Source organism: Tachyglossus aculeatus, chromosome 11, assembly GCF_015852505.1.
Source record: "Tachyglossus aculeatus isolate mTacAcu1 chromosome 11, mTacAcu1.pri, whole genome shotgun sequence".
Classification (NCBI taxonomy): domain Eukaryota; kingdom Metazoa; phylum Chordata; class Mammalia; order Monotremata; family Tachyglossidae; genus Tachyglossus; species Tachyglossus aculeatus.
The window spans coordinates 26016148-26301147 of NC_052076.1; the positions used below are offsets into that span (position 1 = coordinate 26016148).

At 51.9% G+C, this 285000-nt stretch overlaps 8 protein-coding genes across 9 annotated transcripts; 4 read left to right on the forward strand and 4 right to left on the reverse strand.

Annotated features, from left to right (window-relative positions):
* Window positions 1-1616: 1616 nt before the first annotated feature.
* ATXN7L3 (ataxin 7 like 3) lies at window positions 1617-20849 on the forward strand. Its single transcript, XM_038753631.1, has 13 exons — window positions 1617-1701; window positions 3740-3853; window positions 4028-4160; window positions 5987-6158; window positions 13715-13812; window positions 14976-14998; window positions 15130-15175; window positions 15308-15339; window positions 17844-17912; window positions 18756-18799; window positions 18940-19011; window positions 19138-19268; window positions 19388-20849. Exons 2-13 carry the CDS (start codon window positions 3803-3805, stop codon window positions 19543-19545), a joined length of 1029 nt encoding a protein of 342 aa, XP_038609559.1. The 5' UTR covers window positions 1617-1701; window positions 3740-3802; the 3' UTR covers window positions 19546-20849.
* Window positions 20843-29519, reverse strand: TMUB2 (transmembrane and ubiquitin like domain containing 2). The gene is made up of 3 exons (XM_038753632.1): window positions 29446-29519; window positions 23932-24480; window positions 20843-21633 (listed from the first exon to the last, which is right to left on the reverse strand). The coding sequence occupies exons 2-3, from the start codon at window positions 24444-24446 to the stop codon at window positions 21267-21269; spliced, it is 882 nt and encodes a 293-aa protein (XP_038609560.1). The 5' UTR covers window positions 24447-24480; window positions 29446-29519; the 3' UTR covers window positions 20843-21266.
* A 3190-nt stretch (window positions 29520-32709) lies between these two features.
* Window positions 32710-63761, reverse strand: HROB (homologous recombination factor with OB-fold). The gene is given in 15 exon segments (XM_038753633.1): window positions 32710-33248; window positions 36762-36870; window positions 38972-39061; window positions 39230-39319; window positions 39495-39584; window positions 39732-39821; window positions 41550-41654; window positions 44335-44420; window positions 44509-44617; window positions 44784-44924; window positions 45781-45864; window positions 52999-53235; window positions 53237-53821; window positions 57257-57307; window positions 63682-63761. Coding segments are annotated over 15 exon segments (1950 nt in total). The 5' UTR covers window positions 63685-63761; the 3' UTR covers window positions 32710-33168.
* Window positions 63762-94475: 30714 nt separating this feature from the next.
* HDAC5 (histone deacetylase 5) lies at window positions 94476-162205 on the forward strand. The gene is made up of 27 exons (XM_038754275.1): window positions 94476-94720; window positions 104841-104924; window positions 108259-108351; window positions 135850-136097; window positions 139930-140077; window positions 142127-142241; window positions 142416-142546; window positions 142722-142853; window positions 143066-143178; window positions 143724-143852; window positions 144033-144255; window positions 145864-146060; window positions 146211-146570; window positions 148729-148882; window positions 149799-149932; window positions 152460-152580; window positions 152749-152798; window positions 153105-153212; window positions 155051-155106; window positions 156076-156163; window positions 156702-156821; window positions 158308-158405; window positions 158515-158633; window positions 158722-158855; window positions 160346-160430; window positions 160546-160699; window positions 162166-162205. The coding sequence occupies exons 1-27, from the start codon at window positions 94699-94701 to the stop codon at window positions 162203-162205; spliced, it is 3456 nt and encodes a 1151-aa protein (XP_038610203.1). The 5' UTR covers window positions 94476-94698.
* A 2479-nt stretch (window positions 162206-164684) lies between these two features.
* G6PC3 (glucose-6-phosphatase catalytic subunit 3) lies at window positions 164685-177012 on the reverse strand. Its single transcript, XM_038754443.1, has 6 exons — window positions 176795-177012; window positions 171031-171137; window positions 169157-169247; window positions 168958-169076; window positions 168706-168847; window positions 164685-165150 (listed from the first exon to the last, which is right to left on the reverse strand). The coding sequence occupies exons 1-6, from the start codon at window positions 177010-177012 to the stop codon at window positions 164787-164789; spliced, it is 1041 nt and encodes a 346-aa protein (XP_038610371.1). The 3' UTR covers window positions 164685-164786.
* An 8391-nt stretch (window positions 177013-185403) lies between these two features.
* Window positions 185404-229443, forward strand: LSM12 (LSM12 homolog). The gene is made up of 5 exons (XM_038754544.1): window positions 185404-185527; window positions 200633-200766; window positions 226549-226658; window positions 226942-227068; window positions 229262-229443. Exons 1-5 carry the CDS (start codon window positions 185404-185406, stop codon window positions 229352-229354), a joined length of 588 nt encoding a protein of 195 aa, XP_038610472.1. The 3' UTR covers window positions 229355-229443.
* Window positions 229444-237149: 7706 nt separating this feature from the next.
* TMEM101 (transmembrane protein 101) lies at window positions 237150-248999 on the forward strand. 2 transcript variants are annotated; one of them, XM_038754144.1, is made up of 4 exons: window positions 237150-237301; window positions 243329-243509; window positions 246004-246150; window positions 248646-248999. In XM_038754144.1, exons 1-4 carry the CDS (start codon window positions 237150-237152, stop codon window positions 248952-248954), a joined length of 789 nt encoding a protein of 262 aa, XP_038610072.1. In that variant the 3' UTR covers window positions 248955-248999. The 2 variants fall into 2 exon arrangements, with proteins under 2 accessions (XP_038610072.1, XP_038610073.1); XM_038754145.1 differs by having other exon boundaries at window positions 237195-237274.
* A 1171-nt stretch (window positions 249000-250170) lies between these two features.
* Window positions 250171-270489, reverse strand: NAGS (N-acetylglutamate synthase). The gene is made up of 7 exons (XM_038754276.1): window positions 270193-270489; window positions 264480-264754; window positions 262223-262436; window positions 260326-260506; window positions 258669-258840; window positions 255485-255667; window positions 250171-251079 (listed from the first exon to the last, which is right to left on the reverse strand). Exons 1-7 carry the CDS (start codon window positions 270487-270489, stop codon window positions 250926-250928), a joined length of 1476 nt encoding a protein of 491 aa, XP_038610204.1. The 3' UTR covers window positions 250171-250925.
* Window positions 270490-285000: the final 14511 nt, after the last annotated feature.

Consider the following 285000-nt stretch of genomic DNA (forward strand, 5'->3'; position numbering starts at 1 on the left):
TCATTCATTCATTCCTTCGTATTTATTGAGCCCTTACTGTGTGCTCCTTCTAGACTGTCCCCCCCTTCTAGACTGTGAGCCCACTGTTGGGTAGGGACCGTCTCTCTATGTTGCCAACTTGAACTTCCCAAGCGCTTAGTCCAGTGCTCTGCACACAGTAAGCGCTCAATAAATACGATTGAATGAATGAATGAATGAATTTTCTAGACTGTGAACCCGCTGTTGGGTAGGGACCGTCTATGTTTCCAACTTGGACTTCCCAAGCGCTTAGTCCAGTGCTCTGCACACAGTAAGCGCTCAATAAATACGATTGATTGATAGAATGAGTTTTCTAGACTGTGAACCCGCTGTTGGGTAGGGACCGTCTCTATATGTTGCCAACTTGGGCTTCCCAAGCGCTTAGTCCAGTGCTCTGCACACAGTAAGCACTCAATAAATACGATTGAATTCATTCATTCAATTCAATCAACTGACAATTCAATTGAATGAATTGACTGAGTGCTTACTGCGTGCAGAGCACTGTACTAAGCGCTTGGGAGCCTGCAATAGAACAATAGGGACCGTCTCTATATGTTGCCAACCTGGACGTCCCAAGCGCTTAGTCCAGTGCTCCACACACAGTAAGCGCTCAATAAATACGATTGAATGAATGAATGAATTTCTTAGACTGTGAGCCCGCTGTTGGGTAGGGACTGTCTCTAGATGTTGCCGACTTGGACTTCCTAAGCGCTTAGTACAGTGCTCTGCACACAGTAAGCGCTCAATAGATACGATTGAATGAATTTTCTAGACTATGAGCTCGCTGTTGGGTAGGGACCGTCTCTCTATGTTGCCAACTTGGGCTTCCCAAGCGCTTAGTCCAGTGCTCCGCACACAGTAAGCGCTCAATAAATACGATTGAATGAATGAATGAATTTTCTAGACTCTGAGCCCGCTGTTGGGTAGGGACCGTCTCCCTATTACTTCCCAAGCGCTTAGTACAGTGCCCTGCACACAGTAAGCGCTCAATAAATACGATTGATTGATGGAAAGGGAAAGGGGGCCGGCGGGGAGACGGTTTCCCCCCGCGCTGGGCGGGGCTGCGGACCGCGAGGGGAACCGCCGCCTCCCCCGGCCCGCCCGCCCGGATTGCAACAATGTAGCCGCCCCTTTGAAGCGGGGCCTTCCCATTGGTCGGCCCGCGCGGGCGCCGCCCTCCTATTGGCTGCGGCGCGCCCGCCGGCCACGCCCTCCTCGGGGCGCCGCCCTCCTATTGGCTGGGGCGAGGGCGCCGCCCTCCTATTGGCTGGGGCGCGCCCGCTGGCCCCGCCCCCACGTCCTGCGGCGGCGTCGGCGGCCCGGCCCGCCCCTGGTGGCCGGTGCTGCGGGGCCCAGCGGTGGGCACGGTGGGCACCGGGGAGGGGGGGGGCACCGCTCGCCCCGACTAGCAGCGTCTCCGCCGGCCGCGCGCCCCGCGCGCTCCCGGTGCCAGGGGGAGGGGAGGGGGCGCCGCCGCTTCCGGTCCCGCTCCCGCCCGGTGGGGGGGGGGGGGAGAGAGGGAGGGGGAGGAGCCCGGTCCCTCCCCTCCCCTCCCCTCCCCTCCCCCAGCCCCCGCCCCCCGGGGCCGCCAGGTGGGACATGGACAGCGGGAGCCCGACCAGACGCCCCCGGCCCGGGCTCTGAGAGAGACGCCCCCGGGCCCGGAGGTCCCTCCCGGGCGGGGTAAGTGAGGCCGTGAGTCAGTGAGGGAGGGAGCGAGCGCGGGGCACCGGGAGGGGAGGGGAGGGGAGGGAGAGGGGAGGGGGCGGGGCCTCCCCCGGGACCCGCGCTGGGCGGGGCCGTTGTCCGCCCCCTCCATCCCCCCCCCTCCCCTCCCCGCCCCCGAGACCCCCGGCCCTGCGCAAGGCCTTTGTTCCCGAAGGAGGTTCCCCATTGCGGTTGGAACCATGGAGACGGAGGGGCGACCCCGCGGCCCCAGACCCCCTGTTCTGGCCTCAGAACGCCAGCCCCACACCCCCTGCGCCAGCCCCACACCCCCTGATCCAGCCCCACACACTCTGACCCAGCCCCAGACCCTCTGATCCAGCCCCCGCCCCCCTGATCGTCCAGCCCCAGACCCCCTGATCCAGCCCCAGATCCCTCAATCCAGCCTCAGACCCCTGCTCCAGCTTCAGACCCCCTGCTCCAGCCCCAAACTCCCTGCTTCAGCCCCAGACCCCTTAATCCAGCCTCAGACCCCTGCTCCAGCCTCAGAACTCCAGCCCCAGACCCCCTGCTCCAGCCTCAGACCTCCAGCCCCAGACCCCCAGCTCCAGCCCCAGACCCCTTAATCCAGCCCCAAACCCCCTGCCCCAGCCCCAGACCTCTTAATCCAGCCTCAGACCCCTGCTGCAGCCTCAGAACTCCAGCCCCAGACCCCTTGATCCAGCCTCAGACCCCCAGCTCCAGCCCCAGACCCCTTAATCCAGCCCCAAACCCCCTGCTCCAGCCCCAGACCTCTTCATCCAGCCTCAGACCCCTGCTGCAGCCTCAGAACTCCAGCCCCAGACCCCCTGCTCCAGCCCCAGCCCCCCAGCCCCCTTGATCCAGCCTCAGACCCCTGCTGCAGCCTCAGAACTCCAGCCCCAGCCCCCTTGATCCAGCCTCAGACCCCTGCTCCAGCTCCAGCCCCAGAACTCCAGCCTCAGCCCCCCAGCCCAGCCCTCCAGTTCCAGCCCCCCAACAGGAGCCCCAGCCCCCCAGCTTCAGCCCCAGGTCCCCAGCACCAGAGCCCCACCTCTACTCCAGATTCCCCAACTCCACTTCCAGCTCTACTCCCCTCCCCGAACCCCCAGCTCCACCTCCAGGCCCCCAGCTCCAGACCTCCAGCTTCCCCACCACCCCCAGATCCCAGCTCCACCCCCAGATTCCCAGCACCACCCCCAGACCCTCAATTCCAACCCCCCAGCCTTCCTCCCTTCCATTCTGTCCTTCTCGGGGGCCCGGCTTTGGCCTAGTTGATGCTCCACACGAGGAAGGCCGAGGGGAAGGGATCCTCCCCATCCTCCCTTCACTCCCTGTCCGCCCCGGGGGCCTGGGCAACGTCCACCCATCCGTCCACCCGGGAAGGGAAGCTCCCCTCCTCTGTGCCTTCTCTTCCACGCCCCCCTCGTTTCCCGCAGCAGGAACAGGACAGGGATTTGGGGTGTGGGGTTTTCTCAGCTGCCCTAAAGGGGAGTCGCTTGGGATCGGAGGATGTGGGAAAAGCCGTGTTTGGCTATTATGCTGTCCTTTGCCCACCCAGTACCCCCTAAACCCTTCTCATTGATGCATTTATTCATTCCATCGTATTTATTGAGTGCTTCCTGTGTGCAGGGCACCGTACTGAGCGCTTGGGAGAGTACAACAGAACGAAAAACAGATTCCCTGCCCACAGTGAACGTGCAATCTAGAGGGGACCAGAGGAACCATCACCTGGTTCCATGTGGGCCTGTCATCAATCAGTCGTATTTTCTGAGCATTCACTGTGAGCAGGGCACTGTACTAAGCGCTCGGGAGGCACCCTGCCCGGTGAGGAGGGGGTTGGGGATGGAGGCGCCGCGAAGCTGACGTTTCTCCCCGGGCCCAGGGGTCTCACGCGGTTGACCTGGTCTCCGACCTTTCAGTCCTTGAGAGCGAAAGGGGCAGCGGTGGTGTCTCCTACACGCTTTCCCGAGCGAGCGCTCAGTATGGTGCGGTGTGCCGCGGTGCCGCTGCCTGACTGACTGACCTGTGTGCGCAGTGGCCTCGCCCCCGACCGTGCTATGAACAGTCCCAGCGTCCGCTTCTCCTCGAGGGTTTGCAAATGAAAATGGAGGAAATGTCTTTGTCTGGCCTGGATAACAGCAAGCTGGAGGTGACCGTGTGGGAGCCCCTGTTTCTGGGCCCTGCCCCGCTGGGGGGCTGGGATGGCGGGGGGGGGGGCACTCTGAGGGGCTCACTGGCAGCGGGGGGCGAGGGGATGGGGGAGCTGCTTGGCATGGCGGGGTGCCCTCGCCCCATAACCCACCCCCACCCTCGGCCCCCCAAGGCCTTCGCTCACGAGATCTTCACGGACCTGGTGGAAGATGCCTGCCTGGGGCTCTGCTTCGAGGTTCACCGGGCGGTCAAGTGCGGCTACTTCTTCCTGGACGACACGGACCCCGACAGCACGAAGGACTTTGGTGAGACTGGGCCGAGGGGCCGCAGAGGGCCGCCGCCTCCTGCACCGGGGCCTGGGTTTCGCCTCTCCTCCTGGAGGCCCTGGACCCGTCCCTTCCCTCGCCCTTTCCCCATAATAATAATAAAAATGATGATGGCGTTTATTAAGCGCTTACTATGTGCAAAGCACTGTTCTAAGCGCTGGGGAGGTTCCAAGGGGATCAGGTTGTCCCACGGGGGGCTCCCAGTCTTAATCCCCATTTTACAGATGAGGTAACTGAGGCCCAGAGAAGTTAAGTGACTTGCCCAAGGACACACAGCAGACATGTGGCGGAGCTGGGATTTGAACCCCTGACCTCTGACTCCAAAGCCCGGGCTCTTTCCACTGAGCCACGCTGCTTCTCCATCAATCAATCAATCAATCGTATTTATTGAGCGCTTACTGTGTGCAGAGCACTGGACTAAGCGCTTGAGAAGTCCAAGTTGGCAACATATAGAGACGGTCCCTACCCAACAGTGGGCTCACAGTCTAAAAGGGGGAGACAGAGAACAAAACCAAACATACTAACAAAATGAAATAAATAGAATAGATATGTACAGGTAAAATAAATAGAGTAATAAATATGTACAAACATATATACATATATACAGGTGCTGTGGGGAAGGGAAGGAGGTAAGATGGGGGGATGGAGAGGGGGACGAGGGGGAGGGGGATCAATCAATCAATCAATCGTATTTATTGAGCACTTACTGTGTGCAGAGCACTGTACTAAGCGCTTGGGAAGTACAAGTTGGCAACATATAGTGACGGTCCCTACCCAACAGTGGGCTCACAGTCTAGAAGACCTTCTCCCGACGCCCTCCCCCACGGTCTCTACTGGGAGCCCTTGGACGAGGCCAGGCTTGGGTCAGCCTCCCGGCCCCCCCATCCCCAGTGTCTTCTAGGAGTCGGGCATCTTGCTGCCTGACAAGCCTCGACCTCTTAATAATAATAATCAATCAATCAGTCGTATTTATTGAGTGCCTACTATATGCAGAGCACTGGACTAAGCGCTTGGGAAGTCCAAGTTGGCAACATAGAGACAGTCCCTACCCAACAGTGGGCTCACAGTCTAAAAGGACTAAATAGTAATAATGGCACTACTACTACTACTACTACTAATAATAATAATAATAGTAATAGTAATAATGGCGTTTATTAAGCTTAGTACAGTCTGTGTACTGTAATGGCTGTGCTTAGTACAGTGCTCTGCACACAGTAAGCGCTCAGTAAATATGATTGAATGAATGAATTAAGCGCTTACTATGTGGCAAGCACTGTTCTAAGCGCTGGGGAGGTTACAAGGTGATCAGGTTGTCCCACGGGGGGCTCACAGTCTTCATCCCCATATTCATTCATTCATTCAGTTGTATTTATTGAGCGCTTCCTGTGTGCAGAGCACTGTACTAAGCGCTTGGGAAGTCCAAGTCGGCAACATCTAGAGACGGTCCCTACCCAACGGCGGGCTCACAGGCTAGAAGGGGGAGAGTACAACAGAACGAGAAACAGCAACGACCGTGCAGTCTAGAGGGGACCAGAGGAACCGTCACCTTCCAGTCTCATTTTCCAGAGAGGCCCAGAGAAGTGAAGCGACTCGCCCAGAGTCACCCAGCCGACACCTGGCGGAGCCGGGCTTTGAACCCACGACCTCCGACTCCAAAGCCCGGGCTCTTTCCGCTGAGCCACGCCGCTTCTCCGAGACCTCTTCGGCCGGGGCGGCGGGAGAGGAGCCGGCCCTTCCCGGCCGACCCCTGGGTCCGGGAGGACGGGGCCCGGGACTGAACTGAGCTCCTCCCTTTTCCCCTGCAGAAATTGTGGACCAGCCCGGGGTGGACATCTTTGGGCAGGTGTACAACCAGTGGAAGAACAAGGAGTGCGTCTGCCCCAACTGCAGCCGCAGCATCGCGGCTTCCCGCTTCGCCCCGCACCTGGAGAAATGCCTGGGAATGGGCCGCAACAGCAGTCGCATTGCCAACCGTCGGTACGCCCGGGCCCCCACCCCGTCAGCCGCCCCCCTTTGCCCGCTTTTCCATCAATCAATCAATCAATCGTATTTATTGAGCGCTTACAGTGTGCAGAGCACCGTGCTAAGCGCTTGGGAAGTCCAAGTTGGCAACATATAGTGGTCCCACCCGGGGGCTCACAGTTTTAATCCCCATTTTACCCGGTGAGGCCCAGAGAAGTGAAGTGCAGCGTGGCTCAGTGGAAAGAGCCTGGGCTTTGGGATCGGAGGTCATGGGTTCGAATCCCGGCTCCACGACAGGTCTGCCGTGTGACCGTGGGCAAGTCACCTAACTTCTCTGAGCCTCAGTTCCCTCATCTGTAACATGGGGATGGACTGTGAGCCCCACGTGGGACAACCTGATCACGTTATATCCCTCCCAGCGCTTAGAACAGTGCTTTGCACATAGTAAGCGCTTAACAAATGCCATCATTATTAGTATTATTATATAGAGACGGTCCCTACCCAACAGTGGGCTCAGTCAGTCGGTCAGTTGTATTTATAGAGCGCGCTTACTGTGTGCAGAGCACCATAACAGTCTTTTAGACTGTGAGCCCACTGTTGGGAAGGGACCGTCTCTATAGGTTGCCAACTTGGACTTCCCAAGCGCTTAGTACAGTGCTCTGCACACAGTAAGCGCTCGATAAATACGATTGATTGATTAATATTGGTACGTGTTAAGCGCTTACCATGTGCCAAGCACTGTTCTAAGCGCTGGGGGAGATACAAGGTAATCAGATTGTCCCACGGGGGACTCCCAGTCTTCACCCCCATTTTACAGATGAGGGAACTGAGGCCCAGGGAAGTGAAGTGACTCGCCTAAAGTCACACAGCCGATAAGTGGCGGAGTCGGGATTCGAACCCATGACCTCTGACTCCTAAGCCCGTGCTCTTGCCACTAAGCCATGTGGCTTCCCTACTAAGCGCTTGGGGGAATACAGCATAATGACGTATTTTGTGTATTTATTACTCTATTTTACTTGCACATATTCTATTTGTTTTATTTTGTTAATAATATGTTTTGTTTTGTTCTCTGTCTCCCCTTTCTAGACTGTGAGCCCACTGTTGGGAAGGGACTGTCTCTTTAGGTTGCCAACGTGGACTTCCCAAGCGCTTAGTACAGTGCTCTGCACACAGTAAGCGCTCAATAAATTCGATCGAATGAATGAATAACGACAGACGGGCACTTTCCCGGCCCACAACGAGCTTACAGTGTACAGTGGTATCTATTGAGCGCTCCCTGTGTGCTTCATTCATTCAATCGTATTTATTGAGCGCTTACTGCATGCAGAGCACTGGACTAAGTGCTTGGAAGAGTACAGCGCAATAGACAGTAATAATAATAATAATAATGATGGCATTTAATAATAATAATGATAACATTTATTAAGCACTTACTATGTGCAGAGCACTGGACTAAGTGCTTGGAAGAGTACAAAGCAATAGACAGTAATAATAATAATGATGGCATTTAATAATAATAATGATAGCATTTATTAAGCACTTACTATGTGCAAAGCACTGTTCTAAGCGCTGGGCAGGTTACAAGGTGATCAGGTTGTCCCACGGGGGGCTCACAGCCTTCATCCCCATTTTACAGATGAGGGAACTGAGGCCCAGAGAAGTGACGTGACTTGCCCAAAGTCGCACAGCTGACAGTTGGCGGAGCCGGGATTTGAACCCATGACCTCTGACTCCAAAGCCCGGGCTCTTTCCACCGAGCCATGCTGCTTCTCCTAGTAAGCATTTATTAAGCGTTTACTATGTGCAAAGCACAGTAGAGTCAGGCCCTGCCCACAGGGAGCTGCCAGTCTAGATGGCAAGACTGACATTAATAGAATTTACAGATGGGTCTGTAGCGAGCGCTTAGTACAGTGCTTTGTACACAGTAAGCGCTTAGTAGATACGACTAATAGTAATAAATGCCTGGGGTCCTGGGCTCGGCACTCCGGTGTTCCATGACCCCCGACTCCTGGGCTCGGCATTCCCGGGCTCCTGGGTTGTGAGAAGCAGCGTGGCTCAGTGGAAAGAGCCCGGGCTTTGGAGTCAGAGGTCACGGGTTCAAATCCCAGCTCCGCCAATTGCCAGCTGTATGACTTTGGGCAAGTCACTTCACTTCTCTGGGCCTCAGTTACCTCGTCTGTAAAATGGGGATGAAGGCTGTGAGCCCCATGTGGGACAACCTGATCACCTTGTAACCTCCCCAGTGCTTAGAACAGTGCCTTGCACATAGTAAGCGCTTAATAAATGCCATCATTATTATTATTATTATTCTCTCTTGGCTGGAGAAGCGGCGTGGCTTAGCGAATAGAGCCCGGGCCTTGGAGTCAGAAGGACCTGGGTTCTAATCCCGGCTCTATAATAATCATAATCATAATGATGGCATTTGTTAAGCGCTTACTATGTGCAAAGCACTGTTCTAAGCCCTGGGGGGATACAAGGTGATCACGTCGTCCCACGTGGGGCTCACAGTCTTAATCCCCATTTTGCAGATGAGGGAACCGAGGCCCAGAGAAGTGAAGTGACTTGCCCAAAGTCACACGGCGGACAGTTGGCGGAGCTGGGATTCGAACCCATGACCTCTGACTCCAAAGCCCGGGATCTTTCCACTGAGCCACGCTGCTTCTCTGAGCATGTGGCTCTGCCACATGTCTCCTGTGTGACCTTGGGCAAGTCACTTCACTTCTCTGGGCCTCGGTTCCCTCATCTGTAGAATGGGGATTGAGACTGCGAGCCCGTTGTGAGCGGGGATTGTCTCTGTTTGTTGCCGAATTCGGCTTCCCAAGCGCTTAGTACAGTGCCCTGCACACAATTAGTGCTCAATAAATACGATTGAATGGATGACAGGGACTGGGTCCAACCCGATTTGCTTGTATCCACCCCAGCGCTCAGTACACTGTGAGCTCCCCCGTAGGACAACTTGAGCACCTTGTAACCTCAGTGCTTAGAACAGTGCTTTGCACATAGTAAGCGCTTAATAAATGACATCATTATCCAGCGCTTAGAACAGTGCTTTGTACATAGTAAACCTTTAAGTAAATGACATCATTATCCAGCGCTTAGAACAGTGCTTTGCACATAGTAAGCGCTTAAATAAATGACATCATTGTCCAGCGCTTAGAACAGTGCTTTGCACATAGTAAGCGCTTAATAAATGACATTATCCAGCACTTCGAGCAGTGCTTTGCACATAGTAAGCGCTTAAATGACATCATTATCCAGCGCTTAGAACAGTGCTTTGCACATAGTAAGCGCTTAAATAAATGACATCATTATCCAGCGCTTAGAACAGTGCTTTGCACATAGTAAGCGCTTAAATAAATGACATCATTATCCAGCGCTTAGACCAGTGCTGTGCACATAGTAAGCGCTTAAATAAATGACATCATTATCCAGCGCTTAGAACAGTGCTTTGCACATAGTAAGCGCTTAAATAAATGACATCATTATCCAGCGCTTAGAACAGTGCTTTGCACATAGTAAGCGCTTAAATAAATGACATCATTATCCAGCGCTTAGAACAGTGCTTTGCACATAGTAAGCGCTTAAATAAATGACATCATTATCCAGCGCTTAGAACAGTGCTTTGCACATAGTAAGCGCTTAATAAATGACATTATCCAGTGCTTAGAACAGTGCTTTGCACATAGTAAGCGCTTAATAAATGCCATCATTATCCAGCGCTTAGAACAGTGCTTTGCACATAGTAAGCGCTTAATAAATGACATTATCCAGCACTTCGAACAGTGCTTTGCACATAGTAAGCGCTTAAATAAATGACATCATTATCCAGAGCTTAGAACAGTGCTTTGCACATAGTAAGCGCTTAATAAATGACATCATTATCCAGCGCTTAGAACAGTGCTTTGCACATAGTAAGCGCTTAATAAATGACATCATTATCCAGCGCTTAGAACAGTGCTTTGCACATAGTAAGCGCTTAAATAAATGACAGCGTTATCCAGCGCTTAGAACAGTGCTTTGCACATAGTAAGCGCTTAATAAATGACATCATTATCCAGCACTTAGAACAGTGCTTTGTACATAGTAAGCGCTTAAATAAATGACATCATTATCCAGCGCTTAGAACAGTGCTTTGCACATAGTAAGCGCTTAATAAATGACATCATTATCCAGCGCTTAGAACAGTGCTTTGCACATAGTAAGCGCTTAAATAAATGACATCATTATCCAGCGCTTAGACCAGTGCTGTGCACATAGTAAGCGCTTAAATAAATGACATCATTATCCAGCGCTTAGAACAGTGCTTTGCACATAGTAAGCGCTTAAATAAATGACATCATTATCCAGCGCTTAGAACAGTGCTTTGCACATAGTAAGCGCTTAAATAAATGACATCATTATCCAGCGCTTAGAACAGTGCTTTGCACATAGTAAGCGCTTAATAAATGCCATCATTATCCAGCGCTTAGAACAGTGCTTTGCACATAGTAAGCGCTTAATAAATGACATTATCCAGCACTTCGAACAGTGCTTTGCACATAGTAAGCGCTTAACTAAATGACATCATTATCCAGCACTTAGAACAGTGCTTTGCACATAGTAAGCGCTTAATAAATGCCATCATTATCCAGCGCTTAGAACAGTGCTTTGCACATAGTAAGCGCTTAATAAATGACATCGTTATCCAGCGCTTAGAACAGTGCTTTGCACATAGTAAGCGCTTAAATAAATGACATCATTATCCAGTGCTTAGAACAGTGCTTTGCACATAGTAAGTGCTTAATAAATGACATTATCCAGCACTTCGAACAGTGCTTTGCACATAGTAAGCGATTAAATAAATGACATCATTATCCAGCGCTTAGAACAGTGCTTTGCACATAGCGCTTAAATGACATCATTATCCAGCACTTAGAACAGTGCTTTGCACATAGTAAGCGCTTAATAAATGACATTATCCAGCACTTCGAACAGTGCTTTGCACATAGTAAGCGCTTAGTAAATGACATCATTATCCAGCGCTTAGAACAGTGCTTTGCACATAGTAAGCGCTTAATAAATGACATCATTATCCAGCGCTTAGAACAGTGCTTTGCACATAGTAAGCGCTTAATAAATGACATCATTATCCAGTGCTTAGAACAGTGCTTTGCACATAGTAAACGCTTAATAAATGACATCATTATCCAGCGCTTAGAACAGTGCTTTGCACATAGTAAGCGCTTAATAAATGACATCATTATCCAGCACTTAGAACAGTGCTTTGCACATAGTAAGCGCTTAATAAATGGCATTATCCAGCGCTTAGAACAGTGCTTTGCACATAGTAAGCGCTTAATAAATGACATCATTATCCAGCGCTTAGAACAGTGCTTTGCACATAGTAAGCGCTTAATAAATGACATTATCTAGCGCTTAGACCAGTGCTTTGCACATAGTAAGCGCTTAAATAAATGACATCATTATCCAGCGCTTAGAACAGTGCTCTGCACATAGTAAATGCTTAATAAATGACATTATCCAGCGCTTAGAACAGAGCTTTGCACATAGTAAGCGCTTAATATATGACATCATTATCCAGCGCTTAGAACAGTGCTTTGCACATAGTAAGCGCTTAAATAAATGACATCATTGTCCAGCGCTTAGACCAGTGCTTTGCACATAGTAAGCGCTTAAATAAATGACATCATAATCCAGCGCTTAGAACAGTGCTTTGCACATAGTAAGCGTTTAAATAAATGACAACATTATCCAGCGCTTAGAACAGTGCTTTGCACATAGTAAGCGCTTAATAAATGCCATTATTATTATTACAGTGCCTAGCACGTGGTAAAAGTGTGCAGCAAACACCAAAATGATTATTAAATTGTTATTCACTGGGCCTCAGGAAAATGGGGCTGAAGACCGTGAGCCCTATGTGGGACAGGGCCGATTACCTCGTATCATCAATCGTTTTTATTGAGCGCTTACTATGTGCAGAGCACTGTACTAAGCGCTTGATAATAATAATAATAATGGCATTTATTAGTGCTTACTATGTGCAAAGCAGTGTTCTAAGCGCTGGGGAGGTTGTAAGGTGATCAGGTTGTCCCACGTGGGGCTCACAATCTTAATCCCCATTTTACTGATGAGGTTACTGAGGCCCAGAGAACTGAAGTGAGTTGCCCAAAGTCACACAGCTGACAATTGGCGGAGCCGGAATTTGAACCCATGACCTCTGACTCCAAAGCCTCTTTCCACTGAGCCTGGCTGCTTCTCTAGATGCCCCGTATCTGCCCCAACGCTTAGTATAGTGTCTGGCGCGTTGTAAGGGCATCCCAAATCCCGCGACTATTGTTATCACAGCCGCGCTGCACCGCCCAGCTCCAGAGTATTCATTCATTCAGTCGTATTTATTGAGGCAGCGGGGCTCAGCGGAAAGAGCCCGGGCTTTGGAGTCAGAGGTCGTGGGTTCGAATCCCGACTCCACCACGTGACTGCTGGTGTGACCTTGGGCAAGTCCCTTAACTTCTCTGAGCCTCAGTGACCTCATCTGTACAATGGGGATTAAGATTGGGAGCCCCCCGTGGGGCAGCTTGAGCAGCGCGACTCGGTGGGAAGAGCCGGGGCTTTGGAGTCGGAGGTCACGGGTTCAAATCCCGGCTCCGCCAACGGTCAGCTGTGGGACTTTGGGCGAGTCACTTCACTTCTCCGTGCCTGAGTTCCCTGATCTGTAAAATGGGGATTAAAACTGGGAGGCCGCCCTTGGGACAACCTGATCGCCTTGTAACCTCCCCAGCGCTTAGAACAGTGCTTTGCACATAGTAAGCGCTTAACAAATACCATCATCATCATCACCTTGTATCCACCCCAGCGCTTAGAAAGGTGCTCTGCGCATAGTAAGCGCTTAACAAATCATCATCATCATCAATCGTATTTATTGAGCGCTTACTATGTGCAGAGCACTGTACTAAGCGCTTGGAAAGTACAAATTGGGAAGCGCTTGGGAAGTACAAACAAATGCCATCGTCATTATTATTATTGTTATTATTACTGTGTGCAGAGGACTTTTTAGACTGTGAGCCCGCTGTTGGGTAGGGGCTGTCTCTATATGTTGCCAATTTGTACTTCCCAAGCGCTTAGTACAGTGCTCTGCACATAGTAAGCGCTCAATAAATACGATTGATGATGATGACTGTACTAAGCGCTTGGGAAGTACAAGTTGGGGAAGTACAAGTTGGAGTAGTAAGTTGGAGCTGCTTAGGAGAAGCAGCGTGGCTCATTGGAAAGAGCACGGGCTTTGGAGTCAGAGGTCATGGGTTCGAATCCCAACTCGGCCACATGTCTGCTGTGTGACCTTGGGCAAGTCACTTCACTTCTCTGAGCCTCAGTTCCCTCATCTGTAAAATGGGGATTAAGACTGTGAGCCCCACGTGGGACAACTTGCTCACCTTGTATCCCCCCCCAGCGCTTAGAACAGTGCTCTGCACATAGTAAGCGCTTAACAAATGCCATCATTATTATTATTATTATTATTATTATTATTATTATTATTAATGGTATCTGTGCCCGGTTTCCCCCCGCCCCGGCAGGATCGCCAGCAGTAACAACATGAACAAGTCCGAGAGCGACCAAGAGGACAACGACGACATCAACGATAACGACTGGTCGTACGGTTCGGAGAAGAAAGGTGGCCGCTCGGGGGGAGAGGGGCTGGAAATGGGGCAAACCAGGGGGTGGGGGTAGTATTTATTGGGCGCTTACTGGGCGCAAAGCACCGGACTGAGCTCTTGGAAGAGGACACATTTGAGCATCCTTCCTCACAAGGGAGCATCACCTCCTATAATCTTAGATTTGGCGTTGGAGTGCCAGCCTGAGCCTAAACTCTCCTTCAATCAATCAATCAATCAATCGTATTTATTGAGCACTTACTGTGTGCAGAGCACTGTACTAAGCGCTTGGGAAGTCCAAGTTGGCAACATCAAGAGACGGTCCCTACCCAACAGTGAGCTCACTGTCTCGAAGGGGGAGACAGAACAAAACCAAACATACTAACAAAATAAAATAAATAGAATAGATATAATAATAATAATAATAATGGCATTTATTAAGCGCTTACTATGTGCAAAGCACTGTTCTATGTAGAAGTAAAATAGAGTAATAAATACGTACATCCATATATACAGGTGCTGTGGGGAAGGGAAGGAGGTAAGATGAGGGGTTGGAGAGGGGGACGAGGGGGAGAGGAAGGAAGGGGCTCAGTGTGGGAATCAATCAATCAATCGTATTTATTGAGCGCTTACTGTGTGCAGAGCACTGGACTAAGCGCTTGGGAAGTACAAGTTGGCAACATCTAGAGACAGTCCCTACCCAACAGTGGGCTCACAGTCTAAAAGGGGGAGACAGAGAACAAAACCAAACATACTAACAAGATAAATAGAATAGATATGTACAAGGAAAATAAATAGAGTAATAAATGCGTACATACATATATACAGGTGCTGTGGGGAAGGGAAGGAGGTAAGATGAGGGGGATGGAGAGGGGGACGAGGGGGAGAGGAAGGAAGGGGCTCTGTGGGAATCAATCAGTCAATCGTATTTATTGAGCGCTTACTGTGTGCAGAGCACTGTACTAAGCGCTTGGGAAGTACAAGTTGGCAACATATAGAGACAGTCCCTACCCAATAGTGGGCTCACAGGAAGGCCTCCTGGAGGAGGTGAGCTCTTAGTAGGGCCTTGAAGGGAGGAAGAGAGCTAGCTTGGCGGATGGGCAGAGGGAGGGCATTCCGGGCCCCGGGGATGACGGGCCTTTCCTTCTCTTTCTGCTCCGTTCCCCCCTTCTCCCCACCACAGCCAAGAAGAGAAAATCGGACAAGGTGAGCGGGCTCCTGGGGGCGCGGGAAAGGCCGGGAGAGGGGCTGGGGGGGGGTCCGGTCAGTGCCCTCGGCGGAATTTATGGAATTTGTGGAGTCCCTCCCCACAAAAGCCCCCGTCTCTCTCATTCCAGAACCCGAACTCGCCTCGCCGTTCCAAGTCTCTCAAACACAAAAACGGTGAGTGGTTTTGGGGGGGAAAGTTTGGTCCCGCGGGGGTGAGGCCAGAGCCCTTCCCGCGGGCCCTGGACCGAGCTCCCGGCCCGATGCCCCCCGTGCTGACCACCCCCCTCAATTCTCGTCTTCTCTTAGGGGAGCTCAGCAGCAACTCTGACCCCTTCAAGGTGAGCAGGGGACTCGTCCCCCGGGCTGGGGTCCCGTGGAGAGGGCAGGGGCCCTGGGACGGACGCTGTCTGCTTCTCATTCATTCATTCAGTCATTCATTCATTCATTCAATCAATCAATCGTATTTATTGAGCGCTTACCGTGTGCAGAGCACTGGACTAAGCGCTTGGGAAGTACAAATTGGCAACATAGAGAGACAGTCCCTACCCAGCAGTGGGCTCACAGTCTAAAAGGGGGAGACAAAACCAAACGTACTAACAAAATAAAAGAAATAGAATAGATAGGTACAAGTAAAATAAATAAATAAATAGAGTAATAAATATGTACAAACATATATACAGGTGCTGTGGGGAAAGGAAGGAGGTAAGATGGGGGGATGGAGAAGGGGACGAGGTGGGGAGGAAGGAAGGGGCTCAGTCTGGGAAGGCCTCAGTCATTCATTCATTCAATCGTATTTATTGAGCGCTTACTGTGTGCAGAGCACTGTACTAAGCGCTTGGGAAATACAAGTTGGCAACATATAGAGACAGTCTGTACCCAACAGTGGGCTCACAGCCTAGTCTCGCCTGCTGGGCGGGACCTCCAAATGGGCGGGAGCCAGCCAAGAGAAAGCAGCATGGCGTCGTGGTGGATACAGCACGGGCCTGGGAATCGGGTCCTGGGTTCTAATTCCGCCTCAACCGCTTGACTGCTGTGGGAGCTTGGGGGAGTCACTTCACTTCTCTGGGCCTCAGTTACCTCCTCTGGAAAATGGGGATTCAGTCGTATTTATTGAACGCTTACTGTGCGCAGAGCACTGGACTAAGCGCTTGGAAAGTACAAGTTGGCAACAGATAGAGACGGTCCCTACCCAACAGCGGGCTCACAGTCTAGAAAATTCATTCATTCATTCAATCGTATTTATTGAGCGCTTACTGTGTGCAGAGCACTGGACTAAGCGCTTGGGAAGTACAAGTTGGCAACATATAGAAACGGTCCCTACCCAACAGCGGGCTCACAGTCTAGAAAATTCATTCATTCATTCATTCAATCGTATGTATTGAGCGCTAACTGTGTGCAGAGCACTGGACTAAGCGCTTTGGAAGTACAAGTTAGCAACACGTAGAGATGGTCCCTACCCAACAGCGGGCTCACAGTTTAGAAAATTCATTCATTCATTCAATCGTATTTATTGAGTGCTTAATGTGTGTGGAGCACTGTACTAAGCGCTTGGGAAGTACAAGTTGGCAACATATAGAGACGGTCCCTACCCAACAGCGAGCTCACAGTTTAGAAAATTCATTCATTCATTCATTCATTCATTCAATCGTATTTATTGAGTGCTTACTGTGTGCAGAGCACTGTACTAAGCGCTTGGTAAGTACAAGTTGGTAACAGAGACGGTCCCTACCCAACAGCAGACTCACAGTTTAGAACATTCATTCATTCATTCAATCGTATTTATTGAGCGCTTACTGTGTGCAGAGCACTGGACTAAGCACTTGGGAAGTACAAGTTGGCAACATCTAGGGACGGTCCCTACCCAACAGCGGGCTCACAGTCTAGAAGGGGAGACAGACAACAAAACCAAACATATTAACAAAATAAAATAAATAGAATAAATATGTACAAATAAAATAGAGTAATAAATATGTACAAACATATATACACACACACATACACACACACACACACACACACATATATATGTATGTATATATATATATATATATATATATATATGAAGACTGAAGACTGTGAGCTCCATGTGGGACAGGGACTGTGCCCAACCAGATTTGCTCGTATGCACCGCAGTGCTTAGTAGACTGTGAGCCCACTGTTGGGTAGGGACCGTCTCTATATGTTGCCAACTTGTACTTCCCAAGCGCTTAGTACAGTGCTCTGCACACAGTAAGCGCTCAATAAATACGATTGATTGATTGATAGAGTGCCTGGCACACAGTAAGTGCTTGCTTAACAAATATCATAATTATTATTAAAGAGCCACTTAGGGCCACCTCTTATGTCCTCTGGGGGGGTGTTCCCTCGGTTGCCGCCCCCTCCCTTCCCAAATCTCTTCTCTCCTACCGCACCCAAGACCCTCTTTTCCTCCTCTCTGCCACCGCGACTTTCTCTCCCCCCGCTCCCCCTCACCGTGACCCCCTCTCCTCCCTCCTGCTCCCCACCGCTGAGAAGCAGCGTGGCTCAGTGGAAAGAGCCCGGGCTTTGGAGTCCGAGGTCCTGGGTTCCAATCCCGGCCCCGCCACTTGTCAGCTGTGTGACCTTGGGCGAGGCACTTCACTTCTCTGTGCCTCAGTTGCCTCATCTGTAGAAAAAAATGGGGATTAGGACTGGGAGCCCCGTGTGGGACAACCTGATCACCCTGTATGCCCCCCCAGCGCTTAGAACAGTGCTTTGCACATAGTAAGCGCTTAATAAATGCTATCATCATCATCATCATCACCACCGAAACCCCGTCCTGTGCCCCTCCCCGCCCACCGAGACCCCGTGTTCTGCCCTGCAGTACAGCAGCTCGGCCGGGATCAACTACGAGTCTCTGGGCCCCGAGGAGCTACGCTCTCTGCTTACCACTGTGAGCCTCCGGGACCGGGGGTGGGTGGGTGGGAGGGAGGGGAGGCGATACAGAGATGTGCTTGCACGTGTGTGCGCAGACAAGCAGCGTGGCTCAGTGGAAAGAGCCCGGGCTCTGGAGTCAGGGGTCATGGGTTCAAATCCCGGCTCCGCCACCTGTCAGCTGTGTGACTTCATCTTCATCAATCGTATTTGTTGAGCGCTTACTATGTGCAGAGCACTGTACTAAGCGCTTGGGAAGTACAAGTTGGCAACATATAGAGACAGTCCCTACCCAACAGTGGGCTCACAGTCTAAAAGACTGTGGCAAGTCACTTCACTTCTCCATCTGGAAAATGGGGATGAAGGCTGTGAGCCCCACCGTGGGACAACCCGATCGCCTTGTAACCGCCCCAGCGCTTAGAACGGTGCTTTGCACATAGTAAGCGCTTGTTAAGTGCTGTCATCATCATTATTATTATTATTATAGAGAAGCAGCGTGGCTCAGTGGAAAGAGCCCGGGCTTTGGAGCCAGACGTCATGGGTTCGAATCCTGGCCCCCGCCACAAGTCTGCTGTGTGACCTTGGGCAAGTCGCTTAACTTCTCCGAGCCTCAGTTCCCTCATCTGTAAAAATGGGGATTAAGACTGTGAGCCCCACGTGGGATGACTTGATCACACTGTATCCCCCCCGGCGCTTAGAACGGTGCTTTGCACATAGTAAGCGCTTAACAAATGCCATCATTATTATTATTATTATTATTATTATTATTATTATTATTATCAGTAGGCGTGTAGGCGCATGCTGGGGGGAGGGAAGGGTCGCCCCCCTCCAGCCCCTCCTCACCTGCGCGTCCCTCCGGCAGCAATGCGGGGTGATCTCCGAACACACTAAGAAGATGTGCACAAGGTAAGGTGGGCCGGGGCGGGGGGCACTGCACGTTGTGGGGGGAGGGAGGGCGAGGCCGGGACCGTCAGGCACCCCCCCGTCCCCGTCCCCCAGCTCTGAAGGTCCCCCGCTTTCTCCCTCCCCCCACCCCGCCGGGGCAGGTCCCTGCGTTGCCCCCAGCATACGGACGAGCAGCGGCGGGCAGTCAGAGTCTACCAACTGGGCTCCTCCGCGTAAGTGGCCCCGGGGCCGGGCGAGGGTATCTGGGGCCGGGCGGAGGAGGGGGGGGGCCGCCCGGTTCCCCGCTGACCCGGGGCCCGTGCCCTCCTCCCCCCCCGACCCCCGGGCATCGTCCGCAGCTCGCTGCCCGAGGTGGAAGGCTCGGCGGAGAACAGCTTCGACGGGGCCGAGGGCCAGGCCCTGATGAGCCGGCTGCAGTGGGACGGGCCCGCGGACCTCTCCCCGCCGGACTCTGCCTCCTCCAAGACCAGTGAGAAGTGGGGTGAGGGTGGGAGGGGGCCCCGCGCCCCTTGGCTCGGGGAGGGAGGGGGCCGGGGAGCGGCGGCCGGGAGGTGGCCCACCGGCCCTGCCCCTCGGCCCCCTCCCCAGGCACCAACAATTCCGAGTCGCGCAAGAGCAAGAAGAAGAAGCCGCCGCTGAGCCTGGCGGGCCCGGCCCCGGGCCTCGGCTCCAGCAAAAAGAAGAAGCCCAAGCCGCCCGCGCCCCCGGCGCCCCCCACGCCCGGCATCTACGACGACGTCAACTGAGCTGCGGCATCTCCCGGGGCACCCCCGCGGTGCCCCCCGAGCCGGGGGGAGGCCCCGCCACCGGGCAGCGGCGCCCGAGGAGACGGAGGCCGGTCGCGGCGCCCGCAAGGACCCGCGGGGCCGGCCGGGAAGCCCCGTTTGGGGGGCGGCCCCGGCCGGAGGCTCCGTGGGTGGACGTGGGGGCCGGCGAGCCGGCGGTAGAGCGGCTCCGGTCACCCCCCACCCGCTCCGGTCCCCTCTCCCCCGGCCCCGAGGGAAGCCGGGGGTCTTCGGGCCCTGCCCGCGGCAGGCTGCCGGACGGAAGGGCCGGGCCAGTGCTCCTTGCCCCTCAGGCCGGGCTGGTGCCAAGGTGGAGAGGGGCTGGGGGGCACCCTAGCTGGCATGGTGCTTCTTCGGTTTTTTTTTTTTTTACCTCATCCCCCTCCTGGGGCGAGGGCTCCCTCTCGCTCCCAGGGTGGCTCCGGCTCCCCGGACCCCCGCCCCGCCGGCTGGCCATTGCTCTGGCTGTTCTTACATTATTTATTATTCTGGTGTGGCGGCCGGGGGCCCCGGGCTGGGCGGCCTGGGCCAGCGGGGGACTGAACCAGGTGGCCTCGGCTTCCTCTGCCCTGCTGGGTGGGGGTGGGGGGCCGGGGTGGGCTCCCTCCTGTCTGCACGGGGCCCGAGCCGGGCAAAGGGGCGGCCGGACTGTGCCCCACCTTTCCCAGAGTCCCCAACGGGGGTTGTACTCGAAAGGACTGGCTCCTGGGGAGGGAGAGGAGGCCTTGTGGATGCCCGCTCAGGCCACAAAACTTGCTTTTAACCTCCGACCGTGGCTGGGGAAAGGGTGGGGGTCAATCCCTTATTTCCCATGTCCCGGTCCCGCTGCTTCCGGTCCAAAAGGCCACTTGGGAGCCCAGCGTCCCTCCCCCCCTCAAGGCTTCGGGATCAGAAAGTGGAAGGGCTTAGAGCTGGTTTGCTCACCTTGACCCTTGGGCTTCCCGAGGCTGGGGGCCGGCAGAGCCCCCCCTCCACAAGCTGCTCCCAGCCCCCCACCCCCAGCTAGGTGTGCTGTTTCACCTTGTCCTATCGTGACATGTCTGAGCCAAGGGGGGCTGTGTGTCATGTTTTCAAGGGTCACCTAGCCCCGGGTGTGGGGGGTGGCAGGATGCATGCCGGGACTGGGGGCGGGCGATAGGCACGACGGGGCCGTGGGGTCTGGAAACTTTTTATTTTTGCGTATGTAATCCATCCCGTACAGGTAGCTAACTTTGTAAACGCTGTGTTATGTCCCTCCCTCCCACCCCAATAAACGCATCTCCCGATTGGTAGCCTGCGGGTCTGAGTTTGGCGGGCGCTTCTCAAAGGCTGATGGCCAGGGGCTCGGCCCGACTCCTCCCCAACCCCCCAAGATATTGTGGAGGGGCCCCAAGTCCTGCCAGCCCCAGCCTCACCTTGGAAGAAAACGTCGCTCTCTCGTCTTCACGAACGCGGTATAAAAACGGGGAGGGGATCGTCGCAAGTGCTCTAGAAAAGTTGAGGAGCTTTGGTGCCGCTCCGGGACTTGGGGAGGGGGGCTTCCCGCCCCCCATTTAGGGTCCTGGGACTTGATGTCGCCATTGCCAAAAGGAGAGAGTCGGTGCGGGCGCTCCGGAACCTGAAGCGTGCGAAGCCGAGGGGAAGGGGCAGCGGCGGCGGCGGGGACCCCCTCCCCGAGTCCGTCCGCCGGCCCGGGGCCTCCCTCACCGCCCGTACATGCCGAACACCAGGAAGCTGAAGAAGACGGTGATGCCCACCAGGGAGACGGTGGCGGGCGCGGTGAAGAGCTGGCGGTAGTTGATGCGGAAGTACCAGATGACGCCCAGCATGACCACGAACGCGGGCACCATGAGGTTGCCCAGGCCGAGGGCGGAGAGGCCGGAGGCGGCGGGCTGGGGCGCCGGGCCCGGGGGCGCCCCGGGGTCCGGGGGGGCCGGAGCGGGGCCGCGCTGGCAGTGGATGACGCAGTTGTCGGTGACGTGGAGGGACCGCAGGGTGCGGGCCGGGTCCTGCAGCAGCCGGCCGCGGTAGATGAGCTTCACCCGCTGCTCTTGGCCGGGGAAGTACTTGCTTGGGCCGCACGGAGGGAGGGAGAGAGTGGGCGTCAAGGCCGGGCCCGGGGCGGACCCGCTCATCTGCTATCTACTTCCCCCGTGCCCGGCCCGGAGGAGACGCTTCACAGTACCACCCTTTTAATTATAATCCTCCCCAGCCGGTGGGGAGACGCTCCCGACGTGCGATGGGGGGGACCGACGGCCCCAAATGGGGCCCCTTTCTGCCCCCCGGGATTTTGCCGCCTTACCCATCCTGCGGAAGGCCGGCATCCCCTCTGGACTGTACGTATTTACTATTCTATTTATTTTATTTTATTAATATGTGTTGTCTTGTTGTCTGTCTCCCCCTTCTAGACTGTGAGCCCGCTGTTGGGTACGGTCCCGTCTCTATATGTTACCAACTTGGACTTCCCAAGCGCTTAGTCCAGTGCTCTGCACAAAGTAAGCGCTTGTTAAATACGATATGTATAAATGTTTGTACATATTTATTACTCTATTTTACTTGTACCTATCTATTCTATTTATTTTATTTTGTTAGTATGTTTGGTTTTGTTCTCTGTCTCCCCCTTCTAGACTGTGAGCCCACTGTTGGGTAGGGACTGTCTCTATATGTTGCCAGCTTGTACTTCCCAAGCGCTTAGTCCAGTGCTCTGCACAGAGTAAGCGCTTGATAAATACGATATGTATAAATGTTTGTACATATTTATTACTCTATTTTACTTGTACCTATCTATTCTATTTATTTTATTTTGTTAGTATGTTTGGTTTTGTTGTCTGTCTCCCCCTTCTAGACTGTGAGCCCGCTGTTGGGTAGGGTCCCATCTCTAGATGTTACCAACTTGTACTTCCCAAGCGCTTAGTCCAGTGCTCTGCACAGAGTAAGCGCTCGATAAATACGATATGTATAAATGTTTGTACGTATTTATTACTCTATTTTACTTGTACCTATCTATTCTATTTATTTTGTTAGTATGTTTGGTTTTGTTCTCTGTCTCCCCCTTCTAGACTGTGAGCCCGCTGTTGGGTACGGTCCCGTCTCTATATGTTGCCAGCTTGTACTTCCCAAGCGCTTAGTCCAGTGCTCTGCACAGAGTAAGCGCTCGATAAATACGATATGTATAAATGTTTGTACGTATTTATTACTCTATTTTACTTGTACCTATCTATTCTATTTATTTTATTTTGTTAGTATGTTTGGTTTTGTTCTCTGTCTCCCCCTCCTAGACTGTGAGCCCGCTGTTGGGTACGGTCCCGTCTCTATATGTTACCAACTTGTACTTCCCAAGCGCTTAGTCCAGTGCTCTGCACAGAGTAAGCGCTCGATAAATACGATATGTATAAATGTTTGTACATATTTATTACTCTATTCATTTTACTTGTACCTATCTATTCTATTTATTTTATTTTGTTAGTATGTTTGGTTTTGTTCTCTGTCTCCCCCTTCTAGACTGTGAGCCCACTGTTGGGTAGGGACTGTCTCTATATGTTGCCAGCTTGTACTTCCCAAGCGCTTAGTCCAGTGCTCTGCACACAGTAAGCGCTCAATAAATACGACTGATTGATTGATTGAATGAATGAATGAATAAACACGACAATGAATGAATGAATAAGCTCGTCGTGGGCGGGGAACGTGTCTGTTGATTGTCGCACTGTGTTCTCCCACGTGCTTAATACAGTGCTCTGCATACAGTGAGTGCTCAAAAAATATGACCGAGCGATTGAGTCCCCATGCTCTCCATTCATTCAATCGTTTTTATTGAGCGCTTACTGTGTGCAGAGCACTGGACTAAGCGCTTGAGAAGTCCAAGTTTGCAGCATATAGAGACAGTCCTTACCCAACAGCGGGCTCACTCTCTAGAAGGGGGAGACAGACAACAAAACAAAACATAAACCAAAGAAAATAAATATGTACAGGTAAAATAGAGTAATAAATATAATAATAGTAATAATGATGATGGCATTTGTTAAGTGCTTACTGTGTGCAAAGCACTGTTCTAAGCGCTGGGGGGGATACAATGGGATCAAGTAGTCCCACGTGGGGCTCCCAGTCTTAATCATTTTACAGATGAGGTCACTGAGGCTCAGAGAAGTTAAGCGCCTTGCCCAAGGTCACACAGCAGCCGTGTGGCGGAGCTGGGATTCGAACCCATGACCTCTGACTCCAAAGCCCGGGCTCTTTCCACCGAGCCACGCTGCTTCTCTAAATACGTACAAACGTATATACAGGCGCTGTGGGGAGGGGCTCTACGGCGACGGTCGGAGCCCAAGGCGCCGAGGGTTGGGCCCGGGGTGCCGCCCCCTCCGCCCCGGTTACCTCTTGAGGGTCCCCACGGTGTCCTCGGGGTGGGCCAGGGCCAGCTCCTCCGTGTCGTTCAGGAACTTGAGGCGCACACTGATGAGGCTCGGGCTGGTCCCGCCGGGGCCGGGGGCCGGGGGCCCGGGGCCGCCCTCCTCCTCCTCCGGGACCCGTGGGGGCAGCCCCCGGATATCCAGAAGGGGGTCCGGGCCGGACTCGGCCCCGCCGCCGGCCCCGGGCTCCCCGGGGGGCTCGGGCTCCCCGCCCTCTCCCTCGGCCTTCTCCTCGCCGCGGGCGGGCGACCCCGGGGGCTCGGCCGGCTGGGGGGCCACGGAGCCGCCCACGAGGTGGTCCACCCGGAGGCCCGCGGCGTCCCCGGCCGCCACGATGGTGCCCAGCAGCTGGCCGCTGCCGTCGGCCACGTAGGTGGACAGCCAGGCCAACACCAGCGCCAGGGCCAGCACCGCCACGCCCACGACCACCGTCACCTCGTTGCCCACCCCCTCGATGAAGGTGGCGTCGGGGGGCTCCATGGCTTGGCCGGGCTGCGGGCCGGTGGTCAGCGGCCTGCAGGGACGAAGGGCAGCCGGTCAGTTAGTCGCGTTTAGTGAACGCTTACCGCGCGCCGAGCACCGCACCGAGCGCGTGGGAGAGTACGGTACACATTCCCTGCCCGCGGCGAGCTTACGGTCGGCACCCACTGATCCTTCCTGGGACCCTTTTGGTTTCCCGGCTAGTGGGATGGGAGACTGGGGATGTCCTGAAGCCCCGGGAAGCCCCCCGACCAGCGCGGAGGGGTGGAAAGGCTCAACAGTCCACTTCAAGTCCAGTCCCGTCCCACCGGAGCAGGGGGGGGGTCCTGGGGGTCAGTGAAGTTCACTCATCATCGTCATCATCATCATCAATCGTATTTACTGAGCGCTTACTATGTGCAAAGCACTGTACTAAGCGCTTGGGAAGTACAAATTGGCAACATAGAGAGACAGTCCCTACCCAACGGCGGGCTCACAGTCTAAAAGGGGGAGGCTACTGAGACCCCTCACCGAGGGGGGATTGAGGCTGGGGCCTCAGCCCCACCATCCGGGGTCATTCATTCATTCATATTTATTCATTCATTCAATCGTATTTATTGAGCGCTTGCTGTGTGCAGAGCACTGTACTAAGCGCTTGGGAAGTACAAGTTGGCAACGTATAGAGACGGTCCCTACCCAACAGTGGAGTCGCCGCTCGGGCCCGAGAGGCGTTGGGAAGCCCCCCACGGGGGAGCGAGTAGCCCTTGGTCCTGAGGCCTGGTGACGCTTCAGACCCCCCGCCCCAAACCGGGGGAGGTTTGGCTGGTCAAAGACACCCCCGCCACGGTCCTTGGCACCTCCACCCCTCTGTGTGTGCCGCTGCGTGACCCTGGACAAGTCACTTCACTTCTCCGTGCATCTGTAAAATGGGGACTAGCACTGTGAACCCACATGGGACAACGTGATTACCCTGTATCTCCCCCAGCGCTTAGAAAAGTGCTTGGCACACAGTAAGCGCTTAACAAATACTGCAATTATAATTACAATTTGGGACAGCGACTACGTCCAACCCAATTTGCTGGTATTCCCTCCACTATAATAATAATAATAATAATAATTACGGCATTTATTAAGCGCTTACTATGTGCAAAGCACTGTTCTGAGCACTGGGGAGGTTACAAGGTGATCAGGTTGTCCCACGTGGGGCTCACAGTCTCAATCCCCATTTTACAGATGAGGTAACTGAGGCACAGAGAAGTGAAGTGACTTGCCCAAAGTCACACAGCTGACAACTGGCGGAGCCGGGGTTTGAACCCATGACCTCTGACTCCAAAGCCCGGGCTCTTCTCCACTGAGCCACGCTGCTTCTCCACTCCCACACTAGCACTTAGTACAGTGCCTGGCACGTGGTAAGTGCTCAACAAATACCTCAGTTATTATTATTATTACTATGAGAAGCAGCATGGCTCAGTGGAAAGAGCCCGGGCTTGGGAGTCAACGGTCATGGGTTCTAATCTCGGCTCTGCCAATCGTCAGCTGTGTGACTTTAGGCAAGTCACTTTACTTCTCTGGGCCTCAGTGACCTCACCTGTAAAATGGGGATGAAGACTGTGAGCCCCACGTGGGACAACCTGATCACCTTGTATCCTCCCCAGCGCTTAGAACAGTGCATTGCACATAGAAAGTGCTTAACAAATGCCATTATTATTATTATTATTATTCTCCCTCCTGCGCTTGCGTGTGACTTTGGGTAACTTCTCTGTGCCTCAGTTCCCCCCTTTGTAAAATGGGGATGAAGACTGAGAGCCCCATGTGGGACAACCTGATCTCCCCCAGTGCTTAGAACAGTGCTTGGCACAGAGTAAGCGCTTAACAAATACCATTATTATTATTATTATGGTAGGGACCATCTCTATATGTTGGCGACTTGTACTTCCCAAGCGCTTAGTCATTCATTCATTCATCATTCATTCATTCAATCGTATTTATTGAGCGCTTACTGTGCGCAGAGCACTGGACTGGACTGTACTAGTCCAGTGCTCTGCACACAGTGAGTGCTCAATAAATCACTTTGTATCCCCCCCAGCGCTTACAACAGTGCTTTGCACATAATGCTTAACAAATGTCATTATTATTATTATTATCATTAAATACCATTGAATGAATTAGTAAAGTGGGCTCTCACCTGCTCCCGGCCCCACCACGGCCCCCAGGACGACCCCGGGGTGAGAGAGAAATAATAATAATAATAATAATGGCATTTATTAAGCTCTTACAATGTGCAAAGCACTGTTCTAAGCACTGGGGAGGTGGAAGGTGATCAGGTTGTCCCACGGGGGGCTCACAGTCTTAATCCTCATTTTACAGATAAGGGAACTGAGGCCCAGAGAAGTTAGGTGACTTGCCCAATGTCACACAGTAGACAAGTGGTGGGGCCGGGACCTCTGACTCCTAAACCCACCCTCTTTCCCCTAAACCACACTGCTTCCAGGTTGCCCCACATGGGGCTCACACTGTTAATCCCCATTTTCCAGATGAGGTCACTGAGGCCTGGAGAAGTGAGGTGACTTGCCCCAAGTCACACAGCAGACAAGTGGCGGGGCCGGATTAGAAGCAGCGTGGCTCAGTGGAAAGAGCGCGGGCTTTGGAGTCAGAGGTCATGGGTTCAAATCCCGACTCCACCAATTGTCAGCTGTGTGACTTTGGGCAAGTCACTTAACTTCTCTATGTCTCAGTTCTCTCATCTGTAAAATGGGGATTAAGACTGTGAGCCCCACATGGGACAACCTGATTACCTTGTATCCCCCCAGCGCTTAGAACAGTGCTTTGCACATAATAAGCGCTTAACAAATACCATAAAAAAAAAAAAACCATGACCTCAGACTTCTAAACCCGTCCTCTTTCCCCTAAGCCACACTGCTTCCAGGTTGTCCCACATGGGGCTCATGCTGTTAATCCCCATTTTCCAGATGAGGTCACTAAGGCCCGGAGAAGTGAGGTGACTTGCCCCAAGTCACACAGCAGACAAGTGGCAGGGCTGGGATTAGAACCCACGACCTCTGACTCCTAAACCCGTCCTCTTTCCCCTAAGCCACACTGCTTCCAGGTTGTCCCACATGGGGCTCGCACTGTTAATCCCCGTTTTCCAGATGAGGTCACTGAGGCCTGGAGAAGTGAGGTGACTTGCCCCAAATCACACAGCTAAGTAGGGGGGCTGGAATTAGAACCCATGACCTCTGACACCTAAACCCGTCCTTTTTCCCCTAAACCACACTGCTTCCAGGTTGTCCCACATGGGCTCACACTGTTGATCTCCATTTTCCAGATGAGGTCACTGAGGCCCGGAGAAGTGAAATGACTTGCCCCAAGTCACACAGCTAAGTGGTGGGGCCGGGATTAGAACCCACGACCTCTGACTCCTATACCCGTCCTCTTTCCCCTAAACCACACTGCTTCCAGGTTGTCCCACATGGGGCTCACACTGTTAATCCCCATTTTCCAGATGAGGTCACTGAGGCCCGGAGAAGTGAAGTGACTTGCCCCAAGCAGACAAGTGGCAGGGCTGGGATTAGAACCCACGACCTCTGACTCCTAAACCCATCCTTTTCCCCCTAAACCACACTGCTTCCAGGTTGCCCCACATGGGGCTCACGCTGTTAATCCCCATTTTCCAGATGAGGTCACTGAGACCTGGAAAAGTGAAATGACTTGCCCCAAGTCACACAGCTAAGTGGTGGGGCCGTGATTAGAACCCATGACCTCTGACTCTTAAACCCGTCGTCTTCCCCCTAAGCCACACTGCTTCCAGGTTGTCCCACGTGGGGCTCACGCTGTTAATCCCCATTTTCCAGATGAGGTCACTGAGGCCCGGAGAAGTGAAGTGACTTGCCCCAAGCAGACAAGTGGCAGGGCTGGGATTAGAACCCACGACCTCTGACTCCTAAACCCGTCCTTTTCCCCCTAAACCACACTGCTTCCAGGTTGCCCCACATGGGGCTCACGCTGTTAATCCCCATTTTCCAGATGAGGTCACTGAGGCCTGGAAAAGTGAAATGACTTGCCCCAAGTCACACAGCTAAGTGGTGGGGCCGGGATTAGAACCCATGACCTCTGACTCTTAAACCCGTCGTCTTCCCCCTAAGCCACACTGCTTCCAGGTTGTCCCACGTGGGGCTCACGCTGTTAATCCCCATTTTCCAGATGAGGTCACTGAGGCCCGGAGAAGTGAAGTGACTTGCCCCAAGCAGACAAGTGGCAGGGCTGGGATTAGAACCCACGACCTCTGACTCCTAAACCCGTCCTTTTCCCCCTAAACCACACTGCTTCCAGGTTGCCCCACATGGGGCTCACGCTGTTAATCCCCATTTTCCAGATGAGGTCACTGAGGCCTGGAAAAGTGAAATGACTTGCCCCAAGTCACACAGCTAAGTGGTGGGGCCGGGATTAGAACCCATGACCTCTGACTCTTAAACCCGTCGTCTTCCCCCTAAGCCACACTGCTTCCAGGTTGTCCCACGTGGGGCTCACGCTGTTAATCCCCATTTTCCAGATGAGGTCACTGAGGCCTGGAAAAGTGAGGTGACTTGCCCCAAGTGACAGGGCTGACCCATGACCTCCGACTCCTAAACCCGTGGTCTTTCCCCTAGGCCACTGCTTCCAGGTTGTCCCACATGGGGCTCCCACTGTTAATCCCCATTTTCCAGATGGGGTCACTGAGGCCCGGAGAAGTGAGGTGACTGGCCCTTGGTGACAGGGATGACCTATGACCTCTGCCTCCCAAGTTGGGGGGGGGGGCCTCTCCCGCCTCAGGCCGGGGGGAGGTTGGCCAACCAACGCGCGGAGGGTCACGGGAAATATGGGGGGGGGGGGGAGGATGCGGTCGCGGGGGATCATGGGAAAATACGGGGACCAGGAAGCGGTGGCCGGCGATGAGGGGAGGGGAAGGGAGGGCAGGGCGGGGCGAGGGGAGGGGAGGGGAGGGTCGTCGGCCGCCCCCGCCTCGGTGGCTCGCGCCCCTCACCTGCCGCCGCCGCCGCCGCCTCTACGCCTCCATCGCCACAGGCCCCCGCGCAGGACCCGCTGACGTCATCACGTCCGGGCCCCCGCTGACGCCATCACGCCGGGCCCCGCGTGTTGCCCCGACAGGAGGGCCGGCGCGCCGTGATGACGTCACCCCACACAGCCCCCACTCTGGGGTGACGTCACCGCTCCGGAAGGGGCGGGGCCTGGCCTGGGGCCGCGTTCCTCACAGCCGGCCGCATTTCACTCAGTCACTCACTTACCATTCATTCATTCATTCATTCATTCATTCATTCATTCATTCATTCATTCATTCATTCATTCATTCATTCATTCATTCATTCATTCATTCATTCATTCATTCATTCTCTCCCTCGTCCTGTTGTGATCCGGTTTGTCTGATATCCATTTTGTTTTCCCATCCCTTCCTCCCATCCCTTTGTACACCCTTCTTCATGGAAGAAGAATGCCTGCCAAAACTTCCCGCCACAAAAACCTGCCTAACAAAGGCCTCCCCCACCCTGACCTGCCTGACAAAAGCCATCCCTGTTGTCCACTAGTGGACTTGACATGACTGACTCCATTTTGTGCAGGCTGAGAGAACAACTCCTTTACCTCCTTCCCTTCCCCACAGCTCCAGGATATATGGATATAATAATAATAATAATAATGATGGCATTTAGCCCACTGTTGGGTAGGGACCGTCTCTATATGTTGCCAATTTGTACTTCCCAAGCGCTTAGTACAGTGCTCTGCACATGGTAAGCGCTCAATAAATACGATTGATGATGATTTATTAAGCGCTTACCATGTGCACAGCACTGTTCTAAGCGCTGGGGGGATGCAAGGTGATCAAGTTGTCCCACGTGGGCCTCACAGTCTCAATCCCCATTTTACAGATGAGGGAACTGAGGCTCGGAGAAGTTAAGTCACTTGCCCAAGGTCAGACAGCAGACGTGGTGGAGTTGGGATTCGAACCCATGACCTCTGACTCCAAAGCCTGTGCTCTTTTCCACCGAGCCACGCTGCTTCTCTATATATGTTTGTACATATTTATTACTCTATTTATCTTACTTGTACATATCTATTCTATTTTATTTTGTTAGTATGTTTGGTTTTGTTCTCTGTCTCCCCCTTCTAGACTGTGAGCCCGCTGTTGGGTAGGGACCGTCTCTCTGTGTTGCCGACTTGTACTTCCCAAGCGCTTAGTACAGTGCTCTGCACACAGTAAGTGCTCAATAAATACAATTGATTGATTGATTGATTGAGCCCACTGTTGGGTAGGGACTGTCTCTGTATGTTGCCAACTTGGACTTCCCAAGCGCTTAGTACAGTGCTCTGCACACAGTAAGCGTTCAATAAATACGATTGATTGATTGATTCATTCATTCATTCAATCGTATTTATTGAGCACTGACTGTGTGCAGAGCACTGTACTATACACTTGGGAAGTACAAGTTGGCAACATATATAGAGACGGTGCCTACCCAACAGTGGGCTCACAGTCTAGAAGGGGGAGGCAGAGAACAAAACAAAACATATTAACAAAATAAAATAAATAGAATATGTACAAGTAAAATAAATAGAGTAATAAATCCGTACAAGCATATATACATATATGCAGGTGCTGTGGGGAAGGGAAGGAGGTAAGGCGGGGGGGAGGGGGAAGAGGGGGAGAGGAAGGAGGGGGCTCAGTCACTCATTCAATCAATCAATCGTATTTATTGAGCGCTTACTATATGCAGAGCACTGGACTAAGCGCTTGGGAAGTCCAAGTTGGCAACATATAGAGATGGTCCCTACTGCCCGCCACCCCACAGAGGGGAGGAAAGCCCGGGTCCCAGAGGGCGCCCAGGGAGAACCAGCGACTTCTGAGAAGCAGCGTGGCTCAGTGGAAAGAGCCCGGGCTTTGGAGTCAGAGGTCATGGGTTCAAATCCTGCCTTCGCCAATTGTCAGCTGTGTGACTTTGGGCAACTCATTTAACTTCTCTGTGCCTCAGTTACCTCATCTGTAAAATGGGGATTAAGACTGTGAGCCCCACATGGGACAACCTGATTACCTTGTATCCCCCCAGTGCTTAGAACAGTGCTTGGCACATAGTAAGCACTTAATAAATACTATTATTATTATTATTCAGCATGCTGCACCGTGCTGGCACGGTCGCCACACTAAGTGGGTGTTCAATCAACGCACCTAGTAGCAGATGGAAGTGGGGAAAAGCACCAGGACCTGAGGGGGATGGGGGACCAGTGCGGGGAGATCTGCCCCAAGCCATCCCCCACCGTCTTTTTCTTTTTTTAGTGGAAAGAGCCCGGGCTTTGGAGTCAGAGATCAGGGGTTCAAATCCCGGCTCCGCCAACTGTCAGCTGTGTGACTGTGGGTGAGTCACTTCACTTCTCTGGGCCTCAATTCCCTCGTCTGTAAAATGGGGATTAAGACTGTGAGCCCACCGTGGGACAACCTGATCACCTTCTCCCCAGCGCTTAGAACAGTGCTTTGCACATAGTAAGCGCTTAATAAATACCATTATTATTATTATTATTTTTCCCCATCCTCCCCTTCCTCCACAAGGAGTACAGTGCCATCCTGGTTGCCCTCTCCCGGTGGGGCTGAGCGCGAGTGGGGAGAAGATGATGATGATGATGGCATTTATTAAGCGCTTACAATGTGCAAAGCACTGTTCTAAGCGCTGGGGAGGTTACAAGGTGATCAGGCTGTCCCACGGGGGGCTCACAGTCTTCCCCCTCGTCCCCCTCTCCATCCCCCCTGTCTTACCTCCTTCCCTTCCCCACAGCACCTGTAAATATGTATATATGTTTGTACATATTTATTACACTATTTATTTTACTTGTACATATCTATTCTATTTTATTTTGTTAATATGTTTTGTTCTCTGTCTCCCCCTTCTAGACTGTGAGCCCACTGTTGGGTAGGGACCGTCTCTAATATGTCACCAACTTGTCCTTCCCAGGCGCTTAGTGCAGTGCTCTGCACACAGTAAGCGCTCAATAAATACGATTGAATGAATGAACGAGTTTTCTAGACTGTGAGCCCGCTTAATAAATGCCATCATTATTGAGCCCACTGTTGGGTAGGGACCGTCTCTAATATGTCGCCAACTTGTCCTTCCCAAGCGCTTAGTGCGGTGCTCTGCACACAGTAAGCGCTCAATTAATACGATCGATTGATTGAAACCCAGGGAGAGTGGGGTGGGGGGCACCGGAGAGGGGGCGGAGGATGACAAACACTAGTGGAGCAGAGGGATTTGGGGAATAGGGGGCTTCTTTATTCAGATTCAGGAGCCTGGATCCCGCCTTTTGAGGGATTTGGGGAATAGGGGGCTGCTTTATTCAGATTCAGCAGCCTGGATCCCGCCCTTTGAGGGGTTTGGGGAGTAGGGGGCTGCTTTATTCAGATTCAGCAGCCTGATCCCGTCCTTTGGGGGGTCACCAGTTAACCCCAACGGGGCAGGGGACTCTGTGCATTCGCTCCCCCGCCCCTCGGGCCTGTGCCTTGCCAGCGTTCGCCAGTCCATTGGCAGCGGGTGGAGGGAGCGGGGTGGGCAGGAGGGCCCAGTCGAGACCCCACACAGGGCCACCCATGGGGTCCGCCGCCGGCCAGTGCGGCCCAGGCCACGACCCCCCATCGAACCCTGGGCAGCTCATTCTCCCTCCCATGCCCGTCCCGGGAGGCAGAGTCGGCTTTCCGGGGCCGCACGCGGAGTCACGTGCCCTCTTCGCTAGGGGCTTCGGCCGCAGAGAAGAAGTCATCGGGCAAAGCCTCCAGCAGCCCGTCCAGCTCATCTAATAATAATAATAACAATAATGGCATTTGTTCAGCGCTTACTATGCGCACAACACTGTTCTAAGCGCTGGGGAGGGCACAAGGTGATCAGGTTGTCCCACGGGGGGCTCACCGTCTTCCTCCCCGTTTTACAGATGAGGGAACTGGGGCTCAGAGAAGTGAAGTGACTTGCCCAAGGTCACACAGCAGACATGTGGCGGAGCCGGGGTTCGAACCCATGACCTCGGACTCCAAAGCCCGGGCTCTTTCCACTGAGCCACGCTGCTTCTCATCCGTGCCGGGGAGGAAGGCAGAGGGAGGGGGGAGTCGGCGTCTCGGCCCCCCAGGGCAGTGCCCAACTGCAGCGGGTTCTGCCACTGACCCCACTGGCCTCACCCCCACCCAAGCCTTCTCCTCCCTGCAGCGAGCCGGAGGGAGGAGAGAGCTCCTCTCTGGGACTCAGGGCCACCCTATAATAATAATAATAATAATAATAATAATAATAATGATAATGGCATTTATTAAGCGCTTACCATGTGCAAAGCACTGTTCTAAGCGCTGGGGAGGTTACAAGGTAGTCAGGTTGTCCCACGGGGGGCTCACAATCTTAATCCCCACTTGACAGACGAGGTAACTGAGGCCCAGAGAAGTGAAGCGACTCGCCCAAAGTCACCCAGCTGACAAGTGGCGGAGTCGGCATTTGAACCCATGACCTCTGACTCCAAAGCCCGGGCTCTTCTCACTGAGCCACGCTGCTTCTCAATAGTATTTAGCAAATAACGGTATTTGTTAAGCGCTTACCACTGCTCTCAGTGCTGGGGTAATAATAATAATAATAACAATGGCACTTATTAAGCGCTTACCATGTGCAAAGCACTGTTCTAAGCGCTGGAGAGATTACAGAGTGATCAGATTGTCCCACATGGGGCTCACAGTCTTCTTCCCCATTTTACAGATGAGGGAACTGAGGCCTAGAGAAGTGAAGCGACTTGCCCAAAGTCACCCAGCTGACAAGTGGCGGAGTCGGCATTTGAACCCATGACCTCTGACTCCAAAGCCCGGGCTCTCCCCACTGAGCCACGCTGCTTCTCAATCGTAGTGAGCAAATAACAGCATTTGTTAAGCGCTTACCACTGCTCTCAGTGCTGGGGTAGATACAAGGGAATCGGGTCTGAGCCCCCATTTTCCAGGTGAGGTAACTGAGGCCCAGAGAAGTGAAGTGGCTTGCCCAAGGTCGCACAGCGGACCAGTGGCGGAGCTGGGATCAGAACTCAGGTCCTCTGACTCTCAAGCCAATGCTCTTTCCACTACGCCACACTGCTTTTCTTGTGGTAATAAGTGCTTTGCACGTAGTAAGCGTTTAACAAATACCATCATTATTATTATTATTATTATTATTATTATTAATAATGATGGTACTTGTTCTAAGAACTAGAACTAGAGACAGTCTGTCTCCCCCTTCTAGACTGTGAGCCCACTGTTGGGTAGGGACCGTCTCTGTATGTTGCCAACTTGGACTTCCCAAGCGCTTAGTCCAGTGCTCTGCACACAGTAAGCGCTCAATAAATACGACTGATTGAATGAATGAACTACGGTAGATATGAGTTAATCAGGCTGGGCACAGTCCCTGTCCCCTACAGGGCTTAATCCCCAGTAAGCAGCGTGGCTTAATGGAAAGAGCCCGGGCTTGAGAGTCAGGGGTCATGGGTTCTAATCCCGGCTCCTCCACTTGTCGGCTGGGTGACTTTGGGCAAGTCACTTTTCTCTGTGCCTCAGTTACCTCATCTGTCAAATGGGGAATAAGACTGTGAGACCCCCGTGGGACAACCTGATCACCTTGTAACCTCCCCAGGGCTTAGAACAGTGCTTTGCACATGGTAAGCCCCTAATAAATGCCATCATTATTATTATTATTATTATAGGGTGGCCCTGAGTCCCAGAGGGGAGCTCTTGCTTGACCTTGGGCAAGCCACTTAACTCCTCTATGCCTCAGTTCCCTCAGCTGTAAAATGGGGATGAAGCCTGTGAGCCTCACGTGGGACAAGCTGATTACCCTGCATCTGCCCCAGTGCTTAGAACATGAGAAGCAGCGTGGCTCAGTGGAAAGAGTGTGGGCTTGGGAGTCAGAGGTCACGGATTCGAATCCCCCATGCCTGCTGTGTGACCTTGGGCAAGTCACTTCACTTCTCTGTACCTCAGTTCCCTCATCTGTAAAATGGGGATTAAGACTGTGAGCCCCATGTGGGACAACCTCATCTCCTTGTGTTCCCCCCAGCGCTTAGAACAGTGCTTTGCACATAGTCAGCGCTTAACAAATACCAACATTATTAATATTATTATTATTATAAGCAGCATGGCTCAGTGGAAAGAGTACGGGCTTTGGAGTCAGAGGTCGTGGGTTCAAATCCCGGCTCCACCAATTGTCAGCTGTGTGACTTTGGGCAAGTCACTTCACTTCTCTGGGCCTCAGTTCCCCCATCTGTAAAATGGGGATTAAAACTGTGAGCCCCCCGTGGGACAACCTGATCACCTTGTAACCTCTCCAGCGCTTAGAACAGTGCTTTGCACATAGTAAGTGCTTAATAAATGCCATCATTATTATTATTATTATTATAAGTCACTTAACTTCTCTGTGCCTCAGTTACCTCATCTGTAAAATGGGGATTAAGACTGTGAGCGCCCCGTGGGACAACCTGATCACCTTGTAACCTCCCCCGCGCTTAGAACAGGGCTTAGCACGTAGTAAGCGCTTAATAAATGTCATCATTATTATTACTATTATTACTATTACTATTATTACATTATTATTATTATTCTCCCCCTTTTAGACTGTGAGCCCACTGTTGGGTAGGGACTGTCTCTATATGTTGCCAATTTGTACTTCCCAAGCGCTTAGTACAGTGCCCTGCACATAGTAAGCGCTCAATAAATACGATTGATGATGATGATGATGATTACTATAACAGCGCTTGGCACACAGTAAGCGCTTAACAAGCATCGTAATTATTCTTATTATTTTCCATCATCATCATCATCAATCGTATTTATTGAGCGCTTACTGTGTGCAGAGCACTGTACTAAGCGCTCGGGAAGTACAAGTTGGCAAGATGAGGGAACCGAGGCCCAGAGACGTGAAGTCACTTGCTCAGAGTCACAGAGCAGACTCGTGGCCGAGCCAGCATTAGAACTCGGGTCCTTCTAAGTCCCAGGCCCCGGCTCTATCCACTAAACCTCGCTGCCTTTAATCTAATCAATCAATCAATCGTATTTATTGAGCGCTTACTGTGTGCAGAGCGCTGTACTAAGCGCTTGCCTTTGACGGGTCAAGGAAAGCTGGAGTCCCACCGATTTACAACACGAACTGGTCCCCAGCCCGTCCTCCGGCTGCCCGGGCAGGGCCACGGAGGGATCGGCTCCAGCTCCGATCCCTACGGGAAGCGGGAAGTGGGAGGAAATTCCCTGCTCGGTCCCAAGGTGGCAAGGCCTGGAGGGGCACGGAGGGGGAGGAAGGCGAGAGCCATCGCCCATCCTACCTGCTTCAGGGAGGTTCTGTGGGGGCCACGGCCCGGTCCTTGGGGGGTCCGGCCCCGATTGTTCAATCCGCTCCCTGGGCCAGGGGCTCCGCTGGGGACCCGGCTGTTCCTGGCGGGAGGGGAAGGTCAGAAGCAGTCAATCAATCAATCAATCAATCGTATTTATTGAGCGCTTACTGTGTGCAGAGCACCGTACTAATCAATCAATCAATCGTATTTATTGAGCGCTTACTGTGTGCAGAGCACTGGACTAAGCGCTTGGGAAGTCCAAGTTGGCAACATCTAGAGACAGTCCCTACCCAACAGTGGGCTCACAGTCTAGAAGGGGGAGACAGAGAACAAAACCAAACATACTAACAAAATAAAATAAATAGAATAGATATGTACAAGTAAAATAAATAGAGTAATAAATATGTACAAACATATATACAGGTATATACTAAGCGCTTGGGAAGTCCAAGTTGGCAACATACAGAGACAGTCCCTACCCAACAGTGGGCTCACAGTCTAGAAAGGGGAGACAGAGAACAAAACCAAACAAAATAAAAGATGTGGTGAGGAGAAACTGGGCCGATATGGCTCCCCCCGTCTTACCTCCTTCCCTTCCCCACAGCGCCTGTATGTGTATATGTTTGTACATATTTATTACTCTATTTTACTTGTACATATCTATTCTATTTATTTTATTTTGTTAATATGCTTGGTTCTGTTCTCTGTCTCCCCCTTCTAGACTGTGAGCCCACTGTTGGGTAGAGACTGTCTCTATATGTTGCCAACTTGTCCTTCCCAAGCGCTTAGTACAGTGCTCTGCACACAGTAAGTGCTCGATAAATATGATTGATTGATTGAGCCCGCTGTTGGGTAGGGTCCCGTCTCTATATGTTACCAACTTGTACTTCCCAAGCGCTTAGTACAGTGCTCTGCACACAGTAAGCACTTAAATACGATTGATTGATTGATTGATAAATAGAGTAATAAATATGTACAAACATATATACATATATACACGTGCTGTGGGGAAGGCAAGGAGTTAAGCTAGTTCTCTTCCTCCCTTCAAGGCCCTGCTGAGAGCTCACCTCCTCCAGGAGGCCTTCCCAGACTGAGCCCCTTCCTTCCTCTCCCCCTCGTCCCCCTCTCCATCCCCCCGTCTTACCTCCTTCCCTTCCCCACAGCACCTGTATATATGTATATATGTTTGTACAGATTTATTACTCTTTTTATTTATTTATTTTACTTGTCCATATCTATTCTATTTATTTTATTTTGTTAGTATGTTTGGTTTTGTTCTCTGTCTCCCCCTTTTAGACTGTGAGCCCACTGTTGGGTAGGGACTGTCTCTATATGTTGCCAACTTGTACTTCCCAAGTGCTTAGTACAGTGCTCTGCACACAGTAAGCACTCAATAAATACGATTGATGATGATGATGATGACTGGGGTAGCCGTATCGGCCCAGTTTCTCCTCACCACATCTTTCCAGTCCAACCCTTCCTCTCCAACCTAATGGCCACCTCGCTGGGCCCAGCTCTTATCCTACCCCACATCTTCATCATCATCAATCGTATTTACTGAGCGCTTACTGTGTGCAGAGCACTGTACTAAGCGCTTGGGAAGTACAAGTTGGCAACATACAGAGACCGTCCCTACCCAATAGTGGGCTCACAGTATAAAAGGGGTAGACAGAGAATGAAACCAAACATACTAACCAAATAAAATAGAATAGATATGTACAGGTAAAATAAATAAATAAATTGAGTAATAAATCTGTACAAACATATATACATATATACAGGTGCTGTGGGGAAGGGAAGGAGGTAAGATGACTCTTCGCTGACCTCCCTGCCTCTCTCCAGTCATCATCATCATCATCAATCGTATTTATTGAGCGCTTACTATGTGCAGAGCACTGTACTAAGCGCTTGGGAAGTACAAATTGGCAACATATAGAGACAGTCCCTACCCAACAGTGGGCTCACAGTCTAAAAGGGGGACATGGGGCACCCGGCTCTGAAAAGGCCACGGGGAGCTTGGGAGGCCTGGGGGCCTGGAAAGGGAGAGAATAATAATAATAATAATAATAATAATACTAGTGGCATGTACAAGTAAAATAAATAAATAAATAAATAAATAGAGTAATAAATATGTACAAGCATATATACATATATACAGGTGCTGTGGGGAAGGGAGGGAGGTAAGATGACTCTTTGCTGACCTCCCTGCCTCTCTCCAGTCCATACTGCAAGAGTGGGCACGGGGCACCCGGCTCTGAAAAGGCCACGGGGAGCTTGGGAGGCCTGGGGGCCTGGAAAGGGAGAGAATAATAATAATAATAATAATAATAATAATAATAATAATAATGGTGGCATGTACAAGTAAAATAAATAAATAGAGTAATAACTATGTACAAGCATATATACATATATACAGGTGCTATGGGGAAGGGAAGGAGGTAAGATGACTCTTTGCTGACCTCCCTGCCTCTCTCCAGTCCATACTGCAAGAGTGGGCACGGGGCACCCGGCTCTGAAAAAGCCACGGGGAGCTTGGGAGGCCTGGGGGCCTGGAAAGGGAGAGAATAATAATAATAATAATAATAATAATAATAATAATAATAATAATGGTGGCATGTACAAGTAAAATAAATAAATAAATAGAGTAATAAATATGTACAAGCATATATACATATATACAGGTGCTGTGGGGAAGGGAAGGAGGTAAGATGACTCTTTGCTGACCTCCCTGCCTCTCTCCAGTCCATACTGCAAGAGTGGGCACGGGGTACCCGGCTCTGAAGAGGCCACGGGGAGCTTGGGAGGCCTGGGGGCCTGGAAAGGGAGAGAATAATAATAATAATAATAATGGTGGCATGTACAACTAAAATAAATAAATAGAGTAATAAATATGTACAAGCATATATACATATATACAGGTGCTGTGGGGAAGGGAAGGAGGTAAGATGACTCTTTGCTGACCTCCCTGCCTCTCTCCAGTCCATACTGCAAGAGTGGGCACGGGGCACCCGGCTCTGAAAAAGCCACGGGGAGCTTGGGAGGCCTGGGGGCCTGGAAAGGGAGAGAATAATAATAATAATAATAATAATAATAACAATGGTGGCATGTATTAAGCACTTACTATGTGATATTGGGGCTGAACAGGTGCGGTAGCCCTCAGCCTGGGCTTTAGGACCACCGCCCCCAAACCCAGGCCCAGAAGTCGGGCAGTTCCATCTGGAGTTCACATTTTCCAAGCCAGCCGGAGAAGCTTTGTGTCAGCTGCACTTGGGGACAGCACTATTCCCAGCTATTGGGGCAGGGACACCCTTCCGGTTCCATGTGGAAAATTCTGGGCCGTGGGAGCCCCGAGCATTGGGTCTGGAAGAACTGCTAGCATACTCCTGTTAACTGTGAATATGTTGTATTGCAAAAGGAAAAACAGAGCCACTGATTCCTGGAAAGCTTCTTTTTCTATACATTGACCTAAACTAAGGAATAATTGATTACTATTCTATTTTGTTAATATGTTTTGTTGCCTGTCTCCCCCTTCTAGACTGTGGGCCTGCTGTTGGGTAGGGACCGTCTCTATGTTGCCAACTTTTACTTTCCAAGCGCTTAGTACAGTGCTCTGCACACAGTAAGCGCTCAATAAGTACGATTGAAGGAAAACCGTAGCCAGAGGTGGCAACGGGCCAGGAGGTCCCCTCGGCCTGCTCCTCTCTGCAGTCAGTCTACCGCCCCGTGACTGGTTTCTCCCTCCGGTAGCTAGAGTTAGCTATGATAGTAATTAATAATTGGGATATGTGTCAAGAGCTTATTATGTGCAGAGCACTGTACTAAGCCCTTGGGAGTTAAAGTTGCGTAAGTAGACACAATCCCTGCCTGCCTTGTTTTGTTGTCCGCCTCCCCCTTCTAGACTGTGAGCCCGTTGTTGGGTATGGACTGTCTCTATATGTTGCCAACTTGGACTTCCCAAGCGCTTAGTCCAGCGCTCTGCACACAGTAAGCGCTCAATAAATACGACTGAATGAATGAATGTGCAAAGCCCTGTTCTAAGTGCTGGGGAGGTTACATCATCATCATCATCAATCGTATTTACTGAGCGCTTACTGTGTGCAGAGCACTGGACTAAGCGCTTGGGAAGTACAAGTTGGCAACATATAGAGAAGCAGCGTGGCTCGGTGGAAAGAGCCCGGGCTTTGGAGTCAGAGGTCATGGGTTCGAATCCCCGGCTCCTCCACATGTCTGCTGTGTGACCTTGGGCAAGTCACTTAACTTCTCCTCAGTTACCTCATCTGTAAAATGGGGATTAAGACTGTGAGCCCCACGTGGGACAACCTGATCACTCTGTACCCCCCCAGCGCTTAGAACAGTGCTTTGCACATAGTAAGCGCTTAACAAATGCCAACATTATTATCATTATATAGAGACAGTCCCTACCCAACAGTGGGCTCACAGTCTAGAAGGGGGAGACAGAGAACAAAACCAAACATATTAACAAAATAAAATAAATAGAATAGATAGGTACAGGTAAAATAAATCAATAAATCAGGTTGCCCCACGGGGGGCTCACAGCCTTCATCCCCGTTTTACAGATGAGGTCACTGAGGCCCAGAGAAGTGAAACCAAGCAATCGTATTTATCGAGCGCTTACTGTGTGCGGAGCGCTTGGGAAGTACAAGTTGGCGACATATAGAGAATGAAATGACTTGCCCAAGGTCATACAGCTGACAATCGGCGGAGCCCTGAGGCTGGGTAGGGGGAGGTCTGACCCAGGATGGCGGGCAGGGGGCTTACCTGAGGGAGGGGCCCCGCCCCAGGCTCCAGGCTGAAGATCCGGACCAGGTTGCTGGGGGTCACGTTGAGGTAGTGATTGCGGTGGGAGGGGGAGAACACGCCAATCTAGGGGGGGCAGGAGGCAACTCGCTCAAGGCCGGCCCGGATCCCCCCCCAATCAATCAATCAATCGTATTTATTGAGCGCTTACTGTGTGCAGTACCTCGCTCTCGCCTGCCCCGCCATCGACCCCCGGCCCACGTCCTCCCCCGGGCCTGGAATGCCCTCCCTCTGCCCATCCGCCAAGCTAGCTCTCTTCCTCCCTTCAAGGCCCTGCTGAGAGCTCACCTCCTCCAGGAGGCCTTCCCAGACTGAGCCCCTTCTTTCCTCTCCCCTCGTCCCCCTCTCCATCCCCCCGTCTTACCTCCTTCCCTTCCCCACAGCACCTGTATATATGTATATATGGTTGTACATATTTATTACTCTATTTATTTATTTATTTATTTATTTTACTTGTACATTTCTATCCTACTTATTTTATTTTGTTGGTGTGTTTGGTTCTGTTCTCTGTCTCCCCCTTTTAGACTGTGAGCCCACTGTTGGGTAGGGACTGTCTCTATGTGATGCCAATTTGTACTTCCCAAGCGCTTAGTACAGTGCTCTGCACATAGTAAGCGCTCAATAAATACGATTGATTGATTGATTGATTGCAGAGCACTGGACTAAGCGCTTGGGAAGTCCAAGTTGGCAACATATCATCATCATCAATCGTATTGATTGAGCGCTTACTGTGTGCAGAGCACTGGACTAAGCGCTTGGGAAGTACAAGTTGGCATCATATAGAGACGGTCCCTACCCACCAGTGGGCTCACAGTCTAAAAGGGGGAGACGGAGAACAAAACCAAACATAGTAACTCCTGGGCGGCGATGGGGCCCAGCCGGGTCAAACCCCGGACACTGCCCTCCCCCCCACCGAGGACTGGGACTGTGGGAGGCAGCTGGTCGCCCACCCTCCCTCTTCCGTCCACTACAGTCCACTGTCCCGCCTCCTCGCCCCACTATCTGCCCGCCATCCTCCCTCCCTTCACCACCGTCCGCCCTCCCTCCGCATCCTCCCACCCCACTACCCTGGCACCAGAGAAGCAGCGTGGCTCAGTGGAAAGAGCCCGGGCTTTGGAGTCAGTGGTCAGGGGTTCAAATCCCGGCTCCGCCACTTGTCAGCTGGGTGACTTTGGGCAAGTCACTGAATTTCTCTGGGCCTCAGTTACCTCATCTGGAAAATGGGGGTTGACTGTGAGGCCCCGCATGGGACAACTTAATCACCTTGTAGCCTCCCCAGCACTTAGAACAGTGCTTATGTTGCCAACTTGTACTTCCCATACAGTGCTCTGCACACAGTAAGCACTCAATACGATTGATTGATTGATTGATTGCTTTGCACATAGTAAGCACTTAACAAATGCCATTATTATTATTATTACCCGCCCCTTGTTAATTAATAAATAATAATAATTATGGTATTTGTTAAGCGCTATGTGCCACGCTCTCTTCTAAGCACTGGGGTAGATACAGGTTAATCAGGTTAGACAACCCCTGCCCCACGTGGGGCTCACACTCTCTTAATCTTCATCTCTCTTAGGGAAGCAGCGTGGCTCAGTGGAAAGAGCCCGGGCTTTGGAGCCAGAGGCCAGGGGTTCAAATCCCGGCTCCGCCAACTGTCAGCTGTGTGACTTTGGGCAAGTCACTTCACTTCTCTGGGCCTCAGTTACCTCACCTGTAAAATGGGGATTAAGACTGTGAGCCCCCCTTGGGACAACCTGATTACCTCGTATCCCCCCAGCGCTTAGAACGGTGCTTTGCACATAGTAAGCGCTTAATACCATCATTATTATCATTATTATTATTATTATCATTATTATTAATCCCCATTTTAGCAGAGAGAACTGAGTCCCAGAGAAGTGAAGCCCAGGGACACGTGGTAGAGCGACTTTTAGACTTTTAGACCCCCGCTTTTAGACTGTGAGCCCACTGTTGGGTAGGGACTGTCTCTATATGTTGCCAACTTGGACTTCCCAAGCGCTTAGTACAGTGCTCTGCACACAGTGACTTTTAGACTTTTAGACCCCCCCCCTTTTAGACTGTGAGCCCACCGTTGGGTAGGGACCGTCTCTATATGTTGCCACCTTGGACTTCCCAAGCGCTTAGTACAGTGCTCTGCACACAGTGACTTTTAGACCTCCCCTTTTAGACTGTGAGCCCACTGTTGGGTAGGGACTGTCTCTATATGTTGCCAACTTGGACTTCCCAAGCGCTTAGTACAGTGCTCTGCACACAGTGACTTTTAGACTTTTAGACCCCCCCTTTTAAACTGTGAGCCCACTGTTGGGTAGGGACTGTCTCTCTATGTTGCCAACTTGTACTTCCCAAGCGCTTAGTACAGTGCTCTGCACACAGTGACTTTTAGACCCCCCCTTTTAGACTGTGAGCCCACCGCTGGGTAGGGACCGTCTCTATACGTTGCCAACTTGTACTTCCCAAGCGCTTAGTACAGTGCTCTGCACACAGTGACTTTTAGACGTTTAGACCCCCCCCCTCGTTTTAGACTGTGAGCCCGCCGTTGGGTAGGGACCGTCTCTATATGCTGCCAACTTGGACTTCCCAAGCGCTTAGTCCAGTGCTCTGCACACAGTAAGCGCTCAATACATACGATCGATTGATTGATTGATTGACCCAGGTCGTTCCAACTCCCAGGCCCGGGCTGTACCCGTCCGTCCGCCCGCCCGCCCGCCGTCCCGCGGCTCCTGACCTGCCTGAGCAGCAGCACGGCTCCGGCCTTGAGCTGGGTGTCCCGCTCCTCCAGCAGCAGGCGATGCACGGTCCCCTGCATTTCCCCTGCGCACAGCGGCCCCGTGGGTCCCTCCCGCCCCGCCGCGACCCCCCCCCTCCACCTCTCCCCCGCCCCCCACGCGCGTCGCCTCACCCGTGGGGTCCCTAAACACGGCCCCGGCATCTCCACTGCAGCGGGTGAGGGATTTGACCATCACGGCCATCCTGGGCACCTTGTTCCTGGGGAGCTGCTTCAGGGCCGCCTAGAGAGGGACGGGGAGGAGGTTGGCGGGCGCCCACCCCGACCCCCGGCCCGCCTCCGCCATCCCCCTGCAACCCGGGAGCGGGGTCTGACCTCATCCCGTCTCCCGGGAGGCGGGGGTGACCTGACGGGGGGTCCCCGCCCACGGCCCGGCCCGGCGGCTGTACCTTGCGCAGGACCATGACGATGCTGAAGGCCCGAAGGAAGCAGGCCGGATCTCCGTCGTCCAACCCCAGCTCAGCTTTCATGGCCTGCCAGGGACCATGGCCAAAGTCCTCTCCCGGGGCATTCTGGGAACTGGGGATGTCCTAGACGCCCCCGGAGAGGGGAGGCCGCCTTGCGTCAGGGAGGGGTCACTCCTGCTTGGAATCCCCCCCACGGGTGGTGGTGGTGTGGGAGGGGTGTGTAATAACGATGGCATTTGTTAAGCGCTTACTATTCATTCATTCAATCGCATTTATTGAGCGCTTACTACGTGCAGAGCACTGTTCTACGTGCTGGGGGCGGATACGAGGTGATCGGGTGGTCCCCCGTGGGACTCACAGTCTTCAGCCCCATTTTACAGATGAGGTACCTGAGGCTCGGAGAAGTTAAGTGACTTGCCCAGGGTCACACAGTAGACATGCGGCGGAGCTGGGATTAGAGCCCATGACCTCTGGCTCCCAAGCCCGTGCTCTTCCCACTGAGCCACGCTGCTTCTGTGTGTCGATACATATGTATTTGTGTATATATGTGTGTGTGTGTGTGTGTGTGTGTGTGTATACACACACACACACACACATATAAACAATATATACGTGTCTATATGGATATATACATTCCCCCTATATAAGGAGGGATATATTCCCCCTTTTAGAATGTGAGCCCACTGTTGGGTAGGGACTGTCTCTATATGTTGCCAACTGGGACTTCCCAAGCGCTTAGTACAGTGCTCTGCACACAGTAAGAGCTCAATAAATACAACTGATTGGGGTTGTTGGCTGAGCTCCCACGGGGGCCGATCTCGGGGTTGCAAGGGCGGGCGGAGTTTCTTTAGACTGTGAGCCCACTGTTGGGTCGGGACTGTCTCTAGATGTTGCCAACTTGGACTTCCCAAGCGCTTAGTACAGTGCTCTGTGCACAGTAAGCGCTCAATAAATATGATTGATTGATTGATTGATTTACCTCAGTTCTCAGCTTGGCCAGGGCCCCGTGGGCCGGGACGTGGGGGCTCTGCACCGCAATCTCTTCCAGGTTTCTCCCAGCGCGCTGCGGGAGACAAAGGAAGAGAGAGCCAAGCAGATGCAGCGGCTGCTGCTGTATAATAATCACAATATTGGTCGGATTTGTTAAGCGCTTACCATGGGCCCGGCACTGTACTAAGCGCTGGGGTGGATAAGCGCTGTCCCTCGTGACTTTTCCTCATCTCCTCATCTCCTCTTCATCATCACGCAAATACTGCGTGGCTCAGTGGAAAGAGCCCGGGCTTTGGAGTCAGAGGTCATGGGTTCAAATCCCGGCTCTGCCAACTGTCAGCTGTGTGACTTTGGGCAAGTCACTTCACTTCTCTGGGCCTCAGTTACCTCATTTGTAAAATGAGGATTAAGACCGTGAGCCCCCCATGGGACAACCTGATCACCTTGTAACCTCCCCAGCGCTTAGAACAGTGCTTTGCACATAGTAAGCACTTAATAAATGCCATTATTATAGAGAAGCAGCGTGGCTCGGTGGAAAGAGCACAGGCTTGGGAGTCAGAGGTCATGGGTTCTAATCCCACCTCCCCCACATGTCTGCTGTGTGACCTTGGGCAAGTCACGGGCTTTGGAGTCAGAGGTCAGGGGTTCAAATCCCGGCTCTGCCACTTGTCAGCTGTGTGACTTTGGGCATGTCACTTCACTTCTCTGGGCCTCAGTTCCCTCATCTGGAAAATGGGGATGAAGACTGTGAGCCCCATGTGGGACAACCTGATTACCTTGTATCTACCCCAGCGCTTAGAACAGTGCTTGGCACATAGTAAGCGCTTAACAAATACCAACATTATAATAATAATAATAATAATAATAATAATGGTGACATTTATTAAGCACTTACTATGTGCAAACCACTGTTCTAAGCGCTGGGGAGGTTACAAGGTAATCAGGTTGTCCCCTGTGGGGCTCACGGTCTTCATCCCTATTTTACAGATGAGGTAACCGAGGCCCAGAGAAGTTAAGTGACTTGCCCAAAGTCACACAGCTGACAATTGGCAGAGCCGGGATTTGAACCCATGACCTCTGCCTCCAAAGCCCGGGCTCTTTCCCATTGAGCCACGCTGCTTCTCTGCTTATATTATTATTATATTATTATAATACTGTTATATTGTAATAAGAATAATAATAATGGTATTTGTTAAGTGCTTACCATGTGCCAAGCACTGTTCTAAGCACTGGGGGAGATACAAGGTAATCGGGTTGTCCCAGGTGGGGCATCCCCATTTGACAGATGAGGTCACTGAGGCCCAGAGAAGTGAAGTGACCTGCCCAAAGTCACCCAGCTGACAAGTGGCGGAGCCCGGATCGTACGTATCTATTTGTAGATATCTGTAATTGATTGTTTTATCTATTTGTATTAATGTCCGTCTCTCCCTCTAGACCGTGAGCTCGTTGTTGGGTAGGGACCGTCTCTATATGTTGCCAACTTGGACTTCCCAAGCGCTTAGTACAGTGCTCCGCACACAGTAAGCGCTCAATAAATACGATTGAATGAATGGATGAATGAACCCACGACCTCTGACTCCCAAGCCCGGGCTCTTTCCACTGAGCCACTGTACTCTCCCAAGCACTTAGTACAGTGCTTTGCACACAGTAAGCGCTCAGTAAATACGATCGAATGAATGTAATTTTATTTATTTGTATTGACGTCTGTCTCCCTCCCTTTAAGATTGTGAGTTCGCTGGGGCAGGGAACATCACTGCTTATTGTTGAACTGTACTTTCCCAAGTGTTTAGTACAGAAGCGGCGTGGCTCGGTGGAAAGAGCCCGGGCTTTGGAGTCGGAGGTCATGGGTTCGAATCCCAGCTCCGCCACATGCCTGCTGTGTGACATTGGGCAAGTCGCTTAACTTCTCTGTGCCTCAGTTCCCTCATCTGTAAAATGGAGATTAATAAGACTGTGAGCCCCACGTGGGACAACCTGATCACCTTGTATCCCCCCCAGCGCTTAAAATAGTGCTTTGCACACAGTAAGCGCTTAACAAATGCCATCATTATATTATTATATTATATTACAGTGCTCTTAATAAATACGCACTTAATAAATACTTGTAAATAAATAAATAATAGAAACTTGTACTTCCCAAGTGCTTAGTATAGTGCTCTGCACAAAGCGCTCAATAAATGTGATTGATTGATTGATTGAAATATGAATGAATGAATGAATGGGGCTCACATTCTCAATCCCCATTTTACAGACGAGGTAATGGAGGCCCAGAGAAGTGAAGTGACTTGCCCAAGGTCACACAGCAGACAAGCAGCAGGGCCGGGATTAGAATCCCGGTCCTGCTGACTCTAGTCATAATAATAATAACGTTGGTATTTGTTAAGCGCTTACTACGTGCCAAGCACTTTTCTAAGTGCGGGGGAGGTTACAAGGTGATCAGGTTGTCCCACGGGGGGGCTCACACAATTTTAAGCCCCATTTTCCAGATGAGGGAACTGAGGCCCAGAGAAGTGAAGCGATTTGCCCGAAGCCACACAGCTGACAGTCGGCGGGGCCGGGATTTGAACCTGTGACCCCCGACCCCTTTTAGACTGTGAGCCCACTGTTGGGTAGGGACTGTCTCTATATGTTGCCAACTTGTACTTCCCAAGCGCTTAGTACAGTGCTCTGCACACAGTAAGCGCTCAATAAATACGACTGATGATGATGACTCCAAAGCCCCTGCTCTTTCCACTGAGCCACGCTGCTTCTCTGCCCGCTAGTCACGCACGCCGCTTTACAAGTTCAGCGCCTCGCCTGGGGACATACTGTGTTCAGGATGAGGGGCGGCAAGCACTACTCTATTACTCTATTTATTTATTTATCACTCTATTTATTTATTTATTTTACTTATTACTCTATTTATTTATTTTACTTGTACATATTCTATTTATTTTGTTAATATGTTTTGTCTTGTTGTCTGTCTCCCCCTTCTAGACTGTGAGCCCTCTGTTGGGTAGGGACCGTCTCTAGATGTTGCCAACCTGTACTTCCCAAGTGCTTAGTACAGTGCTCTGCACACAGTAAGCGCTCAATAAATACGACTGGATGAATGAATGAATGAACTACCATCCTGGGCGACTCCTCTGACACTCATGGCTACCAGTCCAGCTTCCTGAGAAACCCAAAAGTAGCCTGGGGTTCGGGGGGGGCATGCCAGCTGGGACCCCGGAAAGCCTGTGTTCCCTGGCGTCGTCAAACTTGGGGGGTCGGGGGGAAAGAGCCCGGGCTTTGGAGTCAGAGGTCATGGGTTCAAATTCCGACTCCGCCACTCGTCAGCTGGGTGACTTTGGGCAAGTCACTTCACTTCTCTGGGCCTCAGTGACCTCATCTGTAAAATGGGGATGAAGACTGTGAGTCCCCCGTGGGACAACCTGATCACCTTGTTAACCTCCCCAGTGCTTAGAACAGTGCTTTGCACATAGTAAGCGCTTAATAAATGCTATGATGATGATGATGATGATGGGTTCAAATCCCGGCTCCGCCACTTGTCAGCTGGGTGACTTTGGGCAAGTCACTTCTAGCCTTCTCTCTGATCTCCCATCCTCGTGTCTCTCTCCACTTCAATCCATACTTCATGCTGCTGCCCGGATTATCTTTGTCCAGAAACGCTCTGGACATATTACTCCCCTCCTCAAAAACCTCCAATGGCTACCGATCAATCTGCGCATCAAGCAGAAACTCCTCCCCCTGGGCTTCCAGGCTGTCCATCCATTCCCTCGCCCCCTCCTACCTCACCTCCCTTCTCTCCTTCTACTGCCCAGCCCGCACCCTCCGCTCCTCCACCACTAATCTCCTCACTGTACCTCGCTCTCGCCTGTCCCGCCATCGACCCCTGGCCCACGTCATCCCCCGGGCCTGGAATGCCCTCCCTCTGCCCATCCGCCAAGCTAGCTCTCTTCCTCCCTTCAAGGCCCTGCTGAGAGCTCACCTCCTCCAGGAGGCCTTCCCAGACTGAGCCCCTTCTTTCCTCTCCCCCTCGTCCCCCTCTCCATCCTCCCGTCTTACCTCCTTCCCTTCCCCACAGCACCTGTATATATGTATATATGGTTGTACATATTTATTACTCTATTTATCTATTTATTTATTTATTTTACTTGTACATTTCTATCCTACTTATTTTATTTTGTTGGTATGTTTGGTTCTGTTCTCTGTCTCCCCCTTTTAGACTGTGAGCCCACTGTTGGGTAGGGACTGTCTCTATGTGATGCCAATTTGTACTTCCCAAGCGCTTAGTACAGTGCTCTGCACATAGTAAGCGCTCAATAAATACGATTGATTGATTGATTGATTGATTCTCTGGGCCTCAGCTACCTCATCTGGAAAATGGGGGTGAATTATAATAATAATAATGGCATTTATTAAGTGCTCACTATGTGCAAAGCACTGTTCTAAGCTCTGGGGGGGATACGAGGTGATCAAGTTGTCCCACGTGGGGCTCAAAGTCTTAATATTTATTTATTTATTATTTAAGTATTTATTACTCTATTTATTAATTTTACTTGTACATATTCTATTTATTTTATTTTGTTAATATGTTTTGTTTTGTTCTCTGTCTCCCCCTTCTAGACTGTGAGCCCACTGTTGGGTAGGGACCGTCTCTATATGTTGCCAGCTTAGACTTCCCAAGCGCTTAGTACAGTGCTCTGCACACAGTAAGCACTCAATAAATACGATTGATTGATTGATTAATCCCCATTTTACAGATGAGGTAACTGAGGCTCAGAGAAGTTTAGTGACTTACCCAAGGTCACACAGCAGGCATGTGGCGGAGCTGGGTTCAAACCCATGACCTCTGACTCCAAAGCCCGGGCTCTTTCCACTGCGCCACGCTGCTTCTCTACATAATAATTTTGGTATTTGTTAAGCGCTTACTACGCGCCAAGCACTGTTCTAAGCGCTGGGGAGGATACAAGGTGATCAGGTTGTCCCATGTGGGGCTCACAATCTTTAATCCCCATTTTACAGATGAGGTAACTGAGGCTCAGAGAAGTGACTTGCCCAAAGTCACACAGCAGGCATGTGGCGGAGTGGGGATTCGAACCCATGCCCTCTGACTCCAAAGCCCGGGTTCTTTCCACTGAGCCACGCTGGTGAAGACTGTGAGCCCCACGTGGGACAACCTGATCACCCTGTATCCCCCCCAGTGCTTAAAACAGTGCTTTGCACATAGTAAGCGCTTAACAAATACCATTATAGAGAAGCAGCGTGGCTCAGTGGAGAAGAGCCCGGGCTTTGAAGTCAGAGGTCATGGGTTCAAACCCCGGCTCCGCCAACTGTCAGCTGTGTGACTTTGGGCAAGTCACTTCACTTCTCTGGGCCTCAGTTTCCTCATCTGTAAAATGGGGACTGAGACTGTGAGCCCCACATGGGACAACCTGATCACCCTGTAACATCCCCAGCGCTTAGAACAGTGCTTTGCACATAGTAACCACTTAATAAATGCAATTATTATTATTATTATTATTATTATTATTATTATTCATTTTTTTTATTTTACCCCAACCCCCAGCACCAGCAGCCGTCAGGAGCCGCCGGGAGAAGGAGGGAAGAGGAGGCCGATCCGCCCAAGCCCCTCCCCGGGTCCTCTCGGGGGTCTTCCCATCACCAGGCCCCTGCTGACCCCTACAACGGGGGCTGGTGAAGCAGCGGGGCGCTGCGGACAGAGCACGGGCCTGGGGTTCATAAGGTCATCATCATCAATCGTATTTATTGAGCGCTTACTGTGTGCAGAGCACTGGACTAAGCGCTTGGGAAGTCCAAGTTGGCAACATATAGAGACGGTCCCTACCCAACAGTGGGCTCACAGTCTAAAAGGGGGAGACAGAGAACAAAACCAAACATACTAACAAAATAAAATAAATAGAATAGATATGGACAAGTAAAATAAATAAATAATTAGGGTAATAAATATGTACAAACATATCATCATCATCAATCGTATTTATTGAGCGCTTACTATGTGCAGAGCACTGTACTAAGCGCTTGGGAAGTACAAATTGGCAACATATAGAGACAGTCCCTACCCAACAGTGGGCTCACAGTCTAAAAGGGGGAGACAGAGAACAAAACCAAACATACTAACAAAATAAAATAAATAGAATAGATATGCACAAATAATATAAATAAAGAAATAGAGTAATAAATATGTACAAACATATATACATATATACAGGTGCTGTGGGGAAGGGAAGGAGGTAAGATGGGGGGGATGGAGAGTGGTATATACATATATACAGGTCATGGGTTCTAATCCCGGCTCCGCCGCTTGCCTACTGGGTGACCTTGGGCGAGTCACTTCACTTCTCTGTGCTTCAGTGACCTCATCTGGAAAATGGGGATCGAGACTTTGAGCCCCACGTGGGACAGGGTCTGTGTCTATCCTGATAATCTTGTATCTACCCCAGCACTGTACTTTCCAAGAGCTTAGTACAGTGCTCTGCACACAGTAAGCGCTCAATAAATACGATTGATTGATTGATCGATAAATATGACTGATTGATTGACTGCTCTGCACACAGTAAGCGCTCAATACGATTGAATGAATGAATGAATGAACAGTGCTTGGCACATAGTAAGCACTTAAATAATAATAATACTGGTATTTGTTAAGTGCTTACTATGTGCAAAGCACTGCTCTAAGCGCTGGGGAGATACAAGGTGATCAGGTTGTCCCACGGGGGGGCTCACAGTCTTAATCCCCATTTTACAGATGAGGGAACTGAAGCAGAGAGAAGTGATTTGCCCAAAGTCACCCAGCTGACAATTGGCGGGGCCGGCATTTGAACCCATGACCTCCGACTCCAAAGCCCGGGCTCTTTCCACTGAGCCATGCTGCTTCTCTGTACTGTTCTGTACTTTCCAAGAGCTTACTACAGTGCTCTGCACACAGTAAGTGCTCAATAAATACGATTGAATGAATGAATGAATGAACAGTGCTTGGCACTGTTAAGTAAGCACTCAAGTATCATTTTCTTGCATTTATGGTTTGCTTGTCTCCACCCCAGCGCTTCGTACAGTGCCCGGCACATTGTAAGGGCTTAATATCGTAATTATTATTAATTATGATGATTATTATTAGAGGGAGCATCTCAGACCGTCCCTGCTTCAAGGCCTCCGCACTGTCCCGGACCCTGGGGGGGTCCACACATCCCCTGGCCCCACTCACCTGCTGAGGGAGGAGCCCGGCAGGGCCGGGGAAGCGGCGGGGCGGCGGCGGGGCCCGGGCCGGGGAGCGGGCCGGCCCCCGGTTGGCAGCGGTGACCAGCTGGACCAGGTGGGTGGTGACCACCGGGGATGGCAGGGCTCCGGGGGCGGCCGGTGGGCAGCGGGAGCCACGCGGGGGGCCGGCGGGCGATGCCGAGGGGCCGGGGTGAGAGGCCGCCACGGCAGGGTGTCCCGAGAGGGCCCGGCGCGGAGTGGAGATGATGGAGCGGGGGCCCCTCGGTCTGGCCCGGGACCCCCCCCGGGGGGCTCGGAGACGGGGCCGCCTGCCCGGGGCCGGGAGCCGCCCGGAAGGGCCGGGCCCCGTGTCCGCTCAGCTGGGGGGCGGGAAGGCCCCCTGGTCCCCCCAAGGCCCGGCCACCGCGGGGAGGGGTCCGGTCCAGGCCGCAAACTCCCGGCGGCTCCACCGTCCGAGCCTTTTTGAGGCTCGACGAGGGCTCCCCGTGGCAGGGCAGGGCCCTCCCGTGCCCTGCGGTCAGCCTGATGCCAGGGTCCCCGTGACGGGCGAAGGATGGGGCCGCCGGGCTTCGAGCCCCGGGACCGCCCGGCCCGGTGGTGGGGAGAGGCCTGAGGGCGGCTGGCCTCCTGGCCGGCCGATCCAGGCCGGGCCCAGACGCGCTGGGGGTCAAAGTTGGGGGGCTCTGAGCCCGGGGGGCGGCCTGCCCGGGGCCGCTCGGTCCACTGGAAATGGCCCGCGGGATGCCCGCCTTCTCGGACAGGGAGCCGGACAGCTGGCTTTCTGCATCCTCCACCGCCAACAGGAAATCCTGCAATCAATCAATCAATTGTATTTATTGAGTGCTTACTGTGTGCAGAGCACTGGACTAAAAGACATTCATTCATTCAATCGTATTTACTGAGCGCTTACTGTGTGCAGAACACCGTACTAAGCACTTGGGAAGTCCAAGTTGGCAACACATAGAGGCGGTCCCTACCCAACGGTGGGCTCACTGTCTAGAATAATAATAATAATAATGATGATATTTATTAAGCGCTTACTCTGTGCAAGGCACTGTTCTAAGCGCTGGGGGGATACAAGGTGACCAGGTTGTCCCACAGGGGGCTCACAGTCTTCATTCCCATTTTACAGATGAGGTAACTGAGGCCCAGAGAAGTGAAGCGGCTTGCCCAAAGTCACACAGCTGACAAGTGGCAGAGCCAGGATTCGAACCCATGGCCTCTGACTCCAAAGTCCGTGCTCTTTCCACTGAGCCACGATGCTAGAACAGCACCCCAAAAGACAGCACCCCAAAAGCCTGGCTCCGGGACGGCGGCCCTCGTGCTCCAGCTCCAGACCACCTCCTCCGGGAAGGATGAATAACTACTGTTTAAACCCTCACTTTGGGCCAAGTGGTGAGAATTCTCATAGTCATCATCATCATCATCATCATCATCAATCGTATTTATTGAGCGCTTACTATGTGCAGAGCACTGTACTAAGCGCTTGGGAAGTACAAATTGGCAACATAGAGAGACAGTCCCTACCCAACAGTGGGCTCACAGTCTAAAAGGGGGAGACAGAGAACAAAACCAAGCATACTAACAAAATAAAATAAATAGAATAGATATGTACAAATAAAATAAATAGAGTAAAAAATATGTACAAACATATATACATATATACAGGTGCTGTGGGGAAGGGAAGGAGGTAAGATGGGGGGGATGGAGAGGGGGATGAGGGGGAGAGGAAGGAAGGGGCTCAGTCTGGGAAGGCCTCCTGGAGGAGGTGAGCTCTCAGCAGGGCCTTGAGCTCTCAGCCAGGCCTTCTCTCATTCAGAATGAGACTTCTAGACTGTGAGCCCGCTGTTGGGTACGGACCGTCTCTATATGTTGCCAACTTGTACTTCCCAAGCGCCTAGTACAGTGCTCTGCCCACAGTAAGTGCTCCATAAATACGATGGATTGGTTGATTGATTTTCCCCGCTCCCAGCCCCACAGCACTTACGTACATACCTGTAATTTCCTTTATTTATTTCAGTGTCTGCCTCCCCGCCTCTAGACGGGAAGCTCTTTGTGGGCAGGGAATGCGCCAGTTATATTATTGTACTGCACTCTCCCAAGCGCTCAGTACAGAGCTCTGCGCACGGTAAGCACTTAATAAAGATGACTGAATCAATGGATTAATGTATGTTTCTCCAAAGGGACTCCAAATGCCCAGGGACCCATAGGCTCAGGGAGAAGAATGACGTGTTGAATGACGCTGTCGAGACCCAAGTGTGAATCCTGCCTCTGCCACTTGCCTGCTGTGTGACCTTGTCACAGAGCACGGGCCTGGGAATCGGAAAGACCTGGGTTCTAATCCTGGCTCCGCCACTCGTCCGCTGGGTGACCCTGAGCAAGTTACTTCACTTCTCTGGGCCTGTTACCTCATATGTATATATGTATACATAAATACACATGTATATATATGTATATATGTTTGTACATATTTATTACTCTATTTATTTATTTTACTTGTACATACATATCTATTCTATTTATTTTATTTTGTTAGTATGTTTGGTTTTGTTCTCTGTCTCCCCCTTTTAGACTGTGAGCCCACTGTTGGGTAGGGACTGTCTCTATATGTTGCCAGCTTGTACTTCCCAAGCACTCAGTACAGTGCTCTGCACACAGTAAGCGCTCAATAAATACTATTGATTGATTAATTGATTGATCTGTAAAATGAGGATTAAGACTGTGAGCCTCACCTGGAACGGGGATTGTGTCCAACCAATTTGCTGGTATCCACTCCAGCGCTTAGTACAGTATGTCCAGTATTATTATCACTACGATTATCACTCCTCCCCTTCTCCATCCCTCCCGGCCTTACCTCCTTCCCTTCCCCACAGCACCTGTATATATGTTTGTACGGATTTATTACTCTATTTATTTATTTTACTTAAACATATCTATTCTATTTATTTTATTTTGTTAATATGTTTGGTTTTGTTCTCTGTCTCCCCCTTCTAGACTGTGAGCCCACTGTTGGGTAGGGACCATCTCTATATGTTGCCAACTTGGACTTCCCAAGCACTTAGTACAGTGCTTTGCACACAGTGAGCGCTCAATAAATACAATTGGTTGACTGATTGATTATTCTCTGTGCCCCAGTTACCTCATCTGTAAAACGGGGCTAAGACTGTGAGCCTTATGTAGGGCAGAGACTGTGTCCAACCTGATTAGCTTGTATTCTACCCCAGCACTTAGTACAGTAAGTTAGCGCTTAACAAATACCATTTAAAAAAAAAAAGTTATTTGACCGCTCTGGACTTCAGATGCCATTCTTTCCCCCTCCCTCAAGAATGCCGGGAAAATCAATCAATCGTATTTATTGAGCGCTTACAGTGTGCAGAGCACTGGACTAAGTGCTTGGGAAGTACAGGTTGGCAACATCTAGAGACGGTCCCTACCCAACAGTGGGCTCACAGTCTAGAAGGGGGAGACAGAGAACAAAACCAAACATATTAACAAAATAAAATAAATAGAATAGATATGTACAAGTAAAATAACTAAATAGAGTAATAAATACGTACAGACACATATACATATATACAGGCGCTGTGGGGAAGGGAAGGAGGTAAGATGGGGGGGATGGAGAGGGGAACGAGGGGGAGAGGAAGGAAGGGGCTCAGCCTGGGAAGGCCTCCTGGAGGAGGTGAGCTCTCAGTAGGGCCTTGAAGGGAGGAAGAGAGCTAGCTTGGCCGATGGGCAGAAGGATTGGGGGCATTCCAGGCCCGGGGGGTGACGTGGGCCGGGGGTCGATGGTGGGACAGGCGAGAACGAGGCACAGTGAGGAGATTAGCGGCAGAGGAGCGGAGGGCTCCGACTGGCTCCGACTCTGGTCAGCCGTGTGACCTTGGGCAAGTCACTCCACTTCTCTGTGCCTCAGTTACCTCATCTGTAAGATTGGGACCTCCACGTGGGACATGGACCGGAGCCAACCTGATTAGCTGGTATGTACTCCAGTGCTTAGTACAGAGCCTGGCACATAGCAAGCATTTAAAAAAAAGCCAAACAAAACAAGCACCCATAAATCGCTTCCCGATTTTCCTGATCCGGATTTCCAAGGCATCAGAAGCACAGCTTCCTTTTCACCCTTCCCAGATCCATGGACTCACCTAGGGCTGCTGGCCTGGGTAGACCCTAGGCCTCACTGTTTACCCGCAAAGGTCCCGGCCTCCCCTCCCTCCTCCACCCACGGATGCCTAATACTTCCTCACCTCATCTTCAAACTCCTCTTCCACGGCAAACAGCTTCCGCAAACTGCAAGTCTGAAAATGCAGCACAGAGGCAAAGGGGTTACAATTTACAAGTACAATCTGTCCTTATCGGCTCTCTTCCCACTTCTAATGACGTCCTCACTGCCAGGTGTATCTCTCGCTAAAGACAAACCCCCTCCTGCTCCCCCCCCAATGCTTTTTTCTGGGAGCAGACGGCAGTGGGAGACTCGAAAAGACCCTTTGACAGCCCCAGAGGCCTGTCTCTCGACCCCTGGTCCAACGCCAGAAACAGTCTTATAATAATAATAATAATAATAATGGCATTTATTAAGCGCTTACTATGTGCAGAGCACTGTTTATAATGGCATTTATTAAGCACTTACTACGTGCAGAGCACTGTTCTAAGCACTGGGGAATTTACAAGGTGATCAGGTTGTCCCACGTGGGGCTCACAGTCTTCATCCCCATTTTACAGATGAGGGAACCAAGGCCCAGAGAAGTTAAGTGGCTTGCCCAAAGTCACACAGCTGATGAGTGGTGGAGCTGGGATTTGAACCCATGACCTCTGACTCCAAAGCCCCTGCTCTTTCCACTGAGCCACGCTGCTTCTCTAGTCTCTGATCCATCTTAGCCGAGATGGGTCGTCTCACAGTTCAATTGATCGTATTTATTGAGCGCTTACTGTGGACAGAGCACTGCACTAAGCGCTTGGGAGAATATAACAGAGTTGGTAGACATGAACATCAAAAAGAGCTTACAGTCAGTCGGTCCATTCTTCATTCAATTGTATTTATTGAGCGCTTACTGTGTGCGGAGTACTGTACTAAGCGCTTGGGAGAGTACATTATAACAATAAACAGACATGTTTCCTGCCCACAACAAGCTTACAGTCTAGACGGGGGAGACGGACATTAATAGAAATGAAGAAATGACGGATATCATCATCAATCGTATTTATTGAGTGCTTACTGTGTGCGGAGTACTGTACTAAGCGCTTGGGAGAGTACATTATAACAATAAACAGACACGTTTCCTGCCCACAACAAGCTTACAGTCTAGACGGGGGAGACGGACATGAATAGAAATGAAGAAATGACGGATATCATCATCAATCGTATTTTTTGAGTGCTTACTGTGTGCGGAGTACTGTACTAAGCGCTTGGGAGAGTACATTATAACAATAAACAGACATGTTTCCTGCCCACAACAAGCTTACAGTCTAGACGGGGGAGACGGACATGAATAGAAATGAAGACATGACGGATATGGACGTAAGCCCGTGGTTGGGGAGGGACCGTCTCCATATGTTGCCGACTTGTACTTCCCAAGCGCTTAGTACAGTGCTCTGCACACAGTAAGCGCTCAATACGTACGATTGAATGAATGAATAAGTGTTGTGGAGCGGCAAGTCAGGGCGCCGCAGAAGGGAGTGGGAGAAGAGGAAAGGAGGGCTTAGTCAGGGAAGGCCTCTTGGAGGAGATGGGCCTTCAATAAGGCTCCAAAGGGGAGAGTCATCATCAGGTATAAGGAGGGAAGGAGCGTTTACTGTGTGCAGAGCACTGTACTAAGCGCTTGGGAGAGTACGATATACCTCTAGAACAGGGAGACAGACACTAATATATACAAATTATAGCAATGTACATAAGTGCTGATCATGGGAAGCAGCGTGGCTCAGTGGAAAGAGCCCGGGCTTGGGAGTCAGAGGTCATGGGTTCTAATCCCGGCTCCGCCACATCATCATCAATCGTATTTATTGAGCGCTTACTATGTGCAGAGCACTGTACTAAGCGCTTGGGAAGTACAAATTGGCAACATATAGAGACAGTCCCTACCCAACAGTGGGCTCACAGTCTAAAAGGGGGAGACAGAGAACAAAACCAAACATACTAACAAAATAAAATAAATAGGATAGATATGTACAAGTAAAATAAATAAATAAATAGAGTAATAAATATGTACAACCATATATACATATATACAGGTGCTGTGGGGAAGGGAAGGAGGTAAGACGGGGGGGATGGAGAGGGGGATGAGGGGGAGAGGAAGGAAGGGACTCAGTCTGGGAAGGCCTCCTGGAGGAGGTGAGCTCTCAGCAGGGCCTTGAAGGGAGGAAGAGAGCTAGCTTGGCGGAGGGGCAGAGGGAGGGCATTCCAGGCCCGGGGGATGATGTGGGCCGGGGGTGGATGGCGGGACAGGCGAGAACGAGGTACGGTGAGGAGATTAGCAGCCACATGTCTGCTTGTGACCTTGGGCGAGTCACTAAACTTCACTGAGCCTCAGTGACCTCATCTGTAAAATGGGGATGACGACTGTGAACCCCACGTGGGACAAACTGAGCACCTTGTATCCCCCCCCAGCGCTTAGAACAGTGCTTTGCACATAGTAAGCGCTTAACAAATGCCATCATTATTATTGCTATTATTATGGGGTGAATATAGGGTGCAAATGCATGCCCCAGGAGCCTCCGCAGCCTCTTGAAGGAGGAGAGTGTGGCTCCAAGCTCCCAGGAGGGAGCTTTATTTTACCTGTACATATCTATTCTATTTATTTTATTTTGTTAGTATGCTTGGTTTTGTTCTCTGTCTCCCCCTTTTATCATCATCAGTCATCAATCGTATTTATTGAGCGCTTACTGTGTGCAGAGCACTGGACTAAGCGCTTGGGAAGTACAAATTGGCAACATTTAGAGACAGTCCCTACCCAACAGTGGGCTCATGCGTAGGGGCTGCCTCTATATGTTGCCAACTTGTACTTCCCAAGCGCTTAGTACAGTGCTCTGCACACAGTAAGTGCTCAATAAATATGATTGATTGATTGATTGCCATCAGCAGGTGGGTGGGGAGGTTGGGGGTTGCACCCCGGCCTTTACCCCCTGGGGCAATTGTCCCGTGGGTCTGTGAGCCTGCCCGATGGGGCCTGGATGGGCAGGGAATTTTGGTCCTCACCAGGGAATAAGAATGGTAATAATGATGGGATTTATTAAGCACTTACTATGTGTCAAGCACTGTTCTACGCACTGGGGTAGATACAAGGTAATCAGGTTGGACACAGTCCCTGTCCCCCATCATCATCATCAATCGTATTTATTGAGCGCTTACTATGTGCAGAGCACTGTACTAAGCGCTTGGGACGTACAAATTGGCAACACATAGAGACAGTCCCTATCCAACAGTGGGCTCACAGTCTAAAAGGGGGAGACAGAGAACAAAACCAAACATACTAACAAAATAAAATAAATAGAATAGATATGTACAAATAAAATAAATAGAGTAATAAATATGTACAAACATATAGACATATATACAGGTGCTGTGGGGAAGGGAAGGAGGTAAGATGGGGCTCAGTCTTCATCCCCATTTTACAGATGAGGGAATTGAGGCCCAGAGGAGTGAAGTGATTTGAACCGGCAGAGACGGGAGGAGGAAGCAGTGTGGCTTAGTGGAAAGAGGCTGGGCTTGGGAGTCAAAGGACATGGGTTCTAATCCCGCTTCCGCCACCTGTCTGCTGTGTGACCTTAGGCAAGTCACTTCACTTCTCTAGGCCTCAGTTCCCTCAGCTGTAAAATGGGGATGAAGACGGTGAGCCCCAGGTGGGACAGGGACTGTGTCCAACCTGATTACCTTGCCTCATCTGTAAAGTGGGGATTAAAGTGTGAGCCCCACACGGGACAACCTGATTGTGGCTCAGTGGAAAGAGCATAGGCTTTGGAGTCAGAGGTCATGGGTTCAAATCCCCACTCCGCCAATTGTCAGCTGTGTGACTTTGGGCGAGTCACTTAGCTTCTCTGTGCCTCAGTTACCTCATCTGTAAAATGGGGATTAAGACTGTGAGCCCCCCATGGGACAACCTGATCACCTTGTAACCTCCCCAGTGCTTAGAACAGTGCCTTGCACATAGTAAGCGCTTAATAAATGCCATTAAAAAAAAAAGTCACTTCATTTCTCTGTGCCTCAGTGACCAAATCTGTAAAATGGGGATTAAGACTGTGAGCCCCTAATGGGACAACCTGATCACCTTGTAGCCTCCCCAGCGCTTAGAACAGTGCTTTGCACATAGTAAGCGCTTAGTAAATGCCATCATTATTATGATTACCCTGTGTCTATCCCAGCACTTAGAGCAGTGCTTGGCACCTAGTAAGCGCTTAACAGATACCATAATAATAATAACCCACGACCTCCATGAGAAGCAGTGTGGCTCAGTGGAAAGAGCCTGGGCTTTGGAGTCCGAGGTCATGGGTTCAAATCCTGGCTCCCCCACTGGTCAGCTGTGTGACTTTGGGCAAGTCACTTCATTTCTCTGGGCCTCAGTTCCCTCATCTGTAAAATGGGGATGAAGACTGTGAGTCCCCCGTGGGACAACCTGATCACCTTGTAACCTCCCCAGCGCTTAGAACAGTGCTTGGCACGTAGTATGCACTTAATAAATGCCATTATTATTATGATTACCCTGTGTCTACCCCAGCACTTAGAACGGTGCTTGGCACCTACTAAGCATTTAGCAGATACCATAATAATAATAACCCACGACCTCCAGGAGAAGCAGTGTGGCTCAGTGGAAAGAGCATGGGCTTTGGAGTCTGAGGTCATGGGTTCAAATCCCGGCTCCACCAATTGTCAGCTGTGTGACTTTGGGCAAGTCACATCATTCATTCATTTCATTCATTCAGCGTGGCTCAGTGGAAAGAGCGCGGGCCTGGGAGTTGGAGGTCATGGGTTCAAATCCCACCTCCCCCACATGTCTGCTGTGTGACCTTGGGCAAGTCACTTCACTTCTCTGTGCCTCAGTTCCCTCATCTGTAAAATGGGGATTAAGACTGTGAGCCCCACATGGGACAACCTCATCTCCTTGTGTTCCCCCCAGCGCTTAGAACAGTGCTTTGCACATAGTAAGCGCTTAACAAATACCAACATTATTATTATTCATGCAGTCGTATTTATTGAGCGCTTACTGTGTGCAGAGCACTGTACTAAGCACTTGGGAAGTACAAGCTGGCACTTCTCTGGGCCTCAGTTTCCTCATCTGAAAAATGGGGATGAAGACTGTGAGCCCCCCGTGGGACAACCTGATCACCTTGTAACCTCCCCCATGCTTAGAATAATCAATCGTATTTATTGAGCGCTTACTGTGTGCAGAGCACTGTACTAAGCGCTATAGAACAGTGCTTGGCACACAGTAAGCGCTTAATAAATGCTATTATTATTATTATTATTTTCCAACTCCTAGGCCCGGGCTCTTTCCACTAGGCCTCCCTGCCGAGCTGTGGGGAGGGGGCCGGTTCTCCGGGGCTTCTGTGGGAGTGGGGGGCTTCAGGGCCTCTTCTAGACTGTGAGCCCACTGTTGGGTAGGGACTGTCTCTATATGTTGCCAACTTGGACTTCCCAAGCGCTTAGTACAGTGCTCTGCACACAGCAAGCGCTCAATAAATATGATTGATTGACTGATTGATAGGGACTTTATATGTTGCCACCTTGGACTTCCCAAGCGCTTAGTACAGTGCTCTGCACACAGTAAGCACTCAATAAATACGATTGATTGGTTGATTGATAGGGACTGTCTCTACATGTTGTCAACTTGGACTTCCCAAGCGCTTAGTACAGTTCTCTGCTCACAGTAAGCGCTCAATACGATTGATTGATTGTACTTCCCAAACGCTTAGTACAGTGCTCTGCACACAGTAAGCACTCAATAATTATGATTGATTGATTGATTGGGACTGTCTCCATATGTTGCCAACTTCTACTTCCCAAGCGCTTAGTACAGTGCTGTGCACACAGTAAGCGCTCAATAAATACGATTGATTGATTGACTGTACTTCCCAAGCGCTTAGTACAGTGCTCTGCACACAGTAAGCGCTCAATAAAAGCGATTGATTGATAGGGACTGTCTCTATATGTTGCCAACTTGGACTTTCCAAGCGCTTAGTACAGTGCTCTGCACACAGTAAGCGCTCAATAAATACGTTTGATTGATTGTACTTCCCAAGCGCTTAGTACAGTGCTCTGCACACAGTAAGCGCTCAATAAAAGCGATTGATTGATAGGGACTGTCTCTATATGTTGCCAACTTGTACTTCCCAAGTGCTTAGTACAGTGCTCTGCACACAGTAAGCGCTCAATAAATACGATTGATTGATTGATAGGGACTGTCTCTATATGTTGCCAACTTGTACTTCCCAAGCGCTTAGTACAGTGCTCTGCACACAGTAAGCGCTCAATAAATACGATTGATTGATTGATTGATTTACCACAGGCCCTGGGGACACCCACCCCCCCAGGGAGGAGGCGTTACCATGGCGACGGGGAAGGGGGGGGCCTTATGAGGCGAGGAGCGTCGTCGCACCGGAAGGGCGGTGCCCCGCACGAGGAGTTGCCATGGCGACCGAGGCACGAGGTGGGGGGAGGGGATGGGGTAAGGGGGCGTGTTACCATGGCGACGGCAGCAGCTGGGCTCCTTCGTCCGCCATAAGCAGGGTCCGCCGCGGGGGCTGCCGGGAGAGGCCGGCCAGAGGCCTGAGGGACCTTGAGTGACCTTAAGGGACCCTGAAGGACCTTAAGTGACCCTGAGGGACCCTAGGGGACCCTGGAGTCCGGTGGCGGAGCCGGATGGGAAGGAGGCCAGGCCGTGTCCGAAGCCCGATTCGAAGTAGCCGCCATTCAGGCTCGGAACCTCCCCCTTAAAGGGTTAGGCCTTTTTAGCCGGAGGACAAGTACCAGCCACCCTCCTTAAAGGGGAGGCTCCGGCAGAGCCGTTGGGCTCCCTACTGCCCCCCGGCGGCCGCCCCACGCAGGTCCGGCGAACCGGAAGGGGAGTCAGTCTGTCAGTCAATCGTATTTATTGGGCGCTTATTATGTGCTGAGCACTGTACTAAGCGCAGCGCGGGCTTTGGAGTCAGAGGTCATGGGTTCAAATCCCGACTCCGCCAGCTGTCAGCTGTGTGACTTTGGGCAAGTCGCTTCACTTCTCTGGGTCTCAGTTCCCTCATCTGGAAAATGGGGATGAAGACTGTGAGCCCCCTGTGGGACAACCTGATCACCTTGTAAGCACCCCAGTGCTTAATAAATGCCATTATTATAATTATTCATTCATTCATTCAATCGTATTTATTTCATTCCTTCATTCAATCAATCGTATTTATTGAGCATTTACTGTGTGCAGAGCACTGTACTAAGCGCCTGGTAAGTACAAGTTGGCAACAAATAGAGACGGTCCCTACCCAACAATCGGCTCACAGTCTAGACGGGGGAGACAGAACAAAACATATTAACAAAATAAAATAAATGGAATAACTACGTACAAATAAAATAGAGTAGTATATATGTATATATGTATTTATGTTTGTACATATTTTTTACTCTATTTATTTATTTTATTTGTCCATATCTATTCTATTTATTTTATTTTGTTAGTATGTTTGGTTTTGTTCTCTGTCTCCCCCTTTTAGACTGTGAGCCCACTGTTGGGTAGGGACTGTCTCTATGTGTTGCCAATTTGTACTTCCCAAGCGCTTAGTACAGTGCTCTGCACATAGTAAGCGCTCAATAAATACGATTGATGATGATGATGATGAGTAATAAGTACGTACAAACATATACATATATACAGGTGCTGTGGGGAGGGGAAGGAGGTAAGGGGGGGGGATGGGTAGGGGGAATTTGTTAAGTGGTTATTAAGTGCCAGGCACTGTACTAAGCGCTTAGGTGGATACGAGCTATTTGGGTTGAACACAGTCCCTGTCCCACCCGGGGTTTACAGTCTCAATCCCCACTGTACAGATGAGGCGACTGAGGCCCAGAGAAATCGAAGTGACTTGCCCAGGGTCACACAGCATCTTCTAGACTGTGAGCCCACTGTTGGGTGGGGACTGTCTCTAGATGTTGCCAACTTGTACTTCCCAAGCGCTCAGTCCAGTGCTCTGCACACAGTAAGCGCTCAATAAATACGATTGATTGATTGATTGATTGATTGAGCGCTGACTGAGCCGTTAGGCTCCCTACTGTGCCCCGGCTGCCGCCCCAGGCAGGTCCAGCGAGCTGGAAGGGGAGTCAGTCAGGCAAGCGTATTTATTGGGCGCTTATTATGTGCTGAGCACTGTACTAAGCGCAGCGCGGCTCCGTGGAAAGAGCCCGGGCTTTGGAGTCAGAGGTCATGGGTTCAAATCCCGGCTCCGCCAATTGTCAGCTGTGTGAATTTGGGCAAGTCACTTCACTTCTCTGGGCCTCAGTTCCCTCATCTGGAAAACGGGGATGAAGACTGTGAGCCCCCTGTGGGACAACCTGATCACCTTGTAAGCTCCCCAGTGCTTAGAACAGTGCTTTGCACACAGTAAGCGCTCAATAAATACGATTGATTGATTTGCACATAGTAAGTGCTTAATAAGTGCCATTATTATAATTATTCATTCATTCATTCCTTCAACCGTATTTCTTTATCTTCTAGACTGTGAGCCCACTGTTGAGTAGGGACTGTCTCTATATGTTGCCAACTTGTACTTCCCAAGCGCTCAGTACAGTGCTCTGCACACAGTAAGCGCTCAATAAATACGATTGATTGATTGATTGATTGATTGATTGAGCGCTGACTGGGCCGTTAGGCTCCCTACTGCCCCCCGGCGGCCGCCCCACGCAGGTCCGGCGAACCGGAAGGAGAGTCAGTCTGTCAGTCAATCGTATTTATTGGGCGCTTATTATGTGCTGACCACTGTACTAAGCGCAGCGCTGCTCAGTGGAAAGAGCCCGGGCTTTGGAGTCAGAGGTCATGGGTTCAAATCCCGACTCCTCCAGTTGTCAGCTGTGTGACTTTAGGCAAGTCACTTCGCTTCTCTGGGCCTCAGTTCCCTCATCTGGAAAATGGGGATTAAGACTGTGAGCCCCCTGTGGGACAACCTGATCACATTGTAAGCTCCCCAGTGCTTAGAACAGTGCTTTGCACATAGTAAGTGCTTAATAAATGCCGTCATCATCATCATTATTATTATTCATTCATTCAATCGTATTTATTGAGCGCTTACTGTGTGCAGAGCACTGTACTAAGCGCTTGGGAAGTCCAAGTTGGCAACATATAGAGTTGGTCCCTACCCAACAGTGGGCTCACAGTCTAGAAGGGGGAGACAGAGAACAAAGCAAAACATATTAACAAAATAAAATAGAGTAAATATGTACAAGTGAAATAGAGTAATAAATCCGTACAAACATATATACAGGTGCTGTGGGGAAGGGAGGGAGGTAAGGCAGGGGGGATGGAGGGAGGAGGAGGGGGAGAGGAAGGAGGGGGCACTTGTCAACTGTGTGACTTTGGGCAAGTCACTTCACTTCTCTGGGCCTCAGTTCCCTCATCTGGAAAATGGGGATTAAGACTGTGAGCCCCCTGTGGGACAACCTGATCACCTTGTAAGCTCCCCAGTGCTTAGAACAGTGCTTTGCACATAGTAAGTGCTTACTAAATGCCATCATCATTATTATTATTCATTCATTCAATCGTATTTATTGAGCGTTTACTGTGTGCAGAGCACTGTACTGAGCGCTTGGGAAGGACAAGTTGGCAACATCTAGAGACCGTCCCTACCCAACAACGGGCTCACAGTCTAGAAGGGGGAGACAGACAACAAAACAAAACATATTAACAAAATAAAATAAATAGAATAGTAACTTCACTTCTCTGAGCCTCCGTGACCTCATCTGGAAAATGGGGATGAAGACTGGGAGCCCCACGTGGGACAACCTGTAACCCCCTCCAATACTTAGAACAGTGCTCTGCACATAGTAAGTGCTTAACAAATGCCATTATTATTATTATTATTATTATTATTATTATTATTAATCCCAGCTCTGCCACTTGTCAGCTGGGTGACTTTGGGCAAATCCACTGAGCCTCAGTAACCTCATCTGTTAAATGGGGATTAAAACTATGAGCCCCACGTGGGACAGCCTGATCACCTTGTATCCTCCCCAGCACTTAGAACAGTGCTCTGCACATAGTAAGCGCTTAACAAATGCCATTATTATTATTATTATTATTTTATCCCAGCTCTGCCACTTGTCAGCTGGGTGACTTTGGGCAAGTCACTTCACTAAACCTCAGTTACCTCATCTAGAAAATGGGGATGAAGACTGTGAGCCCCACGTGGAACAACCTGATCACCTTGTAACCCCCTGCAGTGCTTAGAACAGTGCTCTGCACATAGTAAGCGCTTAACAAATGCCATTATTATTATTATTAATCCCAGCTCTGCCACTTGTCAGCTGGGTGACTCTGGGCAAGTCACTTCACTGAAACTCAGTGACCTCATCTGTTAGATGGGGATTAAGACTGTGATCCCTATGTGGGACAACCTGATCATCTCGTATTCCCCCCCCCCCACAGCATTTAGAACAGTGCTTGGCACATAGTAAGCACTTAGCAAATACCATCATTATTATCATTACAATACAACTTGTACTTCCCAAGTGCTTAGTACAGTACTCTGCACACAGTTAGCGCTCAATAAATACAATTGAATGAATGAATGAATACAATATAACAGACTCATTCCCTGCCCACAATGAACTTACAGTCTGGGTGGGGCAGATGTTAATACAAATAAATACAGCTATAATAATACTAATAATAATGACATTTATTAAGCACTTACTTTTTGCAAAGCACTGTTCTAAGCGCTGGGGAGGTTACAAGGTGATCAGGTTGTCCCACGGGGGGCTCACAGTCTTCATCCCTATTTTTACAGATGAGGTCACTGAGGCCCAGAGAAGTGAAGTGACTTGTCCAAAGTCACACAGCCGACAAGTGGCGGAGCCGGGATTAGAACCCATGACCTCTGACTCCCAAGCCCGTGCTCTTTCCACTGAGCCACGCTGCTTCTCCGAGCAGCGTGTACTTGAGCACAGTGGGGCTGGGAGAGGGGATGTATAAAGGGAATAAGGCAGAAGGGAGTGGGATTAGAGGAAAGGAGGGCTTAGTTAGGGAAGGCCTCTTGGGGGAGAAGGGCCTTCAGTGAGGCTTTGAAGTGGGGGGAGAGTAGTTGTCTGTGGGATAAGCGCTTAGTACAGTGCTCTGCACACAGTAAGCGCTCAATAAATCCGATTGAATGAATATGAGGAGGGAGGGCATTCCAGGACGTGGGCCGGGGGTTGGCAGCGAGATAGGAGAGATGGAGGCACCGTAAGGAGGCTGCCATTAGAGAAGCAAAGTGTGCATCATCATCATCATCATCATCAATCGCATTTATTGAGCGCTTACTATGTGCAGAGCACTGTACTAAGCGCTTGGGAAGTACAAATTGGCAACATATAGAGACAGTCCCTACCCAACAGTGGGCTCACAGTCTAAAAGGGGGAGACAGAGAACAAAACAAAACACACTAACAAAATAAAATAAATAGAATAGATATGTACAAGTAAAATAAACAGAGTAATAAATATGTACAAACATATATACATATTTACAGGTGCTGTGGGGAAGGGAAGGAGGTAAGATGGGGGATGGAGAGGGGGACGAGGGGGAGAGGAAGGAAGGGGCTCAGTCTGGGAGTTGTAGTAGTGCAGGCTGAGTTGTAGTGAGATGAGGTCGAAGGGGGCGAGGGAATTGAGCGATTTAAAGTCAAAGGTGAGAAGTTTCTGTTGGATGCGGAGGTGGATAATAATAATGATAGCATTTATTAAGCGCTTACTATGTGCAAAGCACTGTTCTAAGCACTGGGGAGGTGACAAGGTGATCAGGTTGTCCCACGGGGGGCTCACAGTCTTAGTCCCCATTTTACAGATCCTTCCTCTCCCCCTCGTCCCCCTCTCCATCCCCCCATCTTACCTCCTTCCCTTCCCCACAGCACCTGTATATATGTATATATGTTTGTACATATTTATTACTCTATTTATTTATTTTACTTGTACATATCTATTCTATTTATTTTATTTTGTTAGTATGTTTGGTTTTGTTCTCTGTCTCCCCCTTTTAGACTGTGAGCCCACTGTTGGGTAGGGACTGTCTCTATATGTTGCCAATTTGTACTTCCCAAGCGCTTAGTACAGTGCTGTGCACACAGTAAGCGCTCAATAAATACGATTGATGATGATGATGAAGTGACTTGCCCAAAGTCACCCAGCTGGCAATTGGTGGAGTCGGGGTGGTCAAACACGGGAAGTTCTTGAGGAGTGGGGAAACGGGGCCTGAAAATTTTTGTAGAAAAATGGCCCGGGCAGCAGAGTGAAGTAGACTGTGAGCCCGTTGTTGGGTAGGGACCGTCTCTATATGTTGCCAACTTGTACTTCCCAAGCGCTCAGTACAGTGCTCTGCACACAGTAAGCGCTTAATAAATACGATTGAATGAATGAAAGTATGGACTGGAATGGGGAGAGACAGAGGGCAGGGAAGTTGGCAAGGAGACTGATACAAAAATCAAGGCCGGAGAGGAAAAGTGCTTCAACTAACGTGGCAGTGGTTTGGGTAGAACTTTTAGACTGTGAGCCCACTGTTGGGTAGGGACTGTCTCTATATGTTGCCAATTTGTACTTCCCAAGCGCTTAGTACAGTGCTCTGCACATAATAAGCGCTCAATAAATATGATTGATGATGATGATGATGATGATAGAAAGGAGAGGGCGATTTTAGCAATGTCGTGAAGGTCGACCCAACAGGATTTAGTAATGAATTGAACATGGTTTGTTTGGTTGTCTGTCTCCCCCTTCTAGATTGTGAGACCGTTGTTGGGTAGGGACCGTCTCTAGATGTTGCCGACTTGTACTTCCCAAGCGCTTAGTCCAGTGCTCTGCACACAGTAAGTGCTCAATAAATACCAGGAGGCCTTCCCAGACTGAGCCCCTTCCTTCCTTTCCCCCTCATCCCCCTCTCCATCCCCCCATCTTACCTCCTTCCCTTCCCCACAGCACCTGTATATATGTTTGTACATTTTATTACTTTATTTATTTTTTTATTTATTTTACTTGTACATATCTACTCTATTTCATTTTGTTAGTATGTTTGGTTTTGTTCTCTGTCTCCCCTTTTAGACTGTGAGCCCACTGTTGGGTAGGGACTGTCTCTCTATGTTGCCAACTTGTACTTCCCAAGCGCTTAGTACAGTGCTCTGCACACAGTAAGCGCTCAATAAATACAATTGATTGATTGATTGATTGAATGAATGAATATATTTAATTCTACAGTATAATTAGTAGACGTGATCCCTGCCTTGAGAAGCAGCATGGCCTAGTGGATAGAGCCCAGGCCCAGGAGTCAGAGGACCTGGGTTCTAATCACGCCTCTGCCACTCATCCGCTGTGTCACCTTGGGTGAGTCATTTCACTTCTCTGGGCCTCAGTTACCTCATCTGTAAAATGAGGATTAAGATTGTGAGCCTTAGGTGGGACATGGACTGTGTCCAACCTGATTAGCTTGTATCTGCCCCCCGCGCTTGCCACATAGCAAAGCGGTTAACAATTACAGTAGCACAGTGTCTGGCACATAGTAAGCGGTTAACAAACACCAATAAAAAAAATGAAAGGAGCTTACAATTTAGCGGGAGAGGTAGGTATTAAAGTCTGTGCTTTGCACATAGTAAGCGCTTAATAAATGCCATCATTATTATTATTAAAGTCTATCTGGATAGAAGGGAGTCATAAAGTAGATAAGATGTGTATACGACTGCTTCGGTGAATGGAACTTGGATGATGTAAAAGTGGCATTTGAGGGAATTTGGGGTAGTTATTGGCACATACCTACCAACTCTGTCATAGAGTAATAATAATAATAATAAGCAAATTCATTCATTCATTCATTGAATCGTATTTATTGAGCTCTTACTGTGTGCAGAGCACTGTACTAAGCGCTTGGGAACATATAGAGACGGTCCCTACCCAACAACGGGCTTACATCATCATCAATCATATTTATTGAGCGCTTACTATGTGCAGAGCACTGTACCAAGCGCTTGGGAAATACAAATTGGCAACACGTAGAGACAGTCCCTACCCAACAGTGGGCTCACAGTCTAAAAGGGGGAGACAGAGAACAAAACCAAACGTACCAACAAAACAAAATTAATAGAATAGATATGTACAAGTAAAATAAATAAATAGAGTAATAAATATGTACAAACACATATACATATATAGCTCACAGGCTAGAAGGAGGAGACAGACAACAAAACAAGACATGGAGACAGGTGTCCAAATCGTCAGAACAAATAGAATTAAAGCTAGATGCACATCACGAACAAAATAAATAGTAAATATGCACAAGTAAAATAGAGTAATAAATCTGTACAAATATATATACAGGTGCTGAGGGAAGGGGAAGGAAGTTAGACACAGTCCTGGTTCTGCACAGGGCTCACAATCTTAATCCCTATTTTACAGATGCGGGCACTGAGGCACAGAGAAGTGAAGTGACTTGCCCAAGGTCACACAGCGGACAAGTGGCGGAGGCAGGATTAGAACCCATGACCTTCCGACTCCCAAGTCCGTGCTTTATCCGCTACGCTATGCTGCTTCAATAGGACACTAAACAGACACATTCCCTGCCCATAAGGAGCTCACAGTCTAGAAGGGGAGACAGACATGTGAGTCTATTTGAGGGCGTAGAACTGTACTAAAATTTGGGGAAATACAGTGAAGTGAAAGACTTGGCTTCTGACCTCAGGAGTTTTGGTCGCTGCGATCAGTGAATGACCACAGACCAGAACACAATATGGGCCACCTGCACAAAGGAGGTCTGGACCAGGTTAAAAAGGAAATGGCTAGGGTAAGCATCTTTTGGCAACTATATGGAGAGCACAGAGTGGAGGCAGTAAATATTCAATCATTCGTTGAATAATAATTATTGTGAGCCTATTTGAGGGCATAGAATTGTACTAAAATTTGGGAAAATGCAGTGAAGTGAAAGACTTGGCTTCTGACCTCAGAAGTTTTGGTCGCTGTAGTCAGTGAGTGACCACAGACCAGAACACAATATGGGCCGCCTGCACAAAGGAGGTCTGGACCAGGCTAAAAAGGAAATGGCTAGGGCAAGCATCTTTTGGCAGCTATATGGAGAGCTCAGAGTGGAGGCACTAAATATTCAATCATTCGTTGAATAATAACTATTGTGAGCCTATTTGAGGGCGTAGAACTGTACTAAAATTTGGGGAAATACAGTGAAGTGAAAGACTTGGCTTCTGACCTCAGGAATTTTGGTCACTGTGGTCAGTGAATGACCACAGACCAGAACAAAATATGGGCCACCTGCACAAAGGAGGCCTGGACCAGGCTAAAAGGAAATGGCTCTTTTGGCAGCTATATGGACAGCTCAGAGATTCCACACTGCTCACCTTAGACAAGAAATATGTCTGTTTACTGCTATATTGTACTCTCTCAAGAACCTAGTAGCCCATCTTCTAGACCGTGAGCCCATTGTTGGGTAGGGATTGTCTCTATTTGTTGCTGAATTGTACTTTCCAAGCGCTTAGTACAGTGCTCTCCACATAGTAAGCGCTCAATAAATACAATTGAATGAATGAATGAATGAGAGGGGCAGGCAGGCTGCAGAGTTAAAGGAGCAGAAAGAGATCCACTTTTTTTTGATGGCATTTGTTAAGCGCTTACTATGTGCAGAGCACTGTTCTAAGCGCTGGGGGGGATACATGGGGGTCAAATTGTCCCACGTGGGGCCCACAGTCTTAATCCCCATTTTACAGATGAGGTAACTGAGGCTCGGAGACGTTAAGTGACTTGCCCAAGGTCACCCAGCAGACATGTGGCAGAGCGGGATTCGAACCCATGACCTCTAACTCCAAAGCCCGTGCTCTTTCTACTGAGCCACGCTGCTTCTCTCAAGCACTCGGGTCCTTTGAGCCCACTGTTGGGTAGGGACTATCTCTCTATGTTGCCAACTTGTACCTCCCAAGCGCTTAGTACAGTGCTCTGCACACAGTAAGCGCTCAATAAATACGATTGATTGATTGATTGATTGATTTGAGCCCCTTTTCATTCATTCATTCATTCAATCGTATTTATTGAGCCCTTACTGGGTGCAAAGCGCTGTACTACGCACTTGTGAGAGTACGATAGAACAACGAACAGGCACATTCCCTGCCCACAGCGAGCTCACAATCTAAAGGAAATGCTCGGGTCTGTGGGGCCCGGTTTGAGCAAGGTTCGAGGTACAACCCAAACAGCTGCAGGGATAAAAAATGACTTTATCCCCAAAAGAGCTACAAGTCCCGGGGGCAATGGCCCCCACGGCCCCACAGAGCTGGAACCTAAGAACGCGGACAGTTTCCCCGCTCTTCCCACTCATCTTCAAACAATTATAATGCCATGAGGGCCTAGGGAATGTGTCTGTTTTATTGCTCTATTGCCCTCTCCCAAGTGCTTAGTATAGTGCTTTGCACACAGAAAGAGCTTAATAAATAATAATGAGGGTATTTGTTAAGTGCTTACTATGTGCAAAGCACTGTTCTAAGCGCTGGGGAGGTTACAAGGTGATCAGGTGATCAGCGGTTAGAACAGTGCTTTGCACATAGTAAGCGCTTAATAAATGCTATTATCATTATTATTATTATTATTGTTATTATTATTATTATTATCAGGTTGTCCTATGGGGGGCTCACAGTTTTCATCCCCATTTTGCAGATGAGGGAACTGAGGCCCAGAGAAGTGAAGTGACTTGCCCAAAGTCACACAGCTGGCAGTTTGGCGGAGTCAGGATTCGAACCCATGGCCTCGGACTCCAAAGCCCGGGCTCTTTCCACTGATCCAGGCTGTTTCTCCAGTGCGATGGACTGACTGACCAACTGACTGACTAGCTGTAAGCTCGTTGTGGGCAGGAAATGCCTCTGTTCTACGGTTCTATTGTCCTCTCCCAAGCGCTTAATACAGTGTTCTGCACACAGTAAGCGCTCAATAAATATGATTGAATGAATGAATACAGTGCTCTACACCTAGTAAGCGCTCAATAAATGCGATCGACTGACTGACCAACTGACTAGACTCTAAACTCGTTGTGGGCAGGGAATGGGTCTGTTCTATGGTTCTATTGTCCTCTCCTAAGCGCTTAGGACAATGCTCTGTACCCAGTAAGTGTTCAATAAATAAGATTGAATGAATGAATGAATGAATGAATGAATGAATGAATTTGACAATTCTCTGCCCACAGTAAGTGCTCAATAAATAGAACTGATGGACTTCTAGCCTGTGGGCCCGTTGTTGGGTAGGGACCGCCTCTCTCTCTGGCTGACTTGTCCTTCCCAAGCGCTTAGTCCAGTGCTCTGCACCCAGTAAGCGCTCAATAAATATGATTGAATGAATGAATGAATGAATGCTCTGCCCCCAGCGAGCGCTCAATAAATAGAACTGATGGACTTCTAGCCTGTGAGCCTGTTGTTGGGTAGGGACCGTCTCTCTCTGTGGCAGACTTGTCCTTCCCAAGCGCTTAGCACAGTGCTCTGCACACAGTAAGCGCTAAATAAGTGAATGAATGAATGCTCTGCCCCCAGTGAACGCTCAGTAAATAGGACTGATGGACTTCTAGCCTGTGAGCCCGTTGTTGGGTAGGGACTGCCTCTCTTTGTGGCTGATTTGTCCTTCCCAAGCACTTAGTCCGGTACTCTGCACCCAGGAAGTGCTCAATAAATACGATTGAATGAATGAATGAATGAATTTGAACCCATGACTGATGGACTTCTAGCCATGAGCCCTTTGTTGGGTAGGAACCGCCTCTCTTCGTGGCCGACTTGTCAATCAATCAATCAATCAATCGTATTTATTGAGCGCTTACTGTGTGCAGAGCACTGTACCCAGCCTCTCTCTGTGGCTGACTTGTCCTTCCCAAGCGCTTAGTGCAGTGCTCTGCACGCAGTAAGCGCTCAATAAATACGATGGAATGAATGAATTCTCTGCCCCCAGCGAGCGCTCAATAAATAGAACTAATGGACTTCTAGCCTGTGAGCCCGTTGTTGGGTAGGAACGGCTTCTCTGTTGCCGACTTGTCCTTCCCAAGCGCTTAGTACAGTGCTCTGCAGCCAGTAAGCGCTCAATAAACAGGATTGAATGAATGAATGCTCTGCCCCCAGTGAGTGCTCAATAAGTAGGACTGACGGACTGGCTCAGTGGAAAGAGTCAGAGGTCATGGGTTCGAATCCCAGCTCCGCCACATGTCTGCTGTGTGACCTTGGGCAAGTCACTTCACTTCTCTGGGCCTCAGTTACCTCATCTGTAAAATGGGGATTAAGACTGTGAGCCCCACGTGGGACAACCTGATCGCCTTGTATCCCCCCCAGCGCTTAGAACAGTGCTTTGCACGTAGTAAGCGCTTAACAAATGCCATTATTATTGAAGCAGCGTGGCTCAGTGGAAAGAGCCCGGGCTTTGGAGTCAGTGGTCGTGGGTTCAAATCCCAGCTCTGCCAACTGTCAGCTGTGTGACCTTGGGCAAGTCACTTAACTTCTCTGGGCCTCAGTTACCTCATCTGTAAAATGGGGGTTGACTGTGAGCCCCCCGTGGGACAACCTGATCACCTTGTATCCCCCCAGCGCTTAGAACAGTGCTTTGCACATAGTAAGCGCTTAATAAATGCCATTATTATTATTATTCTAGCCTGCGAGCCCGTTGTTGGGTAGGGACCGCCTCTCTCCGTGGCCGACTTGTCCTTCCCAAGCGCTTAGCGCAGTGCTCTGCACGCAGTAGGCGCTCCATAACTACTCTGGAATGAATGAACGAATGAATGACGACGCCTCAGGGCCCGGCGGAGAGGGGGGCCTGTCCCTTTAAGAAGGCGTCGCCTCAGTCGCTCGAGGCCCCGCCCCCGCGAGGGTGGGGGCGGAGGAGGAGGAGGAAGGAGGGGCGCGCGCGTCTGCGCATGTGCGAGGAGGTGTGCTCTGCGCGCAGTAAGCGCTCAATAAATACGACGGAGTGGATGAATGAGTGAATGCTCTGCCCCCAGCGAGCGCTCAATAAATAGAAGTAATGCACTTCTAGCCTGTGAGCCCGTTGTTGGTTAGGAACCGCCTCTATTTGTTGCCGACTTGTCCTTTCCAAGCGCTTAGTACAGTGCTCTGCACACAGGAAGCGTTCAATAAATACGATTGAATGAATGCTCTGAGGACTGATGGACTTCTAGCCTGTGAGCCCGTTGTTGGTTAGGAAACACCTCTCTGTGTTGCCGACTTGTCCTTCCCAAGCGCTTAGTACAGTGCTCTGCACACAGTAAGCGCTCAATGAATACGATTGATTGATTAGTCCAGTGCTCTGCACCGGTAAGCACTCAATAACTATGATTGAATGAATGAATTTGAACCCATGACTGATGGACTTCTAGCCTGTAAGCCCGTTGTAGGGTAGGGACCGCCTCTATCCGTGGCCGAATTGTCCTTCCCAAGCGCTTAGTCCAGTGCTCTGCACCCAGTAAGCGCTCAATAAATACGATTGAATGAATGAATGCTCTGCCCCCAGTGAGCGCTTAATAAATAGGACTGACGGACTTCTAGCCTGTAAGCCCGTTGTTGGGTAGGGGCCGCCTCTCTCCGTGGCCGACTTGTCCTTCCCAAGCACTTAGTCCAGTGCTCTGCGTGCAGTAAGTGCTCAATAAAGACGATTGAATGAATGAATGAATGCTCTGCCCCCAGTGAGCGCTTAATAAATAGGACCGACAGACTTCTATCCTGTGAGCCCGTTGTTGGGTAGGGACCGCCCCTCTCCGTGGCCGACCTCTCCTTTCCAAGCGCTTAGCGCGGTGCTCTGCACCCAATAGGCGCTCCCGAAATACGCTGGAATGAATGAACGAATGAATGACGACGCCTCACGGCCCGGCGGAGGGGGGGGCTGTCCCTTTAAGAAGCCGTCGCCTTCGCCGCCCCCGGCCCCGCCCCCTCGAGGGTGGGGGCGGAGGAGGAGGAAGGAGGGGTGCGAGCGTGTCTGCGCATGTGCGGGGGAGTGTGCTCTGCGCGCAGTAAGCGCTCAGTAAATACGATGGAATGAATGAATGAATGAATCAGGAACCGGCCCGGCGAAGGGGGGGGGGCCTGTCCCCCTCTCCATCCCCCTCATCTTAGCTCCTTCCCTTCCCCACAGCACCTGCCTATATGTATATATGTTTGTACATATTTATTACTCTATTTATTTTACTTGTACATATCTATTCTATTTATTAAATTTTGTTAGTATGGTTTTGTTCTCCGTCTCCCCCTTTTAGACTGTGAGCCCACTGTTGGGTAGGGACTGTCTCTAGATGTTGCCAACTTGGGACTTCCCAAGCGCTTAGTCCAGTGCTCAGCACGCAGTAAGTGCTCAATAAATACGATTGATTGATTTTATTTTGTTAGTATGGTTTTGTTCTCCGTCTCCCCCTTTTAGACTGTGAGCCCACTGTTGGGTTGGGACCGTCTCTAGATGTTGCCAACTTGGGACTTCCCAAGCGCTTAGTCCAGTGCTCTGCACACAGTAAGCGCTCAATAAATACGATGGATTGATTGATTTTATTTTGTTAGTATGTTTGGTTTTGTTGTCTGTCTTCCCCTTTTAGACTGTGAGCCCACTGTTGGGTAGGGACCGTCTCTATATGTTGCCAACTTGGACTTCCCAAGTGCTTAGTCCAGTGCTCTGCACACAGGAAGCGCTCAATAAATACGATGGATTGATTGTTTTTCTGATGGATTGAATGAATGAATGCTCTGCCCCCAGTGAGCGCTCAATAAATAGGACTGAAGGACTTCTAGTCTGCGAGCCCGTTGTTGGGTAGGGACCGCCTCTCTCCTTGGCCGACTTGTCCTTCCCAAGCGCTTAGTCCAGTGCTCTGCACACAGTAAGCGCTCAGTAAATACGATTGATTGATTGAAGCGCTTAGCGCGGTGCTCTGCGCGCAGTAAGTGCTCCATAAATACTCTGGAATGAATGACCGAATGAATGACGACGCCTCAGGGCCCGGCGGAGGGGGGGGGGGCCTGTCCCCTTAAGAAGGCGTCGCCTCAGTCGCTCGAGGCCCCGCCCCCGCGAGGGTGGGGGCGGAGGAGGAGGAGGAGGAAGGCGGGGCGAGCGCATCTGCGCATGTGCGGGGGGTGTGCTCTCCGCGCAGTAAGCGCTCAATAAATACGATGGAATGAATGAATGAATGCTCTGCCCCCAGCGAGCGCTCAATAAAAAGAAGTAATGGACTTCTAGCCTGTGAGCCCGTTGTTGGTCAGGAACCGCCTCTATTTGTTGCCGACTTGTCCTTCCCAAGCGCTTAGTCCAGTGCTCTGCACACAGGAAGCGCTCAGTAAAAAGAAGCAATGGACTTCTAGCCTGTGAGCCCGTTGTTGGTTAACTACGATCGATTGAATGAATGAATGCTCTGCCCCCAGTGAGCGCTCAATAAATAGGACTGACGGACTTCTAGCCTGTGAGCCCGTTATTGGGTAGGGACCGTCTCTCTCCGTGGTCGCCTTGTCCTTCCCAAGCGCTTAGCGCGGTGCTCTGCAGCCAGTAGGCGCTCCCTAAATACACTGGAATGAGTGAACGAATGAATGAGGACGCCTCACGGAACGGCGGAGGGGGGGGGGGCCTGTCCCTTTAAGAAGCCGTCGCCTCCGCCGCGCCCGGCCCCGCCCCCGCGAGGGTGGGGGCGGAGGAGGAGGAAGGAGGGGCGAGCGCGTCTGCGCATGTGCGGGGGGTGTGCTCTGCGCGCAGTAGGCGCTCAATAAATACGATGGAATGAATGAATGAATGCTCTGCCCCCAGCGAGCGCTCAATAAAAAGAAGTGATGGACTTCTAGCCTGTGAGCCCGTTGTTGGTCAGGAACCGCCTCTATTTGTTGCCGACTTGTCCTTCCCAAGCGCTTAGTCCAGTGCTCTGCACACAGGAAGCGCTCAGTAAAAAGAAGCAATGGACTTCTAGCCTGTGAGCCCGTTGTTGGTTAACTACGATCGATTGAATGAATGAATGCTCTGCCCCCAGTGAGCGCTCAATAAATAGGACTGACGGACTTCTAGCCTGTGAGCCCGTTGTTGGGTAGGGACTGCCTCTCTCCGTGGCCGATTTGTCCTTCCCAAGCGCTTAGTGCAGTGCTCTGCGTGCAGTAAGTGCTCAATAAAGAGGATTGAATGAATGAATGCTCTGCCACCAATGAGCGCTCAATAAATAGGACTGACAGACTTCTAGCCTGTGAGCCCGTTGTTGGGTAGGGACCGCCTCTCTCCGTGGCCGACTTCTCCCTCCCAAGCGCTTAGCGCGGTGCTCTGCCCCCAGTAGGCGCTCCCTAAATACGCTGGAATGAATGAACGAATGAATGACGACGCCTCACGGCCCGGCGGAGGGGAGGGCCTGTCCCTTTAAGAAGGCGTCGCCTCAGTCGCTCGGGGCCCCGCCCCCTCGAGGGTGGGGGCTGAGGAGGAGGAGGAAGGGGGGCGAGCGCGTCTGCGCATGTGCGGGGGGTGTGCTCTGCGCGCAGTAAGCGCTCAATAAATACGATGGAATGAATGAATGAATGCTCTGCCCCCAGCGAGCGCTCAATAAAAAGAAGTGATGGACTTCTAGCCTGTGAGCACGTTGTTGGTCAGGAACCGCCTCTGTTGCCGACTTGTCCTTCCCAAGCGCTTAGTCCAGTGCTCTGCACACAGGAAGCGCTCAGTAAAAAGAAGCAATGGACTTCTAGCCTGTGAGCCCGTTGTTGGTTAACTACGATTGATTGATTGAATGAATGAATGAATGCTCTGCCCCCAGTGAGCGCTCAATAAATAGGACTGACGGACTTCTAGCCTGTGAGCCCGTTGTTGGGTAGGGACCGCCTCTCTCCGTGGCCGATTTGTCCTTCCCAAGCGCTTAGTGCAGTGCTCTGCGTGCAGTAAGTGCTCAATAAAGAGGATTGAATGAATGAATGCTCTGCCACCAATGAGCGCTCAATAAATAGGACTGACAGACTCCTAGCCTGTGAGCCCGTTGTTGGGTAGGGACCGCCTCTCTCCGTGGCCGACTTCTCCCTCCCAAGCGCTTAGCGCGGTGCTCTGCCCCCAGTAGGCGCTCCCTAAATACGCTGGACTGAGTGAACGAATGAATGAGGACGCCTCACGGCCCGGTGGAGGAGGGGAGGCTGTCCCTTTAAGAAGGCGTCGCCTCAGTCGCTCGAGGCCCCGCCCCCTCGAGGGTGGGGGCTGAGGAGGAGGAGGAAGGAGGGGCGAGCGCGTCTGCGCATGTGCGGGGGGTACGACGGAATGAATGAATGAATGCTCTGCCCCCAGCGAGCGCTCAATAAAAAGAAGTGATGGACTTCTAGCCTGTGAGCACGTTGTTGGTCAGGAACCGCCTCTGTTGCCGACTTGTCCTTCCCAAGCGCTTAGTCCAGTGCTCTGCACACAGGAAGCGCTCAATAAAAAGAAGCAATGGACTTCTAGCCTGTGAGCCCGTTGTTGGTTAACTACGATTGATTGAATGAATGAATGCTCTGCCCCCAGTGAGCGCTCAATAAATAGGACTGACGGACTTCTAGCCTGTGAGCCCGTTATTGGGTAGGGACCGTCTCTCTCCGTGGTCGCCTTGTCCTTCCCAAGCGCTTAGCGCGGTGCTCTGCAGCCAGTAGGCGCTCCCTAAATACACTGGAATGAGTGAACGAATGAATGAGGACGCCTCACGGCCCGGCGGAGGGGGGGGGGCCTGTCCCTTTAAGAAGCCGTCGCCCCCGCCGCGCCCGGCCCCGCCCCCGCGAGGGTGGGGGCGGAGGAGGAGGAGGAGGAAGGCGGGGCGAGCGCATCTGCGCATGTGCGGGGGGTGTGCTCTGCGCGCAGTAAGCGCTCAATAAATACGATGGAATGAATGAATGAATGCTCTGCCCCCAGCGAGCGCTCAATAAAAAGTAATGGACTTCTAGCCTGTGAGCCCGTTGTTGGTCAGGAACCGCCTCTATTTGTTGCCGATTTGTCCTTCCCAAGCGCTTAGTCCAGTGCTCTGCACACAGGAAGCGCTCAGTAAAAAGAAGCAATGGACTTCTAGCCTGTGAGCCCGTTGTTGGTTAACTACGATTGATTGAATGAATGAATGCTCTGCCCCCAGTGAGCGCTCAATAAATAGGACTGACAGACTTCTATCCTGTGAGCCCGTTGTTGGGTAGGGACCGCCTCTCTCCGTGGCCGACTTCTCCCTCCCAAGCGCTTAGCGCGGTGCTCTGCCCCCAGTAGGCGCTCCCTAAATACGCTGGAATGAATGAACGAATGAATGACGACGCCTCACGGCCCGGCGGAGGGGAGGGCCTGTCCCTTTAAGAAGGCGTCGCCTCAGTCGCTCGGGGCCCCGCCCCCTCGAGGGTGGGGGCTGAGGAGGAGGAGGAAGGGGGGCGAGCGCGTCTGCGCATGTGCGGGGGGTGTGCTCTGCGCGCAGTAAGCGCTCAATAAATACGACGGAATGAATGAATGAATGCTCTGCCCCCAGCGAGCGCTCAATAAAAAGAAGTAATGGACTTCTAGCCTGTGAGCCCGTTGTTGGTCAGGAACCGCCTCTATTTGTTGCCGACTTGTCCTTCCCAAGCGCTTAGTCCAGTGCTCTGCACACAGGAAGCGCTCAGTAAAAAGAAGCAATGGACTTCTAGCCTGTGAGCCCGTTGTTGGTTAACTACGATTGATTGAATGAATGAATGCTCTGCCCCCAGTGAGCGCTCAATAAATAGGACTGACAGACTTCTAGCCTGTGAGCCCGTTGTTGGGTAGGGACTGCCTCTCTCCGTGGCCGATTTGTCCTTCCCAAGCGCTTAGTGTAGTGCTCTGCGTGCAGTAAGTGCTCAATAAAGAGGATTGAATGAATGAATGCTCTGCCACCAATGAGCGCTCAATAACTAGGACTGACAGACTTCTAGCCTGTGAGCCTGTTGTTGGGTAGGGACCGCCTCTCTCCGTGGCCGACTTCTCCTTCCCAAGCGCTTAGCGCGGTGCTCTGCCCCCAGTAGGCGCTCCTTAAATACGCTGGAATGAGTAAACGAATGAATGAGGACGCCTCACGGCCCGGCGGAGGGAGGGGGGGGGCCTGTCCCTTTAAGAAGGCGTCGCCTCAGTCGCTCGAGGCCCCGCCCCCGCGAGGGTGGGGGCGGAGGAGGAGGAAGGCGGGCGAGCGCATCTGCGCATGTGCGGGGGGTGTGCTCTGCGCGCAGTAAGCGCTCAATAAATACGATGGAATGAATGAATGAATGCCCTGCCCCCAGCGAGCGCTCAATAAATAGAAGTGATGGACTTCTAGCCTGTGAGCACGTTGTTAGGAACCGGCCCGGCGAAGGGGGACTCCTGTCCCCCTCGTCCCCCTTCCCTTCCCCCCAGCACCTGTATATATGTATACATATTTGTACATATTTATTACTCTATTCATTTTACTTGTACGTATCTATTCAATTTTATTTTGTTAGTATGTTTGGTTTTGTTCTCCGTCTCCCCCTTTTAGACTGTGAGCCCACTGTTGGGTAGGGACTGTCTCTAGATGTTGCCAACTTGGACTTCCCAAGCGCTTAGTCCAGTGCTCTGCACACAGGAAGCGCTCAGTAAATACGATTGATTGATTTTATTTTGTTAGTATGTTTGGTTTTGTTCTCTGTCTCCCCCTTTTAGACTGTGAGCCCACTGCTGGGTTGGGACCGTCTCTAGATGTTGCCAACTTGGACTTCCCAAGCGCTTAGTCCAGTGCTCTGCACACAGTAAGCGCTCAATAAATACGACTGATTGATTGATTGATTGATTGAAGCGCTTAGCGCGGTGCTCTGCGCGCAGTAGGCGCTCCCTAAATACGCTGGAATGAGTGAACGAATGAATGACGACGCCTCCCGGCCCGGCGGAGGGAGGGGGGGGGCCTGTCCCTTTAAGAAGGCGTCGCCTCAGTCGCTCTAGGCCCCGCCCCCGAGAGGGTGGGAGAGGAGGAAGGAGGGGCGCGCGTGTCTGCGCATGTGCGGGGGGTGTGCTCTGCGTGCAGTAAGCGCTCAATAAATACGATGGAATGAATGAATGAATGAATCAGGAACCGGCCCGGCGAAGGGGGGGGGGCCTGTCCCCCTCTCCATCCCCCTCATCTTAGCTCCTTCCCTTCCCCACAGCACCTGCCTGTATGTATATATGTTTATACATATTTATTACTCTATTTTATTTGTACATATCTATTCTATTTATTTTATTTTGTTAGTATATTTGGTATTGTTCTCCGTCTCCCCCTTCTAGACTGTGAGCCCACTGTTGGGTAGGGACTGTCTCTAAATGTTGCCAACTTGGACTTCCCAAACGCTTACTCCAGTGCTCTGCACACAGTGAGCGCTCAATAAGTAGGATTGATTGATTGAAGCGCTATGCGCGCAGTAAGCGCTCCGTAAATACGCTGGAATGAACGAACGAATGAATGACGACGCCTCACGGCCCGGCGGAGGGGAGGGGCCTGTCCCTTTAAGAAGCCATCGCCTCCGCCGCGCCCGGCCCCGCCCCCGAGAGGGTGGGGGCGGAAGAGGAGGAGGAGGGGGGGAGGAAGAGGAGGAAGGAGGGGCGGGCAGGCGCGCGCGCGCGTCCGCGCACGCGCGGGGTTGTGGGGTGGGGGGGCGGTTCTATTTTTAGGTCGGTCCCGGGTCACGTGACGGAGTGACGTCTCCGAATGTTGTTGTTGGTGGCGGCGGCGGCGGCGGCGGCGGCGGGAGGAGCGGCGGCGGCGGCGGCGGGCGGGAGGAGCGGGGGAGCCGCCGCCACCACCACCACCACCACCGTCACCACCGTCACCACCGCCGGCAGCACCACCACCGCCGGCAGCACCACCACCAGCACCACCACCAGCAGCAGCATCAGCATGGACCAGCCGCCGAGCAGCAGCAGCAGCAGCAGCAGCAGCCGCCGCCCCCCCCCCCCCCCCCGGCCCGGCCCCCCCCCCCCCCGCCGCCGCCGCCGCCGCCCGCCCACCCGGACCCCGGCCCGCAGCGGGTGAGCCGCCCCTCCGCCGACCCCACCCCACCCTTCCCTTCCCGCGGCCCCTCTTCCCCGGCTCGCCCGCGGGGACCCTCCCTGGTGGGGCTGGGGAATCGGGTTGGACCCCCCCCCAAATCATAATGATAATAAGGATGGCATTTGTTAAGCGCTTACTATGTGCGGAGCACTGTTCGAAGCGCTGGACACCCCTTTGGTGAGCCGGGCGCCCCCCACTAATGATGGCATTTGTTAAGGGCTCGCTGTTCTCAGTCCTCCGCCCTGTCCAGGGGCTCCCTGCTTGTCCCCAGGGTGGGCACACCAGGAGGGTCTCAGTCCTCCGCCCTGCCCAGGGCCGCCCCGCTAGTCCCCAGGGTGGGCACACGAGGAGGGGCTCAGTTCTCCGCCCTGCCCAGGGCCACCCCGCTTGTCTCCAGGGTGGGCACACAAGGAGGGTCTCAGTCCTCCACCCTGTCCAGGGGCTCCCCGCTAGTCCCCAGGGTGGGCACACGAGGAGGGCCTCCGCCCTGTCCAGGGGCGCCCCGCTAGTCCCCAGGGTGGGCACCCCGAGGTGGGCACACGAGGAGGGGCTCAGTCCTCCGCCTTGTCCAAGGGCGCCCCGTTAGTCCCCAAGGTGGGTCCCCGAGATGGGCACACGAGGAGGGCATAGTCCTCCGCCCTGTCCAGGGGCGCCCCGCTAGTTCCCAGGGTGGGCACAAGCGGAGGGTCTCAGTCCTCCGCCCTGCCCAGGGCCGCCCTGTTAGTCCCCAGGGTGGGTCCCCGAGGTGGGCACACGAGGAGGGTCTCAGTCCTCCGCCCTGTCCAAGGGCGCCCCGCTAGTCCCCAAGGTGGGTCCCCGAGTTGGGCACACGAGGAGGGTCTCAGTCCTCCGCCCTGTCCAGGGGCGCCCCGCTAGTCCCCAGGGTGGGTCCCCGAGATGGGCACACGAGTCTCAGTCCTCCGCCCTGTCCAGGGGCTCCCCGTTAGTCCCCAGGGTGGGTCCCTGAGGTGGGCACACGAGTTTCAGTCCTCTGCCCTGCCCAGGGCCTCCCCGTTAGTCCCCAGGGTGGGCACCCCGAGGTGGGCACACGAGGATGGGCTCAGTCCTCCGCCCTGTCCAAGGGCGCCCCGCCAGTCCCTAAGGTGGGTCCCCGAGATGGGCACACGAGTTTCAGTCCTCTGCCCTGCCCAGGGCCTCCCCGTTAGTCCCCAGGGTGGGCACCCCGAGGTGGGCACACGAGGATGGGCTCAGTCCTCCTCCCTGTCCAGGGGCTCCCCGTTAGTCCCCAGGTTGGGTCCCCGAGATGGGCACACGAGTCTCAGTCCTCCAGGGTGGGCACCCCGAGGTGGGCACACGAGGATGGGCTCAGTCCTCCTCCCTGTCCAGGGGCGCCCCGCTAGTCCCCAGGGTGGGTCCCTGAGGTGGGCACACGAGTTTCAGTCCTCCGCCCTGTCCAGGGGCTCCCCGCTAGTCCCCAGGGTGGGTCCCCGAGGTGGGCACACGAGGAGGGTCTCAGTCCTCCGCCCTGTCCTGGGGCGCCCCGCTAGTCCCCAAGGTGGGTCCCCGAGATGGGCACACGAGTCTCAGTCCTCCGCCCTGTCCAGGGGCTCCCCGCTAGTCCCCAGGGTGGGTCCCCGAGGTGGGCACACGAGGAGGGTCTCAGTCCTCCGCCCTGCCCAGGGGCGCCCCGCTAGTCCCCAGGGTGGGCACACGCGGAGGGACTCAGTCCTCCGCCCTGTCCTAGGGGCGCCCCGCTAGTCCCCAAGGTGGGTCCCCGAGATGGGCACACGAGTCTCAGTCCTCCGCCCTGTCCAGGGACTCCCCGCTAGTCCCCAGGGTGGGTCCTCGAGGTGGGCACACGAGGAGGGAGGGCGGCCTTTCGGACCAGCCCGGAGACACGAGGTGCCCAGGGCAGGGCTGGTTTTGTGGGTGCCCACCGGATCATCATCATCAATCGTATTGAGCGCTTACTATGTGCAGAGCACAGTACTAAGCGCTTGGGAGGTACAAATTGGCAACATATAGAGACAGTCCCTACCCAACAGTGGGCTGGACCCCAACGCCCCCCACTCTACCGGTCCCCCGGTCGGCGGAGGGTCCCGGATCGGGAGTTGGGGAGGGGGAGGCCCCGCCGCAGGCGTTGGGTGGGTGAGGACGGGGGTGGGGGGCACGGGTGCCATCCTGGCTGGGCTGGCCGGGGCACTTGGGTTGGCGACCCTTCCTTTGCAGGCCTCGCAGAGGGGTGGCGACCCTGCCCCCCAAAAAAGCTGTTTCCAGAGACCCTAGGTACCCCGTAAAACGCCCCCCTACCCCTTCAGCCTCGTGGGGGGCGAGCAGGAGTCTCCTTTGTGTCTGTCAGATTGTGTGTGTTTTATATGTGTGTGTGTGTGCGTACGTGTGCCCACATCTCTGCCCACAACCCCCAGTGGTGGGGGGCAAGAGAGGAGCCCTTCCCCTCTTCCCCGTGATTTTACTAGGCGCCCCTCCCGGGTTGGAAAAGCTGAGCTGGGAGGTGAGATGGGGGTGTGTGTGTGGGGGGGGTTTGGGGTGGGGGGCACGGTTCCCTCGTTGCTGCAGAGACAAAGATTTGGTCTGGCTGTGACAGCAGGTGGCCCCCAGTGGAGGAGCGCTTCCAAATGGAGAGGGGGGGGGGTCCAAGCACCAGCTGCGCTTTAATAATTAATTCTTCCCACTCACATCCTTTTGAGGCGGGATGTCTGCACCCGGAGAACCGGGAGGCCTTGCGGGGGAAGGGCGGGATGGGAGGGGGGGCGGTGCCTGCTTCCCTCCCTCCCCCCCCCTCTCTGTGTCTCTCCCCCCTCCCCCTGTATCTTTCTGTCTCATGAATGAAAACGCGCCGCAGCCCGTATCGTGGGGCTGATCGTAGCCGACTCCGGCTAATTCAACTTCCACCGCCTCTCCCCCCCATCTCTCCATCTCCCTCTCCCCCCCATCTCTCCATCTCCCTCCCCCCCGGCTCTTGTCGCTCCTGGGGACCTGCCTGGGGAAGGGGCGTCTGCCCCATTCTTTGGGGAGTGGGATTGGGGCATCCATTCTATCTCTTTCTTTCTCCCCCCCCCCCATCTCTCCATCTCCCTCCCCCCCTGCTCTTGTTGCTCCAGGGGACCTGCCTGGGGAAGGGGCGTCTGCCCCATTCTTTGGGGAGTGGGATTGGGCCTTCCATTCTGTCTCTCTCTTTCTTTCTCCCCCCCCCCCAATCTCTCCATCTCCCTCCCCCCCTGCTCTTGTTGCTCCAGGGGACCTGCCTGGGGAAGGGGCGTCTGCCCCATTCTTTGGGGAGTGGGATTGGGGCTTCCATTCTGTCTCTCTCTTTCTTTCTCCCCCCCCATCTCTCCATCTCCCTCCCCCCCTGCTCTTGTTGCTCCAGGGGACCTGCCTGGGGAAGGGGCGTCTGCCCCATTCTTTGGGGAGTGGGATTGGGCCTTCCATTGTGTCTCTTTCTTTCTCCCCCCCCCCAATCTCTCCATCTCCCTCCCCCCCTGCTCTTGTCGCTCCTGGGGACCTGCCTGGGGAAGGGGCGTCTGCCCCATTCTTTGGGGAGTGGGATTGGGGCTTCCATTCTGTCTCTCTCTTTCTTTCTCCCCCCCCATCTCTCCATCTCCCTCCCCCCCTGCTCTTGTCGCTCCTGGGGACCTGCCTGGGGAAGGGACGTCTGCCCCATTCTTTGGGGAGTGGGATTGGGGCTTCCATTCTGTCTCTCTCTTTCTTTCTCCCCCCCCCCCCAATCTCTCCATCTCCCTCCCCCCCTGCTCTTGTTGCTCCTGGGGACCTGCCTGGGGAAGGGGCGTCTGCCCCATTCTTTGGGGAGTGGGATTGGGGCTTCCATTCAGTCTCTCTCTTTCTTTCTCCCCCCATCATCATCATCATCAGTCGTATTTATGTGCAGAGCACTGTACTAAGCGCTTGGGAAGTACAAATTGGCAACATAGAGAGACAGTCCCTACCCAAAAGTGGGCTCACAGTCTAAAAGGGGGAGACAGAGAACAAAACCAAACATACTAATAAAATAAATAGAATAGATATGCACAAATAAAATAAATAAACAAATAAATAGAGTAATAAATATGTACAAACATATACACATCCCCCCATCTCTCCATCTCCCTCCCCCCCTGCTCTTGTTGCTCCTGGGGACCTGCCTGGGGAAGGGGCGTCTGCCCCATTCTTTGGGGAGTGGGATTGGGGCTTCCATTCTGTCTCTCTCTTTCTTTCTCCCCCCCATCATCATCATCATCATCATCGTCATCAATCGTATTTATTGAGCACTTACTATGTGCAGAGCACTGTACTAAGCGCTTGGGAAGTACAAATTGGCAACATAGAGAGACAGCCCCTACCCAACAGTGGGCTCACAGTCTAAAAGAGGGAGACAGAGAACAAAACCAAACATACTAACAGAATAAAATAAATAGAATAGATATGCACAAATAAAATAAATAAATAAATAGAGTAATAAATATGTACAAACATATATACATCCCCCCATCTCTCCATCTCCCTCCCCCCCCTGCTCTTGTTGCTCCTGGGGACCTGCCTGGGGAAGGGGCGTCTGCCCCATTCTTTGGGGGGTGGGATTGGGGCTTCCATTCAGTCTCTCTCTTTCTTTCTCCCCCCCCCCTCCCCTTTTTCTGTCGAAATAGCAGCCGCCTCCATCTGGCCTTTGCAGATGCAGTGACTGCGTTTGAGCAGACAAACAGAAAGCAGCCCCGAAATGAACTTGCCAGCCCGGTGCCCCGGCCGAGGCCTGGCCCTTCTGGGCGCAGGGGGGGGCCACGGCCCAGGTCCCGGGGAGCTTGTGAGCGTGAAGCAGGCCCAGCCTCAGTTTCCCCAGTGGGCGTGCCCTCCCCCCCCCCAGCCCACCGAGCTCTCCGCAGCGGTCCGGCCGGGGGGCCGGCCTTGGCTGAGGGTCGGTGCCCGGCCGCGGGCGGCTGGAGCGGCGGCTGTTTCAGGGGCCCTGCAGCGCCGGATTCGAACCCACCCCTGACCTCCGGGCCTCCGCCGTTCCTGTGGGGCCGCCGCTTAGCGAAACCCTGGACCACCGAAGGGCTGCCAGACGGCTGGTCTGGTCCCCGGCACCTCCACTCGGCTCCAGTAGCTGCCTTACTCAGTTGTGACTGGTTAGGGGGATGCTTTGGGGGTGCGGGGCCCCCAGGCCCCACTCACCTTACCCGCACGCCACCTCCAACCCTCCCCCGGAGGCTTCAGCCGAAGGGCACCGACATGTGCGCTTCTCTCCCCCCCTTTCACCCCTTTCTCTCCCTCCCTCCCTTTCCCTCCCCCCTTTCCCTCCCCCCTTTCCTCCCCCCTTTCCTTCCCCCTTTCCTTCCCCCTTACCCTCCCCCTCCCCCTTTTCTCCCCCCTTCTCTCCCCCTTCGCTCCCCCCTTTCTCTCCCCTTCTCCCCCCCCTTCGCTTCCCCTTTCTCCCCTCCTTCTCCCCTCCTTCTCCACTCCTCCCCCCTTTCGCCGCCTCCCCCTTCTCTCCCCCTTCTCTCCCCCTTTCTTTCCCCCTTCTCTCCTCCTTTCTCTCCTCCTTTCTCTCCCCCCTTTCTCTCCCCCCTTTCTCTCCCCCCTTTCTCTCCCCCTTCTCTCCCTCCCCCCCCTTCTCTCCCCCTTCTCTCCCCTCTTTTCTCTCCCCCCTTTTCTCTCCCCCCTTCGCTCCCCCTTCGCTCCCCCCTTCTCTCCCCCCTTTTCTCTCCCCCCTTTTCTCTCCCCCCTTTTCTCTCCCCCCTTTCTCTCCCCCCTTTCTCCCCCCCCCTTTCTCTCCCCCCTTTCTCTCCCCCCTTTCTCTCCCCCCTTTCTCTCCCCCCTTTCTCTCCCCCCTTTCTCTCCCCCCTTTCTCTCCCCCCTTTCTCTCCCCCCCTTTCTCTCCCCCCTTTCTCTCTCCCCCCTTTCTCTCTCCCCCCTTTCTCTCTCCCCCCTTTCTCTCTCCCCCCTTTCTCTCTCCCCCTTTCTCTCTCCCCCCTTTCTCTCTCCCCCCTTTCTCTCTCCCCCCTTTCTCTCTCCCCCCTTTCTCTCTCCCCCCTTTCTCTCTCCCCCCTTTCTCTCTCCCCCCTTTCTCTCTCCCCCCTTTCTCTCTCCCCCCTTCTCTCTCCCCCCTTTCTCTCTCCCCCCTTTCTCTCTCCCCCCTTTCTCTCTCCCCCCCTTTCTCTCTCCCCCCTTTCTCTCTCCCCCCTTTCTCTCTCCCCCCTTTCTCTCTCCCCCCTTTCTCTCTCCCCCCTTTCTCTCTCCCCCCTTTCTCTCTCCCCCCTTTTTTCTCCCCCCTTTTCTCTCCCTCCTCTCCCCCTCCTCTCCCCCCTTTCTCTCCCCCAACTCTCCCTCCTTTCCCCCCCATCTACCCCGCCTTTTTCTCCCCCCCGTGTCTCCCCCCCCCCCCCCCCACCACTCCCGGGTCAGGCCAGGACTTGTCCCTGGTCCACCTTAGACACTTGACCATGGGTGGTAAAATAATAGTACTAATTATAATTGTGGTATTAAGTGCTTACTATGTGCCAGGCACCATACTAAGCACTGGGGTTAGATACAAGATAATTCGGTAGGAAACAACCCCTGTCCCACTTAGCGCTTCCCAGTCTTGATCTCCATTTAACAACTGAGGTAATTGAGGCACAGAGAAGTGAAGTGACTTGCCCCAGGTCACACAGCAGACTTGTGGCGGAGCCAGAATCAGAACCCAGGTCCTCTTACTCTCAGGCCTGGGCTCTTCCCACTACGCCACGCTGCTTCTCAGTCAATCAATCAGTGGTATTATTGAGCATTGTACTAAGCGCTCGGTAGAGTACAGTACAAGAGAGTTGGTAGACACATTCCTTGCCCACAAGGAGCGTACCGTTAGTATGAAAGGACAGATAGAAAATGACAGGGGAAGGGGCAGAGAGACCGTCAGTCAGTTGTCTTTAATGAGTGCTTACTGTGTGCAGAGCACTGTACTTTGGATTGGGGAGAGCACAGATTAACATTAAAGCAGATTCGCTCCCCGCAGTGAGTTTACAGTCTAGAGGGAGTACATGGACATAAGCTTTATGTGGCTGGGGTGGGGGTGAGAATCAAAGTGCTTCTGGATTACAGCCCCAAGTGCATAGACGAGGCAGAAGAGAAGAAGAGTAGGGTGGGGAAATGAAAGGTTAGTCAGGGAAGGGTTTGAAGGTGGGGAGAGTGGTGGTCTGCTGGGAGGATGTGGGCGAGGGTAAATACCCTGGGCTCAGGGAAGCCTGGTCATTACTAAGCTGGGTACTGCTGGAGGGCAGAGGGGACGGGCACGAGGAGGCTGGCACGCACTGTCAGTGGAGGGGGCCGGAGCTGACCCAGGCCTTTACTAACCACCCTACTGCCCTGCTTCCTCCCCCTATTGCCCCGACCCAGCCAAGAATCTGCACCTCAACACTGTCTTTGTTCCCCTCCAGGGTCAAGGTGGGTCTGGGGTTTCTCTTTCCGCGCCCCCGCCCCACCACCATCCACTCCGGCCGGCCGCTGGCCCTGGACTCCAGCTGGCCCCCTGGACCATGGGTTGGGGGGTGAGGAGAGGCCGCTAGTCTCTCCCCAGAGCCCCCATCTCTTTCCCGGGTTAAGAGCATCCATGGTGAAGCCCGGCCCCTCCTAGAGAGAGCGTGTGGGGGCCGGTGGGGGAAGGGAGCTCCGGGAGGGACCCTGGGATGGGACGTGGGCAGTTGGCAGTGCCCTTGGGGCTGCAGCCTCCGCGGGGGTGGGGGTTCCCCGGTGGTGCCAGGCTTCGCGCCCGGCCTTCAGCCAGCGGAGAATCGTGGGAATCTCTGAACCTGTGTTCCCCAACACCCCAGCGCCCAGCCCACGGGAAAGGGTGTGAGCGAGGCCAGGCGCCAGGCCCGACGTGGGCACGGGCTGTGCCGACTTCCCACGCGGGCCTCTGCCAGAGCCCCGCCAGCCTGACCTGCCGCATTCCTGGGCCCTGCCCCGCACTACCCCCGGGGCTCTCACCGACTTTGTCAGCCGAGGCCCCTGCTTCCCCCCAGTCTTTGAGGCTCCTGACGAATCTTTGAGGTCCCTCTCCCCTCCAATCTTTGAAGTCCCTGCTGTCCCCATCTTTGAGATCCCTGCTTCCCTCCCATCTTTGAGGTCCCAGCTGCCCCCAAAGTCTTTGAGGTCCCTGTCCCCCAGTCTTTGAGGTCCCTGCCCCCCCGCACCCCCGATCAATTCTTGAAGTCCTGGCTTCCTCCTCGCAATCTTCAAGATCCCTGCTCCTCCTGAAATATCCAAGGTTCCTGCTCCTTACAATCTTCAAGATCGCTGCTCACCCCCAGTCTTTTTCTCAGAGCTCTCCGAGGGCCAGGGGGCTAACAGGGAGAGCCCCTCTGGCCCAAAGGAGCTCTCCCCCGCACACCACATGACTCTAAACCGGCCTCTGACCATCAACCCTTCCTCCCAGATGCCCTCCCTCTAGTTTCCCAAACTGCGTCAGGACTGAAAACCTCCCCCCCACGAGGGGGGTTTCCCTGCCCTCCGGCCAGCCCCTGGGGACCCATCCCTTCCCAGGGCCAAGGAGCAGGATGGCTGGAGCCGTGGGGGGGTGGGGGTACCTGAGGGCCGAGACCCACCCTGTGGGCTGTCTGTGCCAGGGGCCCCGAGTGCCCGGAACCTGGTCATTCCAGCTGCCCGCTGCCCCCAGCTAGTAGGGGCCTAAGAGGGCCGCGCGGGCACCAGGCTTGAGATTCATTCATTCCATCGTATTTATCGAGCGCTTACTGTGTGCAGAGCACTGTACTAAGCACTTGGGAAGTACACGTTGGCAACGTATAGAGACGGTCCCTACCCAACAGTGGGCTCACAGTCTAGAAGGGGGAGACGGAGAACAAAACATATTAACAAAATAAAATAAATATGTACAAATAAAATAGAGTAATAAATACGTACAAATATATATACAGGTGCTGTGGGGAGGGGAAGGAGGTAGGGGGGATTCATTCGATCGTATTTATTGAGCGCTTACTGTGTGCAGAGCACTGTACTGAGACGAGCGGTTAGTGGAGAGAGTGCGAGTTATCTCATCTGTTAATCAATCAATCGATCGTATTTATTGAGATGAGACCTTCCATCTGGCCTCTCCCCTCCTCCCCTCACTGCCCTCTTTAGTCTCCTTTCCCCTCTTGTCTTCTGTCTCTGCCCTTCTCCCCCCTTGATCTGGGCCCTGTGTCCCCCCACCCCTGTCCTATAAACTGGATCTTAGAGCCCGGGCTGGGGTGGAGCGGGGCAAGGCCACCAGTGTGTGGTGGGAGGGCTTGGGCTCTGTCCCTGGTCCCCATTTTTTGACAAACATTTTCTGTTTGAATCCCCCCCCACCCACCCAATGGCAGAAGTCACTGCCTGCTGGCCCACCGCCCGGTCATCCTCCGGGAAGCTCCTGTCCAGATCCCTGGACAGTATGGCCCAGGGAGAAGCGGTGTGACCTAATGGCTAGAGCCCGGGCTTGGGAGTCAGAAGGACCTGGGTTTGAATCCCGGCTCCACCACTTGTCAGCTGGGTGACTTTGGGAGAGTCACTTAACTTCTCTGAGCCTCTTCTGTAAAATGGGGATTAAGACTGTGAGCCCCAAGTGGGACAACTTAATCACCTTGTATCCGCCCCCCCAGAGCTTAGAACAGTGCTCTGCACATAGTAAGCGCTTAACAAATGCCATTATTATTTATTTATTTATTATCCTGGCTCTGCCACTTGTCTGCTGCGTGACCTTGGGCCAGTCACTTAAGTTCCCTGTGCCTCGGTTACCTCGTCTGGAAAATGGGGATTGAGACTGTGAGTCCCATGTGGGACAGGGACTGGGTCCAACCTGGTATCAATCCCAGTGCTTAGTACAGTGCCTGGCACATAGTAAGGGCTTAACAGATACCATGAAAAGGGAAAATTCCTCCTGTTTTACATTCACCCGCATCCCAGACAGCTCCCGTCCAGGTCCTCTGCCCGCTCTCTGCCCATGCCCTGGGCAACTTCTGCCTAGCTCGCTCTTGCTCTCTGCCCATCCATCCCCAGGGCAGCTCCTGTCTAGGTCCCTATCCCGGCTCCGCCGTCTGTCTGCTGTGTGACCTTCGGCAAGCCGCTTGCTTCTCTGTGTATCAGTGACCTCGTCTGTAAAATGGGGATTGAGACTTTGAGCCCCACGTAGGACAACCTGATTACCTTGTATCTCCGCCGGCGCTTAGAATAGTGCTTGGCACATAGTAAGCGCTTAACACGTACTATTGATGATGATGATGACGATGATTATTATTAATAAGTGCTCTGAGGCAGCTCCTGCCGGCAATCCTCCAGGGTTGGGGGCATGGGTGGGCACAGCAGTGCCCCTCTCCAGTGCGGCAGGGACAACCTGACAGTGCTGTGCTCTCTCTCCTGCCAGGGTTGCCTCTCTGAGCGCCTGATTCCCTCGTGCCCCAGGATGGCCACGGCAGCCGGGCACTAGAGCCACAGCAGCCGCAGCAGCAGCAGTAGCAGTAATCCCGGGCTCCCGGCCCGTCCTCCCACCCTCCCTCCCTGCCAACGCCGCCACAGCCCGCCCAGCGGGCCCGAGCGCCGCTGCCGCCGGCCCGTGACGCCCACGTGCCCCCGGGGCCTGTGCCGCCATGAACTCCCCCAACGAGGCCGGTAAGAGGTGGGGCTGGGCGAGGGAGGGGAGAAGTCGTGCCCGTCGGGGGTCCCACCCTCGGATGCCTCCGCCGCCCCGGGGCCTGGCAGGAATCCCCCCCCCCGGAGGGGCTCGCGGGGCGGGAATGCCGCCCAGAGAGGCTCGCGGGGGGATGCTTGTGAGGGTGTGGGGGGGCTGCTCCATCGCCACCCCGTCAGTGGACGAGGGTTCTTTTCTGGTGCCCTTCATTCATCCTTTCGTGCCACCTGAGGGACTCAGGAGGGCCTCGTGGATCTGGGGGGCCCGTGGGCTCTGGGTCACACTTTTAGACTGTGAGCCCACTGTTGGGTAGGGACTGTCTCTATATGTTGCCAACTTGGACTTCCCAAGCTCTTAGTGCAGTGCTCTGCACACAGTAAGCGCTCAATAAATACGATTGATGATGATGATGATGCCTGGGGACTCTGGAGCCCGGCTTGGCCAGAGAGAGGGCACTTGGCGTGGGTTCTGTGGCCCGGTGGTGCCCTTGGCTCCGGGCTGAGGGGCTCATGAGGAGGAGCGGGAGCAGCCCCTGCTCCTCTCTCCTCTTGCCCTCTCCTCTCCTCCCATTCCCCCCCGGTTTCTGCCTGGGGTCTTACCCCCCTACTTCCTCCCACCCACCCCCAGACTCCGCCTTTGCTTTCGTGCCCCTACCCTCCTGCTGGTCACCGCCACCCCCGCCAAACCCAGCCCCCCTTCTCTCTTCTTGCTGGGTACCTGGGCAACCTGGATGCCCTATTTTCGAGAGGATCCCCAATCAATCAATCAATCGTATTTATTGAGCGCCTACCGTGTGCAGAGCGCTGTACTAAGCGCTTGGGAAGTACAAGCTGGCAACATATAGAGACAGGCTCTACCCAACAGTGGGCCCACAGTCTAGAAGCGACTAGACTAGACTGTCCCCAGCCTAGATTGGGCTCCAGGGCCCCTGTCCAGCTTGGAGTGGACCCCCCAGCCCTCTGAGAGGAAGGGCAGCTTCAGTGGAGTGAGGGGGTGGTCTGGGCTCAGCTGTGTCTGCCCTTGCTAGAGGGGCTTCATGGGCAACCCGAGGGAAGAAAGAGGAGGAGGAGGAGGCCTGGCCGGGTTCCCACGGGTGCCTCTCCCTCCCCGTCCGGGCTGGGCCCTGCCACGGCGCTGCCCTGACATGCCCGGGAGCTGCCCTCGCCCCCGGGCTGCCCTCCTCCAGGAGCAGGGCCCGGGCTGGGGCTGGGAGTGGACGCTTGGGTCCCTGGTAGGGCCCGGGTAGGTCCGCCCTGCCCCCGGGCCAGCACCCATGGTGGGGGGCGTTTGGACACCCTCGGGGAGGCCACTGAAGCGATAGCCTGTCTCCTGGGCCTCAGGCTTGGCCTCTGTGGGATAGAGAAGCGGTGTGGCTCAGTGCAGTGAGCCCGGGCTTTGGAGTCAGAGGTCATCATCATCATTGATTGATTGATTGATCAATCGTATTTATTGATCAATCGTATTTATTGAGTGCTTACTATGTGCAGAGCACTGTACTAAGCGCTTGGGAAGTACAAATTGGCAACATCTAGAGACAGTCCCTACCCAACAGTGGGCTCACAGTCTAAAAGGGGGAGACAGAGAACAAAACCAAACATACTAACAAAATAAAATAAATAGAATAGATATGTACAAGTAAGATAAATAAATAAATAGAGTAATAAATATGTACAAACATATATACAGGTCATGGGCTCGTATCCCAGCTCCACTAATTGTCAGCTGTGTGACCTTGGGCAAGTCGCTTCTCTGTGCCTCAGGTACCTCATCTGTAAAATGGGGATTGACTGTAAGCCCCACGGGGGACAACCTGATCACCTTGTAACCTCCCCAGCGCTTAGAACAGTGCTTTGCACATAGTAAGCGCTTAATAAATGCCGTTATTATTATTATTATTATATAGGCCCGGGCCTGGAGGCAGCAGCGGCTCTCCCTGGCTGACCCTAGCCGGGAGCCACAGCCTGGACCTCCTGCTGCCATCGGTTTGGCCCCGAACGGATCCCACCCGGGCTTCTCCAGGGCTCCTGGGGGGAGGGTTGGTTCAGGTGGGGGTCCCTTGGGGTCCCGCCTTCCACCAGGAGACCCGTCTAAACTCCCAGGCCTCTTCGATCAATCAATCAATCGTATTTATTGAGCACTTACTGTGTGCAGAGCACTGGACTAAGCACTTGGGAAGTACAAGTTGGCAACATATAGAGACAGTCCCTACCCAGCAGTGGGCTCACAGTCTCAAAGCGGGAGACAGAGAACAAAACCAAACATACTAACAAAATAAAATAAATAGAATAGATATATACAAGTAAAATAAATAAATTAATAGAGTAATAAATATGTACAGACATACACAGGTGCTGTGGGGAAGGGAAGGAGGTAAGATGGGGGGGATGGAGACGGGGACGAGGGGGGAGAGGAAGGAAGGGGCTCAGTCTGGGAAGGCCTCCTGGAGGAGGTGATGTCTGCAGGTTCCCCCTCTGTCCTTACCCTGGGCCATCCCGGGCCCAACCTGGAGCCGAATGGACCTGGGGAGGGAAGCCGGCGGGGGTCCCGGAGCCTGGATGCCGGACTCCTTCTAGGCTGGGAATCCCCCCAACACCAAGCAGCGTGGCTCAGTGGAAAGAGCCCGGGCTTTGGAGTCAGAGGTCATGGGTTTGAATCCCGGCTCCGCCACATGTCTGCTGTGTGACCTTGGGCAAGTCACTTTACTTCTCTGAGCCTCAGTTACCTCATCTGTAACATGGGGATTAAGACTGTGAGCCCCATGTGGGACAACCTGATCACTTTGTATCCCCCCAAGCGCTTAGAACAGTGCTTTGCACATAGTAAGCGCTTAACAAATGCCAACATTATTATTATTATTGCCAATTTGTACTTCCCAAGCGCTTAGTACAGTGCTCTGCACATAGTAAGCGCTCAATAAATATGATTGATGATGATTATTATTATTATCCAGGGTATCCAGGTCCCCAGCAAGGCCCAAGGAAATTGCCCTCCTATGGACCATTGTTTTTTTGGGGAGGGCACTTCTGTCCCTGTACCTCAGGTGTGGATGGGCAGATGGGATGGGGCGGGGGGTCCCTTCCTTCCCTGTATAGGGTTCTTTCCCTAACCCCACCCCCATCCTCTTGGCGTGGCTCAGTGGCAGGAGCCTGGGCTTTGGAGTCAGTGACCTTGGGTTCGAATCCCGACTCCCCCACATGTCTGCTGTGTGACCTTGGGCAAGTCACTTAACTTCTCTGAGCCTCGGTTCCCTCAACTGTAAAATGGGGATTAAGGCTGTGAGCCCCACGTGGGACAACCTGATCACCCTTGTATCCCCCCCAGCACTTAGAACAGTGCTCTGCGCATAGGAAGCGCTTAACAAATGCCCTCATTATTATTATTATTGTTATTACTGGGGGACTCTGCCCCCTCTTCAGGGGGTCATTTTCCTTGGTCGCCAGCCTCCTGGGGCTGCAGTGGCGTGTGGTTTTCTGTTGCCAACTTGTACTTCCCAAGCGCTTAGTTCAGTGCTCTGCACACAGTAAGCGCTCAATAAATACGATTGGTTGATTGATTGCCCCGTTTGGGGGGGCGATGCCGCCCTGCTCCCTGTGCCCCCTCGCCCCCCACTGCTTGGGAGCAGCCCGCAGGGTTGAGGGGCCCAACTGGGTTGAGGGGTTTGGGCCTAGACTGTCTGTCCCCCTCCCATGCGGGGAAGGGGCCTCGGCGAATCCCCGGCGTTGTTGGGCAGGGACCGTCTCTATATGTTGCCAACTTGTACTTCCCAAGCGCTTAGTACAGTATAGAAAGCAGCGTGGCTCATAGAAAGCAGCGTGGCTCAGTGGAAAGAGCCCGGGCTTTGGAGTCAGCGGTCGTGGGTTCCAATCCCGGCTCCGCCGCAAGTCTGCTGTGTGACCTTGGGCAACTCACTCCCAGACTGAGCCCCTTCCTTCCTCTCCCCCTCATCCCCCTCTCCATCCCCCCCATCTTACCTCCTTCCCTTCCCCACAGCACCTGTATATATGTATATATGTTTGTACATATTTATTACTCTATTTATTTATTTTATTTTTGTACATATCTATTCTATTTATTTTATTTTGTTAGTATGTTTGGTTTTGTTCTCTGTCTCCCCCTTTTAGACTGTGAGCCCACTGCTGGGTAGGGACTGTCTCTCTATGTTGCCAATTTGTACTTCCCAAGCGCTTAGTCCAGTGCTCTGCACATAGTAAGCGCTCAATAAAGACGATTGATGATGATGATGATGATGAGTCACTTAACTTCTCTGAGCCTCAGTTCCCTCATCTGTAAAAATGGGGATTAAGACTGTGAGCCCCCCGTGGGACAACTTGATCACACTGTATCCCCCTCCAGAGCTTAGAACAGTGCTTTGCATGTAGTAAGCGCTTAACAAATGCCATCATTATTATTATTATTATTATTATTACAGCGCCCCGCACACAGTAAGTGCTCAATAAATACAATTGAGTGAATGAATGACTCTCCGCCTAGTCGGGGCTCCGAGCCGGCCCCCACCCTGGACTCGGCTCGGCCTCTGGTTGGGAACCGCCGGCTCTGTTCCCTCAGTGCCCACCTCCGCCGTTTCGGGCCCGGGGTGGCCGGAGCCAGCTTTGACCCTGGCCGGCGTGGGGATAGGGGTAACGGAATCAATCAATCAATCAATCGTATTTATTGAGCTCTTACTGTGTGCAGAGCACTGTACTGAGCGCTTGGAAAGTACAAGTTGGCCACACATAGAGACGGTCCCTCCCCAACAGTGGGCTCACAGTCTAGAAGCCGCCCAGGTCTGACCCCACGGACACAGTGGGGTCCTTAGAAGCAGCGTGGCTCGGGGGAAAGAGCCCGGCCTTTGGAGTGAGAGGTCATGGGTTCAAATCCCGGCTCCGCCAATTGTCAGCCGTGTGACTTTGGGCAAGCCGCTTCACTTCTCCGGGCCTCAGTTCCCTCATCTGGAAAATGGGGATTCAGACTGTGAGCCCCACATGGGGCAACCTGATCATCTTGTAACCTCCCTAGCACTTAGAACAGTGCTTTGCACATAGTAAGCGCTTAATGCCATTATTAATATTATTATTTTGCTGTCATCTCCCCCTGCTAGACTGTGAGCCCGTTGTTGGGTAGGGACCGTCTTTATATGTTGCTTATTATTTCTGTTATTTATTAGGGCTTTCAAAACTAGCGCCATCATCATCATCATCAATCGTATTTATTGAGCGCTTACTGTGTGCAGAGCACTGGACTAAGCGCTTGGGAAGTCACTTAGAAAACCCCCGGGCATAGCCCAAGAAAATAATTACTTTTTCCAAGCGCTTAGTCCAGTGCTCTGCACACAGTAAGCACTCTGAGCCCGTTGTTGGGTAGGGACCGTCTTTCTATGTTGCTTATTATTTCTGTTATTTATTAGGGCTTTCAAAACTAGCACCAGTCACTTAGAAAACCCCCGGGCGTAGCCCAAGAAAATAATTACTTTTTCCAAGCGCTTAGTCCAGTGCTCTGCACACAGTAAGCAGTCTGAGCCCGTTGTTGGGTAGGGACCGTCTTCATATGTTGCTTATTATTTATGTTATTTACTAGGGCTTTCAAAACTAGCACCAGTCACTTAGAAAACCCCCGGGCGTAGCCCAAGAAAGTAATCGAGAAGCAGCGTGGCTCAGTGGAAAGAGCCCGGGCTTTGGAGTCGGAGGTCATGGGTTCAAATCCCGGCTCAGCCGATTGTCAGCTGTGTGACTTTGGGCAAGTCACTTAACTTCTCTGGGCCTCAGTTACCTCATCTGTAAAATGGGAATTAAGACTGTGAGCCCCCCCGTGGGGCAACCTGATTACCTTGTAACCTCCCCAGTGCTTAGAACAGTGCTTTGCACATAGTAAGCGCTTAATAAATGCCATCACTAATTACTTTTTCCAAGCGCTTAGTACAGTGCCCTGCACACAGTAAGCGCTCTGAGCCCCAGTTCCCTCATCTTTTAGACTGTGAGCCCACTGTTGGGTAGGGACTGTCTCTGTATGTTGCCAATTTGTACTTCCCAAGCGCTTCGTACAGTGCTCTGCACATAGTAAGCGCTTAATAAATACGATTGATGATGATGATGATCTGTGAAATGGGGATGAAGACTGTGAGCCCCCCCCGTGGGACAACCTGATCACCTTGTATCCCCCCAGCGCTTAGAACGGTGCTTTGCACATAGTAAGCGCTTAACAAATACCGTCGTTATTATTATTATTATTATTATTATTCCCTTCTCCCCGGGGTCACGCCGCCATCTCCCCGCCCCCCGATTCAGGGAGGGCAGAGGAGGGGCAGAGGCAGGGCCGAGAATAGAACAGCGTCCAGTAACCGTGCAACGTCCCGGCGCCTTCCTCTTTCGACTCGCTTCCTCCCGGCCGAGATCTGAGGGGAAGGAAGCCCCCCGCTACACGGCCCCTCCCTTCTGACTCCTGGCCTGGCTGAGACCCTCGTACCGGACCCCCGGGCAGATGGGATGGGGCAGGATCCCTCGGCTGCCCTGTTGGCCCCTGCGGCCCGAGAGAAGACCACCCGACTGCGGTGCGATCTTGGCCCTCCGGGTGCCTGCCCTGGGTAAGCAGTGTGGCCTAGTGGGAATCAATCAATCAGTCAATCAATCATCATCATCAATCGTATTTATTGAGCGCTTACTGTGTGCAGAGCACTGGACTGAGCGCTTGGGAAGTCCAAGTTGGCAACATATAGAGACGGTCCCTACCCAACAGTGGGCTCACACTCCATTCATTCAGTCGTATTTATTGAGCGCTTACTGTGTGCAGAGCACTGGACTGAGCGCTTGGGAAGTCCAAGTTGGCAACATCTAGAGACGGTCCCTACCCAACAGTGGGCTCGCAGTCTAGAAGGGGGAGACAGAGAACAAAACCAAACATACTAATAAAATAAATAAATAAATCGCATTTATTGAGCGCTTACGGTGTGCCGAGCACTGTACTAAGCGCTTGGGAAGCCCAGGTTGGCAACATCTAGAGACGGTCCCTACCCAACAGTGGGCTCACAGTCTAGAAGGGGGAGAAGTGGGAAGAGCCCAGACGTGGGAGTTGGGAGGTCGCGGGCTCTAATCGGGCTCCCTCACTTGTCTTCCCTTCCCCACAGCACCTGTATATATGTTTGTACATATTTATTACTCTATTTATTTATTTATTTATTTTACTTGTACATATCTATTCTATTTGTTTTATTTAGTACTAAGCGCTTAGTACGGTGCTCTGCACACAGTAAGCGCTCAATAAATACAATTGATGATTTTGTTAGTATGTTTGGTTTTGTTCTCTGTCTCCCCCTTCTAGACTGTGAGCCCACTGTTGGGTAGGGACTGTCTCTAGATGTTGCCAATTTGGACTTCCCAAGCGCTTAGTACAGTGCTGTGCACACAGTAAGCGCTCGATAAATACGATTGATTGATTGATTGATTGTCTGCTGGGTGACCTTGGGCAGGTGGCTCAGTGGAAAGAGCCCAGGCTTTGGAGTCGGAGGTCATCGGTTCATTCAATCGTATTTATTGAGCGCTTCCTGTGTGCAGAGCACTGTACTAAGCGCCTGGGAAGTACAAGTTGGCAACATATAGAGACGGTCCCTACCCAACAGTGGGCTCACTTGTCAGCTGTGTGACTTTGGGCAGGTCACTTAACTGCTCTGAGCCTCCGTTACCTCATCTGTAAAATGGGGATTCAGACTGGGAGCCCCACGTGGAACCACCTGATCACCTGGTAAACTCCCCAGCGCTTAGAACGGTGCTTTGCACATAGTAAACGCTTAGTAAATGCCATTATTATTATTATCTCTGGACCTTAGTTGTACCTGTAAAATAGGGAGTGAGACTGTGAGCCCCACGTGGGACAGGGACTGTGTCCAACCCGATTGGCTGGTATCCACCCCAGTGTGTGGTTCAGTGCTTGGCACATAGTAAGCACTTAATAAATACCACAATTATTATTATTATTACTAAGGGCTCAGCGTCTGGCCCCCGGCCCCCGGCCCCTGCCGCTTGAACATTAGATGGCAGGGGTCCCGTCGGCTTGCCTGCTCCAGCCTGGCCCTCTCCTGAGGAGCCGGACCCATGTGTCTGCCTGTTGATATAGCGTACTCGCCCAAGCGCTTAGTACAGTGCTTTGTGCGCAGTAAACACTCAGAAAATGCAATTGAATGAATGAATAAGTAGAGGCCCAAACCCTGGCCCTCAGAGGCCTAGGGGTTCCAGGCCCAGACCATCTCCTCAGTCATCATCATCATCATCAATCGTATTTATTGAGCTCTTACTGTGTGCAGAGCACTGTACTAAGCGCTTGGGGAGTCCAAGTTGGCAACATATAGAGACAGTCCCTACCCAACAGCGGGCTCACAGTCTAAAAGGGGGAGACAGAGAACAAAACCAAACATACTAACAAAATAAAATAAATAGAATGGATATGAACAAGTTAAATAAATAGAGTAATAAATATGTACAAACATATATACATATATACAGGTGCTGTGGGGAAGGGAAGGAGGTAAGATGGGGGGATGGAGAGGGGGACGAGGGGAAGAGGAAGGAAGGGGCTCAGTCTGGGAACCGTAGCCTCCAGGGAAGGGGTCCCTGGGTCCTCTGAGGACTAAGGGTTGGGCTCTGTTGGCTGGAGTGAATAATAATTGTGTTTTTTGTTAAGCGCTTACTATGTGCCAGGCGCTTTTCTAAGCACCGGAGTAGAAACAAGCAAATCGGGGGGGACATAGTCCTTGTCCCACCTCGGGCTCCCGGTCTCAATCCCCATTTTGCCGATGAGGGAACCGAGGCCCAGAGAAATCATCATCATCATCAATCGTATTTATTGAGCGCTTACTGTGTGCAGAGCACTGTACTAAGCGCTTGGGAAGTACAAATTGGCAACATATAGAGACAGTCCCTACCCAGCAGTGGGCTCACAGTCTAAAAGGGGGAGACAAAACCAAAACCTACTAACAAAATAAAAGAAATGAAGCGACTCGCCCAAGGTCGCCCAGCAGACAAGTGGCGGAGCTGGGTTTAGAACCCAGGTCCTTCGAGTCCCAGGCCCGGGCTCTATCCGTATGTATATATGTTTGTACATATTTATTACTCTATTTATTTTACTTGTACATATCTATCCTATTTATTTTATTTTGTTAGTATGTTTGGTTTTGTTCTCTGTCTCCCCCTATAAGACTGTGAGCCCACTGGTGGGTAGGGACTGTCTCTCTATGTTGCCAATTTGTACTTCCCAAGCGCTTAGTACAGTGCTCTGCACATAGTAAGCGCTCAGTAAATACGATTGATGATGATGATCCTGCTTCTGAGTGAATCCTCAGGTTAGGCTAAGGGGGCCCAGGGCCCAACCCGGGCCTAGCCTTGCGGTTGGAGAGGGAGAAGTCGGGACGTGACTGTCCTCTCCCGCTCCCCCATCATACTGGACGGTCCTCGGTCTCCCACCCACCTGGTCCCCTGGTGACCGCTTTCGGCCGCCTGATGCCACAGAAGTGGATCTTTCCCGTTTTTTCCCCGCCCGACTTGGGCCCGGCCCCGACCCGCGCACGAGAAGGCGATGTCAGCCGGCGGAGAGGCCGAGCGGGCAGTGGCAGGCGGACGGATGGACGGGGGGGTCCGAAATAGCAGCTCTGACATCAGCACTGGTGGGGGGAGGAGGCGGGCGACCCAGGAATAGCCCGGCTATTTAAGGCACCGGTGGGGTCAGGGGGAGAGCCAGCCTAGGGCGGGCAGGGGGCGAGGGTACAGTCAGTGGGCACGTGGCATCCTGGCTGGCAGCAGGGGGAGGAGGGGCACCCACTCCAGCCTGGAGCCCGCGGCTGGCCAGGGTTGGACCGGATCTGAGCGGGAACCGGAGGCCGATGCCCGTCTGTGCCCCTGGATGGTCACAGCCCGGGGGATGGGAGGGCAGGATCCAGAGCGGCGACTTTGGGGTCCCTCGCCTCGGGGGATGTCTCTGGGGTGGGAGTGGGGGGCACCAAATGAGGAGTGGGGGGAGGGAATGGACAGCCACTGTGTGCTCCAGGCCCCTTTGTTTGTCATAGTGTTTTGTCTTGAATGCATCTGTTGCCAGTCCCTTCTCCCCCTTTTATATTTTTAGAATGTGAGCCCTCCGGGGGACAGAGGCTGTCCAGTTCCCACCAGTGTCTTCCTTCTCAGCGCTCAGAACAGTGCCCCACACAAAGTAAGCCCATAAAAAACTGCCCACTACTCCCGGCTTGGTGGGTCCCGCCCCTGGCCTGGGCAGAGGCCTCTCCGGAGCAGGAAACCGGTTTGGGGCAGCCGGAGGAGGAGATGCCCAAGCTTCCCGGCGGGCGGCTGGCAGGAGGGAAGGGGTTGCCACCCCCGGGGGGCTCTCGGGGGAAGTCCCCGGGGGAGGAGGAGGAGGGAGGCCCGAGGCTTCCCTGTCTGGGGCCCCTGGGGCCAGGTCTGGGCATGAGCCAGGAGAGCCTGGCAGAGGTGCCCGCAGGGAGGCAGGCCCCAGGGGTTCCCACCCCCAGCCCGGCCCCAGGCTCGGGGGTCCCCTCCCCCTTTCCCCTGCCCCCTCCCCCCAGGCCTAGTCTCTTCCTCTCCCCCTCGTCCCCCTCTCCATCCCCCCCATCTTACCTCCTTCCCTTCCCCACAGCACCTGTATATATGTATATATGTTTGTACATATTTATTACTCTATTTTACTTGTACATATCTATTCTATTTATTTTATTTTGTTAGTATGTTTGGTTTTGTTCTCTGTCTCCCCCTTTTAGACTGTGAGCCCACTGTTGGGTAGGGACCGTCTCTAGATGTTGCCAACTTGGACTTCCCAAGTGCTTAGTCCAGTGCTCTGCACACAGTAAGCGCTCAATAAATACGATTGATGATGATGATGATGTTGCCAACTTGTCCTTCCCAAGCGCTTAGTACAGTGCTCTGCACACAGTAAGCACTCAATAAATACGATTGATTGATTGATTCCTAGAGTAGCAGCGTGCTCGGTGGAAAGAGCCCGGGCTTTGGAGTCAGAGGTCATGGGTTCAAATCCCAGCTCCTCCACTTGTCAGCTGGGTGACTTTGGGCAAGTCACTTCACTTCTCAGTGCCTCAGTTACCTCATCTGGAAAATAGGGATGAAGACTGTGAGCCCCACGTGGGGTGCAACCTGATCACCTTGTAACCTCCCCAGCGCTTAGAACAGTGCTTTGCACATACTAAGCGCTTAACAAATACCATCATTATCATTATTATTGCCCTCCCCCCCTCCCCTGCCCCCTCCCTCCAGGCCTAGTCTCTTCCTAGAGAAGCGGCGTGGCTCAGTGGAAAGAGCCCGGGCTTTGGAGTCAGAGGTCATGGGTTCAAATCCCAGCTCCTCCACTTGTCAGCTGGGTGACTTTGGGCAAGTCATTTCACTTCTCAGTGCCTCAGTTACCTCATCTGGAAAATGGGGGTGAAGACTGTGAGCCCCACGTGGGGGGCAACCTGAGCACCTTGCAAACTCCCCAGCGCTTAGAACAGTGCTTTGCACATAGTAAGCGCTTAATAAATGCCATCATTATCATTGTTATTATTATTTTAACTCCCTGGGCAGACCCGCCTCACCCCCCCCCTTTTTGGGCCCTCAGTGGGCGGGGCCTCAGGTGGGCGGGGCCTCGGTTTGCGCTCGCGGCGATTGGCCGAGGCTGTGGTGGGCGGGGCCTCGGTTGCCTTCGCGGCGATTGGCCGATGCTTCGGTGGGCGGGGCCTCGCTGGGCTGGCGCGGTGGGCGGGGCCTCGGCCGGGCCGGCGGCGATTGGCTGATACTCGGGTGGGCGGGGCCTTCTGTGGGCGGGGCCTCGGCCGCGTTATTAATAATAATGGCATTTGTTAAGCGCTTACTATGTGCAGAGCACTGTTCTAAGCGCTGGGGGGGATACAAGGTGATCAGGTTGTCCCACGTGGGCTCACAGTCTTAATCCCCATTTTACAGATGAGGTAACTGAGGCTCGGAGACGTGATTTGCCCAAGGTCACACAGCAGACATGTGGCAGAGGCGGGATTCGAATCCATGACCTCTGACTCCAAAGCCCGGGCTTTTTCCACTGAGCCATACTGCGTTCGCGGCGATTGGCTGATGCTCGGGTGGGCGGGGCCTCATGTGGGCGGGGCCTCGCTTGCTCTGGCGGCGATTGGCAGAGGCTGCGGTGGGCGGGGCCTCGTCCGGGCTGGCGCGTTGGGCGGGGCCTTTTGTGGGCGGGGCCGCGTTCGCGACGATTGGCTGATGCTCGAGTGGGCGGGGCCCCCTGTGGGCGGGGCCTCGGTTGCTCTGGCGGCGATTGGCCGATGCTCCGGTGGGCGGGGCCTTCTGTGGACGGGGCCTCGGTTGCTCTGGCGGCGATTGGCAGAGGCTGCTTTGGGCGGGGCCTCGTCGGGGCTGGCGCGGTGGGCGGGCCCTCTACCGCGCTGGTGGCGATTGGCTGATGCCCGGGTGGGCGGGGCCTCATGTGGGCGTGGTCTAGGTTTCGCTGGCGGTGACTGGCTGATGCTCGGGTGGGCGGGGCCTCCGGCGGGCTCGGCCTCGGTTGCTCTGGCGGCGATCGGCCAAGGCTTAGGTGGGCGGGGCCTCGCCGGGGCTGGCGCGGTGGGCGGGGCGTCGTCCGCGCCGGCGGCGATTGGCTGACGCTCGGGAGGGCGGGGCCTCCTGCGGGCGGGGCTTCGGCCGCGCTCGCGGCGATTGGCTGACGCTCGGGTGGGCGGGGCCCCCTGCAGGCGCGGCCCCGGTTGCTCTGGCGGCGATCGGCCGAGGCTTCGGTAGGCGGGGCCTCGTCGGCGCCGGCGGCGATTGGCTGACGCTCGGGTGGGCGGGGCCTCGGCCGCGCTCGCGGCGATTGGCTGACGCTCGGGTGGGCGGGGCCTCCTGCGGGCGGGGCTTCGGCCGCGCTCGCGGCGATTGGCTGACGCTCGGGTGGGCGGGGCCCCCTGCGGGCGCGGCCCCGGTTGCTCTGGCGGCGATCGGCCGAGGCTTCGGTGGGCGGGGCCTCGTCGGCGCCGGCGGCGATTGGCTGACGCTCGGGTGGGCGGGGCCTCGGCCGCGCTCGCGGCGATTGGCTGACGCTCGGGTGGGCGGGGCCTCCTGCGGGCGGGGCCTCGGCCGCGCTCGCGGCGATTGGCTGACGCTCGGGTGGGCGGGGCCCCCTGCGGGCGCGGCCCCGGTTGCTCTGGCGGCGATCGGCCGAGGCTTCGGTGGGCGGGGCCTCGTCCGCGCCGGCGGCGATTGGCTGACGCTCGGGTGGGCGGGGCCTCCAATGGGCGGGGCCTCGGGTCCGCCGGCGGCGATTGGCGGAGGCTGCGGTGGGCGGGGCCTCGGTCCGGGGCGCCCCTGAGCATGCTCCGCCTATTTATAGCCGGCCCCCGCCGCCGCTCCTATTTTGGGCCCCGCCAGCCGCCGGGGCACACGGGGCTCCGGGTGCGGGGACCCGGTGCCCGGCATGCTGCTGGTGCCCACCCCCCGCGGGCTGGCAGAGATGCTGAGGACCGTTGGTGAGAGCGAGGCCTGTTTCTGTTCAGATGGACGCAAGCAGCAGCAGCAGCATCCGCAGCAGCAGCAGCAGTCCCTGGAGATCCTGGCCCGCACCGCCCTCCACGCCCTCCCCAGGACAGGTGAGCCCACCGGCTGCCCCGTGCCCACCTGTGAGCCCCATCGTTCACTTACTTAATAATAATCATCATCATAATAATGATAGTAATAATAATGATAGCATTTGTTAAGCCCAATCATTCACTTTACTTAATAATAATCATCATCATAATAATGGTAGTAATAATAATGATAGCATTTGTTAAGCGCTTACTACTCATTCATTCATTCAGTCGTATTTTTCGAGCGCCGACTGTGTGCAGAGCACTGGACCCACCTGTGAGCCCATTCATTCACTTCATAATGATGATGGCATTTGTTAAGCGCTTACTACTCATTCATTCATTCAGTCGTATTTATCGAGCACCTACTGTACGCAGAGCACTGGACCCACCTGTGAGCCCATTCATTCGCTTCATAATAGTGATGACATTTCTTAAAGCGTGCGTTCTACTCATTCATTCATTCAGTCGTATTTATCGAGCGCCGACTGTATGCAGAACACTGGACCCACCTGTGAGCCCATTCATTCACTTCATAATGATGATGGCATTTAAGTGCTTACTATTCATTCATTCAGTCGTATTTATTGAGCGCCGACTGTGTGCAGAGCGCTGGACCCACCTGTGAGCCCATTCATTCACTTCATAATAATGATGGCATTTGTTAAGCGCTTACTACTCATTCATTCATTCAATCGTATTCATCGAGTGCCGACTGTGTGCAGAGCACTGGACCCACCTGTGAGCCCATTCAGTCACTTCATAATGATGATGGCATTTAAGTGCTTACTACTCATTCATTCAGTCGTATTTATTGAGCGCCGACTGTGTGCAGAGCGCTGGACCCACCTGTGAGCCCATTCATTCACTTCATAATAACGATGGCATTTGTTAAGCACTTACTAATCATTCATTCAATCATATTTATTGAGCGCCGACTGTGTGCAGAGCGCTGGACCCTCCTGTGAGCCCTTTCATTCACCTCATAATGATGATGACATTTGTTAAGTGCTTACTATTCATCCATTCAGTCGTATTTATTGAGCACCGACTGTGCGCAGAGCACTGGACCCACCTGTGAGCCCATTCATTCACTTCATAATGATGATGGCATTTGTTAAGCACTTCCTATTCATTCATTCACTCAGTCGTATTTATTGAGCGCCTACTGTGTGCAGAGCACTGGACCCATCTGTGAGCCCATTCATTCACTTCATAATAGTGATGGCATTTGTTAAGCACTTACTATTCATTTATTCATTGAGTCGTATTTATCGAGCGCCGACTGTGTGCAGAGCACTGGACCCATCTGTGAGCCCATTCATTCACTTCATAATAGTGATGGCATTTGTTAAGCACTTACTATTCATTCATTCAGTCAGTCGTATTTATTGAGCGCTTACTGGGTGCAGAGCACTGGACCCACCTGTGAGCCCATTCGTTCACTTCATAAGAATGATGGCATTTGTTAAGCGCTTACTATTCATTCATTCATTCAATCGTATTTATTGAGTGCCGACTGTGTGCAGAGCACTGGACCCACCTGTGAGCCCATTCATTCACTTCATAATAACGATGGCATTTGTTAAGCGCGTACTACTCATTCATTCATTCAATCGTATTTACTGAGCGCTTCCTGTGTGCAGAGCACTGGACCCACCTGTGAGCCCATTCATTCACTTCATAATAGTGATAGCATTTGTTAAGCACTTACTATTCATTCATTCAATCGTATTTATTGAGCGCTTATTAATAATAATGATGGCATTTGTTAAGCACTTACTACTCATTCATTCAATCGTATTTATTGAGCGCCGACTGTGTGCAGAGCACTGGACCCACCTGTGAGCCCATTCATTCACTTCATAATAATCATAATGATGGCATTTCTTAAGCGCTTACTATTCATTCATTAATTCAGTCATTTATTGAGCACCTACTGTGTGCAGAGCACTGGATCCACCTGTGAGCCCATTCATTCACTTCATAATAATAATAATGATGGCATTTGTTAAGCACTTACTATTCATTCAATCGTATTTATTGAGCGCTTACTGTGTGCAGAGCACTGGACCCACCTGTGAGCCCATTCAATCACTTCATAATAATGACGGCATTTGTTAAGCGCTTACTATTCATTCATTGTGTGTGAGTGAGTAAATGTAAATCAAGGAAGTCTGAGTGTATCCTTTTTAGAGTAACTGACAGACCCCTGATATGCGTGCCTCAGTGGAAAGAGCCCGGGCTTGGGAGTCTGAGGTCATGGGTTTTAGTCCCGGCTCCGCCGCTTGTCAGCTGTGTTACTTTGGGCAAGTCACTTAACTTCTCTGGGCCTCAGTTACCTCACCTGTAAAATGGGTATTAAGGTTGTGACCCCACCTGGGACAACCTGATGACCTTGTATTGAGCGCTTACTGTGTGCAGAGCACTGGACCCACCTGTGACCCCATTCATTCACTTCATAATAATAATGATGGCATTTGTTAAGCGCTTACTATTCATTCATTCAATCGTATTTATTGAGCGCCTACTGTGCGCAGAGCACTGGACCCACCTGTGAGCCCATACATTCACTTCATAATAATGATGGCATTTGTTAAGCGCTTACTATTCATTCATTCAGTCAGTCATATTTATTGAGGGCCTACTGTGTGCAGAGCACTGGACCCACCTGTGAGCCCATTCATTCACTTCATAATAATAATAATGATGATGGCATTTGTTAAGCGCTTACTGTTCAGTCATTCAATCGTATTTATTGAGCGCTTACTGTATGCAGAGCACTGGACCCACCTGTGAGCCCATTCATTCACTTCATAATAATAATAATGATGATGGCATTTGTTAAGCGCTTACTGTTCATTCATTCATTCATTCAATCGTATTTACTGAGCGCTTACTGTGTGCAGAGCACTGGACCCACCTGTGAGCCCATTCATTCACTTAATAATAACAATGATGATGGCATTTGTTAAGCACTTACTGTGTGCAGAGCACTGGACTAAGTGCTTGGGAAGTCCAGGTTGGCAACATCTAGAGACGGTCCCTACCCAACAGTGGGCTCATAGTCTAGAAGGGGGAGACAGGCAACAAAACAAAACATATTAACAAAATTCATTCATTCATTCAATCGTATTTATCGAGCGCTTACTGTGTGCAGAGCACTGTACCAAGCGCTTGGGAAGCACAAGTCGGCAACATCTAGAGACGGTCCCTACCCAACAGTGGGCTCACAGTCTAAAAGGGGGAGACAGAGAACACCAAACATACTAACAAAATAAAATAAATAGAATAGATATGTACAAGTAAAATAGAGTAATCTGTACAAACATATATACAGGTGCTGTGGGGAAGGGAAGGAGGAAAGAAGGGGGAGAGTAATAGAGTAATAAATCATCAATCGTATTTATTGAGCACTTACTGTGTGCAGAGCACTGTACTAAGCGCTTGGGAAGTACAAGTTGGCAACATATAGAGACAGTCCCTACCCAACAGTGGGCTCACAGTCTTGTCAAATGCGTACAAACATATATATATATATATGTAAATATATATATATATGTATATGTGTGTGTATGTATATATATACAAATATACGTACAAACAAATGCGTTCAAACATATATATGTATATGTGTGTGTATGTACATATATATGTATGTGTGTGTGTGTATATATATACATATGTATATGTATACATTTACATGTATATATACAAACATATATACAGGTGCTGTGGGGGGGGGAAGGAGGTAAGAGCACTGTTGGATAGGGACCGTCTCTATATGTTGCCAACTTGTACTTCCCAAACGCTTAGTACAGTGCTCTGCACGCAGTAAGCACTCAATAAATACGATTGAATGAATGAATGAGCAGCCAGGTGACCCCTGGGCGGACTCTTCTGCCCACTCTCGTCACCTGATGCCCCTGTGCCCGGAGACCCTGCGGAAGAAGGGGCCACCAGCCCCCTGCTCACGGACCCGAGGGGCCCACACGGACAGGGCAGCCGTGGCCCAGTTGGCACCATGGGGACGGGGAAGGAAGTGGGTCAGTGACTCGACTGCGGCTCGCCCCGGCCCTCGGACTGCGGTCTGGCGAGGGATGGAGCTTTGGCGGGGGGATCCGTGGAGGAGGGACAGAGTCTTCACCCCCACCGTGCCCACCCCGCTCCGGATGGGCGGGTGGGCTGGGGTGGACCCTCTCCAGGAGCGAGCAGGGGCATCGGCGTGGGTCACTGCCGCCCACTGCTCCCCGTGCCCAGGAAACCATTCATTCATTCATTCATTGTTGTATTTATTGAGCACTTACTGTGTGCAGAACACTGTACTAAGCGCTTGGGAAGTACACGTTGGCAAGATCTAGAGACGGTCCCTACCCAACAGTGGGCTCACAGTCGAGAAGGGGGAGAAACCAGGATTGGGCTCGGACATCCTGGCGAGAGGCGAGGTCGTTGGCCGTGGGGCTGCTCCGTCTCTCTCCCTCCCTGGTCCCGAGAGGGGGATGGGGGGTGGCGAGGGCGGGGAAGCGCCCACCGGGCAGAAAAACATCTCTGACCTTTAATAATAATAATAATAATAATAATGGTAGTAGTAATGATAATAATAGTGATAATGGCAGTTGTTAAGCGCTTACTATGTGCCAAGCACTGTTCTAAGCGCTGGGGAGGATACAAGGTAATCGGGTTGTCCCACATGGGCTCGCAGTTTTAATCCCCATTTTACAGATGAGGTAATTGAGGCACAGAGAAGTTGTAATAATAATAATAACAGTAATGGCATTTATTAAGTGCTTACTATGTGCAAAGCACTGTTCTAAGCACTGGGGAGATTACAAGGTGATCAGGTTGTCCCACGGGGGGGCTCACAGTCTTCATCCCCCTTTTCCAGATGAGGTCACTGAGGCCCAGAGAAGTGAAGTGACTTGCCCAAAGTCACGCAGCTGACAGTTGGCGGAGCCGGGATTTGAACCCATGATCTCCGACTCCCAAGCCCGGACTCTTTCCACTGAGCCACGCTGCTTCTCAAGTTGTGACCGGCCCTGAGTCACCCAGCTGTCAAGTGGCGGAGCCAGGATTAGAACCCATGACCCCTGACTCCAAAGCCCGGGCTCTTTCCACTGAGCCGCGCTGCTTTGCCATCTGCTCAGTTAAGGGGGTCCCTTTGGAGTCCCCCCCGCCCCCAGTAGCCTCAGATTGGCAGAGGCGGGGGATGTTGCCAGTTTGTACTTCCCAAGCGCTTAGTACCGTGCTCTGCACATAGTAAGCGCTCAATAAATACAATTGATGATGATTGATGATGGACAGTGGTTACTGCCACCTACTCGACAGGGGCATTTCCAGGCCCCCTCTGTGGCCCTGGGTGGTCCTGAGGGGCCACGGAGGGTGGGAAGAGCATCCACAGCCCCTCCCCGGATGACTGCGAACCCGCTGTTGGGTAGGGACCGTCTCTATATGTTGCCAACCTGTCCTTCCCAAGTGCTTAGCACAGTGCTCCGCACACAGTAAGCGCTCAATAAAGACGATTGATGATTGATTCTCCCTCTCCGGAGCCATCAGGGCGTCCAGGCCGGGCGGGGAGAGGGTTAAGGCGCCCGTCCGGCGCCGCGGCCGTGACGCGGGCTGGGGACGGATATAGGGTGAGCGCTTGGGGCTTTGGACTCTGGTATGTAAACAGATGTTTCAAATAGAAACGCCGTAACCTCCTTGTTTAAAAAGACTCCGGGCAGCCCCCTGCTCCTCCCCCAGCCCGGACGCCCAGCTCAGATCCTGGCAAGGTTTGGAAAAATAATAAGGATGGCATCTGTTAAGCGCTTACTATGTGCAAAGCACTGTTCTAAGCGCTGGGGGGGGGGGGTACAAGGTGATCAAGTTGTCCCACCTGGCGCTCACAGTCTTCGTCCCCATTTTCATCATCAATCGTATTTATTGAGTGCTTACTGTGTGCAGAGCACTGTACTAAGCACTTGGGAAGTACAAGTTGGCAACATCATCATCATCATCATCATCAATCGTATTTATTGAGCGCTTACTGTGTGCAGAGCACTGTACTAAGCGCTTGGGAAGTACAAATTGGCAACGTATAGAGACAGTCCCTACCCAACAGTGGGCTCACAGTCTAGAAGGGGGAGACAGAGAACAAAACCAAACATAGTAACAAAATAAAATAAATAGAATAGATAGGTACAAGTAAAATAAATAAATAAAAAGAGTAACAAATATGTACAAACATATATATAGGTGCAGTGGGGAAGGGAAGGAGGTAGGATGGGGGGGATGGAGAGGGGGACGAGGGGGAGAGGAAGGAAGGGGCTCCTGGAGGAGGTGAGCTCTCAGTAGGGCCCTGAAGGGAAATTTCCAGATGAGGTCACTGAGGCTCAGAGAAGTGAAGGGACTTGTCCAAGGTCACACAGCAGACATGTGGGGGAGCCGGGGTTCGAACCCCTGACCTCTGACTCCAAAGCCCGGGCTCTTTCCACTGAGCCACACTGGAAGAGCAGGCCGGCCACCGAGACCACCTTCATTCGTCCATTCACTCGTATTTATTGAGCGCTTACTGTGTGCAAAGTGCTGTACTAAGCGCTCGGGAGAAAACAGTGCAACAGACACACATGTCCTGCCTATAATGAGCTCACAATGCTACACACACACACACTTCTCTCTCTCTCTCTCTCTCTCTCTCTCTCTCTCTCTCTCTCTCTCTCTCTCTCTCTGTCGGTCATATTTACTGAGCACTTACTATGCACCAGGCACTGTATTAAGCACTGGGGTAGTCACAGGGCTCACAGTCTCAATCCCCATTTTCCAGATAAGGTACCTGAGGCCCAGAGAAGTGACATGGCTTGCCTGAGGTCACACAGCAGACAAGTGGCAGGACAGGGATTATCTCTATATGTTGCCAACTTGTACTTCCCAAGTGCTTAGTACAGTGCTCTGCACACAGTAAGCACTCAATAAATACGATTGAATGAATGAAGTGACAATAATAATATAATAATAATGATGGCATTTATTAAGTGCTTACTATGTGCAAACCCATGACCGTCTGACTCCCAAGCCTGGGCTGTATCCATTAGGCCGTGCTGCTCAGGAGTAAAGTAAAACAATATAACAGACACATTCCCTGCCCACAGTGAGTGTACAGTTATTATTATTATTATTATTATTATGGTACTTATTAAGCGCTTACTGTGTACCGAGCACTGTTCTAAGCACTGGGGTAGATAGAAGTTAATCAGGTTGGCCACAGTCCCTGTCCCACATAGGGCTCACACTCTTCAACAGCGTGGCTCAGTGGAAAGAGTCCGGGCTTTGGAGTCAGAGGTCACGGGTTCAAATCCCCGCTCCGCCACCTGTCAGCTGTGTGACTTTGGGCCAGTCACTTCACTTCTCTGTGCCTCTGTTCCCTCTGCTGTAAAATGGGGATGAAGACTGCGAGCGCCCCGTGGGACAACCTGATCACCCTGTAACCTTCCCAGCGCTTAGAACAGTGCTTTGCACATAGTAAGCGCTTAACAAATGCCATTATTATTATTATCATCATCAATCATATTTATTGAGCGCTTACTGTGTGCAGAGCACTGTACTAAGCGCTTGGGAAGTACAACTTGGCAACATATAGAGACGGTCCCTACCTAACAGTGGGCTCACAGTCTAAAAGGGGGAGACAGAGAACAAAACCAAACATACTAACAAAGTAAAATAAGTAGAATAGATATGTACGAGAAAAATAAATAAATAAATAAATATTATTTAGTAGATTATATTATATAATATATAACCAAACATACTAACAAAATAAAATAAATAGAATAGGCATGCATGAGCAAAATAAATAAATAAATAATTTATTTAAATAAATACATTAATCAAATTATAATTTATTTATTTCAATTATTTAATTAAATAAAATATAATTTTACATTTATTATTATTAATATAAACATTAATTTATTATTAATATAAATATAAATATATTATTTATATTTTTATATTATAATGACATAATGATTTATTTATTTCAATTATTTAATTAAATAAAATGTAATTTTCTAATAAATTAAATCAAGATAAATTAAATAATAAATTATATAATAAATCATGTGATAAATAAATTAAATAATAAAATGAATAAATAAATGAAATCAAGATAAATTAAATAATAAATTATATAATAAATCATGCGATAAATAAATTAAATAATAAAATAAATAAATAAATTAAACCAAATAATAATTTTATATATTGATATATTAACAAAATATTAATTTTATTTTATTTTAATATTATAATATTATGTTATTATAACATTATATTATTATTCATCTCCATTTTCCAGATGAGGTAACCGAGGCCCAGACAAGGGAAGTGGCTTCACCCAAGGTCAAAGAGCAGACAGGTGGCGGGGCCGGGATTCGGACCCAGGTCCTTCAGACGCCCAGGCTCTACCCACTAGGCCATACTGCTACCCCGGTTCTCTGACCTCAGAAGGGGTCATCAGTTTCCCCGGCAGAGCTCAAGACCACCCACTCACTGGGGGCTTCCCTGTCCCGAGCATGGACTTCCCACGCTCCCCCAAACCGCTCACCCCCCCCAAACTGGAGTCGCAGATTCAATCCTATTTATTGAGCACTTACTGTGTGCAGAGCACTGTACTAAGCGCTTGGGAGAGTACAATAGAACAGCAGACACATTCTTGCCCCTGACGAGCTCACGGTCTAGAGGGGGAGACAGACGTTAATATGAGTAAATAAATAGATAAAATAAACCACGGCTATATAGCTATGGAGAAGCAGCGTGGCTCAGTGGAAGGAGCATGGGCTTTGGAGTCAGAGGTCATGGGTTCGAATGCCAGCTCCGCCAGTTGTCAGCTGGGTGACTCTGGGCGAGTCACTTCACTTCTCTAGACTGTGAGCCCACTGTTGGGTAGGGACTGTCTCTATATGTTGCCGACTTGTACTTCCCAAGCACTTAGTACAGTGCTCTGCACACAGTAAGCGCCTAATAAATATGATTGATTCTCTGTGCCTCAGTTACCTCATCTGCAAAATGGGGATTAAGACTGTGAGCCCCCCGTGGGACAACCTGATCACCTTGTAACCTCCCCAGTGCTTAGAACAGTGCTTTGCACATAGTAAGTGCTTAACAAATACCAACATTATTATTATTATTATATAAATCAATCAATCGTATTTATTGAGCGCTTACTGTGTGCAGAGCACTGTACTAAGCGCTTTGGAGATGGGAAGAAGGATGAATGAAGGAGCAAGTAAGAGCGGCGCAGAAGGGAGTGGGAGAAGAGAGGAGGGCTTAGTCTAGGAGAGCTTCTTGGAGGAGATGGGCCTTCAGAAAGGTTTTGAAGTAAGGAAGAGCAATTATCTGTCTGATGTGAGGAGGGAGGGCATTCCAGGCCAGCTCAGTACAGTGCTCCGCACACAGTAAGCGCTCAATAAATACGATTGAATGAATGAATGTGGGCGAGAGGTCAGTGGCAAGTTAGAGGAGATGGAGGTACAGTGAGATGGTTAACATTAGACAGATGATATAATAATAATGATCATCATCATCAATCGTATTTATTGAGCGATTACTGTGTGCAGAGCACTGTACTAAGCGCTTGGGAAGTACAAATTGGCAACATCTAGAGACAGTCCCTACCCAACAGTGGGCTCACAGTCTAAAAGGGGGAGACGGAGAACAAAACCCCAAACATACTAACAAAATAAAATAAATAGAATAGATATGTACAAATAAAATAAATAAATAAATAGAGTAAAAAATATGTACAAATTGATACTGTAATGATATTTGTTAAGCGCTTATTATGTGCCAAGCACTGTTCTAAGCGCTGCGGTGGATACAAGGTAATCAGGTTGCCCCACGTGGGGCTCACGGTCTCCATCCCCGTTTTCCAGATGTGGGAACTGAGGCCCAGGGAAGTGAAGTGACTCACCCAAAGTCACCCAGCTGACAAGTGGTGGAGCCGGGACTTGAACCCACGACCTCTGACTCCCAAACCCGGGCTCTTTCCACTGAGCCACGCTGCTTCTTGGTGACTAGTGACGATGACATTGGTGATGTGTGTTAAGTGCTTACTAGGTGCCAACCACCGCACTAAGCACTGGAGCCCGTTGTTGGGTAGGGACTGTCTCTCTCCGTTGCCGAATTGTACTTTCCAAGCGCTTAGTACAGTGCTGTGCACATAGTAAGCGCTCAAGAAATACGATTGAATGAATGAATGAAATGAAGGTAATCAGGCTAAGTGGGAAGGAGAACCATCCCCATTTTAAAGATGAGGAAACTGAGGCCCAGGGAAGTGACTTGCCCGAGGTCACCCAGCGGCCAAAGGATTGGGCCTGGCCTAGAACTCGGGTCTCCCGGGAGTCAGCGCTTAGAACGGTGCTTGGCACATAGTAAGCGCCTCGTGGCTCAGTGGAAAGAGCCCAGGCTTTGGAGTCAGAGGTCATGGGTTCAAATCCCGGCTCCGCCACTTGTCAGCTGGGTGACTTTGGGCGAGTCACTTCACTTCTCTGTGCCTCAGTTCCCTCATCTGGAAAATGGGGATGGAGACTGTGAGCCCCCTGTGGGACAAGATGATCTCCTTGTAACCTCCCCAGCGCTTAGAACAATGCTTTGCACATAGTAAGCGCTTAATAAATGCCATCATTATTATTAAGAAATACCATCATCATCATCATCCATATGTATACATACATATTTATTACTCTATTTATTTATTTATTTATTTTACTTGTACATTTCTATCCTATTTATTTTATTTTTTTGGTATGTTTGCCTTTGTTCTCTGCCTCCCCCTTTTAGACTCTGAGCCCACTGTTGGGTAGGGACTGTCTCTATGTGTTGCCAATTTGTACTTCCCAAGCGCTTAGTACAGTGCTCTGCACATAGTAAGCGCTCAATAAATACGATTGATTGATTGATTGATTGATCATCCCAGGCTTGGAGCCTTTCCACTGGCCCACCACGCTGTTTCTTCTCTCGGCCTGGTGGTTGGGGATTTGGGGGCTCTGGGGAGGAGCAGGGGCAGCCCCGGGGGGCTTCAAGTTGGAGAAGCAGCGTGGGGTTGTGGACAGAACACGGGTCCGGGAGTTGGAAAGTCACGAGTTTTAATCCCGGCTCCGCCCTGTGTCTGCTATGTGGCCCTGGGCAAGTCACTTCACTTCTCTGGGCCTCAGTGGCCTCATCTGCAAAATGGGGATTAAGATTGTGAGCCCCATATGGGACGGGGATCGTGTCCATCCCGATTTTTTTTTTTTTAATAGCATTTATTAAGCGCTTACTATGTGCAAAGCACTGTTCTAAGCGCTGGGGAGATTACAAGGTGATCAGGTTGTCCCATGGGGGGCTCACAGTCTTAATCCCCATTTTCCAGATGAGGTAACTGAGGCACGGAGAAGTTAAGTGAGTTGCCCAAAGTCACACAGCTAAGTGGCGGAGCTGGGATTTGAACCCATGACCTCTGACTCCAAAGCCCAGGCTCATTCCACTGAGCCACGCTGCTTCTCTGTGAGCCCACTGTGGGGTAGGGACCGTCTCTATATGTTGCCAGCTTGGACTTCCCAAGCGCTTAGTACAGTGCTCTGCACACAGTAAGCGCTCAGTAAATACGATTGAATGAATGATCACCTTGTAACCTCCCCAGCGCTTAGAACAGTGCTTTGCACATAGCGCTTAATAAGTACCATCATCATTATTAACTTCTCTGGGCCTCAGTGACCTCATCTGTAAAATGGAGATGAAGACAGTGAGCCCCACGTGGGACAACCTAATTACCTTGTATCCCCCCCAGTGCTTAGAACAGTGCTTGGCACATAGTAAGCGCCTAACAAAAACCATCATCATTATTATTATTATCCTCCCCAGCACTTAGAACAGTGCTTGGCACATACTAAACTTAGAGAAGCAGCGTGGCTCAGTGGAAAGAGCACGGGCTTCGGAGTCAGAGGTCATGGGTTCGAATCCCAGCTCCGCCACATGTCTGCTGTGGATCCTTGGGCAAGTCACTTAACTTCTCTGAGCCTCAGTTCCCTCATCTGTAAAATGGGGGTTAAGACTGTGAGCCCCCCGTGGGACAACCTGATCACTTTGTATCCCCCAAGCGCTTAGAACAGTGTTTTGCATATAGTAAGCGCTTAACAAATGCCAACGTTATTATTATTAGTAAACGCTTAACACATGCCATCATCATCATCGCTGGGGATGGGTCCCAGACCTGCCCTTCCTTTGCAGGAGTAAATTGGGGTGGGGGGGGGTGGGGGTGAGGCCTTCCCAAACTGAGCCCCCTCTTTCCTCTCCTCCTTCCCCTCCCCACAGCACTTGTATATACGTGTACAGATTTACTACTCTATTTATCTTACTTGTACATATTTTCTATTTATTTTGTTCATGATATGCGTATAGCTGTAATTCTATTTTTTTCTGACGATTTTGATGACACCTGTCTACATGTTTCATTTTGTCATCTGTCTCCCCCTTCTAGACTGTGAGCCCGTTAGGTAGGGGAAGCAGCGTGGCTCAGTGGAAAGAGCCCGGGCTTGGGAATCAGAGGTCATGGGTTCAAATCCCAGCTCCGCCAATCGTCAGCTGTGTGACTTTGGGCAAGTCACTTCACTTCTCTGGGCCTCAGTTCCCTCATCTGGAAAATGGGGATGAAGACTGTGAGCCCCCCGTGGGGCAACTTGATCACCTTGTCATCCCCAGCGCTTTGAACAGTGCTTTGCACATAGTAAGCGCTCGGGAGTCAAAGGTCATGGGCTCTATTCCCAGCCCTGCCACTTGTCAGCTGTGTGACTTTGGGCAAGTCACTCAACTTCTCTGTGCCTCAGTTACCTCATCTGTAAAATGGGGGTGAAGACTGTGAGCCCCCCGTGGGACAACTTGATCACCTTGTCATCCCCAGTGCTTCGAACAGTGCTTTGCACATAGTAAGTGCTTAATAAATGCCATTATTATTATTATTCTCTGTGCCTCAGTTCCCTCATTTGTAAAATGGGGATTAAGATTGTGAGCCCCACGTGGGACCTTGATTACCTTGTATCCCCCCAGAGTTTAGAACAGTGCTTGGCACATAGTAAGCACTTAACAAATACCAGCATTATTATTATAGGGCCCGTCTTTATATGTTGCCGACTTGTACTTCCCAAACGCTCAGTCCAGTGCTCTGCACACAGTAAGCGCACAATAAATGTGATTGAATAATAATAATGATGGTATTTGTTAAGCACTTACTATGTGCAAAGCACTGTTCCAAGCGCTGGGGAGGATACAAGGTGATCAGGTTGTCCCACGTGGGGCTCCCAGTCTTCATCCCCATTTTCCAGATGAGGGAACTGAGGCTCAGAGAAGTGAAGTGACTTGCCCAAGGTCACACATGACCTCTGACTCCCAAGCCTGGGCTCTTTCCACTGAGCCCCAATGCAGCGTTTAGTATGTGCTAGGCAGTGTTCTAAGCATTGAGCACCGTTTTCAGGGGGAGGGCAGAGGCGGTGGGGCAGCAGCCTGGGGGGAGGGGGACACAGTCTTCCAGACTGTGAGCCCGCTGTTGGGTAGGGAACGTCTCTATATGTTGCCATCTTGGACTTCCCAAGCGCTTAGTACAGTGCTCTGCACACAGTAAGTGCTCAATAAATACGATTGAATGAATGAATGACAAGTTTGCAGGAGGCCTTCCCAGACTGAGCCCCTTCCTTCCTCTCACCCTCATCCCCCTCTCCATCCCCCCCGCCTTACCTCCTTCCCCTCCCCACAGCACCTGTATATATGTGTATATGTTTGTACGGATTTATTACTCTATACATATTTATTCTATTTATTTTATTTTGTTAATATGCTTTGTTGTCTGTCTCCCCCTTCCAGACTGTGAGCCCGCTGTTGGGTAGGGACCGTCTCTAGATGTTGCCAACTTGTCCTTCCCAAGCGCTTAGTACAGTGCTCTGCACACAGTAAGCGCTCAATAAATACGATTGATTGATTTATTCTATTTATTTTACTTTGTTAATATGTTTTGTTGTCTGCCTCCCCCTTCTAGACTGTGAGCCTGCTGTTGGGTAGGGACCGTCTCTATACGTTGCCAACTTGTCAATCAATCAGTCAGTCGTATTTATTGAGCGCTTACTGTGTGCAGGGAGAGCACTGTACTAAGCGCTTGGGAAGTCCAAGTTGGCAACATCTAGAGACGGTCCCTACCCAACAGTGGGCTCACAGTCTAGAAGGGGGAGACAGAGAACAAAACCAAACATATTAACAAAATAAAACAAATAGAATAGATATGTACAAGTAAAATAAATAGAGTAATAAATATGTACAAACATTCGCAAGCGCTTAGTACAGTGCTCTGCACACAGTAAGCGCTCAATAAATACGATTGATCGATTTATTCTATTTTACTTTGTCAATATGTTTGGTTTTGTTGTCTGCCTCCCCCTTCTAGACTGTGAGCCCACTGTTGGGTAGGGACCGTCTCTAGATGTTGCCAACTTGGACCTCCCAAGCGCTCAGTACAGTGCTCTGCACACAGTAAGCGCTCAATAAATACGATTGAATGAATGAATGGATGGATGAAAGTGGGCGCTGCCCCTCCCCCTGCTGCTGTTCCTCCCCTCCCGCCGCCCCTCCCCCCGCGCTGTTCCTTCCCCCTCCCCCCGCTGCTGCTCCCTGTTTCCTTGTTTTGCCGTGTGTCTGTCTCCCCCCCTTTTGGGCCGTGAGCCCGATGAGGGCAAGGGATGGGCCCTCTTTATTCAATCAATCAATCGATCCTATTGATTGAGCGCTTACTGTGCGCACAGCACTGTACTAAGCGCTTGGGAAGTCCAAGTTGGCAACATTTAGAGACGGTCCCTACCCAACAGCGGGCTCACAGTCTAGAAGGGGGAGACAGACAACAAAACAAAACATATTAATAAATTAAATAGAATAGATATGAACAAGTAAAATAAATAAATAAATAGAGTAATAAATATGTACAATTTTATCGCCAGATTGGACTTTCCCAGCGCTTAGCCCAGTGCTGTGCACACATTGAGTGTCTGGATGCCCTCCCCCCTGCTGCGGCTCCCGTTTCCTTGTCTGTATTTATTCATTCATTCAATCGTATTCATTAATAATAATGGCATTTATTAAGCGCTTACTATGTGCACAGCACTGTTCTAAGCGCTGGGGAGGTTACAAGATGAACAGGTTGTCCCTCGTGGGGCTCACAGTCTTCATCCCCATTTTACAGATGAGGTCATTGAGGCCCAGAGAAGTGAAGTGACTTGCCCAGAATCACACAGCTGACAATTGGCAGGGCTGGGATTTGAACCCATGACCTCTGACTCCAAAGCCCAGGCTCTTCCCACTGAGCCACGCTGCTTCCCCAGTTGAGCGCTGACTGTGTGCAGAGCACCGTACTAAGCGCTTGGGAAGTCCAAGTCGGCAACATCTAGAGACGGTCCCGACCCAACAGCAGGCTCACAGTCTAGAAGGGGGAGACGGGCAGTAATAATAATGGCATTTATTAAGCACTTACTATGTGCAAAGCACTGTTCTAAGCCCTGGGGAGGTTACAAGGTGATCAGGTTGTCCCACTGGGGGCTCACATTTAATCCCCATTTTCCAGGTGAGGTAACTGAGGCCCAGAGTATGATGGTGACGATGGCATTTATTAAAGCGCTTACTACGTGCAAAGCACTGTTCTAAGCGCTGGGGAGGTTACAAGGTGATCAGGTTGTCCCACTGGGGGATCACATTTAATCCCCATTTTCCAGGTGAGGGAACTGAGGCCCAGAGTATGATGGTGACGATGGCATTTATTAAAGCCCTTACTGTGTGCAAAGCACTGTTCTAAGCGCTGGGGAGGTTACAAGGTGATCAGGTTGTCCCACTGGGGGCTCACATTTAATCCCCATTTTCCAGATGAGGTAACTGAGGCCCAGAGAATGATGATGATGATGATGGCATTTATTAAAGCCCTTACTAGGTGCAAAGCACTGTTCTAAGCGCTGGGGAGGTTACAAGGTGATCAGGTTGTCCCACTGGGGGCTCACATTTAATCCCCATTTTCCAGGTGAGGGAACTGAGGCCCAGAGTATGATGGTGACGATGGCATTTATTAAAGCGCTTACTAGGTGCAAAGCACTGTTCTAAGCGCTGGGGAGGTTACAAGGTGATCAGGTTGTCCCACTGGGGGATCACATTTAATCCCCATTTTCCAGGTGAGGTAACTGAGGCCCAGAGTATGATGGTGATGATGGCATTTATTAAAGCCCTTACTGTGTGCAAAGCACTGTTCTAAGCGCTGGGGAGGTTACAAGGTGATCAGGTTGTCTCAGTGGGGGCTCAGACAACAAAACAAAACATATTAACAAAATAAAATAAACAGAATAGTAAATATGTACAAGTAAAATAGAGTAGTAAATAGGCATTCATTCGTTCAGTCGTATTTATTGAGCGCTGACTGTGTGCAGAGCACTGGACTACGTGCTTGGGAAGTCCAAGTTGGCAACATCTAGAGATGGTCCCTACCCACCAGCGGGCTCCCAGGCTAGAAGGGGGAGGCAGAGAACAAAACCAAACCAAACCTACTAACGAAACATTTATCAGGGCCCCGGCCGTGAGCCCGGTGCGGGCAAGGGATGGTTCCTCTTTAATGCCCGGTTGGGCTCTCCGAGCGCTTGGCCCAGTGCTGGGCCCCCAGGCAGCGACCCAGAAGCGCGATCGAAAGAGTGGCTGTTCCCTCTCCCCCCCGCCCCCCCCGCGCGGCTGTTCCTCCGTCCGCCGCCGCTCCTCCCTCCGCTGCTGCTGCGGCGGCGGCGGCGCTGCTCTCCGTCCCGCCGGCGGCCGGCAGGGGGCGCCCCGGGCGGGGCGCGGCCCGCCCCCACTTCCTGTTTGCATTATTCATTCATCCATCCATTCATTCATTCATTCAATCAATCGTATTTATTGAGCATTGGGCGGGGCCCGGACAGACCCCCTCCCCCTTCTCCCTGTCCCTGTCCCTCTCCCTCCCCCCGCCGCTGCAGAGGCCCGGCCTGTCCCCAGGCCCCCCAACCCCCAGCCCCTAACCGCCTGCTGCTGCTGCTTCTTTCTTCTTCTTCTTTCTTCTTCTTCTTCCTTCTTCTTCCTTCTTCTTCCTTCCTCTTCCTTCTTCTTCCTTCTTCTTCCTCTTCCTCCTCCCTTCCAGACAGCCCCTTCAGCCCCAGGACTGACTGCCCACCCCCTTCTAGCCCCCCTAGGTGCCCCCCACCTCCCTCCACCCCAGGACTGGCTGCCCACCTCCTTCTAGGCCCCCAGGCTGCCCCCCAAGGCCCTCCGCCCCAGGACTGGCTGCCCACCTCCTTCCAGCCCCCCCAGCTGCCCCCCCCCCAGGACTGGCTGCCCCCCCAGCTGCCCCCCCCCCAGGACTGGCTGCCCCCCAGCTGCCCCCTATTGCCCTCCGCCCCAGGATTGGCTAGCCCACCTCCTTCCAACCCCCCTAGCTGCCCCCCACCGCCCTCCACCCCAGGACTGGCTGCTCTCCACCGCCTTCCAGCCCCCCTAGCCGCCCCGCACCACCCTCCGCCCCAGGACTGGCTGCCCCCCCCCTCCGGCCATTTAGCCGCCCCCCCCCCAGCCCGGGAGAGTGCCCCTGCCCCGCTGCCCCTCTGATTTAGCTGCCCACCCCCTTCCAGCCCCCTAATCCCCCCCCATACACACCCCTCCTCCTTCCTGCCCAGCCCCTTCCAGCTCCCCTCCACCTCCATTGCAGTCCAGCCCCCAGCTCTAGACGGCCTACCTCTAAGCCCCCCCAGCTCTCTCCTCCCCACTACTGGCTGCCCCCTCCTCCTGCCACCCTCTCCCCCCCACCCAGCCCGCCCACCCTCTTCCTGCCCCTCCTCATCTAATAATAATAATAATAATAATGTTGGTATTAAGTGCTTACTATGTGCAAAGCACTGTTCTAAGCGCTGGGGAGGTTACAAGGTGATCAAGTTGTCCCACGTGGGGCTCACAGTCTTCATCCCCATTTTCCAGATGAGGTGACTGAGGCCCAGAGAAGTGAAGTGACTTGCCCAAAGTCACACGGCTGACAATGGGCAGAGCCGGGATTTGAGCCCATGACCTCTGACTCCAAAGCCCAGGCTCTTTTCCACTGAGCCACGCTGCTTCTGGCCACCCTCCTCCAACCCGACAACCCCGGACCAGCCAAGCCCCCCAGCTTCCCTTCCTGAGCCCTCATTGCCTGCCCCGGTGCTGGGAAGAGGAGCCCCCCAGCCACTTTGTCCTGGACCAGATTGGCAGAGAAGAAACCGGGATGGGGGCCGGGGCTACGTGAGCCAGAGGGAGGGAGACCCAAAGCTCAACCATTCCTGGGCCAGGCCTGCAGCCCCCGGCTCCTAGCCCTCAGGGTCCAGTTGGGCGAGAGGCGACCCTCATTCTGGGCTCTGGATAGGGCTGAGTGGTATCCAGGGATGATGACGATGATGGTGGTGGTGTTTATTAAGTGCTTACTATGTGTCAAGCGCTGTTCTAAAGAGCGGGGTAGATAGGAGCTCATCAGGTTGTACATATTTATTACTCTATTTTACTTGTACATATCTATCCTATTTATTTTATTTTGTTGGTATGTTTGGTTTTGTTCTCTGTCTCCCCCTTTTAGACTGTGAGCCCACTGTTGGGTAGGGACTGTCTCTATGTGTTGCCAATTTGTACTTCCCAAGCGCTTAGTACAATGCTCTGCACATAGTAAGTGCTCAATAAATACGATTGATGATGATGATGATCAGGTTGGGTACCATCCATGTCATTCATTCATTCATTCATTCAGTCGTATTTATTGAGCGCTTACTGTGTGCAGAGCACTGTACTAAGCGCTTGGGAAGTACAAGTTGGCAACACATAGAGACGGTCCCTACCAGAGCTCACAGCCTTAATCCCCATTTTCCAGATGAGGAAACTGAGGCCCAGAGAAGCGAAGCGACTTGCCCAAGGTCACACAGCGGACGAGTGACGGAGCCGGGACTGGTACCCAAGTGGTTCTGACTCCCGGGCTCTATCCATTAGGCCACGTTGCTTCCCTGGGGGCTTCTGGGCCACATCATTAGAGAAACAGCATGGCTCAGTGGAAGGAGCCCGGGCTTGGGAGCCTGAGGTCATGGGTTCTAATCCCGGCTCCGCCGCTTGTCAGCTGGGTGACTTCGGGCAAGGCACTTCACTTCTCCGGGCCTCAGTTGCCTCACCTGTGAAATGGGGATGAAGACTGTGAGCCCCGCATGGGAAACCTGGTGACCTTGTACCCCCCGCCCCCCCCAGCAATTATTACAGGTTGTCTGTCTCCCCCTTCTAGACTGTGAGCTCGTTGGTGGGTAGGGACCGTCTCTATATGTCCCGACTTGTGCTTAGTACAGTGCTGTGCACACAGTAAGCGCTCAATAAATACGGTTGAATGAATGAATATGTCTTGGGGGGTAGCAGTGAGTGGGGGGATGCCGGGAGGCGGTCTGGCCCCGGGCTGGTTCTCCCCCTCATCCTTTCGCCCACATCATCATCATCAATCGTATTTCTTGAGCGCTTACTATGTGCAGAGCACTGTACTAAGCGCTTGGGAAGTACAAATTGGCAACATATAGAGACAGTCCCTACCCAACAGTGGGCTCACAGTCTAAAAGAGTTCCACATGGAACTGGACGGCCAGGGGTGTGCGTGTGTGTGTGTGTGTGTGTCTGTGTGTGTCTGTGATGCGTCCCCACCCTCCTGACCACATCTGGCCTCAGCCGCAGATGTGGCCTTGGCCACACAGTCGTCAGAGCAGCAGCTCGGGTCAGTCGGGGGGGGGCTGGGGGGGCCACGTGTGCCCACGAGGACTGTGCCCACTGGGGAGAGAGCCTTCCTCCGACTTCTCTCTGGGCCTCCCTGCCCACCAGCCCTCTCCAGACCGGCTTAGGGAGTCATCATCATCATCATCATCAATCGTATTTATTGAGCGCTTATTGTGTGCAGAGCACTGGACTAAGCGCTTGGGAAGTACAAATTGGCAACATACAGAGACAGTCCCTACCCAACAGTGGGCTCACAGTCTAAAAGGGGGAGACAGAGAACAAAACCAAACATACTAACAAAATAAAATAAATAGAAGAGATATGTACAAGTAAAATAGAGTAATAAATATGTATATACATATATACAGGGGCTGTGGGGAAGGGAAGGAGGTAAGATGGGGGGGATGGAGAGGGGGACGAGGGGGAGAGGAAGGAAGGGGCTGAGTGTGGGAAGGCCTCCTGGAGGAGGTGAGCTCTCAGTAGGGCCTTGAAGGGAGGAAGAGAGCCGGCTTGGCGGATGGGCAGAGGGATTGGGGGCATTCCGAGGACGGGGGCCGGGGGTCGATGGCGGGACAGGCGAGAACGAGGCCTAACGGTGAGGAGATTAGCGGCGGTCGGTCGATCGTATTTCTCGAGCTCTTACTATGTGCTGAGTGCTATCCTGCCGGCCTCCTCTGCCCATCTCCCCTGCCCCTGGGGAGCGGCAAACCCCCCCAACACCAGCAAAGGCCCAGCTCTGCGGTGCCCCTGCCCTGCTGCCCCTCTGATTGAGCTTCAGCCCGTGAGCCGAAGCAGCGTGGCTCAATGGAAAGAGCCCGGGCTTTGGAGTCAGAGGTCATGGGTTCAAATCGCGGCCCCACCAATTGTCAGCTGGGTGACTTTGGGCAAGTCACTTCTCTGTGCCTCAGTTCCCTCATCTGTAAAATGTGGATGAAGACTGTGAGCCCCCCGTGGGACAACCTGATCACTTTGTAACCTCCCCAGTGCTTAGAACAGTGCTTTGCACATAGTAGGCGCTTAATAAATGCCATTATTATTATTAAGGGCTCAGGATGCAGCCTGGTTGGTGGGGAGGGGGCTCAGCAGGGAATCCCCCCCTTCTCCCAGGTTCATGCTGTATTGGATAGATTATGTGCCTGGGAATCAGGAGGTCATGAGTTCATTTGATCATTCGTTCATTCAATCTTATTTATTGAGCGCTTACTGTGTGCAGAGCACTGTACTAAGCGCTTGGGATGTCCAAGTTGGCAACATATAGAGACGGTTCCTACCCGACAGTGGGCTCACAGGCTAGAAGGGGGAGACAGAAAACAAAACAAAACATATTAACAAAATAAAATAGAATAGATATGTACAAGTAAAGTAAATAAATAAATAGAGTAATAAATCTGTACAAATACATATATACAGGTGCTGTGGGGAAGGGAAGGAGGTAAGACGGGGGGAATGGAGAGGGGCAGGAGGGGGAGAGGAAGGAGGGGGCTCAGTCTGGGAAGGCCTCCTGGAGAAGGTGAGCTCTCAGTAGGGCCTTGAAGGGAGGAATCAATCAATCATGTTTATTGAGCGCTTACTGTGTGCAGAGCACTGTACTAAGCACTTGGGAAGTCCAAGTTGGCAACATCTAGAGACGGTCCCTACCCAACAGTGGGCTCGCAGTCTAGAAGGGGGAGACAGAGAACAAAACCAAACATACTAACGAAATAAAATAGAGTAAATATGTACAAATAAAATAAATTTATTATTATTATTATATTTCATATATATTATACATTGTTATCTTCCTCTAGACTGTAAACAGTTGTCTGTCTCCCTCTTCTAGACCGTGAGCCAGTTGTCGGGTAGGGACCGACTCTATATGTTGCCAACTTGGACTTCCCAAACGCTTAGTACAGTGCTCTGCACACAGTAAGCGCTCAATAAATACGATTGAATGAAGGAATCAGTAAACTCGTTGTGGGCAGGGAGCGTGCCGCCCAACTCTGTTGAAGGATACTCTCCTAAGTGCTCAATCCAGTGCTCAGCACACAGCGATTGATAACAGGGGATCAAGTAATTGATAGTATTATCATCATCATCATCAGTCGTATTTATTGAGCACTTACTATGTGCAGAGCACTGTACTAAGCGCTTGGGAAGTACAAATTGGCAACATATAGAGACAGTCCCTACCCAACAGTGGGCTCACAGTCTAAAGGGATCGATTCCTGTATCTAGTATCGATTCCCGTGCGCTTAGAACAGTTCTTGGCACATAGTAAGCGCTTAACAGATGCCATTATTATTATTATTAAGCGTCTACCATCTGCAGGGCACCGTACTGGAAGCAGCGTGGCTCAATGGAAAGAGCGCGGGCTTGGAAGTCAGAGGTCATGGGTTCAAATCCCGACTCTGCCAATTGTCACCTGGGTGACCTTGGGCAACTCACTTCACTTCTCTGGGCCTCAGTGACCTCATCTGTAAAATGGGGATGAAGACTGTGAGCCCCACGAGGGACAACCTGATCACCTTGTATCCTCCCCAGCGCTTAGAACAGTGCTTTGCACATAGTAAGTGCTTAACAAATGCCATCATTATTATTATTATTATCATGCCTTCAGGGAGTTTACAAGCTCCGCCACTTCCCAGCTTGGTGACCGAGGGCAAGTCACTTCATCATCATCATCATCATCAATCGTATTTATTGAGCGCTTACTATGTGCAGAGCACTGTACTAAGCGCTTGGGAAGTCCAAGTTGGCAATATAGAGAGACGGTCCCTACCCAACAGTGGGCTCACAGTCTAAAAGGGGGAGACAGAGAACAAAACCAAACATACTAACTAAATAAAATAAATAGAATAGATAGGTACAAGTAAAATAAATAAATAGAGTAATAAATATGTACAAACATATATACAGGTGACTGTATATAAAGTCACTTGCATTTCGGGGGGGTCTCAGTCTCTTCACCACCACCCCCAGACTCTAAACTCATTGTGGGCAGGGAATGGCTATTATAGTTGATTCCCCCAAGCGCTTAGTACAGTGCTCCGCACACGGTAAGCGCTCAGTAAGTACGATTGACTCATGAAGTTTCCTGTTCTCCCTCCCCCTCAGACTGAGGACGGACCCCATGTGGAATGGGGAGACTACAGCCAATCTGATAGTATTGACCCAACTTATCCAACATGTACTTCCCAAGCGCTTAGTACAGTGCTCTGCACACAGTAAGTGCTCAATAAATACGATTGATTGATATTGACCCCTGATCTTAGCCCAGTGCTTGGCATATAGTAAGCACCGAACTTCCCTTAGGCTGTGGTAATATTAATGCCGGTATTCGTTAAGTGCTTACTATGTGCCAGGCACTGTACTGAACCAGCAAGTGGAGTTGGACGCAGTCCCCGTCCCACCTGGGGCGCACAGTCGCAATCCCTGTTTTTACAGGTGAGGTCATTGAGAGAGAGAAGCAGCATGGCTCAGTGGAAAGAGCCCGGGCTTTGGAGTCAGAGGTCATGGGTTCAAATCCTGGCTCTGCCACTTAATAATAATAATAATGGCATTTATTAAGCGGTTACTATGTGCAAGGCACTGTTCTAAACACTGGGGAGGTTACAAGGTGATCAGGTTGTCCCACGGGGGGCTCACAGTCTTAATCCCCATTTTACAGATGAGGTGACTGAGTCACAGAGAAGTGAAGTGACTTCCCCAAAGTCACACAGCAGACACGTGGCGCAGCTGGGATTCGAACCTGTGTCCTCTGACTCCAAAGCCCGGGCTCTTTCCACTGAGCCACACTGCTTCTCTCTGTCAGCTGGGTGACTGTGGGCAAGTCACTTAACTTCTCTGTGCCTCAGTTACCTCATTTGTAAAATGGGGATAATAATAATGGCATTTGTTAAGCGCTTACTATGTGCAAAGCACTGTTCGCAGCGCTGGGGGATATAACATGATCAGGTTGTCCCACGTGGGGCTCACAGTCAATCCCCAAGATGAGGGAACTGAGGCTCAGAGAAGTGAAGTGACTTGCCCAAGGTCACCCAGCTGACAATTGGCGGAGCTGGGATTTGAACCCACGACCTCTGACTCCAAAGCCCGGGCTCTTTCCACCGAGCCACGCTGCTTCTCACCGTGAACCCCCTGCTGGCCTTGTAACCTCCCCAGCGCTTAGAACAGTGCTTTGCACATCTTAAGCGCTTAATAAATGCCGTTATTATTATTATTATTTGCCCGATCGGGAGGGTGAAGGGAAGTTTCCAAGGGGGGGGGAAGGAGGGAGGAGAGGCCTGGCGGCGCTCTGGAGACCAAGCCCGCTCCCCTAGTTTATCCTCTTCCCTCCCCCGCTGCCTCGGTCTCCCCCTCTTTCCTCACTCCGCACAGCTGCTGTTGGGCCCGCTCTATATTTAGCGGGTGTCTGCAGTGTAATTACAATAAAAATGTTGAAAGGAGATAATCCAGGGGAGGAAGCCGGTTCCGTCTCCCCGTTTCCTCCCCTCCCCAACCGGGCCCGCTGAAGCCCCCCACTCCCACCCTGGTCTATGGACCCCTTACCCTACCTGGGGGTGCGGCAGGGCGGCCCCCTCTCTCATCAATCAATCAATCAATCGTATTTATTGAGCGCTTACTGTGTGCAGAGCACCGGACTAAGCGCTTGGGAAGTCCAAGTTGGCAACATCTAGAGACGGCCCCTACCCAACAGCGGGCTCACAGGCTAGAAGGGGGAGACAGACGACAAAACAAAACATCATCATCAGTCCTATTTATTGAGCGCTTATTGTGTGCAGAGCACTGTACTAAGCGCTTGGGAAGTTGGCAACATATAGAGACGGTCCCTACCCAATAGTGGGCTCACAGTCTAAAAACATATTAACAAAATAATCATAATAATTGGCATTTGTTAAGCGCTTACTGTGCGCAAAGCACTGTTCTAAGCGCTGGGGAGGATACAGGGTGATCAGGTTGTCCCACGGGGGGCTCACAGTCTTAATCCCCGTTTTACAGATGAGGGAACTGAGGCCCAGAGAAGTGAAGTAATAATAATAATAATAATAATAATAATTATGGCATTTGTTAAGTGCTTGCTATGTGCAGAGCACTGTTCTAAGCGCTGGGGGGGATACAAGCTGATCAGGTTGTCCTACATGGGGCTCACAGTCTTCATCCCCATTTTCCAGATGAGGCAACTGAGGCCCAGAGAAGTGAAGTAATAATAATAATAATTATGGCATTTGTTAAGTGCTTACTATGTGCAAAGCACTGTTCTAAGCGCTGGGGGGGGATACAAGGTGATCAGGTTGTCCTACATGGGGCTCACAGTCTTCATCCCTGTTTTACAGATGAGGGAACTGAGGCTCAGAGACGTTAAGTAACTTGCCCAAGGTCACCCAGCTGACAAGTGGCAGAGCTGGGATTAGAACCCATGACCTCTGACTCCAAAGCCCCGGCTCTTTCCCACTGAGCCACGCTGCTTCTCTATCTGGAAAATGGGGGTGGAGACTGGGAGCTCCACGCGGGACAGGGACTGTGACCAACCTGATCTTCTTATATTCACCCCGGCGCTTAGTACAGTGCCTGGCACTTACCAAATACCGTAATTATTATTATTATTATTATTACAGTAGAACCAAGTTGGTAGACAGGTTATTTCCCACAAGGAGCTTACAGTCTAGAGAAGCAGCGTGGCTCAGTGGAAAGAGCCCAGGCTTTGGAGTCAGAGGTCAGGGGTTCGAATCCCAGCTCCGCCACATGTCTGCTGTGTGACCTTGGGCAAGTCACTTAACTTCTCTGGGCCTCAGTTACCTCATCTGTAAAATGGGGATTAAGCCTGGGAGCCCCCCGTGGGACAACCTGATCCCCTTGTAACCTCCCCAGCGCTTAGAACAGTGCTTTGCACATAGTAAGCGCTTCATAAATGCCATTATTAGAGGGGGAGAGAGACCATTAATATGGATAAATGAGGGATATAGACGTGAGTGCTGTGGAGCGGAGAGAGGGGGGAATAAAAGGGGCAAATCCAAGTTCAAGGGCGGCACAAAAGGGAAGCAGCACGGTGTAGCAGATAGGACCTAGGCTTGGGAGTCATTTGTTCATTCAATCGTATTTATTGAGCGCTTACCGTGTGCAGAGCACTGTACTAAGCGCTTGGGAAGTGCAAGTCGGCAACAGGTAGAGACGGTCCCTACCCAACAACGGGCTCACAGTCTAGAAGGGGGAGATGGACAACAAAACAAAACGTATTAACAAAACTAAAATAAATCAAACAGTAAATATGTACAAGTAAAATAAATAGAGTAATAAATCTGTCCAAACATCTATACAGGTGCTGTGGGGAGGGGAAGGAGGTAGGGCGGGGGGGATGGGGAGGGGGAGAGGAAGGAAGGGGGTTAGAAGCAGCGTGGCTCAATGGAAAGAGCCCGGGCTTGGGAGTCAGAGGTCATGGGTTCAAATCCCGGCTCCACCCATTGTCAGCTGTGTGTCCTTGGGCAAGTCACTTCACTTCTCTGCGCCTCAGTTCCCTCATCTGTAAAAATGGGGTTGAAGACTGTGAGCCCCACGTGGGGCAACCTGATCACTTTGTATCCCCCTCCAGCACTTAGAACAGTGCTTTGCACATAATAAGCGCTTAACAAATGCCATTATTATTATTATTTAAGTGTGGGAAGGCCTCCTGGAGGAGGTGAGCTCTCAGTAGGGAGTCAGAAAGTCATGGGTTCTAATCCCACCCTGAGCAAGTCATCTTACTTCTCCGGGCCTCAGTTACCACCCTAGTAATAGACTGTGAGCCTGTTGTTGGGTAGGGACCGTCTCTATAGGTTGCCGATTTGTCCTTCTCAAGCGCTTCGTACAGTGCTCTGCACACAGTAAGCGCTCAATAAATACGATTGGTTGACTGATTGATATATACATATCATCATCAATCATATTTATTGAGCGCTTACTGTGTGCAGAGCACTGTACTAAGCGCTTGGGAAGTCCAAGTTGGCAACATATAGAGACGGTCCCTACCCAACAGTGGGCTCACAGTCTAAAAGGGGGAAGGTAGGGGGCTGAGTGTAGCCGGGATTCATTTGTATTTATTGAGCGCTTACTGTGTGCAGAGCACTGTACTAAGCGCTTGGGAAGTCCAAGTTGGCAACCTATAGAGACAGTCCCTACCCAACAGTGGGCTCACAGTCTAAAAGGGGGAAGGTAGGGGGCTGAGTGTAGCCGGGATTCATTCGTATTTGTTGAGCGCTTACTGTGTGCAGAGCACTGTACTAAGCGCTTGGGAAGTCCAAGTTGGCAACATATAGAGACGGTCCCTACCCAACAGTGGGCTCACAGTCTATATACAGGTGCTGTGGGGAGGGGAAGGAGGTGAGGAGGGGGAGAGGAAGGAGGGGGCTCAGACGATGGAGGAGTGGAGGGACAGAGGAAGGGATCATCAGTCGTATTTATTGAGCGCTTACTGTGTGCAATCAATCAATCAATCAATCAATCGTATTTATTGAGCGCTTACTATGTGCAGAGCACTGTACTAAGCACTTGGGAAGTACAAATTGGCATCACATAGAGACAGTCCCTACCCAACAGTGGGCTCACAGTCTAAAAGGGGGAGACAGAGAACAGAACCAAACATACCAACAAAATAAAATAAGTAGGATAGAAATGTACAAGTAAAATAAATAAATAAATAAGTAAATAGAGTGTGCAGGGCACTGTACTAAGCGCTTGGATGGAGAAATGGAGGGACTGATGGGCATCTCGTCCTCCGCAGCGGTGGAGGCGAAGCCGGGGGCCATGCCGGGCGGCCCCGGTGGCCCGGAGCCCCAGGGGTCGGGCCCGGTGGCAGCGGTGACGGCGGCGACGGCGGACCCGGCCCTCCGCGAGCAGCAGCTGCAGCAGGAGCTCCTGGCCCTGAAGCAGCAGCAGCAGCTGCAGAAGCAGCTCCTCTTCGCCGAGTTCCAGAAGCAGCACGACCACCTGACCCGGCAGCACGAAGTCCAGCTCCAGAAGCACCTCAAGGTGGGAGCCCCCCAAGGCCTCCCCCCGACGGCCCCTTTCCCCCACCCCGGGCTCCCCAGAATCAGTCAATCGTATTTATTGAGCGCTTACTGTGTGCAGGGCACTGGACCAAGCGCTCGGGAAGTCCAGGTTGGCAACATCTAGAGACGGTGCCTACCCAACAGTGGGCTCACAGGCTAGAGATGCCCCAGAAGCGGCGTGGCTCAGCGGCGAGAGCCCGGGCTTGGGAGTTTTAGACTGGGAGCCCACTGTTGGGTAGGGACCGTCTCAATACGTTGCCAACTTGGACTTCCCAAGCGCTTAGTACAGTGCTCTGCACACAGTAAGCGCTCAATAAACACGATTGATTGTTGGTATTTAAGCGCTTCCTACTGTTGGGTAGAGACTGTCTCTATTTGTTGCCAACTTGGACTTCCCAAGCGCTTAGTACAGTGCTCTGCACACAGTAAGCGCTCAATAAATACGATTGATTGATTCTAACCCCGGCTGTGTGACTTTTTGGGCAAGTCACTTCGCTTCTCTGGGCCTCAGTGACCTCATCTGGAAAATGGGGATTAAGGCCCTGAGCCCCTTGTGGGACAACCTGATCACTCTGTATCCTTCCCAGCGCTTAGAACAGTGCTTGGCACGTAGTAAGCGCTTAACAAATGCCATCATCATCATTATTATTATTATTATTGTCTGCTGGGTGACCCTGGGCAAGTCACGTCACCTTTCTGGGCCTCAGTGACATCATCTGGAAAATGGGGATTAAGGCCCTGAGCCCCTTTTGGGGCAACCTGATCACCCTGTATCCTTCCCAGCGCTTAGAACAGTGCTTGGCACATAGTAAGTGCTTAACAAATGCCATCATCATCATTATTATTATTATTATTATTATTGTCTGCTGGGTGATGCTGGGCAAGTCGCGTCACCTTTCTGGGCCTCAGTGACCTCTCTGGAAAATGGGTATTAAGACCGTGAGCCCCCCGTGGGACAACCTGATCACCCCGTATCCTCCCCAGCGTTTAGAACAGTGCTTGGCACATAGTAAGCGCTTAACAAATGCCATCATTATTATTATTATTATTGTCTGCTGGGTGACCCTGGGCAAGTCGTGTCACCTTTCTGGGCCTCAGTGACCTCATCTGAAAAATGGGGATTAAGGCTGTGAGCCCCAAATGGGACAACCTGATGACCTTATATCTACCACAGTGCTTAGAACAGTGCTTGGCACATAGTTAGAGATTAACAAATGCCATTATCATTATTATTATTATTATTATTATTATTGTCTGCTGGGTGACCCTGGGCAAGTCACGTCACCTCTCTGGGCCTCAGTCACCTCACCTGGAAAATGGGGATTAAGGCTGTGAGCCCCAAGTGGGACAACCTGATCACCTTGTAATAATAAAAATAATTATGGTAATTGTTAAGCACTTACTATGTGCAAAGCACTGGGGAGGTTACAAAGGTGATCAGGTTGTCCCACGGGGGGCTCACAATCTTAATCCCCATTTTGCAGGTGAGGTAACAGAGGCACAGAGCAGTTAAGTGACTTGCCCTTAACGGTCGTGGGTTCTAATCCCGGCTCCGCCACTTGTCAGCTGAGTGACTTTGGACAAGTCACTTCACTTCTCTGAGCCTCAGTTCCCTCATCTGGAAAATGGGGATGAAGACTGTGAGCCCCCCGTGGGACAACCTGATCACCTTGTCTCCTCCCCAGTGCATAGAACAGGGCTTTGCATCTAGTAAGCGCTTAACAAATGCTATCATTATTATTATTATTATTGTTGCCCAAAGTCACACAGCTGACAATCTACCGCAGCGCTTAGAACAGTGCTTGGCACCTCGGAAGCGCTTAACAGATGCTATCGTTATTATTATTATTATTATTGTTGTTGTCCAAAGTCACACAGCTGACAATCTACCGCAGTGCTTAGAAAAATGCTTGGCACCTAGGAAGCGCTTAACAGATGCTATCATTATTATTATTATTATTATTATTATTATTATTGTTGTCCAAAGTGACACAGCCGACAATCTACCGCAGCGCTTAGAACAGTGCTTGGCACCTAGGAAGCACTTAACAGATGCTATCATTATTATTATTATTATTGTTCAAAGCCGCACAGCAGGCAACCTACCGCAGCGCTTAGAACAGTGCTTGGCACCTAGGAAGTGCTTAACAGACGCTATCATTATTATTATTATCATTGTTCAAAGACACACAACTGACAATCTACCGCAGTGCTTAGAACAGTGCTTGGCACCTCGGAAGCACTTAACAGATGCTTTCATTATTATTATTATTATTGTTCAAAGTCACACAGCTGACAATCTTCTGCAGCGTTTAGAGCAGTGCTTGGCACCTAGAAAGTGCTTAACAGATGCTATCATTATTATTATTATTATTATTGTTCAAAGTCACACAACTGACAATCTACCGCAGTGCTTAGAACAGTGCTTGGCACCTAGGAAGCGCTTAACAGATGCTATCATTATTATTATTATTATTGTTCAAAGTCACACCGCTGACAAGCTACCGCAGTGCTTAGAGCAGTGCTTGGCATCTAGGAAGCGCTCAACAGATGCTATCATTATTATTATTGTTGTCCAAAGTCATACAGCCGACAATCTACCACAGCGGTTAGAACAGTGCTTGGCACCGCGGAAGCGCTTAACAGATGCTATCATTATTATTATTATTATTGTTCAAAGTCACACAGCTGACAATCTACTGCATCGCTTAGAACAGTGCTTGGCACCTCGGAAGCGCTTAGCAGATGCTGTCATCATTATTATTATTATTATTGCTCAAAGTCACACAGCTGACAATCTACTGCAGCGCTTAGAACAGTGCTTGGCACCTTGGAAGCGCTTAACAGATGCTATCATTATTATTATTATTATTGTTCAAAGTCACACAGCTGACAGTCTGTCACAGCGCTTAATCAATCAATTGTATTTATTGAGCGCTAACTGTGTGCAGAGCACTGTACTAAGCGCTTGGGAAGTACAATTTGGCAACATATAGAGACGGTCCCTACCCAACAGTGGTCTCACAGTCTAAAAGGGGGAGACAGGGAACAAAACCAAACATACTAACAAAATAAAATAAACAGAATAGATATGTCCAAGTAAAATAAATAGAGCAGTAAATATGTACAAACATATATAATATATACAGGTGATCAATCAATCGTATTTATTGAGCACTAACTGTGTGCAGAGCACTGTACTAAGCGCTTGGGAAGTACAATTTGGCAACATATACAGTCCCTACCCAACAATAGGAAGCGCTTGACAAGTACCATCAATCAATCAATGTATTTATTGAGCGCTTACTGTGTGCAGAGCACTGGACTAAGCGCTTGGGAAGTCCAAGTTGGCAACATACCATCGTTAGTATTATTCTGTCCCCATCGCGCTTCCTTGTGAGGCCTTCCGGTGGCCTGCAGCCTGTCCTGGCCCTGTGTGCAGAGCACTGTACTAAGCGCTTGGGAAGTACAATTTGGCAACGTATAGAGACAGCCCCTACCCAACAGTAGGAAGCGCTTAACAAATACCATCAGTCAATCAGTTGTATTTATTGAGCGCTTACTGTGTGCAGAGCACTGGACTAAGCGCTTGGGAAGTCCAAGTTGGCAACATACCATCGTTGTTGGTATCATTGTGTCCCCGTCGCGCTCCCTTGTGAGCCCTTCCGGTGGCCTGCAGCCCGTCCTGACCCTCCCGTCGTCGGCCCCCGTTCCTCCGGGTGGGCCCCGTCCCCCGTCCCCCGTCCGTCCCCCGTGCCCTGAGGGCCCGCCCCCCCCCCCCCCTGCCCCCCGTCCCGCCTCCCGCTCCCCAGCAGCAGCAGCAGGAGATGCTGGTGGCCAAGAGGCAGCAGGAACTGGAGCAGCAGCGGCAGAGGGAGCAGCAGCGGCAGGAGGAACTGGACAAGCAGCGTCTCGAGCAGCAGCTCCTCATCCTCCGCAACAAGGAGAAGAGCAAAGAGAGTGAGCGGTGGGGCCCCCCGCCCCGGGACCCCCTCCCGGGCTCCCCATCTCAGGGCTCCCATCCTCCCTCCATCCCACCCCTCATTCATGCATTCATTCAATCGTCTTTATTGAGCGCTTACTGTGTGCAGAGCACTGGACTCAGCGCTTGGGAAGTCAAGCTGGCTCTCTTCCTCCCTTCAAGGCCCTACTGAGAGCTCACCTCCTCCAGGAGGCCTTCCCACACTGAGCCCCTTCCTTCCTCTCCCCCTCTCCATCCCCCCCATCTTACCTCCTTCCCTTCCCCACAGCACCTGTATATATGTATATATGGTTGTACAGATTTATTACTCTATTTTACTTGTACATATCTATTCTATTTATTTTATTTTGTTAGTATGTTTGGTTTTGTTCTCTGTCTCCCCTTTTTAGACTGTGAGCCCACTCTTGGGGAGGGACTGTCTCTATATGTTGCCAACTTGGATTTCCCAAGCGCTTAGTACAGTGCTCTGCACACAGTAAGCGCTCAATAAATACGATTGATTGATTGGACTCAGCGCGTGGGAAGTCCAAGTCGGCAACACATAGAGACGGTCCCTACCCAACAACAACAACAACCCATGTGCAGAGTCCAGTGCTCTGCACACAGTAAATGCTCAATAAATACATTTGAGTGAATGAATATGGGACAGGAACTGTGTCCAACCTGATTAACTTATATTCAATCGTACTTATTGAGCGCTTACTATGTGCAGAGCACTGGACTCAGCGCTAGGGAAGTCCAAGTCGGCAACACATAGAGACAGTGCCTACCCAACAACGACAACAACCCAAGCGCTTAGTCCAGTGCTCTGCACACAGTAAGCGCTCAATAAATACGATTGAATGAATATGGGACAGGGACTGTGTCCAACCTGATTAGCTTATATTCATTCATTCATTCAATTGTATTTATTGAGCGCTTACTGTGTGCAGAGCACTGGGCTAAGCGCTTGGGAAGTCCAAGTCGGCAACATATAGAGACGGTCTCTACCCAACAACGACAACAACCCAAGTGCTTAGTACAGTGCTCTACACACAGTAAGCGCTCAATAAATACGATTGAATGAATGAATATGGGACAGGGACTGTGTCCAACCTGATTAACTTATATTCATTCATTCAATCGTCTTTATTGAGCGCTTACTGTGTGCAGAGCACTGAGCTAAGCGCTTGGGAAGTCCAAATCGGCAACATATAGAGACGGTCCCTAACCAACAACGACAACAACCCAAGTGCTTAGTCCAGTGCTCTGCACACATTAAATGCTCAATAAATACGATTGAGTGAATGAATGTGGGACAGGGACTGTGTCCAACCTGATTAACTTATATTCATTCATTCATTCAATCGTATTTATTGAGCGCTTCCTGTGTGCAGAGCACTGGGCTAAGCGCTTGGGAAGTCCAAGTCGGCGACATCTAGAGACGGTCCCTACCCGACAACAGGCTCACAGTCTAGAACGGGGAGACGGACAACAAAACAAAACGTGGACAGGTGTCAAGTTGTCAGAATAAATGAGCCCCACATGGACAACCTGATCTTGTTGTATCCTCCTCAGCGCTTAGAACAGTGCTTTGCGCATAGTAAGTGCTTAACAAATGCCATTAAAAAAAAGCTAGATGCACATCATTAACAAAATAGAATAGTATGTACGAGTAAAATAGAGTAATAAATCTGTACAAACGTATATAGAGGTGCTGTGGGGAGGGGAAGGAGGTAGGGCCGGGGGGGATGGGGAGGAGGAGAGGAAAAAGGGGGCTCAGTGTGGGAAGGCCTCCTGGAGGAGGTGAGCTCTCAGTAGGGCTTTGAAGGGAGGAAGAGAGCGAGCTTGGCACTCCTCCTCGCCGACCTCCTGGAGGTCGATCCCTCCCGTCTCTGCTGCCCACGGGAGGCGTCCAGGCAGGGCCCGAGGCCCAGGTTGGTCCCAGCTTCCCTCCCTGCGGTTTCCCCGGGGGTCGGGCCGGGGAAGGGGAGGGTCCAGGGGTCGCCCCCCCCGCCCCCCCAGCTCTGTCCCGTCCCCTGCCGCAGGCGCCATCGCCAGCACCGAGGTGAAGCTGAAACTCCAGGAGTTCTTGCTGAGCAAGTCGAAGGAGCCCCCGCCGGGCGGCCTCAACCATTCCCTCCCGCAGCACCCCAAATGCTGGTAGGGACCCCGAGGCGGAGGCAGGGCCTGGGGTGGGGGGGTGGCCGCCGGGAGAGAGGTCGGGCTGATTGGGGGCGGCGGGGGGGGTCCGGTCGGTGGGAGAGATGGTGGGGGAAGAGGAGGCAGGGACCCGGCCCGCCTCCGAGGGCCCTGATCCACCCCGACCCACCTCAGGGGAGCCCACCACGCCTCGTTGGACCAGAGTTCCCCCCCCCAGAGCGGCCCCCCTGGGACCCCCCCTTCCTACAAGCTGCCCCTCCTTGGGCCTTATGATAGCCGGGATGACTTCCCCCTCCGCAAAACAGGTGAGGGAGAGACGGCCGGCCCCCGGGGACGGGCGGCGGGGGACGACGACCCCGGGGTGGGGGCGGCCGGAAGGGGTGGGGGGCCCCCCCGGGTGCCGCTCTTCCTCTGGGAAGAGGGGAGAGGGGCCGGTGGGATCTGAGCCGTGTGTGCCCGGGTCCCGGGCCCGGCCCGCAGCCTCCGAACCGAACCTGAAGGTGCGCTCGCGGCTAAAGCAGAAGGTGGCCGAGCGCAGGAGCAGCCCCCTCCTGCGCAGGAAAGATGGGACCGTCATCAGCGCCTTCAAGAAGAGAGCCATTGAAATCACAGGTGCCCAGTGCGGCCGGGGGTCTGGGAGCGGGGGTCTCCCGTCGCCCCCGGTCGGGAAGCCGGTGGGAAGGCCCCGGAGCCGGTGATGTCACGCCGTGAGCATCGGGCCGGTCCGGGAGCGGGGCGGCGGGGGCCGGGGGGAGGAGGGATGGAGGGCGAGGGGCTGACTCAGGTCTCCCCTGGCCTCCATCCCCTTCCCACCCCCCACACAGTGTCGTCGGTGTGCAACAGTGCTCCGGGCTCCGGCCCCAGCTCCCCCAACAGCTCCAACCACGCCATCGCCGAGAACGGCTTCACGGGCTCCGTCCCCAACATCCCCACCGAGGTAGCGGCCCCCCGGCAGGCCGGGCAACCTTCCCCCCGCTGAGCCCCTGCGCGGGGGGGCCCTTCCCGCCCTCCCCTTCCACAGCCCCCGGTGTGGCTCCTCCCCGGGGCGGCCGGGGGCCCACCTCCCGCCCTCTGCTTTCCTCTTGGCTTCACGGTTAGAGCCCGGGCCCGGGAATCCGTCACTTGCCTGCCGGGTGGCCCGGGGCAAGTCACTCCGGTCCTCTGGGCCTCGGTGACCTCATCCGTAAAAGGAGGATCGAGACTCAAAGCGCCGGACGGGACAGGGCCTGTGTCCAACCCAATTTGCTTGCATCCATCCCGGCACTTAGTACGGTGCCTGGCCCGTTGTAAACGCTTAACAGATACCGCAGTTATCATTATTATTGTTAACTGCCCACCTGCTGCCCTCCCCTTGGTATCTTCCCACCTTTCCTCTGGGGCCAGAGACTGCCTCGCGGCCTTTCGGGAGCCCCCTGCCCTTTCCCCCCAACTCAAGCGGAGCTTCTCACGGCGGGTCCGTCTGTCTGCCTGTCTGTCCGTCAGATGGTCCCCCAGCGCCGGGCCCTCCCTCTAGACGGCTCCTCCAGCCAGTTCAGCCTGTATACGTCCCCCTCCCTGCCCAACATCTCCCTGGGCCTGCAGGCCACCGTCACCAACTCGCACCTTCCCGCCGTGAGTGCACCCTCGGACGACCCCCCCCCCCGCCGCCCCATGGGACGACCCCCGGCTGGGCCCAGGCTCCCCGGGGCGCAGAGGACGGGGAAGCGGGGAGGGGGAGCGTCCCGGGGCGGGCTGCCGGAACCCCTCGCCCACCCTCCCCGCCCCCGGGCCTCCCTCCCGCCGCCCCGACAGGCCTCCCCAAAGCTGACGGCCCAGCAGGAGGCGGAGCGCCAGGCCATCCAGTCCCTGCGACAGGGGGGCGCGCTGACCGGCAAGTTCGTGAGCACCTCGTCCATCCCCGGCTGCCTCTTGGGGGTCGCCCTGGAGGGCGACGCCAACCCCCACGGGCACGCTTCGCTGCTGCAGCACGTCCTCCTCCTGGAACAGGCCCGGCAGCAAAGCACGCTTATCGCCGGTGAGCCCCGGCCCCTGCACCCCCCCATCTCCCTCCCACCCGGGGAGCCCCTTCCGGGGGGCCTCTGACCCCTGGGACCCCTGACCTTTCACCCCCCCAATTCCCGGGAGCTTGCCTGTCCCGGGGATCTTTGACCCCTGACCCCAAGGCGAGCGAGGCTGAGCAAATGGGCCCGGGCAGCCTGGGTTGGTTTCTGGGCTGTGTCCGCGTACCGTTCTATCAGCACTTAGAGCAATCAATCAATCAGTCGTATTTATTGAGCGCTGACTGTGTGCAGAGCACTGTAGTAAGCGCTTGGGAAGTCCAAGTTGGCAACATCAATCATCAATCGTATTTATTGAGTGCTTACTGTGTGCAGAGCACTGGACTGAGCGCTTGGGAAGTCCAAGTTGGCAACATATAGAGACGGTCCCTACCCAGCAGTGGGCTCACAGTCTAGAAGGGGGAGATGGACAACAAAACAAAACATATTAAGATAAATAGAATAGATTTGTACAAGTAAAATGATTGAGTGATAAATATGTACAAACATACATATATACAGGTGCTGTGGGGAAGGGAAGGAGGTAAGAGCAGTGCTTTGCACATAGTAAGAGCTTAATAGATGCCATTATTTTTATTATTATTATTATTACCATCCACTCCTAAGTGCCTAGTACAGCGCTTTGCGCACAGAAGCAGAGAAGCAGCGCGGCTCAGTGGAAAAGAGCCCGGGCTTTGGAGTCAGAGGTCATGGGTTCAAACCCCGGCTCCGCCAATTGTCAGCGGTGTGACTTTGGGCAAGTCACTTCACTTCTCTGGGCCTCAGGTACCTCATCTGTAAAATGGGGCTTGACTGTGAGCCCCCCGTGGGACAATCTGATCACCTTGTAACCTCCCCAGCGCTTAGAACAGTCCTTTGCACCTGGTAAGCGCTTAATAAATGCCATCATTATTATTATTATTATAGATACGATCGATCAAATGAATGGGCTGCCCACCGTCAAGGCCGTGGGAGGTCACTCTCTGTTTGTCCCCTTGGGTCTCCACTCCCCCTTAACCCTCTCGTGCGGCCGAGGGGGCCGGGGGCTCGGGCGGGCCCGAGAGCCTGATTCATTCATTCATTCAATCGCATTTATTGAGCGCTTACTGTGTGCAGAGCACTGGACTAAGCTCTTGGGAATAATGATAATGATAATCATGGCATTTGTTAAGCGCTTACTATGCGCAGAGCCCTGTTCTAAGCGCTGGGGTGGATACAAGGTGATCAAGTTGCCCCACGTGGGGCTCACAATCTTAATCCCCATTTTACAGATGAGGTAACTGGGGCTCAGAGAAGCTAAGTGACTTGCTCAAGGTCACACAGCAGCAGTCATGTGGTGGAGCCAGGATTCGAACCCATGACCTCTGACTCCAAAGCCCGGGCTCTTTCCACTGAGCCACGCTGGGAAGTACAAGTTGGCAACGAGCCCACTGGTGGGTAGGGACCGTCTCTATGTGTTGCCGATTTGTACTTCCCAAGCGCTTAGTCCGGTGCTCTGCACATAGTAAGCGCTCAATGAATACGACTGATGACGATGTAGCGACGGTCCCTAGCCAACCACGGGCTCCCCGCCGCTTCCCCCTCAGTGCCCCTCCACGGTCAGTCTCCGCTGGTGGCGGGCGAGCGGATGGCCACCGGCATGCGGACGGTGGGCCAGCTGCCCCGCCACCGTCCCCTGAGCCGGACCCAGTCGTCGCCGCTGCCCCAGAGCCCCCAGGCCCTGCAGCAGCTGGTCCAGCAGCAACAGCACTTCCTGGAGAAGCAGCAGCTGCAGCTGGGCAAGGTGGGCACCGTGGGGAGGCCGGGGGGCCGGGGGCCGCCGTCCCCAACGCCGCGCTGCCCCCGCCGAGGAGGGGCCGGGGGAGGGTGGCCCCCGTGCCACGCCGGCCCGCAGCCGGGTGACCGGGCCCTCGCCCCGCGCGGGGCCGTGCAGATGATCGCCAAGGCGGGGGACCTGACCCGACAGCCGCTCTCGCACCCCGAGGAGACGGAGGAGGAGCTGACCGAGCAGCAGGAGGCCCTGCTCGGGGACGGGCCGCCGCCGCCGCCGCCGCCGGGACCCCCCGGGGACGGCTCGCCCGAGAGCCAGAGCACCCAGGGGGACCTCGAGGAGGAGGAGGAGGAGGACGACGACGACGAGGAAGACGAGGAAGACGAGGCGGCCGCGGCGGCGGAGGGCGGCGGGGGAGAGGAGGAGGAAGAGGACTGCTGTATCCAGGTGAAGGACCAGGACGGGGAGAGCCGGGCCGAGGAGAGGCCTGAGCTGGAGGAGCCCGCCGGGGGATACAAGCAGGTGATTGCTCCCCCCGCCCCGGCCCCGCCATCATCGTCATCATCATCAATCGTATTTATTGAGTGCTTACTATGTGCAGAGCGCTGGACTAAGCGCTTGGGAAGTACAAATTGGCAACATAGAGAGACAGTCCCTACCCAACAGTGGGCTCACAGTCTAAAAGGGGGCTCACAGTCTAATCTTCACTTCCATGCTCCCGTCTGTCTTTGGGAAGGATCGGGAGACCGGGGAGGGGCAGGAGAAGCGGCTTGGCTTAGTGGGAGTCGGAGAACCTGGGTTCCAATCCCGGCTCCGCCACCCGTCCGCTTTGTGACCTCGGGCGAGCCACTTCGCTTCTCTGGGCTTCTGTTACCTCATCCGTAAAATGGGGATGAAGACTGTGAGCCCCACGTGGGACGGCCTGATGACCCTATATCTGCCCCAGCAGTGCTCGGCAACATAGTAAGCGCTTAACAAAATACCGTAATTAGTCATTATTATTATAGGAGGTTAATTAATTGGTCAGCGTGTGATTGGGTGCCTCAGAGGCTAAATGTCCGCATGTGTCTGCCTGTCAACCTGCCAGTATGTGTGTCTGAGCCTCATTCATTTGGTATTTATTGATCACTTACTGTGGTGAGCAGCGTGGCTCAGTGGAAAGAGCCCGGGCTTCGGAGTCAGAGGTCATCGGTTCAAATCCCGGCTCCACCACTTGTCAGCTGTGTGACTCTGGGCCAGTCACTTCACTTCTCTGGGCCTCAGTTCCCTCATCTGGAAAATGGGGATGAAGACTGTGAGCCCCTTGGGACAAGCTGATCACCTTGTAACCTCCCCAGCGCTTAGAACAGTGCTTGGCACGTAGTAAGTGCTTAATAAATGCCATTATTATTATTATTATTATGTAGGGAGGGAGGGCTTTTCAGGCCAGGGGGATGACGTGGGCTGGGGGTCGACGGCGGGACAGGCGAGAACGAGGCCCGGTGAGGAGATTAGCGGCAGAGGAGCGGAGGGTGCGGGCTGGGCTGGACAAGGAGAGAAGGGAGGTGAGGTAGGAGGGGGTGAGGGGATGGATGGACAGCCTGGAAGCCCAGGGTGAGGAGTTTTTGCTTCAGCGAAAGTTGAAAGGCAACCACTGGAGAATTTTGAGGAGGGGAGTGACATGCCCAGAGCATCTCTGTAGAAAGAACAGTGCCCTGGTTCTTCCCCTCCGTTCCCATCCCCAGGGAGCTACTGCCCTGGCTCTACCCCTTCCACGAAGCTGCTCTCCTGGCTCTGCTTCTCAGCCCCCGCCAGGGAGATAATAATAATAATAATAATAATGGCATTTATTAAGCGCTTACTATGTGCAGAGCACTGTTCTAAGCATTGGGGAGGTTACAAGGCAATCAGGTTGCCTCACGGCGGGCTCACAGTCTTTATCCCCATTTTACAGTTGAGGTGACTGAGGCCCAGAGAAGTTAAGTGGTCACATAGCTGACAAGTGGCGGAGCTGGGATTCGAACCCATGACCTCCGACTCCAAAGCCCGGGTCTTTCCACTGAGCCACGCTGCCCTGACTGTGCCCCTTCAGCCTCGCCCCCAGGGAGGTGCTGCCCCGGTGCCACCCTGTTGGCCCCCCCTGCCGGGTGGGCCTGGGCTGACTATCCCCTCTCAGAGCCCCCCCCAGGGAGGGACTTAGGGGGGCCCCCTGCTCCTCCCCATCTCAGCGTGGCTCAGTGGAAAGAGCCCGGGCTTTGGAGTCAGAGGTCAGGGGTTCAAATCCCGGTTCCGCCAATTGTCAGCTGGGTGACTCTGGGCAAGTCACTTCACTTCTCTGTGCCTCAGTTCCCTCATCTGGAAAATGGGGATTGAGATTGTGAGCCCCACGTGGGACAGCCTGATCACCTGTATCCCCCCAGTGCTTAGAACAGTGCTTAGCGCATAGTAAGCGCTTAACAAATACCATCATCATCATCATCATCATTACTGCAGGAGGAGGGCAAGGTGTAGAGAGGGGTGTGTTACTCTCAGTATTGTGGCTGGTCCCTCTTTTAGACTGTGAGCCCACTGTTGGGTAGGGACCGTCTCTATATGTTGCCAACTTGTACATCCCAAGCGCTTAGTACAGTGCTGTACACACAGTAAGCGCTCAATAAATGCGATTGATTGATTGATCATCATCATTCTCCGACCGCCCCAGGTGTTCGTCGACGTCCAGCCACTGCAGGTGTTCCAGCCTCCGCTCAGCCTGGCGACGGTGCCCCACCCGGCCCTGGGAAGGACCCAGTCCTCGCCCGCCGCCACCGCCGCCAAGACTGCGCCCGACCTGCCCGTCAAGCACCTCTTTACCACAGGTGGGCCTTCCTTCATTCATTCAATCGCATTTATTGGGCGCTTACTGTGTGCCGAGCACTGGGCTAAGCGCTTGGGAAGGACAAGTTGGCAACATCTAGAGACGGTCCCTACCCAACAGCGGGCACCCCCACCCCTGAGAAGCAGCACGGCCTAGTGAGCAGAGCACAGGCTAATTATGGTATTTGTTAAGTGCTTACTATGTGCCACACACTGTACTAAGCGCTGGGGTTGATAATAATAATAATAATAATAATAATGGCATTTATTAAGTGCTTACTATGTGCAAAGCACTGTTCTAAGCGCTGGGGAGGTTATAAGGTGATCAGGTTGTCCCACAGGGGGCTCCCAGTCTTGATCCCCATTTTCCAGATGAGGTAACTGAGGCCCAGAGAAGTTAAGTGACTTGCCCAAAGTCACCCAGCTAACAATTGATGGACGTGGGATTTGAACCCATGACCTCTGACTGCAAAGCCCGGGCTCTTTCCACCGAGCCACGCTGCTTCTCAGTGGTGCAAGCAGATTGGGTTGGACACACAGGGACTGTGTCCCAGGTGGGGCTCAAAGTCTCCATCCCCATTTTACGGATGAGGTCACTGAGGCACAGAGAAGTGACGTGCCCAAAGTCACACACGGCAGACGGGTCGCAGAGCCGAGATTAGAACCCGTGACGCGTCTGCCGGGTGACCTCAGCCCGGGGGTGTGGGGGAGCGGGACAGCGTCGGTTCGTCAATCGGTTGAGTGCTTACTGTAGGCAGGGCACTGTACTAAGCGCTTGGGGGAGCATAATGTAACAACGAACAGACACGTTCCCTGCCCACAAGGAGCTGGCAGTCTAGAGGGAGAGACGGATGAGAGGGTAACAGGGCGCGGGGATGCCCACCCCATCGCTCCTGCCCGCTCCCCTCCCGCCCTCAGGGGTGGTCTATGACACCTTCATGCTGAAGCACCAGTGCATGTGCGGAAACACCCACATCCACCCGGAGCACGCCGGCCGCATCCAGAGCATCTGGTCCCGGCTGCAGGAGACCGGGCTGCTCAGCAAGTGTGAGGTGAGTCCCGCCGCTCCTCGGTCGATCGTCGGATTTATTGAGCGCTTACCGTATGCAGGGCACCGTACTAACCACAGAGCTGTGGGCCCGATTCCTGTCCGCAAGGACCTCACGGTCTAGGGGGGAGACACCCCATTAGTATAAATAAATTACGGGTACGGATGGGAGTGAGGTGGGGGTGAGGGAAGGGGGAATAAAGGGGGCAAATCCAAGTGCAAGGGTGACGCCGAAGGGAGGGGGAGAAGAGGAGGGATGAGGGCCTAGTCGGGGAAAGTCTCTTGGAGGAATTGGGCCTGCAATAAGGCTTTGAAGCGGGGGAATCAATCAATCAATCAATCGTAGTTATTGAGCGCTTACTGTGTGCAGAGCACTGGACTAAGCACTTGGGAAGTCCAAGTTGGCAACATCTAGAGACGGTCCCTACCCAACAGTGGGCTCACAGTCTAAAAGGGGGAGACAGAGAACAAAACCAAACATACTAACAAAATAAAACAAATAGAATAGATATGTACAGGTAAAATAAATAGAGTAATAAATATGTCTATACATATATACAGGTGCTGTGGGGAAGGGAAGGAGGTAAGATGGGGGGATGGAGCCGAGCTTACAGTCTAGAGGGGCAGGTAGGTGTGAATAGAACTAAAGAAGTCACAGATTTATAAGCACTGAGGGGCTGGGATGGGGATCAATCAAATCAATCATATTTATTGAGTGCTTACTGTGTGCAGAGCACTGGACAAAGCGCTTGGGAAGTCCAAGTTGGCAACATCTAGAGACGGTCCCTACCCAACAGTGGGCTCACAGTCTAAAAGGGGGAGACAGAGAACAAAACCAAACATACTAACAAAATAAAATAAATAGAATAGATAGGTACAGGCAAAATAAATAGAGTAGTAAATATGTCTATACATATATACAGGTGCTGTGGGGAAGGGAAGGAGGTAAGATGGGGGATGGAGCCGAGCTTACAGTCTAGAGGGGCAGGTAGGTGTGAATAGAACTAAATAAGTCACAGATTTATAAGCACTGAGGGGCTGGGATGGGGATCAATCAATCCATCAATCGTATTTATTGAGGGCTTACTGTGTGCAGAGCACTGGACTAAGCGCTTGGGAAGTCCAAGTTGGCAACATCTAGAGACGGTCCCTACCCAACAGTGGGCTCACAGTCTAAAAGGGGGAGACAGAGAACAAAACCAAACCTACTAACAAAATAAAATAAATAGAATAGATATGTACAGGTAAAATAAATAAATAAATAGAGTAATAAATATGTATATACATATATACAGGTGCTGTGGGGAAGGGAAGGAGGTAAGATGGGGGGATGGAGCCGAGCTTACAGTCTAGAGGGGCAGGTAGGTGTGAATAGAACTAAAGAAGTCACAGATTTATAAGCACTGAGGGGCTGGGATGGGGATCAATCAATCAATCGTATTTATTGAGCGCTTACTGTGTGCAGAGCACTGGACTAAGCGCTTGGGAAGTGCAAGCTGGCAACATCTAGAGACGGTCCCTACCCAACAGTGGGCTCACAGTCTAAAAGGGGGAGACAGAGAACAAAACCAAACCTACTAACAAAATAAAATAAATAGAATAGATATGTACAGGTTAAATAAATAGAGTAGTAAATATGTATATACATATATGCAGGTGCTGTGGGGAAGGGAAGGAGGTAAGATGGGGGGATGGAGCCGAGCTTACAGTCTAGAGGGGCAGGTAGGTGTGAATAGAACTAAATAAGTCACAGATTTATAAGCACTGAGGGGCTGGGATGGGGATCAATCAATCCATCAATCGTATTTATTGAGCACTTACTGTGTGCAGAGCACTGGACTAAGCTCTTGGGAAGTCCAAGTTGGCAAAATCTAGAGACGGTCCCTACCCAACAGTGGGCTCACAGTCTAAAAAGGGGAGACAGAGAACAAAACCAAACCTACTAACAAAATAAAATAAATAGAATAGATATGTACAGGTTAAATAAATAGAGTAGTAAATATGTATATACATATATACAGGTGCTGTGGGGAAGGGAAGGAGGTAAGATGGGGGAATGGAGCCGAGCTTACAGTCTAGAGGGGCAGGTAGGTGTGAATAGAACTAAAGTCACAGATTTATCAGCACTGAGGGGCTGAGATGGGGATCAATCAATCAATCAATCATATTTATTGAGCGCTTACTGTGTGCAGAGCACTGTACTAAGCGCTTGGGAAGTACAAGTTGGCAACATCTAGAGACAGTCCCTACCCAACAGTGGGCTCACAGTCTAGAAGGGATGAATGACGCAGGAGAGACTCTTAGAGACTTTTAGACTGTGAGCCCACTGTTGGGTAGGGACCGTCTCTATATGTTGCCAACTTGGACTTCCCAAGCGCTTAGTCCAGTGCTCTGCACACCGTAAGCGCTCAATAAATACGATTGATTGATTGAGTGGGAGGAGAGGAAAGGAGGGCTTAGTCAGGGACGGCCTCTTGGAGGAGATGGGCCTTCATCGACCCCCTTCCCCCCCTCCGCCCACCGTCCGGCAGCGGATCCGGGGCCGCAAGGCCACGCTGGACGAGATCCAGACGGTGCATTCGGAGCCGCACACCCTGCTGTACGGGACCAGCCCACTCAACCGGCAGAAGCTCGACAGCAAGAAGCTGCTGGGTCAGGAGGGGCCCGCAGGAGCCGGGGTGGGGGGGGGCGGGGGTGGACCCGGGGCGGGGGGACCAGGGCTCCGACGCTAAGGTCGGGCTGCCCCCCACTCTCTCTGCCCCGGGACCCCCGGTCCGGTCCAGTCCGCCCTTCCAGAGCGGTTTTCTCTTCCGCCCGCAGGCCCCATCAGCCAGAAGATGTACGCCGTGCTGCCCTGCGGGGGCATCGGGGTGAGTGCCAGGCCCATCATCATCATCAATTGTATTGAGCGCTTACTGTGTGCAGAGCACTGTACTAAGCGCGCTTGGGAAGTACAAACTGGCAACATACAGAGACAGTCCCCACCCAACGGTGGGCGCACAGTCTAAAAGGCCCAGCCGTGGGGGGTGGGACGGGGACGCCCGGGTTTGCCGCCCCCCTCCCCTGGACCTCGCCTCCGTCTCCTCCTCTCCCCACCCGGGCCCCATGGATTTGGGGGCCGGCGGGGGGGCGGGGAGGGAGCGAGGGGAGGGGGCTGACGGCCCGCTGGCCCGCAGGTGGACAGTGACACGGTGTGGAACGAGATGCACAGCTCCAGTGCGGTGCGCATGGCGGTGGGCTGCCTGGTGGAACTGGCCTTCAAGGTGGCTGCGGGGGAGCTCAAGGTGAGGGGCTGCTGGGATCGGGAGAGGGCACATTGTACTTTCCAAGCGCTTAGTACAGTGCTGTGCACACAGTAAGCGCTCAATAAATACGACTGAATGAATGAATGAATGAATGAATGGGGGGCTGGGGCGACCGATACAAAATCTTCCTTGCCCCTGCTCTCCCTGCCTATCCTCTCCTTCCTCTCCTGGTCTCTGTTCCCCTCCCCTTTGCTCCCAATCAATCAATCATATTTATTGAGCACTTACTGTGTGCAGAGCACTGTACTAAGCGCTTGGGAAATACAAGTTGGCAACATATAGAGACAGTCTCTACACAACAGTGGGCTCACAGTCTAAGAGACTCTCCCGTCTCCTCTCCTCCCTACCCTTCCGCATGGCACAACTCTCTGCCCCAAGATTCAGGGCCTTGAACCTTAAAAGAAGCAGCATGGCCCAGTGGATGGAGCGGAGAACTGGGAGATAATAATAATAATAATAATAATGATAGCATTTGTTAAGTGCTTACTATGTGCAAAGCACTCTTCTAAGTGCTGGGGGAGATACAAGGTGATCAGGTTGTCCCATGCGGGGGACTCACAGTCTTCATCCCCATTTTACAGATGAGGTCACCGAGGCCCAGAGAAGTGAAGTGACTTGTCCAAAGTCACACAGCTGACAATTGGCGGAAGCGGGATTTGAACCCATGACCCCTGACTCCAAAGCCCCTGGTCTTTCCACTGAGCCACGCTGCTTCTCTAGGTAGAAGGACCTGGGCTCCAATCCCAGCTCCACCACTTGTTGCTGGGTGATCTTGGGCGACTTCTCCGTGCCTCAGTTTCCTCAACTGTAAAATGGAGATTGAGACCGAGTCCAACCCGATTTGCTTATATCCACCCCAACGCTTAATACGGTGCCTGGCACGCAGTAAGCACCGCACGATTCTCAGTCGTATTCTAATCCCGGCTCCACCGCTCGTCTGCTGTGTGGCCTTGGGCAAGTCGCTTAACTTCTCTGTGCCTCAGTTACCTCATCTGGAAAATGGGGATTAAATCTGTGGGCCCCCTGAGGGACAGGGACTGTGTCCAACCTGATTTTTGCTCGTATCCACCCCAGCGCTTAGTACAGTGCCTGGCACATAGTAAGCACTTAGCAAATACCACAGTTTCACGGGTTCTAATCCTGGCTCTGCCACTTGTCTGCTGCGTGACCTTGGGCAAGTCACTTCCCTTCTCTGTGCTTCAGTGACCTCCTCTGTAAAATGGGGATTGAGACTGTGAGCCCCACATGGGAGAAGGGACTGTGTCCAACCCAATTTTCCAACCCAATCCCAGGGCTTAGTACAGCGCCTGGCCTACAGTAAGCGCTTAACAAATACCATAATTGTCATTATTTATTTGTATTTAACAAATACCACAATTAATTATTAGTCTAATAATAGACTGAGCCCCCTCCTTCCTCTCCCCATCCTCCCCACCCTACCTCCTTCCCCTCCCCACAGCACCTGTATATATGTTTACACAGATTTATTGCTCTATTTATTTTACTTGTACATATTTACTGTTCTATTTATTTTATTTTGTCAATATGTTTTGTTGTCTGTCTCCCCCTTCTAGCCTGTGAGCCCACTGTTGGGTAGGGACCATCTCTATGTGTTGCCAACTTGCACTTCCCAAGCGCTTAGTCCAGTGCTCTGCACACAGTAAGCGCTCAATAAATACGATTGACTGAATGAATGAATGAATATTATTATTATTATCGGGCAGCTTCTCTCACCTGGGCAAGGAAAAGGGTGAGGGGCGGCCTATGGTCGTGTGACAGCTCACTTTTCTCTCCTGTATCGGTCCGTCGGCTTCCAGAATGGGTTTGCCATTATCCGCCCCCCAGGACACCATGCAGAGGAATCCACCGCCATGTACGTACTCACCGCCCGCCTTCCTCCTCATCCTCCTCCTCCTGCCCTCTTCCACCTCTGTCCTCCCTGCTTCCTGTCTCTCCCCACTCCAACTCTGCTGCCTGAATCATTTTCCTGAAAAAAAGCGTCCAGTCAGTTGTCCCCTCTCTTCAGAGTCCTCCAGCGGTCGCCCATCCCCTTCCGCATCCGACAGAAAAGCCTTACCGTCGGCTTTAGGCACTGTCAGCTCTCGCCCTCCCACCTCACTCCTACAACCCAGCCCGTACACTCCCCTCCTCTTGATGCCAACTTCCTCACTCTACCTCGATTTTCCACATCCTCCCTCTGACCCGGCACTCCCTCCCCCTTCACAGCTGATGGTCCACCAGTCTCCCCACCTTCAAAACCTTCTCAAAAATCACATCTCCTAAGAGGCCTTCCCCGGCGAAATCCTCATTTCCTCTTCTCGCTCTCCCTGCATCGCCTGTGGACTTGGCACTTTTCCCCACTTCCCCCTTTGGTTGTTGAATCTGTCTCCCCCCTCCAGACCGTAAGCTCCTTGTGGGCAGGGAGCGTGTGTCCTGTCGTACTCTCCCAAGCGCTCAGTACAGTGCCCTGCACACCCTACGTGCTCAAGGAATACCATCGGTCGACTGGGATGAGATCCCTGTTCTCCCTCCCACTTCGACTGGTGGGGCAGATTCTGCGCTCCTCTGATTATCCCGCTCCTTCCCCAGCGCTTAGCACAGTGCTTGGCGCGGCCTGTCTGCCTCCCCCCTGCCAAGCCCCGGATGCCATCTGGGACCCTCCCTCCTGTCCCCGACCCGGTCTTTTAGACCGTGAGCCCACTGTTGGGTAGGGACCGTCTCTAGATGTTGCCATCTTGGACTTCCCAAGCGCTTAGTCCAGTGCTCTGCACACAGTAAGCGCTCAATAAATACGATTTGATTGATTGGGGCCTGGGCTCACCCCGCTTCTCGGCCCCAACAGGGGCTTCTGCTTCTTCAACTCGGTGGCCATCACTGCCAAACTCCTGCAGCAGAAGCTGAGCGTGGGCAAAGTCCTCATCGTCGACTGGGTGAGCGAGCCAGGAAAGCAGCCCCGCCGCCCACTCCGGGCGCCCGGGCCCATCACCCTCCGGGGCCATCTCTCTATGTTGCCAACTTGTACTTCCCAAGCGCTTAGTACAGTGCTCTGCACACAGTAAGCGCTCAATAAACACGATTGATTGATCTCTGCCACCCCCTCTGCCTCAGGCAGGGGCAGTTTGGGCCGACCCGGCAAGTCCCGCGGGGGTCGGGGATGCTGGGGAGATCCTCGGTCCCTCTCTGGTGCCGGATGGGCCCGGCTGACGGGTGGCTCTCCCCACTCCCCTGCCCACCCCCGTGTCCCTCCCCGTCCCCTATTTCCCCTATTTCAGGACAGCCCCTCAGCCCCCCTGGCCGCCCCCACGCTTTGAGTTCCGCTGCCTGCCCCTCTCCTGGGCAGCGGGCACCCGGCGTTGGCTTTGGGGCGCTGCCCACCAGGGCCTGTTGGACCCCAGGGCTCGGGGCGGGTGGGGGGCAGCAGCCTAACCCCTGCTGACCTCCCCTCTCCCCCTCCCGCCCCCCCCACAGGACATCCACCACGGGAATGGGACGCAGCAAGCTTTCTACAGCGACCCCTCCGTGCTCTACATCTCTCTGCATCGCTATGACAACGGGAACTTCTTCCCGGGCAGCGGAGCCCCCGAGGAGGTGTGGGGACCCCCCCCCCCCCCCAAAACCTCTTAGCCGGGTGGCGGAGGGTGGGAGTGGGGCCGTGGAAGCACCGCGGCTGAGTGGATAGAGCTGGGAGCCGGAAGGTCCTGGGTTCTAATCCCGGCTCCGCTGTGTGGCCCTGGGCCAGTCACTTCACTTCTCTGGACCTCAGCCGGAAAATGGGGATCGAGACTGTGAGTCCCACGTGGGACGGGGGACCGTGTCCAACTTAAGTTGTATCTACCCCAGTGCTTAGAACGGTGTTTGGCACGTGGTAAGTGCTTAACAAGTACCGTCATCATCATCATTTTCATTATTATTATTATTCTTCATTCATTCATGCAGAGCACTGTACTAAGCGCTTGGGAAGTACAAGTCAGCAACATCTAGAGACGGTCCCTACCCAACAGCGGGCTCACAGTCTAGAAGGGAGAGACAGACAACAAAACATATTAACAAAATAAAATAAATAGAATAAATATGTACAAATAAAGTAAATAGAGTAATAAGTACATACAAACATACAGGTATATCTACAGGCCTGTTATCATTAATAACAGGCCCTCACCCCAGCTGTGTGGTGGGGTGTATATATATACATATATATGTATATATTACCTGTATATATGTATATATGTTTGTACATATTTATTACCCTATTTATTTATTTATTTTACTTGTACATATCTATTCTATTTATTTTATTTTGTTAGTATGTTTGGTTTTGTTCTCCATCTCCCCCTTTTAGACTGTGAGCCCACTGTTGGGTAGGGACTGTCTCTAGATGTTGCCAACTTGTACTTCCCAAGCGCTCAGTACAGTGCTTTGCACACAGTAAGCGCTCAATAAATACGATTGATTGATTGGTGGGGGTTAGTGCCAAGAACACTCTCCCCCAGATGGCCAGGAGAGGCTGGGTGTCCCCAGAAAGCCCCTGCCAGAATGGGAGATAATAATACTACTACTAATAATAATGGCATTTATTAAGCGCTTAATATGTTCAAGACACTGTTCTAAGCGCTGGGGAGTTTAGAAGGTGATCAGATTGTCCCACGTGAGGCTCACAGTCTTCATCCCCATTTTCCAGATGAGGGAACTGAGGCCCAGAGAAGTGAAGTGACTTGCCCAAAGTCACCCAGCTGACAAGTGGCAGAGCCAGGATTTGAACCCATGACCTCTGACTCCAAAGCCCGGGCTCTTTCCACTGAGCCACGCCGCTTCCCAGAGATAGATAGGCACACGGGGTGGTCACGGAGTGGGAGTGGGGCGCTTAGATGGTGGCGGCCATCTGGGAAGGCTTCCTGGAGGGGGAGGCTGTCAGGGGCCGTTGGGGAGGGAAGGGCCGGGTGGGGGCAGCGAGAGGGCAGAGGCCGGGCCCGCGGTGGGGCAGCGAAAGAGGCTGGGCGGGCACCCGGATGGGCCCGGAGAGGCGTGCCATCCGCCCCGGGGGACCGCGCGGGTGACGCCCCTCTCCCGGTGCCAGGTGGGCGGCGGACCGGGCACGGGCTTCAACGTGAACGTGGCCTGGACGGGCGGTGTGGAGCCCCCCATCGGGGACGTGGAATACCTGACGGCCTTCAGGTGCGGGCGGAGCCGGGCGCCGGCGGGGCGGGCGCCGCGGGAGGCGGGTGGCACCGGGGTGGGAGCCCAGCCGGGCTCCCCGAGCCAGCCTCGCCCTTCCCCCTGGCAGGACAGTGGTGATGCCCATCGCCCACGAGTTCTCCCCGGACGTGGTCCTGGTGTCCGCTGGCTTCGACGCGGTCGAGGGCCACCTGTCCCCGCTGGGCGGCTACTCCGTCACGGCCAGGTGTAAGTGGCAGGGTGGGAGGGTGGGTGGCGGGTGGAGGGACGGGCACCCCGGACGGAGCCCCAGCAGAGCCCGTCTCGCCCGCCCCAGGTTTCGGCCACCTGACCAGACAGCTGATGAAGCTGGCGGGGGGCCGGGTGGTCCTGGCCCTGGAGGGGGGCCACGACCTGACGGCCATCTGCGACGCCTCAGAGGCCTGCGTCTCCGCCCTGCTCAGCGTGGAGGTGAGGGGCGGGGGGCACGGGGAAGGGACGTCGGGCCCCGGAGGGGTCATCGTCATCATCATCATCAATCGTATTTATTGAGCGGTTACTATGTGCAGAGCACTGGACTAAGCGCTTGGGAAGTCCAAGTTGGCAACACATAGAGACGGTCCCTACCCAGCAGTGGGCTCACAGTCTAAAAGGGGGAGACGGAGAACAAAACCAAACATACTAACAAAATAAAATGAATAGAATAGATATGTACAAGTAAAATAGAGTAATAAATATGTACAGACATATATACATATATACAGGTCCTGTGGGGAAGGGAAGGAGGTAAGATGGGGGGGATGGAGAGGGGGGCGAGGGGGAGAGGAAGGAAGGGGCTCAGTCTGGGAAGGCCTCCTGGAGGAGGTGAGCTCTCAGTAGGGCCTTGAAGGGAGGAAGAGAGCGAGCTTGGCGGATGGACAGAGGGAGCAGGGCATTCCAGGCCCGGGGGAGGACGTGGGCCGGGGGTCGATGGCGGGACAGGCGAGAACGAGGTACGGTGAGGAGATCAGTGGCGGAGGAGCGGAGGGTGCGGGCTGCGCTGGACAAGGAGAGAAGGGAGGTGAGGTAGGAGGGGGCCAGGGGATGGACAGACTGGAAGCCCAGGGTGAGGAGTTTCTGCCTGATGCGCAGATTGATTGGGAGCCACTGGAGATTTTTGAGGGTCAGCTCCGGAGGACTCCTCTGCCAGCCCAGTCCAGAGGACGGGGTCTTTGTGGTGGCCGGATTGGACCTAGGGCCGAACACGGGGTGGACTTGGGTCTTCCGGCCTCCCGGCCACAAGTCTGGCCCCTTCTCCGGGGGCTGGCCACCTTCCCCCTCTACCAATCAATCAATCAGTCGTATTTATTGAGCGCTTACTGTGTGCAGAGCACTGGACTAAGCGCTTGGGAAGTCCAAGTTGGCAACATCTAGAGACAGTCCCTACCCACAGTCTAAAAGGGGGAGACAGAGAACAAAACCAACATACTAACAAAATAAAATAAATAGAATAGATGATATGTACAAGTAAAATAGAGTAGTAAATATGTACAAACATATACATATATACAGGTGTTGTGGGGAAGGGAAGGAGGTAAGGCGGGGGGGATGGAGAGGGGGACGAGGGGGAGAGGAAGGGGGGTCTCAGTCTGGGAAGGCCTCCTGGAGGAAGTGAGCTCTCAGTAGGGCCTTGAAGGGAGGAAGAGCTCGTCGTGGGCGGGGAATGTGTCTGTTTATTGTTGTACTGGACTCTCCCAAGCGCTTGGTACAGTGCTCTATACATAGTAAGTGCTCAGTAAATACGATTGAATGAGTGGGGAGCAGGGAGAGGGCAGACAGGAGTCCCCGACTCTCTGGCCTCCCTCACACCGACACTAACTCCTTCCCCACCATGTCCCCATCTCCCTCACGATGTCCCGGGATGCCTCTCCCAAATCCCCTCCATCGTCCCCATTCCCATCCTTCACCTCCCCCGGCCCCAGCTGGAGCCCCTGGATGAAGCCGTGCTGCAGCAGAGGCCCAACGTGAACGCCGTCACCACGCTGGAGAAAGTCATCGAAATCCAGAGTGAGCCGGGGAGGGGGCTCGGGGGGAAAGGAGGCGGTTGAGGGGAGCAGGGAGGGGGCTCAGGGTGCCTGGGTGAGGCCCTCCGTCCATCCCCCATCCCCGTCCTATCCCCCAGGCAAACACTGGAGCTGCGTCCAGCGCAGCGCGGCCGGGCTGGGACGATCACTGCTGGAGGCGCAGGAGGGAGAAGGGGCTGAGGCGGAGACGGTGAGCGCCATGGCGCTGTTATCTGTGGGCGCCGAGCAGGCCGGGCCCGATCTCCTCCCTCGGTGAGTTTCCCCCCTTCCTCCCTCCCCTTCCTCCCTCTTTATAATAATAATTATTGCGGGATGAGTTAAGCGCTTACTAGGTGCCAGGCGCTGTACAAAGCGCAGAGATAGATATGGTGTAGTGCATAGAGCAGAGGCCTGGAGTCAATCAATCGTATTTATTGAGCGCTTACTGTGTGCAGAGCACTGGACTAAGCGCTTGGGAAGTACAAGGTGGCAACATATAGAGACAGTCCCTACCCAGCAGTGGGCTCACAGTCTAAAAGATAATAATAATAATGGCATTTGTTAAGCGCTTACTATGTGCAAAGCACTGTTCTAAGCGCTGGGGGGGATACAAGGTGATCGGGTTGTCCCACGTGGGGCTCACATTTTTAATCCCCATTTTACAGATGAGGTAACTGAGGCTCAGAGAAGTTAAGTGACTTGCCCAAGGTCACACAGCAGGCACGTGGCTGAGCTGGGATACGAACCCATGACCTCTGACTCCCAAGCCTGGGCTCTTTTCACTGAGCCACGCTGCTTAGATGCACTGTAAATTACTGTAAATCGGTAATTTACTGATTAGGTGATTTACTGATTAGATGACTCATCTAAAAAATGAGTCAGAAGGTCATGGGTTCTAATCCCAATAATAATAATGATGGCATTTATTAAGCACTTACTATGTGCCAAGCACTGTTCTGAGCGCTGGAGAGGTTACAAAGTGACCAGGTTGTCCCATGGGGGGCTCACGGTCTTAATCCCCATTTTACAGATGAGGTAACTGAGGCCCAGAGAAGTGAAGTGACTTGCCCAAAGTCACACAGCTGACAATTGGCGGAGCCAGGATTTGAACCCATGACCTCTGACTCATTCATTCATTCAATTGTATTTATTGACTTCAAAGCCTGGGCTCAGTTCAGTCGTATTTATTGACTCCAAAGCCCGGGCTCTTTCCACTGAGCCACGCTGCCCAACTCTGCCACTTGGCTGTTGTGTGACCTGGAGCAAGTCGCTTCACCTCTCTGGGCCTCAGTTACCTCATCTGGAAAATGGGGGTCGAGACCGCGAGCCCCACGTGGGACGGGGACTGCGTCTGACCCGATTAACTCGTATCTACCCCAGCACTTAGAACAGTGCTTAATATTGTAAGTGCTTAACAATATTATTACAAGATAACCAGGTTGGACGCCATCCCTGTCCCACGTGGGGCTCCCATTCTTAATCCCCATTTTCCAGATGAGGTCACTGAGGCCCAGAGAAGTGAAGTGAGTTGCCCAAGGCCTCCCAGCAGAGGAGGGGCAGGGCCGGGATTAGAATCCGGCTCCTTCTGATTCCCAGGCCCGGGCTCTACCCACTAGGCCACGCTGCTTCTACACGCTCCGTGCTTCCCTTTCTCCTCCTCCCTCCCTCCCTCCCTCGTCGGCCAGCCCCGGCGAAGCCCTGACCAGAGGCCCCTGCCCCTCTGCTTGCCCCCCCCCCAGTCCGGCGGAAGAGCCCATGGAGCAGGAGCCCGCGGTGTGACGGACAGACGCCCGCCCAGCCGCCCAGCCGCCCGCTCTGGGGCTCGTCATTGTGATTTTGTTTATTTTTTCTATTAAAAAGAAAAAGTCACACACCCGACAGCGTCTGCCGTGTCCATCTCTCAGCCTCACCCCTCCCACCCCACCGAGCCCCCAGCATCACCCAGTTCATGCTGACCTAGGGAGAGGCACCAGCTATCCCTCCTCTCTCCCCCATCCCTTCTCCCCTCTCCCTCTTTCTTTCCTCTCCCCCTTCTTCCCCTCTTCTCCCGTTTCTCCCTCGCCTCTCGCCCTCTTCCCCTCTTTTTCCCTTTTTGGGCTTTCTCCCTCCCGTCAGACTTCCACGGCCCCATCTCTGGGGAACTGAGCTGGGCCGGGCCGGGCCTGTGGGCCCTCAGGTTAGAAGAGAGGGCAGGACTGAGAGTTCGGTGCCTCGGATTCGGCCACTTTCACGGGGAAATGCCTTAACTTTCTGTGTAGCCCTCCCTGCCTCCCAGCTTCCCTACCTCCACCTCCCATCCTCTGAGCGGAAATCCAGCGGCGCCAGCCCCAACTCCGGGCCCGACGGGGGCTGCCAACGTCACCTTGTGTTCTGTCTCCGCTCTCTCTGCCGCCTGTACTGCCGTTGGTGTCCTCGTCGGCCCCTGCTCATTTCACGCTTCCTCCCCTCCGCCCCGACAGAGCTGGAGGGCCTGGCTGGACGAGGCTGGGGGAGACGGGGAAGTTCCTCCATCAGGAGCAGGGGGACCCAACTGGGGAGTTAGGGCAGGCTTTCCGGGGGTGGGCTCATCCCAATCTTCCCCACGGGCACATCTTGGGACGAGATCGTGGTCCCCAGGAAGGGGACCGTGTGGCCGCAGGCCCTTTCCCGCCAAGCCTGGCACGCCCTGGCAGGCGGATGCCACCCAAGCCCCTGGCACGTACATCCCTACTCCCCTCCCAGCAGTCCAGGGGCCGGTGGGTATCAACGGGGGTCGGTCAAAGCCAACCCTGCTCCCACCCACCCAACCCGCCTCCTCCGGGGGGGCTGCCTGGTTAAGGCAGGGAATGTGTCTATTGTTCTGTTGTCCTCTCCCAAGCGCTCAGTCCAGTGCTCTGCACACAGTAAGCGCTCAATAAACACGTCCGAACGAATGAATGGACCCCAAGGCCCCAGAGCCGGAGACGGGTGCTGGCCGCCACAAGGTCGGGCCTCTCCCCGGCCGTTGGGGTGCCATCTCCCCAGGGAGAGGCGGAGGGGGCAAACAGACTGACCCCCAGAGCAGCGAGGAGGAGCTGGGGGGGTGAGGACCCCACGCCGATATACTTCCCCCCGCTCCAGCTCAAGGTCCCACCAGCCTGTTTACGCGCTTCCTATTCCCACAGGGAGAAGGGGGGGAGCTCGGGCCTCTCCTAGCTGTTGCTTCTCCCCGCTGCTTGTCCGTGTCGCGTGGGCTACGTGTGTCACCGTGCGTGCGAGACCCCCCGAGACCCCTCTCCCGGGTGAGGGGAGGGTCCCAGCCCCCTCCTGGCTCCGTGCGCCACCCTCACCCCACTCACTCACGCTTCCTTGTCTCTTTCTCTGGGTACTGGATTTCAGTGGAGTATTTTGTCATCTGTTAGACTGTTTGTCCTTGCGTAAATAAACTGGATTCTGGCAGTGCCCGCTGTGGGCTGGCATCTCTGTTCCTGGGGGAAGGGGGTCCTAGGGCTGAGGGGTCCCTCCCTATAGGCCAAGGCCTCACCCATCCTTCTGAGTACTTCCCGTCCGCTGGGGTTGTGGGGGGCCTGGTGGAGAGGGCTGGCCCCATGGGGAAGACCTGGATACAATCATGGGGTAACAGAGAAGGTGCAAGGTGTTTATTAAGCGCTTCCTCGGTACCAAACACTGTGCTAAGCACCGGAGCGGATCCGGAGTAATCGGTCCGGACACAGTCCCTGCCCCAGGGTGGGGCTCACAATCTAAGGCTATGGGCGGGGTGGAGGGACAGGATCTCTTCCCCATTTTACAGACGAGGAAACCGGCCCGGAGGTGAGGGGAAGTGGCTTGCCCAAGGACACGCAGCAGCGGGCTGAGGGAGGAGTCGGAGGAAGGAGTGGGGTTTCCGGGTCTCCCTGCCTCTCTTGTAGCCGGGGCGGCCCCACCCCGTCCCCCGGGGGGCCAGGACACAGTTCCCAGGGCTGCCGCCACCACAGTGGGAGGGAGGGAGGGTAGACAGAGGACCCCGAGATTGATGAAGGCAGGGGGGCGGGGGCCGGGGAGAGGGCTCGGGCCGTAAGCGGAGTGCCCGGCGGCCCACTGGGAAGAGGTGGTTTTGTTCTCTGTCTCCCCCTTTTAGGCTGTGAGCCCACTGTTGGGTAGGGACTGTATATGTTGCCAACTTGGACTTCCCAAGCGCTTAGTCCAGTGCTCTGCACACCGTAAGCGCTCAATAAATACGATTGATTGATTGATTGATTGGCGGCGCTGGGGGCTCCGGGACTCCCGGCCTGGGCGCGTGGAAGAGGAAGCGAGGCCTCGGGGGACGAGGTCGGCGCGGTCCCGGCGCCCGGCGGCGAGAGGACCGGCCGCAGGGGAGAGGGGTGGCCCGCCGGGGAGCGACTCACCGGGCGTGCGGGGGAGCGGCCCCCCTGGGGCTGAGGCTGTGGACCAGCCAGGGCACCAGGGCCAGCACCACGCAGGGCCCCAGCATGGCCTTCAGGAAGTTGAGGACGTAGAAGAGGGTGAGCTGGTGGGGCCGGCCCAGCGCGCCCAGCGCCCGCAGCAGGCCCAGGGCCAGGAGCAGGCAGACCGCCCGCTGGCCGGCCCCCAGCCGCGTCCGGCGCAGCCGGGTGTAGCAGGGCGAATGCAGGGCCACCCCCAGCCCCAGGGCCGTGCCCGCGTCCCGGCCCAGCGAGGCGAACGGCCTCGTGTCCAGGTGTAGCCAGTCCGGCCGCTCGCACCACTTGGAGGCCAGCTGGATCGACCTGGTGGGGACGGGGAACGAGGGGTCAGTGGGGCCCCCCCCGTGCCCCTACCTCCTTCCCCTCCCCACAGCACCTGTATCTATAATTGTATATACAGTACATGTATACTGTATGAATGAATGTATACTGTATGAATTAGCACAGTGCTAAGCGCTTAGTACAGTGCTCTGCACACAGTGAGCGCTCAATAAATACGATTGATGATGATGATGATGATAATTGTACAGATTTGGGGGGTGCGGGACATAGTTACGACTGAGGGCCTTCCAAGGACCTTCCCAACCCCACAACTGCTCGGGGGGGGGGGGGAATTGTCCCCCCCCCTTTTAGACTGTGAGCCCACTGTTGGGTAGGGACTGTCTCTATGTGATGCCAATTTGTACTTCCCAAGCGCTTAGTACAGTGCTCTGCACATAGTAAGCGCTCAATAAATACGATTGATTGATTGATTGATTGATTACTCTCTTTTACTGGTACGTATTTACTATTCTATTTATTTTGTTCATGATGTGCGCAGAGCTTTAATTATTTTTATGGCATTTATTAAGTGCTTACTCATCATCATCATCATCAATCGTATTTATTGAGCGCTTACTATGTGCAGAGCACTGTACTAAGCGCTTGGGAAGTACAAATTGGCAACACACAGAGACAGTCCCTACCCAACAGTGGGCTCACAGTCTAAAAGTGCAAAGCACTGTTCTAAGCACTGGGGAGGTTACGCGGTGATCAGGTTGTCCCACAGGGGGGCTCACAGTCTTAATCCCCATTTTCCAGATGAGGTAATTGAGGCCCAGAGAAGTGACGTCACTTGCCCAAAGACACACAGCTGACAAGTGGCGGCGCCGGGATTAGAACCCGTGACCTCTGACTCCAAAGCCCGGGCTCTTTCCATTGAGCCACGCTGCTTCTGCTTCTATCTGTTCTGATGACTTTGACACCCGTCTCCATGTTTTGTTTCGTCGTCTGTCTCCCCCTTCTAGCCTGTGAGCCCCTTGTTGGTTAGGAACCGCCTCTATTTGTTGCCGACGTCCTTCCCAAGCGCTTAGTCCAGTGCTCTGCACACAGTAAGCGCTCAATAAATACGACTGAATGAATGAATGGGGCCAGGGGCCGCCTGGGTGGGGTGGGGTGGCCAGGGTGATGCTGCCGTGGGACCTTGGGCAAGTCACGTCGCTTCTCTGGGCCTCAGTTACCTCATCCGTCAGAAATGGGGATGAAGACTGAGCCCCACGTGGGACAGGGACCGTGTCCAACCCGATTTGCTTGTATCCACCCTGGCGCTTAGTCCAGTGCCTGGCACATAGCGCTTGATGAATACCATAGTTAATATCATCATCATCATCATCATCATCAATCGTATTTATTGAGCGCTTACTATGTGCAGAGCACTGTACTAAGCGCTTGGGAAGTACAAATTGGCAACATATAGAGACAGTCCCTACCCAACAGTGGGCTCACAGTCTAAAAGGGGGAGATAATGTTGGAGATAAAAGGGAGAAATAATGTTGGTGTTTGTTAAGCACTTACTAAGTGCCAAGCACTGGGGTAGATACAAGGTATTCAGGTTGTCCCACGTGGGGCTCACAGTCTTCGTCCCCATTTTACAGATGAGGGAACTGAGGCCCAGAGAAGTTAAGTGACTTGCCCAAGGTCACACACTTGACAAGTGTGTCTTCTAGACTCCTAGACTGTGAGCCCACCGTTGGGTAGGGACCGTCTCTCTATGTTGCCAGCTCGTACTTCCCAAGCGCTTGGTACAGTGCTCTGCGCACAGTAAGCGCTCAATAAATACGATTGATTGATTGATTGACAAGTGGCAGAGCCGGGATTAGAACCCATGACCTCTGGCTCCCCAGCCCGTGCTCTTTCCACTGAGCCACGCTGCTTCTCTAATAGTACTTACTAAGTGCCAAGCACTCTTCTAAGCGCTGGGGTAGATACAAGTTAATCAGATTGGACACGGTCCCTGTCCCACCCGGGGCTCACAGTCTTCCTCCCCATTTTACGGCTGAGACCCAGAGGAGGGAAATGACTTGCCCAAGGTCACACAGCAGACAAGTGGCAGAGCCGGGATTAGAACCCAGGTCCTCCCGACTCCTAGGCCCGGGCTCTAGCCAGCCAGAAGCAGCCTGGCTCAGTGGGAAGAGCCCGGGCTTTGGAGTCAGAGGTCATGGGTTCAAATCCCGGCTCCGCCAACTGTCAGCTGGGTGACTTTGGGCGAGTCACGTAACTTCCCTGGGCCTCAGTGACCTCATCTGGAAAATGGGGATGAAGACTGTGAGCGCCCCCCCGTGGGACCGCCTGATGACCTTGTAACCTCCCCGGTGCTTAGAACAGTGCTTTTCATATAGTAGCGTGGCTCAGTGGAAAGAGCCCGGGCTTTGGAGTCAGAGGTCATGGGTTCAAATCCCGGCTCCGCCAACTGTCAGCTGTGTGACTTTGGGCGAGCCACGTAACTTCTCTGGGCCTCAGTGACCTCATCTGGAAAATGGGGATAAAGACTGTGAGCCCCTGCCGTGGGACCACCTGATGACCTTGTAACCTCCCCGGCGCTTAGAACAGTGCTTTGCATATAGTAGCGTGGCTCAGTGGAAAGAGCCCGGGCTTTGGAGTCAGAGGTCATGGGTTCGAATCCCGGCTCTGCCACATGTCTGCTGTGTGACCTTGGGCAAGTCACTTAACTTCTCTGAGCCTCAGTTACCTCATCTGTAAAATGAGGATTAAGACTGTGAGCCCCACGTGGGACAACTTGATCCCACTGTATCCCCCCCGGGGCTTAGAACAGTGCTTTGCACATAGTAAGCGCTTAACAAATGCCACCATTATTTATATAGTAAGCGCCTAGTAAATGCCATTATTCTTATTAAGCCAGGCTGCTTCTCACCCCAAGGGTCACCCTGAGGGCCGGGCTCACCTGCCGGAGCCCAAGGGGCTTGCGGGAAGGCAAGATGGAGATGGGGAGGCCCCTGCCCGACCCCCAGAGCGTGTCAGGATGGCGGGGGGGGAGTCCAGGGAGGGGATGTTTTAGACTGTGAGCCCACTGTTGGGTAGGGACTGTCTCTATATGTTGCCACCTTGGACTTCCCAAGCGCTTAGTCCAGTGCTCTGCACACGGTAAGCGCTCAATAAATACGATTGATGGATTGATTGATTGTGAGCCCACCGTTGGGTAGGGACTGTCTCTATATGTTGCCACCTTGGACTTCCCAAGCACTTAGTCCAGTGCTCTGCACACAGTAAGCGCTCAATAAATACGATTGATTGATTGATTGATTGTGAGCATACCGTTGGGTAGGGACTGTCTCTATATGTTGCCGACTTGGACTTCCCAAGCGCTTAGTCCAGTGCTCTGCACACAGTAAGCGCTCAATAAATACGATTGATCGATTGATTGATTGATTGTGAGCCCACTGTTGGGTAGGGACTGTCTCTATATGTTGCCGACTTGGACTTCCCAAGTGCTTAGTCCAGTGCTCTGCGCACAGTAAGCGCTCAATAAATACGATGGATTGATTGATTGATGCAGGGGGCCGACACGGGGAAGGGGCTCACCACGCCAGGTCGAAGCCGAGGGTGACGAGGGTCCAGTAGATGAGGCTGGCTCCCAGCAGCAGCGCCAGGGCTACCAGCCCATAGAAGCTGAGCTCCTTCTCCACGGGCACCCGGGGGGCCAGCAGCCAGCCCAAGGCGGCTCCTGCGGGGGGACGCCGTCCTCAGGGAGGGGGCCGCCGGGGGTCCGGCACCCGGTGCGGGGGGTGGGGGGGACGCCTCCTCCCCGGGGCTCACCGCGCTCCCCGCACTCACCGGCCAGGAGGCCGCCCAGGACCTGGTGTGGGAAGTGTGCCAAGATGAAGACCCGGGACAAGCCGATGGCCGACAGGAAGAGGCCGTAGGCCACGGCAGGCACCAGCTGGACCCAGCGGCTGTGGAGATGGAAGAGTGGGAGACGGGGAGGGGTCCCCCCACCCGTCCACCGGGCCCTCCCCTCCCACCCCGCACTCACCTCCGAGTGCGCCGGGCCACCAGGCCCGACGCCGCGGTCATCACCGGCCACAGGGCCGCCCCCGTGATCATGCAGTGGCCGGACGGGCTCCCTGTCGGGACACAGAGAGGTCATGGGACGGGGTGCGGGGGCGCGTGCTTGGGGGTGGCGGCCCTCCCACCGGCGCCCGCCAAGCCGGGAGGGACCAAGGAGGAGCTGGAGGCAGGAGATATAATCATAATAATGATCATAATAATATCGATATTTGCCTAAAGTCACTGACAATTGGCGGAGCCGGGATTTGAACCCATGACCTCTGACTCCAAAGCCCGGGCTCTTTCCACTGAGCCACGCTGCTTCTTGTTAATCAATCATCATCAGTCAATCATATTTATTGAGCGCTTACTATGTGCAGAGCACTGTACTAAGCGCTTGGGAAGCACAAATTGGCAACAATTGTTAAGCGCTTACTATGTGCCAGGCACTGTTTGAAGCGCTAGGGTAGACACAGGATAATTGGGTTGGGCACAGTCCCTGTCCTACGTGGGGCTCGCGGTGGAAAGAGCATGGGCTTGGGAGCCAGAGGTCATGGGTTCAAATCCCAGCTTGGCGGCTGGGTGACTTTGGGCAAGTCGCTTCACTTCTCTGTGCCTCAGTTCCCTCCTCTGTAAAATGGGGATTAAGACTGTGAGCCACCCGTGGGACAACCTGATCACTTTGTATCCTCCCCAGCGCTTAGAACAGTGCTTTGCACATAGCAAGCGCTTAACAAGAAGCAGCGTGGCTCAGTGGAAGGAGCGCGGGCTTTGGAGTCAGAGTTCATGGGTTCAAATCCCGGCTCTGCCAATTGTCAGCTGTGTGACTTTGGGCAAGTCACTTAACTTCTCTGGGCCTCAGTTACCTCAGCTGTAAAATGGGGATGAAGACTGTGAGCCCTCTGTGGGACAACCTGATCACCTTGTAACCTCCCCAGTGCTTAGAACAGTGCTTTGCACATAGTAAGTGCTTAATAAATGCCATTAAAAAAAGTACCAAAATTATTGTCATTATCATTATTATTAATCCCCATTTTACAAATGAGGTCACTGAGGCCCAGAGAATCAATCAATCAATCGTATTTATTGAGCGCTTACTGGGTGCAGAGCACTGGACTCTGCTTGGTAAGTCCAAGTTGGCAACATCTAGAGACGGTCCCTACCCAACAGTGGGCTCACAGTCTTGAAGGGGGAGACAGAGAACAAAACCAAACATATTAACAAACTAAAATAAAGTGACTGGCACAGCAGAGAGGCGGCAGAGCCTGGACTAGAATAATAATAATAATAATAATGATGATGGCATTTATTAATGGCCTTCCTTCCTCTCCCCCTCATCCCCCTCCCCATCCCCCCCATCTTACCTCCTTCCCTTCCCCACAGCACCTGTATATATGTCTATATGTTGGTACATATTTATTACTCTATTTATTTATTTATTTTACCTGTACATATCTATTCTATTTATTTTATTTTGTTAGTATGTTTGGTTTTGTTCTCTGTCTCCCCCTTCTAGACTGTGAGCCCACTGTTGGTTGGGTAGGGACTGTCTCTAGATGTTGCCAACTTGGGCTTCCCAAGCGCTCAGTCCAGTGCTCTGCACACAGTAAGCGCTCAATAAATACGATTGATTGATTGATTGATTATCAAGCGCTTACTATGTGCAAAGCACTGTTCTAAGCGCTGGGGAGGTTACAAGGTGATGAGGTTGAGGTGTTCAGGTGTTCTAAGCGCTAGGCCGCTTCTCCAGGGGACTCGGCCGGCAGGTCCCTGGGCCCGTGGACGGAACTCGGGGCCCTTTATCCCCCCGCCCGGGGGCCGCCCGCACTGTCCCGCCTCCCGCCCGCGGAGGACACTCACCGGGCCCCGTCTCGCAGGACACGGGGAACTGGTGCACCTGGATGGGGGCCTGGCTATAATAGCCGGACTCATGAACCCACCAGAAAGGTCGCTCTCCAAACAGGAACCTGGGGGGGCGGGAGGGGAAACGGAGCATTCATCCATTCTTTCATTCAATCATACTTATTGAGCATTTAGTTTGTGCGGAGCACTGCACTAAGCCCTTGGGAGCGTACAATATAACAGTAAACGAGCAAAAACTCCTCATTCTCGGCTTCAAGGCTGCCCATCCCCTCGCCCCCTCCTACCTCACCTCCCTTCTCTCCTTCTCCAGCCCACCCCACACCCTCCACTCCTCTGCCACTAACCTCCTCACTGTGCCTCGTTCTCGCCCATCCCACCATCGACCCCCAGCCCACGTCCTCCCCCTGGCCCGGAATGCCCCCAATCCCTCTGCCCATCCGCCAAGCTCGCTCTCTCCCTCCCTTCAAAGCCCTTCTGAGAGCTCACCTCCTCCAGGAGGCCTTCCCACACTCAGCCCCCTTTTTCCTCTCCTCCTCCCCGGCCCTACCTCCTTCCCCTCCCCACAGCACCTGCATATATGTATATATGTTTGTACAGATTTATTACTCTATTTATTTTATTTGTACAGATTCATTCAATCGTATTGAGCGCTTACTGTGTGCAAAGCACTGTACTAAGCACCTGGGAAGTACAAGATTTATTCTATTTATTTTATTTTGTTAACATGTTTTGTTGTCTGTCTCCCCCTTCCAGGCTGTGAGCCCGCTGCTGGGTAGGGACCGCCACTATATGTTTCCAACTTGTACTTCCCAAGCGCTTAGTACAGTGCTCTGCACACAGTAAGCACTCAATAAATATGACTGACTGAATGAATGAATGTACAATAAATGGACACATTCCCTGCCCGTGATTTGCTAATAATAATACGAATTGTGGTATTTGTTATACGCTTACTATGTGCCAGGTACTGTACTAAGCGCTGGGGTGGATACAAGCTAGTGATTTGCTAATAATAATGCGAATTGTGGTATTTGTTATATGGTTACTATGTGCCAGATACTGTACTAAGCGCTGGGGTGGATACAAGCTAATCAGGTTGGACACAGCCCAGGTCCCACGTGGGGCTCACAGTCTTAATCCCCATTTTCCAGATGAGGGAACTGAGGCACAGAGAAGTGAAGTGACTCGCCCAAGGTCACACAGCAGACAAGTGGTGAAGCTGTGGTTAGAAAAGGTCCTTCTGACTCACAGGCCCATGCTCTATCATCATCATCATCATCATCAATCGTATTTATTGAGCGCTTCCTGTGTGCACAGCACTGTACTAAGCGCTTGGGAAGTACTAGTTGGCAACATATAGAGACAGTCCCTACCCAACAGTGGGCTCACAGTCTAAAAGGGGGAGACAGAGAACAAAACCAAACATACTAACAAAATAAAATAAATAGAATAGATATGTACAAGTAAAATAAATAGAGTAATAAATATGTACAAACATATATACATATATACAGGTGCTGTGGGGAAGGGAAGGAGGTAAGATGGGGGGATGGAGAGGGGGACGAGGGGGAGAGGAAGGAAGGGGCTCAGTCTGGGAAGGCCTCCTGGAGGAGGTGAGCTCTCAGTAGGGCCTTGAAGGGAGGAAGAGAGCTAGCTTGGCGGATGGGCAGAGGGATTGGGGGCATTCCAGGCCCGGGGGATGATGTGGGCCGGGGGTCGATGGCGGGACAGGCGAGAATGAGGCACGGTGAGGAGATTAGCGGCGGAGGAGCGGAGGGTGTGGGCTGCGCTGGACAAGGAGAGAAGGGAGGGGAGGTAGGAGGGGGCGAGGCGATGGATGGACAGCCTTGAAGCCCAGGGTGAGGAGTTTCTGCCTGATGCGCAGATTGATTGGTAGCCATTGGAGATTTTTTGAGGAGGGGACTAACATGACCAGAGCGTTTCTGGACAATCCGGGCAGCAGCATGAAGTATGGATTGAAGTCGGGAGAGACACGAGGATGGGAGATCAGAGAGAAGGCTGATGCAGTAGTCCAGACGGGATAGGATGAGAGCTTGAACGAGCAGGGTAGTGGTTTGGATGGAGAGGAAAAGGCGGATCTTGGCAATGTTGCGGAGCTGAGACCGGCAGATTTTGGTGACGGCTTGGATGTGAGGGGTGAATAAGAGTAAGGGTAAGAAGGGGCCCACCAACACCCTGACTCACCACCACTGACCCAGCATGGACTTCCCACATCCCTGACTCTCCCCCAGTGACCCAGCAAGGCCCACCCAACACCCCTCACTCACCACCAGTGACCCAGCACGGACCATCAGACCCCCCTGAGACGCACCTCTCCAACCTTGACTCTCCCGCCTGTTAACCAGCGTGGACCAATCCAACAACTCTGATTCCCTCTTCCTCCCTGACTCCCTCCTGTCCATCCCTGACCATCCCACACCTCTGTCTCTCCCCCAGTGACCCAGCACGGACCAGTCCACCTGTGATTCTCCCCTTTCCATCACCGACTCTCTCCCAGTGACTCAGCCCAGACCATCCACCTCCCCATCCCTGCGTCTCCCCCCTCCATCCTTGACTCTCCCAGTGCCCCAGCCCAGACCATCCCACACTCCTGACTCTCCTCTCTCCATGCCTGATTATCCCCCGCTGACCCAACCCAGACCATCCAACATCCCCGATTCTCCCCTCTCCATCCCTGAATCTCCCCCGCTGACCCAGCCCAGACCATCCAACACCCCTGGCTCTCCCCGCAATGACTCAGTCCAGACCACCCCACACCTCTGACTCTCCCCTCTCCACCTCTAACTGTCATTCATTCATTCAATCATATTAATTGAGCGCTTACTGTGTGCAGAGCACTGTACTAAGCACTTGGAAAGTACAACTGAGCAATAAAGGGTAACAATCTCCACCCACACTGGGCTTATAGTCTAGAAGGTGGGAGGGTTAGCCCTTGACTCTCCCCCAGTGACCCAGCCCAGACCATCCCACACCCCTGACTCTTCCCTCTCCATCCCTGACCCTTCCCCAATGACCCGGCCTGGACCATCCAACATTCCCGACTCTCTCCTCTCCATCCTTGACCCTTTTCCATTGACCCAGCCTGGACCATCCAACATCCCTGCCTCTCTCCTCTCCATCCCTGACCCTTCCCCAATGACCCAGCCTGGACCATCCAACATTCCCGCCTCTCCCCTCTCCATCCCTGACCACCCCCACTGGTGACCGAGCCTGGACCACACTCCCCCAGCCCCCCGGCCAGTCCAGTGCTCTGCACACTCAATAAATACAGAGAAGCAGCGTGGCTCCGTGGAAAGAGCCCGGGCTTTGGAGTCGGAGGGCATGGGTTCAAATCCCGGCTCCGCCAACTGTCAGCTGTGTGACTTTGGGCGAGTCACTTAACTTCTCTGGGCCTCAGTTCCCGTATCTGGAGAATGGGTATGAAGACTGGGAGCCCCACGTGGGACAACCTGATCACCACGTCACCTCCCCAGAGCTTAGAACAGTGCTTTGCACTTAGCAAGCGCTTAATAAATGCCATCATTATTATTAAATTCATTCATTCAATCGTATTTATTGAGCACTTACTGTGCGCAGAGCACTGTAATAAGCACTTAGGAAGTACAAGTTGGCAACATATAGAGACGGTCCCTACCCCACAACGGGCTCAGAGTCTAGAAGGGGGAGATGGACAACAAAACAGAACATGTGGATAGGTGTCAAGTTGTCAGAACAAAAAGAATTAAAGCCAAATGCACATCATTAACAAAATAAATAGATTAGTAAATATGTACAAGTGAAATAAATAGAGTAGTAAATCTGTACAAACATATATACAGGTGCTGAGGGGAGGGGAAGGAGGCAGAGCACAGCGTGGCTCAGTGGAAAGAGCCTGGGCTTGAGAGTCAGAGGTCATGGGTTCAAATCCCGGTTCTGCCAATTGTCAGCTGTGTGACTTTGGGCAAGTCACTTTACTTCTCTGGGCCTCAGTTCCCTCATCTGTAAAATGGGGATTAGGGCTGTGAGCCCCATGTGGAACAACCTGATCACCTCGTATCCCCTCAGTGCTTAGAACAGTGCTTTGCACATAGTAAGCACTTAATAAATGCCATCATTATTATTATTATTAGGGCGGGGGAATGGGGAGGAGGAATGACTATCCACTGAATGATGATGATGATGATGAAGAGAAGATGAGATGAGAAGAGATGATGATCAGAGAAACAGCGCGGCTCAGTGGAAAGAGCATGCGCTTTGGAGTCAGAGGTCATGGGTTCAAATCCCAGCTCCGCCAATTGTCAGCTGTGTGACTTTGGGCAAGTCACTTAACTTCTCTGGGCCTCAGTTCCCTCATCTGTGAGCCCCACGTGGGACAACCTGATCACCTTATAACCTCCCCAGGGCTTAGAACAGTGCTTTGCACATAGTAGGCGCTTATTAAATGCCATTATTATTACTATTATCAGGTTGTCCCACAGGGGGTCTCAATCTTAATCCCCATTTCACAGATGAGGTAACTGAGGCACAGGTAAATTAAGTGACTTGCTTAAAGTCACACAGCTGACAGTTGATGATGATGATGATGGTATTTGTTTAAGTGCTTACTATGTGCAAAGCACTGTTCTAAGCGCTGAGGAGGTTACAAGGTGATCAGAGAAGCAGCGTGGCTCAATGGAAAAGAGCACAGGCTTTGAAGTCAGAGGTCACGGGTTCAAATCCCGGCTCTGCCAATTGTCAGCTGTGTGACTTTGGCCAAGTCAAGTCACTTCACTTCTCTGGGCCTCAGTTACCTCATCTGTAAAATGGGGATTAAGACTGTGAGCCCCCCGTGGGACAACCTGATCACCTTGTAACCTCCCCAGCGCTTAGAACAGTGCTTTGCACATAGTAAGTGCTTAATAAATGCCATCATTATTACTGTTATTATTATTATCAGGTTGTCCCATTGGGGGGCTCACGGTCTTAAACCCCATTTTACGGATGAGTTAACTGAGGCACAGATAAATTAAGTGGAGATAAGTTAAGTCAGGAGGACTTCCCAGACTGAGCCCCTTCCTTCCTCTCCCCCTCATCCCCCTCTCTATCCCCCCATCTTACCTCCTTCCCTTCCCCACAGCACCTGTATATATGCGTATATGTTTGTACATATTTATTACTCTTTATTTATCTTACTTGTACATATCTATTCAATTTATTTTATTTTGTTGGTATGTTTGGTTTTGTTCTCTGTCTCCCCCTTCTAGACTGTGAGCCCGTTGTTGGGTAGGGACTGTCTCTACGTGTTGCCGCCTTGTACTTCCCAAGCGCTTAGTCCAGTGCTCTGCACACAGTAAGTGCTCAATAAATACGATTGATTGATTGACTGATTAAGTGACTTGCCTAAGTCACACAGCTGACAGTTGGCGGGGCCGGCATTTGAACCCATGACCTCTGACCATGACCTTAGGCGCTTAGTCCAGTGCTCTGCACACAGTAAGCGCTGAATAAATACGATTGAATGAAGGAATGAATGAATGACTCCAAAGCCCGGGCTCTTTCCACGGGGCCACGCTGCTTCTCTGAATGAACTACGACTGAATGAATGGCTGGATGGATGAGTCCTTTAGACTGTGAGCCCACTGTTGGGTAGGGCCTGTCTCTCTATGCTGCCAACTTGGACTTCCCAAGCGCTTAGTACAGTGCTCTGCACACAGTGAGCGCTCAATACATACGATTGATTGACGGATGAGGGAGTCTGAGCCCCCTTTTCCGGGGTTCTCACCACTTGAAGATGAGGTTGAGCCACTCGGAGAGGAGAGCCATCCAGAGCAGGGCCAGCCCGACGCGCCGCTCGGCGTAGTAGACGGCGGGGAAGTAGACGAGGAAGGCGCACTTGGGGTCGCCCAGGTAGGTGACCCACAGCCACGTGCCCTCCAGCCAGGGCAGCCCGTTCTGCAGGGCTTCGGCCAGGGCGATGCCCGCGCCGTGGGCCGTCTCCATGGCAACGGCGGAGGACCAGGGGACCGCAGCCGCCTGACTCAGCCCTTCCCGCCCCTGGCCTCGCGCGCCGCTCTGGCCACGCCCCCTCGCCGCGACGCAGCCAATCCCCGGCCACGCCCCCCCCCCCGAGTCGAGACACGCCCCCTTTCCGCGCGCACGCGCGGCTAACCCCCTCCTCCGCCCCCCTCCCCAGCTACGGGGCGACGCGGGGGACAAACCGCTCGCCGAGGCGTTTCCGCTGCGGCCCACGTGTCTGGCTTTGCGGCGCGCGGCGTTCGTTCATTCATTCATTCACCCACTCAATATAGTGAGCGCCTGCAGGGTGGAAAGCAATCAATCAGTCAACCAATCAATCAATCGTATTTATTGCTGCCAATATTTTACTTGTACATTTCTATCCTATTTATTTTATTTTGTTGGGATGTTTGGTTCTGTTCTCTGTCTCCCCCTTTTAGACTGTGAGCCCACTGTTGGGTAGGGACTGTCTCTATGTGTTGCCAATTTGTACTTCCCAAGCGCTTAGTACAGTGCTCTGCACATAGTAAGCGCTCAATAAATACGATTGATTGATTGATTGATTGATTATTGAGCGCTTACTGTGTGCAGAGCACTGGACCTTCCTTCCTCTCCCCCTCGTCCCCCTCTCCATCCCCCCCCATCTTACCTCCTTCCCTTCCCCACAGCACCTGTATATATGTTTGTACATATTTTTTACTCTATTTTATTTGTACATATCTATTCTATTTATTTTATTTTGTTAGTATGTTTGGTTTTGTTCTCTGTCTCCCCCGTTTAGACTGTGAGCCCACTGTTGGGTAGGGACTGTCTCTATATGTTGCCAATTTGTACTTCCCAAGCGCTTAGTACAGTGCTCTGCACATAGTAAGCGCTCAATAAATACGATTGATGATGATGATGATGGACTAAGCGCTTGGGAAGTCCAAGTTGGCAACATATACAGTTCCTACCCAACAGCGGGCTCACAGTCTGAAAGGGGGAGACAGAGAACAAAACCAAACATACTAACCAAATAAAATAAATAGAATAGATATGTACAAGTTAAATAAATAAATAAATAGAGTAATAAATATGTACAAACATATACATATATACAGGTGCTGTGGCGAAGGAAAGGAGGTAAGATGGGGGGATGGAGGGGGGGGCGAGGGGGAGAGGAGGGAAGGGGCTCAGTCTGGGAAGGCCTCCTCTGGGAAACACTGTACTAAGCGCTTGGGAGAGGGCAATAGGACGGCAAACGGACACATTCCCTGCCCACAACGAGCTCAAGGTCTAGACGGGGAGACAGAGGTTAATGTAAATAAATAAACTGCAGATCTATGCAGATCTCCCCCTTCTAGACTGTGAGCCCACTGTTGGGTAGGGACCGTCTCTATATGTTACCTGTATACATGTTTGTACATATTTATTACTCTATATATTTTACTTGTACATATCTATTCTATTTATTTTATTGTGTCAATATGTTTGGTTTTGCTCTCTGTCTCCCCCTTCTAGACTGTGAGCCCACTGTTGGGTAGGGACTGTCTCTAGATGTTGCCTACTTGGACTTCCCAAGCGCTTAGTCCAGTGCTCTGCACACAGTAAGCGCTCAATAAATACGATTGATTGATTGATTGATGTTGCCAACTTGTACTTCCCAAGCGCTTGGTACAGTGCTCTGCCCACAGTAAGTGCTCAATAAATACGACTGACTGATCTATACCCATGTGCCAAGCCCTACTGAGAGCTCACCTCCTCCAAGAGGCCTTCCCAAACTGAGCCCCCTTTTCCCTCCCCATCCCCCCCGCCCTATCTCCTTCCCCTCCCCACAGCACCTGTATATATGTTTGTACAGATTTATTACTCTATTGATTTTACTTGTACATATTTACTCTTCGAGAAGCAGTGTGGCTCAGTGTGAGCCCACTGTTGGGTAGGGACCGTCTCTATATGTTGCCAACTTGTACTTCCCAAGCTCTTAGTACAGTGCCCTGCCCACAGTAAGTGCTCAATAAATACGATTGAATGAATGAATGGAAAAGAGCCCGGGCTTTGGAGTCAGAGGTCATGGGTTCAAATCCCGGCTCCGCCGCTTGTCAGCTGTGTGACTTGGGGCAAGTCACTTCACTTCTCTGGGCCCCAGTTACCTCATCTGTAAAATGGGGATGAAGACGGTGAGCCCCACGTGGGACAACCGGATCAACTTGTATTTCCCCCCCCCAGCGCTTAGAACAGTGATTTGCACATAGTAAGCGCTTTATAATTGCTATCATTATTATTATGTGCCAAGCTAGCTCTCTTCCTCCCTTCAAAGCCCTACTGAGAGCTCACCTCCTCCAAGAGGCCTTCCCAGACTAAGCCTCCTTCCCCTCCCCAAAGCACCTGTATATATTTTTGTACAGATTTATTACTCTATTTTACTTGTACATATTTACTCTTCTATTTATTTTGCTAATGATGTGCATAGAGCTTTAATTCTATTTGTTCTGATGATTTTGACACCTATCTACATGTCTTGTTTTGTTGTCTGTCTCCCCCTTCTAGACTGTGAGCCCGTTGTTGGGTAGGGACCGTCTCTATATGTTCCCGACTCGGACTTCCCAAGCGCTTAGTACAGTGCTCTGCATACAGTAAGCGCTCAATAAATATGACTGATGATGATTGATGAATAAATATGATTGAATGAATGAATGGAGTACTTACTGTGTGCAGAGCACTATACTAAACGCTTGGGAGAGTATAATATGACAATAAACAGCTACATTCCCTGCCCACAATAAGCTTACAGTCGGCGGTGGTGGGGGGGGGGGGAGGCAGACATCAATACAAATAAATAAATTACAGATATGAACAGAAGTCATAAGAACATAGAGAAGCAGCGTGGCTAAATAGAAAAAGAATGAGCTGTGGAGTCAGAGGTCATGGGTTCAAATTCTGGCTCCATCAGTTGTCACCTGTGTGACCTTGGGCAAGTCACAACTTCTCTGTGCCTCAGTTACCTCATCTGTAAAATGGGGATGAAGACTGTGAGCCCCCGGGGGGACAACCTGATCATCTTGTAACCTCCCCAGCGCTTAGAACAGTGCTGTGCACATAGTAAGCACTTAATAAATGCCATTATTATTATTATTATTATTAAGTCCTGCGGGGCTGGGACGGCAGAGGGAAGAACAAAGGGAGCAAGTCAGGGCGAAACCAAAGGGAATGGGAGAAGAGGAAAGGCGGGGGTTAATCAGGGAAGGCCTCCTGGAGGAGATGGACCCTCAATGATGCCCTGAAGATGAGGAGAGTAACTGTCTGTCGGATTTGAGGAGGGAGGGCTTTTCATTCATTCATTCAATCAATCGTATTTATTGAGCGCTTACTGTGTGCAGAGCACTGTACTAAGCTCTTGGGAAGTCCAAGTCGGCAACATATAGAGACGGTCCCTACCCAACAACGGGCTCACAGTCTACAAGGGGGAGGCAGACAACAAAACAAAACAAGTAGACAGGTGTCAATACCATCAAAATAGATAAATAGAATTATAGATTCATTCATTCATTCAATCGTATTTATTGAGTGCTTACTGTGTGCAGAGCACTGTACTAAGCGCTTGGGAAGTACAAGTTGGCAACATATAGAGATGGTCCCTACCCAACAACGGGATCACTATATACAATCAATCAATCAATCCTATTTATTGAGCGCTTACTGTGTGCAGAGCACTGTACTAAGCGCTTGGGAAGTCCAAATTGGCACCATCTAAAGACAGTCCCTACCCAACAGTGGGCTCACACTCTAAAAGGGGGAGACAGAGAACAAAACCAAACATACTAAGAAAATAAAATAAATAGAATAGATATGTACAAGTAAAATAAATAAATAAATAAATAGAGTAATAAATATGTATAAACATATAGACATATATACAGGCCAGAGGTAGTAATTATTGTTATTACTAGGCACATGAAGAAGTAACGCAGAAGCCCAAGATGACTTCTCTGTGTCCACCACCAAGTCCCACTCCAGCGAGTCAGCACCGACCCTCTTAGTACAGTGCTCTGCACATAGTAAGCGCTCAATAAATACGATTGATGACCCTCTTTACGCCTCACATTTTTATTTTCAGTGTTTAACCTCTAGACTGCAAGCTCGTTGTGGGCAGAGAATGTGTCTGCTTATGGTTGCATTGTTCTCTCCCAAGCACTTAGTACAGTGAAGCAGCCAGAGAAGTACAGAGAGAAGCAGCGTGGCACAGTGGAAAGAGCTCGGACTTTGGAGTCAGAGGTCATGGGTTCAAATCCCGGCTCCGAAGTGGCTTTGGGCAAGTCACTTCACTTCTCTGGGCCTCAGTTCCCCCATCTGTAAATGGGGATTAAGACTGTGAGCCCCCCATGGGACAACCTGATCACCTTGTAACCTCCCCAGCGCTTAGTACAGTGCTTTGCACATAGTAAGCACTTAATAAATGCCATCATTATTATTATTATTACAGTGCTCTGCACACAGTAGGCGCTCAATAAATAGGATTGAATAAATGAATGAACCGCCCCTCACCTCAGACACGCGGCTCAGAAGTGGTGAGGGGAACACAAGGGCTGAGGAGAAAGGGCGGGAGGGGTCAGAGGTCACATCCGGCTTCCCAAACTTCTGCAAAATCAATCAATCAATCGTATTTATTGAGCGCTTACTGTGTGCAGAGCACTGTACTAAGCGCTTGGGAAATACAAGTTGGCAACATATAGAGACAGTCCCTACCCAACAGTGGGCTCACAGTCTAAAAATGTTCCTTGTGATGTCACTGTTACGAATGTAGCTTCACCTGAGCCTCCCATGTTGTATCATACTCTCCTAGGCGCTTAGTACAGTGCTCTGCACACAGTAAGCGCTCAGTAAATACGACTGAATGAATGAAAGGTGTTTTACATAGGTCCAAGACACCAGGCCTGCCAACCTCACGTTTGCTGTCGATTGTGTGCAGAGAAGCAGCGTGGCTCAGTGGAAAGAGCCCGGGCTTGGGAGTCAGAGGTCATGGGTTCGAATCCCGATCCGCCACTTATCTGCTGTGTGATCTTGGGCAATTCAGGTAACTTCTCTGTGCCTCAGTTCCCTCATCTGTAAAACGGGGATTAAGATTGTGGAGACTGTGAGTTGTGTGTAGGACAGGAACTGTGTCCCACCTGATTTGCTTGTATGGACCTCAGCATTTAGTACAGTGCCAGATCCTTAGTAGGCGCTTAACAAACATCCCAGTTATTATTTTCTGGGCCTCAGTTCCCTCATCTGTAAAACGGGGATGGAGACTGTGAGCCCCATGTGGGACAGGAACTGTGTCCCACCTGATTAGCTTATATGGACCTCAGCATCTAGTACAGTGCCAGCTACCTAGTAAGCGCTTGCTCTGCACACAGTAAGCTCTCAATAAATACGACTGAATGAACAAACACCCCACTTATTATTCTCTGTGCCTCAGTTCCCTCATCTGTAGAACGGGGATGGAGACTGTGAGCCCCATGTGGGACAGGAACTGTGTCCCACCTGATTCGCTTGTATGCACCCCAGCGCTTAGTACAGTGCCGGCTACTTAGTAAGCGCTTGCTCTGCCCACAGTAAGCTCTGAATAAATACGACTGAATGAACAAACACCCCAGTTATTATTCTCTGGGCCTCAGTTCCCTCATCTGTGAAACGGGGATGGAGGCTGTGAGCCCTGTGTAGGACAGTAACTGTGTCCCACCTGATTAGCTTATATGGACCTCAGCGTTTAGTACAGTGCTGGCTACTTAGTAAGCACTTGCTCTGCACACAGTAAGCTCTCCATAAATATGACTGAATGAACAAATACCCCAGTTATTGTTCTCTGTGCCTCAGTTCCCTCATCTGTGAAATGGGGATGGAGGCTGTGAGCCCTGTGTAGGACAGGAACTGTCCCCCACCTGATTTGCTTGTATACACCCAGCGCTTAGTAATAATAATGGCATCTATTAAGCGCTTACTATAGTACAGTGCCGGCTACTTAGTAAGCACTTGCTCTGCACACAGTAAGCTCTCAATAAATAGACTGATTGAACAAACGCCCCAACTATTATTTTCTGTGCCTCAGTTCCCTCATCTGTAAAACGGGGATGGAGGCTGTGAACCCCATGTGGGACAGGACCTGTGTCCCACCTGATTCGCTTGTATGCACCCAGCGCTTAGTACAGTGCCAGCTACTTAGTAAGCGCTTGCTCTGCACACAGTAAGCTCGGAATAAATACAACTGAAGGAACAAACACCCCAGTTATTATTCTCTGGGCCTCAGTTCCCTCATCTGTGGAACGGGGATGGAGACTGTGAGCCCCATGTGGGACAGGAACTGTGTCCCACCTGATTCACTTGTATGGACCTCAGCGTTTAGTACAGTGCCGGCTACTTAGTAAGCACTTGCTCTGCACACAGTAAGCTCTGAATAAATACGACAGAATGAACAGACACCCCAGTTATTATTCTCTGGGCCTCAGTTCCCTCATCCGTGGAACGGAGATGGAGACTGCGAGCCCCATGTGGGACAGGAACTGTGTCCCACCTGATTTGCTTGTATGGACCACGGCGTTTAGTACAGTGCTGGCTACTTAGTAAGCACTTACTCTGCACACAGTAAGCTCTGAATAAATTCGACTGAATGAACACTCCAATTATTATTCTCTGGGCTTCAGTTCCCTCATCTGTGGAATGGGGATGGAGACTGCAAGCCCCATGTGGGACAGGAACTGTGTCCCACCTGATTCGCTTATATGGACCTCAGCGTTTAGTACAGTGCCGGCTACTTAGTGAGCGCTTGCTCTGCACACAGTAAGCTCTCAATAAATACGACAATGAACAGACACCCCAGTTATTATTCTCTGGGCCTCAGTTCCCTCATCTGTGGAACGGGGATGGAGGCTGTGAGCCCCATGTGGGACAGGAACTGTGTCCCACCTGATTCATTTGTATGGACCTCAGTGTTTAGTACAGTGCCAGCTACTTAGTAAGCGCTTGCTCTGCACACAGTAAGCTCTGAATAAATACGACTGAATGAACAAACACCCCAGTTATTAGTCTCTGGGCCTCAGTTCCCTCATCTGTGGAACGGCGATGGAGACTGCGAGCCCCATGGGGGACAGGAACTGTGTCCCCCCTAATTCGCTTGTATGCACCCCAGCGCTTAGTACAGTGCCGGGTCCTTAGTAAGCGCCTAACAAACACCCCAGTTATTATTCTCTGGGCCTCAGTTCCCTCATCTGTGGAACGGCATTGGAGGCTGCGAGCCCCATGTGGGACAGGAACTGTGTCCCCCCTGATTCGCTTGTATGCACCCCAGCGCTTAGTACAGTGCCGGCTACTTAGTAAGCGCTTGCTCTTCACACAATAAGCTCTCAATAAATACGAATGAACACCCCAGTTATCATTCTCTGGGCCTCAGTTCCCTCATCTGTGGAACGGCGATGGAGGCTGTGAGCCCCATGGGGGACAGGAACTGTGTCCCCCCTGACTCGCTTGGATGCACCCCAGCGCTTAGTACAGTGCCGGGTCCTTAGTAAGCGCCTAACAAACACCCCAGTTATTATTCTCTGGGCCTCAGTTCCCTCATCTGTGGAACGGGGATGGAGACTGCAAGCCTCATGTGGGACAAGAACTGTGTCCCACCTGATTCGCTTGTACGGACCTCAGCGTTTAGTACAGTGCCGGGTCCTTAGTAAGCGCCTAACAATCACCCCAGTTATTATTCTCTGGGCCTCAGTTCCCTCATCTGTGGAACGGGGATGGAGACTGCGAGCCCCTTGTGGGACAGGAACTGTGTCCCCCCGATTCGCTTGTATGCACCCCAGCGCTTAGTACAGTGCCGGCTACTTAGTAAGCGCTTGCTCTTACTCAGTTCCCTCATCTGTGGAACGGGGATGGAGACTGTGTGTCCCACCTGATTCGCTTGTATGCACCCCAGCGCTTAGTACAGTGCCGGCTACTTAGTAAGCGCTTGCTCTTCACACAATAAGCTCTCAATAAATACGACTGAATGAACACCCCAGTTATCATTCTCTGGGCCTCAGTTCCCTCATCTGTGGAACGGCGACGGAGGCTGCGAGCCCCATGGGGGACAGGAACTGTGTCCCCCCTGACTCGCTTGTATGGACCTCAGCGTTTAGTACAGCGCCGGCTACTTAGTAAGCGCTTGCCACCCCCCCTAATTAGGATGATGACGACGAAGACGATCCGCTTATTACGGCCTCCCTCAGTCGCCTCAGGCGCGAGGCGCGCGAGGAGCGCGAGGCGGCCCCGCCCCGCCCCCTCCGCGCGCGCGCGCGCGCGCGCGCGATGACGCGATGACGTCATGACGCCCGCCCGTGCGTGGCGGCGCGCTGAGGGGGCCGGCCCGGCCGCCGCTCTCCCAAGATGGCGGCTCCTCCGGGCGAGTACTTCAGCGTCGGGAGCCAGGTGTCGTGCCGGACGTGCCAGGAGCAGCGGCTGCAGGGGGAGGTGGTGGCCTTCGACTACCAGTCCAAGATGCTGGCGCTCAGTATCCTTCCCCCCGATGCCAAGGGGCGACCGGAGGGGTGGGATGGATGGGGGCGGGTGGGGGTCGGGCGGCCCGGGCCTAGGGGCAACCGGCGGACGCGCTGCCGCGGGGGGGCGCCCCAGCCGGCGCATGCGCCCTGCCCACCTTGCCCTTCCCCTCAGGGCTGAGGGGGATGGGCAGGGGTCCTGAGGGGGGGAACGGGGACGGCTGCGACGCCCCCTTTTTGAGGTGGGGTCCCTATCACCACCCCCAACTTGGGGGAAAAGACCACTTCATCATAATAATAAAATAATAATGACACTTATTAAGCGCTTTCTAAGCGCCAAGCACTGTTCTAAGCGCTGAGGCGGTTACAAGGTTGCCCCACGTGCGGCTCACAGGCTTCACCCCCGTTTTACAGATGAGGGGACTGAGGCGCAGAGAAGTGAAGTAATAAGAGTGGGGCACTTATTAAGCGCTCACTGCTCTAAGCGCTGGGGAGGTTACAGGGCGATCAGGTTGCCCCACGTGCGGCTCACAGGCTTCACCCCCGTTTTACAGATGAGGGAACTGAGGCACAGAGAATCAATCAATCGTATTTACGGAGAAGTGAAGTAATAATAATGGATCTTATTAAGCGCTTACTATCCGAGTGAAGTAATAATAATAATAATAATAGCACTTTTATTAAGCACTTACTGTTCTAAGCGTTGGGGAGGTTACAGGGTGATCAGGTTGCCCCACGTGCGGCTCACAGGCTTCACCCCCGTTTTACAGATGAGGGAACTGAGGCGCAGAGAAGTGAAGTAATAATAATGGATCTTATTAAGCGCTTACTATCCGAGTGAAGTAATAATGATAATAATAATGGCACTTATTAAGCGCTTACTGCTCTAAGCGCCAGGGAGGTTACAGGGTGATCAGGTTGCCCCACGTGCGGCTCACAGTCTTCATCCTCGTTTTACAGATGAGGGAACTGAGGCAAGAGAAGTGAAGTAATCATAATGGATCTTATTAAGCGCTTACTATCCGAGTGAAGTAATAATAATAATAATAATGGCACTTATTAAACGCTTACTATTTTAAGCGCCGGGGAGGTTACAGGGTGATCAGGTTGCCCCACGTGCGGCTCACAGGCTTCACCCCCGTTTTACAGATGAGGGAACTGAGGCGCAGAGAAGTGAAGTAATAATAGTAATAATAGTGGGGCACTTATTAAGCGCTCACTGCTCTAAGCGCTTGGGAGGTTACAGGGTGATCAGGTTGCCCCACGTGCGGCTCACAGGCTTCACCCCCATTTTACAGATGAGGGAACTGAGGCGCAGAGAAGTGAAGTAATAATAGTGGGGCACTTATTAAGCGCCTACTGTTCTAAGTGCTGGGGAGGTTACAGGGTGATCAGGTTGCCCCACGTGCGGCTCACAGGCTTCACCCCCGTTTTACAGATGAGGGAACTGAGGCGCAGAGAAGTGAAGTAATAATAATGGATCTTATTAAGCGCTTACTATCCGAGTGAAGTAATAATGATAATAATAATGGCACTTATTAAGCGCTTACTGCTCTAAGCGCCAGGGAGGTTACAGGGTGATCAGGTTGCCCCACGTGCGGCTCACAGGCTTCATCCCCGTTTTGCAGATGAGGGAACTGAGGCGCAGAGAAGTGAAGTAATAATAGTAGTAATAGTGTGGCACTTTTTAAGCGCTTACCATTCTAAGCGCTGGGGAGGTTACAGGGCGATCAGGTTGCCCCACGTGCGGCTCACAGGCTTCACCCCCGTTTTACAGATGAGGGAACTGAGGCACAGAGAAGCGAAGTAATAATAATGATAATGGCACTTATTAAGCGCTTACTGTTCTAAGCACTGGGGAGGTTACAAGGTGATCAGGTTGCCCCACGTGCGGCTCTCAGTCTTCATCCTCGTTTTGCAGATGAGGGAACTGAGGAGCAGAGAAGGGAAGTAATAATAATGGATCTTATTAAGCGCTTACTGTCCGAGTGAAGTAATAATGAAAATAATAATGGGGCACTTATTAAGCGCTTACTGTTCTAAGCAATGGGGAGGTTACAGGGTGATCAGGTTGCCCCACGTGCGGCTCACAGGCTTCACCCCCTTTTTGCAGATGAGGGAACTGAGGCACAGAGAATCAATCAATCGTATTTACAGAGAAGTGAAGTAATAATAATGGATCTTATTAAGCGCTTACTATCCGAGTGAAGTAATAATAATAATAATAATAATGGCACTTATTAAGCGCTTACTGTTCTAAGCAATGGGGAGGTTACAGGGTGATCAGGTTGCCCCACGTGCGACTCACAGGCTTCACCCCCGTTTTACAGATGAGGGAACTGAGGCGCAGAGAAGTGAAGTAATAATAGTAATAATAGTGGGGCACTTATTAAGCGCCTACCATTCTAAGCGCTGGGGAGGTTACAGGGTGATCAGGTTGCCCCACGTGCGGCTCACAGGCTTCACCCCCGTTTTGCAGATGAGGGAACTGAGGCCCAGAGAAGTGAAGTAATAATAATGGATCTTATGAAGCGCTTACTATCCGAGTGAAGTAATAATAATAATGGCACTTATTAAGCGCTTACTGTTCTAAGCAATGGGGAGGTTACAGGGTGATCAGGTTGCCCCATGTGCGGCTCACAGTCTTCACCCCCGTTTTACAGATGAGGGAACTGAGGCCCAGAGAAGTGAAGTAATAATAGTGGGGCACTTATTAAGCGCCTACTGTTCTAAGCGCTGGGGAGGTTACAGGGTGATCAGGTTGCCCCACGTGCGGCTCACAGGCTTCATCCCCGTTTTGCAGATGAGGGAACTGAGGCCCAGAGAAGTGAAGTAATCATAATGGATCTTATTAAGCGCTTACTATCCGAGTGAAGTAATAATAATAATAATAATGGCACTTATTAAGCGCTTACTGTTCTAAGCGCTGGGGAGGTTGCAAGGTGATCAGGTTGCCCCACGTGGGGCTCACAGTCTTCATCCTCGTTTTACAGATGAGGGAACTGAGGCGCAGAGAAGTGAAGTAATAATAGTGGGGCACTTATTAAGCGCCTACTGTTCTAAGCGCTGGGGAGGTTACAGGGTGATCAGGTTGCCCCACGTGCGGCTCACAGGCTTCACCCCCGTTTTACAGATGAGGGAACTGAAGCGCAGAGAAGTGAAGTAATAATAGTAATAATAGTGGGGCACTTATTAAGCGCCTACCATTCTAAGCGCTGGGGAGGTTACAGGGTGATCAGGTTGCCCCACGTGCGGCTCACAGGCTTCACCCCCGTTTTGCAGATGAGGGAACTGAGGCCCAGAGAAGTGAAGTAATAATAATGGATCTTATGAAGCGCTTACTGTCCGAGTGAAGTAATAATAATAATGGCACTTATTAAGCGCTTACTGTTCTAAGCAATGGGGAGGTTACAGGGTGATCAGGTTGCCCCATGTGCGGCTCACAGTCTTCACCCCCGTTTTACAGATGAGGGAACTGAGGCCCAGAGAAGTGAAGTAATAATAGTGGGGCACTTATTAAGCGCCTACTGTTCTAAGCGCTGGGGAGGTTACAGGGTGATCAGGTTGCCCCACGTGCGGCTCACAGGCTTCATCCCCGTTTTGCAGATGAGGGAACTGAGGCGCAGAGAAGTGAAGTAATCATAATGGATCTTATTAAGCGCTTACTATCCGAGTGAAGTAACAATAATAATAATAATAATAATGGCACTTATTAAGCGCTTACTGTTCTAAGCGCTGGGGAGGTTGCAAGGTGATCAGGTTGCCCCACGTGGGGCTCACAGTCTTCATCCTCGTTTTACAGATGAGGGAACTGAGGCAAGAGAAGTGAAGTAATCATAATGGATCTTATTAAGTGCTTACTATCCGAGTGAAGTAATAATAATAATAATAATGGCACTTATTAAACGCTTACTGTTTTAAGCGCCGGGGAGGTTACAGGGTGATCAGGTTGCCCCACGTGCGTCCCACAGGCTTCACCCCCGTTTTACAGATGAGGGAACTGAGGCGCAGAGAAGTGAAGTAATAATAGTAATAATAGTGTGGCACTTTTTAAGCGCCTACCGTTCTAAGCGCTGGGGAGGTTACAGGGTGATCAGGTTGCCCCACGTGCGGCTCACAGGCTTCACCCCCGTTTTACAGATGAGGGAACTGAGGCCCAGAGAAGTGAAGTAATAATAATGGATCTTATTAAGCGCTTACTATCCGAGTGAAGTAATAATAATAATAATAATAATGGCACTTATTAAGCGCTTACTGTTTTAAGCGCCGGGGAGGTTACAGGGTGATCAGGTTGCCCCACGTGGGGCTCACAGGCTTCACCCCCGTTTTGCAGATGAGGGAACTGAGGCGCAGAGAAGTGAAGTAATAATAGTGGGGCACTTATTAAGCGCCTACTGCTCTAAGCGCTGGGGAGGTTACAGGGTGATCAGGTTGCCCCACGTGCGGCTCACAGGCTTCACCCCCGTTTTACAGATGAGGGGACTGAGGCGCAGAGAAGTGAAGTAATAATAGTGGGGCACTTATTAAGTGCCTACTGTTCTAGGCGCTGGGGAGGTTACAGGGTGATCAGGTTACCCCACGTGCGGCTCACAGTCTTCATCCTCGTTTTGCAGATGAGGGAACTGAGGCACAGAGAAGTGAAGTAATAATAATGGATCTTATTAAGCGCTTACTAGCCGAGTGAAGTAATAATAATAATAATAATGGCACTTATTAAGCGCTTACTGTTCTAAGCGCGGGGGAGGTTACAGGGTGATCAGGTTGCCCCACGTGCGGCTCACAGGCTTCACCCCCGTTTTACAGATGAGGGAACTGAGGCGCAGAGAAGTGAAGTAATAATAGTAATAATAGTGGGGCACTTATTAAGCGCTCACTGCTCTAAGCGCTGGGGAGGTTACAGGGTGATCAGGTTGCCCCACGTGCGGCTCACAGGCTTCATCCTCGTTTTGCAGATGAGGGAACTGAGGCACAGAGAAGTGAAGTAATAATAATGGATCTTATTAAGCGCTTACTATCTGAGTGAAGTAATAATAATAATAATAATGGCACTTATTAAGCGCTTACTGTTCTAAGCACCGGGGAGGTTACAGGGTGATCAGGGTGCCCCACGTGCGGCTCCCGGTCTTCATCCCCGTTTTACAGATGAGGAAACTGAGGCGCAGAGAAGGGAAGTAATAATAGTAATAATAATGGGGCACTTCTTAAGCGCTTACTGCTCTAAGCGCTGGGGAGGTTACAGGGTGATCAGGTTGCCCCACGTGCGGCTCCCAGTCTTCATCCTCGTTTTGCAGATGAGGGAACTGAATCACAGAGAAGTGAAGTAATCATAATGGATCTTATTAAGCGCTTACTATCCGAGTGAAGTAATAATGATAATAATAATGGCACTTATTAAGCGCTTACTGTTCTAAGTGCTGGGGAGGTTACAGGGTGATCAGGTTGCCCCACGTGTGGTTCCCAGTCTTCACCCCCGTTTTACAGATGAGGGAACTGAGGCGCAGAGAAGTGAAGTAATAATAGTAATAATAGTGGGACACTTATTAAGCGCTTACTGTTCTAAGCGCCGGGGAGGTTACAGGGTGATCAGGTTGCCCCACGTGGGGCTCACAGGCTTCACCCCCATTTTACAGATGAGGGAACTGAGGCGCAGAGAAGTGAAGTAATAATAATGGATCTTATTAAGTGCTTACTATCCGAGTGAAGTAATAATGATAATAATAATGGCACTTATTAAGCGCTTACTGTTCTAAGCGCTGGGGAGGTTACAGGGTGATCAGGTTGCCCCACGTGCGGCTCACAGTCTTCACACCCGTTTTACAAATGAGGGAACTGAGGCGCAGAGAAGTGAAGTAATAATAGTGGGGCACTTATTAAGCGCTTACTGTTTTAAGCGCCAGGGAGGTTACAGGGTGATCAGGTTGCCCCACGTGCGGCTCACAGTCTTCATCCCCGTTTTGCAGATGAGGGAACTGAGGCGCAGAGAAGTGAAGTAATCATAATGGATCTTATTAAGCGCTTACTATCCGAGTGAAGTAATAATAATAATAATAATAATAATGGCACTTATTAAGCGCTTACTGTTGTAAGCGCTGGGGAGGTTACAGGGTGATCAGGTTGCCCCACGTGCGGCTCACAGTCTTCACCCCCGTTTTACAGATGAGGGAACTGAGGCACAGAGAATCAATCGTATTTACAGAGAAGTGAAGTAATAATAATGGATCTTATTAAGCGCTTACTATCCGAGTGAAGTAATAATAATAATAATAATAGCACTTTTATTAAGCACTTACTGTTCTAAGCGCAGGGGAGGTTACAAAATGATCAGGTTGCCCCACGTGCGGCTCACAGACCTCATCCCCATCTTACAGATGAGGGAACGGAGGCACAGAGAATCAATCAATCGTATTTACAGAGAAGTGAAGTAATAATAATGGATCTTATTAAGCGCTTACTATCCGAGTGAAGTAATAATAATAATAATAGCATTTATTAAGCACTTACTGTTCTAAGCGCTGGGGAGGTTACAGGGTGATCAGGTTGCCCAACGTGCGGCTCACAGTGTTCATCCTCATTTTGCAGATGATGGAACTGAGGCGCAGAGAAGTGAAGTAATAATAATAATAATGGGGCACTTATTAAGTGCTCACTGTTCTAAGCGCTGGGGAGGTTACAGGGTGATCAGGTTGCCCCACGTGCGGCTCGCAGTCTTCACCCCCGTTCTACAGATGAGGGAACTGAGGCGCAGAGAAGTGAAGTAATAATAATGGATCTTATTAAGCGCTTACTATCCGAGTGAAGTAATAATAATAATAATAATAGCACTTTTATTAAGCACTTACTGTTCTAAGCGCAGGGGAGGTTACAAAATGATCAGGTTGCCCCACGTGTGGCTCACAGACCTCATCCCCGTCTTACAGATGAGGGAACTGAGGCACAGAGAATCAATCAATCGTATTTACAGAGAAGTGAAGTAATAATAATGGATCTTATTAAGCGCTTACTATCCGAGTGAAGTAATGATAATAATAATGGCACTTATTAAGCACTTACTGTTCTAAGCGCTGGGGAGGTTACAAAATGATCAGGTTGCCCCTCGTGCGGCTCACAGACCTCATCCCCATCTTACAGATGAGGGAACTGAGGCACAGAGAATCAATCAATCGTATTTACGGAGAAGTGAAGTAATAATAATGGATCTTATTAAGCGCTTACTATCCGAGTGAAGTAATGATAATAATAATGGCACTTATTAAGCACTTACTGTTCTAAGCGCTGGGGAGGTTACAAAATGATCAGGTTGCCCCACGTGTGGCTCACAGTCTTCATCCCCGTCTTACAGATGAGGCAACTGAGGTGCAGAGAAGTGAAGTAATAGTAATAATAATGGGGCACTTATTAAGCGCTTACTGTTCTAAGCGCTGGGGAGGTTACAGGGTGAACAGTTTGCCCCACGTGCGGCTCACAGACTTCATCCTCGTTTTGCAGATGAGGGAACCGAGGCACAGAGAAGTGAAGTAATCATAATGGGTCTTATTAAGCGCTTACTGTCCGAGTGAAGTAATAATAATAATGGCACTTATTAAGCGCTTACTGTTCCAAGGGCTGGGGAGGTTACAAGGTGATCAGGTTGCCCCACGTGCGGCTCACAGTCTTCATCCCCGTCTTACAGATGAGGGAACTGAGGCATAGAGAAGTGAAGTAATAATAGTAATAATGGCACTTATTAAGCGCTTACTGTTCTAAGCATTGGGGACGTTATAAGGTGATCAGGGTGCCCCACGTGGGGCCCACAGTCTTCATCCCCGTTTTACGGATGAGGGAACTGAGGCACAGAGAAGTGAAGTAATAATAGTAATAATAATGGGACACCTATTAAGCACTCACTGTTCTAAGCGCTGGGGAGGTTACAGGGTGAACAGGTTGCCCCACGTGCGGCTCACAGTCTTCATCCCTGTTTTACAGATGAGGGAACCAAGGCGCAGAGAAGTTAAGTAATAATAATAATGACTTTTATTAAGCGCTTACTATGCGCCAAGCACTGTTCTAAGTGCAGGGGAGGTTACAAGGTGATCAGGTTGCCCCACGTGGGGCTCACAGTCTTCATCCCTGTTTTACAGATGAGGGAACCGAGGTGCAGAGAAGTTAAGTAATAATAATAATGACTTTTATTAAGCACTTACTATGCACAAAGCACTGTTCTAAGCGCAGGGGAGGTTACAAGGTGATCAGGTTGCCCCACGTGGGGCTCACAGTCTTCATCCCCGTTTTACAGATGGGGGAACTGAGGCACAGAGAAGTGAAGTAATAATAATAATAATGGGGCACTTATTAAGCGCTTACTGTACTAATCTCTGGGGAGGTTACAAGGTGATCAGGTTGCCCCACGTGGGGCTTACAGTCTTCATCCCCGTCTTACAGATGGGGGAACTGAGGCACAGAGAAGTGAAGTAATAATAATAATAATGGGGCACTTATTAAGCACTTACTGTTCTAATCGCTGGGGAGGTTACAAGGTGATCAGGTTGCCCCACGTGGGGCTCACAGTCTTCATCCCTGTCTTACAGATGAGGGAACTGAGGCACAGAGAAGTGAAGTAATAATAATAATAATAATGGGGCACTTATTAAGCGCTTAGTGTTCTAAGCGCTGGGGAGGTTACAAGGTGATCAGGTTGCCCCACGTGGGGCTCACAGTCTTCATCCCCGTTTTACAGTTGATGAAACTGAGGTACAGAGAAGTGAAGTAATAATAGTAATAATAATGGCACTTATTAAGCACTTACTGTTCTAAGTGCTGGGGAGGTTACAAGGTGATCAGGTTGCCCCACGTGGGGCTCACAGTCCTCATCCCCATTTTACAGATGAGGGAACTGAGGCACAGAGAAGTGAAGTAGTTATAATAATAATGGGTTAAGTGCTTACTGTTCTAAACGCTTGGGAGGTTACAAGGTGATAAGGTTGCCCCACGTGGGGCCCACAGTCTTCATCCCCGTTTTACAGATGAGGGAACCGAGGCGCAGAGGAGTGAAGTAATAATAATAATGGCTTTTATTAAGCGCTTACTATGCGCAAAGCACTGTTCTAAGCATGGGGGAGGGTACAAGGTGATCAGGTTGCCCCACGTGGGGCTCACAGTCTTCATCCCCATTTTACAGATGAGGGAACTGAGGCACAGAGAAGTGAAGTAATAATAATAATAATGGCACTTATTAAGCGCTTACTGTTCTAAGCGCTGGGGAGGTTACAAGGTGATCAGGTTGCCCCACGTGCGGCTCACAGTTTTCATTCCTGTTTTACTGATGAGGGAACTGAGGCACAGAGAAGTGAAGTAATAATAGTAATAATACTGGCACTTATTAAGCGCTTACTGTTCTAAGCGCTGGGGAGGTTACAAGGTGATCTGGGTGCCCCACGTGCGGCTCACAGTCTTCGTCCTCGTTTTGCAGATGAGGGAACTGAGGCACAGAGAAGGGAAGTAATAGTAATAATAATGGCACTTATGAAGCGCTTACTGTTCTAAGCGCTGGGGAGGTTACAAGGTGATCAGGTTGCCCCACCTGCGGCTCACAGTCTTCATCCTTGCTTTACAGATGAGGGAACTGAGGCACAGAGAAGTGAAGTAATAATAATAATAATAATGGCACTTATTAAGCGCTTACTGTTCTAAGCTCTGGGGAGGTTACAAGGTGATCAGGTTGCCCCACGTGGGGCTCACAGTCTTCATCCCCGTTTTACAGATGAGGGAACTGAGGCACAGAGAAGTGAAGTAATAATAATAATGGCTCTTATTAAGCGCTTACTATGTGTAAAGCACTATTCTAAGCCTTGGGGAGGTTACAAGGTGATTAGGTTGCCCCACGTGGGGCTCACAGTCTTCATCCCCGTTTTACAGATGAGGTAACTGAGGCACAGAGAAGTGAAGTGACTTGCCCAGAGTGAGCTGACAAGTGGCGGAGCCGGGATTTGAACCCATGACCTCTGACTCCAAAGCCCGTGCCCTTTTCCACTGTGCCACGCTGCTTCTCTAGACTGTGAGCCCGTTGTTGGGTAGGGACCGTCTCTATATGTTGCTGACGTGTACTTCCCAAGCGCTTAGTACAGTGGGGCTCTCAGTCTTCATCCCCGTTTTACAGATGAAGGAACTGAGGCACAGAGAAGTGAAGTAATAATAATAATGGCTTTTATGAAGCGCTTACTATGAGCAAAGCACTGTTCTAAGCGCTGGGGAGGTTACAAGGTGATCAGGTTGCCGCACGTGGGGCTCACAGTCTTCATCCCTGTTTTACAGATGAGGGAACTGAGGCACAGAGAAGTGAAGTAATAATAATTGCTTTTATTAAGTGCTTACTATGCGCAAAGCACTTTTCTAAGCGCTGGGGAGGTTATAAGGTGATCAGGTTGTCCCATGTGGGGCTCACAGTCTTCATCCCCGTTTTACAGATGAGGTCACTGAGGCCCAGAGAATAATAATAATAATAATAATGGCATTTATTAAGTGAATACTATGCGCAAAGCACTGTTCTAAGTGCTGGGGAGGTTACAAGGTGATCAGGTCCCACGTGGGGTGCTCAGTCTTCATCCCCATTTTACAGATGAGGTCACTGAGGCCCAGAGAAGAATAATAAAATGGCATTTATTAAGCGCTTACTATGCGCAAATCACTTTTCTAAGCACTGGGGAGGTTACAAGGTGATCAGGTTGTCCCACGTGGGGCTCACAGTCTTCATCCCCGTTTTACAGATGAGGTAACGGAGGCACAGGGAAGTGAAGTGACTTGCCCAAAGTCACACAGCTGACAATTGGCAGAGCCGGGATTTGAACCCATGACCTCTGACTCCAAAGCCCGTGCCCTTTTCCACTGAGCCACCCTGCTTCTGTAGACTGTGAGCCCGTTGTTGGGTAGGGACCGTCTCTATATGTTGCCGACGTGTACTTCCCAAGCGCTTAGTACAGTGGGGCTCACAGTCTTCATCCCCATTTTACAGATGAGGGAACTGAGGCCCAGAGAAGTGAAGTGACTCGCCCAGAGTCACGCAGCTGACAAATGGCGGAGCCGGGATTTGAATCCACGACCTCTGACTCCGAAGCCTGTGCTCTTTAATAAGGAATAATGGCATTTATTAAGCACTTACCATGTGCAAAGCCCTGTTCTAAGCACTGGGGAGGTTAGAGAGGCAGCGTGGCTCAAAATGGAAAGAGCACGTGCTTTGGAGTCATAGATCATGGGTTCAAATTCCTGCTCTGCCTCTTGTCAGCTGTGTGACTTTGGGCAAGTCACTTCTCTGGGCCTCAGCTCCCTCATCTGTAAAATGGGGATGAAGACTGTGAGCTCCACATGGGACAACCTGATCACCTTGTATCCCCCCCAGCGCTTAGAACAGTGCTTTGCACACAGTAAGCGCTTAACAAATGCCGTCATTATTATTTTTATTACAAGGTGATCAGGTTGTCCCACGGGGGGCTCACAGTCTTCATTCCCATTTTCCAGATGAGGGAATGAGGCCCAGAGAAGTGACTTGCCCAAAATCAATCAGTCAATCAATCAGTCGTATTTATTGAGCGCTTTCTATGTGCAGAGCACTGTACTAAGCGCTTGGGAAGTACAAATTGGCAACATACAGAGACAGTCCCTACCCAACAGTGGGCTCACAGTCTAAAAGGGGGAGATGGAGAACAAAACCAAACATACTAACAAAATAAAATAAATAGAATAGATAGGTACAAGTAAAATAAATAAATAAATAGAGTAATAAATATGTACAAACATATACACATATATACAGGTGCTGTGGGGAAGGGAAGGTGGTAAGATGTGGGGGATGGAGAGGGGGACGAGGGGGAGAGGAAGGAAGGGGCTCTGGGAAGGCCTCTTGGAGGAGGTGGGCTCTCAGCAGGGCCTTGAAGGGAGGAAGAGAATAATAATGATGATGGCATTTGTTAAGCGCTTACTATGTGCAAAGCACTGTTCTAAGCGGAGGAAAAGCGAGGGGCAGACGTGGCTCAGTGGAAAGAGCCCGGGCTTTGGAGTCAGAGGTCATGGGTTCAAATCCCGGCTCTGCCACTTAATAATAATAACAATGGCATTTATTAAGCGGTTACTATGTGCAAGGCACTGTTCTAAGCACTGGGGAGGTCACAAAGTGATCAGGTTGTCCCACGGGGGGCTCACAGTCTTCATCCCCATTTTACGGATGAGGGAACTGAGGCCCAGAGAAGTGAAGTGACCTGCCCAATGTCACACAGCAGACATGTGGCGCAGCTGGGATTCGAACCCGTGTCCTCTGACTCCAAAGCCCGGGCTCTTTCCACTGAGCCACGCCGCTTCTCTGGGTTGGATTTGTTTTGGGGGGTGGGTGGGTAGAGTGGTTTCCCCTCCCGCAGCCCCCCAACTTTGCTGAGCATGTGGACGAGAGAGGGGACCTACCCACCTGTTCTTGGGGAGGGTCACCACCCGGGAAACAGCGGTGGGACTGATAATAATCCTAATAATCCTGCTGTCTGTTAATAACAGATAATCATGCTATCTAATAATAATTACAATGGTATTAAGTGCTTACTATGTGCCAAGCACTGCTCTAAGCGCTGGCGGGGGCGGGGGGCACACAAGACTGTGAGCCCGTTGTTGGGTGGGGACTGTCTCTGTCGCCGAATTGTACTTTCCAAGCACTTAGTCCAGTGCCCTGCATCATCATCATCATCAATCGTATTTATTGAGCGCTTACTGTGTGCAGAGCACTGTAGTAAGCGCTTGGGAAGTCCAAGTTGGCAGCATATAGAGACAGTCCCTACCCAACAGCGGGCTCACAGTCTAAAAGGGGGAGACCGAGAACAAAACCAAACATACTAACAAAATAAAATAAACAGAATAGATATGTACAAGTAAAATAAATAGAGTAATAAATATGTACAAACATATATATGTATATGCAGGTGCACACAGTAAGCGCTCAATAAATAGGAATGAATGAATACAAGGTAATCAGGTTGTCCCCCGTGGGGCTCGCAGTCTTCATCCCCGTTTTACAGATGAGGGAACTGAGGCCCAGTGAAGTGACTCACCCAAAGCCACACAGCTGACGAGTGACGGAGCTGGGATTAGAACCCGTGATCTCTGACTCCCAAGCCCGGGCTCTTTCCACTGAGCCACACTGCTTCTCATCTGTTAAGCGCTTACTAGGCGCTAGGCACCGTACTGAACGCTCGGGTGAATACACTCAGGTTGGACGACAGTCCCTGTTCCATGTGGGGCGCGTCGTCGTAATCCCCATTTTACAGATGAGATAACCGAGGCACGATGAAGTGAAGCGACTTGCCCCAGGCCCCACAGCGGACGAGTGGCAGAGCCGGGATTAGAACCCAGGTCATTTTAACTCCCTTGTCGGGATTGGGGGGGGGGGGGGGGGGCAGGTAGTACCTGCGGTGTTGCGTTGGGATTTGAGGTTTCGATGCCTTTTCCAAGGGAATCTTCAGACCCGCGGGGAACCCCGGGATGGCCTTCTGGTTTTCCAGATGTGTTGCTATGGGTAACCACCTGTTGCTCTTCTCCCTGGAGAAGGCCAGAGTGGGATTTGGGAGATTCACCTCCCAACAGAGGCGTTGTCTCTTTCCAAAATACGTGCTCTGTCTCGGCTCAATGGGGCCGGCCTAGCCAGAATTCCCCTTCTCCTGGTCTCCGTCTGTTAGAAGACGGACTTCCGCTTCCACTGCCAGGTGGTTAGCTGCGGGTCGGAAGTGGGAATAAATCCCAATAAGATCTCCGAATTTTCTTGTCCATTTGGGGCCAGCGGACCAAAACTCCGCTGGTATCCAGAGGATGCTGAGCGTTGGATTACTTAAATGAGGAGTGGGATGATAATAATAATTATTATGGTATTTGTTAATTGCTTACTATGTGCGAGGCACTGTACTAAGCGCCAGGGTGGATCCCAGCAAATCGGGTTGAATGCAGTCCCTGCCCCACGCGGGGCTCATAGTCGCAATTCCCATTTTGCAGAGGAGATAGCTGAGGCCTGGTGAAGTGACTTGCCCAAGGTCACATGGCAGATAAGTGGCAGGTGCAGGATTAGAACCTGTGGCCTGATTCCCAGGCCTGTGCTCTATCCATTATGCCATCATTGTTGGGGTGGCCATCTCCAAGCCCTTCGCTCTCTTTAAATGATTATAAATGACATATTTATAATAATGTCTGTCTCCCCCCCCCAGATTGTGAACTCATTATGGGCCCGGCACGTGTCTGCTAATTCTGTTGTATTTATTGAGCACTTACTGTGTGCAGAGCACTGTACTAAGCGCTTGGAAAGTACAGTTCGGCAACAGAGATAATCCCTCCGAACAATGGGCTCACAGTCTAGAATAATGATGGTATTTGTCAAGCGCTTACTCGGTGCCATGCACTGTTCTAAGTGCTGGGGTAGATGCAAGGTAATTCATTCATTCAGTCGTATTTATTGGGCGCTTACTTTGTGTAGAGCACTATACTAAGCGCTAGAGAAGCAGCGTGGCTCATTGGAAAGAGCTTTGGAGTCAGAGGTCATGGGTTCAAATCCTGGCTCCGCCAATTGTCAGCTGTGTGACTTTGGGCGAGTCACTTCACTTCTCTGGGCCTCAGTTACCTCATCTGTAAAATGGGGATTAAGACTGTGAGCCCCAAGTGGGACAACCTGATCACCTTGTATCCTCCCCAGCGCTTAGAACGGTGCTTTGCACATAGTAAGCGCTTAACAAATGCCATCATTATTATTATTATTATTACAGATGGGCAACATATAGAGATGGTCCCTACCCAACAATGGGTCCATTCCCCAAAGTCACACAGCTGACAAATGGCGGAATCCACGACCTCTGACTCCAAAGCCCGGGCTCTTTAATAATGAATAACGGCATTTAGTTGGGTCTAGAAGTCCCGTCTAGGTAATCAAGTTGACCCATGTGGGGCTCACAGTCTCAGCCCCCGTTTTCCAGACGAGGTAACCGAGGCCCGGGGAAGTGAAGTGACTTGGCCAAGGTCACACAGCATCCTTTGTGTTCTCTCCCAAACACTTAGTACAGTGCTCCGCGCCTCGTGAGCCCGCAGGAAGTCCCGCTGATCGGCTGATTCCTTAACTGGGCCTTCCCCTCCAGAGTGTTCCTCTTCCAGTGGGAAACCCAACCACGCAGACATCATGCTTATAAACCTACAGTATGTTTCAGAAGTGGAAATAATTAACGACCGCACAGAAACCCCGCCCCCCCTAGCTTCACTCAACGTTAGCAAGGTAAGGAGCCGGTTGTGGCTGGCCAAAACGGTCGGGGGGTAAGTCTCCTCGGTGGGGAGGGCCGAGGGGGGCAGGGCTGGTCCCGAAGGGGTGAAGGTGCCCGCGTAATCCACGGGCAGCGGAAAACGTGGCGTCATCATCATCATCAATCGTATTTATTGAGCGCTTACTATGTGCAGAGCACTGTACTAAGCGCTTGGGAAGTACAAATTGGCAACATGTAGAGACGGTCCCTACCCAACAGTGGGCTCACAGTCTAAAAGTGGCAGGGACTGGCTCCCTTCTTTGCAGGCTTTCCTGCTTTCAGGTGGTCTCCCGGATCAGGGGGGTGGTCTTCGTGGATGTTGGTACTCATTCAGCGCCGGGGTAGGTGCTGATAATGGTGTTATTTAATCATAGCAATAATAATGGTATTAAGTGCTTACTATGTGCCAAGCGCTGTTCTAAGCACTGGGGTAGGTACGAGGCAGCCAGGTTGTCCCGCGTGGGGCTCTCAGTCTTGATCCCCGTTTTAAAAATGAGGTAACTGAGGCCCAGAGAAGTTAAGTGACTCGCCCAGAGTCACACAGCTGCCAAGTGGCGGAGCCGGGAGTAGAACCCACGACCTCTGACTCCCAATAATAATGATAATAATAATAATGATGGCATTTATTAAGCGCTTACTATGTGCAAAGCACTGTTGTAAGCGCTGGGAAGGTTACAGAGTGATCAGGTTGTCCCACAGGGGCTCACAGTCTTAATCCCCATTTTACAGATGAGGTAACTGAGGCCCAGAGAAGTTAAGTGACTCACCCAAAGTCACACAGCTGACAATTGGCGGAGCCGGAATTGGAACCCATGACCTCTGACTCCAAAGCCCGGGCTCTTTCCACTAAGCCACACTGCTTCTCTTTAGCCACGCGGCTTCTCTTTGTTCTCTTTATTTGTTAGGCGCTTACTTTGTGCCAGGCACTGGACTAAGCGCTGGGGTGGGCACAAGCAAATCAGGTTGGACACAGTCCCTTGTTCCTTGTGGGGCTCACAGGGGTCTTTATCCCCATTTTAAAAATGAGGTAACTGAGGCCCAGAGAAGTTAAGTGACTCGCCCAGAGTCACACAGCTGCCAAGTGGCGGAGCCGGGAGTAGAACCCACGACCTCTGACTCCCAACAATAATAATAATAATGATGGCATTTATTAAGCGCATACTATGTGCAAAGCACTGTTCTAAGTGCTGGGTAGGTTACAGAGTGATCAGGTTGTCCCACAGGAGGCTCACAGTCTTAATCCCCATTTTACAGATGAGGTAACTGAGGCCCAGAGAAGTTAAGTGACTCGCCCAAAGTCACACAACTGCCAAGTGGCGGAGCCGGGAGTAGAACCCACGACCTCTGACTCCCAATAATAATAATAATGATAATAATAATAATAGTGATGGCATTTATTAAGCGCTTTCTATGTGCAAAGCACTGTTCTAAGCGCTGGGAAGGTTACAAAGTGATCAGGTTGTCCCACAGGGGGCTCACAGTCTTAATCCCCATTTTACAGATGAGGGAACTGAGGCCCAGAGAAGTGAAGTGACTCGCCCAAAGTCACACAGCTGACAATTGGCGGAGCCGGGATTTGAACCCATGACCTCTGACTCCAAAGCCCGGGCTCTTTCCACTAAGCCAAACTGCTTCTCTTTAGCCACGCTGCTTCTCTTTGTTCTCTTTATTAGGCGCTTACTTTGTGCCAGGCATTGGACTAAGCACTGGGGTGGGCACAAGCAAATCGGGTTGGACACAGTCCCTTGTCCCTTGTGGGGCTCACAGTCTTAATCCCCGTTTTACAGGTGAAGTCACTGAGGCCCAGAGAAGTGAAGTGACTCACCCACGGTCACACAGCAGATAACTGGCATAGCCGGGATTAGAACCCTTGACCTTCTGATTCCCAGGGCCGGGCTCTATAATAATAATAATAATAATAATGATGATATTTATTAAGTGCTTACTATGTGCACTGTTCCAAGTGCTGGGGGGATACAAGGTGATCAGATTGTCCCACGTGGGGCTCACAGTCTTAATCCCCCATTTTACAGGTGAAGTCACTGAGGCCCAGAGAAGTGAAGTGACTCACCCACGGTCACACAGCAGACAAGTGGCATAGCCGGGATTAGAACCCATGACCTTCTGATTCCCAGGCCCGGGCTCTATAATAATAATAATAATGATGATGATGATGGCATTTATTAAGTGCTTACCATGTGCACTGTCCTAAGTGCTGGGGGGATACAAGGTGATCAGATTGTCCCACGGGGGGCTCACAGTCTTAATCCCCCATTTTACAGATGAGGTAACTGAGGCCCAGAGAAGTGAAGTGACTTGCCCAAAGCCACACAGCCGACAAGTGAGGAGCCGGGATTTGAACCCATGACCTCTGACTCCAAAGCCCGGGCTCTTTCCACTGAGCCACGCTGCTTCTCACTTCTCCACTATGCCCTGCTGGACTTAGATCGGGGCCCAATCCCCATCCCACCAGGGAGAACAGGGATTTTTTTATCCCCATTTAACAGATGAAAACCCGAGGCCTGGAAGGGTGAAATCCACTGTTGGGTAGGGACTGTCTCTATACGTTGCCAATTTGTACTTCCCAAGCGCTTAGTACGGTGCTCTGCACGTAGTAAGCGCTCAATAAATACGATTGATGATGATGAAATGACTCTACCAAGGCCACCCAGCAGGTTGGTGGCAGATGTGGGAGGGAGACCCAGGATCTCCCGGGCCCTTCCCGCTAGGCCAGACTGTCTGCCGGCTGGAAGCATTACCCCCCAAATAGGTTAGAGAGGCCAGATCTTTGTGCCTTCCTCATCGGGGAAGGGGATGGGGCTCAGCTAAGCGTCTACTTGGGAGCCCTCGCCAGGGAGTCGAGAGCCACACCTAGGCCAGAGTGAGGTAGGTGAGAAGATTGTGAGTCTGTGAGTGTGTGCGTGCGTGTTATTTGATTGAAGAAGCCGTGCTGTTCGTGAGTTTGTTCAGCCTGAGCCCGTGGTAATAATGATGGCATTTATTAAGCGCTTACTACGTGCAAAGCACCGTTCTAAGCGCTGGGAGGTTACAGGGTAATCAGGTTGTCCCACGTGGGGCTCACAGTCTTCATCCCCATTTAACAGACGAGGTACCTGAGGCACAGAGAAGTGAAGTGACTTGCCCAAAGTCACACAGCTGACAATTGGCAGAGCCGGGATTTTGAACCCATGACCTTTGACTCCAGAGCCCGGGCTCTTTTCCATTGAGCCACGCTGAGCACTTAGCAGTACTGTGTTTCACACGCAGGACGTGCTCAATAAATTCATTCATTCAATCGTATTGAGCGCTTACTGTGCGCAGAGCACTGGACTAAGCGCTCGGGAAGTACAAGTTGGCAACATATAGAGATGGTCCCTACCCAACAGTGGGCTCACATACATTTGTACATATTTATTACTCTATTTATTTATTTATTTATTCACCTATTCATTATTTATTTATTTATTTATTTTACTTGTACATATCTATTCTATTTATTTTATTTTGTTAGTATGTTTGGTTTTGTTCTCTGTCTCCCCCTCTTAGACTGTGAGCCCACTGTTGGGTAGGGACTGTCTCTAGATGTTGCCAACTTGGACTTCCCAAGCGCTTAGTCCAGTGCTCTGCACACAGTAAGCGCTCAATAAATACGATTGATTTGATTGATTGATTAGAAGGGGGAGACAGACAACAAAACAAAACGTGTGGACAGGTGTCAAGTCGTCAGAACAACTAGAATTAAAGCTAGATGCACATAAGTATGACTGAATGAGTAAGAAGCTCTTGTGCAGCTGAGTCTGCTTAGTACAGTGCCTTTGCACACAATCAGTGCTCAAATACAGTTGAATCATCATCATCATCATCAATCGTATTTATTGAGCGCTTACTATGTGCAGAGCACTGGACTAAGCGCTTGGGAAGTACAAATTGGCAACATATAGAGGCAGTCCCTACCCAACAGTGGGCTCACAGTCTAAAGGTTGAATGAGTGTGACCTCCCCTTCTAGACTGTGAGCCCGCTGTTGGGTAGGGACCGTCTCTCTATGTTGCCAACTTGTACTTCCCAAGCGCTTAGTCCAGTGCTCTGCACACAGTAAGCGCTCAATAAATACGATTGAATGAATGAATGGCCCATCCGCCAAGCTAGCTCTCTTCCTCCCTTCAAGGCCCTACTGAGAGCTCACCTCTTCCAGGAGTCCTTCCCAGACTGAGCCCCTTCCTTCCTCTCCCCTTCGTCCCCCTCTCCATCCCCCCATCTTACCTCCTTCCCTTCCCCACAGCACCTGTATATATGTATATATGTTTGTGCATATTTATTACTCTATTTATTTATTTATGTATTTATTTTACTTGTACATATCTATTCTGTTTATTTTATTTTGTTAGTATGTTTGGTTTTGTTCTCTGTCTCCCCCTTTTAGACTGTGAGCCCACTGTTGGGTAGGGACTGTCTCTATATGTTGCCAACTTGTACTTCCCAAGCGCTTAGTACAGTGCTGTGCACACAGTAAGCGCTCAAAAAATACAAAAAAAAAAAAAATACAAAAAAAAAAAAAATGAGTGAATGAATGAATGCAGGCACAGACCCTTCCTCTGGTTTCACCAAGAGCCTCTGCTCCGCCCTCCCAGGAAGGGCTTGTTGGCCGACAGTCCGGCCCAGTCCGCCCAGGGGGGTCAAGTGGGCTACTGTCAGCTTTTTTGAAGCCACGGTGGCCGGGGTCTCTCACTCCCCCAGAGCCTCGTGGGGGACAGTCTGCCCGTCCCCCTCGGGGGACACGGCTGGCCCTCGGCCTGGCCACGCTTAACCCCCGGGACAGACGATGGGAGGGCGAGGGGAGGAGGAGGAAGAGGAGAAGGGGGTGGGGGTGGAGGCGGGGGCCGCCTCCCCAGAGCCGGATCAAGGAGAACCCTTCTGATGGTGAGGGAGCAGTATCCTGGCCTCACTTCCTGTGAGGAAGCTTTATTATTATTATTATTATTATTATTATTATTATTATTATTATATATTATTGGGTTGTCCCCCTGTGGGACAACCTGATCGCCTTGTGACCTCCTGCAGCGCTTGGAACGGTGCTTTGCACATAGTAAGCGCTTAGCAAATGCCATCATCATCATCATAACATGTACATATCTATTCTATTTATTTTATTTTGTTAGTATGTTTGGTTTTTTGTTTTTTTTTCCTCTGTCTCCCCCTTTTAGACTGTGAGCCCAGTGTTGGGTAGGGACTGTCTCTATACGTTGCCAATTTGTACTTCCCAAGCGCTTAGTACAGTGCTCTGCACATAGTAAGCGCTCAATAAATATGATTGATTGATTGATTATTATTATTATTATCATCATCATCATCATTTTATTATTATCATTATTTTATTATTATTATCATTATTATTATAATCATCATCATCATTATTTGTATTATGACCACTATTTGTTCAGCATTCCCCATGTGCCCAGCACTGTAATAGATGCACTAATAATAATGGTGATATTTGTTAAGCGCCTACTATGTGCCGGGCATTGTCCTAAGCGCTGGACTGGATACAAGCAAGTCGGATTGGACGCAGTCCCTGTCCCTCCTGGGGCTCACTGTCTCAGTCCCCATTTTAATAATAATAATAACGATGGTATTTGTTAAGCGCCTACTCTGCGTGAGACACTGTTCGAAGCGCTGTGGGGGGGATACAAGATGATCATTTTGTCCCTCCTGGGGCTCACAGTCTCAGTCCCCATTTTAATAATAATAATAACGATGGTATTTGTTAAGCGCCTACTCTGTGCGAAGCACTGTTCGAAGCGCTGGTGGGGGGGGATACAAGATGATCATTTTGTCCCACGTGGGGTTCACAGTCTTAATCCCCATTTAACAGATGAGGTACCTGAGGCACAGAGCAGCGAAGTGGCTTGCCCAAGGCCACGCAGCTGACAAGTGGCAGAGCGGGATTTGAACCCGTGACCTCTGACTCCCAAGCCCAGGCTCTTTCCACTGAGCCATGCTGCTTCGTGAGGGGACTGAGGCACAGAGAAGTGAAGTGGTTTGCCCAAGGGCACCCAGCAGGCTAGTGGCGGAGCCGGGATTAGAACCCATGACCTTCTCACTCCTGGGCCCATCCTCTATGCCATCATCATCATCATCAGTCGTATTGAGCGCTTACTGTGTGCAGAGCACTGTACTAAGCGCTTGGGAGGTTACAAGGTGATCAGGTTGTCCCACGGGGGGCTTACAGTCTTAATCCCTTCAAAGCCCTACTGAGAGCTCAGTACGAAAAAAAAATATCCAAGCCGTCTTCAAGTGGCGCTTCTTTCATACGCTTCAGCTGGGAGGATGCTGTCTCTCTCCCCACTTCATTCATCCATTCATTCAGTCGTATTTCTTGAGCGCTTACTGTGTGCAGAGCACTGGACTAAGCGCTTGGGAAGTCCAAGTTGGCAACATATAGAGACGGTCCCTACCCAACAATCAGTCAATCGTATTTATTGAGCGCTTACTGTGTGCACAGCACTGTACTGAGCGCTTGGGAAGTCCAAGTTGGCAACATATAGAGACGGTCCCTGCCCCACAGCGGGCTCACAGTCTAGAAGGGGATAATGATGGCATTTGTTGAGCGCTTACTATGTGCAGGGCACTGTTCTAAGTGCTGGGGAGGTTACAAGGTGATCGGGTTGTCCCACGGGGGGCTCACAGTCTGCATCCCCATTTTACAGATGAGGGAACTGAGGCACGGAGAAGTTAGGTGATTTGTTCGAAGTCACCCCACTTATCAGCCGCCCCAGATGCCTCGAGTCCCTAGAGCCTAATCCATCATTCCCACTTCTGACCCGTCAGAGCCTGGTTGGAGGCGACCAACCCACTCCTCGTTCGGTTTGGCTCTAGTATATATGTATATGTATATATAGTTGTACATATTTATTACTCTTTATTTTACTTGTACATATCTATCCTATTTATTTTATTTTGTCGGTATGTTTGGTTTCGTTCTCTGTCTCCCCCTTTTAGACTGTGAGCCCACTGTTGGGTAGGGCCCGTCTCTATGTGTTGCCAATTTGTACTTCCCAAGCGCTTAGTACAGTGCTCTGCACATAGTAAGCACTCAATAAATATGATTGATGATGATGATGATGATTGATTCCGGAAGGGCTTCATAGGTGGGGAGAGTAGCGATCTGATGGTCGTGACGGGGGAGAGACTTTTGGGCAGGAGGGAGGGCGTGAGCAAGGGTTCGGCAGCGGGACAGCTGAGGATGAGGCAGAGCGAGGAGACGGACGTGAGGAATGGAGAGTGCGAGCTGGGGTCCAGTGGGAGAAGGGCGTGGGATAGGTACCATCATCATCATCATCATCAATCGTATTTATTGAGCACTGTACGAAGCGCTTGGGAAGTACAAATTGGCAACATCTAGAGACAGTCCCTACCCAACAGTGGGCTCACAGTCTAAAAGGGGGAGACGGAGAACAAAGCCAAACATACTAACAAAATAAAATAAACAGAATAGATATGTACAAGTAAAATAAATAGAGTAATAAATATGTACGAACATATATACATATATATATATACCAGGGAGAGGGCCGTTTCTGGTTACGGTGGAGAGGAACGGGCAGCCGACGGAGCTTTTCGAGAATCGTATGAGAAGCATCGTGGTCTAGAAGCAGCGTGGCTCAGTGGAAATCAATCAATCAGTTGTATTTATTGAGCGCTTACTGTGTGCAGAGCACTGTAGTAAGCGCTTGGGAAGTACCAGTTGGCAACATCTAGAGACAGTCCCTACCCAACAGTGGGCTCACAGTCTAAAAGGGGGAGACGGAGAACAAAGCCAAACATACTAACAAAATAAAATAAATAGAATAGATATGTACAAGTAAAATAAATAAAGAGTAATAATATATACAAACATATATACATATATATATACCAGGGAAAGGGCCGTTTCTGGTTACGGTGGAGAGGAACGGGCAGCCGACGGAGCTTTTCGAGAATCGTATGAGGAGCATCGTGGTCTAGAAGCAGCGTGGCTCAGTGGAAATCAATCAATCAATCGTATTTATTGAGCGCTTACTGTGTGCAGAGCACTGTAGTAAGCGCTTGGGAAGTACAAGTTGGCAACATCTAGAGACAGTCCCTACCCAACAGTGGGCTCATAGTCTAAAAGGGGGAGACAGAGAACAAAGCCAAACATACTAACAAAATAAAATAAATAGAATAGATATGTACAAGTAAAATAAATAAATAGAGTAATAAATATGTACAAACATATATACATATATATATACCAGGGAAAGGGCAGTTTCTGGTTACGGTGGAGAGGAACGGGCAGCCGACGGAGCTTTTCAAGAATCATATGAGAAGCATCACGGTCTAGAAGCAGCGTAGCTCAGTGGAAATCAATCAGTCAATCAATCAATCAGGGGGAGACAGAGAACAAAACCAAACATACTAACAAAACAAAATAAAATAAATAGAGTAATAAGTCTGTACAAACATATATACAGGTGCTGTGGGGAAGGGAAGGCGGTAAGATGGGGTTGATGGAGAGGGGGACGAGGGGGAGAGGAAGGATTGAAGGATTGGATTGAATTGGATTGAAGGATTGAAGGAAGGATTGAATTCATTCAATCAATCAATCGTATTGAGCGCTTACCGTGTGCAGAGCACTGTACTAAGCGCTTGGGAAGTCCAAGTTGGCAACATACAGAGACAGTCCCTACCCAACAGTGGGCTCACAGTCTAAAAGGGGGAGACAGAGAACAAAACCAAACATACTAACAAAATAAAGTAAATAGAATAGATATGTACAGGTAAAATAAATAAATAGAGTAATAAAAATGCACAAACATATATACATATATATGGGTGCTGCGGGGAAGGGAAGGAGGTAAGATGAGGGGGATGGAGAGGGGGACGAGGGGGAGAAAGAGTCCGGGCTTTGGAGTCAGAGGTCATGGGTTCAAATCCCGGCTCCCCCACTTGTCAGCTGTGTGACTTTGGGCAAGTCACTTCACTTCTCTGCGCCTCAGTTCCCTCATCTGGAAAATGGGGGTTAAGACTGTGAGCCCGCCGTGGGACAACCTGATCACCTTGTAACCTCCCCAGCGCTTAGAACAGTGCTTTACACATAGTAAGCGCTTAACAAATACCATCATTATTATTATTATTATTAGTGATAAGAGCATGGGCTTGAGAGGCAGAGGTCATGGGTTCTAATCCTGCCTCCCCCACATGTCTGCTGTTTGACCTTGGGCAAGTCACTTCACTTCTCTGAGCCTCAGTTACCTCATCTGTAAAACGGGGATTAAGACTGTGAGCCCCCCGTGGGGCAACTTGATCACCTTGTACCCTCCCCAGTGCTTACAACAGTTCTTCGCACATAGTAAGCGCTTAACAAATGCCATCATTATTATTATTATTATTATTATTATTATTATTATTTGGGTTCTAACCCTGGCTCTGCTACTTGTCTGCCGAGTGCTTTGGACAACTCCACTTCTCGGGGCCTCAGTTCCCTCACCTGTAAAATGGGGATTAAGAAGGTGAGCCTCATGTGAGCCTCTAGACTGTGAGCCCATTGTTGGGTAGGGACCATCTCTATATGTTGCCAACTTGGACTTCCCAAGTGCTCAGTACAGTGCTCTGCACACAGTAAGCGCTCAATAAATACGAATGAATGAATGAATGGGACTGCGTCCAACCTGATTAGCTTTTGCCTACCCTGGTGCTTAGAACTGTGTTTGGCGTATAATAAGCCAAATGAATTCCATAATTATTATTGTTATGTGTTGCGCGCTGACCGTGTGCAGAACCCTATACGCCTGGGAGTCAGAAGGTCAAGGGTTCTAATCCCGGCACTGCCACTTGTCTGCTGTGTGACCTTGGACAAGTCACTTCACTTCTCTGGGCCACAGTCACCTCATCTGTGAAATGGGGATTAAGACTGTGAGCCCCAGGCGGGACAGGGACTGTGCCCAACCTGATTTGCTTGTGTTCCCCTCCAGCGTTTAGTACAGTGGCAGGGTGGCTTAGAGGCCAAAGCATGATGATGATGGTATTTGTTAAGCACCTACTATGTGCAAAGCACTGTTCTAAGCGCCGGGGAGGTTACAAGGTGATCAGGTTGTCCCACGCGGGGCTCACAGTTTTAATCCCCATTTTAAAGATGAGGGAACTGAGGCACAGAGAAGTGAAGTGACTTGCCCAAAGTCACCCAGCTGACAGTTGGCGGAGCCGGGATTTGAACCCACGACCTCTGACTCCAAAGCCCGGGCTCTTTCCACTGAGCCACGCTGCTTCTAAAAGCATGGGCTTGGGAGTCAGAGAACGTGGGTTCTAATCCCGGCCACTTGTCTGCTGTGTGACCTTAGGTGAGTCGCTTCAGTTCTCTGTGCCTCAGTTCCCTCATCTGTAAAATGGGGATTAAGACTGTGAGCTCCATGTGGGACAAACTGATTACCCTGTATCCACCCCAGTGCTTAGAACAGTGCTCTTGGCCCATAGTAAGCACTTAACAAATGCATTCATTCTCTATTTATTCTCTATTACTCTATTTATTTATTTATTACTCTATTTATTTATTACTCTATTTATTTATTACTCTATTTTACTTGTACATATCTATTCTATTTATTTTATTTTGTTAATATGTTTTGTTCTTGTCTTCCCCTTCTAGACTGTGAGCCCACTGTTGGATAGGGACCGTTTCTACATGTTGCCAACTTGGACTTCCCAAGTGCTTAGTACAGTGCTCTGCACACAGTAAGTGCTCAATAAATACGATTGATTGATTGATTCATTCAATCGTACTTATTGAGCGCTTACTGTGTGCAGAGCACTGTACTAAGCGCTCAGGAAGTGCAAATACAACAATTAACAGTTACTCTTGGAAGAGAACAATGTAACAAGAACAAGCCCACATCGACCTTAAAATCAAAAGCGAGGTGCAGAATGACTTTTTAGAAAAATATTCCAGGAAGTAGAGCCTGGAGAGGTCGGAGGTAGTCGAGCCGGGCCGTGGCAGGACTTGGACCTATATAATAATAATAATAATAATAATAATAATGATGGCATTTGTTAAGCGCTTACTATGTGCAAAGCACTGTTCTAAGCGCTGGGGGGGATACAGTGTGATCAAGTTGTCCCACGGGGGGCTCACAGTCTTAATCCCCATTTTGACAGATGAGGGAACGGAGGCTCAGAGAAGTGAAGTGACTTGCCCAAGGTCACCCAGCAGCCTCGCGGCGGAGTCGGGATTCGAACCCACGACCTCTGACTCCAAAGCCCGGGCTCTATCCAATGTGGCGACAGACGGATGTGGAGGGTTGAGGGCGGAGCGGGAGAGACAGAGAGGAGTTGTCCCCACTTCCCTCCGACTCTCAGCCGGCCTCAGCCTCGAGCGGCCAAATCGTATCTATTGTGGAGGGACCCCGGCCCTGCGAGGCAGAAGGTCCTGGGTTCTAATCCCGGCTCCGCCACTTGTCTGCTGCGTGACCTTCGGCAAGTCGCTTCTCTGTGCCTCAGTTACCTCACCTGTGAAATGGGGTTTTAGGCTATGTGGAACAGGGACAGTGCCCAACCCGATTAGCTTACATCTACCCCGGCACTTAGTACAGTGCTTGACATGTAGTAAGCATTTAACAAATGCCATCATTAGTCCCCCTCTAGACTGTTAGCTCGTTGTGGGCGGGGAACACGTCTTCTATTTTTTTTTTTTTTGTATTGTGCTCTCCCAAGTGCTTAGGACAGTGCTCTGCACATAGAGAAGCAGCGTGGCTCAGTGGAAAGAGCCCGGGCTTTGGAGTCAGAGGTCATGGGTTCGAATGCCGACTCCACCACATGTCTGCTGTGTGATCTCGGGCAAGTCGCTTAACTTCTCTGGGCCTCAGTTACCTCATCTGTAAAATGGGGGTTAAGACTGTGAGCCCCACATGGGACAACCTGATCACCCTGTATCCTCCCCAGCGCTTAGAGCAGTGCTTTGCACATAGTAAGCGCTTAACAAATGCCAATTATTATTATTATTATTATTATTATTATTATAGCCTCACTAAATACGATTGATTCTGACAGCTGGGGGCTGAGACCCGTTTTAGTGTGAGCTTCCGAAGGGAAGCAGCGGGGCTCAGAGGAAAGAGCCCGGGTTTGGGAGTCAGAGGTCGTGGGTTCTAATCCCAACTCTGCCACATGTCAGCTGTGTGACCTTGGGCGAGTCACTTCACTTCTCTGGGCCTCAGTTACCTCATCTGTAAAATGGGGGTTAAGACTGTGAGCCCCACGTGGGACAACCTGATTACCTTGTATCTCCCCCAGTGCTTACAACAGTGCTTGGCACATAGTGCGTAACAAATCTCATCATCGTTATTATTATTATTGTTGAATGTGAGCCCCATGTGGGACCTGATGATCTTGTATGTATCCCAGTGCTTAGTACAGTGCTTGGCCTATCGTGAGCGCTTAACGAATACCACAATTATTATTTTATTTATTTATTATTTTATTATCCCCTTCCCTCCCCTCCCGACCACCGTGCTCAGCAGGGGATATACCCGCCCCGGAACACACGATGACGATGATGATGGCATTTATTAAGCGCTTACTATGTGCAAAGCACTGTTCTAAGCGCTGGGGAGTTTACAAGGTGATCAGGTTGTCCCACGTGGGGCTCACCGTCTTCATCCCCATTTTACAGATGAGGGAACTGAGGCCCGGAGATGCTGTGACTTGCCCAAAGTCACCCAGCTGACAATTGGCAGAGCCGGGATTTGAACCCATGACGTCTGACTCCAAAGCCCGGACTCTTTTCCACTGAGTCACCCTGCTTCTCTAACACATGGGCGACTCTTTTATTAATAATAATAATGGTACTTGTTAAGGGCTTCCTATGTGCCAAACACTGTTCTAAGCGCTGAGGATGATATAAGTTAATGAGGTTGGGCACGGAACCTGTCCCACGTAGGGCTCACACTTTTATCCCCATTTTTCAGATGAGGGAACTGAGGTCTAGAGAAGTGAAGTGACTTGCCCGGAGTCACCCAGCGGACAAGCGATGAAGTCATCATCGTCAATCGTATTTATTGAGCGTTTACTGTGTGCAGAGCACTGGACTAAGCGCTTGGGAAGTCCAAGTTGGCAACATATAGAGACAGTCCCTATGCAATAGTGGGCTCACAGTCTAAAAATAGTGGGCTCACAGTCTAAAAGTCAGGATTAGAACCCAGGTCCTCTGAATCCCAGACTCGCGCTCCAGCCACGAAGCCACGCCGCTACCTCTAAGCGACTTCTTTTCCACGAGGCTCAGGGGCGTCGAGTCGAGTCGTTGCTCCATGTGGGGTAAACTGATTACCCTGTATCCACCCCAGTGCTTAGAACAGTGCTCTTGGCCCATAGTAAGCACTTAACAAATACATTCATTCTGTGTTTATTCTCTATTACTCTATTTATTTATTACTCTATTACTGTATTTTACTTGTACATATCTATTCTATTTATTTTATTTTGTTAATATGTTCTGTTTTGTTCTCCGTCTCCCCCTTCTAGACTGTGAGCCCACTGTTGGGTAGGGACCGTCTCTAGATGTTGCCAATTTGGACTTCCCAAGCGCTTAGTCCAGTGCGCTGCACATAGTAAGCGCTCAATAAATACGATTGATGATGATGATGATGAAGGGAGGGTGGTGTCCAGGTGGGGTGGGCATTCGGCAGGTGATGTCTTGGGCCGTGGGAGCGGGCACCCCCGAGGCTGGGTTGTTGGGTTGTTGGCGCCGGTGGTTGCTGCCTGTGGGGAGACCCAGGTGGCAAAGTCTGGAGTAAATGCCCGAAAAGCGGGGGGCACACGGTGGGCGTCCCGGCCTTCGCCTTACCCCTGGGCATCCCGCCCCCTGAGAATGGAGTGTCCAATCAGTCGGTCGTATTGAGTGCTTAGAGCACCGTACTAAGCGCTCGGGAGAGGACAATACAACAGTGCGGCCCTGCCCCCAACGAGCTTACAGTCTAGCGGGGGAGGCAGACAGCAAGAGAAGTAATTGACAGAAATGGGCATAAGCGCTGCGGGAAAGGGGGAAATGAATGCAGTGAGAAAATAATAATAATAATAATAATGATGGCATTTATTAAGCGCTTACTATGTGCGAAGCACTGTTCTAAGCACTGGGGGGATACAAGGTGATCAGGTTGTCCCACGGGGGGCTCACAGTCAACCCCCATTTTGCAGATGAGGGGACTGAGGCCCAGAGAAGTTAAGTGACTTGCCCAAGGTCACACAGCTGACAAGTGGCGGAGGTGGGATTTGAACCCACGACCACTGACTCCAAAGCCCGTGCTCTTTCCACTGAGCCACGCTGCTTCTCTTAAAATCAAGGCGATGCAGAAGAGGAAAGGGGGGCTTAGGGTAGGGCAGAGAAGCAGCGTGGCTCAGTGGAAAGAGCCCGGGCTTTGGAGTCTGAGGTCATGGGTTCAAATTCTGGCTCCGACAACTGTCAGCTGTGTGACTTTGGGCAAGTCACTTCTCTGGGTCTCAGTTCCCTCATCTGTAAAATGGGTATTAAAACTGTGAGCCCCCCGTGGGACAACCTGATCACCTTATAACCTCCCCAGTGCTTAGAACAGTGCTTGGCACATAGTAAGCACTTAGCAAATACCATTATTATTATTATTATTCTTGGAGAAGTTGTGCATTCAGTAAGACTTTGAAGGAGGGGGGAGTCATTGTCAGATAAGAGGAGGGAGGGGGTGTCCTCTTGGGAGAGATGGCTGGCCTGTCTTACTGGACGGGGAAGGAAGGATCGGGTGTGACCTTGGGTGCTGTTCATCATCATCAATCGTATTTATTGAGCGCTTAGTGTGTGCAGAGCACTGTACTAAGCGCTTGGGAAGTACAAATTGGCAACGTATAGAGACAGTCCCTACCCAGCAGTGGGCTCACAGTCTCAAAGGGGGAGACAGAGAACAAAACCAAACATACTAACAAAATAAAATAAATAGAATAGATATGTACAAGCAAAATAAATAAATAGAGTAATAAATATGTACAAACATATATACATATATACAGGTGCTGTGGGGAAGGGAAGGAGGTAAGATGGGGAGGATGGAGAGGGGGACGAGGGGGAGAGGAAGGAAGGGGCTCAGTCTGGGAAGGCCTCCTGGAGGAGTTGAGCTGTTGGTGAGGGCTTCCAGGGGGAGGAGGAGGTAGGCAGATTGGAAGGGTGCCTCGGATGTCTTTGGTCGCGGGGCACAGAGCGGAGAAAACCGAAATCCCCAGGGAACTCCCAGGCCTCGATTTAGCCAGCAGGTTGGACCCTGCGGACCGGGTCCCGGGGCCGCCCGCGGGGCCGGGGCCCAGGGGAGCGGAGAGACGCTGGCATGATAGCATTTATTAAGCGCTTACTATGTGCAAAGCACTGTTCCAAGCGCTGGGGGGGTTACAAGGTGATCAGGTTGTCCCACGGGGGGCTCACAGTCTTCATCCCCATTTTCCAGATGAGAGAAGTTAAGTGATTTGCCCAAAGTCACCCAGCTGACAGTTGGCGGAGCCGGGATTTGAACCCATGACCTCTGACTCCAAAGCCCGGGCTTTTTCCACTGAGCCACGCTGCTTCTCATCTCCCCTGCTGTTGGGTAGGGACCGGCTCTATATGTTGCCAACTTGTACTTCCCAAGTGCTTAGTACAGTGCTCTGCACACAGTAAGTGCTCAATAAATACGATTGAATGAATGAATGAATCTCCCACCGTGGCCCAGCCCTCACACTCTGCCCTTTTAGCTCCAGCACGCTCATGCCGCCTCCATCTCGTCTCTCTGTCGGTCATATTTATTGAGGGCTTAATAAGATGGTATTTGTTAGGTGCTTACTATGTGTGAAGCACTGTTCTAAGCGCTGGGGGGCTACAAAGTGATTAGGTCGTCCCACATGGGGCTTACTGTCTTAATATCCCCGTGTTACAGGTGAGGTAACTGAGGCACAGAGAAGTGAAGTGACTTGCCCAAAGTCACCCAGCTGACAAGTGGCGGAGCTGGGATTCGAACCCGCGACCTCTGACTCCAAAGCCCGGGCTCTTTCCACCGAGCCAGGCTGCTTCCCTGCTATCCAGGGAAGTACAGTGCTAGCTAGCTAGCTAGTACGGTGCTCTGCACACAGGAAGCGCTCAATAAGTACGATTGATTGATTGATTGACACTTCCACAATTAGGAGCTGTGGCTGGTAAAAATGACGAGGGCTAATTAGGGCACCTGCCTTGTGCCGTCGTCTCCGTGAAAAACGAGCTTTCCCAAGTTCCCGAGCCCCGTGCTGCCCGGCCGGTGCCCGCGGGCGGGTGGCAAGTGGGCCAGGGCAAGTGACTTAATAATAATAATGATAGCGTTTATTAAGTGCTTACTATGTGCAAAGCACTGTTCTAAGTGCTGGAGAGGTTCCAAGGTGATCACGTCCAACGAGGGGGCTCACAGCCTTCATCCCCATTTTCCAGATGAGGGAACTGAGGCCCAGAGAAGCGAAGTGACTCGCCCAAAGTCACCCAGCTGATAATTGGCAGAGCCGGGATTTGAACCCGTGACCTCCGACTCCAAAGCCCAGGCTCTTCCCACTGAGCCACGCTACTTCTTCTCTGGGCCTCAGTTTCCTCATCTGTGCAATGGGGATTAAGACGTGAGCCCCACGTGGGGCAGGGACTATGTCCATCATCACCATCATCAATCGTATTTATTGAGCGCTTACTATGTGCAGAGCACTGTACTAAGCGCTTGGGAGGTACAAATTGGCAACATCTAGAGACAGTCCCTACCCAACCGTGGGCTCACAGTCTAAAAGGGGGAGACAGAGAACAAAACCAAGCATCCTAACAAAATAAAATAAATAGATATGTACAAGTAGAATAAATAAATAGAGTAATAAATCTGTACAAACATATATCCATATATACAGGTGCTGTGGGGAAGGGAAGGAGGTAAGATGGGGGGATGGAGAGGGGGACGAGGGGGAGAGGAAGGAAGGGGCTCAGTCTGGGTGGTGTCCAACCTGATTAGCTTGTTTCTACCCCAGCGCTTAGTAGAGTGCGTGGCACATAGTAAGCATTTGAGCCCGCTGTTGGGTAGGGACCGTCTCTATATGTTGCTGACTTGGACTTCCCAAGCGCGTAGTACAGTGCTCTGCACGCAGTAAGCGCTCAATAACTGCGATTGAATCAATGAATGAATGTAACAAATACCATTTATAAATGGCTGCCTTCCCCAAGGCCAGCTGCCCGGTCTGGCTCTCAGGGTCCCAACATCCCTGTCCTTGCAATCCCAGCCGGGGAAAGGCACCGGCTCCCCCGGACGATTTATTCATTCATTCAGTCGCATTTATTGAGCACTTACTGTGCGCAGAGCACTGTACTAAACGCTTGGTAAGTACACTCAATCAGTCGTATTAATTTATTTATTTATTTATTATTTATTCAAGGCCCTGCTGAGAGCTCACCTCCTCCAAGAGGCCTTCCCAGACTGAGCCCCTTCCTTCCTCTCCCCCTTGTCCCCCTCTCCATCCCCCCCATCTTACCTCCTTCCCTTCCCCACAGCACCTGTATATATGTATATATGTTTGTACATATTTATTACTCTATTTTACTTGTACATATCTATTCTATTTATTTTATTTTGTTAGTATGTTTGGTTTTGTTCTCTGTCTCCCCCTTTTAGACTGTGAGCCCACTGTTGGGCGGGGACTGTCTCTATATGTTGCCAACTTGGACTTCCCAAGCGCTTAGTCCAGTGCTCTGCACACAGTAAGCGCTCAATATATACGATTGATTGATTGATTGATTGAGCGCTTACTGTGTGCAGAGCACTGGACTAAGCGCTTGGGAACTACAAGTTGGCAACATATAGAGACGGTGCCTACCCAACAGTGGGCTCACAGTCTAAAAGGGGGAGACCGAGAACAAAACCAAACACACTAACAAAATAAAATAAATAGAAGAGATATGTACAAGTAAAATAAATAGAGTAATAAATATGTACAAACATATAGACATATATACAGGGATATATGCTTGGGTTAAAAAAAGGCAGGCCCGCACGGTTCCTTCATCCTTCCCCCGCCCCAGGCTGGGTGTCCGGCCGTGGACCGCAGGGCCTGGACCGGCCAACTTGTCTTCCTTCCTCCTTCCCTCTTCCCTCCTCCTTCCCTCTTCCCTCCTCCTTCCCTCTTCCCTCCTCCTTCCCTCTTAATAATAATAATAATAATAATAATGTTGGCATTTGTTAAGCGCTTACTATGTGCAAAGCACTGTTCTAAGCGCTTGGGGGGATACAAAGTGATCAGGTTGTCCCACGTGGGGCTCACAGTCTTAATCCCCGTTTTACAGATGAGGTAACTGAGGCTCAGAGAAGTTAAGTGACTTGCCCAAGGTCACACAGCAGACATGTGGCGGAGCCGGGATTCAAACCCATGACCTCTGACTCCAAAGCCCGTGCTCTTTCCTCTGAGCCACGCTGCTTCCCTCTTCCCTCCTCCTTCCCTCCTCCTTCCCTCTTCCCTCCTCCTTCCCTCTTAATAATAATAATAATGATGTTGACATTTGTTAAGCGCTTACTATGTGCAAAGCACTGTTCTAAGTGCTTGGGGGGATACAAAGTGATCAGGTTGTCCCACGTGGGGCTCACAGTCTTAATCCCCATTTTACAGATGAGGTAACTGAGGCTCAGAGAAGTGAAGTGACTTGCCCAAGGTCACACAGCAGACATGTGGCGGAGCCGAGATTCGAACCCATGACCTCTGACTCCAAAGCCCGGGCTCTTTCCACTGAGCCATGCTGCTTCCCTCTTCCCCCCTCCTTCCCTCTTCCCTCCTCCTTCCCTCTTCCCTCCTCCTCCTCCCCTCCCTGCAAGTGAAAGGCGTCCACCCTCCCCTTCATCCCTGGCTCATCTGCTACCCGTCTGTGATCCCACGGTTGGGTAGGGACCGTCTCTATATGTTGCCAACTTGGACTTCCCAAGCGCTTAGTACAGTGCTCTGCACACAGTAAGCGCTCAATAAATACGATTGATTGATTGTTTGCCCCTACCCCGATCCTGCCCAGGTCACACCCTGTCCTCTGCCACCTGTCAGATGTCCGACACACACGACTGGTGGCTCACAAGCAGCTTGACCCTAATGGATAGAGCCCAGGCTTGGGAGTCAGAAGGGCTTGGGTTCTAATCCCGGCTCTGTCTGCTGGGTGACCTTGGGCAAGTCACTTCACTTCTCTGAGCCTTTTACCTCATCCGTAAAATGGGGGTTAAGACTGTAAGCCCCACGGGGGACAACCTGATACCTTGTATCTACCCCAGCTCTTAGAATAATAATAATAATAATGGCATTTATTAAGCACTTACTATGTGCAAAGCACTGTTCTAAGCGCTGGGGAGGTTACAAGGTGATCAGGTTGTCCCATGGGGGGCTCACAGTCTTCACCCCCATTTTACAGATGAGGTCACTGAGGCACATAGAAGTTAAGTGACTTGCCCAAAGTCACACAGCTGACAAGTGGGGGAGCCGGGATTCGAACCCATTACCGCTGACTCCAAAACCCATGCTCTTTCCACTGAGCCACACTGCTTCTCCTAAGAACAGTGCTTTGCACACAGTAAGCGCTTAACAAATGCCAGCATCATCATTGTTATTAATCCCGGCTCCACCACATGTCTGCTGGGTGACCCTGGGCAAGTCACTTGGCTTGGCCTCAGTGACCTCATCCATAAAATGGGCTCACAACCTTAATCCCCTGTGTGGGATAGGGACTGCGTCCAACCTGATTAGCTTGTATCTACCCCAGTCCAGCACTTAGAACAATGTCTGGCACATATTAAGCACTTAACAAATACCATAAAAAAAAATCTGCCTTCCATAATAATAATGATAGCATTTATTAAGCGCTTACTATGTGCAAAGCACTGTTCTAAGCGCTAGACGGGCCGGAGCCCTTTTACCTTCTGTCCGGTGGCGACAGTACACGCTAAGCGCTGACTTTGTGCCAAGCACTGTGCTAAGCTGCTGGGAATTCATTCATTCATTCAGTTGTACTTATTGGATTTATTGAGTACTTTGTACACAACGCTGTACGAAGCGCTTGGGAAGGTACAGTACAACAATAAAAAGTGACAAAATGGGCTTACAGTCTAGAGGCAGGGAGACAGAAATCAATACAAATATACCAATCAACTTGTACTTCCCAAGCGCTTAGTACAGTGCTCTGCACACAGTAAGCGCTCAGTAAATGTGATTGAATGAATGAATGAAATAAATAAAATGACAACTATATAAATAAGTGATAATAATGATGGCACTTATTAAGCGCTTACTATGTGCACAGCACTGTTCTAAGCGCTGGGGAGGTTACAAGGTGATCAGGTTGTCCCATGGGGGGCTCACAGTTTTAATCCCCATTTTACAGATGAGGTCACTGAGGCCCAGAGAAGTGAAGTGACTTGCCCAAAGTCACACAGCTGACAACGGGCAGAGCCGGGATTTGAACCCATGGCCTCTGACTCCAAAGCCCGCGCTCTTTCCACTGAGCCACGCGGGGTGGAGAGCAAAGGGAGTGGGAGAGATGAGAAAAAGTGGGGCTTAGTCTGGGAAGGCCTCTTGGAGGAGACGTGCCTTCAATCAATCAATCAATCGTATTTATTGAGCGCTTACTGTGTGCAGAGCACTGGACCAAGCGCTTGGGAAGTACAAGTTGGCAACCTATAGAGACAGTCATCATCGATGGTATTTATTGAGCGCTTACGATGTGCAGAGCACTGTACTAAGCGCTTGGGAAGTACAAATTGGCAACAAATAGGGGAGGGAGAGTCATTTTCTGTCGGATTGGAGGAGGGTGGGCCAGAAGCCGGTCTAGACTGTGAGCCCACTGTTGGGTGGGGACCATCTCTCTATGTTGCCAACCTGTACTTCCCAAGCGCTCAGTAAGCGCTCAATAAATACGATTGAATGAATGAATGAGTGAATGAGTGAATGAATGAGTTAGCGGCGGCAGAGGAGCGGAGTGTATGGGCTGCGATGGAGAAGATTGGAAGCGAGTTGAGGTAGGAGGGGGCAAGGTGATGGACTGCTTGAAAGCCGGTGCTGAGTAGTTTGATGTGGAGGTGGATTGGCAACCACTGGAGTGTTGTGTTTTTTTTTTTTTGGCGGGGTGACATGTAGAATCAATCAATCAATCAATCAATCGTATTTATTGAGCGCCTACTATGTGCAGAGCACTGTACTAAGTGCTTGGGAAGTACAAATTGGCAACACAAAGCAGCATGGCTCAGTGGAAAGAGCCCGGGCTTTGGAGTCGGAGGTCATGGGTTCAAATCCCGGCTCCGCCAACAGCCCGCTGTGTGACTTTGGGCAAGTCACGTCACTTCTCTGGGCCTCAGTTCCCTCATCTGGAAAATGAGGACTACGACTGTTAGCCCCCCGTGGGACAACCTGATCACCTTGTAACCTCCCCAGCGCTCAGAACAGTGCTCTGCCCATAGGAAGCGCTTAATAAATGCCATCATTGTTATTATTGTTATGTAGCAGAGTGAAGTATGGACTGGAGTGGGGAGAGACAGGAGTCTGGGAGGTCAGCAAGGAGGCTGATGCGGTAATCCAGGCGGACTAGGATGAGTCTGAGTGTATTAATGTGGTTAGCAGTTTGGATGGAGGAAAGGGCGGATTTTAGCAAATGATCCAAGATGATCAGATCGGACGCCGTCCCTGTCCCACCCGGGGGCCCACCACCTGAGAGGGTGGGGAGGGAAGGAGGGAGAGCAGAAATCTTATTCCCATTTTCTAGCTAGAGAAAGGCAAAGTGACCTGTCCGAGACCGCCCAGCGGGCACGTGGTTGAGCCGGGATTGGAATTCAGGTCTCCCAAATCCCAGTCAGGTGCCCTTGCCACTGGGCCATGCTGCCTTGATATTAATAATAATAGTAATTATGGTATTTGTTAAGTGCTTACTACGTGCCAGGCATGGTACTAAGTGCTGGGGTGAGTACAACAGCGTGGCTCAGTGGAAAGAGCCCGGGCTTTGGAGTCAGAGGTCGTGGGTTCGAATCCCAGCTCTGCCAATTGTCAGCTGTGTGACCTTGGGCAAGGCACCTAGCTTCTCTGTGCCTCAGTGACCTCATCTGTAAAATCGGGATTAAGACTGTGAGCCCCACACGGGACAATCCGATCACCTTGTATCCTCCCCAGTGCTTAGAACAGTGCTTTGCACATAGTAAGCACTTAACAAATATCATTATTATTATTATTACAAGCAAATCAGGTTGGACACAGTCCCTGCCCCTTACGGGGCTCACAGCCGCAATCCCCATTTTATAGATGAGGAAACTGAAGCACAGGAAAGTGAAGTGACTTGCCAGAGGTAGCAGAGCAAACAACTGGCTGAGGTGGAATTAGAACCCAAGACCTTCTGATACTTTATCCACGATGACATGCTGCTTCCCTGCCTTGGTGGCTCGAGTCTCCCCAGTTCGATTGTCAGCTTGTTGAGGGCAGGGGCCGGGCTCCCTTCCTACAGTAGGTAGTTAGGGGGTGGGGGTGGGTGGGATGTTGCAGTTAGCACTGGGGATGATAACAATAATAATTGTAGTATTTGCTAAGCACTTACTATGTGCCAGGCACAGTACTAAGCGCTGGGGTGGCTACAAGCTAATTGGGTTGGACACAGTCCCTGTCCCACGTGGGACTCAAAGTCTCAATCCCCCTTTTACAGATGAGGGAACTGAGGCCCAGAGAAGTGAAGTGCCTTGCCCAAGGCCCCACAGCAGACAATCAATCAATCGTATTTATTGAGCGCTTACTATGTGCAGAGCACTGTACTAAGCGAGTGGCAGACAAGTGGCGGAGGCAGAATAATAATAATCATAGTATTTGTTAAGCTCAGTTTTAGACTGTGAGCCCACCGTTGGGTAGGGACTGTCTCTATATGTTCCCAACTTGTACTTCCCAAGTGCTTAGTACAGTGCTCTGCACACAGTAAGCGCTCAATAAATACGATTGATTGATTAAGCACTTACTATGTGCAAAGCACTGTTCTAAGCACTGGGGAGGTTACAAGGTGATCAGGTTGTCCCACAGGGGGCTCACAGTTTTAATTCCCATTTTCCAGATGAGGTAACAGGCACAGAGAACTTAAGTGACTTGCCCGAAGTCACACAGCTGACAGTTGGCGGAGCCGGGATTTGAACCCATGACCTCTGACTCCAAAGCCCGGGCTCTTTCCACTGAGCCACGCTGCTTCTCGTCCTTTTTTTTTTTTAACTCTATTTAATTTATTTGTGCATATCTATTCTGTTTTATTTTGTTAGTATGTTTGGTTTTGTTCTCTGTCTCCCCCTTTTAGACTGTGAGCCCACTGTTGGGTAGGGACTGTCTCTATATGTTGCCAATTTGTACTTCCCAAGCGCTTAGTACAGTGCTCTGCACATAGTAAGCGCTCAATAAATACGATTGATGATGATGATGATTCCCAGGCCTGGGCTCTGTCGACTAGAGCCCCGCTGAGGGTGAAGCAGTGGAGGAGGGGCCGCTGTTTGGGGCACGGGTGCGGGGCAGGGGGGTCCCCTGCGGCTGGGCTGTACCACCTGGCCAGTCTTGCGGGCCGGCTGTGATCAGGCCTGCCCTCAGGAGCAGGTCCGGGGCCTTTCCTCAGGCCGTGGGGGTGGCCATGAGCACAGCCTTCTCCCCCCCGGCTACCCCAGGGTCATCCTGGGCCACCAGCCCACCCCCCCCCGGCGGCCCCTCTTCCCCAGAGATGAGCCCGCTTCCCCTTTGGGTACCACGGTTGCCATAGCGACCAGGGCAGCTCTGCTGTCCGCTTCCTGAAACCCCCGGCCGGGCTCAATCAATCAATCAATCAATCAATCGTATTTATTGAGCGCTTACTATGTGCAGAGCACTGTACTAAGCGCTTGGGAAGTACAAATTGGCATCACATAGAGACAGTCCCTACCCAACAGTGGGCTCACAGTCTAAAAGGGGGAGACAGAGAACAGAACCAAGCATACCAACAAAATAAAATAAGTAGGATAGAAATGTACAAGTAAAATAAATAAATAAATAAATAAATAGAGTAATAAATATGTACAACCATATATACATATATACAGGTGCTGTGGGGAAGGGAAGGAGGTAAGACGGGGGGATGGAGAGGGGGACGAGGGGGAGGAAAGGGGCTCCTTTCTGACCGCCCCACCAAGGTTTCTCTGGCTGCGCATGGGCTCTCCTGGACCCTGGGGACCCTGCCCCTCCTCTGCCCTTCGCCCCTTCCCCTCAGTGCTCAGTTTGGGGGGGCCCAGAGTAGCCCACCAAGAGCTGGAAGCGCTGGCGAGTTTGGGGTAGTGTTTTCCCTCTGCTTCTCATCCTCCATCCCCCACCTGCCCAGCTCCAAACAGGTGGGGCCCTAGCTGACTTCTTCCTCCTCCTCCTCCTCCCTCCTCCTCCTTCCTCCTCCCTCTTCATGCCCCACTGCATGTTTGGTTTTGTTCTCTGTCTCCCCTTTTAGACTGTGAGCCCACTGTTGGGTAGGGACCGTCTCTATATATTGCCAATTTGTACTTCCCAAGCGCTCAGTACAGTGCTCTGCACATAGTAAGCGCTCAATAAATACGATTGATGATGATGATGATGAGGATGCTGTGCCCTCCTCCATGGTGTCTGTGCCAAGGCTTAGAGAAGCAGCATGGCCTAGGGGATAGAGCCCGGGCCCGAGAGGCAGAAGGACCTGGGTTCTAATCTTTGCCGTGCGACCCTGGGCAAGTCACTTCACTTCTCAGGTCCTCGGTCCCCTCATCTGCAAAATGGGGATTGAGACCGTGAGCCCCGTGTGGCTATAATTCTATTTATTCTAACGGTTTTGACACCTGTCTACATGCTCTGTTGCCTGCCTCCCCCTTCCAGACTGCGAGCCCGTTGTTGGGTCGGGACCGTCCCTATATGTCGCCGACTTGGACTTCCCAAGCGCTTAGTACAGTGCTCTGCACACAGTAAGCGCTCAATAAATTCAACTGAATGAATGAATGATTTTCTTTTGTTTGTATGTTTGGTTCTGTTCTCTGTCTCCCCCTTTTAGACTGTGAGCCCACTGTTGGGTAGGGACTGTCTCTATGTGTTGCCAATTTGTACTTCCCAAGTGCTTAGTACAGCGCTCTGCACATAGTAAGCGCTCAATAAATACGATTGATTGATTGAATGAACAAGGACCGTGTCCAACCCAATTAGCTTGTAACCATCCCGGCGCTTTGTACAGGGCCTGGCACAAAGTAAACGCTTAACAAATGCCATTATTAAATATTTATATATAGTAAATATATATAGTGTATATATACACACACACACACTGGAGGAAAAAAATGCTCTTCAGGAAAGTCAGGGCCCCTTCCCCAACCTAATCACCGCTGCTCCCTCAGAAGGCAGTAGTCTCTGCCCCTGTGGGGAAAAAGTGTGTCTCTGTCTTGTCTTTCTGTCTCTTTCTTTCTCTCTCTCATCCATGGGGAAGCAGCGTGGCTCAGTGGCAAGAGCCCGGGCTTTGGAGTCCGAGGTCGTGGGTTCAAATCCCGGCTCCGCCACTTGTCAGCTGTGTGACGTTGGGCAAGTCACTTCTCAGTTCCCTCATCTGTAAAATGGGGATGAAGACTGTGAGCCCCTCGTGGGACAACCTGATTACCTTGTACCTACCCCAGCGCTGAGAACAGTGCTTTGCACGTAGTAAGCGCTTAACAGATACCAACGTTATTATTATTATTTTTATTATATGCGCTCTCTCTCCTCCCCACAGCTTGCCAGCAAAGCCCGGACGGAGAAGGAGGAGAAGCTGAGCCAGGCGTATGCAATTAGTGCTGGGGTCTCCCTGGAGGGCCAGCAGCTCTTCCAGACTATTCATAAGACGTAAGTCCGGCAGGAAGGTGGGCCGGGGGAGAGGGAGGGAGTGTTCCCGGGTCCCGGGGGCCCAACTGGCACCCCCTCGGCGCTCCTGGAGTCCGGCAGGGACGGCCACCGGCTTGACCAGACCCTGTTGAGTCCGGGGGAGGCCCTGGAGGCTTCTGGAAGTTGAAGGCCTTGGGTGAGGGGGTGGACGCAGAGTCGGGGGGCCGGGCCGGGCCCACCCTGGGTTGGCGCGGGTGGGAGCCGGGGGCCCCGGGGCGACTTCCTCCGTCCTCCTGTCTCCTAGCATTAAGGACTGTAAATGGCAAGAAAAAAACATCGTAGTCATGGAAGAAGTGATCATCGCTCCTCCTTACCAAGTGGAGAACTGTAAAGGCAAAGAGGGGAGCGCCCTGAGCCACGTACGCAAAATAGTAAGTGGCCGAGTGGGCCCGGGGGTTGGGGGGACGACGACACGGGGTCCGGACCCATCCTCGGCTGGCTCCCCCTTTTCCCCCCGGAGAGGTAATCAATCAATCAATCAATCGTATTTATTGAGCGCTTACTATGTGCAGAGCACTGTACTAAGCGCTTGGGAAGTACAAATTGGCATCACATAGAGACAGTCCCTACCCAACAGTGGGCTCACAGTCTAAAAGGGGGAGACAGAGAACAGAACCAAACATACCAACAAAATAAAATAAGTAGGATAGAAATGTACAAGTAAAATAAATAAATAAATGAATAAATAGAGTAATAAATATGTGCAACCATATATACATATATACATAGGTAAGATGCCGACGGTCCCGGCCCTCCTCCGTCTCCTGGGATGTGGGAGGGAAGAGTGATATATGTTGCCAGTTTGTACTTCCCGAGCGCTTAGTACAGTGCTCTGCACATAGTAAGCGCTCAGTAAATACGATTGATGATGAAGAGGGAGACTGCGAGCCCCACGTGGGACAGGGACTGTGGCCGACTCATTCATTCATTCATTCATATTTATTGAGCGCTTACTTGATTTGCCCGTATCCACCCCAGCGCTTAGTACAGTGCCTGTCGCATAGCAAGTGCTTAACAAATGCCGCAATTATTATTTTTGTCGTTGCTGTTAATTGGAAACAATCGGGACTGCTCTCCTCTCCACGTTCTCTGCTGAAGGGCCACAGGAGAGGCTGGGAAGCCCAGTGGAACTCACCCACCATTAATCCCATCAGCCTGGGGACTGCGTCCAACTTGATTAACCTTCTAGACTGTGAGCCCGCTGTTGGGTAGGGACCGTCTCTATATGTTGCCAACTTGGACTTCCCGAGCGCTTAGTACAGTGCTCTGCATACAGTAAGCGTTCAATCAATCAATCAATCGTATTTATTGAGCGCTTACAGTGTGCAGAGCACTGGACTAAGCGCTTGGGAAGCACAAGATGGCAACATATAGAGACAGTCCTTACCCAACAGCGGGCGATTGAATGAACGAATGAACCTCCCCAGCGCTTAGAACAGTGCTTTGCACATAGTAAGCGCTTAACAAACACCATCATTATTATTAGCCTGTACTACCCCAGCGCCGTCAGGGTAAGCGCTTAACAAATACCATCAACCAGTCACCCGTGCAGTTTGGGCACTGTCTGCTTGCAGGGCACTGTACTAGACCCCTGCCAGAGGGCAATCATCATCAATCGCATTTATTGAGCGCTTACTATGTGCAGAGCACTGTACTAAGCGCTTGGGAAGTACAAGTTGGCAACATCTAGAGACAGTCCCCACCCAACAGTGGGCTCACAGGCTAAAAGGGGGAGACAGAGAACAAAACCAAACATACTAACAAAATAAAATAAATAGAATAGATATGTACAAATAAAATAGAGTAAAAAAAAAAATATGTACAAACATATATACATATATACAGGTGCTGTGGGGAAGGGAAGGAGGTAAGATGTGGGGGTGGAGAGGGGGACGAGGGGGAGAGGAAGGAAGGGGCTCAGTCTGGGAAGGCCTCCTGGAGGAGGTGAGCTCTCAGCAGGGCAATGCAGTTGGCAGGCACGGTGCCTGCCCTCGAGGAGCTGTATATATGTATATATGGTTGTACATATTTATTACTCTATTTATTTATTTATTTATTTATTTATTTTACTTGTACATTTCTATCCTATTTATTTTATTTTGTTGGTATGTTTGGTTCTGTTCTCTGTCTCCCCCTTTTAGACTGTGAGCCCACTGTTGGGTAGGGACCGTCCCTACGTGTTGCCAATTTGTACTTCCCAAGCGCTTAGTACAGTGCTCTGCACATAGTAAGCGCTCAATAAATACGATTGATTGATTGATTGAGGAGCTGACGGTTAGCGGGGTGGGGGAGGGCTGCACCCTCTTTTCCTCTCCCTGCCGTGGCAGACGGCGGGGGCGAAGGGGCAGGTGTGGGGACCCCCACCCTCCGCCCAGCAGCCCCCTTGGGAAGGAGGGGTGGGGACCGTCCACTTCCCAACTCCGGCTCCTCCTCGGTCGGGATGGGCCTGGGTCAAAGCTGGGCCTCACCCTCCTCCTTTCCCTGTGTCCTGTCTCCCCCCCCCCCCCCCCCCCCCCCGCCCTACTTCTCCTTCTCGTGTCCCCTCCCTCCCCCGTTCCCGCCAGGTCGAGAAACATTTTAGAGATGTGGAAAGCCAAAAGGTAATGCAGCGTTCACAAGCACAGCAAACACAGAAGGAAGCGACTCTGTCGTCCTGAGTCCCGCACAACGCACACCGGGCGGGGGTGGGGGGGGGCCGATCCGGCGCCCCGGCCGGCCGCCCGACCCGCCGGGACCCCCGGAACCGCCGGACCCAGAGCCGGGGTTTGGGGGGGGATTGGGGGGGAGGGATGGGGGGGAGGGGAGGGGGGAGGGCGCCTTTGTTTCCTCGTGGCTCTTTAACCCCGAGCCACCGATTCCAGACCCTAGACTTTAAAAATCCCACACGTCCCCCCCCCCCCCAGCCCCAGATGAGAGAATAATTTAAAGACGAATCATTACTTGACTAACAGCCTCGCCTCTCTTGTCCCCACCCGGATTCCTTCCTTCCCCCCGGAACGGTCACTTTGTTCATTTTATTTTTCCACTCCGCCCCTCCCGTTTTTATCAGCGGTTGCCCCTCGCCCTCCGGAGCGAGCCCTGGGGAGGGGAGGGACGCCGTCCTCCCCCCCCGTTCTAAAATAAAAGAAACAATCCGACTGTGAACTTCAGCCGGTGAGGAGCGGAGGGGGCACACTGGCTGGCGCCGGGGGAGGCCCACACTTTTTAAATTCTTTTTTTTTTTTTTTTGTTTTTTTTTTTTTTTTTCCCCCTCCGCCCAGGGCGTGGCTTGAATTAGTTTTATTTTTCTTACCTTTAAATATATATATATGAAAATATATATGAGAAAGCCCCCTCCGTATCTTCTGCTTCTTCCAGGCCCCTGTGCGGGTTCATGGCCAGCATCCCCGCTTCCCGCCCTCCCCCCCCCGCCCCGGCGGAACTGGTGGCCGGTGGAAGAGGGGGCCGCCGGCTCAGAGCCGAGTTGCGGGCAAGAGAGGACCCGGGATGGGGTTGCTGTGGGGGTCTCGCCCGCGGCGGGGGCTCGCCCTCCCTCCCCGTCCCCTTCACGGTACTGGAAGCGACTGCAGGCCGCAGTCACGTCTCCCTGGCAGGCTGGAGAGACAGACCTTTTCTCTTTTTGAGCCCAGGTGACGCCCTCTCCGGGCCCCCCCACACCGACCGGGCGGGCAAGCCTCCACGGCCGCCCCTCGGACACCCCCGCGTCCGCGCTGCCTTCCCCCTGCTCGCCCTCCCACCCCCGGTCTGAGGTCCTTACAAGCCAACGGGCTTGTATTTCAGCAGGCCAAGCAGCGGGCTGGCCACCTTGGCTTTCTCTGCCAAGTGCCAGGCGGGCACCCTGGCGGGGCGAAGCCCCCCCCAGCCCTATCTCCAGATCCCGGGGGGCCGCGGGTAGCAATCGCAGAGCCCGGGGGTCTCCCTGGGGTGAAATCAGCAGGGTGGGCTCTCGCCGTGATCTCCCTTTCCCCTCAATGGGTTCCATCTTGTTTGTGCTCTCTCTCTCTCTCTCTCCCCTCCCACCTCTCCTGCCCCCGCCCAACCTTTGGTTTTTAAAATAATGGATCAAAACGAAATAATTCAAGCCCTGCCTTTAAAAATGAGATTTTTTTTTAAAGTATTGTTTAGCAAACAATAAAACCCGGATTTTTTTTAACCATCAGCCGTCTCCGTGGGTTTACCTGTGCTGGGGCCGGGCAGGGGGGAGGATAATAATAATAATAACGGTTGTTAAGCGCTTACTATGTGCAAAGCACTGTTCTAAGCGCTGGGGGGGGGGGGGATACAGTGTGATCAAGTTGTCCCACGTAGGGCTCACAGTCTTCATCCCCATTGTTACAGATGAGGTAACTGAGGCTCAGAGAAGTTAAGTGACTTGCCCAAGGTCGCCCAGCAGACTTGTGGTGGAGCCGGGATTTGAACTCATGACCTCTGACTCCAAAGCCCGGGCTCTTTCCACCGAGCCACGCTGCTTCTCTCTTACTCTCCTCCTTCCCTTCCCCTTCTTCTAGACTGTGAGCCCACTGTTGGGTAGGGACTGTCTCTATATGTTGCCAACTTGGACTTCCCAAGCGCTTAGTACAGTGCTGTGCACACAGTAAGCGCTCAATAAATACGATTGATTGATTGATTGATGGGCACCTGGATTGCCCATCTGGGTGGAAGCCACGGGTTCTGGGGTCAGAGTGGCCCCCGAGCTGACGGCAAGAGTCGGGACAGAGGGGAGGGGAACGGGTGGGGCAGCATTTCATCAATCAATCAATCAATCAATCGTATTTATTGAGCGCTTACTATGTGCAGAGCACTGTACTAAGCGCTTGGGAAGTACAAATTGGCAACACATAGAGACAGTCCCTACCCAACAGTGGGCTCACAGTCTAAACGGGGGAGACAGAGAACAGAACCAAACATACCAACAAAATAAAATAAATAGGATAGAAATGTACAAGTAAAATAAATAGAGTAATAAATATGTACAACCATATATACATATATACAGGTGCTGTGGGGAAGGGAAGGAGGTAAGATGGGGGGATGGAGAGGGGGACGAGGGAGCTCAATCGTATTTATTGAGCGCTTACTGTGTGCAGAGCACTGTACTAAGCGCATTTCTGTTCTTATCGGTTTTAGTTGAGGTACCAAAAACCCCGGACGCCATCGGGTGAGGCGAGCAGATGGGTCGGGCCAGTGAGAGGCTGGGCAGTTGGCACCCTGGCTTCACCTGGGCAGCTACTTTATACCCTGCCATCGCGGGGCAAGGTGTCTGTTCCCACTTCAGCCCAACTGGAAGCGGGCAGGGCCTCCCTGAGGTGGCCTTTGAGCTGACAGGAAGGGGTTTTTCTCCCAACTCTCCTTGGCTCTAATAATAATAGTTATATTAATTAAGCTTAATAATAATAACGATGGCATTTATGAAGCGCTTACTCCGTGCAAAGCCCTGTTCTAAGCGCTGGGGAGGTTACAAGGCGATCAGGTTGTCCCACGGGGGGGGCTCTCAGTCTTCATCCCCATTTTCCAGATGAGGGAACTGAGGCATAGAGGAAGTGAAGTGACTTGCCCAAAGCTGTGGGGAGGAGAGAGAGTGCATATAATAATAATAATGTTGGTATCTGTTAAGCACTTACTATGTGCAAAGCACTGTTCTCAGCGCTGGGGTAGGTACAAGGTGATCAGGTTGTCCCACGAGGGGCTCACAGTCTTCATCCCCATTTTACAGATGGGGGAACTGAGGCCTAGAGAAGTGACTTGCCCAAAGTCACACAGCTGACAAGTGGGGGAGCTGGGATTTGAACCCGTGACCTCTGACTCCAAAGCCCGGGCTCTTTTCCACTGGGCCACGCTGCTTCTCGCAAGTGGGGATGAAGACTGTGAGCCCCACGTGGGACAACCTGATTACCTTGTATCTACCCCAGTGCTTGGAACAGTGCTTTGCACATAGTAAGTGCTTAACAAATACCAACATTATTATTATTATTATTGCTGTGTGCCACACACTTTCCCTGCCCCACATGGACCTTACAGAGAAGAGGGAGCATAGGGATCGAGAAGCAGCGTGGCCCAGTGGAAAGAGCCCGGGCTTGGGAGTCAGAGGTCATGGGTTTGAATCCCGGCTCCGCCAACTGTCAGTTGTGTGACTTTGGGCAAGTCACTTCACTTCTCTGGGCCTCAGTCACCTCATCTGGAAAATGGGGATGAAGACTGTGAGCCCCCCGTGGGACAACCTGATCACCTTGTAACCTCCCCAGCGCTTAGAACAGTGCCTTGCACGTAGTAAGCGCTTAATAAATGCCATTATTATTATTAGGTATTGAATCCTCATTTTGCCCATGAGGGAACAGGCCCAGAGAAGTGAAGCAGAGCAGCATCGTTTAGTGGATACAGCTCAGGCCTCGGAGTCAAGATCATGGATTGTCATCCCAGCGCTGCCACTTGTCAGCTGTGTGACCTTGGACAAGTCACTTCACTTCTCTGGGCCTCAGTTACCTCATCTGTAAAATGGGGATTAAGGCTGCGAGCCCCATTCGGGACAGGGACTGTGTCCAACCTGACTTCTAGACTGTGAGCCCGCTGTTGGGTAGGGACCGTCTCTAGATGTTGCCAACCTGTACAAGTCGGAAACATAGAGACGGTCCCTACCCAACAGTGGGCTCACAGTCTAGAAGAATGAATGTTTTATTTTTATTTTGTTGGTATGTTTGGTTTTGTTCTCTGTCTCCCCCTTTTAGACTGTGAGCCCACTGCTGGGTAGGGACGGTCTCTATATGTTGCCACCCTGTACTTCCCAAGCGCTTAGTACAGTGCTCTGCACACAGTAAGCGCTCAATAAATACGATTGATTGATTGATTGACTGATTGAATGTTGCTCTGCACACAGTCAGCGCTCAATAAATACGATTGAATGAACGAACGAATGAATGAATGAATGCCACCCCGGCGTGTGGCGTCAGGCGCGCGTCATTTCCGGCCGGAAGGGAGGACGAGGGGGCACCGGAAGTGGGCGCTCAGGCAGGGAGGCCCGACCTTCCCAAGATGGCGGCTGCTGCTGAATGAATGATGATTCATTCATCATTCATATCAAAATACGATTGATGAATGCTGCTCTGCACGCAGTCAGCGCTCAATAAATACGATTGATTGATTGAATGATTGAATGTTGCTCTGCACGCAGTCAGCGCTCAATAAATACGATTGATTGATTGAATGTTGCTTTGCACACAGTCAGCGCTCAATAAATACGACTGAATTTATTTATTTATTTTACTTGTACATATCTATTCTTATTTTGTTAGTATGTTTGGTTTTGTTCTCTGTCTCCCCCTTTTAGACTGTGAGCCCACTGTTGGGTAGGGACTGTCTCTGTATGTTGCCAACTTGGACTTCCCAAGCGCTTAGTCCAGTGCTCTGCACACAGTAAGCGCTCAATAAATACGATTGATGATGATGATGAATGAACGAACAAATGAATGAATTTCTCTCCGGGGCGTGGCGCCGGGCGCGTGTCGTTTCCGGCCGGAAGGGAGGACGCGGGGGCACCGGAAGTGGGAGGCCCGGCCCTTCCCAAGATGGCGGCGGCTGCTGAATGAACGAATGAATGTTGGTCTGCGCACAGTCAGCGCTCAATAAATACGATTGAATGAACGAACGAATGAATGAATCTCCGGAACGTGGGGCCGGGCGCGCGTCGTTTCCGGCCGGAAGGGAGGACGAGGGGGCACCGGAAGTGGGCGCCTCGTCCCCGGAGCGTGGCCGCGGGGGACCTGCCCTTCCCAAGATGGCGGCGGCTGCTGAATGAATGAATGTTGCTCTGCACACAGTCAGCGCTCAATAAATACGATTGATATGAACGAACGAATAAAAGAATGCTTCTCTGGAGCGTGGCGCCGGGCGCGCGTCGCTTCCGGCCGGAAGGGAGGGCGAGGGGGCACCGGATGTGAGCGGCTCGGCCCTTCCCAAGATGGCGGCGGCGGCTGCTGAATGAACGAATGAATGTTGGTCTGCGCACAGTCAGCGCTCAATAAATACGATTGAATGAACGAACGAACGAACGAATGAATCTCCAGAGCGTGGCGCCGGGCGCTCGTCGCTTCCGGCAAGGAGGGCGTGGGGGGCACCGGAAGTGGGCGTGGCGGCCCTTCCCAAGATGGCGGCTGCTGCTGCATGAGCGGATGACTGTTGGTCTGCACACAGTCAGCGTTCAATAAATACATTGCCAAGCTCCGCCCTTTCCTCTCCATCCAAACCGCTACCCTGCTCGTTCATGCTCTCATCCTATCCTGCCTGGACTACTGCATCAGCCTTCTCTCTGATTTCCCATCCTCGTGTCTCTCTCCACTTCAATTCATACTTCATACTGCTGCCCGGATTATCTTTGTCCAGAAACGCTCTGGACATGTTACTCCCCTCCTCAAAAATCTCCAGTGGCTCCCAATCAATCTGCGCACCAGGCAGAAACTCCTCACCCTGGGCTTCACGGCTGTCCATCCCCTGGCCCCCTCCTCCCTCACCTCCCTTCTCTCCTTGTCCAGCCCAGCCCGCACCCTCCGCTCCTCCACCGCTCACCTCCTCACCGTTAGGCCTCGTTCCCGCCTGTCCCGCCATCGACCCCCGGCCCACGTCCTCCCCCGAGCCCGGAATGCCCCCAATCCCTCTGCCCCTCCGCCAAGCTCGCTCTCTTCCTCCCTTCAAGGCCCTACTGAGAGCTCACCTCCTCCAGGAGGCCTTCCCAGACTGAGCCCCTTCCTTCCTCTCCCCCTCGACCCCCTCTCCATCCCCCCATCTTACCACCTTCCCTTCCCCACAGCACCTGTATAGATGTACATATGCTTGTACATATTTTTGACTCTATTTAGTACATATCTATTCTATTTACTTTATTTTGTTAGTATGTTTGGTTTTGTCTCCCCCTTTTAGAGTGTGAGCCCACTGTTAGGTAGGGACTGTCTCTAGATGTTGCCAATTTGTACTTCCCAAGCGCTTAGTACAGTGCTCTGCACATAGTAAGCGCTCAATAAATACGATTGATGATGATGAAGAATGAATGAATGAATCTTCGGAGCGTGGCGCCGGGCGCGCGTCGCTTCCGTCCGGAAGGGATGGCGTGGGGGCACCGGAAGTGGGCGTGGAGGCCCTTCCCAAGATGGCTGTGGTGGCACCGGAAGTGGGCGGCCCGGCCCTTCCCAAGATGGCGGCTGCTGCTGCTGAATGAACGAATGAATGTTGGTCTTCACACAGTCACCGCTCAATAAATACGATTGAATGAACGAACGAATGAATGAATCTCCGGAGCGTGCCGCCGGGCGCGCGTCATTTCCGGCCGGAATGGAGGGTGTGGGGGCACCGGAAGTGGGCGTGGCGGCCCTTCCCAAGATGGCGGCGGCGGCTGCTGAATGAACAAATGAATGTTGGTCTGCACACAGTCAGCGCTCAACAAATACGACTGAATGAACGAATGAATGAATGAATGAATTTCCGGAGCGTGGCGCCGGGCGCGCGTCGTTTCCGGCCGGAAGGGAGGACGCGGGGGTACCGGAAGTGGGCGTGACGGCCCTTTCCAAGATGGCGGCGGCTACGGAATGAACGAATGAATGTTGCTCTGCACACAGTCAGCGCTCAATAAATACGATTGAACGAACGAATGAATGAATGAATTTCCGGAGCGTGGCGCCGGGCGCGCGTCGTTTCCGTCCGGAAGGGAGGGCGCGGGGGCACCGGAAGTGGGCGTGGCGGCCCTTCCCAAGATGGCGGCGGCTGTTGCTGAATGAACGAATGAATGTTGGTCTGCGCACAGTCAGCGCTCAATACATACGACTGAATGAACGAATGAATGAATGAATCTGTGGAGCGTGGTGACGGGCGCGCGTCGCTTCCGGCCGGAAGGGAGGGCGTGGGGCACCGGAAGTGGGCGTGGCGGCCCTTCCCAAGATGGCGGCGGCTGTTGCTGAATGAACGAATGAATGTTGCTCTGCACACAGTCAGCGCTCAATAAATACGACTGAATGAACGAACGAATGAATGAATGAATGTTTGGAGCGTGGCGCCGGGCGCGCGTCGTTTCCGTCCGGAAGGGAGGGCGCGGGGGCACCGGAAGTGGGCGTGGCGGCCCTTCCCAAGATGGCGGCGGCTGTTGCTGAATGAATGTTGGTCTGCGGACAGTCAGCGCTCAACAAATACGACTGAATGAACGAATCTGTGGAGCGTGGCGCCGGGCGCGCGTTGCTTCCGGCCGGAAGGGAGGGCGTGGGGCACCGGAAGTGGGCGGGGCGGCCCTTCCCAAGATGGCGGCGGCTGCTGCTGAATGAATGTTGGTCTGCGGACAGTCAGCGCTCAATAAATACGATTGAATGAACGAACGAATGAATGAATGAATCTCCGGAGCGTGGGGCCGGGCGCGCGTCGTTTCCGGCCGGAAGGGAGGGCGCGGGGGCACCGGAAGTGGGCGGGGCTGCCCTTCCCAAGATGGCGGCGGGCCCGAGCGGCCCGGAATGGCGGCGGCGGCGGCGGCCGCTGCAGCTGCTGACGCAGTTGGGGTCGGTGCTGCTGACGCGCTGCCCGTTCTGGGCCTGCTTCAGCCGCCTCATGCTGTACGCAGAGAGGGCCGAGGCCCGACGGTGAGAGCCCTGCCTGCCCGCAGGGAGGGGCGGGGAGGGGGGGGGGGACCCGACCTGTCAATCAATCAGTCAATCAATCCATAATCGTATTTATTGAGCGCTCACTGTGTGCAGAGCACTGGGCTAAGCGCTTGGGAAGTCCAAGCTGGCAACATATAGAGACGGTCCCTTCCCAACAGCGGGCTCACAGTCTAAAAGGGGGAGACAGAGAACAAAACCAAACATACCAACAAAATAAAAGAAATAGGATATGTACAAGTAAAATAAATAGAGCAATAAATATGTACAATCATATATACATATATGCTGAGAGCTCACCTCCTCCAGGAGGCCTTCCCAGACTGAGCCCCTTCCTTCCTCTCCCCCTCGTCCCCCTCTCCATCCCCCCCTTCTTACCTCCTTCCCTTCCCCACAGCACCTGTATATATGGATATATGCTTGTGCGTACTTTTTTTATTCTATTTATTTATTCTACTTGTACATATCCTATTTATTTTATTTTGTTAGTATGTTTGGTTTTGTTCTCCGTCTCCCCCTTTTAGACTGTGAGCCCACTGTTGGGTAGGGACTGTCTCTAGATGTTGGCAACTTGGACTTCCCAAGCGCTTAGTCCGGTGCTCTGCACACAGTAAGCGCTCAATAAATACGATTGATGATGATGATGATGATACATATATACAGGTGCAGTGGGGAAGGGAAGGAGGTAAGATGGGGGTGGAGAGGGGGAGAGGAAGGATTGAAGGATTGGATTGAATTGGATTGAAGGAAGGATTGAATTCATTCATTCAATCAATCAAGCGTATTTATTGAGCGCTTACTGTGTGCAGAGACTATACTAAGCGCTTGGGACGTCGAAGTTGGCAACATCTAGAGACAGTCCCTACCCAACAGTGGGCTCACAGTCTAAAAGGGGGAGACAGACAACAAAACCAAACATATTAACAAAGTAAAATAAATAGAATAGTAATCAATCAATCATATTGAGCGCTTACTGTGTGCAGAGCACTGTACTAAGCGCTTGGGAAGTACAAGGTGGCAACATCTAGAGACAGTCCCTACCCAATGGTGGGCTCACAGTCTAGAAGGGGGAGACAGAGAACAATACCAAACATACTAACAAAATAAAATAAATAGAATAGATATGTACAAGTAAAATAAATAAATAGAGAAATAAATCTGTACAAACATATATACAGGTGCTGTGGGGAAGGGAAGGCGGTAAGATGGGGTTGATGGAGAGGGGGACGAGGGGGACGAGGGGGAGAGGAAGGATTGAAGGATTGGATTGAATTGGATTGAAGGATTGAAGGAAGGATTGAATTCATTCAATCAATCAATCGTATTTATTGAGCGCTTACTGTGTGCAGAGACTGTACTAAGCGCTTGGGACGTCCAAGTTGGCAACATCTAGAGACGGTCCCTACCCAACGGTGGGCTCACAGTCTAAAAGGGCGAGACAGAGAACAAAACCAAGCATACTAACAAAATAAAATAGAATAGATATGTACAAGTAAAATAAATAGAGTAATAAATGTGTGCAAACATATATACAGGTGCTGTGGGGAAGGGAAGGAGGTAAGACGGGGGGATGGAGAGGGGGATGAGGGGGAGAGGAAGGAAGGGGCTCAGTCTGGGATTCATTCAACCGTATTTATTGAGCGCTTACTGTCTGCAGAGTACTGTCATTCATTCCATCTAGACACAGTCCCCTTCGATGATGATGATGATGGTGATAATGGCATTTGTTAAGCGCTTACTATGTGCAAAGCACTGTTCTAAGCGCCGGGGTTGGGGGGGGGGGGGGGGGGGGGGATACAAGGTGATCAGGTTGTCCCACGTGGGGCTCACAGTCTTCATCCCCATTTGACAGATGAGGGAACTGAGGCTCAGAGAAGTGAAGTGACTTGCCCAAGGTCACACAGCAGGCGTGTGGCGGAGCCGGGATTCGAACCCACCACCTCTGACTCCAAAGCCCGTGCTCTTTCCACTGAGCCACGCTGCTTAGAGTGTGAGCCCACTGTTGGGTAGGGACCGTCTCTATATGTTGCCACCTTGTACTTCCCAAGCGCTTAGGACAGTGCTCTGCACACAGTAAGCGCTCAATAAATAGGAATGACTGATTCAATCTGTAAGCCCACTGTTGGGTAGGGACCGGCTCTATATGTTGCCACCTTGTACTTCCCAAGTGCTTAGGACAGTGCTCTGCACACAGTAAGCGCTCAATAAATACGATTGATTGATTCAATTGTGTTTATTGAGCGCTTACTGTCTGCAGAGCACTGTCCTAAGCGCTTGGGAAGTAGAGAAGCAGCGTGGCCCAGTGGAAAGAGCCCGGGCTTTGGAGTCAGAGGTCATGGGTTCAAACCCTGGCTCCACCAATCGTCAGCTGTGTGACTTTGGGCGAGTCACTTCACTTTTTTTATAGCATGTATTAAGCGCTTACTATTGGCAAAGCCCCATTTTCCAGATGAGGAAACTGAGGCCCAGAGAAGTGAAGTGACTTGCCCAGAGTCACACAGCTGACAGTTGGCAGAGGCGGGATTTGAACCCACGACCTCTGACTCCAAGCCCGGGCTCTTTACACTGAGCCACGCTGCTTCTCATAATAATTTTGGTATTTGTTAAGCGCTTACTATGTGCAAAGCACTGCTCTAAGCGCTGGGGAGGTTCCAAGGTGATCAGGTTGTCCCAAGGGGGGCTCACCGGCTTAATCCTCATCTTACAGATGAGGGAACTGAGGCACAGAGAAGTTACTCTCAGTTGAAGTTCAACTGAGTTAATTCAGTTGAGTTAATTTCAGAGAAGTTGATCTCAGCGGCGTGGCACAGTGGAAAGAGCTCTGGCTTTGGAGTCAGAGGTCACGGGTTCAAATCCCGGCTCTGCCACTTGTCAGCTGGGTGACTTTGGGCAAGTCACTTCACTTCTCTGGGCCTCAGTGACCTCATCTGTAAAATGGGGATTAAAATTGTGAGCCCCACATGGGACAGCCTGATCACCTTGTATCCTCCCCAGCGCTTAGAACAGTGCTTTGCACATAGTAAGCGCTTAACAAATACCAAAATTATTATGAGAAGCAGCGTTGCTCAGTGGAAAGAGCCCGGGCTTTGGAGTCAGAGGTCATGGGTTCAAATCCCGCCTCTGCCAACTGTCAGTTGTGTGACTGGGCAAGTCACTTCAATCAATCAATCAATCAATCGTATTTATTGAGCGCTTACTATGTGCAGAGCACTGTACTAAGCGCTTGGGAAGTACAAATTGGCAACACATAGAGACAGTCCCTACCCAACAGTGGGCTCACAGTCTAAAAGACTTCACTTCTCTGGGCCTCGGTTTCCTCATCTGGAAAATGGGGATTAAGACTGTGAGCCCCCCGTGGCACAACCTGATCACCTTGTAACCTCCCCAGTGCTTAGAACAGTGCTTTGCACATAGTAAGCGCTTAACAAATACCATCATCATTATTATTATTATTATTATTATTACTACTACTACTACTACAAGTTGGCGCCTGTCCCGCCATCGACCCTTGGCCCACGTCCTCCCCGTGGCCTGGAATAATAATAATAATGATGGCATTTATTAAGCGCTTTATTTTATTTTGTTAATGTGTTTTGTTTTGTCATCTGACTCCCCCTTCTAGCCTGTGAACCTGCTGCTGGGTAGGGACCGTCTCTATATGTTGCCAACTTGGACTTCCCAGGCGCTTAGTACAGTGCTCTGCAAACAGTAAGCGCTCAATAAATTCGATTGAATGAATGAAAGTGCTCATTATGTGCAAAGCACTGTTCTAAGTGCTGGGGAGGTTACAAGGTAATCAGGTTGTCCCTCAGGGGGCTAACAGGCTTAATCCCCATTTTACAGATGAGGGAACTGAGGCCCAGAGAAGTGAAGTGACTTGCCCAGAGTCACACAGCTGACAATTGGTGGAGCTGGGGTTTGAACCCATGACCTCTGACTCCAAAGCCCGGGCTCTTTCTACTGAGCCATGCTGCCCTCCCACCGCACATCCTCCAAGCAAGCTCTCTTCCTCCCTTCAAAGCCCTACTGAGAGCTCACCTCCTCCAGGAGGCCTTCCCACGCTGAGCCCCCTCCTTCCTCTCCCCCTCCTCCCCCACTCCACAGCACCTGTATCTATGTTTGTACATATTTATTACTCTATTTATTTTACTTGTACATATTTATCCTGTTTATTTTATTAATATGTTTTGTTTTGTTGTCTGTCTCCGACTGTGAGCCCGCTTTTGAATAGGGACCGTCTCTATATGTTGCCGACTTGGACTTCCCAAGCGCTTAGTACAGTGCTCTGCACACAGTAAGCACTCAATAAATACAATAGAATGAATGAATGAATACATATTACTCTATTTTACTTGTACATACTTACTATTCTATTTATTTTATTTTGTTATTATGTGTTGTCTGTCTCCCCTTTCTAGACTGTGAGCCCGCTGTTGGGTAGGCACCGTCTCTAGATGTTGCCGACTTGGACTTCCCAGGCGCTTACTACAGTGCTCTGTACACAGTAAGCGCCCAATGAATACGATTGAATGAATGAGGATTTATTACTCTATTTTACTTGTACATATTTACTATTCTATTTATTTTATTTTGTTAATATGTTTGGTTTTGTTCTCTGTCTCCCCCTTCTAGACTGTGAGCCCGCTGTTGGGTAGGGACCGTCTCTAGATGTTGCCGACTTGTGCTTTCCAAGCGCTTAGTATAGTGCTGTGCACACAGTAAGCGCTCAAATACGATTAAATGAATGAATAATTATTACTCTATTTTACTTGTACATATTTACTATTCTATTTATTTTATTTTGTTAATATGTTTTGTTTTGTTGTCCGTCTCCCCCTTCTAGACTGTGAGCCCGCTGTTGGGTAGGGACCGTCTCTATATCAATCAATCAATCGTATTTATTGAGCGCTTACTGTGTGCAGAGCACTGGACTAAGCGCTTGGGAAGTACAAGTTGGCAACATATAGAGACAGTCCCTACCCAACAGTGGGCTCACAGTCTAAAAGACCCTAGATGGTGCCAACTTGTACTTCCCAAGGACTTAGTCCAGTGCTCTGCACACAGTAAGCGCTCAATAAATACGATTGAATATAGAGACGGTCCCTACCCAGCAGCGGGCTCACAGTCTAGGAGGGGGAGACGGACAACAAAACAAATTAACAAAATAAAATAAATAGAATAGTAAATAGGTACAAGTGAAACAGAGTAATAAATCCGTACAAACATATGTACATCATCATCATCATCATCAATCGTATTTATTGAGCGCTTACTATGTGCAGAGCACTGTACTAAGCGCTTGGGAAGTACAAATTGGCAACACATAGAGACAGTCCCTACCCAACAGTGGGCTCACAGTCTAAAAGGGGGAGACAGAGAACAAAACCAAACATACCAACAAAATAAAATAAATAGGATAGATATGTACAAGTAAAATAAATAAATAAATAGAGTAATAAATATGTACAACCATATATACATATATACAGGTGCTGTGGGGAAGGGAAGGAGGTAAGATGGGGGGATGGAGAGGGGGACGAGGGGGAGAGGAAGGGGCTCAGTCTGGGAAGGCCTCCTGGAGGAGGTGAGCTCTCAGTAGGGCCTTGAAGGGAGGAAGAGAGCTAGCTTGGCGGATGGGCAGAGGGATTGGGGGCATTCCAGGCCCGGGGGATGACGTGGGCCGGGGGTCGATGGCGGGACAGGCGAGAACGAGGTACGGGGAGGAGATTAGCGGCGGAGGAGCAGAGGGTGCGGGCTGGGCTGGAGAAGGAGAGAAGGGAGGTGAGGGAGGAGGGGGCGAGGTGATGGATGGACAGCCTTGAAGCCCAGGGTGAGGAGTTTCTGCCTGATGCGCAGATTGATTGGTAGCCATTGGAAGTGCTGTGGGGAGGGGAAGGACGTTGGGGAGGGGGAGAGGAAGAAGGGGGCTCAGTGTGGGAAGGCCTCCTGGAGGAGGTGAGCTCTCAGTAGGGCTTTGAAGGGCCCTGACCGTCCTTCCCCCCGCCCCAGAAAGCCGGACATCCCCGTCCCCTATCTGTACTTCGACCTGGGGGCCGCCGTGCTGTGCGCCAGCTTCATGTCCTTCGGGGTCAAGCGCCGCTGGTTCGCACTGGGCACGGCCCTGCAGCTGGCCGTCAGCACCTACGCGGCCCACGTCGGCGGACACGTCCACTACGGAGATTGGCTCAAGGTGAGGGCCCCCTTCCCCCCCCGCGCCCTTTGACCCCGGCCCCCGTCTCCCCCTTCTAGCCTGTGAGCCCGCTGTTGGGTAGGGACTGTCTCTAGACGTTGCCGACTTGGACTTCCCTAACGCTTAGTACAGTGCTCCGCACGCAGTCAGCGCTCAGTAAATACGATTGAATGAATGCCTGGGCTCCCGTCCCAGCACAGCGTGGCCTGATAATAATAACAACGATGGCGTTTATTAAGTGCTTACTATGTGCAAAGCACTGTTCTAAGCGCTGGGGAGGTTACAAGGTGATCAGGTTGTCCCACGGGGGCTCACAGTCTTAATCCCCATTTTACAGATGAGGTAACGGAGGCCCAGGGAAGTTAAGTGACTTGCCCAAAGCCACACAGCTGACAATTGGGGGAGCTGGGATTTGAACCCATGACCTCTGACTCCAAAGCCCGGGCTCTTTCCACTGAGCCGTACTGCTTCTTTATAATAATAATGACCCCCAGCGCTTACAACAGTGCTTTGCACATAGTAAGCGCTTAACAAATGCAATTGTTATTATTATTATTATTATTATTATTATTAGGTTGTCCCACGTGTGATGAGATAACTGCTTCTTTGTATCCATCCCAGCGCTTAGCACAGTACCTGGCACACAGTAAGCGCTTGACAGATACCACAGTTATAATCTGGCCTCTGGCACTAGTCTGCTGTGTGACTTTTAGGCAAGTCACTTGATGATGGTATTTGTTAAGCGTTTACTATGTGCAAAGCACTGTTCTAAGCGCTGGGGTGTTACGAGGTGATCAGGTTGTCCCACTTGGGGCTCACAATCTTAATCCCCATTTTACAGAGGAGGTCACTGAGGCCCAGAGAAGTGAAGTAACTTGACCAAAGCCACACAGCTGACAAGTAGTGGAACCAGGATTAGAACCCATGACCCTCTGACTTTTCATTCATTCATTCATTCATTCAATTGTATTTATTGAGCGCTTACTCTGTGCAGAGCACTGTACTAAGCGCTTGGGAAGTACAAGTTGGCAACATATAGAGACGGTCCCTACCCAACAACGGGCTCCCGGTCTTGAAGACTTCTCCATGCCTCAGTTCCCTCATCTGTGAAATGGGAATTAAGACTGTAAGCCCCATGTGGAACAAGGGACCGTGTTCTACCTGATTATCCCTGTGCCTAGTACAGTGCTTGGCATTCATTCATTCATTCATTCAATCGTATTTATTGAGTGCTTACTGTGTGCAGAGCACTGGACTAAGCACTTGGGAAGTACAAGTTGGCAGTGCTTAACAAATACCACTATTAATTTTATTATTAGAAAGCAAGTGGCTTACACATACTACTGTTCTTACTGATGCCAGGTTTATTATTATTATATAGTGAGCGCCTAATAATAGTAATGATGGCATTTGTTAAGCACTTACTATGTGGCAAAGCACTGTTCTAAGCACTGGGGAGGGTACCAGGTAATCAGATTGTCCCACGTGGGGCTCACGGCCTTCATCCCCATTTTCCAGATGAGGGAACTGAGGCCCAGAGAAGTGAAGCGACTTGCCCAAAGTTGCACAGTAGACAAGTGGCAGCAGCAGCAGAAGCAGCGTGGCTCAGTGGAATGAGCCTGGGCTTTGGAGTCAGAGGTCATGGGTTCAAATCCCGGCTCCACCAGTTGTCAGCTGTGTGACCTTGGGCAAGTCACTTCACTGCCCTGGGCCTCAGTTACCTCATCTGTAAAATGGGGATTAAGACTGTGAGCCCCCCGTGGGACAACGTTATCCCCTTGTAACCTCCCCAGCGCTTAGAACAGTGCTTTGCAATCAATCGTATTCATTGAGCGCTTACTGTGTGCAGAGCACTGTACTAAGCGCTTGGGAAGTACAAGTCGGCAACACATAGAGACAGTCCCTACCCAACAGCGGGCTCAGGCACTTAATAAAAGCCATTATACAAGCGATGGAGCTGGGATTTGAACCCGTGACCTCTGACTCCCAACCCCGGGCTCTTTCCACCGAGCCACGCTGCTTCTCAAATAACAAAACAGCTAACAAGTAGTAGTATTCTCACTAATGTACATGTACATATTATTACTCTATTTTATTTTGTTAGTATGTTTGGTTTTGTTCTCTGTCTCCCCCTTCTAGACTGTGAGCCCACTGTTGGGTAGGGACTGTCTCTATGTGTTGCCAGCTTGTACTTCCCAAGCGCTTAGTCCAGTGCTCCGCACACAGTAAGTGCTCAATAAATACGATTGATTGATAATGCCCGGTGCTAGGGGTGGGGAGGGATCCCCTTTCATTCATTCATTCATTCAGTCGTGTTTATTGAGCGCTTCCTGTGTGCAGAGCACTGTACTAAGCGCTTGGGAAGTCCAAGTTGGCAACATCTAGAGACGGTCCCTGCCCATCCCCTTCCATCCGCCCCGGCCGGGCAGGGTTGGGGTGGAGAGGGATGGGGAGGGCCCTGCTGGGCCTTGTCTGAGGAGGGCAGCGCCCTTAGGTCCGGATGTACTCCCGCACCATCGCGGTGATCGGCGGCTTCCTGGTGTTGGCCGGCGGCGCGGGGGAGCTGTACCGCCAGAAGCCGCGCAGCCGCTCGCTACAGGCCACCGGACAGCTCTTCCTGGGCGTCTACCTCATCTGCGCGGTATGTACTGGCCGCCCCCACGAGGCTCCGGACCCTGGACCTCCGCCTACACCCCCCCATCCCGCCGATTGGCCGAGGCTCCGCCCCCCTCCCCCGCCGATTGGCTGCGGCTCTTCCCACTCCCCCATCCATAGGCTGAGGCCCCGCCCACTCCCCGCGGATTGGCTGCGGCTCCACCCCCGTCCCCCACCGATTGGCTGCGGGCCCTCCCACTCCCATCCGAATGCATGTGGCCCCGCCCACCCCCCCGCCGATTGGCTGCGGCCCGGCCCCCTCCCCCGCCGATTGGCTGCGGCTCCTCCCACTCCTGCATCGATAGGCTGAGGCTCCGCCCACTCCCATCCGACTGGATTAGGGTCCGCCCACTCCCCGCCGATTGGCTGCGGCTCCCAATCCCATCGGACTGGATGTGGCTCCGCCCCCTCCCCGCCGATTGGCTGCGGCTCTTCCCACTCCCCCATCCATAGGCTGAGGCCCCGCCCACTCCCCGCGGATTGGCTGCGGGCCCTCCCACTCCCATCCGAATGCATGTGGCCCCGCCCACCCCCCCGCCGATTGGCTGCGGCCCGGCCCCCTCCCCCGCCGATTGGCTGCGGCTCCTCCCACTCCCGCATCGATAGGATGAGGCTCCGCCCACTCCCATCCGACTGGATTAGGGTCCGCCCACTCCCCCTGAGGCTCCGCCCACTCCCATCCGACTGGATGAGGTTCCGCCCACTCCCCGCCGATTGGCTGCGGCTCCACCCCTTCCCCCACCGATTGGCTGCGGCTCCTCCCACTCCCATCGGACTGGATGTGGCTCCGCCCCCTCCCCGCCGATTGGCTGCGGCTCCACCCCCTCCCCGCCGATTGGCTGTGACACCTCCCACTCCCCCATCGATAGGCTGAGGCTCCGCCCACTCCCATCCGACTGGATTAGGGTCCGCCCACTCCCCGCCGATTGGCTGTGGCTCTTCCCACTCCCATCCGACTGGATGTGGCTCCACCCCCTCCCCGCAGATTTCTAGACTGTGAGCCCACTGTTGGGTAGGGACTGTCTCTATATGTTGCCAACTTGTACTTCCCAAGCGCTTAGTACAGTGCTCTGCACACAGTAAGCGCTCAATAAGTACGACTGATTGGTTGGCTGCGGCTCCTCCCACTCCACTGCCTTTTGGCTGCGGCTCCGCCCACTCCCCCTCCGAATGGCCGTGGCTCTGCCCACTCCACGCCGATTGGCTGTGACTCCGCCCCCTCTCCAGCCAACAGGCTGTAGCTCCGCCCCTTCTCTGCCAACTGGCTGTGACTCTGCCCCATCCCAGCCAATGAGCTGTGACTACGCCCCTTCCCATCCAATTAGCTGTGACTCTACCCCACCCCAGCCAATTAGCTGTGACTCTGCCCCCCCCAGCCAATTAGTGGTGACTCCGCCCCTTCCTCCAGCCAATTAACTGTGACTCCGCCTCCTCCCCAGCCAATCGAGAAGTAGCGTGGCTCAGTGGAAAGAGCCCGGGCTTTGGAGTCAGAGGTCATGGGTTCAAATCCCAACTGCGCCACTTGTCAGCTGTGTGACTTTGGGCAAGTCATTTCCCTTCTCTGTGCCTCAGTTCCCTCATCTGTAAAATGGGGATGAAAACTGTGAGCCCCCCCGTGGGACAACCTGATCACCTTGTAACCTCCCCGGCGCCTAGAACAGTGCTTTGCACATAGTAAGCACTTAATAAATGCCATTATTATTAGTTTGAGAAGCAGCGCGGCTCAGTGGTAAAAACACAGGCTTTGGAGTCAGAGGTCACGGGTTCAAATGCCGGCTCTGCCACTTGTCAGCTGTGTGACTCTGGGCAAGTCGCTTCACTTCTCTGTGCCTCAGTTCCCTCATCTGTAAAATGGGGGTGAAGACTGGGAGCCCCCCGTGGGACAACCTGATCACCTTGTATCTACCCCAGCGCTTAGAACAGTGCTTTGCACATAGTGAGCGCTTAATAAATGCCATCATTATTATTATTATTAATTAGCTGTGACCACCCCTTCCCTGCTAACTAGCTGGGACTCCACCCCCTCCCCCAGCCAGTTAACTGTGACTCTGCCCTTCCCTGCTAACTAGCTGGGACCCCACCCCCTTTCCATTCATTCATTCATTCATTCAATCGTATTTATTGAGCACTTACTGTGTGCAGAGCACTGGACTTTCCTGCCAACTGGTTCCGGCTCCGCCCCTTCCCAGACAATTAGCTGTGACTCCGCCCCCTCCCCAACCAACTAGTTGTGACTCCTCCCCGTTCAGAGCTAATTAGCTGCCCCTTCCCCTGTGACTCCATCCTCCAGTCGGCTAGTTGACCCTGCCCCTTCCCCCAGCCAGCAAGATGTGGCTCTGCCCTCCCCTGTGCCCCTGCCCCCTCTGCCCCCATCATCATCAATCGTATTTATTGAGCGCTTACTGTGTGCAGAGCACTGTACTAAGCGCTTGGGAAGTACATATAGAGACAGTCCCTACCCCGCCGCGGCTCTGCCCCCAGGCCTACTCCCTCCAGCACAGCAAGGAAGACCGACTGGCCTATGTGAACCACATCCCGGGCGGAGAGCTGACCCTGCAGCTGCTGTTCATCCTGTACGGCGTCCTGGCCCTCTCCTTCCTCTCCGGCTACTACGTGGCCGCGGCCGCCCAGGTCCTGGCCGTGCTCCTGCCGCTCGTCATCCTGCTCATCGACGGCAACCTGGGCTACTGGCACGGCTCCCGCCGCGTGGAGTTCTGGAACCAGATGCGGCTCATCGGGCAGAACGTGGGCATCTTCGGGGCCGTGGTCATCCTGGCCACGGACGGCTGACGAGGGCGGGAGCGGCCCCCGGGGGGAAGGGCGGGGGCGGGACGGGGGGCTGGTTTATTTATGCTTTTGGTAAAGTTTTGTTTTTATTGGTTTGTGTTGTCCGTGCCTCGGGGGGTTTCTGCCCCACTGATGTCACCACCTGCGGGTGGAGGTTTCTGTCATTCCTGATGGGCTGGGGGAGTTTCCCTTGGACCTCCTTCCCCCCTCCCCCTGGGAAGGGGGATGGAGTCACCAGTGTGGGACTGGGGAAAATCTCTGGGCCACCTGAGCCGTGAGAAGCAGGATAATAATAATAATTGTAATTATTATGGTATTTGTGCCTGCCCATCCACCCCCCCCCCACAACACCCACCATCTGTCCCCTTCATTCCTCTAATGTCCATAATGATAACTGTGGTACTTAATAAGCACTTACTATGTGCCAGGCACTGTACTAAACACTGGGGAGGATAAAAGCAAATCAGGTTGGACACAGTCACTGTCCCACGCGGGGCTCCCAGTCTCAGTCCCCATTCTCCAGATGAGGGCACGGGGAAGTGAAGTGACTTGCCCAGGGTCACACAGCAGACAAGTGGCAGAGCCAGAATTAGAACTCATGACCCTCCGACTTCCAGGCCCGGCTGTATCCACGTGTTGTGCAGGTTGTGGTGGGGGTGAGAATGTCTGGAAAAGAGTGCATGCATGTGTGTGGGTGGGTGGGTGGGTGGGTGGGATGGGGTGTTTCCACTCAGTACCAGAAGAATTTACGGACCTTGGCTGTGACGCCAGGGACCCCAGGCATCTGTGTTGAAAGGTGTTTGCGGAAATGATGTTGTCAATGGGGGGTGCTGGGGAAGTGGGGGTGTTGACTGTGGCAGGGTTCTTGGGGGGGTGCGGTGTTGGTGAGCTCAGATTCTTTATGGGGAGTTGTGCTAACAGCTCTTAGGTTTCCAGGAAGCCTTGGGGAAGGCCATGCCCGCTTACTCCAGAGCCCACTAGGCTCCAGGAAGGGGAGGGGTGGTGAGGCAGAGGACTCCATCCTTAGCCTGGTGCCCCTGGGGCCAGAGCCTCCCTTGCAGATTTCCTCTGTGTCCCCACTCCCCACCAGGCCCTCCCCGAAGTCCTCTTGACAAATCCACCCTGGCTCCGGTCCCCAACCACCTCCCAACCCGTCTCACAGAGCTGCCGTGATGGGGGTGCGGAGTGGCTTTGGGAATCCCCATCATCACGCAGCCCCTAGTCTTCCAAAAATAAACATTTTATGTAGAGACGCACAGCCTGGATCTGTGTTCTCGCTCCAGCAGGGGAGAGGGGGCCGCGGAGCCTCCCCGGGATCCAGAGGTCATCACATCATCATCATCCCATCTCTTGCCCTGCCTCTAGGCAAGGCTCCCTTCTCGACCGAGGCCCATGAGCGTCTCCTGGGAGCCATCCCAATCCCCCCAAGGCTGCCTTGGGCCCCGGGCCAGGCCCCCCACCCCTGTCTGGTGGGAAGGGCAGCCCCCGGCCCGACCCCAATCCGTCCAGCCGTTGAAGTGGACGGATTTGATGTTTCCTCCGAGATGAAGGTTTCTCGGGGCCTCCCTCCCTCCCTCTCTGCCTTGCCCCTCCACCAGGCCCTGAGACCCTTCTTCCCCCAACCCTGCGGGGCTCAGTGACCCGTCCCCAACCCGATCACCTGGGTCCTTGGGATGGGTGGACCGACTGCTTTTGGAGCCTGGATGTGGGCTGGTTCACGGCCCAGAATATAAGCCGGGGACATAAAGGGGTCCTGTCTTTGAAGAAGGGGAGGGAGGTCATCTCCCGCCCACCCCCGTCCTTTTGCCACCCCCTTCCTCCATCTCCCCCAGGAGTTTCACATCTCTGTGCCCACAGTCTCAAACCTCTCTTGACCCCAAGGTGGGCGCGGGCAGAGGGGATGGTAAAGGGGAGCGAGGCCTTCCGTAGGGCAGCGGGCAGTCGGGGCGGAGGGGTTGGGCGTTGGGAGCACCGTCAGCTGTCCAGGTCGGATGGGGGTTTGCAGAAGGAGTCGGGCAGCCCCTTGGCGTGGTTGACCAGCTCGTATGAGTCCCGCAGGTCGGAGAGGCCGAACCAGAAAAAAATCCACTGCTTGTTGGAGAAGCTGCCGTCGCTGTGCTTGAAGTACCTGAGCCGGGAAGGGTAAGATGGGGGTGCTCCTTCATTCATTCATTCATTCATTCAGTCGTATTTATTGAGTGCTTACTGTGTGCAAGGCACTGTACTAAGCGCTTGGGAAGTCCAAGTTGGCAACATCTAGAGACGGTCCCTACCCAACAGTGGGCTCACAGTCTAGAAGGGGGAGACAGGGAACAAAACATAACATATTAACAAAATAAAATAAATAGAATAGATATGTACAAGTAAAATAAATAAATAGAGTAATAGTAAAATAAATAAATAAACAGAGTAATAGCGAGAAGCAGCGCGGCCTAGCGGCTAGAGCCTGGGCCCGGGAGTCAGAAGGTCATGGGTTCGAATCCCAGCCCCGCCACTTGTCTGCCGGGTGACCTTGGGCCGGTCACTTGTACTTCCCAAGTGCTCTGCACACGGTAAGCGCCCAATAAATACGATTGAATGAATGACCTTCACTTCTCTGGGGCTCAAAGACGGTGAACCCCACATGGGACGGGGGCTGTGTCCAACCCGATTTGCCCGAGTGTCCGGCACGTAGTAAGCGCTTAACAGATACCGTCACGATCGTGGTTATTCTTATTGAATTGGCGTGTAGTGGACGTACCAGGCCATGGTCCACGAGCTGCTGCTCAGCAACTGGCAGGGCCGGACCCCCCGGTCCCCTCCATGGGACTGAGGACTCAAGGGGGACTCCAAAGGTCATCCCCCCTTTTAGACTGTGAGCCCACTGTTGGGTAGGGACTGTCTCTATATGTTGCCAATTTGTACTTCCCAAGCGCTTAGTACAGTGCTCTGCACATAGTAAGCGCTCAAAAAATACGATTGATGATGATGATGATGATGATCTGGGGCGTCCCCCTGATGCCAACCCCCCAGCTGGGTCTTTCCCTCCTTATAGGGATGGAGAGCATTCCTTTAGTCTGACCTCAGTCCCTCACGTGCTAAACCCATTTTCTCCAGTTCTCTCCTTGGTGGAGATGTTTTGTTGTCTGTCTCCCCCTTCTAGATTGTGAGCCTGTTGTCGGGTAGGGACCGTCTCTATATGTTGCCAAATTGGACTTCCCAAGCGCTTAGTACAGTGCTCTGCACACAGTAAGCGCTCAATAAATATGATTGGATGGATGAATGAATGAATGAGATGGAGTCCAGCAGGTAACTCCTGTGGCGTTCCCCCCAGGACAGGCCTGGAGCCCACTAGGGGTGGGCATTCAGTTTATTCATTCATTCAATCGTATTTATTGAGCGCTTACTGTGTGCAGAGCACTGTACTAAGCGCTTGGGAAGTACAAGTTGGCAACATATAGAGACGGTCCCTACCCAACAGTGGGCTCACAGTCTAGAAGAGTGGGCTCACAGTCTAGAAGTTTATCTATTTATTTATTGTTTAATGGTGCTATCTTCTAAGCGCTGGGATAGCTACAAACCAATGAGGTTGGACACAATCTAGGTCCCCCACGGGGCTCACATTCTTAATCCCCATTTTACAGCTGAGGTAACTGAGGTCTGGAGAAGTGAAGTGACTCGCTCACGGTCACACAGCAGACAAGTGGTGGAGTGGGGATTAGAACCCAGGACCTCTTGACTCCCAGCCCCATGGCCTTTTCACTAGGCCGTGCTGCTTTATTTATTGAGAGCTTACTGTGTGCAGAGCACTGTACTAAGCGCTTGGGAGAGCACAATCTCACAGTTATATAGCGCAGAGTGAGGCTGGTCCCCGGGGCAGGGCTGGGGCCCATTGGGATTGGGCAGAGAGGGGCTGGTTGTTTGGTACAGTGGCCTGTACACGTCAAGTGCTCAATGAATAATAATAATAATAATAATAATAATGATGATGGCATTTGTTAAGTGCTTACTATGTGCAAAGCTCTGTTCTAAGCGCTGAGGGGGAGAATACAAGGTGATCAGGTTGTTCCACAGTCTTAATCTTCAAGCAGCATTGCTCAGTGGAAAGAGCGCAGGCTTGGGAGTCAGAGGCCATGGGTTCTAATGCCAGCCCCGCCACTTATGATAATAATAATAATAATAATAATAATTATGGCAGTTATTAAGCGCTTACTATGTGCAAGGCACTGTTCTAAGCGCTGGGGGAATACAAGGTGATCAGGTTGTCCCACAGGGGGCTCACAGTCTTCATCCCCATTTTACAGATGAGGTAACTGAGGCCCAGAGAGGTGAAGTGACTTGCCCAAAGTCACACAGCGGACAAGTGGCGGAGCCAGGATTCGAACCCATGACCACTGACTCGAAAGTCCATGCTCTTTCCACTGAGCCACGCTGTGTGACTTTGGGCAAGTCACTTCACGTCTCTGTGCCTCAGTTCCCTCATCTGGTAAATAGAGGTTAAGACTGTGAGCCCCATGTGGGACAACCTGATTACCTTGTATCAGTGCTTAGAACAGTGCTTGGCACATAGGAAGCGCTTAAGAAATACCAATCAATCAATCAATCGTATTTATTGAGCGCTTACTGTGTGCAGAGCACTGTACTAAGCGCTTGGGAAGTACAAATTGGCAACATATAGAGACGGTCCCTACCCAACAGTGGGCTCACAGTCTAGAAGGGGGAGACAGGAAACAAAACCAAACATATTAACAGAATAAAATAAGTAGAATAGATATGTACAAGTAAAATAAATAGAGTAATGAGTATGTACAAACATATATACATATATACAGGTGCTGTGGGGAAGGGAAGGAGGTAAGGCGGTGGGGATGGAGATGGGGAGGAAGGGGAGAGGAAGGAGGGGGCTCAGTCTGGGAAGGCCTCCTGGAGGAGGTGAGCTCTCAGTAGGGCCTTGAAGGGAGCAAGAGAACTAGCTTGGCTGATGGGCAGAGGGAGGGCATTCCAGGCCAGGGGGATGACGTAGGCCGGGGGTCGAAAATACCAAATTATACCAAAAAATACCAAAATTATTATTATTACAGATGAAGTAACTGAGGCTCAGAGAAGTGAAGCGACTTGCCCAAGGTCACACAGCAGACATGTGGCAGAGCTGGGATTAGATGACCTCCGACTCCGAAGCCCGTGCTCTTTCCACTGAGCCACACTGCTTCTCTATGTGATTGATTGATTGGGGATGGTTGCAATGTGTGCTTGGGATCATCATCATCAATCGTATTTATTGAGCGCTTACTATGTGCAGAGCACTGTACTGGGATCCTGAACCCAGGGGTCTCTTGCCCCCGGGGCTCTCAGAAGTCAGGTCCAGTGGCCCTGGGAGAGGGAAGCAGGAAGGTCTAGTGGATAGAGCACAGGCCTGGACGTCAGAAGGACCTGGGTTCTAATCCTGGCTCCGCCACTTGTCTGCTCTGTGACCTTGGACAAGTCACTTCCCCGTGACTCAGTTCCCTCATCTGTAAAATAGGGATGAAGACCGGGAGCCCCTTGTGGGGCGGGGACTGCGTCCAACCTGATTTTTTAGACTGTGAGCCCACTGTTGGGTAGGGACTGTCTCTATATGTTGCCAATTTGTACTTCCCAAGCGCTTAGTACAGTGCTCTGCACATAGTAAGCGCTCAATAAATGCGATTGATGATGATGATTAGCTTATATCTGCCTCAGTGCTTAGAACAGTGCTTGACATAGTAAGTACTGAATACCCTGATTATTTAGAGAAGCAGTGTGGCTTAGTGGAAAGAACACAGTCGTGGGAGTCAGAAGTTGTGAGTTCTAATCCCGGCTCCGCCACTTATCAGCTGTGTGACTTTGGGCAAGTCACTTCAATTCTCTGGGCCTCAGTGATCTCATCTGGAAAATGGGGATTGAAACTGTGAGCCCCGTAGGGGACAACCTGATTACCTTGTATCTACCCCCAGAGCTTAGAATAGTACTTGGCACATAGTAAGCGCTTAACAAATACATTATTCTTATCAGCTGTGTGACTTTGGGCTAGTCATTTCACTTCTCTGTGCCTCAGTGACCTCCTCTGTAAAATGGGGATGAAGATTGTGAGCCCCACGTGGGACAACTTGATTACCTTGTATCTACCCCCAGTGCTTAGAATAGTGCACAGCACATGGTAAGCGCTTAACAAATACATTATTCTTTTCAGCTGTGTGACTTTGGGCAAGTCACTTCACTTCTCTGTGCTTCAGTGACCTCCTCTGTAAAATGGGGATGAAGACTGTGAGCCCCACGTGGGACAACCTTGTCACCTTGTATCCCCCCAGCGCTTAGAACAGTGCTTTGCACATAGTAAGCGCTTAACAAATACCATCATTATTATTATGATAGACTGTGAGCCCGTTGTTGGGTAGGGACTGTCTCTGTATGTTGCCGACTTGTTCTTCCCAAGCGCTTAGTACGGTGCTCTGCACACCGTAAGCGCTCAATAAATAGGATTGAATGAATTATTGGTAGAGTGGGGGGAGAAGAGGCTGGAGGGAAGTTCCACGTACCAGGGGTTGATGGGGTTGGTGACCTTTGACCTCCAGAAAAGGCGCTCCAAGTCCTGGCGGATGCACTCCCACAACATCTGGCCGGACCCCTGGCCCTGGCGGCTGGAGCTGACCACGAACTTGTCCAGGTAGGGCGTCCCCCCCAGCACCGGCTCCGTGGTGATGATGGCCGCCGCGTTGTAGCTGTGGGGCCGGAGGCAGAGCGGGTGGACCCTCCTTTAAACGCCCTCTCCTTCCTTTCCCGCCACCCCCGGCCATTCGCTCTGTCACCAGTGCTCTTCAGTCTCCACTTGGAGCCCCAAGTGGGACAAGGATTGCGTCCCACCGGATGGACGTGGATCTACCCCGGCGCTTAGTACAGTGCGTGGCACGTAGTAAGTGCTTCACAAATATCATTAAGAAAAAAAATCCCTCAGCCCCCTCTCCTTCCTCTCCTCCCACTCTCGGTCACCAGTGCTCCCCAGTCTCCAAGCTTCATTTGGAGCACTAAGTGGGACAAGGATTGCATCCCACCTGGTGGACTTGGATCTACCCCGGTGCTTAGTACAGTGCGTGGCATGTAGTAAGCACTTCACAAATATCATTAAGAAAAAAGAATCCCTCAGCCCCCTCTCCTTCCTCTCCTCCCGCTCTCAGTCACCAGTGCTCCCCAGTCTCCAAGCTTCATTTGGAGCCCTAAGTGGGACAAGGATTGCGTCCCACCTGATGGACTTGGATCTACCCCGGCGCTTAGTACAGTGTGTGGCACCTAGTAAGCACTTGACAAATATCAATAAGAAAAAAAAATCCCTCAGCCCCCTCTCCTTCCTCTCCTCCCGCTCTCGGTCACCAGTGCTCCCCAGTCTCCAAGCTCCACTTGGAGCCCCAAGTTGGACAAGGATTGCGTCCCACCTGATGGACTTGGATCCACCCCGGTGCTTAGTACAGTGCGTGGCACGTAGTAAGCGCTTCACAAATATAGTTAAGAAAAAAAAATCCCTCAGCCCCCTCTCCTTCCTCTCCTCCCGCTCTCGGTCCCCAGTGCTCCCCAGTCTCCAAGCTTCATTTGGAGCCCTAAGTGGGACAAGGATTGCGCTCCACCTGATGGACTTGGATCTACCCCGGCGCTTAATACAGCACGTGGCACGTAGCAAGTGCTTCACAAATATCATTACGAAGAAAAAATCCCTCAGCTCTCTCTCCTTCCTCTCCTCCCGCTCTCGGTCACCAGTGCTCCCCAGTCTCCAAGCTCCACTTGGAGCCCCAAGTGGGACAAGGATTGCATCCCACCGGATGGACGTGGATCTGCCCCGGCGCTTAGTACATGTGCGTGGCACGTAGTAAGCGCTTCACAAATATCATTAAGAAAAAAGAATCCCTCAGCCCCCTCTCCTTCCTCTCCTCCCGCTCTCAGTCACCAGTGCTACCCAGTCTCCAAGCTCCACTTGGAGCCCCAAGTGGGACAAGGATTGCGTCCCACCTGATGGACTTGGATTTACCCCGGCGTTTAGTACAGTGCGTGGCACGTAGTAAGCGCTTCACAAATTTCATTAAGAAAAAAAAATCCCTCAGCCCCCTCTCCTTCCTCTCCTCCCGCTCTCGGTCACCAGTGCTCCCCAGTCTCCAAGCTCCACTTGGAGCCCCAAGTGGGACAAGGATTGCGTCCCACCGGATGGACGTGGATCTACCCCGGCGCTTAGTACAGTGCGTGGCACGTAGTAAGCGCTTCACAAATATCATTAAGAAAAAAGAATCCCTCAGCCCCCTCTCCTTCCTCTCCTCCCGCTCTCGGTCCCCAGTGCTCCCCAGTCTCCAAGCTCCACTTGGAGCCCCAAGTGGGACAAGGATTGCGTCCCACCTGATGGACTTGGATCTACCCCGGCGCTTAGTACAGTGCGTGGCACGTAGCGCTTCACAAATATCATTAAGAAAAAAAAAACCCTCAGCCCCCTCTCCTTCCTCTCCTCCCGCTCTCGGTCACCAGTGCTCCCCAGTCTCCAAGCTCCACTTGGAGCCCCAAGTTGGACAAGGATTGCATCCCACCTGATGGACTTGGATCTACCCCGGCGCTTAGTACAGCACGTGGCACGTCATGAGTGCTTCACAAATATTAAGAAAAAGAAAATCCCTCAGCCCCCTCTCCTTCCTCTCCTCCCACTCTCGGTCACCAGTGCTCCCCAGTCTCCAAGCTCCACTTGAAGCCCCAAGTGGGACAAGGATTGCGTCCCACCTGATGGACTTGGATCTACCCCGGCGCTTAGTACAGCACGTGGCACGTCATGAGTGCTTCACAAATATTAAGAAAAAGAAAATCCCTCAGCCCCCTCTCCTTCCTCTCTTCCCGCTCCTGGCCATTCTCTCGGTCACCAGTGCTCCCCAGTCTCGACTTGGAGCCCCAAGTGGGACAAGGATTGCATCCCACCTGATGGACTTGGATCTCCTCCTCCAGGAGGCCTTCCCAGACTGAGCCCCTTCCTTCCTCTCCCCCTCGTCCCCCTCTCCATCCCCCCATCTTACCTACTTCCCTTCCCCACAGCACCTGTATATATGTATATATGTTTGTACATATTTATTACTCTATTTATTTTACTTGTACATATCTATTCTATTTTATTTTGTTGGTATGTTTGGTTTTGTTCTCTGTCTCCCCCTTTTAGACTGTGAGCCCACTGTTGGGTAGGGACTGTCTCTATATGTTGCCATCTTGTATTTTCCAAGTGCTTAGTACAGCGCTCTGCACACAGTAAGCACTCAATAAATACGATTGATTGATTGATTGATTGATTGTCTCCCCCTTTTAGACTGTGAGCCCACTGTTGGGTAGGGACTGTCTCTATATGTTGCCAACTTGTACTTCCCAAGCCCTTAGTCCAGTGCTCTGCACACAGTAAGCGCTCAATAAATACGATTGATTGATTGATTGATTGTCTCCCCCTTTTAGACTGTGAGCCCACTATTGGGTAGGGACTGTCTCTATATGTTGCCAACTTGTACTTCCCAAGTGCTTAGTACAGTGCTCTGCACACAGTAAGCACTCAATAAATACGATTGATTGATATTGATTGATCTACCTTAGTACAGTGCGTGGCACATAGTGAGCGCTTCACAAATATCATTAAGAAAATAAAATCCCTCAGCCTGGACTCGGTGTCCGGCCAGGCCGGGGCTGGGGGGACCAAAGTTGGGCCCCCGGCCCCCCACTCACCCCTCGGAGAGGTAGATGGAGCGGAGGCGGGGTCGCAGGGCAGCGGGATAGTCATCCTTGAGCCTCTTCCCGAAGCTTGTGTTGACCAGTTCAATAAGTCGCTTCTCGTCCAGATCCTCCAGCCTCTCCACCCGCAGCATCCGCTCCGCGTTCTTGAACAGCGTCCCGGACCCTGCACCCAGAGAACAGTGCTTGGCACATAGCAAGCGCTTAACGCATTTACTTACTTTATTAATTAATGAATTCATCTACCTGCAAATTTAATTTGCTATTCTATTTATTTTGTTAATGACGTGCATCTAGCTTTATTTCTATTTATTCTGATGACACCTGTCCACGTGTTTCATTTTGTTGTCTGTCTCCCCCTTCTACACTATGAGCCAGTTGGTGGGTAGGGACCGTCTCTAGATGTTGCCAGCTTGTACTTCCCAAGCGCTTAGTACAGTGCTCTGCACACAGTAAGCACTCAGTAAGTACGATTGAATGAATGAATGAACAAATACCATAATAATAATAATGGGGGCCGGGGGTGGAGCAGTTCAGCCCACCACCTACAGCCCCTTCTGCCCCAACCTAATTAATAATAATAATAATAATAATGATAATGATATTTGTTAAGTGCATATTGTGTGCCAAGCACTGTTCTAAGCACTGGAGTAATAATAATAATAATAATGGCATTTGTTAAGCCCACTGTTGGGTAGGGACTGTCTCTATATGTTGCCAACTTGTACTTCCCAAGTGCTTAGTACAGTGCTCTGCACACAGTAAGTGCTCAATAAATACGATTGATTGATGGATTGATTGATTAAGCACTTACTATATCCAAAGCACTATTCATTCATTCATTCAGTCGTATTTATTGAGCACTTACTATTTATAAGATAGCCCCAGATGGGGCCCCCTTTTTCCTCTCCTCCTCCCCATCCCCCTGGCCCTACCTCCTTCCCCTCCCCACAGCACCTGTATATCTGTACAGATTGATTACACTATTTATTTTACTCGTACATATTTACTATTCTATTTAGTTTGTTAATGATGTGCATCTAGCTTTATTTCTATGTATTCCGATGACTTGACACCTGTCCACGTGTTTTGTTTTGTTGCCCGTCTCCCCCTCCTAGGCTGTAAGCCCGTTGTTGGGTAGGGACCGTCTCTCTATGTTGTCGACTTGGACTTCCCAAGCGCTTAGTCCGGTGCTCTGCACACAGTAAGTGCTCAATAAATACGATTGATTGATCTAGCTTTATTTCTATTTATTCTGATGACTTGACACCTGTCCACATGTTTTGTTTTGTCGCCTGTCTCCCCCTCCTAGGCTGTGAGCCCGTTGTTGGGTAGAGACCCTCTCTCTGTGTTGTCGACTTGTACTTCCCAAGCGCTTAGTCCAGTGCTCTGCACACAGTAAGCGCTCAATAAATACGATTGATTGATCTAGCTTTATTTCTATTTATTCTGATGACTTGACACCTGTCCACCTGTTTTGTTTTGTCGCCCGTCTCCCCCTTCTAGGCCGTGAGCCTGTTGTTGGGTAGGGACCGTCTCTCTATGTTGTCGACTTGGATTTCCCAAGCGCTTAGTCCAGTGCTCTGCACACAGTAAGCGCTCAATAAGTACGATTGAATGACTGAATGACGGGCCCGGCACCGGTCCTCACCCTTGTTGCTGAAGAGCTCGGTGAGGAGGGCACCGGCGGCGACGATGACGGCGGAGGCCTCGGCGGGCAGGCGGCTAAGCAAGTCCACGATGACCCGCGTCTGCTGCCGCTCCTTGTGGCCCAGCCACTGGGCATTGGCCACCAAGTCCAGGTCGGCGGGCAGGTTCACGATGCTCAGCGCCTGCCGGGAGGAGGGGGCTCAATCTTGTTGATCCCCTGGAGCCGGGGGCAATCATCATCAAAATGAAAATAGTATTTGTTGGGCCTACAGTCCCTATTTTCCAGATGAGGAAACTGAGGCACAATCAATCCATCAATCAATCATATTTATTAAGCGCTTACTGTGTGCAGAGCACTGTACTAAGTGCTTGGGAAGTACAAGTTGGCAACATAAGAACGATGGCATTACTACGTGCTAAGCGCTGGAGGAGATACAAGGTAATTAGGTTGTCCCACGTGGGGCTCCCAGTCTTCATCCCCATTTTCTAGATGAGGGAACTGAGGCACAGCGAATAGTAATGATGGTATTTGTTAAGGGCTTACTATGTTCTAAGTGCTGGGGTAGATACAAGGTGATTAGGTTAATAATAATAATAATGGCATTTATTAAGCGCTTACTATGTGCAGAGCACTGTTCTAAGCTCTGGGGAATTTACAAGTTGATCAGGTTGTCCCCCATGGGGCTCACAGTGTTAATCCCCATTTTACAGATGAGGTAACTGAGGCCCAGAGAAGTGAAGTGACTGGCCCAAAGTCACACAGCTGACGAGTGGTGGAGCTGGGATTTGAACCCATGACCTCTGACTCCAAAGCCCGGGCTCTTTCCACTGAGCCACGCTGCTTCTCCAAGGTTGTCCCACATGGGGCTCACAGTCTTCATCCCCATTTTCCAGATGAGGGAACTGAGGCACAGAGAATAGTAATGATGGTATTTGTTAAGCGCTTACTATGTGCCAAGCGCTGGGGGAGATACTAGGTCGTCAGGTTGTCCCACATGGGCCTCACAGTCTTCATCCCCATTTTCCAGATGAGGGAACTGAGGCACAGAGAATAATAATGATGGTATTTGTTAAGCGCTTACTATGTGCCAAGCGCTATTCTAAGCACTGGGGTAGTTACAAGGTCATCAGGTTGTCCCACGTGGGGCTCACAGTCTAAATCCCCATTTTACAGATGAGGGAACTGAGGCACAGAGAATAATAATGATGGTATTTGTTAAATGCTTACTATGTGCCAAGCGCTGGGGTAGTTACAAGGTCATCAGGTTGTCCCACGTGGGGCTCACAGTCTAAATCCCCATTTTACAGATGAGGGAACTGAGGAACAGAGAATAATAATGATGGTATTTGTTAAGCGCTTACTATGTGCCAAGCGCTGGGGGAGATACTAGGTCGTCAGGTTGTCCCACATGGGCCTCACAGTCTTCATCCCCATTTTCCAGATGAGGGAACTGAGGCACAGAGAATAATAATGATGGTATTTGTTAAGCGCTTACTATGTGCCAAGCGCTGTTCTAAGCGCTGGAGGAGATACAAGGTAATTAGGTTGTCCCACGTGGGGCTCACAGTCTTCATCCTCATTTTACAAATGAGGGAACTGAGGCACAGAGAAGTTAGGTGACTTGCCCAAGGTCCCACAGCAGGCAAGTTGTGGAGCCGGGATCAGAACCCATGACCTCTGACTCCCAAGCCCGGGAGTCTTTCCACCGAGCCACGCTGCTTCTCTAAATCAGGTTGTACCACGTGGGGCTCCCAGTCTTCATCCCCATTTTCCAGACGAGGGAACTGAGGCCCAGGGAAGTGAAGCGACTTGCCCAGGGTCACCCAGGAGGCCGGGATTAGAACCCAGGACCTCTGACTCCGAGGCCCGGGCTCTTTCCGGTGAGCCCCGCTGGTACCTTTTGGTTGGCATCCCGGAGGCCCCCGGTGGTGTTGAGGAAGATGATCTTGGTGGGCAGCAGGGCCTTGGCCAGGGCGGCCGTGACGTCGAGCGAGTTGAGCAGCACGGCCCGGCGGGCCGCCGTCTCCCCGATGGGGCACAGGATGGGGATGTTGCCCGACTCCAGGCACCACTGGAGCAGGTCCGTCTCCACGGACCCGACACCGCCCAGGCTGCGGGCAGGGGCAGAAAGGAAAAGGCCCATGAGGGCCCGCCTGCCTTGCTCTCTCTTTCTTTTCTGCCTGCCTGCCTGCCTTCCTCCCTGCCTTCCTCCCTGCCTCCCTCCCTCCCTTCCTCCCTCCCTTCCTTCCTCCCTCCCTCCCTTCCTTCCTTCCTTCCTCCCCTTCCTTCCTTGCTTCCTTCCTTCCCTTCCTTCCCTTCCTTCCCTCCCCTTTCCTCCCTTCCTTTCCTCCCTCCCTCCCTCATTTTCTTTTCTTTTCCTTCCTTCCTTCCCTCCCTCCCTCCTTCCCTCCTTCCTTCCTTCCTTCCTTTCCTCCCTCCCTCCCTTCCTTCCTTCCTTCCTTCCTTCCTTCCTTCCTTCCTTCCTCCCTTCCTCCCTCCCTCCCTCCTTTCCTCCCTTCCTTTCCTCCCTCCCTTCCATCCTTCCTTCCTTCCTCCTTTCCTCCCTTCCTTTCCTCCCTCCCTTCCATCCTTCCTTTCCTCCCTCCCTTCCCTCCCTTCCTTTCCTCCCTTCCTTTCCTCCCTTCCTTCCTTCCTTCCTTCCTCCCTTCCTCCCTTCCTTCCCTCCTTCCCTCCCTTCCTTCCTTCCTCCCTCTTTTCCTTCCTCCCTCTTTTCCTCCCTTCCTCCCTCCCTTCCTTCCTTACCTTCCTCCCTCCTGTGTGCAGAGCACTGTACTAAGCACCTTCACCAAATGGATCTGGGTGGGGTAGAGGGGGAGGGTCGAGGGGGGCTCAGTGGTGAGGAGCCAGTGTGGGGGCTGAGGGAGAGCTGGGAGAGTAAGGAGTGGGGGGAAGCTGGGGGCCCCAGGGAAGCTGGTGGGGGACACTGAGGGGCAGCGGTTGGGGGAGACTGAGGGGCAGCTGATGGGGACACTAAGGGGCAGCTGAGGGGGGAGACTGAGGGGCAGCTGATGGGATGGAGGGGCAGTGGGAGGGGCAGACTGAGGGGCAGCTGGTGGGGACAGTGAGGGGCAGCTGAGGGGGGACACTGAGGGGCAGCTGGGGGGACTGAGGGGCAGCTGGTGGGGAAGACTGGGGGAGATTGAGGGACAGTTGGGGGGACTGAAGGGAAGCTGGTGGAGCTAGGGGTACTGAGTGGTAGCTAGTGGAGGGACTGAGGAGAAGCAGGTAGGGGGCTGGGGGCAGTTGGAGGGACTGAGGGACAGCTGGTGGGGGGACCTGAGGGGAAGCTGATGGGGGGCTGGAGGGCAGCTGATGGGGGGACTGAAGGGCAGCTGATGGGGGCACTGAGGGACAGCTGGGGGGACTGAGGGACAGCTGGGGGGACTGAAGGGCAGTGGGTGGGGGGACTGAGCAGCAGCTGGTGTGGGCGAGCCCATTGTTGGGTAGGGATTGTCTCTGTTGGTTGCTAAATTGTACTTTCCAAGTACTGAGTACGGTGCTCTGCACACAGTAAGCGTTAAAAAAAAATTTGAATGAATGAATGTGGGGACTGAGGGGCAGCAAGTGGGGGAGAATGAGGGACAGTTGGTGGGAAAAACTGAGGGGCAGCTGGAGGAATGGAGGGCCAGCGGGGGAGGCTGAGGGGTACCTGGTAGGAACGGATTGAGGGGCAGTTTTATAATGGAATTTAAGTGCTTACTATGTGTCAGGCACTGTTCTAATAATAATAATGGCATTTATTAAGCGCTTACTATGTGCAAAGCACTATTCTAAGCTCTGGGGAGGTTACAGGGTGATCAGGTTGTCCCCGGGGGCACTCACAGTCTTCATCCCCATTTTCCAGATGAGGTCACTGAGGCCCAGAGAAGTGAAGTCACCCAGCTGACAATTGGCAGAGCTGGGATTTGAACCCATGACCTCTGACTCCACAGCCCGTGCTCATTCCACTGAGCCACGCTGCTTCTCTAAGCGCTGGAAGGGCAGGTGGTGGGGGACGAAGGGAGGGACATAGGAGAGCTGAGGGGCAGCTGCTGTTGGGGGGATGACTGAGGGACGGAGGGTTAGAGCAGCTGGTCGGGGACTGAGTGGGGAGGGCCAGCTGGTCTACCGAGAGGATGAAGGGCGACTCTGACCTGGGGTTGGCTTGGGACTCGGCCGCGCCCAGCACAGAACCACCCCCGAAGAAGGGCACGGCGGTGGCAGAGTTGAGGCGCAGGGCGTCCATGAGAGTCTTGCAGCTCTGAGCCAGCAGGGCCTTGGTCTCCCAGAAGGAGAGAGTGTCCGACAGCGCCGTGCGCGTGGGCAGCCCCATCACCACCAGTGGCTTCATGTCCATCCGTTGCAGGAAGGCCAGAGCGAAGGCCACGCTGCCCACCGCCTCCGGGCACTGGAACACCCCCTCATCCACCTGGTAGTGGGAGAGGGGGCCTTCAGGTTGGGGTGGGGATTTCCTCCCCACACCCGCCAGGCCTAGAGTGGCGGGCCTTGGGTTTGCCAGTCCCTCGGCCGGCCCTGCCCCCGAGTCCACCCCTCCTCTGATCCGGTGCTCCTTGCCCTTTGCCCGGCAGAGCACTGTTCCCCCACCCTTCCCTCCCCCTCCTGCCCCTGGGACGTTTTCTCACTCTCTCTTTCTCTTTCTCTCTCTCTCTGTGTCTCTGTGACCTTGGACTCGTGGAGAAAATAGGGCGTCAGGGGGTAGAGCATGGGCTCAGGAAGGATTCTATCATCATCATCATCATCAATCGTATTTATTGAGCGCTTACTATGTGCAGAGCACTGTACTAAGCGCTTGGGAAGTACAAATTGGCAACATATAGAGACAGTCCCTACCCAACAGTGGGCTCACAGTCTATCAGGGCCCGAACCCTGGAAGGACCTTGGGGGACTGGACCAGATGTCCACTACCCAACGCCCCCCGCCTCCCCCCACCACGTTTGTCTGCTGTGTGACCTTGGGCAAGTCTCAGGGACCGTCTCTATATGTTGCCAACTTGTACTTCCCAAGCGCTCAATACAATGCTCTGCACACAGTAAGCGCTCAATAAATACGATTGATTGATTGATTCTCTGGGCCCCAGTTCCCTAATCTGCCAAATGGGGATTAAAACTGGAGCCCCACACGGGACAGGGACTGGGACCAACCTGCTTTAATTCGTAATAATAATAATAATTTTGGTATTTGTTAAGCGCTTACTATATGCAAAACACTGTTCCAAGCACTGGAGAGGATACAAGGATCAGGTTGTCTCATGTGGGGCTCAAAATCTGCCCCCCATTTTACAGATGAGGTAACTGAGGCACAGAGAAGTGAACTGACTTGCTCAAGGTCACACAGCTGACAAGTCCCGGGGTTCCCTGAGGCCAAGTGCAGACCTGCCTGGAGAGAAAGGGATGAATAAGATGACCTCTGACAATATCCTGCAGCCCCCCTAACCTTTATTGAATCCCCTATGTGTTTGTTATAATATTCTTACCCTATGCCTTTACCATATTAAACCCTCTTGTGTATACGTGTGTGTCTTCTAGACTGTAAGCTCGCTGTTGGGTAGGGACCGTCTCTATATGTTGCCAACTTGTACTTCCCAAGCGCTTAGTACAGTGCTCTGCACACAGTAAGCGCTCAATAAATACGATTGAATGAATGAATGAATGAAAGCGGCGGAGCCGGGATTTGAACCCATGACCTCTGATTCCCAAGACCATGCTGTTTCCATTGAGCCACGCTGGTTCTCTACTCCAGTGTTTAGAACAGTGCTTGGCACATAGAAAGCGGTTAACAAGTACCAGAATTATTATTATTCACTCCCACCCGTCTCTTCTCTCTTGTCTTTTGGACACCCTTCTCTCCTCCCAGCCCTTCTCCATCCCTATCCGGGATGCCCCCTCTGCCTACCCTGGGACACTGTCCTGAAGGGACACCAGCCTCCTACAGCCTCAGCCCCACCACCGTCGCCGATGTCCATTAATAATGATAATAATCAATAATAATAATTGTGGTACTTGTTAAGCACTTACTATTTGCCAAATACTGTTGGCAAAGCACTGGGGTAGAGCTAAGTTAATCAGGTTGAACCCAGTCCCTGCTCCACAAGGGGCTCACGCTCTTACTCCCCATTTTCCAGATGAGGTCACTGAGGCCCAGAGAACTGAAATGACCTGTCCAAGGCCACCCAGCGACAGGTGGTGGAAGCAGGATTAGAACCCAGGTCCTTCTGATTCCCAGGCCTGGGCTCTACCCAGAAAGCCACGCTGCTTCCCTGGGCTGCAACCTGGACACCGTTGCCCCCACTCCAACAATAATAATAATAATAATGATGGTATTTGTTAAGCACTTACTATGTGCAAAGCACTGTTCTAAGTGCTGGGGAGATTACAAGATGATCAGGTTGTCCCACGGTGGGCTCACAGTCTTAATCCCCATTTTACAGATGAGGGAATTGAGGCACAAAGAAGTTAAGTGACTTGTCCAAAGTCACAAAGCTGACAGTTGGCGGAGGCGGGATTTGAACCCATGACCTCTGACTCCAAAGCTCTTTCCACTGAGCCACGCTGCTTCTCCAGTGCTTTCTGGGAGCCCCGGGGGGCTTCCACCTCTGTCTGTCCAGCGAGGAGTGGGGGGCAGAGGACGGTTCTCGGCTGCAGGAACGTGGCCCTCCCCGCTTAGGGAAGCAGCATGGCCTAGTGGAAAGAGCACGGACTTGGGAGTCAGAGGTCGTGGGTTCTAATCCCGGCTCCACCACTTGTCAGCTGTGTGACTTTGGGCAAGTCACTTCACTTCTCTGGGCCTCAGTTCCCTCATCTGTAAAATGGGGATTCAGACTGTGAGCCCCATGTGGGACAACCTCATCACCTTGTATCTACCCCAGTTCTTAGAACAGTGCTTGGCACCTAGTAAGCGCTTAACAAATACCATTATTATTATTATTATTCTCTGTGCCTCAGTTCCCTCATCTGTAAAATGGGGAATAAGGTTGTGAGCCCCAAATGGGACAACCGAACTACCTTGTCTCTAACCCGGCGATTAGAACGGTGCTTGGCACATAGTAAGCGCTTAACAAATACCATAATAATAATAATTATTCTCTGTGCCTCGGTTCCCTGTTCTGTAAAATGGGGATTCAGACTGTGAGCCCCGCCGCGGGACAATCTCATCACCTTGTATCCCCTCCAGCGCTTAGAACAGTGCTTGGCACTTAGTAAGCGCTTAACAAATACCACAATTCTTATTGTTATTCTCTGTGCCTCTGTTCCCTCATCTGTAACATGGGGATTCAGAGTGTGAGCCCCCCGCGGGACAACCTCATCACCTTGTATCCCGTCCAGCGCTTCGAACAGTGCTTGGCACTTAGTAAGCGCTTAACAAATACCACAATTCTTATTGTTATTCTCTGTGCTTCGGTTCCCTCATCTGTAAAATGGGGATTCAGAGTGTGAGCCCCCCGCGGGACAACCCGATGACCTTGTATCCTCTCCGGCGCTTAGAACAGTGCTTGGCACTTAGTAAGCGCTTAACAAATACCACAATTCTTATTGTTATTCTCTGCGCTTCGGTTCCCTCATCTGTAAAATGGGGATTCAGACTGTGAGCCCTCCGCGGGACAACCTCATCACCTTGTATACCCTCCAGCACTTAGAACAGTGCTTGGCACTTAGTAAGCGCTTAACAAACACCACAATTCTTATTGTTATTCTCTGTGCCTCGGTTCCCTCATCTGTAAAATAGGGATTCAGAGTGTGAGCCCCCCGCGGAACAACCCGATGACCTTGTATCCCCTCCGGCGCTTAGAACAGTGCTTGGCACTTAGTAAGCGCTTAACAAATACCACAATTCTTATTGTTATTCTCTGTGCTTCGGTTCCCTCATCTGTAAAATGGGGATTCAGAGTGTGAGCACCTCGCGGGACAACTTCATCACCTTGTATCCCCTCCAGCGCTTAGAACAGTGCTTGGCACTTAGTAAGCGCTTAACAAACACCACAATTCTTATTATTATCCTCTGTGCCTCGGTTCCCTCATCTGTAAAAATGAAAATTCAGAGTGTGAGCCCTCCGCGGGACAACCCGATGACCTTGTATCCCCTCCAGCGCTTAGAACAGTGCTTGGCACTTAGTAAGCGCTTAACAAACACCACAATTCTTATTGTTATTCTCTGTGCCTCGGTTCCCTCATCTGTAAAATAGCGATTCAGAGTGTGAGCCCCCCGCGGAACAACCCGATGACCTTGTAACCCCTCCGGCGCTTAGAACAGTGCTTGGCACTTAGTAAGCGCTTAACAAATACCACAATTCTTATTGTTATTCTCTGCGCTTCGGTTCCCTCATCTGTAAAATGGGGATTCAGACTGTGAGCCCCCCGCGGGACAACCTCATCATCTTGTATCCCCTCCAGTGCTTAGAACAGTGCTTGGCACTTAGTAAGCGCTTAACAAATAACACAATTCTTATTGTTATTCTCTGTGCTTCGGTTCCCTCATCTGTAAAATGGGGATTCAGAGTGTAAGCCCCCCGCGGGACAACCTCATCACCTTGTATCCCCTCCAGCGCTTAGAATAGTGCTTGGCACATTGAAAGCGCTTAACCAATACCACAATTCTTATTGTTATTCTCTGCGCCTCGGTTCCCTCATCTGTAAAATGGGGATTCAGAGTGTGAGCCCCCCGCGGGACAACCTCATCACCTTGTATCCCCTCCAGCGCTTAGAACAGTGCTTGGCACTTAGTAGCGCTTAACAAATACCACAATTCTTATTGTTATTCTCTGTGCTTCGGTTCCCTCACCTGTAAAATGGGGATTCAGACTGTGAGCCCCCCGCGGGACAACCTCATCACCTTTTATCCCCTCCAGCGCTTAGAACAGTGCTTGGCACTTAGTAGCGCTTAACAAATACCACAATTCTTATTGTTATTCTCTGTGCTTCGGTTCCCTCATCTGCAAAATGGGGATTCAGAGTGTGAGCCCCCCGCGGGACAACCCGATGACCTTGTGTCCCCTCCGGCGCTTCGAACAGTGCTTGGCACTTAGTAAGCGCTTAACAAACACCACAATTCTTATTGTTATTCTCTGTGCCTCGGTTCCTTCATCTGTAAAATAGGGATTTAGAGTGTGAGCCCCTCGCGGGACAACCCGATGACCTTGTATCCCCTCCAGTGCTTAGAACAGTGCTTGGCACTTAGTAAGCGCTTAACAAATACCACAGTTCTTATTGTTATTCTCTGTGCCTCGGTTCCCCCATCTGTAAAATGGGGATTCAGACTGTGAGCCCCGCCGCGGGACAATCTCATCACCTTGTATCCCCTCCAGCGCTTAGAACAGTGCTTGGCCCTTAGTAGCGCTTAACAAATACCACAATTCTTATTGTTAATCTCTGTGCTTCGGTTCCCTCATCTGCAAAATGGGGATTCAGACTGTGAGCCCCCCGAGGGACAGCCTCATCACCTTGTATCCCCTCCAGCGCTTAGAACAGTGCTTGGCACTTAGTAAGCGCTTAACAAACACCACAATTCTTATTGTTATTCTCTGTGCCTCGGTTCCCTAATCTGTAAAAAAGGGATTTAGAGTGTGAGCCCCCCGCGGAACAACCCGATGACCTTGTATCCCCTCCGGTGCTTAGAACAGTGCTTGGCACTTAGTAAGAGCTTAACAAATACCGCAATTCTCATTGTGATTCTCTGTGCTTCGGTTCCCTCATCTGCAAAATGGGGATTCAGAGTGTGAGCCCCCCGCGGGACCACCCGATGACCTTGTAACCCCTCCGGCGCTCAGAACAGTGCTTGGCACTTAGTAAGCGCTTAACCAATCCCATCCTTCTTTTCCCAGCCACAGCACCAGCCCTCCCCGTCCCCGGGCACCTCGATGATGGCAAAGGGCCTGTCGTGGGCGAGGCGCGTCGTCTGGAAATGCGTGAGCCAGTGTCGGGCCTCGCCCGGGCCTCCCCCGCACTCGTTGAGGAAGGCCTGGATGTCCCGCTGCACCAGGGAGCGGGGACGGGGGTCCCGGGGGTCCCGGGGGTCCTGGGGGTCCCGGGGGTCCCGGGCAGGCACGGCCGGCCTCCCGCGGCCCGTGCTGAGCCTCCCGCGGGCCGGGCCGAGCCCCCGCGCCCCCCGGGCCAGGAGCCGGACGCCCCCGCCGGCCCGGGCCGTCGCCATGGCAACCCCGCCGACCCTCCCCGGCTCCCGCTGCCCCCGCGGGGACCCGCCGCCTCTTAACCGTCCAGGGGGCGGGGCCGGAGGGGACCGCCCCCCGCCGCCCAGCCGCGACCGCCCGGCACCTCACCCCTGTCCAGTCATTCATTCGATCCTATTTATTGAGCGCTTACTCTGTGCACAGCACTGGACTAAGCCCTTGGGAAGTCCAAGTTGGCAACATGTAGAGACGGTCAATCAATCAATCAATCAATCAATCGTACTTATTGAGCGCTGACTCTTTGCACAGCACTGGACTAAGCCCTTGGGAAGTCCAAGTTGGCAACATATAGAGACGGTCAATCAATCAATCAATCAGTCATATTTATTGAGCGCTGACTCTGTGCACAGCTCTGGACTAAGCCCTTGGGAAGTCCAAGTTGGCAACATATAGAGACGGTCAATCAATCAATCAATCGTATTTATTGAGCGCTGACTCTGTGCACAGCACTGGACTAAGCCCTTGGGAAGTCCAAGTTGGCAACGTGTAGAGACGGTCAATCAATCAATCAATCAATCAATCGTATTTATTGAGCGCTGACTCTGTGCACAGCACTGGACTAAGCGCTTGGGAAGTCCAAGTTGGCAACGTGTAGAGACGGTCAATCAATCAATCAATCAATCGTATTTACTGAGCGCTGACTCTGTGCACAGCACTGGACTAAGTGCTTGGGAAGTCCAAGTTGGAAACGTGTAGAGACAGTCAATCAATCAATCAATCAATCGTATTTATTGAGCGCTGACTCTGTGCACAGCACTGGACTAAGCGCTTGGGAAGGCCAAGTTGGCAACGTGTAGAGACGGTCAATCAATCAATCAATCAATCAATCAATCGTATTTATTGAGCGCTGACTCCGTGCACAGTGCTTGGGAAGTCCAAGTTGGCAACATATAGAGACGGTCAATCAATTAATCAATCAATCGTATTTATTGAGCGCTGACTCTGTGCACAGCACTGGACTAAGCGCTTGGGAAGGCCAAGTTGGCAACGTGTAGAGACGGTCAATCAATCAATCAATCAATCAATCGTATTTATTGAGCGCTGACTCCGTGCACAGCGCTTGGGAAGTCCAAGTTGGCAACATATAGAGACGGTCAATCAATCAATCAATCAATCAGTCATATTTATTGAGCGCTGACTCTGTGCACAGCTCTGGACTAAGCCCTTGGGAAGTCCAAGTTGGCAACATATAGAGACGGTCAATCAATCAATCAATCGTATTTATTGAGCGCTGACTCTGTGCACAGCACTGGACTAAGCCCTTGGGAAGTCCAAGTTGGCAACGTGTAGAGACGGTCAATCAATCAATCAATCAATCAATCGTATTTATTGAGCGCTGACTCTGTGCACAGCACTGGACTAAGCGCTTGGGAAGTCCAAGTTGGCAACGTGTAGAGACGGTCAATCAATCAATCAATCAATCGTATTTATTGAGTGCTGCCTCCGTGCACAGCGCTTGGGAAGTCCAAGTTGGCAACATATAGAGACGGTCAATCAATCAATCAATCAATCGTATTTATTGAGCGCTGACTCTGTGCACAGCACTGGACTAAGCGCTTGGGAAGTCCAAGTTGGCAACATGTAGAGACAGTCAATCAATCAATCAATCAATTAATTGTATTTATTGAGCGCTGACTCTGTGCACAGCTCTGGACTAAGCCCTTGGGAAGTCCAAGTTGGCAACGTGTAGAGACGGTCAATCAATCAATCAATCAATCAATCGTATTTATTGAGCGCTGACTCCGTGCACAGCGCTTGGGAAGTCCAAGTTGGCAACATATAGAGACGGTCAATCAATCAATCAATCAATCAATCGTATTTATTGAGCGCTGACTCTGTGCACAGCACTGGACTAAGCCCTTGGGAAGTCCAAGTTGGCAACATGTAGAGACGGTCAATCAATCAATCAATCAATCAATCAATAGTATTTATTGAGCGCTGACTCTGTGCACAGCACTGGACTAAGCCCTTGGGAAGTCCAAGTTGGCAACATGTAGAGACGGTCAATCAATCAATCAATCAATCGTATGTATTGAGCGCTGACTCTGTGCACAGCACTGGACTAAGCCCTTGGGAAGTCCAAGTTGGCCACATGCAGAGACGGTCTATCAATCAATCGTATTTATTGAGCGCTGACTCTGTGCACAGCACTGGACTAAGCGCTTGGGAAGTCCAAGTTGGCAACGTGCAGAGACGGTCAATCAATCAATCAATCAATCGTATTTATTGAGCGCTGACTCCGTGCACAGCGCTTGGGAAGTCCAAGTTGGCAACATATAGAGACGGTCAATCAATCAATCAATCAATCGTATTTATTGAGCGCTTACTGTGTGCACAGCACTGGACTAAGCGCTTGGGAAGTCCAAGTTGGCAACATATAGAGACGGTCAATCAATCAATCAATCAATCGTATTTATTGAGCGCTGACTCTGTGCACAGCACTGGACTAAGCGCTTGGGAAGTCCAAGTTGGCAACGTGTAGAGACGGTCAATCAATCAATCAATCAATCGTATTTATTGAGCGCTGACTCTGTGCACAGCACTGGACTAAGCGCTTGGGAAGTCCAAGTTGGCAACATATAGAGACGGTCAATCAATCAATCAATCGTATTTATTGAGAGCTGACTCTGTGCACAGCACTGGACTAAGCGCTTGGGAAGTCCAAGTTGGCAACATATAGAGACGGTCAATCAATCGATCAATCGTATTTATTGAGCGCTTACTGTGTGCAGAGCACTGGGCTAAGCGCTTGGGAAGTCCAAGTTGGCAACATGTAGAGACGGTCCCTACCCAACAGCGGGCTCACAGTGTAGAAGGGGGAAACAGACAACGAAACAAAACATATTAACAAAATAAAAGAAAGAGAATAACTATGTACAAGTAAAATAAATAGAGTAATGAATATATACAAACATATATACAGGTGCTGTGGGGAGGGGGAGGAGGGGGAGAGAAAGGAGGGGGCTCAGTGTGGGAAGGCCTCCTGGAGGAGGTGAGCTCTCAGTAGGGCTTTGAAGGGAGGAAGAGGGCTGGCTTGGCGGATGTGCTGAGGGAGGGCATTCCGGGCCAGGGCGAATGTCCAGCCCCCCTACCCCTAGTCCGCCTTGGAACGAGCAGGGTGGGGGAAACCCCCGACCCCCAGTCCAGCTCTCCCCCTCATCCCCCCATCCCGTCCAGCCAGGACCGGCCGGGGGTGCACAGGATGGGGAGAGCCCCCCGCTCCCCTCTATTCCCCCCCATCCCGTCCCCCCATCTCCCCATTCCCCCTTCCCTTCCAGCCAGGACTGGCCGGGGCGCACAGGGTGGGGAGAGCCCCCCGCTCCCCTTTATCCCCCCCATCCCTTCCCCCCATCTCCCCATTCCCCCATCCCTTCCAGCCAGGACCGGCCGGGGGAGCACAGGGTGCTCTCCCCCTCCTCCCCCTCCCCATCCCCCCCGCCTTACCTCCTTCCCCTCCCCACAGCACCTGTATATATGTTTGGACAGATTTATTACTCTATTTATTTTATTTGTACATATTTACTATTCTATTTCTTTTATTTTGTTAATATGTTTTGTTTTGTTGTCTGGCTCCCCCTTCTAGACTGTGAGCCCGCTGTTGTGTAGGGGCCATCTCTATATGTTGCCGACTTCTACTTCCCAAGCGCTTAGTGCAGGGCTCTGCACACAGTAGGCGCTCAATAAATACGATTGAATGAATGAATGAATGAATGAGAGCCCCCCGCCCCCATCCCCCCATCCCGTCTAGCCAGGACCGGCCGCGGGCGCACAGGATGAGGAGAACCCCCCTGTCCCCCTCTATCCCCCCTACCCCCCATCCCGTCCAGCCAGGACGGGCCGGGAGCGCACAGGGTGAGGAGAGCCCCCCGCCCCCCCATCCCTCCGTTCCCCTATCCTGTCCAGCCAGGACCGGCCAGGGGCACACAGGGTGGGAAGAGCCCCCCGCCCCCCTCTATCCCCCCCCATCTCCCCATCCTGTCCAGCCAGGACCGGCCGGGGGCGCACAGGGTGGGGAGAGCCCCCTTCCCCCCTCTATCCCCCCTCAATCCCCCCATCCCGTCCCCCCATCCCTTCCAGCCAGGGCCGGCCGGGGACTCACAGGGTAGGGAGAGACCCCCTCTATCCCCCTTCTATCCCCCCATCCCGTCCCCCCATCCCCCTATCCCTTCCAGCCAGGACCGGCCGGGGGCGCACAGGGTGGGGAGAGCCCCCTTCCCCCCTCTATCCCCCCTCAATCCCCCCATCCCGTCCCCCCATCCCGTCCAGCCAGGACCGGCGGGGACCGCACAGGGTGAGGAGAGCCCCCCGGCCCCCTCTATCCCCCCCCGTCCCCCCATCCCGTCCAGCCAGGACCGGCCGGGGGCGCACAGGGTGGGGAGAGCCCCCCGCCCCCTCTATCCCCCCATCCCCCCATCCTGTCCCCCCATCCCGTTCAGCCAGGACCGGCCGGGGGCGCATAGGGTGGGGAGAGCCCCCTACCCCCTTCTATCCCCCCATCTCCCCATCCTGTCCAGCCAAGACCGGCCGGGGGCGCACAGGGTGGGGAGAGCTCCCCGTCCCCCTCTATCCCCCCATCCCCCCATCCCGTCCAGCCAGGGCGGGCCGGGGGCGCACAGGGTGGGGACAGCCCCCTGCCCCCCTCTATCCCCCCGTCCCCCCATCCTGTCCAACCAGGACCGGCCGGGGGCGCACAGGGTGGGGAGAGCCCCCCACCCCCTCTATCCCCCCCATCCCCCCATCCCGTCCCCCCATCCCGCCCAGCCGGGACAGGCCGGGGGCGCACAAGGTGGGGAGAGCCCCCCGGCCCCCTCTATCCCCCCGTCCCGTCCCCCCATCCCGCCCCCCATCCCCCCATCCCGTCCCCCCATTCCGTCCAGCCAGGACGGGCCGGGGGCGCACAGGGTGGGGAGAGCCCCCCGTCCCCCTCTATCCTCCCCATCTCCCCATCCTGTCCAGTCAGGACCGGCCGGGGGCGCATAGGGTGGGGAGAGCCCCCTGTCCCCCTCTATCCCCCCATCCCGTCCCCCCATCCCGTCCAGCCAGGACGGGCCGGGGGCTCACAGGGTGGGGAGAGCTCCCCGCCCCTCTCTATCCCCCCACCCCCTCATCCTGTCCCCCCATCCCTTCCAGCCAGGACGGGCCGGGGACTCACAGGGTGGGGAGAGCCCCCCACCCCCCCTCTATCCCCCCCAACCATCCACCCGCCCCACCGGGGAATGTGCGGCCTGGAAGCCCGATGGGGGTGGGGGGCGGCGGGGACACTTTGATCCCCTGCCAGCGCAGTTCTCGGAACCGTGTCCCGCTCAGCAAACATGCCAAGGCTACTCCCGGGAAGGCCTGGGCTCGCGGCCAGGCCCCGGCGGGGAAACTGAGGCTCGGGAACTCGGTGGGAGGCCGCCTGGGGGGGGGTCTTGCGTTCTGGGGGACTTGGTGGGGGTGTGTGTGCCGGTCTCTCGGGTCGTCCAATCTCGGCTTCCAGGGAGTAGCCTCCATGGTGTGACCTTTGGACGTTTAATAGTCACCCCACCCTCAGCTCCACAGTACTTTTCATTCTTTCATTCATTCAATCGTATTTATTAAGCGCTTACTTTCATTCATTCATTCATTCAATCGTATTTATTGAGCGCTTACTGTGTGCAGAGCACTGGACTAAGCGCTTGGGAAGTCCAAGTCGGCAACATATAGAGACGGTCCCTACCCAACAACGGGCTCACAGTCTAGAAGGGGGAGACGGACAACAAAACAAAACAGGTAGACGGGTGTCAAAATCGTCAGAACAAATAGAATTAAAGCTATATGCACATCATTAACAAAATAAATAAAATGTACAAGTGCCAGTACCAATAACATGTACAAGTAGCAGAACACTGTAATCTGCGCTTGGGAAAGTACACACAAAAATAAAGTGGCAATCCCTGCCCACAGCAAGCTCACCGTCTATATCTTTATATTATATAATAATAATGTTGGCATTTTTTAAGCGCTTACTATGTGCAAAGCACTGTTCTAAGCGCTGGTGGGGTACAAAGTGATCAGGTTTGTCCCACGTGGGGCTCACAGTCTTAATCCCCATTTTACAGATGAGGTAACTGAGGCTCAGAGAAGTTAAGTGACTTGCCCAAGGTCACACTGCAGACATGTGGCGGAGCCGCGATTCGAACCCATGACCTCTGACTCCAAAGCCCGTGCTCTTTCCACTGAGCCACGCTGCTTCTCCGCAGTGTGATTATATGATTTATTCGTATGAATAAATGACTTATTCGTATGAATGTCGGCCTCCCTTTCTAGCCTGGAAGCTAGTCTACTAATTCTATTGTACTCTCCCAAACGCTTAGTAATAATAATAATAATGATGATGATGCTATTTGTTAAGCGCTTACTATGTGCCAAGCACTGTTGGGTACAGTGCTCTGCACAAACTAAGCACTTAATAAATAAGATTGATTGATTGATTGATATTGATTGATGGCAGAGAGACCTCCGAGATTCCTGGAGGTCATGGGATTTTGGGATTTTGGAGGGATGGGGGTGAGAAGAGGGGTTTCCCCAACCAATGACCTCCCCCAAGGCCAGTGCTGGGAAACAAGACTCCTGGGTCCTGGGACAGATCTGGTCTGTCCCTGTAATAATAATAATAATAATAATGGCATTTGTTAAGCGCTTACTGTGTGCAAAGCACTGTTCTAAGCACTGGGGAGGATACAAGGTGATCTGGTTGTCCCACGTAGGGCTCACAGTCTTAATCCCCATTTTACAGTTGAGGTAACTGAGGCGCAGAGAAGTTAAGTGACTTGCCCAAAGTCATACAGCTGACAATTAGGGGAGCCGGAATTTGAACCCATGACCTCTGACTCTCAAGCCCATGCTCTTTCCATTGAGCCACGCTGCTTCTCATAATAGTAATTATAATGATGGTATTTGTTAAGCGCTTACTATGTGCCGAGCACTGTTCTAAGCACTGGGGTAGATACAAGGTCATCAGATTGTCCCACGTGGGGCTCACAGTTTTAATCCCCATTTTACAGATGAGGGAGCTGAGGCCCAGAGAAGTGAAGCCCCGACTTGCCCAAAGTCACACAGCTGACCATTGGCGGAGCTGGAATTTAAACCCATGACCTCTGACTCCAAAGCCCGGGCTCTTTCCATTGAGCCATGCTGCTTGTATATCCCCCCAACGCTTAGAACAGTGCTTTGCACATAGTAAGCGCTTAACAAATACCATCATCATTATTATTATTATAGCTGTAATTATTTATCTGTATTGTTGTCTGTCTCCCCGCCTCTAGAATGTGAGCTCGTTGTGCCCATGGAATGTCACTGTTTATTGTTGTACTGTTCTTTCCCAAGCGCTTAGTACAGTGCTCTGCACACAAAGGGCTTAATAAATATGACTGAATGAATGAAAGTTAATCAGGTTGGACCCCGTCCCAGTCCCATAGTTGGACCGAGACCGTCTGAGTGTCCATTCTGTCTCTTCCATTCAGCCTGGAGCTGCGGAGGGGGCTCTGCTGGCACTGAACAATGGGCACAAGGACTTGGTCCTCTCAGTTTTGCTTTTTTAAATGGTATTTATTAAGCAGTTATGATGTGCCAGACACAGTACTAAGCGCTGGGGTACATTGAGTCTAATCAGGTTGGACACGGTCCCTGTCCCACGTGGGGCTCACGGCCACAATCCCTGTTTTACAGATGTGGTTACTGAGGCATAGAGAAATTCAGTGACTTGGCCCAGCTCACACAGTGGATGAGTGATGGAACTGGGATTAGTATCCAGGTAATAATAATGATGGCATTTATTAAGCGCAAACCACTGTTCTAAGTGCTGGGGAGGTAACAAGGTGAACAAGTTGTCCCAAGGGGGGCTCACAGTCTTAATCCCCATTTTACAGATGAGGTAACTGAGGCACAGAGAAGTGAAGTGACTTGCCCAAAGTCACACAGCTGACAGTTGGTGGAGCCGGGATTTGAACTCATGACCTTTGACTCCCTCCAAGGCCCAGGCTCTTTCCACTAAGCCAAGCTGCTTCTGTACTGTTGATTCCCGGGCCCCTGCTCTATCCACTAGGCCATACTGCTTCTGCCTTCCTCCTCATCCTCCTCCCTGTCTGTCTCATCCTTGCCAGTCTTCTCCCTGCCTCCAAATTTGAATGCAGAGGAGGGAAGAGAGGAATTGCTGGTGAGCCCTCCAATCAATCAATCAGTCAATCAATCAATCGTATTTACTGAGCACTTACTGTGTGCAGGGCACTCACTGTATTAAGTGTTTGGGAGAGTACAACACAGCATTCATTCAATCATATTTATTGGGTGTTTACTGTGTGTAGTGATGGGAAATATCAGGGGGAGGATGGGGTTTGAGTGGGAAGATGAGTTCTGTTTTGGACATATTAAGCTTGAGGTAATGGGAGGACAACCAAATAGAGATGTCTTGAAGCCAAGAGGAAATGTGAGACGGAAGAAAGGGAGAGAGATCAGGGCTGAAGATGGAGATTTGGGCATCACCTGCATGGAGGTGGTAGTTGAAGCCGTGGGAGTGAATGAGTTCTCCAAGAGAGTGGGCGTGATGGAGAATAGAAGGGGACCCAGAACTGAACCTTGAGGGACCCCCACAGTGAAGGGGTAGGAGGCCGAGGAGGAGCCCACGAAGGAGACTAAGTGGCCAGAGAGATAAGAGAAGCAGCGTGGCTCAGTGGAAAGAGTCCAGGCTTGGGAGCCAGAGGTCATGGGTTCTAATCCCGGCTCTGCCACTTAGCTGTGTGACTTTGGGCAAGTCACTTCACTTCTCTGAGCCCCAGTGACCCCATCTGTAAAATGGGGACTAAGACTGTGAGTCCCACGTGGGACAACCTGATCACCTTGTATCCCCTTCCAGCGCTTAGAACAGTGCTTTAAACATAGTAAGCGCTTAACAAATGCCATCATTATTATTATTATAAGAGGAGAACGAGGAGAGGACAGAGTCACTGAAGCCGAGGTAGGATAAGGTTTCCAGGAGAAAAGGGGGTGGGCCACAGTGTCCAAGGCAGCAGAGAGGTCGAGGAGGATTAGGATGGTGCAGAGGCCGTCGGATTTGGCAAGAAGGAGGTCATCGGTGACCTTTGAGAGGGCGGTTTCTGTGGAGTGAAGGGAATGGAAGCCAGTCACTTTACAGTCTAGGGGAGGGAGGGGGGTTTATAGTCTAGAAGGGTGGAGGTCTCGCCCTGCTGTCCCTGGGGGGCTGAGCCTGAGGCCTCCCCCTTTCCCACCTCGCCCCGGGCCCACCGGGAAGGATCATAGGAAAGGCTCAGCAAAAGGGGCTGTGCCCTAGGCTCCAATAGCTGGAGCTGAGAATCAATCATTAACTCTGGCCCCAGAGTGTCCCACTGACCTCTGGTCACTGGACCCACTCCCTCCTTCCACCCTCCTCCCCCTCCCCCAATTCATCAAGGCAGGGCTGCTAGGGGCTGCCTGGGGAGGGGCTAAACTGGGAGGGCACGCTCAGGAGGAAGTGTCGGGGTGGGCCGAGGGGAGACCCTGGTGTCCTTTATGTCTCTGGGTTGTGGCCAGGGTCCAGCGGATGGGTGTACATTGATTGATGTCTGCTGTGTGACCTTAGGCATGTCACTTCAGTTCTCTGAGCCTCAGTTCCCTCATCCGTAAAGTGGGGATGAAGACTGTGAGCCCCCCGTGGGACAATCTGATCATCTTGTATCCCCTCCAGTGCTTAGAACAGTGCTTCGCACATAGTAAGCGCTTAACAAATGCCAGAATTATTATTCAGGCCCCGAGCTCGGACCGCTCTGTGGCCGCCGCTTTGTACTTCCTCTATGAGGCCACCGGGGGGCGCCACGAGCACAGACTTGGAGGAGAGCGGGAGGAAGAGGAGGAGGAGGAGGGAGAGGAGGAGGAGGAGGAGGGGAAGGAGGAGGATGGGGAGGGGAAGGAGGAGGATGGGGAGGAGAAGGACGGAGAGGAGGAGGACGAGAGGGGCTGGACCGCCCCTCAGCGCGGCCACCAGGGGCCAGCGAGACCCCGGCGCCGCGAGCACAGACTTGGAGGAGAGCAGGAAGAGGAGGAGGAAGAGAAGGAGGAGGAAGAAGAGAAGTAGCAGGAAGAGAAGGAGCAGGAGGAGGAGGAGGAAGAGAAGGAGGAGGAGAAAGAGGAGGAGGAAGAGAAGGAGGAGGAAGAAGAGAAGGAGGAGGAAGAAGAGAAGGAGGAGGAAGAGAAGGAGCAGGAGGAGGAGGAGGAAGAGAAGGAGGAGGAGAAAGAGGAGGAGGAGAAAGACGAGGAGGAGGAAGATGAGGAGGAGGAAGAGAAGGAGCAGGAGGAGGAGGAAGAGAAGGAGTAGGAGAAAGAGGAGGAGGAGAAAGAGGAGGAGGATGAAGAGGAGGAGGAGGAAGAGAAGGAGGAGGAGGAAGAGAAGGAGGAGGAAGAGAAGGAGCAGGAGAAGGAAGAAGAGGAGAAGGAGGAGGAGGAAGATGAGGAGGAAGAGGAGGAGGAAGAGAAGGAGGAGGAGGAAGAGAAGGAGCAGGAGGAAGAAGAAGAGGAGGAGGAAGAAGAAGAGGAGGAAGAAGAAGGAGGAAGAGGAAGAGAAGGAGGAGGAGGAGGAGGAAGAGAAGGAGCAGGATGAGGAAGAAGAGGAGGAGGAGGAAGACGAGGAGGAGGAGGAGGAAGAGAAGGAGGAGGAGGAGAAGAGAAGGAGCAGGAGGAAGAAGAAGAGGAGGAGGAAGAAGGAGGAGGAGGAAGAAGAAGAGGAAGAGAAGGATCAGGAGGAGGAGGAAGAGAAGGAGCAGGAGGAGGAAGAAGAGGAGGAGGAAGAAGGAGGAGGAGGAAGAAGGAGGAGGAGGAAGACGAGGAGGAGGAGGAAGAAGAGGAGGAAGAGAAGGAGCAGGAGGAAGAAGAAGAGGAGGAGGAGGAAGAAGGAGGAGGAGGAGGAAGAGAAAGAGCAGGAGGAGGAGGAAGAGAAGGAGCAAGAGGAGGAGAAGGAGGAGGAGGAGGAGGAGGAAGAGAAGGAGAAGGAGGAGGAGAAGGAGGAGGAGAAGGAGGATGAAGAAGAGGAGGGCGCCGGGAGGGGCTGAAGCTCCCCTAGGCGCAGCCACCAGGGGGCAGTGACACCTTGTCGGGTCTGCGGGGGGCGGCGTTGGGGGTGGGGGGGGGGCTGATCTGGCACCTCTGCCCCCCGGCCCCCCCCCCCCCGAAATCCGGGCAACCTCAAGGCTGTTCTGGTAGGGATTATTATTATTGTTATATTAACACCATAATATAATATTAATAATAATAATGATGGCATTTGTTAAGCTCTTACTATGTGCAGAGCACTGTTCTAAGCGCTGGGGGGAATACAAGATGATCAAGTTTTCCCACGTGGGGCTCACAGTCTTAATCCCCATTTTCCAGATGAGGTAACTGAGGCACAGAGAAGTTAAGTGACTTGCCCAAGGTCACCCAGCTGACAAGCGGTGGAGCCAGGATTCGAACCCATGACCTCTGACTCTAAAGCCCGTGCTCTTTCCACTGAGCCACGCTGTTATGTCATTTAAATAACATTCATTAATATAATAATAATAATAATAATAGTGGTATTTGTTAAGTGCTTATTATGTACCAGGCACTGTACTAAGCGCTGGGGTGGATACAAACAAATCGGGTTGGACAGAGTCCCTGTCCCACGTGGGGCTCACAGTCTCAATCCCCATTTTCCAGATGAGGTCACTGAGGCCCAGAGAAGTGAAGTGATTTGCCCAAGGTCACACAGCAGACAAGGGGTACTAATAATAATAATGATGGCATTTATTAAGTGCTTACTATGTGCAAGGCACTGTTCTAAGCGCTGGGGAGGTTACAAGGTGATCAAGTTGTCTCACGGGGGGCTCACAGTCTTCTTAATCCCCATTTTCCAGATGAGGGAACTGAGGCACAGAGAAGTGAAGTGACTTGCCCAAAGTCACACAGCTGTCGGCAGTTGGCAGAGTCGGGATTTAAACCCGTGACCTCTGACTCCAAAGCCCGGGCTCTTTCCACTGAGCCATGCTGCTTCTGAGAGGGCGAGGGGATGGGGGGCGGGGGTCCCCGGATAAAGGGGTCCGGTTTCTCCAGGGGCCACCCCAAGCTCCAGGGACTGTCTGGCACCGTCTGGGGGGTTGAGCAGAGGTCACCCATCCAGAAGCAGCGTGGCTCAGTGGAAAGAGCCCGGCCTTTGGAGTCAGAGGTCATGGGTTCAAATCCCAGCTCCTCCAACTGTCAGCTGTGTGACTTTGGGCAAGTCACTTCACTTCTCCATGCCTCAGTTACCTCAGCTGGAAAATGGGGATTAAGACTGTGAGCCCTTCGTGGGACAATCTGATCACCTTGTAACCTCCCCAGCGCTTAGAACAGTGCTTTGCACATAGTAAGCGCTTAACAAATCCCATTATTATTATCTATACTAGAGAAGCCAAATGGCATAATGACAAGCGCACGGGCTTGGGTGTCAGAGGATGTGGGTTCTAATGCCAGCTCGGCCACTTGTCTGCTGTGTGACCTTGGACAAGTCACTTCTCTTCTCTGGGCCTCAGTGACCTCATCTGGAAAATGGGGATTGAGACTGTGAGTCCCACGTGGGACAACCTGATGACCTTGCCAGTGCTTAGAACAGTGCTTGGCACATAGTAAGTGCTTAATAAATACCATTATTATAATACCTGAAAGCAGCGTGGCTCAGTGGAAAGAGCGTGGGCTTGGGAGTCAGAGGTCATGGGTTCTAATCCCGGCTCTGCCGCTTGTCAGCTGTGTGACTTTGGGCAAGTGACTTCTCTGGGTCTCAGTTACCTCAACTGTAAAATAGGGACTAAGACTGTGAGCCCTACGTGGGACAACCTGATCACCTTGTATCCACCCCAGCGTTTAGAATAGTGCTTTGCACATAGTAAGCGCTTAACAAATGCCATTATTTTCTAGACTGTGAGCCCGTTGTTGGGCTCTATATGTTGCCAACTTGTACTTCCCAAGCGCTTAGTATAGACTTCACTTCTCTGGGCCTCAGTTCCCTCATCTGTAAAATGGGGATGAATCAATCAATCAATCAATCAATTGTATTTATTGAGCGCTTACTGTGTGCAGAGCACTGTGCTAAGCGCTTGGGAAGTTGGCAACATAGAGAGACGGTCCCTACCCAACAGTGGGCTCGCAGTCTAAAAGGGGGAGATAGAGAACAAAACCAAACATACTAAGAAAATAAAATAGAATAGATATGTACAAGTAAAATAAATAAATAAATAGAGTAATAAATATGTACAAACATATATACATCTATACAGGTGCTGTGGGGAAGGGAAGGAGGTAAGATGTGGGGGATGGAGAGGGGGACAAGGGGGATGAAGACTGTGAGCCCCCCGTGGGACAACCTGATCACCTTGTAAACCTCCCCAGCGCTTAGAACAGTGCTTTGCACATAGTAAGTGCTTAATAAATGCCATTATTATTATTATCGGAATAAATGTCCCTCTGTCCCCCAGCCTGTCTCGCCGTTCTCCACCTTGTCTCTCTGCCCCCCACCCTGTCTCTCTGCCTCCCACCTTGTCTCTCTGCCACCACCCTGTCTCTCCGTCCCCTTCCCTGTCTCTCTGCCCCCCATCCTGTCTCTCCACCCCCCATCCTGTCTCTCTGCCCCCCACCCTGTCCCCCCTTCCTCGGAAGCCCCGGGAAATGGGTCCAAACCCGCCTGGCTTCAGCGAGGAGGGGGCGGGCGAGGGGCTCTCTGGCTTGGAGAGCAGAGATCGTGGCTACTGATTCTTTTGTATTGTTCTCTCCCATGGAAAGAACACGGGCCTGGGTGTCAATCAATCAATCAATCAATCGTATTTATTGAGCACTTACTGTGTGCAGAGCACTGTACTAAGCGCTTGGGAAGTCCAAGTTGGCAACATATAGAGACAGTCCCTACCCAACAGTGGGCTCACAGTCTAAAAGGGGGAGACGGAGAACAAAACCAAGCATACTAACAAAATAAAATAAATAGAATAGATATGTACAAGTAAAATAAATAGAGTAATAAATATGTACAAACATATATACATATATACAGGTGCTGTGGGGAAGGGAAGGAGGTAAGATGGGGGGATGGAGAGGGGGACGAGGGGGAGAGGAAGGAAGGGGCTCAGTCTGGGAAGGCCTCCTGGAGGAGGTGAGCTCTCATCATCATCATCATCAATCGTATTTATTGAGCGCTTACTATGTGCAGGGCACTGTACTAAGTGCTTGGGAAGTACAAATTGGCAACATATAGAGACAGTAGGGCCTTGAAGGGAGGAAGAGAGCTAGCTTGGCGGATGGGCAGAGGGAGGGCATTCCTGGCCCGGGGGATGACGTGGGCCGGGGGTCGATGGCGGGTTCATTCATTTATTCAATCGTATTTATTGAGCACTTACTATGTGCAGAGCACTGGACTAAGCGCTTGGGAAGTCCGAGTAGGCAACATCTAGAGACGGTCCCTACCCAACAATGGGCTCACAGTCTAG

What these genes read in the sequence shown, in the direction of transcription:
- LSM12 (XM_038754544.1), top strand. Translation starts at nt 185,404, where the DNA reads ATGGCGGCTCCTCCGGGCGAGTACTTCAGCGTCGGGAGCCAGGTGTCG. An exon ending in CTTCACTCAACGTTAGCAAG is followed by an intron (nt 200,767 to 226,548) that starts GTAAGGAGCCGG and finishes TCCTCCCCACAG; the next exon opens with CTTGCCAGCAAAGCCCGGAC. An exon ending in TGAGCCACGTACGCAAAATA is followed by an intron (nt 227,069 to 229,261) that starts GTAAGTGGCCGA and finishes CGTTCCCGCCAG; the next exon opens with GTCGAGAAACATTTTAGAGA.
- TMUB2 (XM_038753632.1), bottom strand. Translation starts at nt 24,446, where the DNA reads ATGGAGCCCCCCGACGCCACCTTCATCGAGGGGGTGGGCAACGAGGTG. An exon ending in ACCGTGGGGACCCTCAAGAG is followed by an intron (nt 21,634 to 23,931) that starts GTAACCGGGGCG and finishes GTGCGGCCCAAG; the next exon opens with CAAGTACTTCCCCGGCCAAG.
- G6PC3 (XM_038754443.1), bottom strand. Translation starts at nt 177,012, where the DNA reads ATGGAGACGGCCCACGGCGCGGGCATCGCCCTGGCCGAAGCCCTGCAG. An exon ending in CTCAACCTCATCTTCAAGTG is followed by an intron (nt 171,138 to 176,794) that starts GTGAGAACCCCG and finishes CCGCCCCCCCAG; the next exon opens with GTTCCTGTTTGGAGAGCGAC. An exon ending in GTGGCCCGGCGCACTCGGAG is followed by an intron (nt 169,077 to 169,156) that starts GTGAGTGCGGGG and finishes CCATCTCCACAG; the next exon opens with CCGCTGGGTCCAGCTGGTGC.
- TMEM101 (XM_038754144.1), top strand. Translation starts at nt 237,150, where the DNA reads ATGGCGGCGGGCCCGAGCGGCCCGGAATGGCGGCGGCGGCGGCGGCCG. An exon ending in ACTACGGAGATTGGCTCAAG is followed by an intron (nt 243,510 to 246,003) that starts GTGAGGGCCCCC and finishes CAGCGCCCTTAG; the next exon opens with GTCCGGATGTACTCCCGCAC. An exon ending in GCGTCTACCTCATCTGCGCG is followed by an intron (nt 246,151 to 248,645) that starts GTATGTACTGGC and finishes CTCTGCCCCCAG; the next exon opens with GCCTACTCCCTCCAGCACAG.
- ATXN7L3 (XM_038753631.1), top strand. Translation starts at nt 3,803, where the DNA reads ATGAAAATGGAGGAAATGTCTTTGTCTGGCCTGGATAACAGCAAGCTG. An exon ending in TGGATAACAGCAAGCTGGAG is followed by an intron (nt 3,854 to 4,027) that starts GTGACCGTGTGG and finishes CGGCCCCCCAAG; the next exon opens with GCCTTCGCTCACGAGATCTT. An exon ending in GTCTCTCAAACACAAAAACG is followed by an intron (nt 15,176 to 15,307) that starts GTGAGTGGTTTT and finishes GTCTTCTCTTAG; the next exon opens with GGGAGCTCAGCAGCAACTCT.
- NAGS (XM_038754276.1), bottom strand. Translation starts at nt 270,489, where the DNA reads ATGGCGACGGCCCGGGCCGGCGGGGGCGTCCGGCTCCTGGCCCGGGGG. An exon ending in GAGTCCCAAGCCAACCCCAG is followed by an intron (nt 262,437 to 264,479) that starts GTCAGAGTCGCC and finishes CCCTGCCCGCAG; the next exon opens with CCTGGGCGGTGTCGGGTCCG. An exon ending in ACCAACCCCATCAACCCCTG is followed by an intron (nt 251,080 to 255,484) that starts GTACGTGGAACT and finishes TTCCCGGCTCAG; the next exon opens with GTACTTCAAGCACAGCGACG.
- HDAC5 (XM_038754275.1), top strand. Translation starts at nt 94,699, where the DNA reads ATGAACTCCCCCAACGAGGCCG. An exon ending in GAACTCCCCCAACGAGGCCG is followed by an intron (nt 94,721 to 104,840) that starts GTAAGAGGTGGG and finishes TTATATTTTTAG; the next exon opens with AATGTGAGCCCTCCGGGGGA. An exon ending in AAGTCCTCATCGTCGACTGG is followed by an intron (nt 156,164 to 156,701) that starts GTGAGCGAGCCA and finishes CCCCCCCCACAG; the next exon opens with GACATCCACCACGGGAATGG.